Below are 288358 nucleotides of genomic sequence, written 5' to 3'. Positions count from 1 at the left end.
GCATTTAAGCTCAGGTTTAATGAGTTTCTGCAACATGTGTGTGGGGCGGAGCTACTGCAATAACGACATTAATAAATAAATGTCTGCCTCTCTTTCTTCCGTGGCTTCCACTTTAATTTTGATCTTACCTCTAGTACAACCTTTTGTATGAATATCATCTTTTTTCAAAATGCCACTTTTTCTGCAAGTATTGTCCTTTGGCCGTGCAAAGGGGGAAGAAGATCCACTCTCTTTATAAAGTGAGAGATGATGCCTCTCCTTTGTTAAAGGTCCTTTTGAAGGGTTCACATTTCAGTCAGGGGTCTGATACATACAGGCTTCCCATGGTCCTGTGCTGCAGTGATCGTCCAAAGATAAGTGCTGTCAAGCTGGGAGATGTTTGTTGTTGGCCTCAGTATTACAGTAACTTTGGTACGCCATGTTGGTGCAATGGGACAGTGGACTAGATGAGTGGTTGAGGGGAATGCCAGTGGCTCGTGAGCAACTATTATACTATGAATAACAGACAAAATGAGCAATTGGCCAAATACAGCAGATGATTGAGGGCTCCCTGTCATTATGGTTTTACAGGAGCCCAGCTAAGCCGTCACTAGTGAGGCGGTGTTAGTACATTCAGTGGTACTATACTGAACCTCTGGGAACACGTCAGAGAGGTAGAGGCCCTCAGTGGCTCTGATTGTCTACTTATAGGGACCAATGTTTCTCTGTTATCTTTCAGCAGTGATGAACCACCCCAGCATGAAAAAAATTGCATCGTTACTAGAGAAACGTGGCATTTAAAAAAGGTGAATATGGTAGAATTTAGTCCAAATCTCTTCACATCATTTTCCAAAACACTAATTTTCCTTTTCGTCTAGAATAAAAATGAACGGATAGGTAAGACACTTAACCAAACATTTAAGAACCTCCAGTCCCCACTGCAAGAAAAACAATAGTCGAAACACTGGTATGAACTACCAACTTCCCTTTTGAGGTGCACAAACAGCCAGATGATGAATATGATGAAATAAATGAGGACAGACCTTGAAGACTGGAGAAAGTGCTGTGTTTGGTTTAGAACCACAATTACTATTTGAACCCCTCTCAACGCTGTCAGAAATGGGTGTTAATAACTGCAACAGTACAAGTATTGAATATAAGTTTCTCTATTTACAAAATGGTACATTTATATACATATACACAGTTTGAAAATGAATGCAGTTTGTGCAAGAATGAACTGAAGCCAATACATTCATACTTCCCGATCACTGTGAATCTCCCTTACTGTTTCCTCTTCACACGCTGTTAGACTTAGTCTAGTCGGTCACAACTGATTCATCGTAAACAATTTCAGCCAGGGACTAAGTCCACAAAGCCTTGAGACAGTGTCATCCATCAGTATTCCAGGATTAGGCTTTCACAAATGTTAGAATAAGTTGTTGTCAGCACTATCTCATTTTTTTTATTTTTTATTATCAAATTATTACAGTTACTTCTTTACGCTGTGTGGTTCACCAGTTCTCCATTGAGAAAACTTTTGCAAATTGGAAATTTTCAAAATGCCCATTTTAACTGGACCTGGCTACAAGATGGATGAAGGCAATGGAAAAGGAATGCTTTGATTAGAATAACTAAAAAAGTAAATCATATATCAATATATTCATAAATAATGTATTCATCTTTAATGCATTCATTAAAAAACTAGGGTTTATAAAGTTATTCACAGTATTTTTTCAGTATACTCAGGTGCTTAAGAGACTGTTTCTACAGGAAGAGAAACTGGAATGAACATGAGCTATTTATTTTGAGGAAACAGACCCACTTATGCGTCACCTCACAATGGCTGATTATTGAGTTTTATCATTAAGTGACCCTCAGATTGCCGACCATATTTACTTGAATTGACTTTTTCTCTGAAGGTTGGGTATTTAAGACAGCGAAGGGAAGATGATGCTGCACTTGTTGGCACTTGAGGATCTGAGCATAAGCCACATTCTCTCTCACATTCTTATGTCACCTCATTCTGGTGTACAACAAAGTCATTCTCTTTTAATCCATGGCTAACCAAGACACTTGTTGAAAGATTGCTTGAACAACACTGTGACCTGTTCAAGAGATGACAGACTCTGTGTCTGCATAGAGTAAAGGGACATCTAACAACAGCTCTGCCCTGCCTTTCTTGGTAAATGTCAGGTTTTCACCCCGGCTTCCTCATCTCGCTTTACAGGATGCGTAGAATGGGAATGATTAGAATGACATAGACAGATATGACATGGGCCCACTGGTGTACTTCCTGCTCCACAGTTCTAGACTGGCGCTTCTGTGACCACCTGTGTGGCCACCTGTGTCTGGCTGCTTCTGGGCCTTTTGCTTTTTGTTGATCTCCCATGGGAAATCCTCTATTGGAAGTGGGCTGGCAGGGCTGCCTGATCCCTCTGGCGTGCTCTCGGGGGTTCCCTCTATGATCTCAATTCGGGGGGGGTCCATCAAATCCATAATGCTGAATGGTGCTGGCTCTGGTTGGCACATCACCGACTTGTCCTCTTTATTCTGTCGAATGGACCAACTTGAGCCTGCTTGAATTCCTATGGACACTCTGTCGTCCGTTTGCGTGGTGCTGTCGCTGCAAGGCTCCCGGCAGAAAGTCCACATGTTGTAGCACTGAGTAAAGTTGAAGAAGTTACTGTTGAAAGTCTTCAATTCCCCGCAGACATCTCTACGCAGCTCCGCCAGTTCATAGCGCATCGCTGAGATTTCGTCCTTCCACTGCATGTTGAAGGCAGCAACCATGTTAGCAGACTCTTTAAAGGCCTGAAGGGCCTGAGGGACCGGCGGCTCAGAGGCTATGGGTGAGTCAGAGGGGACCCTGTATGAAGGCGGGGATGCCGGTGGGACGGAGATGGCTGTTACGGTGGAGCTAGTACTGTGGTGGCTGCGAGCAGCAGCAGTCTCTCTCTCCAGCCTCTCCAGCTCCACATAGGCAGAGGAGCTAGCACCGTCATCATCCTCTATCATGTCGTCATTTAGTAAAGAGATCCCATCCACAACATCATATCCCTCTGGAAGACAAATTTGAATATGCAGAAAGAAGGACATTCAAAGTGAAAGGAACAGCTGGAGTGAGATTTGATTTGGATTCTGAACTAGAAAATAAACACATATCTATGGAAAACATACAGTATGCGAGTGGCAAGTTTGGTTTTAAGATTTAAGCGATTAAATCGGGGATGAGCACTCACCACTGACTGGTGTGCTGTTCAAATATGTCTTCACCAGAGTAGTACAAAAAGCGAGAGGTAACTGAGTAGTGTCATAAAATCACACAATTACAAATGCAAAGAAACTCTCTGTCCATTTGTGATCAATATCTAAGTGTATTGTTTGTGGAGTTCATAACATCTTTTGGGAAGTCAGTAAAATATTTGGATGAACTTTCTGTGGTGTTCAAGTGTAGCATTTTATGGAAAATACAAAATGGGTCAGCTCCAAGTAATAGAGCTACTTCCTGCCAGAGCCAGTACAGAATATACAGCACCTTTTTTTTTTTAAATGGGTTCTTGAGTGCCTTAACTTAACTAAGACAATACTTATTGTCATTAAACTCACATACTGTAGGCTTTTCCCAATGTTTTTACACTGCCTTCTCAGTCATCTCAAGGCTTCTTTCCATCTTTTCACTGCACAGCACAGCAAAGAGTGGAATTAAACATCAAATACATCAATCATTATCAAATCACGAATCCATTTTCTGAGAACCCTTTTCTCAAAACATATCTAAAGTGATTATTTTGTGCCATTTTGTGCAAAAGAAAAGATGTAAAGGGAGTAAAAGAATCACAACCCACTGGGTCAAGAAGCAGATATGAACCCTATTGAACATATCAGGTCCAAGGTGGCTGATTAGACCATGTGGAGTAAGTAACCCGGGGAGGGGAGGGGTCTCTCCCCCCTTCGGGGCTGCACCAGGGAGAGGCTGCAATCCCACAGTCAAAGACAGCTGACAGACTCAATGCCAAGGGTTAGACTGCCACATGTGGCCTTTTTTTTTAAAAGAAGTCAAATTTCCATGGAAAGAAAAAAAATAGCGTTCACACATTTACAGCAGACGCATGCTGCTCTCACAAATGATTGGAGACAGTGGCAATGCGATAACATTCAGTGCTATTTTATGGTTGCCATATGAAAACATTCTGAAAAGTTTGGGAAGTACATCTCTCATACATTTACACTTACAATGTGGTCTAAGCACACTTAAAATAGAGACATGGTAAACAACTCACAAAAGCCAGCATCACATTCATCACTGTAATCAATATTCAGAGGTATCAAGGTTTAAAGAAGAAATTTTAAAAGTCTGAGTTTTTGTGAGTTGTTTGGAACCGTGTTTGCTACTTAGGTTAACATAATGAGATATTTCTACCAACTATGTATATAAATATATATATATATATATATAAACTCTATGTATCTATTATTTTTATTGAGAAGGCAGTGCAAAAACACACATATACATAGATATATGTATGCGTGTCAACATTAAAATACCTGCAACAATCATCACTGATGCCTCCAGTTGTTCATTCCACCTGGTTATCCTTCAAGAGATGGATGGTCAAATGGAGAGGGGTTTGCTGCTCGTCTGCCCTATGGAGCAGGATGGGATCCCTTCCCCACTCAAGGGCCCACTAGCCTCACACGGGGTTTGGTTCATAAGCCGCTTACAATTCAATTATAAACTGGAACTGAATACTAGCATAAAAACATGATTCCAGGAATCAATGTTTATCTTAGCCAAGGTAGCCTGGATAAGTTACTTAATTAGTTATTTAATTAACAGTGCAAAGAGTACACCAAAGGAGAAATATAATTTACAGTATGGCTTGACTGGGAGGTGACGGTACTGTATACAATTAATCGCCATCCAGGGAACCCTTCCGCTGGGTTGCTATAACCTTATCTGACATATTATAATTGATGCATCATGCCAATCTTCAAAATACAACTTCAAAACATATTGTACAGTCAACTGCTTGTTTTAGTCCACATAGAGCTGACAGATTTGGAGCAGAGAGTTAAATGAATAGAGTTCAGCAAATAAGACAGTGGGATTGGAGAACACTCCTTTATCCTCAGTACTTGTCACATCGAAGAAATCGTAGATGGAAACCCAATTGAATATGAAAGGATTCCAAAAAGAAAAGTCCAGATTGCAGAAGAAAACAAAATCCACAAAATGAGTAAAAGTGCAATTGTCTCCAATATTCAATTGACAGAAAAGTGTACAAAAACAATAAAAATCCAGGTCATAATATTTAAAAATGCACATAATTAAAGAAAAATGTTTCAATAGGGTTCATAGCTTTACTCTTGCAGGTAAACATCAAATGCACTTAGTGAGGGAGTTACTGCGAAGACTGCTTGCACAAAGAACCTGAAATGCTAATTTGATATTGCTTGCACTGTGTCGCACAAAACCTTGACATTCTTGCATGTTGTATTAAAAAAAAGCAGCATATAGGACATAGAAATATGCGAGTCCATAAACAGCATGTGCTGTTCTCCGAACACTTTGAGTCTGGTTCCACTGTCATATTGAAATTGTGGCTAAAAGATTTAAATATTAGTCTGTTGAATTTGAAACTTTCAGTTGATGACGACACTTCTTAAACTTTAGGAAGTCCTCTAATAAACTTTTCATACAATTCATTAGTTATTTTGTCTGAGACGTTGCGTTTCATACAACACAATACAACAATACTGCAAGTGATTGAAGGTTGGAGTTCTCAAACTCGAATGTACCAGTAGACGGTTCCTTTGTGCAACCAGTACGTGTTCTAGTCTCTAGAGGTTGTTGACTTACCTTAAATCGGTTACAAGATTGTGCTTTTTTTTTTATTTTTTATTTTTACGAGGTCAATGACCAGATCAGGTACAAAGCATATGCTAATGTGTTGGTGCAACAGAGCAGGGGGAGGACAGGCGGAAGGCTTGTGTCCTCGCAACACAGATATGTCAGCGACCTACCGCTCCCCTGCCCCCTGGCCCGTTTCGGTCTTCACCCCTCCCTAAGTAACTCATACGCTTGGCACAACACATATATATAACACCACAGTTTAACATGCTTAGGGATAAGGCCTGTTCCTCTTAGGCATGCCATGGTGTGTCGCTGTGCTGTGTTGTAATATTGTGTACCGTGAGCGTGTTTTTTGGCATCTCAGTGTTTATGCGACCCTCCCACCCTTCATTAGTCTACAGCTTGGCAACACCACAAGTGACCAACCGGAAGCTTGGCTAATGATGCGTGAATCGTGCAAAGTAACACACAAGCAAATCCATCTAAACAATTTGGAGTATGCAGAGGCAAAAACAAACACACGCACACCATAGCTTCCAAAGAAAGAAATAACTGGGATCATTCAGCCCGGCATCGCTGAAGCTCAAGGGTTCCCCACTGTACATATGCAGGTATGTCCAGTCTGTGCGCATGTATAGGATGTATGAGGATATGTAGTCTAAGCCCTCTCTCATTTAGGGGGGGGATTGTTTTACCTGTTGTGGATCTGAGAGTTGAAGTGACAGTGGAGGATGTCATTGAAGGCAAGCAGTCGTCATCTTGGGAATAACCGGCCTGAATTGCACGGAGGTAACTGTGGCTTCGAGTGCGGAACGAACCAGGCAGGTCCAAGGCTTCCATGGCCTGGGATTCTACTTCACTAAAAACGGACTCGCAAACTGACTCAAACTGGCCATTGATCTCAGTCTCACTCACCTGAGAGACAAAAACAGGAATAGCAGTCCTTAATTTTTCCTCGTCCTTTCTCTTTCTCACTTTGATTCTTCCCCTTTGCACAGCAAATATGAAGGAGTGTTAGCGTAAGGAAATGCCACTGTCATTCCGACCTTAAACTGAATAAATGTCAAGATCAAATGAAAAAAGGCAGATGACAACAGGAAACAATCAGAAAAATATTCATATTGTGTTAAAACATTCCATTCACCTCATACCCCAAAACTAAGATGTACGCTGCAGTCTCAATTCTTCTTAGCTCTTACAAACATTCTAAATTCTTCTAGCTTACACAAGATGAATTCACTTATTGTCAAGAACATGCAACTAAATCATGCCACTATAAAAGGAGCTATCTATCCAATTTTGTTCCCTCCTGTCATGTCCTCTTCCGTCCTCTGTCCACATAGTCTTGCTTTTTTTCTTATAATTTCAGCGTTTAACATACAAAATTAAATTACAGAAGAGAGATGTGTTCCACTATTATTTAAGACCTTTTTCATTATATTAATTATTAATTACCCTTCAATTACCTATTAATCAACCCTTCTTTTGGACAAAATCTCTCCTCCTTTTGTTACTCCTTCTCCTAGGGTCTGTTGCTGTGTCACACATCTTCATAGCAACCACGTCTTGTTCCACCATGGAGGTCCAAAACAGACTTGCACAATTGATCCAACTGTAAAGATTCATAGCAGGGTATGCAAAAGGAAGAGAGCTGAAAAGGTTGGTGTGTGTGTGAGGTAAGACATGACGTTACTGTGTCTTTAGCCCTAGTCTCTAATTCTAAACATAAGTAGTAGAAAAATACTCTCGGTTAACCAAAACAAACGGCTGCTTTTGGTGTTGTTTGCTAGCTAGTTAGCTGGCATGCTACAACAGCAGGAGAGGGATACATCGTTTGTAAGTGGTCGTTTCCGGCCAAATCAGGATACAGACTAATGTGAAACTGATATCTTAGTTTCTCAATTATGTACAATTACAAAATTCTAAAAAAACAAAAAAAAAAACCACTTAAAAAACCCAAACTGTAAGCTGATTCAGTTCAGCTAAATCAGTTAAATCATCAATTTCCAGTCCAAAACAGCACAAATTAGTTATGCCTGTTGAGACAGCCATGGCTATGTCTTCTAAACAATCAGCTGTGGACCTCCAATATGGACACCTGTGGATGTTTTATGTCTCCGTGAAGCCCTCCACACAAAAGCTACCGCATGCAAATCAACATAACATAAGCTCTTATTAATGTCTCCAGGTGTTGCCTCTGTGCGGTGTATGTGTTTAAGACTCACCTGGCTGACGCAGCTAGCCTGACTGAGGGTGCTGACGGCGCGCATGTAGCTCTGGTTGCGAGAGCGGAAGGGCGGAGGGTGAAAGGCGGCAGGGTCCAGCGTGACACTAGGGTGGGGTCGCATATCTCTTGTGGTTTGCAAGTGGTAGCCCTGGCTGAACGAGGACAGGGGGGGGTGTAGGGATAGATACGATTGCACAGTTCAAAAGCCACACATGGAACATCACTGGATAATAATGTAGCTAACAGATCTTCTGGTTAGCATCAATGGGAATGGTGTGTCTTCTGTTTGGTGTGGGTCATGTTTGAGTACCTCTATCTAAAATGAACATCAGCCACCTGAGTGACTCATGACCGTTTCTGAACTGCTGATATCCACTTCTAGTTTAGCTTCAAGTGTCCTATGAGAAAACATTCGTCCACCCCAAAACTATAGAGAGCATGTGTTCGGCTTGTCTCTGGTTATCGTGAGAAAAATAATGAGAGCTGCAATCTGCAATTATGAGATATTATTACATTCTCCACCAGGCTAAAAAAACAAGAGGGCGGATTTGTTTGTGGACAAAAGCCAAAGTGATCAGAACCCAGCTGAGATGATGGTAACAAAAATAGCACAGAGCACTGAGTGGCAATAGGGGATGACGGATGCATGACGCCTCCCCAGGTTCACAGAATTTGGCTACATCTGAAAAGCCCCACTGCCTGGGAAAAAAAAACAGTCACAGAGAACAATAAGCCGAGTAAAAACAAGCTTAGTGTGAATGTGAACGTGACAGAATAGCATCCTCTGGGTCACAAATACACTTAATGGAATATGAGTTGGCAACAGATACATTTCACCACAGATAAATGATTAGGAAATGATTAAAGAGTTTCTCGACACCCCCTGAAAATACTTGCTGACCTGCAGTGGTTTAACTTTTTACCTCGCGGCAATGAAGCAGAGATGAACTCCACAACCCAGTCAGAGGTGAACCAGAGCTGAGACTGTCGGCCGGAGAGGGCAGCAAGGATCCTCTGGCTGTTTTATTATTATTATTATTATCATTATTTAACAACCATTATCGTAATTATAATAATAATTACTATTATTGACACTGTTTTTAAGGCCTCTGAATAATGAATCTATACTATTTCACACTCTTCTTGACCTATATATATATATATATGTATATATATATAATTATTTTTCCATGGTAATTATTAACACAATAGTCAGTAACGTTGATGTATGCCCTTCTGTGTGACAATGACTCCCTCATGCAGTAAGCCCGGCACATTGAAGCCTGCTCTCTAGAGGCTGCCATTCTATAAATGTGACAGTTTTGCTACAGACTTGTCAACAACACTGTGATGGGATGAGGAACATTGCCAGTGTAAGATGTTGGGCAAATATTGAAACTAGCATATGAAAAAGGTCACAAACACAAAAACACAATTGGCGCTACAGCATTCAGCAGAGCACTACTCCTGATCTCGTGAAACAGTTGTCGATCGAATACTTAGCCCACAATGCTCAAGAGCGAGTAAGTGATGTGGTTATAAAACAAGCCAACAAGTCATACAGCCCGGCTCAAAATAGCAGCTTGATACAGTTATCCGGGCATGCATACAATGATGTAAGCAACCAAAACTCTCCTTTTGTTGCCAAGCAACTTCACTTGGAATCACCAAATCATGTAAAACCTCTTCAAATCTCTCAGGGACAGCTCGGCAGTATCAGCAAACAACAGTTTTACTTGGACGGCATGTAGACAAGTAGTGAGTTTGGATCAGATGGTTCAAAGGGCAGAAATTTGAAATTTCACGTAGGTTGAAAAATAAATAGTTATTGAAGATAAGGTCTAGATTTTATACAAGCCTGTTTGAATGCCCTCCCTTGTAACCCGTCCTTAAAACGCTGAACATGTTTTACATTCATACACAAGACGCAGTAGCGTGTAGTTAGGAGTTGAAGTTGAAGTCAGTTGTGCATGAAAAGTTTCTGGTCATTCCCGGAACATTGTTAATTATTCCTTAACATACTATAGCTAAAGAAGTGTGTGGAGTAGTTTGCATTTTAGCTCCACCCCTTTAATTGTCTGAGTGTGTGTTTGTGTGCAACACTGTGAAGCTTAACCCTTTAACCATTTCTACTGACCTCATATTAAAGTCGTCGCACCGTTTAATGTACCGCTATCTTTTATCACTGGAACTGTCTCCTGACTCCTCAGATTCACTCAAGACACACTTCAACAAAATCTACGCCCTTGCATGTCATAATTAATAATTCAAGAAAAAGGAGTTCATTTCGTTGACTCTAAAGACAACCACCAAATTCCTGAGCTATTCCTATAAATGATTATATAGTTTGAACAGGTACATTGCTAAAACGTTGCCTAATTTTCAGCATACCTTCTGAGCATCCATTAATCATTTTAATGCTTTCATGAAAACAATTGGGATAAATTGAAATCAACACATAGCTTTTGGCATGGACATATAAAGCTCGGCAGCCAAGCCTACCTTTGGGAGTCTAAATGGGGTCTCTGCATGGCTGATTTGAGGACGAGAGCGTCGGGCCGAATGGCCTTCTGTGGGGAGGTCTTAGGGCTGGTGTCAGAGTCACCACTCTCATCATCCACCTCTCCCATAGCTTTGACATAACTGCTGCTGCGCATCCGTCGACACGGGATCTCCTCATCGTTCTCGCCCGGGTATCCACCCCACTCATCTTGGGGTACCTGTGGGAGAAAACGCACCTGTATTGAATACCGCATGCACATTCATAATCGTACGGTTATGTTACTTGAGTACTTCAGCCGGTATCTGTGGTGACTTGTTCAGCCATGTAACGGTGGGCCGTCCTGCTCAGAGACAAAATATCAGGCTTGTAGATTGCGCTACATCAGAGATATTATTTGCAAGTACAATGGGGTCCAATTAGCCAAAGAGTGTGAGAACTGTATCAGACAAGTAGTTAGACAAGCTCTGGCTGGACTTTCCCTAAACAGAAAATTAAGCTGATTCACATCTCTGGTCTCTAGCTCCACCTCTATTTCATTCCCCTGTGAGCCTTGGATCTCAAATTAAACTCAATGCTTAACCTTACTCCACCCATGGTAATCCGATCCAATGGGTTTCTCTAAGCTAAGTTCTTAACTGCAACCACAAACAGGCACTTTTTAAAAACATGAACCACTGAAATTGGTGAAATGGCACAAACCAACTCAACAAGTGTTGGAAGTAAAATGTAACAAGCTACTGTATTTATATTGCTTTTTCCAGTAATGCAGTAGTGAAACACACTATAGCAATTTAACTGTATTACTTTAAATAACATTTCATACTTTTTTCTCTTAGTTTTATTCAAACAGAGAAATATTCCTTGTATTTGGCAGGAGTTATGAAACATTTGTTTTTCAGTTGTCATTACTGCCTGTGGCCCCTAGAGGGCACCAAGAAGCTAAAACATTCAGACGCAGTCTCTCTTTGTGTTGTCTGAAATCATTGCCTACTTGCTACTTTGTATTTTCACAAGCTGCCATTTTATTCAAGTGTCCAAAATCTGAAGGCCTTGTCCCATTTGTATTATTTTGACTACTGAGTGGAAATACCGAGGGGGACTGTATCCTGTAAGGGAATTGGTCGTGTACTGTGCGTTTTATCTACACAGAGATAAATCAGCAGCGCTATGGGTTATAAGCAGGACCTTAACAGCAAGGCTTATGAAGTATAAGGATGTTTTCGCCATGTTTGCATGGGTTTCCCTTCGATGCTCAGGTTTCTTTGCGTAGTCCAAACATCTTGGTCAAAGTAGAGGTTTGTTGAAGGTAACTGTATTCACTTTAGTGGGCAAAAAAACCCAACCTCTTTCATCGATCTTAATATTTTGACACATGACAAACACCCACTGCTACAGCCATCATTTACATGAGTCGTAGTATTTTTGTAAGCCGTAGAACTTTAAGTATATTTTAATCAATGTCAAGTTTTCCAGTTTGTCAGCATTTCAACAACTATATAACTTTAATAATATCCACAAACCGTCCCTTTTCATTCATTTTAATAGAGTCCATGTTTGTGGTTTAGAAGAAATTTAACATGAAGTAGATTCATCAGCATGTTTCTAGAAGGAGCTCAGACACTACTTTACATCTGCAGGATCATCAAACCAGTTGAATGGGAAGACTAAAACAACCTTTGAGAATAGCACTCATATTGCAAATCAAAACATGGGCATACTTAATTCAAGGATTTGTAGAAAAAGATTAATAGAATTTGCTTCCCACTTTTGGCGGCGATGCAGTCTGTGTATTTTTATGCTTGCACAGCTAATGCTGCCAATCACAGTGCTGAGGCTACGGCCGCAACGTTTAAATCAGCACACTGTCGTTAATGGCACAGCATCACTGCTTAAATTAGCTTTGAATGGCAGCCAAAGGAGCACTGCATATGTTTTTGACATGCAGTACCTGAATGTGATCAAAAACCACATAAATTATTAACATTCAAATAGGTTTGTAACCACGGCCATGACATATGGTGGCATAAACAGCTTCTTCGTGTTAAATATACTCACAAGTGTGAGTCTTAACATTATAGCATCAGGATTAACACAGTGATTAAGTGATTGTGAGCTAATTACTGTACACTGTGTGGTGTTCTGCTACAGACGTCTACACATAACCAAGTGCTCATGTATTGAAAACCAGTGCGTTTTAATTAGATTTTGATGTCACAGAAATCAAGGTAGAATACAACTAACTCCTAAGAAGCAATTACCCTCAACATTTTGATTGCCATATTGAATATATAACGTTTACATGTTAGCTCACCTGATCTGACTGAGACTGAACTGTGATTTAATATTGACAAATTATTCACGAGATGTAAATCAATGCCCCTCACAAACAGTGAGGTTTTGTGTTCCCGTAGACGGTGATTTACGATGGCAATGTGTCACACACTACAGGCGCAGTATTGATTGAGTCGTGTACTAAGTACAACAGTGTGTGTGTGTGTGTGTGTGTGTGTGTGTGTGTGTGTGTGTGTGTGTGTGTGTGTGTGTGTGTGTGTGTGTGTGGTGCAGCTGTAGCGGTTGTCCCAGTGGACAGGGCAGCCTTAGCTCTTGAAACAACAGCCCCAGGCGAAGGGCTGTCCCCGATGCTCTGCCAGTTCCTCACTTTGCCCAATCACATAGCTTTGCTGTTTCTCTGCCACAGTCGTTGAACTGTTCTCACAGAGAGCAGAGTGGCTGAGGGTTTCTCTATCACATCTGTTGTCACTATCTCTCTCCCCCTCGCTCAGTCTTTCCTTTTTTAAGACTTGACGTTCCGCTTCAGCGGGGCAGACAGGTTAAAGACGAGGCGGCGTTGGGCACTTACCATTAAATTAATGAACATTTCTTTCCTCCATGGGAGGTGGCAAGTGGGAGAATTCAGAGAGGAAAAAGATACGCTAATAATAGCACCCATTGCTTTCCACCATCACTAATCCAGCATATTTCACTCAGATGTTTTTGTAGTCAAAATGAAAAGCGTTGGGAAGCATTTAGACCATATGCTACGAGAACTCTCCTTTGAATCTTCTTGGGCAGCATGGCGAGCTGCCATGTTGCAAGTATACAACAGCAGAGTAGGGAAATGAAAGCATTCGGTTTGCTAATGTTGCGATATTAAGTATCATTTTTGTTTGTCATCCGTTTGGGAAAAAAAGAAAAAATAAGGTTGTGCTTTCCAGCTCCGCCTGACTTGGAAAGGTAACGTGAAAATTAGCTGACCTGCTTCTGTCTTCCTTCAAAGACCTATCAGTAAAACTATCACACACACACTAATTTGCTCTGCATACATTTATCCTCTCCCACATGAGTGGAATGAAATGCAGCAATTGCCTGGAAACTAAATTAATTAGGCTTAAAGACAGCAATAAAGTAAAAGAATCATTTTCCTCCTAATGCACGACCATTGATCGTCTGGGGCTGTGGTTAACAAGGCAGCCATCACTCATGGCTGCATTGCGCTAGCTTATTAGCATTACCTATTTTTTTTTCTCTGCTCATTTGATGCTACACCTGAAGGAGCACGCTCAGCTGTGCCTCCGAAGCAGCCATACAGGCAAGCTGTTTTGACGCCATCATTAGTTACCACGAAACACGGAGAATTTTAAGCATCTTTTCACTGCAGAGGGTTCATTTCGGAAGACCAATGTAGCGAACGTTAATAAACCTGTGAGAACTGGCAGAACAGTTTGTTGTTCATAAGTGAATGAGTCCTGTAATTTCTTCCCAGAGTGTGCGGTTTAGTCGCTGGTTGTTGAAGTGATAAAATATGTAATTTGTGACACTGAAATGCAGTCTGCTTAAGTCTGTAGTAGGTTTTGAAAGCTAGGTCACCTACTTGTTGTAACTGCAAGCAAGATGTTAAGCACCTTTTTGACAGGAGTCCGGATTATAATCCATATCTGTCCTTGTAACTGTGGCATGTATTTCTAATGTAAACGCTCTGTTGGATTATCAGGCATACAGGTCCAGTGTCTAAATGCAGAGTGCTCCAAGAGACATCATTTATTGCAATGGCCACTGTTTATAGGGGGGAGACCAGCTCAGCCTTTAGGGACGTTACAGTTGATACTCTAATAGAGAGGAGACAAAGCTCCTCCCCAGATCATCATTTCAAATTCCCTGCCAATCGTTGAAGAGATTTCATTACTACACTAAAAGGGAAAGCACTGCACTGGCTACATTTCCGGCGAGCAAGGGCAAGAAGATCTGATTGAGTGAAGCTCGATGATTTATGGACTACTGCAAAAGATGTGCACAGTTTGCCTTAACTACACACATTATACTGTTTCTCAGATTCAAAACATGCTTCAAGATCTTTGGACCATGGCCAAACTATTTAATATTTACACTTTGTTTACCAAGCTTTGCCCCATTAAAATTAAGTATTTCTCTTGCACAGGAGACTAAGTAAGCCATAAAAAATGACATTATTAAAGCAAGCAATACAAATTCAAAAATAAATGGATACAAGTTTTTTTTTTAAAGTTGGCTTTTAGGACTTAAAGTGATTTATTGCATGCCTACGCTTTTTAAGTTATTTGTAAAATCACGACAGAACACTGTCACATTGCACAATATCTCTACATTGAGCCTCATTTAGATGATAAAAGTAAAGATTTATAACTGTATTTATCACAGATGTATTTGTCATTTACTGGAAGGCTAATTCCTGTAGACTTCCTGTGTCTGTCTGTTGAAATTCCATGATGATCTTTAAGATTTTCACAATAATATGTATATTTTTTTCACCATATGTAATAGTCATTTTGTTTGACGTAAGCTTCACCCTACACCGCAACTGAGGTTGTTTGGTTAGGAGGCTAGCCTGAAGACTTGACACTTGCTGAAATAAGATTATGTCAACAGCTTGCCCAATGCAGACCTTTCCTCCTCATCACAAGTGAACACAGACCTAAAGGACCCAGACACATCAAACAGATAAAATCAGATGAGCACACAAAGCAATGACCACGACGCCTGAGTACAGATTCCCCCCTCTCCTATTCCACTGAATAAGGCTCTCAGTGTGGACACGCTCGGTGCAGAATGTGCCCATGTGGCAGCTGCAGGGTCTCTGCCCGCTGACACATAAGCTTGTCAAATGCCAGTTAGAGAGCCTCTGTGTTGACAGAGTTTTCCTGTCCCCATGGCACACAAACAACTGCAGTTTGTGTATCTGTGTGTAATGGTGCACGACACACATCAAAGCGCAAGCACTGGGCAAAGATTCAACCTCTTCTCCTTCTCCAAGTATGAACAGAAATGCATCTAGTAGCTTTATGTGAGAGCAGCACCGTTCACCGTCATTAGTAAAAGTAGGGTCGGTAAAATTTGATTCTAGTGCATGCATATAAGTCAGTCTTGCAAATGTGTCTGAGATTGGGTCCAAATGCAAGTGTGGCCAACAAATTTAGCATTTTCCCTGATTGTGTGAGGACAAGCACAATGCTAAACTTGGCACAATGTGGACAATGTGGTAGAAGGCATACATCATCTTGAGGGGGGAGTTGGGGTAAACTTTAATAATGGCCAACCACTTCAGCTCTTTTCATCCCCATTACAAGAAGTAGACCATTTCATAATGGTCCAGGCCAACTTCTACGGATAGAAAAGTGTTCCTGGGGAGGTGCAGAGTTTCAAAGCACAGCTATCCTCTAAATATGTTATTAAGGCCGGATGATGATGCCCCTTTTGTAGTTGAAAACAATGTTTTCATTATTTGTATATCTTAAATCACCTTCATGTGAAGCTAATTGAAACGTGAATTTAAGCTTACGGTATTCTAATGCTGCACTGACTGTGAGTCACTCTGGATGAGAGCCTTTGTTAAGTGCTGACAATTAAACAATTAAAAGAAATTGAATCAAACATAGCCGTTGGCTTTCGACTGTGTCTTTTGAAGCCAGTACCTGTGGCTAAACTAGTCGAGTCCTCTTCATCTGTCAGATGGTATGGTAAAGACGAAGGCCTGAACACTGTGTACTACACAATGTATTTGTAGTTTAGTTTGCAACCTACCATCAGCTCTGGTTTAACAGTATATCTTTTTTTGTTTAGACACCTAACCTGTGTGTTTTCAACATTAAAGTCTCGCTCAGGTAGCCCTGTGTTCTCTTCCACCATGACATTGATTCCATTAATTGATCCCTACATCTTAATAGACAATAGCTCCCTGAGGTGACTACACAAAAGGGAATCCTGGTTAAATGTATTGGCTTCTCACTCTGGACACTGTAATTGCCCTCAGGAGAGGAACAGAAAGAAAGGTGGAACCTGAAAGGCCTCCCTGGCAGGATTTGTAATCAATACATCAACTACTGCATTTTACTCAGAAGGTCCTCTACGGGGATGGGTGGATATTGATCTCAATTATTGTTTGTTATATTTTCCGATAGGTGATGTTCAAGCTTCCGATGCATTTAGATAGATATTCAACAATGACAAGAATCACATTGCATTGGAGGAGGGCTGTATATTTTATCTTTTAAACAAAGAATAGCACCATTGCTTTGTGTCAAGGTTTAAATGTATGTCAGAGGATTACATGGCTTTCTGATTTTTTTTTTTTTTTTTAAATTGTATTCTGCATATCTTTGAATTTGGAAAGCACCTTCTGCTTAAGCTTGAAAAGTTCTATATGAATAAAATGATTATCATTACTACACTAGTATTATTATTATCTCTACGTTCTTATCTGCAACGAAAAATGAATCAGTAAAACAATGGCTCACAAGATTTCTTTGAAACAATCGCTGCAGGCTCTGGATGGGAATGGGCCTTGTGTGTGTGTATATTGTGTGTATATTGTGTGTATATTGTGTGTCACCCGTTGCCCAGACATGCTGCTGCACTCCACTCACGTGGGACCGGATCCTGGTTCAGGCGACGGACTGCTGCACAGGTAAATTGGACTCTGTTGTAAAGGCCTAATTAAAATGGCTTTTTTTTTTTTTTTAAAGTGATGTGTTTAAAAGTAGCTCACAATTCGCACTTTATAATATCTTTTCTAATCTGCTACTGTATGTAATGTACAGAATCACTTAACTGCGAGCTCGTCCCAATCCAGTGGTAGAGAATTAAGGATGACCCGTGGAAATCTTTGGACCGCAGTGCTAAAATTGTATTTTGGTTGTTGATTGGAAACGGCCCCGAGGGAGGACGTCATTTTATGTATTTTGGCCAATCATATATTAGCATGAAAAAATATAATCAATTGAATTGATAGAGGTCCAGCCCTAAGGGAGGACAGCAGGAGACCGTCCTCCTGTGCCCACCACCACCTTTTTTTGTTGCCTGCCCTGCATGTGTAGCTGTGGAAGCATTTTTAATGGATTTCTTCCAAATAAGAATGGAAAATATTTTATACATTTTGTGATGGTTTATTTCAACCAGTCTTTTTATATGTGTGTGTGTGTGTGTATATATTGTATATGTGCATGTGTGTATATATACTGTATATAGTACCTGCAATAAGTACATTCAAATTTCCAAAGCCTAGCCATAAATTGAACCACTTATTGTCCATGAACTTTGTTCGATTTCTGTCCATTTTTTAAACATCAATCAAGTAAAGAACAACTTACCTGCAGGTAGTGACATGTTCGCAATGAAGGCTTGTGGTCCGAGTGCATCATGGGTTTCTCTAGATTAAGCGATGACTTCCTGTAGGCCTCCTTGGCCTGGCTGACTGTCAGTGTCGACCAGGAGCTCCTCTTCATGAATTTGCCCTCGGGCGCCATGGCCATGCTCTCACAGGCTGAGCACTTGACATCATTGTTACTCTTAGAGGTCTTGAGTGACAGGTCTCCAAAGTGATGACTGTGCATGGAATCTGGGTAGCAGTGGCTGACATGTTCCCCATGGTGCCTCGACATGACACTGGGTGTGCGGTAGGTGCTGTCACTATCCAGGTTGTCGTCGGAGCTCCACCAGCCGCCAGAGCGGTGCTTGCGTTCTTTGCTCTTGCTCCTCTTGCTACCATGTTTGGTGGAGTGGTGGCCATGATGGTGATATCCGCCTCCACCTCCCATAATATCACCTTTTGTGCCATTCATCTTGGACGATCCCTCCAGGGAGTGGGACTTGGTGAAGAGCTTCTGGACAGAATGAACAAGGTGTCTGATGCGGCCAGGGCTCTCGCTGCGTTGCTCAGTGGTGGTGGAAGTGCGCTGGTACTGTAACGTGTGGAAGCCATCGCGGTGTAGTGGCATTTGTTTCTCAAACTGGTCCAGTAGGTTAGCAGGAAGGCGGTTGCTCTTGGTGCCGGCGAGATGGGAGGAGGCGGCTGCTGCGGCTGCGGCGGCCGCGACCGCTGGGGAGGTGGCAGAGGCTGTGATGGCAGCGCAGTCGTCCCGTGTGGCTGAGTCATAATACTGAGAGCTGTAGTGCATTCTGGGAAATGTGCTGCTGGAGATGTGGTCAGGCACAGCAGCTGGAGGCATCATGACAGGGGACATCATCATGCAGTCCGAGTGGATGGAGCTGCGTGGCGAGTAGCGGTGGTGGAAGTCCATGGGGCAGCTCTCTGTGGGGCTGAGCAGGTAGGATGAGTGGCGGGACTCGGCGCCATGGTGAGCGTGGAGGTCATGGACGTGGGGGTCATAGTCCAAGCCATAGGGTAAAGGGATCTGGTGCTGGGAACGGCTGCCCGATAAGCCCTTCATGTTCCTGGCTGGAGGGAGGCGTCTGTCTTCATTGAACTTTCGAGACGGGGACCAAGGTGAAAACTTCTGGTCTGTTTCAGAGAAGGGGAAAGAAAGAGAGGGAAATAAGATACAAGCAAGTTGGAGCGAGACTTGCTCTGATTGCGCTACGTCAATTTCTCATCCTCCCACTTTATGCTGTTTCCAACACAGTATAGCAAGGGACTTATAATGCGAGGGAACACTCTTGCAATGGAGAGATCATGTTAAGTGAGAAGCTGTTGCAGAATTAAATTCCACATGTAAGTATAGTTATCATTAATTATAAGTGTTGAAGTTAACAGAGCATGTTAACAAGTTGTTAAAAGAGACAAGCAAGCAAGACAATAATCAATATGCTGCTTTTATTAAAGTATGGAGGCACAAATATATTTCTCAATATTTCTCTTTTAAGTCGGGTAGAAATCTGCTCTCTTCTCCTACGCCCTACAAGGGTTCAAATCTCATCTTATCTGAAAAGAAGTAGTTCCACTTCAGCCCTCAAAATTGCTCGGAGGAATTTACTTCTAATGTATAATTTTTCACAGATTATTGATTACCTCCTTCAAGCTATGATGACTTGAATATTGCAATATCTTTACACAACTGATTCTATTGTTTTCCTTAATGTCTCAAGAAGAATTTAATTTCTATCTGGGCCAATAAAGAGAATACGATACAGGAAAAAAAGAAAGACCAGTATATACCGTAGAAAATAGTATTAGTGAGACACCGATAATGAGCATGAACGATGATATTAATACAAGCATATTGATAGATTGACAAAAAAGTTGATTATTCATAAGGTAAAAATGCATAAAACTCGGTGTAGATTTATAAAGCCATATGTACACCTGGTTCTGTTTTATAAATCACCAGAAGAGCTGTCATTGAGCGCGGATGTGGCAATTTAAAGCAGGCATACCACCTACTCATCACATGCACCTGTAAACCATCACTACCCAATAGCTCAATCATCATTATTCAACGTCAGGGTAGTAAATTATTCATTTGTAGAGCTCATTTTAAAACAGACTCTACAAAATGCGTTACAATTCAGGATAACATTTTAAAATTGTTGACACGGGGAAATATTGGTTTGATTGTAAATAAATAAATATGATATAATTCATCACTCATTCATCACATAATTTAAAATGTTGTTTATAAATGCGGCACAATCGGTGTGAAATTGGCAAACAACCTAAACAATGTTTTACTACAAGGTCTCTCAACTTATAAGTCCACCCCATCATATGGTATCTTATTTTCTCAAGTGAACAACTTTTTTTGACACTTTGCAATTTGAGAATTAAGTAGCTTTTTTTTTTTTTTACATGAAGGGTTAAAAAGTGCAGGGCGCCTGTCATGGGCAGCCCACTGCTCCCTGATACAGGGATGGGTCAAATGCAGAGAAAAATGTCCCCCTCAACGGGATAAATATAGTATAATAAGAAAAAAGAAGAAACTCCTAAATCCTTTTGCGCTTATCTCTGTAAGGCACTTAATGATGAATGCTCACCAACCACCCATACGTTTTTTTCTATATTATCTTAAAAAAACACTGATACAATATGTGCAGAGTAAGCTCATAGTTTATTATTATTTCCAACAGTTATTGTACTCAACGTAAAAAACTTCTATAATTTCGCTGATAAATATAGTGCGCACTATAATCTGTGGTAAATGAACAACCGACCCGTTACAAAGCTTTGAGGACACAGCGGCTGCATGCAACACAGGAGTTTTATGATGAGTATCTGAGAGACACTGTGAGTCAATAGCATTGGTTCTGTGGGTCTGCAGCTGGTGAGACCTCATTGGCAATGTTGTAAAACAGAAACTGCTAATGAAAAAGTAAGCTCTATGGAGTGTTATCTTTGAAGCAAAATGTCACATTGTGACATTAACCACAGAAAACCCTCGCTTGGCTTTGCTGACATTCATTTTCCAGGTTTCCAATATAAAGAAGAAAAGTGTCTGCGAAATTAGATCATACTGAAATTGTATAATAAACTGTAAAATCTGTTTGACTGCTTGAATAATAAAATGCCTATATCCAACAAGTGATTAGTTACTTACTTAAATCCTAACTTGATACCCCAGTTTGTCCTGTAATCCCATTCAAGTTAATTCATTATTCCCACGCCTCTTTATTATAAACGCACCATCGTCTAAGGGTCCTCTAAAGTTTATTATTAGTCTCTATTTCCTTCCTCTATGACTGATGCAACAATCTTGGTCATAATTTCTGTTCATCTGTGGCCTATCTAGATACTTTTCAATAAAAGGAGCAGCGTTATTAAAAGCATCTGTCATCATGCCTTGCTTCCTGCATATCAATTACAGCTTACATCTTGCCAGGATGTAATAAAAGATATCAGGTAAACAGGGAGACATTGTTGAAGCGCCTTAAGTGTTTGCCATTCCCCTGTAATTAATTACTTTGAGTTCTCTGCAGCAGGAAACCCCAGTCTGGAACAGTGCACATCGTCTTACATAACATTTGGGATCTGTGATCTCACACACCATTTCATGAGAGCCAGAAATAAAACGCACAGTTGTCATGGCAACCACTGCTGAAAAACCCAGGAACTGTAATGGGAATTTTCAAGGTTGTTTGGGGTGGATCCTGGTCTTCAAAAAAGAGGGAGAAAAAAAAAAAAAGACACGTACAGTATGTGTTGTGATTCAGACACTACATGTTTTTGTCCTGGGCTGCTGTGTTTGGTGCACCATTACAAATTGTGCTGCATTTTGTAATGGTGCACCAAACAGAGTTCCAATAAACGATGAATTCACGCACCAACTTGGAGACGCATAATCAACCCAGATTTGGCTGCGCATTTGATTATCTCTTTAAACATGTCTTATAATATTGGCTTTCACAATTTAAATGTCTTCCAGACTTACATTACATCCCTTTTGAAATGAATACAAGTTGGGAAACGCTTCACTAACCCTTAAAATCCACCATCAGTGGGATTTGTTGTGCTGCAGGTTTTTACAACATCACTGAGTAGATATTATTATTGTTTCTGTTTGATTTATATTCTTGCCTAGCCGTCTATTTTGGTTTAGCTACATTAGAAGACATTAAAACCCACGATTACTCATTGGAGGGTGTAATCAGCCACATATGTGAATCATTTTCACATTTCATTTCTGCCTCTGTTTCAGCAGAGGTTGTACATTACTGGTTGACATTAAAACATCGTGTGTAGCTATGGGAAGCAGTAGACATAGTGTTGTAGAGCTTCGGTGTAATAATTACTGTACTGTGAATATGCCACCATGCTCCTGTGTTCCTCTCTTTTTCTCATTTCCACCATCATCGCTCTCTGAAGTCCCCTCTCACTTTCTCTCAAATTCACCGCATTTAAGTAGATGACATCTACCGACTGCTGAGGCAACAGAATGTGTCAAATTAAAACTAACAATAGTAATGAATGCACACAGAGATAATATGTGTGTGTGTGTGTGTCTGTGCTGTATGACTGTGGAAACATACAACATATGTTCAAATGCAGTTTCACTTATACAGTAAGGAAGGAACCCATTAAAAATGGCCAACAAAAACATATTATGTTTAGCATTTTGCATTATCTGGTTGGATCAAGCTGTGTAGTTTTCAACAGTCGGCAGCAAAAAAAATGGTACGTTTCCACAAACCACGGATATTTTGAATGATGACATTAAAATGGTTTCATATCAGCCTCTTATGCAGAAACGCACAATGCCACCTAAGTTCACGTTGTGAAAAGATTGGTTAGGTCTTAGTTGAGGTTAGAAAAAAAAGGGCCACGGTTTGTGTCGAAATACAAAAGTAACGCAGCAACTCACCGTAACATAGCTTTAATAAATAACAACCAGCCTGAGCAGACTTTCTTATGTTATGTAACAAGTGTAAAGTTGATGTTAAATATTGATTTCACACGGGACATGAACAGCGGTCTCCTCTGTAAACGTCCTGTGAGTGGACTTTATCGCTTGTTTTACTTTGTACCGCGTAACTTTCAGTAACGGTCACACACTGTACTACGTAGCTTGCTGTGCACGACGCTCCTTGTACTGTGTCCGCTCAGCAGTCTGGCAGCCATGCCTGTTTATCTATCTCCATCTTATCAGTAACTTTTCCACACCATCATCTTTTAGCTTGCACTATATTGTAAAGATGCTGATGTTATAGGGTCAAGCCCCTATTTATACCAGTGGGAAACATTCAGCAATCATATACCACTACATGGCAACGTGAATACTATGAAATAATGAAGTAGAAGCCAGAGAACATCTGTTTGCTCCCACAGAGTAGTGTCTGTATCACTGTCAGCCTGATCTGCATTTTCTCTCTACATTCACCCCAGGATTCTGATTACATAAACTCTCTTGAGGTGGTTTGATTACCCCATAATCAGCTGTTTAGAGACTAATCTTTCAACCCAGATTGGTCTCTTTAGCTATCAACCAATTCATTTCAAGAAGAGTCAATTTGACATGAACCGTTTTCCAGAGAGACAGAAGGAAGAAAATAAACTACCAAGAAGACACTAAAATGTTTTCAGTGATAAATGAATCATTACGCAGATGTAGATTAGGGCTGCAGTGTAATTATCTAAGATTACTTTAGCATTAACCCTCCTTCAGTCCACAGATACATCCTGCCACTCCAGGATTGTTGTCGATACAATTTAGCTTTATTTCTTTATCTTTAGTATCGCATATATTTGCTAATATTAGTTAGGAGTTAAATAAATAAATTTGTAACAATTTCATGAACCCAAATTTAAGACAACTAATCTTGTCTCTGTGTTTTCACATGGTGAATAAAAAGGGCAAGGTGAAACTAAGTAGGGGGACATGAGCACATCCAAAATATTTTTACAGGCGCTTAAGCAAAAACTCAAACTAAAGGCACAACCCGGACAAAGGATTCCTATGCTGTACTAATCGCTCCCAATAAATGTATTGCAACATTTCGTGATCTCCTTCAGGCTTTGTGAAGACTTGGCAAATTGATTGATCCGTTTTACCTGAGAACATTCTGACTGGCAACATTTCTGGATCACTTTATCCTCCGTGACTTATTTCTTCCCTGAGGTGAAAGTTGAGCTGTCAACTCTGTGGTTTTGAACCTCTGCATTGTAGAACAAAACATGTTCACCATTGTCCTTAAATTCATTATTCATATCAACTATGTCGGATTCCGCTCTTCACATTGAACGTTAGTGAAACGAAGTAGCCTGTGGCACCTACCATCAATCCACAGTGAGGATGTGATGCAGTCAAGTGATGGGAGTTCATGTCATGTAACGACTCGGTCCGGTATGATAACACAAGCGCACGCTGACTGTCTGCCTGAGGAGGCTTGTGTCATCCAATATTTGCAGCAGACTGCTCTGCAACTTCTACCAACACATAGTAGCCAGTCAACTATTCTCTGTGTGCGGAGGCGACATCAAGGCAGGGGGCGCCGGCAGGCTCAACAAACAGGTTCAAAAAAAAAAAAGAAATACTAGCTGTGTCACAGGGCTGAGTCTGGATACCCCTGAAGGCATTCGTAGAAGGGAGGATGACTTCCTCAGCTCTATCTTGGACAAAACCGCCCACTCTCCCTAAGATGAGCTGATGCAACTACGGTGCACCTTTAGCCTACAGCTGAACCGCCTGAGGTGAACCATGGAGTGTTTCAAGTGCTGTGTTATTTGAACAGACTTCCGTTTGGCCACACAGCTCTTATTTCTGATTCTACAATAGCACCAGTTTCAGCCACTAAGAGAGTGCTGCAGCCTGTTCACAAGCAAATCTCCATGAATGTACCTGGACTGGACTAGTCTCCACATCTGCCCTTCTTGGCATCATTTCTTTTCTTTCTTTTTTTTTTACATTTCTGCACCAATTCTATCTGTAAAGCTGGCTGCAGGGGTAGCCTTTGAACAACCACCTAACCTCAAACTGCCCTGTGTCCAACAGATTGTTGTACATAGCAGCTTCCAGGTGTGAGTGTATGACTGCAAAGCAGGCCATTTGTGGAAAAGAGCAGTTGCGCTTGGATGAATATTGGTTTAAAAAGAATCCACATCTGTGTGCACATGTGCATCAACTGACAATAATCTTACAGTGTGAGAGGAGAGCTTAAACCAGAGCGAAGGGGGGAAAAAAGAGGACATGTAAGGTGGGAGAGATTGATGGACTTCAGAAGGGAGAGAGAATTAAGCTTTTTTTGAGAAAAGCAAGTAAGCCTGTTTCCATTTTAGGGTGAAGGGAACATTTCAGAAAATGACATTTACAGTTCAGAAGATTACACGGTATGAATATAAATCAAACTGTTTAAGTAGATATACTTTATGGAAAAGTGAAAGATTTTACAAAACATTTTTTATTGGGTGACAATTAATGCTGTAGTTAACATACTAAACAGAATAAGATATCTAAATGCAAACACTCCCTCCTGACTCTTTAATCCGTGAAACACTGACGAGAGCTTTCCTGTGTCACAGCTTATGCAACAGCTATTGTGGTGCATGATCAACATGCTGTTTCCTCCATTCCTTAAATGTGCTTCAGTCAGCACCGGATGCAGCATGTAAAACATTTTTGACCCTGACAAAGATGCCACATATTGAGGGGAGGGGGGGGGGGGGGACGGGACGTTAGGGCTAGAGAGCGGGGAAAGCCTCGCTGCTTGCTCGGCTCTCTGGGAAACCAGGGTGATGCTTGCTGCTAAGTTAAAGCTCTGCCGCTCTGCTACAGTCAGCGCCTGGCCAGCATTTCCCAAGATGGTTGCATAACTTGGAATAAATGTGGCCTTCCTCCTCCACACCAATGCACGGCTAGCTAATGCCACAGGGAAGAACAGAGCAACAGGCAGCCAAACTGTGGAGTAAGAATCACACTTTTAAAAACATCCTTGAGAGACAATTTATTGATCACCGTTGAGCAAAAACATCCATTCTTAATCAGTTGTTACTCGCCTGGATTGTTCCCTAGCCCTGAACTCTGCATCAAAGACTTGATCTCAGATGTTCGGTTCGAAAAAATAATCCACCGTCTACTTGGAAACAAGTCATGTCATGGTCATGTTACATTTATCAAGGTTTACAGTGATACTGGAGAGCCAAAACAAGCAAAGAGTAACACTGTTGTTGGCCATACTCCATTTACGGTCTTATTCAAGTCAAGCTGTGTACTTTCCACAGCCTGTGATTTGGTCCGTCTCCCTGTTGCCATAAATAAGGCTGCACATCAGGTACACAGACTATTCCTGTGTACCTGATGTGTCCTTCCCATTGCTAGAATAACCTACCGAAATAGAGTTCAATAAAGCATTCAGCACGCACTGGATTGTAGACAGGCAGACAATTTTGAAGAGGTTGACAGTCACTCATGGACTGAGTCTATGTGACTGTGGGAGGAAACTGAATGTCTTGAAGATTGAACTGATTAAGCCTCTTAGATGAGTGGGGATATACTGTGTCTTCTAAACTAAAACCGAAAATCAGGTTGCCTTGACTCTGTAGCTATGAGAAAGAACTGAAGATCCAGGAATGACGTGCGTTTACTTGTGCCTGAGTATCTTGGTTAAGATCGTGTTTTTGGAATATCACAGTTATGTAAACACCTTTTCCCTGCTTTTGAGAAACCTGGATATGCTAGCGGTAGTACTCCGATATCCACTGTGGCATTTACTGCGAACACTGTAATTAGACAGATGTGTGAAAGTAAGAAGCTGGCCACACTTTGAACTTCTCTGCCAAGCTTCTTTTTTTTTTTTTATTCTTCGCACAAGTACTCTCATCTGCTGTAAACACTTTCGCTCTCTGATGTTTGACAACAAATTGTAACGGCAAGTAGCAAAATGAATATTTACTGGTATGAAATAACCAAAGCATCTTACTGTTAATAAAGGTATACTATCCCTCTGCAGACACTGCAGAAGAGAGACAGTTTTAAATGATAATGTGTGTTTGCTCATACACACAGGGACAGCAGTGAACATTATATAAGTGGAAACAGTGTTAGACCTTGCAACTGAGACAAAATCATATTCAATTGGATGTAGCTTTGCAGCAGAGGCTGCATTTCACCTTTTTGATATATCCGCCCACTCCCTCCCACTGCTGCTGCTCTCTCCTCGGCAGGCAGACTCTGGATGATGTTGTAGTGATGCCACACACCCAGGACACAGCCTCAGTCTCTTCTATACGCCCTTCAGTGGAAGAAAACGCCAAATAGGGAGCTTATAGTCCATCACTGCTCACTGTGAAGCCGCCTGTAAAGCCTCCCACACAAAAGATAAGGTCCTGTATACTGAGGAGCTGTAACATACAATCCCCACCGGGTTTACGTGTACCTCTCAATACTTTTATAGATCTGTATACTTATTATCTCCACCAGGAGGTTACGTTTTTTTGGCCGTGTGTGTGTGTGTGTGTGTGTGTGTGTGTGTGTGTGTGTCTCTACGGCGTATCTGCTGGACCCATCAGCTTAATATTGGTTGGCTCATTTATGACTATTTTCTCAAGGACTCCTCTTGGTTGCAGTGATTCACACTTTTTGTTGTTTGTTGACAGTTTTATACCGTCAATGGTTGCTGACTCCTCACTACTCTTAACCAGCTGGTAGGGGCCCCAAATGATCAACAACTGCTTTAGTTTGGACTCCTCTTTCCACATACGGATCATGAATGGTTCCTCTCTTGAATTTGCACGCCTATGTAAGACAATTGCCCGTATATACACAGTACGTACAACTATCACTGAGCAAATGACAAACTGAACTGAGCACGTCTCCTCATGTCAGAGTCCTACACTGTGTTTGGCTAACAGAGCTAACAGCTAACGGAAGTGAACACACAGCAGGACTGCCTGTTTCCGTTCAGAGGAAGCGTTTAACAGTCGACATGAAGAGTTACACAATAAACTGCAGGTTAGCTGACAGCTGCGTAGATAGAAATGAGAGCGTATCTATTGCGTGAGACGTGCAAGTGAAAAACGGGTCAGATGTGCTTTCAGTCTAGATGGGGGGGGGGGGGGGGGTTAATTGTGGTTTGTATTTATTCATTCAATCAAACATTACAGCACTGGTTGGAGATCTGCACTCCACTGAGTGCACTTCTCTAGTTGTACATGTAATCCGAAAGGGTCTGAAATGAGTCGTAATGACCAAATGATCTCAGGTCAGCTGCACTGACAATGTCTCCCTTTGAGTCCATCAGGTCCAGTATAAATCTAACGAAGTGCAACACATCAAGGCAATGTGAGATGACCATAAATGGTATAATCCCCTCCACATTCAGTCTGTCTTATCATCAAGCACTAATCCTAACCTTTTCTGTTGTTTCCGGCGTTATATATCAGAAATATATCATTGCTGATGTTACAACTTAAACCCTTGGTGTAGGAGGCTTAGGTTTGGCATCTTGCCTTTCCTCATTCAGGTCTTGCAGCAAATGTTGACACATTTCCATGGAAACTGCTCTGTACGGTATGTGCTCATCGCGGAAGTCTCACTTTGTGCAGCCTTGTGTGAGTTTGGAACACTTAAAGTCTTCTTAGTTGAGTTGGATGTTTAAGCCTCTGCCTACAAAACGTTTTACCTCAACATATTGTTCTGAAATACAAGGCCATGTGGAAAATACTGCTTTATTCTACACATGTTGGGTTATGTGTGTTTATACCATGGCATGCCATTAATAGTAACAGACGATATGACTGCTGTGCTGATGCTGGTGTTTGTTTGCTGTTCAAAGTAGTAAACTGTAGCTGTTTAGCTTAGTTTATAATTCAGATTGCAGTAGCTGTAACTTGCAATGTACTTGCGTCACTTTTAAATCAACAAAAATGCATCTCTGAAGTTTCTCATTAATATAGTAAATGAATCGCATCTATCTATATAGAATGCGTCTCCACATGCGTATTGAGTGACCACTTGTGGATCTCATTTCCTCGCTCTGTATGCAAATAAACACAAACATCATTTCTGTTTACAAAGACCAAATGCGTTGTTTTTTTTACCATTTTGTGTTTTCAATGATTTATTATACTGACTTGTGCTGAGCAAATTGAGCAGTTAGCTAGCTCTGGACTGTGAAACAATATAGAATTCACTGTACGGCTACAAAGGCTACTGGCAGCTTTTAAGGTGAAACGTTTTATTTCATGTTATTCAGTGCATACAAATTTGTTCACACCTGTACTTAGAGCTGTCCACTTGTGCTTAGATCACCTAAGATGCATGTTAATGCCAGATCTAAACAAGGTCTATTTCTGCATTATCAGTCTGTGTGTAAATACCTGAATTCCCCAGCATGCATAAAACTATTTTTGCCCTCGGGACATTTTTAAAAATATACCATCTGTTGTGGCGAGAGACACTGAATAGCTAAGACGTGGTTATCAAGTGCAGGGAAGTCACACGGTGGCAACAACAACGCTGACAGAAAACAGCAACAAAAGGTTGAGCTGGATGTGCGCCAGAGAAGATGCATTAAACACAGACGTTAGGAAACAGCATTGCTTGTTGCATTAGAGGCTATTGGCCATATAGCGTAACACATCTATCCTCTCACATGTAAAAGTCTTGCTAATGGCTGCAAAGATTTAACATTGGTGGTCAGCCATTCTTGTTAGCACCCTTGGTTCTTAATTAATTTAAATAATTGTTCTTTAACTGTAGAAACATACAGTAAAACACCAACAAACTGGTGTAATTTAAGGTGACATTCAGTGTAGATGTAATACAAGGTCTTTCTAAACCTGTAGTTAAGACTATTGACTAATACTATTTGGTCAGGTTAACTGTAATAATGTGTTTATGATAATGCATTATGTCATTGGTCTCTGGTTATTACATTAAAGGTAGTGTAACATATTTTTGTGCACAGACAGGGAGAAAAGTACAAATATCAAAACCAAACCTCATCTCAAATTAATTGCGCTATTTGATGATTTCCTTATTATGAAGAAAGAATAAGCTTCTTCCGAAAAATGTCCTGATATCTGCACCGACTGCAATATTTAAGCACAAGCTGGGCCTCCTTCTTCATCGTGTTTCAACATATGTTGAATTCAGAATGCTTGCTTTGACCAGATCATTTGTCAGACTTCATTCCAGCAATAGAAAACTAACGCTGTTGCAATGTATATTTCATACATACACCTTGACTAAGAAGCCTCAGTTTAAGTGATATACAGTATGTGGGGAGAGCATCAGGTGCAGCTGGCCCCGGCCTGCAGCGTGGCCCGCCCTACAAAAACACATTGTCCCCTGTGTGTCACACGTTAGCTTTAATCGCCGCATGCAAGGACAAAAGTAAAATAATCCCTGTAACCCTTTCACATTTATTCTAGCAGCAACACCAACACTGATACTGATAGACAGTGTTCAGCATGCTTAAGCAAAGCCATCCAGTCTTCCCACACAGAAGGCACAGAGACGCATAGTGACACTGAAACAAGTATTGTTATCAGAATTGTATTAACCCCCCTGACAGATGATCATTCCACAGTTATTACATTATCCGTTGCTAGATAGTCTTTGGCAAAATAGTGCTTTTATAGACCCTCCTTTGCAAAAAACGCTGCTTAGTAGTTGTTTGTATGAAACGACTTCATTATATTTGGACACAGGCATTTGTGGCTGATGCATACATTACTGGGCATAATACACAAGGGGGTATTTAAATGTAAGTTTCATGCAGCATTGCTTGAAGTTCTTCCTCTGAGGTGTTAGTGCTGTGAGAGTAATAAAACAGCTGTTGTGTCTAGACTACAATTTGGTGTTTTATTCTAACAGGAAACGGCCACAACCCTTAAAAAATTGAACGCTGGAGATAAAGTTAGGCTGTTTGGTTTAAAGTGTGAGTGATACAAACCTGCCACAGCAGAACAGCTGGTATGTGTTTTTAATAATTAACTATGTAAAAGCTGCCCACAAATAAACTGTATATCTTCATCTACATGTCAAGAATAAACTACAACCTCTCATGGTGCGCAGGTCTAACAATTTCCCGTCTTTGATCCTCACCTCCTAAATGTATTCAGCCGTGGAGCTCGTTAGGATGTTCATATTGTCATTCTGTGTTGACTGCAGGTGATGTGCCATACAAACTGCACATTTTAATGGCTTATTTGTTACATCCTCTTTCGCGAGGCTTTCCGGGTGGTGGTAGTAAAAGCCGAGCACTTCGAAGGACAAAGACGGATCATGCAAATTGAAAAAAAAAAATGTTTTTCTTCTTTCCTTGCTGCCAACATGTTCTGTCACGGTTCTGGAGAGGATTTCCACCGTGTGGGAATTCAAAGGTGCGCCGCTCTCTTAATTAGGCTGTTTTGTCATGTACCGCTCCATCTGTCTTGAGCCTACTGCAGCAGAGTGAGAGAGAGTGAGGGAGAGAGACAGAGAAAGGATGTAGGGTGGGGTGTTGAGGGGAACAGCTCCTCCTCCCCCAATACCTGTACAGCCTGCACCAGATTGTCAAACAGCCAGTGTGAAAAGTTGAGCTTTAATGATGGCTAACCAAATGGGAAACGCATGAAATATAGAGGACAGGCCCTCGTCCTGATGGCTGCGCTGAAGACAGATTAAAAGATCCTGCACTTTGCTCAAGCAGAAACTGCCATGAGAGGAGTCTTACAATGACCTAGGATAATACTTAAAGAGCAGGATTGTCCCATCCAACAATGCTTGTCGAATAAAAAAAAAAAAACAAGAACAATATCAGTTTAAGTTTACGCTATATTTAGAATTTCACCGCTTATACCTTGCCGACAGCCCTTTCCGATGATGGGGAACAGAAGTCATTATCTTCGATCGCTTCAAAGCCATTAGACTCCTTTGACAAAAACGGTTATTTTACCTTGGGAGGAGTTGCCGGTCTATCGATGCCTTAATCGGTTAGTTTGTAAAGTTCTGCAAGGTAAAATTTCTGTCTTTGTCAATGGAGTCTTGTGAATTCGATGAGAGCAAAGATGGATACGTCGGCTTCAGTGCCTGTACTCCTGTCGGTTTCTCCAAACTGGGGGTGTGCTGACCCCCATCTATACTGTAGTAATACGCTGACTATGTACTTCATGCAAAACCACTTACAAAAAAAATCTGAACTAAGGTAAACAACATTAAAGGGGGCTGCTGAAATCCAAATGGAATTCCTAAAATGAAAGCCTGTTTACAGAATTACAGAATAGTAAGATAGTCATCTAAACTTACTATATCACCATAACTTCCAGCGGCTAAACAAGCAAACATAGAGGGGACCGTTGGTAGGAAAATACTCGGTTGGTAGTGTGTTCATTCACAGGTATTATAAATAAAAATAGGTGTATACTGTGTGCCCTTACAGCAATCAGGCTTAATTGTGTTAGATATTTTGTACTGCCTAATGTTAATTACTCAAAATACAGAATTACAGACAGGTCCCTGGTACCACAGCAGGGTGTTGCAGAGTGGCCGGGTCACACCATTTGTCTAACACTCAAGAGATAATAGGATAAAGGCTTGTTGCCGTGGCAACCACCTATCTCTTGAGTGACACAGGGAAGAAAGGTTGCTTTGTGAAGCCAAACAGAATGGCAAAAGAATTAAAATGTGTTAACATAACAAATTGTAGAATATTCCGTTTCATTTCATTAATAAGGAATGATGCCAACTAATAAACAGAAAAAATCTGTCAAGAAGAAGGCAGGCTGTTTTTCATCTGTAAAAACTGACTATGAGGTTTTGACAGCTTTTGGGGATGATGCATATCATTAGGCAACAGATTTGTTTTTGTATCACTGTAGGAATAACTCTTGTTGTCAGTTGTGTCAGAAGAGTTGCCTTATTTCCAAACCGTTGTTGGCTAAAGTTTTCAATATTTGTAGAGTTGGAGTTAGAGAATAAAGGAGTTGAATGTTAAAAAATGGAGCAAGTCCTGTACTGATGTGTGAAACGTGTTTGTTGCACCGAATTCACTCGGTTGTTGAAGTGGAAATGGATCTGTTCCTTTTATTCTGATTTCTGTGCACACGAGTCAATGCAAGTGTACAGTGTTTGCAACATGGCAGTCAAGCCCTGCCTGCAGCATTGATGTCTGCTCTTATAATGCTTCAAAATCAGCTAATACTAGTGCATTCAATTTAAATAAAGTGTAATACAGCAAACGTATGCATGGGACGACAAAACATGTTTGTTTTTGGGTTTGTTTAAATGTTTAACCAGTTAGAAAATAAATGACAAATGTCATAATTTCTAACTCAAATTCACTTGTTTTATATTTCAATTTGTATTCTTACGCATTAATATTCTTGCAATTGTAATGAGGATTTCACAGAACAGAAATTACATTTTCAAGCACAATCTGAATCTGTATCAGAATTTAAAAGTCTAGACCTTGCCCATGCTCATTTTATGGTGTCTCAGGACTGCTTTGAGCCACAGAACAGAACCACGTCTGTCAGAGAGCTGACTGAGAGGAACCTGCAACCGCCACATCTCAGGATTACTCATGCTATGCTGTGACCTTAAAAGTGACAGGCTTGGATGATGCTGTCCCTCAGACAATCCTGAAAATAGGTACAACTTTCACAAGTTTTTATTTTTTATTTTTACAGTACACTTCCTTATAAACCTTAAGGTTGCGTTACATTATACCGTACGCCCAGCAAGCCAAAAATCTCTGCTAATGTCAGTTTCTGCAATCCTTAGCATCATTGTGCACAGTCTGCCAGGAGAGAATCTCATTTATTGATTGGCAGTGTCTTCCTTAGACAGACTGAGGTATAATATGCATTCTCTGTATGAGACAGAGCTCATGCATTGATTGAATTTACCTGGGATCTAAATGCGAATACAGGCCACAGTCCAGAGCCCACTTCAAAGAGGTAACCGAGTTCCCGTCCATTGATGATGCTGAGTGATTTTTGATGTGGAGTCACTTGTCAATCAAACTGTACTGTAATTTGATTTTTGATCTTTTTTTTTTTCAATTCAGTCATGCCATTCCTTATGTTACTTTAGGTTTCTATTTCACTTTTCAGACTGATTTATTACAAAAGTGACTTTGAATCAGTATTGTGTAATATTCGTCTGTATTTAGGAGTTTTGAATCTCAGTTGAGGGACCAACATAAACATAAAAGTCCAAACCTAACAAAGAAAAGAAACTGCTCAACCTGCAACCCAAAGATATCCACATTCAATATTTCTAGAACATTGTACTGCAGATTAATTACACCCTATTTAATAATGAATGAGGGTTAATGAGGATGTAGAAGAACTTTAATTATGACTACAAGTTGCAAACCCCAGTGCCAATCTCTCTCGTTATCAAGTGAATGTTTTTTTGTTTGGTTTTTTTTATACCTAAAGTCTCAACCTGACTGTGGTATGAGAAGAAATACTGAAATACTGGAAATCCTCTCTGGACTTTTTTTTCTTTGACTACAGCAACAACCTGTATGACTGTCAGCACGGTGTCTTTAGATCTTCAGGGTTGTCCATTCCACTTGAAGGAGCAGACAGCTGTTAACAACTCTGAGAGGTCCCTTGTGAGGCTTACTGCATTAGACAATTACACGGTACATGTTAACAGCTACCACCCTCACATAAAAGACTATGGTAAATGGGCCAGGCTGTAACTATTAAGTGCTTTATCATGCCGGTTTTAATAAAGATGTCTTTCTTGTGCCAGACACGTAAAGTAAGTAATAGATCTGAAATGAGTTTCACTCTGAAATAGTGTACATGTAAGTGATGAATTTTCCCCTCAACGCCTGTTAGAGCATTGGAGCTGAAATGATTAATTGATTAATCAATTAGTCATTTGACAAAAGTAATCTTAAGTTCTGGTTCCAGTATCTCCAGCGTTGGCTGTTTTTCTTTGAGTTGTATGATAATAAATCAACACAAATGTTTGTGGACTGTTGATCAGATAACATTAATAATTTGAAACATGTTAACTACAGGGGTCCTTTTTTTTTAACTTTTTTACATTTCATCGACAAAATGAGATCAATCGATGAATTACGAAAATAATCAACAGATCATTGAATTACAGAAAGAATTGTTAGTTTCAATCTTCACAGACATTCACATAAGGTAATGAAATAAGAAAAAGGTCAATATTACACCATCACGCCACCTATTGGTTAATCAAACCACAAATTTATACTTGTGTGCGCTCAACAATAAAATGCATTGCTGCCTTCATTTTACATGATATACATAAGAATGAAGAATAGGAGAAAGAAATTGCATAATAAGGGACACCAATACTAAGAATATGATTATTATGATTATTAATAAGAAGTTAGTATGTGAATAGCAAATAATCTATGAACTCTTTGGTCACAAATGCCTCAGGTCACAGATTTATATTGGTCCTGTGCAAATAGGTCATTAGCTACACAGTAACATGAGACTTATTTAAAAAAAGATTACCCTGTGTAAGGCTGCCTAGCTACTGCAGGACTCCAGAGTGCTAATATCTGCCAAAATGTTAAGTTATGTTATTTTGCTTGCTTTCCTTGTATGGTGCCTTTTGTATTTTAGGACCCTACAGCCAGGAAGGAAGCCTTGAGCTCCTCTGCTGATTAGGTTCAGTTACCTCTAATTAATCAAAAGAGTGTATAGACCTTCCGCTCAACTATGACACAGGAATACCGCAGATGTGACAAATTCAAAGAAAAGCTCAGTTCGTTTGATCACAGGTTTTTTGTCCTTGTTGACTTTTCAAGGCTTTGACACAAGAGACTAAAAAAAAAAATGTGTTGTTTGTGTGTGGGAGGGGGTGTAGTGACTTTTGCAGGGGCGGGGGTTTGAAACATCTCTTCACGCTGCATTAGAAGTGACAGTGTGATGCTGCAGCAAAGCTCTTACAGTGTGATATCGGGGAATCCCCTGGATAGCGGCTTCACCACTGTGGTGCCGTGGAGTCAACAAGAGCAGATACTGTGTGTGGCATGCACTTGTAAATGTTACACTGTCCCTTCTTGTCTTCTGATATTCGGCACTCTGCTATTCCAATAACAGAAGAGTTGGTACTTAATCACTATGATATTTTAAATTAAAAAACTTTGGTTATTAATTGGTGGCATATGTAAATGTGCAAACACTTGCATAGTTGTCATTAATCTAGTTGTAATTAACTAGTCATTAACCTATTGCTGCTCTGGAACCTATTGCTGCTTGCAACTAAATAATTTCCCCTCGTGGGATCAATAAAGTTACTATCTATCTATCTATCTATCTATCTATCTATCTATCTATCTAATCAGGGCATATGAAGAAAAGCACACATTTCAGTACAAAGGGGCGACTGTGGGTCAGTGTTAGAGCGGGTCTTCAGAGGACCGGTGGTTCAATCCCCGGCTTATCCCGTAGGCTGTATGGGTACGAATGGTTAGATAGTCCTGATCGGCAGGTGGCACCTTGCATGGCAGCCTCTGCCATCAGTGAATGGTTGTGACTGGGTGAAGGACATGTAGCATTGAAGCGCTTTGAGTGGTCGGAAGACTAGAAAACGTCCATTTACCATTTTACCATTTACGAACAGGGCGTGGTAAACTGACATTTTGCATCTCAAACAAGCACCCTGACTATAAATTCAGTCGTCTCCAATGCGGTGTCCTGACAGTTTTGTAACAGAGAGTCCTCTCCTAAAAGCTTCTTCACAGTGTAAAGAAGCTTTTGGGCTCTAACAAACAATCACATTAATGAGAGTAACGTGCTGAAATCTTTGATCGTCAGTCAAAAAAAACGTGGTCCTGGATCGCACTGAGACAAAGTACAGTGTCCAAAATTGAAGGCCAAATCCCACAATGTGACTTGTTACAACCCATGTTTACAAACCTGCTAACACAGGGAGGTTGAGGATCTGTCTCTGGTTGTTTCTGATCTGAAACATCTTCACCGACTTGACGACACATGCGCAGTAATGCATTGGGCAGTAATGCATTTTTTACGATCTTCTTGCGTTGCGAGACGTTTTCTACATTCATGGGACATGATTGTTGTCGCCATAGTTTGTGTCACTGAAGTCGGCTATCCGTCATTGGGATTGCATAATTCAGTTATTATTTTAATTAGCAGAAGGCAAATGGTAAGTTACAGCAGATATCTGCAATAATGTCTGAATCACACCATCACAATGTTAAAATAAGCTAAACAAAACCCCTTAAATGTTTGCAGTTTTGCCTCTTTTCTGTGTACGTATTTGCCCCATAATACTATTCACTACATCGTCTCATATTTTTCTAAATTGATATCATGCAATCTCACGCTGACTTTATTAGACCCATCTCGCACCCCATCATGTGTTACGTGCAGTGAACTTGTAAGATTGATGTCATTGCACTGTGGTAAGGCGCTATAAGAGGAATCAATGTTGTTGTTCAGCAAAGTTAAAGTTGAAAGGCACTGATAAAACACACTCCAAATAAAAGGCACCACATATATGTCCTCAGGGGCAATTGATTCCCCCTTTTTTTTTTTTTTTGATTCACGGTTTTAGAGATTTGCAAATTTGCAGTGATCAAAGAATAGATAAATCAGGTTCCTGAGGACAACCCACAGTTTTCATTTTTACAGATTAAATAGATTCCAAAAATGTATCTGAAGCCCAATGTTGCCTGTCCTCATGAAGGGCATGCCTGCAGCTGTGTAATCATAAATGTTTTAAAAACAGATAACCAAAGACACACTGGAGTCGGCGGTAGATCTAACACTGCCGAGTCTCTGTTCATTCATCAGTTCATCTGTTCTGTTTAGGCCCCACTGTTGATTTACACTGCAGGCTCATAACATGTCTTTTGACATTAAAATCTTGTCAAGTGCAGCTTTATGCTACTTCTCAGGTGCCATGGCATCGTCTTGTTCGATTACATTGTTTGAAATCCCCTGAAGCTACCTCATCCCTACAGTCTCACATGCTGACCTAAGTCAGCTAGACTCTCATGATGCGTTTAATGATTAATCGACACCATAGTGTTCGGTTAGAACTTACTTAATTATAGAAATAAACAAACAACCTGTAACCTCTTGTGCAGTATTGATACTGTATCGGGCTTTGAGAGGGAAAACACAGCTTCCATATCTGGGGCATTATCTGAGTTTGTTTTGGGCTGAAGCGTTGTGTGCACCACACATATTGATTTTACCGCAGGGAAAGTGATTTATCAGAATTACTCAAGGATGCTGGACACCATGTGCATAAATAATAAGGCAGAGCAGCCCTCATTTAATTGGGTAGATCTCCTCTATCTGCCTTTAAGACTGCATACACACTCACTCATTTACTGACAAGTATCATTTCTCTCGTGTCTTCCCCACTTGGCTCTTCACTCTTTCACTCACACACACACACACACACACACACACACACACAGACACACACACAGCCTGCACATACAAGAACACACTTCTGCTCTAGGGATGAGTGGATTTGCTACGATGCGTTTGTGATAGAAAAGGTGTGTACCAGCCCAGGGACTGCAAATGGGAATTAGCTAATAGCTAAATCTGGCATAAATCACCTCATTTCAAATTAATTAAAATATATATTTTTTTTGTGCGGCCCTTGTTTAATAAAGACTGATAATGATTAAAAAATGGACATAATGTAGAGAGGAGTAAGATGGCTGAAAATGACTAATGCTATACAATATGCAAATCATCCTCACGGGAAACTAAACATAGAAAGATAGAGCAGTATGAAAAAAGAAAAGCATTATAGACAGCTGAAAACCCCAGACAATGACGAATAAACCTGCTAGGTTCTTTTCACTTTCTTTCCGTCTTTAAACAAACCCATAAATATTTAAGACACATTTGTTTTCAGTGGCAAACCTGGGTGTCTCGGTTCAAGCCTAAAACAATGTAAACTACTCCTCCATAATTACATCATTAGATAAACATTGCCCCTGGAAATGGAGAGCTTTACAGGTAAAGAAAGACATGTGAGGAGCTACTGGGAAAATTATAAATTATTTCACACATTGCAAAACTGGAACCGCTTTGAGTTTAGTCCAAGTTTTCTTTCATGCCCTTTCAATTAAGCCGCTAAATGAGTGGGATGTTGCACACAATGTTTTAAAACCAATATAATGATTCACAATGGTCTTCATGTTCCCAAGCCAAGACACAAATTCAATTAAACAAGCAGTATTAGGTGACATTATATATTTTCTCTTGACTGTGACTGGATGGGATTCTACCACAAACCTCAGATTAAAGGATTCCCATGTTTTGTCTTTCAATATTCTCCTCCAGAGGAGAGCCGCACAACACAGTCGCACTATTTCCTCCACTATTGTATATTGTTGGGCTTTTCTCTCCAAGAGATTTGGGACAGTTCCATTGTCTTATTAATTTGTTCACATTTGGCTGTCTCACAGTTAGCGCACTATGGAGACAGGCTCCTAATGAAAGTAAAAGCAGGATGTGGAGATAATTACAGTTACAGGCAGATCAGCTGCTGTTCTGAATCCATTACCATGTCATTTGGCTGTGATGGTGACTTCTTGCAAATTTTCCTCATGACAAATAATGAAGTTATCAATATGGCAGCCATATGTTATCCACAGTGAAGAGGCTGTTGGTGTTCTCACTTTCTGTGAAATAAAAGTCCAGCTGAATATAATAAAACTCTGTATCCTAAAGACTTTGGTTAAACCAAGTTGCTGTGATGAGTTCTGAATTATTTATTTCCATAGCATTAAATATTTAAGAGGATTCAATATGCTACTTTGATTAAAAGAATAATCACTTGTGAATTGTTTAACCCACTTTTTAAAATATAAGATAATATTGTTCGTACTAACAATTTATATGTAATGTATATGTGTAATGGATCATCTCTTTATTATGTAGCAATTCATGCAATGTCTTCTAAGATGGACTTCAATGTCACCCCTATCGAAGAACCCAGCAATATATCAGCCGATATAAGCTTTTTGCAGATATATATATATCAATATGAGTATATACTTTAGAGGATTGCACATCAGAAATCTCACAGGTATATTTGAATTAATTCACAAACAATGGTCCTTACTGTTTGTCCACTAGAGAGCACTGACAAGTTTATTTTTTACAAGACACTTAAGGATGTCTTGGTGATACCTGCCTCCTCAGTTTGTTGGCTTATAAAAACGTCACCACTACTCTGAATGAAAACGAGACTGGCGAGCGAAGCCTATATGAGCTGGAACAACAGCAACACAGTCGTCACGTTCACCATGAAAATGTCAATCAGATTCCAACAAAAACCAGGATCAGTCCAAATTGGGGGGGGGCGCTCGTATCCCCTTTCAATATTGAAACTATCAGATTGGGCCACTCGCACTCTGTGTTGTCTGCGACTGCAAGGGTCAGCCTGTTCCCATGCCGCGGCCAAGGACCATACAGCTAGTGACATCAGAAATGTTGAAAATAGCAATCTATGACCACCAGCACGGAATGGATCTATCTTTGCAAACGTCCCTGTGGTTAGTCCGCCCCTGCTGACATCAATATGCATTGTACACACTGACGCTTTCAAAGGGATCATGCCCAGTTGTCAGTGTGAAGGGAAAACAACACAGAAGAGGCACATAACATAACTGCTTGCTTTGAACCCCAACAAAGAGTTTTCTGGGGAGAGACGTCTGGAATGTTTAGCCGCGACACTGACCAAATAACCTGATGAGAATGAATGAATGGATGAATGAACTGTGGTGTGATGAGGTTGATTAAAGTTTGCAAAGCGAAGTGATGTGGTTCCTTGACAAAACAAAAATGAAAAAAATTGTATTTTTCTTTTCTCGTAAAGTTGAAAGAGTTTATTCTCAGAGAATTTCTTCGTTTTTTTCCTTCAAATTTCTGACTTCATAATCCTTTTTAGTTAATCTCCAAAATTCTGTTTTTTCTTCTGAATATTACCGCTTCTCCCGGCTCTGTAAATATATTGATACGTCATTGTACTACATATCTTAGTCAGAATTCTTTCAAAACTAATTTAATGTTCATGTGATGTTTTTTACATAAACTGATAAAATATATATCATAAGATACCATATGATAATATATCTGACAATACATTTTTTTTTAAACTCACAAATATCAGTGTCATTAGCAGCCTCAAAAACATAGTATCAGTCGGATACACGCAAAAATAAACTCTTTGTGAGATTTTTTTTCTTTACATTTACGTCAAATGTCATTTAAAATGTAATTATAGCGTAATTTCAGAGAGATGGTATGTAATTTGTTTTGTCTGTATGTGCTAATTACATAGAGTAAAGCATATTTGTGGTCTTTGCTTTTTGCATACATACAAGCATGAATCGTGTGTTTTAAAAAAACAACAACATTGCCAAGACTTTCAGTTACACAGCATCCATTTAATTCCATTTAACTATACACTCCATTCTCCAACCATCCTCAAGGCATTGCGGCCTATTGATCTCACATGAACAGTGTGTCTATAACTCTAACTGTGTGTCATGTCTCGCTGTACTTATGCTTTTTCTCTGCAGCCAATGAGAGGGAAAGTTTGCAGCCTTCTTGGAAACGTCGGGGCAGGAAAGTTGACTTAAGAATAGGACTGAGATATTCCTCCTGGTGTTTGGTGAGAAACAGTCAGTATTCAAACACCCACAATATGAGTTCAAGGAACTTAGCCTTCACCGTGCCTTTTTTTTTAATACGGGTATAAGGGTATTCTTCACAAAAATGCTAAGCGGTTGCCAGGCAACACCAGATTTATCAGTGGGAGCGGATTTGCAAGGTAGGGCTCACTTACAACTTTGCACTTATCTGAAGAGGAGAAAAAAAGCGCCCATAAATTAAGAGGAGAGTGAAAGAGATAAATACAACTCAAAGCGTATTAGAGCAATACATAAACTGTCAACTTTACAGCTTGCAAATACCAAATATATCCAGCAAGAGGACACACGCGTCCAAATCAGTCATCTTGACAGATTTTCCTGTTCTTCCTGTTAATTAAACCGCATGCTGCTGCTGTGTTCACTGAGCCGTCTGGCACATTAATGAGCCATAAGAACATGCTAAATGCGCCATAAAGGGTGACACAGACTTTTATGATCAAACACACCTCACTGTGCATCACATCCTCATTTATTCTTACAACTGCCTTTAAATTTGGACATCCACATTTCATGCATGCTCTCCATCCTGCTATTAACATTTGTCAGAGGAAATAAGCATTACATATTTTCCCCAAAACATCAAACGGCATCTCCTTTTGGATTTAAAGTTTGGGATTTGCCGGTACTTCAAAGGCCAACCCAGCGGTGTGTGTCTTTTTTTTCCCCCCTCTGTCGCTGTAAGTTACTCTTCCAGACCTTGTCTTCAGGATTTTGAAAGTACGAGGCTGTCACAGCACCAGCCCAGATAAAAACAAGTGTGATGACCTCGGCTGTCAGCTGAGCAGCCATCCTCTCCCCTCCGAGAAGGGAAAAATAGACACAGTGGAAGCTCACAGACAGCAGCCATTGACACTGGGATTACACACTGTGCTATCAAAACACTGTTGATGTACTGCAGCTGTTTGCTAAGGTGATACCAATTGTTCTTCAGGTGTTTCTGCTATATTAGACAGTACAGTGAGTAGAACAAAGATAGAGGAGGGATGACATGTAACTGTTTGTGCGGGCCTCGAGTATCAATACAGCAATGTGTGTGACTGCCTGAAAAAAACCTGAATTGTCTCTGCTTCGACGGCATAACATGTGCATTCGGGCACTGTGTTATTGAGACTTTTACCCCAGGCAGTAAATAAATCGGAACACACACACACGCATAGCCACACACACAGTCACACATAACACATACAGACTGTGCGGACAGCCATAGGCCGGTACGCTCACTCAAAAATGGGAGAGCACAAAACCACACATGTAGTGATCAGAATCAAATATGATCTTTCGTGGTGACATTCAGCCATCTCATGACACCATTTCTACCATTTGAGAGGGAAGCTAAAAAAAAAAAAACCGGAGCCCTTTACTCCTAATTCCCCTGTCTATAGTGGCCTTTTAACTGCTCAACCATGACTAAGTGACCACCATTGCGACACTGCTAAAGGGGCTAATAATTCAAGCAAAAGCGACTGTCAAAGCAGTTTTATTATTCCTGGTGATATATTACCTTTTCAGTGGTTGTTTCTGTCGGATCCCTGCTGTAATTTGCAACCTTACTCGCCTCTATTGTGCAAATGTGTCTTGACTTTATTGTATGTGTCAAGAGTGGGAGTAGGGTTGGAGAGAGAGGCTTTTGCAGATACTAGTCCAGGTGGAGTAATGAGCTGCCAGTGCGGTCACAACTCCCATTGGTTTAATCCAGATAGCTAGGTTAGTTAATGTCCCTCTAGACTGTCCATCTTTGAAAAACGTTCAAGTCTTAATTTGCACCTCCACTGTGTCAAGGCAGAACGCAATCCTCGTGTGACCAATCAGCTAAACCTGTGTGAACATGATGTGACGTGACTCAATCAATAAGTGCAATATTATGTAGCATGATAAGAGGCTGTCGTGGAAGCAGGTAGGCTCATGCTTCATGATTTAAAAATGCAGCAATGAGACATGGAGCCCCTCATACCGCCCATCTGTGTGAGGAAAATTAAAAAGGCATCTGTGAGAGGGTTGACTTATAGTTTGAAAACCAGCACGACCTTCTGACGTGACTGTGTCAAAAATGTCAGACTTTACTGCTGTCACATTGAAAATTGCTACATTTTACTACTCGGAGGACTGAGTCATCAACCATGCATTCTCAAGATCATTGCTAATCTGCTCCATCTCGTGTTCTCTGTGCCGCACACTGCTTAATGAGGCAGAAACCACTTCAAATGCTTTTTTAGCAACGAAAATGCAACATGAATATCTACAGTAGATGCAACACAGGCAAGGCATCACTGACTCATCACACAGTGTTTCACCAGAACTAACGGACAGCTGGCAGCAAGAGTCCATGTCATGCACACAGGCCCAGCCAGCCCGGCCTCCCCCCAAGGTCACAGCCAGTCTCTCGCAAAGCACTGACACCAGAGCAGCAGATGGTGGCGAGATGATGGCCTTTCATTACTCATCCAGCAGAGAACATGGCTGTCCTTTGTCAGAAAAGGCTGGTGAGGATGCTGGTATTTGCTGCTACACTTAAGTTATTTCATAAAAATGTTTTCATGACAAAATATTGTGTGTTTTCCCTAAGTTAGTGTGAGGATGGACTTTTGGTAAAGGTGTCCAAAAATCAAGGCCTTTTCACAAGACAGAGTATGACATATTTAAATCATGTCTGTCGTTGTTAAACTTGGCAAGTTGAACTTGGGGGTCAAAAATAGGGCTGTAACTTTTATTTTCATTAACGATTAATCTACAACTTTTCTAAAACATCAGAAAATATTGGAAATTGTCCATCATAGAGTCGTAAGTAACGTATTTAAATGCCCAAAGTCCAAAACCTAAAGGGAGAAACATCAAATGTGAGTATTTGTTGTTTGATCGATTTCATTAATTTTCATCTAAGAGCTGTACTATACATATATATATATATATATATATATATATATAAAGTGTACAAAAGTACACAGAGGCAATGCTATTGTACCGCTACTTAATAAAAACTAAAACTTTTATTTGACCTTTTGGCAAACCAAATATTAGATGTCCAACTCTGAGACCAAAGTGTATCTCTAAGAAGTAATTATATCTTTTGTTTTAAAAGGCCATGCTGATGAGACATCGGTTCCTGTACTCCCCCGGATAATCCTGGACTCTGACTCTTGACTGGCAGGTCTTGCCTGACTAGCCCCACATTTTTGAAAATTCCCTACCTAAAAAAAAAAAAAATCTCAGTTTGGTGCCACAGTAACACAGCTTGTAGAACAATATTTTATCAGTTGTGAGTGTGATAACATCCGCCATCATCACTGGTTAATGTGAAATGCATGCTGGGATACTTGTCAACCCGTCAGAGTGCAAGGCCCGGTTGGGATCCATCTTATCTTTCAAGACTCCATCTTCATGCTAATAAACAAGGCTATCAGACCATCTTCATGCAGTTTAAAGGCACTAAAAGTGTCTGTGTCGGAGACTTTATTGCTATAGCAACAGGTAGATTGAATGTTTGGCTGTGTTTTGGGCTAAAAACAGAATGGAGATGCACTTAATGCAACACTGTTACTGAAGCAGAGGCTTAGTCACCACCTCCCTCCAAAGCGCACACATACAGTACTGAGACAAACATAGTGAACCGCATCTCAGCAGGATATTGGAGTTCCCTTTCTAGCTGTGGGACGTCTGTGCGAGTGAAGGGCGGAAGGAGAGCGAGAGGAATAGAGAAGAGGAGGTGTGTGAAGGTTTAGTGAGTTTGTTGCTAATGGAGATTTTGTATCCTCAAAGCACTAATGTTATGAACAAAGATGAGGCATAACAAGATTGGGCAACAACACCTAAGGGTGCGTTCTAGAAAATTATATAATGAGAAAATCTTGTTTTTTTTAACAGAGCAGACAGGGAATGTTAATGGGGTTTTTAAATGTTTGAAGCTATTATATGTAATGTGTTTAAGGCAGACGCTTACAGAGAATGTAAAAAAAAAAAAGATTTCTTTCTTTTTCATTTCATCTTTGTGGTCATTCTGGATCCAAAAGTGAACAGCTCCTTGCCTGAAAACAGTTTTTTTTCCTCATTGACTCAAACGGTCCTGGGGGTCTTAGTGACAGAGGCTGGAGTGTTTTCCCTACTGTCTCCCTGTATCTAGGCAACAGCAAACCGCCACGATTATTACATCATCTGGCAGAATGGGCCTCCCATGTATTCATCTCAAAGCAACACTTAGCTGAGCTTAGTGAGCGGTAAGCGAGAGCAAAGGGTGCTTCACATGTAGAGAGGGGAGGATGGAGAACAGGGCAGAGGGTTGTGGCATGGGCACGGTTTATGTGTGTGAGTGTGTGTGTGTGTGTGTGTGTGTGTGTGTGTGTGTGTGTGTGTGTGTGTGTGTGTGTGTGTGTGTGTGTGTGTGTGTGTGTGTGTGTGTGTGTGTGTCAGGGCCATCTGAAGCATTTCACAATGTAGCACGAGGGAGTTTGTATATTATACTTCACATGCTTCTGCAGAGTAGTGACGGACACAGCATTGCTTCGAGTGAGTTTTGAGGGCTGAGGATCTCAGTGCGTGTTACAGTTGAGTTAGTAGCACAATTCTGATAAAGCTCATTCGTTTGAACCAAAGACTTTATTGTTGCCCAAAAAAATTAAGAGCACCTCAATGAGCCACAACGTTGGTGTTATGTTGCCTCATAACCCTGAAGTTTATTTTGACTCAATACCTCTTATGCAATCCTGAAGCCTTAAATACTCACGACAAAGCCAAATGTGCCGCAGCTGAAAATAGTCCCCAAATGAGCTTAAAACTACAGTCGTTGGTAAAGGGAATAACTTATATATGATTGAAATTTTATATTTGTAATCTGTTTTTCAAAATGAATGTCTTCAGTACCAATGAATGGACTTGGCGGCTGAGTGCCTCATGCAGCGCAGGAAGTGAGAAAGTTGTACTGAAAGATGCAAAAACATATAGTTGGTTTTAGTCATGGGATGTACGTTGTCGTGGTTTTAAGGTAATAATAAAACAAGAAACAGGAGGGAACATTTTCTATTTTATCAGCTCCATATTCACATTTGCGTCTGACCTAGAAACAAATCATATAAACTACAGGTCTATTTTACCCCCACATTCATGAACATTATGAAATTTAAACCAAAAATGTAAATGCATCCAATTATAAGAAAAACATCCATTAAAAAGCCACAGAATGTGTTTAGGGGACAGGTTCTGTAGCAACATTGTGTACAAACAAGTGTGATCCCATACTCTCTCCTCCTACTACTTGCAGCGGCTAACCACACTGTATGAATAATACATTTAATGCATCAAACAGGCTAATAACTAATACAGTTTGTCATGGCACCAAACGGCAATTAGCTCTGTTTACTCACTTCTGAATTATTTTCCAGAAACAAGTGTCTTATCACGTGCACAAGATGTCTTTTTCAGCCACCCTTGGCCTCTTGATGTAACCAGATGTCTCCGTTCTGTGGCCCATCAGTGCAGCTCGTACATGTATGTGTGGGTATTGTTTAATGGGGCTCTGCAGTACTGAAACCAATAACCTTGATAATTATCAGGCATAACGAAGTGCTTCTAAACTGCCCTATTGCTGTATTAGTTGGAGAACGAGAAACAAAAACTCAACTCTATATTACAGTTGAAACTAGGGTTGAGTTTCCATATTCAGATTTTCTATGTAGAAGTGCTCTCAGCCACGCAAAAAGGTTGGAGCGCTCTCAAAAAAAAAAGGTGAATATGCTGGGTTCAGCGCTATTTTTTTCTTTCAGGCAGCCGCATATTCTTTCTCCTCATTGGGAACAATTGAAAAAAGGCATTGACGGTCAGAAATATTAAATGCTATATGGACACTCAGGGCTCTATCCATAAAGCATGTGGTCTAAAGTGCATGGCACAAGTGCACTTAGGGCATGTCCTTTTGATAGTTAAACGGTGCATAATCTGGTCGCAAAGTAAGGCACAAGGGGCCAAAGGGGTCGCATTTAGTACCTTAATTAACAATAGGTGTGTTTTGGGCAAAACATGAATTAGTGTCATCTCCCATTCTCAAGCCAGGTGCACCAACATGTGAATTTTGGAAATAATTACATCTATCTTTTTTCAATGAATCTCGACTTTTGGACTTTTCAACTCTCTGGAGTTATTGGAAATATTTGGATCTTACAAATCAGAAACAATCCGTAGCCACCACTGGAATCTAATGATACAAAGAGTATCATACATGAAGCACAGCATTTGTGGACTCATCGTGACACGTATTGTTAGAATAAAATCATGTATGGGGGAAGCCTCTGTGTGTGTGACAGCGGTTTACTTTAGGCTGAATCCAAACATTTTCACCATAAATTGGAGCATAAAAGTTCACCAGAATGCAGTTACTATCTGAAAAATGTGCCCTTGAATAGCAGTAAAGTACTGCATCATCAACCATCCTTTTTTGTTGGTCAATGGCACAATTGCTTTCTGCTGCCTCAAGACAGCAATGCGCCAACAATGCGCCCGATCACTCCTCATTGTGAGACCAACATGCCCATGAGCGCACAGGTGCAGTAGCCTACATTCACTGAGTGTGACAATGACAACTGCTTTGATCTGAAACTAGCAATGACAGTTGCGCTGCGCTGTTTTCCACTTTGCGCTAGTTGTAAGATAGGGCTCTCAGACTTATGCCTGATTTATACTTCTGCGGAAAAGCTTGTGCAGAGCCGCAGAGATTGCTTGCAGAGCCAAAGAGACAAGCGTGGTCCAAATCAAAAATAGATGACATGCTATACGCGCATTCCGCCACAGTGCTATGCCTGGTGCTTTCGAGAGGTGCCCACACCAGAACGCAGACTCGCCCAGCTGCAGAAGTATGAATGAGGAATTATTCGTCAGACTCCAGTCTGCACAGACATCATTGTGCAGCCAGGGGACTGACAGACTGTTACCTGTTTTGTTTTGTGCTCGGTAGGGTGCAAGCTACATCTCAGTATTTCAAACACTGTACACATTCCCAGGTAGGAACCTGTAACTACAATTGAACGCGTTTCATCATTCAGGGCGGTGAGTTTCAAAATTCCCTTTTTGTGGGGTCTTCACTGATCAGTTAAATCAATTACATTTCCTTTTATTTCACTGATCGTTTGTTTGTAATATCAATATTATGTATTATTATTTATTGATTTTGGATATAATTATACCTATTTACATTTAGTTTAAATATTTCAGTGGCTTGACCTCTTTTTTCTTCTTCCACTTTGCTCTTTAATTGTGACCGTATTGATATCCCGCTGAGGTGTTTCCTTCAGCTGTATTTTGCTGCACACGAGTAGCGGTGGCTCCCACACTGGAGTGTGATTTGTCAAAGCAGTCTGACATTCAACAGAAGCTGTTTCTTTTTAAGACACCAAGAGCACACTGCAGTGACGGAATATTTTAATAAAGACGCTGCTGATGGAGATTACACAAGCACTAACTGAGTACTTCACACAGCAATATTTCTTCTTATGCCCATCTGCAGGCACAATAGCAAGCCTTTGTCCTGGTTTCAGAGGGCCTTGGGTGGTAGCTTTGCTGTTGTGAAGGGTTTTGTGCAGGGATAACAGCCTGAATGGATAGCAGGTCCAGAGGCAAATACAATAGAACTAAAATCAAATCAGAACCCTCCTGGGCATCAAGTGATTCATCAAAATCATTTTTTCTTTGCAAGTACAGGATACAAACTATCTGATAAAAGGTTATTCAGTAAAGGCATGCAAGGTAATTCCACAGAGCTGGTTTCCTTTTTTATGCAAACAAAGCTCAACAGCAGCGCATATGACAGATTGTATTGGGATTTTATTAGACAGTAAGAGAATCTATCATTGGTACAGTATGTCTACACATAACGTACAGTAATTGTGTTCCTCGTAGAGCAATTCGTTACTAGAAAGCTCTCAGAGAGAACCTTTTTTCACCATGGCGAAGCAGAACTCCAGATGTCATGCTGATTGGTTGAGAGAGCCGTGATCTTTTGACCGTGCCCAGATGATGTCTACTAATGTTGTGACTTTGTTAAAGGAGGTATTGTTTGAGATTTAAGTGAGTCAGACTCACACCAGTGAGGAATAAAATTGATCATGTTACTGTAGCGCCACCTATGGGCTAAATGCAAACACAATTTGCATCATTATCTGGAGTCTATACACGCATGCTTTGTCTAAATTTGTTTGCAGTTGCAAAGTGCATTAAAAGGTTATGGAAGCATCTCAAAAATACTATTCCACATTTTGGCGACCAGCTAGAAATGCAAATTTTTCTTTTCAGGTTCATCATAGCATGTTATGTGTCATCTTTTATAAATATCAGCTAGAATTTACGAGAGAAGTGATGAAAATATTTATTTCAAACACCGAAATGGCAGATTTTTTTCAAACTTGCTTTCTTCCTCAGATGAAATGTGTTTGAACTTCTTAAATAATAGAGATGTACTTTTTCTTCCTACTTTTCTTCTCCCGATGCCGATTCTGACTAGTCAGTCTGCCAATAGTTCCAATCGGATGTAAGTGCTCTCTCTCCCAAATTAAAAATTGATATATCTCCCTTGAATCATCTTTTATGTACAATAAGGTAATATAAGGCCATGGATTGCCTTGGCACTAATACATCTACTATATTTAAATTGGTCACCTCATGGACGATACCTGATCCATCAGTACCAGCACCATAATTAATCCGCCATACCAGATCAGGGATAATAAAAGGCCACATGGTGGCTTCGTGCATGACATAACTTTCAATCAAACTGAGCGGTTTTAGAGATACCCTTGTGACGAAGAGACAGACAAAACATAGCTAGTATTAGAGGCTAATAAACCGGATGCACTCAAACTGGCTGGCTGTGTGTGACACTTAGTGACTCGACATGTAACACTTGAGAATCCTGAATGGGATCGTGGGATATTGGTATTCAGCACTGAAACACGTTCACTGTGCTGATTCAAGTGAGCAGAAAGAGCTCTGATTTTGGGTTTTAAAGGGCTGACTGAATAACTGCTTGGAGAGGAGGAGTGTGTGCTTTTAGCCGCCTCTCTTTCCTCTCAGCACACAGCGTGACACACAGCACACACATGCCCCGTCTCTAAAGTGGTCAATCTAACCCAGGAAAACCCTGTAGACGGATAAATACTCTCTATGACTTAATCTATACTGTTTCCTCAGGATTTATTTTGTAAGATTTGACAAGGAAAGTGGTGGAGTTGCCCTCTGGTGGTAGCTTTCTTACCTTTTAGAGAAAAAAGCCATTCTCAATATTATGTCTGCAGTTTTCGTGGAGCGATGCCACTTTTATACGAGTGAACTGATAATGGTCAGCTGGTCAGCACACACAATTCCACATTTTTTGTTTACAATCTCTACTGTCTCTGTAGCTTGTATTAGTAAAATCTGGTCAGTGAAATTACGAACGAAAGTTGTTCGACAGTGTGATCCCAGCCACTGAAAGGTGTGTGTCGACACTTTTCACCCCATGCGGACTCCTCTGAGGAAACCATCACAAGCTCCAGAATTTTCCATAATTAGTTTTGAATTAAACTGTCACCACCAGCGGGGTGACGAACTTAGTTGTCACTGTTTTCACCTTCATGTGTCGTGACACTTCAGAGTGGAGGCCACAATCTTTAAGCCTCTTGTGTTTCTGGGGACGAACACATCTATCTAATCCCACGCAATTAAAATGATTAGTGAATGCTGATGCTGCTAAAAAGGCGTCAAACTAAACGGTTGGATTTCATTTTGTGTGCCAGCCCACATTTGGGAAGGCTCTGTAACTATAGATACATATATTATTTACATTGCTGGAAAGTCAATTTTACCGAACCTCATCAGAGCAGCAAAAATGACCCAGGAAAAGCAGTCTCCATATATTCAAATTGTTTTCTCTTAAAAGGATTACCATTTTAATAATCACAATTTGAAAATTAACCAAACTGCTAAATTGTCTCAGTTCACTAAGTGAACTGAAGACCGTCCATGAGGGTCTTGATTGAATGAGAGGATTATCCAACATTATTGATATTCCACTTGAAATTGTGCTGATGAGCCAAGGGTTTGCTGTTCAGGCCAGGCTGAGGGAGCTGTATGCCAGGAGCCTGCTGGAAGTAAAAACATCTTACATCGGCCGTTTCCAAGTGGGCAGAGCAGTCTGATTACGGCCTAGTTAGGGATTTGCCAAAGTGATTTGAAAGTTAAAAGAATGGTTGAAGAGTGGAGTGAAGAGTTTTTAGTTTGAAATCAAATATAAAAGAAGTTGAAACCAGTATTCAAGGCTGTTGTGTTCTGACTGTGAATGCGGGACAGCAGCCTAGAATACAGCTCCACTTTATTACTGAAGTGACGACGTTTTGACAAAAAAAAAAAATACAGATTTAGATTTAGAAAGCAAATGTCAAACCAGTTGTTTCTTCTTAGCAAACACCTGCTTTTCAAGTGTTATGACTGAACACCCGCAAAGTGCTTTTCTGAAGACGACTTCCTGTCCGTCGCTGTGCATGTGTGCTCAACATGTTTACGTCCGTGATATAGAAACGGAGAGCGTCAGGGCTTTCAGCTGAGTAAACCAGCTAAGCGGTGCACGCTGCCATGCCCTGCCGGTGTTTCATCTTGTCCGTGGCGCTCTGGCTTCTTCCCCCCCCCCCCCCCCCCTTGCCTGACTGGACGCTGGTTTAGCACATTAGTATTAGCACTCTGAATTCCCTGTGTGGACGTGTACCACCTGGCAGGCATCGTCGCCCTGCATGAGTCAGAACACTCTGGCCATTAACGCACGGCAGGTACCATGGCACTGGCGAAGGATCAAGCCAATGTGGCAATGTTAACCTTAGTGTGGATACACACACACACACACACACATACAACACACACAACACACACACACAGCTGCTCTCTTGCCTGACTCTTACTGATCCTATAAGCGCTCCCCAGAGTGCAATAGACTGAGATGACTGCTACCACCCAGCTTCTCTACAGGCTAACCCTGCACACAGTATATCCTATTATCAGCTATATGGAGATGTTCACTATGGATGCTGCCAGAGAGAACACACACACTCTCATATCAATTTCACGCTTGATGGCATCCCGATTAAAACTACATAGGTCGATAAAACTGATTCTGATCTCTTTCTTTTTTTTTTCTGGTATTAATTTCAAATGTAAAATCAAAGACCAAATTGGAAAAAACACATTTGCTTTATGTATCCATTATCTGTTTCTGTCTAATATCTGCTTTGGTTGGGGATGTTTTTGAAGCGTAGGCAGGGCTGTAGCCAGGATTTGAAAAAAATTCACCCAGATACCCAGCAACCTATTTATAAGTCAGATTTAATTGTATTTAAATAGAACCAAAAATATGACATTTTAATTAAATCAAAATAAAGGTGCTTTAATCAATATTTTTATAATGAAAATGCCTTAAATAACAATGTCAAAGGGCTCATTCTTAGTGATGAACTTAGAGAAAACCTTCACTTGAATCTGCAGCTCCCCTCGGTTTTTACAGAGCTTCATAGCGTCTCATTGTTTAGTTGTCCGACCCAAAACTTTACTGTTTTGGTTCACTCTTAATGCTGTCACCGCATTGTTTTAACAGCAGACAGCTGTTTTCAGCAAAAAAACGCTCCAAACACGCATCAAACATCAGACAGACACAGTTAAAGACTAGCTGGTGGACATAGTGGAGCATTTAGCAGCTAAAGAGACAGATATCTCCCTCAGGAGCTGGTAGAGACCAAACAACAGAACTAAAAGAGAGTGAATATTGGACTTACATTCATCAGGTGTCCACAAACACGACCCCACATGAATGTTAATGTTGCTCTATTAACTGCTGGATGTGTAAATAAGCAACTGTTTGCTCAGATGCGAAGCTGAAACAATCTGTCTGTGAATCAATTAAGTCAAGCGACAGAAAATTAATCAGCAACAATTTTGATTTGAATTTTTTTTTCAGCAAAAATGCCAAAACTTCACTGGCTTCCACTGTGTGAATATGTCAGGTTTTCTTAGTCCTCTTTGATAGTAAACTGAATATCTTTGGCTCTTAGCAGCTATTTCAATCAATTTAAGGATCATTTGAAAGGTTTTACACAGCACATAATCTTAATTACCGTGGGTTTCTGACAAAAACCAGGCAGCAACGCCCCAAAAAACTACCGGATACGTCCGTTGAATCAAAGGGAGGATGTACCCTTCACACAGATTCAGGCTGCATATTGACAGGGCAGAGCTCCAGGATTAGAAATCATGTTGCAGGGATTGCCCTGGCCTTCATACAGCAGGGACTCTGTTCAGGTCTGCACTGCATCATTCTACCGAGACAGAAAGATCCTTTTCGCAGCTATTTTCGACACTCTCCGTCCCAGTGGCGGCCTCTTTGTCTGGCCAGGAATCACTTGTCACCTTTGTCACATTGTAACCAAGAACCAGAGTTTTGGGCTTTTACAGCCCTCGGGGGATACATATACAGTAACTACATACATTCAATGTCACACATGTGGCTCACATAATGCCGCAGGATTTCTTTCAGTGAGATTACGTCGTTCACGGTTTACAGTCGACCATCGATAGATCATCATGTCTTTTCACCCTCTGTTTCTACGTCTCTCTCTCTCTCTCTCTCTCTCTCTTCTCAACCTCGCACTCTCGTGATCTCACTCTTTCCATCACTCTGACTCACTATCTCACGTACCCAACATGCACACTCTCACATACTCTGTCCATGACCACTCACCATTCAGCCCTGTCGTAACACAGCATGACATACACGAACGTTCACACTTGGACCGCAAAACTCCAAGATTAGCAGCCACTACTAGCATGACACACCGGGAGAGAAAGAGTACAACACACACTTACACATAATATAATCACACTACTGGAGATACTGAGCTGCAGCACACACGTACACATACACATGCATACACACACACACACACACTGCACATAAACTGCGGTAGAGCTTAATACTACCACAATGGCAAAAGCATATTCGTCAATGGTGCCATACATGTTTGTGTGCCTGTTTTCACACCATTGTAGCCCACACACACACACACACACATGCACACCCTGGCCCAGATCCCTCTCATAAAGCAGCACTGTTAGAACTGGTAGAAATGTACAGAAGAAGGGGGGGGGGACGCTACAGCAGAGTATCTCCATGGAAACAGGCTGGAGAGCAGCATATCCCACTACTGTCAGAGGCTGAGGATGAATCCAGTCCTCATTAGGATAAGCCAAACCACACCACACACCAGGCGGTTGATTCCATTATTTATTGCAAGGAAAGTAAAAAACACAAACACACCTTGATGAGGGGTTTCCTCATGCTCAAAGTAGTCAATACAATCCAGTTTGATTATTGGACTTCGACAAGAGATTCCCTTCTGAGGCTTATCTGTGCAGATTATTTCAGTTCGTCTCATCCTTGCTTCAAACGCCTCACAGTTGCCATTTTACCTCGATTTTGTACAGTAACTAATAGCTGACATGGAGTCATTCTCAAGTCCAAAGATGGGTATTCAATTTAAATAACCCCCCCTGAATTTCTAAGAATTTGCTGTTGATGATGCCTCAAAATCCCCCAGAGCTAAAAGTTTGATTGTAGTAGGTCATGTGCTACAAAATGTAGTGTACTGCAGAGTAGCCTTTCATGAAATACATTTTGCAGAGAAAAATTCAGGTTTGACATTCACCAGCGCTCGCTTACAAACGGTATGTGATTTGAGGCATTCATGCGATCACTGCTTGTCTGACATACCAACATCATGTGGTCAACACGCATGTTCACGCAAACCATTTCCGAGTCTTAAATCTTCCAAAATATTCAACCACATCTTTTGCAATTTATGTAATTCACAGTTATCTACTCAGGTCAAATGTGAGGAGAGTACGTGCTTCCACATGTTCTTAGTACAAAACAACAAATTGTGTCAATCGTGCTTTCTGCTGCCAATATCCAGCTCACTCCTCTCAATGCTCTCTATATTCAAACTCATATTCACTCATCCACTCACTCATACACCCACACAGCTTCTCTCGCTACCTAACATGGTGTTGTACCAAGCACCTCTTGGAGGGATTAAACTGGAAACCAGGATGCTGGTTATTTCCATCCAGCTTCTCTTGGGTTTTGCCACGAAACTGAGCATCAGGTGCCAAGGAAACATTAAGATGGGTCACTGCAGCAGCAAAGAAATAATCCAACTGCAGATAAGAATACAGCAGAAGGAACATATTGCTGAGTTAAGATAGGATATAGAATAAAGTCACTCTTCAAGCAGAAATGACACATATTCGTTTGGTTCCAGCTTCTCAAATGTGTGAGAATCTGCTGCTTTTATCTGCTTTATATCTCTGTAAATAGAATATTTCTTGAGGTTTGGACCAAGACATTTTTCACAATATACTGACATTCTGTGGACCAAATGATTAGTCATGGCTCGAGAAAAAATAGGTGGTAAACATAATGAAAAGTGAAAACGAATGAAAAAAGCAATCAGTTGCGGCCCTACTCAACACATACAGCAGTTAACAGTGAGGGAAATAACTGCACCTGTGTGTGTGTGTGTGTGTGTGTGTGTGTGTGTGTGTGTGTGTGTGTGTGTGTGTGATGTGCAAATATTGGCAATACAGAATAGATATGCAAGTGTGCAATGTAATGTACTGCTTTTCAAACACTGGAACCAGTAACTACTAAGACAGTTGGGATGATATTTATCTGAAACAATCTGGTTACAATAGTCTACAGTGTTTGTAGGCATTGACAGGACAGACACCGAGGTGCCAACCTGTGAAGTTGTAACAGCTTCAGATCTAAATATCTAAGCTGCTAAAAGAAACCAAATCCTGAATCATTCAAATGTAAGTTAATTCAAATGTAAGTTAATCAGGAAAGTGTCACCTCCCTGAAGTGGTTGTCATCAACACTTTAGCTTCTTGTGGTTATAGAAAAAAAACTGTTAATTTATTTCCATTGTTTCAATCAAGTCTGAGGGGGAAAGAGTTCTGTTGTGCAGCTCAGTAGACAGACATAATATACTGCCAAGTTTGAAATGTTTTATGTTTGAAGTTTGGAATATTACTATGATCTGTGGTTAATATGCACAGTCATCACCACCATTACTAACGGAAAAATGAAGCTTCTTCAACAACAAATATTAGTTAGAAGGCCTTACAGCAGTGCCAGTTTGACTTCCAGGTGATGTTTTGATCATGTTTAACACCATGAATAAGACAACATAAAAGCTTCATCATTTTTATTCTAAAAATGTGAATTATCACTTTCAATTTCACGGGACTCACTGGTATTTTTATTGTCCTGCTTTGCACCCCGCAATGAATCAGCTTGCCAGTTAATAGCTGGTTAATCATTCCATCCTGACCTCAAAACCCCTGCAGCAAAACAGAGAGAAGAGATGCCATCAACAGCCAGATGTACTGCAGCTTTAATCCTAAAAACAAACACACACTCTCTGTGAGCATAAGGCAGAGGGTATATAAACAAATCATTCATTTTGTAATCTGTGTCAAATGACTATACTCCCATTCCCAAAATAGGACACAAAAAGCAAACTGTGGTGTCAAACCGAGATTGTGAACGTTAAAATAATCTCCGACATGCAGAGGATGTTTCATCGCTCTACTAACCAAACTGAGCCGTCGTCAAAACCACTACCAAGTGTCGGCAATGAAGGAGGTTGTAAAAAGGAGCTCTAACAAGAATCAATCAGTCCGTTCTATCAGTCCAACCACCGTTTGTCCCCGTCAGCTACTTGGTCCAGATCTCAACAACTAGTGGCCAGATTGCCAAGTTTGGTTTGGATATTAATGGTCCTCAGAGGATGACTCACTCAACATTTTACCATGAAATTTGATAAAAAAAACCTTTTGACATTTTGGGAAATTAGCTTAGTTTAGCATTAAGGCTGGAATGGGGGAACACAGCCAGCCTGGCTCTGTCCTAAGGTAACAAAATCTGTCTATCAGCACCTGTGAAGCCCACTGATTCACACTTTATGTCGTTTGTTCTATCACCAGGTAGAACACACTACTGGAAGTTACTGGTCCCAGCCAAGAAATAGTCCGGCACATAACCCCCATAAAACTTCCAAATTGTCGTCGCTACATTTTAGTTCCCGCCTTTATGCTAAGCTAAGCTAACTAGCTGCCAGTTACAGCTACATTATGTATATCTTCTCATTTAACTCTCCGTAAAGAAAGTGAATGAGCGTATTTTTTGGAAATATTGCGCTATTCATTGAACCAACGTAGCAGTAAGCTTCTAGCAAAATGAGTCAGTCAATATGTTGTCCATTTCGACCAACATTTCATTGCCCCAAAACTGTGTAAGACACACTGCAGCCTCTAGGGGCTGCTGGAGTGGCTTTCCACACTTTATTCTTGTTGGGAGCTTCAAGCTTTGTGCTGGAAACTGGCTAAATGAGGCGTTTCAGGATGCCAGTGTATCTGCTGGAAAATCAGAGCAGGAAGAAGCCGCCTGGGAGCTGAGACTCTGCACCTCTGAGATCCTCCTCTGCATCCTAATGTTACACATGAAAAATGACCACCTCAGACACCTTAAACATGAAAGCAGCTTGCTTCAGTCCATACAGCTGTCTAAGTGTGCCTGTATGCATGCATATAGGTGAGCCTTTAGCTCACTGTGTGCACAGTGTATTGGGAGATGCAGCATGTTGCGAGGGTAAATGCTGTATGTACAGCTTGTATGGGGGCCTGCATGTGTCAGGCTATGGGATTAATTAATGTCAGTCCTCTGCTGCATATCACAGTACAGTTATAAAAACTGGCATGCTGTCTGATCTGTATGCAGACATTAATGAGCGTGAATGTACATACAAATTTCAGCAAAAACAGGTTTATGATGTTTTTTAACGATCTTTAAGGTCATACATAACCAGCACTTTTTTTGGGGGGGGGAGGGGGGGCAACAAATCCAGAAGCTAAACGGAGCGCAAGACATTGTCAAAGGTTTCAGCACACAGACATGAGGCCCTGTCAAATAGCAGAATGCATGATTAGAATATCGTTGCAGCACCAGCTCGTCTCCATTTCTTATTATGACATTAGGAAGGGTCTTCGTGTGTGTAAGGTGAAGGCGATAAACCTTCATTAGGTCACTTACAGGTTAAAGCTTTGAGGCTTCACACCCAACGTGTGATTAAGAGATTTAAGGATTTGGGAGAGATCACACTGTTCAGCTGTTGGCTAGCAGGTATCAGGAATCACAGTGATGGAGTAAGTTCTCCTACAACACCCCCTCATTCCTCTGTCCTCATCTACCTGCTACTGTTATCCTTACCTCCCCTTTTGTATCCTCATTTCATCTTGAATTCCCTCTATATATGACTAATAAGCCATGAAGACAAACATAAATTGACAGGAAGAGCATTTCTCCTCACTTTACAACCAAACAGAACAGCTAGAAACGATTATATAATGATGAACTACTGGTACCATTAAAGAAGACTTGCCAGTCATTATGAAGCCAGAGATTGTGCCGACGTTATTGGCTGTAAGAAGATCGATGGAAAGCTGTTTGGCCACATTGTGAAAATCCCCTTGTTGCCCATCGAGAAGGCTTTTTGAGGAGCAATCCCTCCCACCCTGCTGGATTCTGTTACACACACATACATATGAACACACACTTGCACGGATCGCTGTGATTGAAGGGGAGAAGAGGTGCCTTTTCTCCAAAACTAAAGACATGTATTTTGCCATATCTGACAAAGATCTATCTCTGGGAGCGTATTTCTATCCGTGGCATGGAATACCAATTACCTTATCTGCTGTGCCAACTTCTCATCTACCTGTTAAATTCTAACACACGCAAGCCTGTAACAGTGCTGTGGAAAATGTCTCAAGAGAAAAGCAAAAATAAAAAAGAGCAAAGACTAGATGCAGGTTTTTTTTCCATAAGTCTAAGTCTTCTTACCTTGCAGCAAGTCTATGTTCCGGAGACATTGGAGCACATATGCGGTGCGTCTTCACACGATGAGAGGGAAGCGGCGGACAGTCATGCAGAGGTGTTTCACATCTGAGAACGGAGGGGGGAAAGCAGGATTTTTTCCTCTGTTTTTCTGTTCCTTTCTTGTTATTTTTTCCAAAGCCCTCAAAAGAATGGAGCACTGACAGAGGAGGAAGAGGAGGAGGAAGAGGAGGTGGAGGAGGAGGTGGAGGAGGAGGAGGAGAAGGAGGAGGAGAGGGAAGGCTAAGGAGGGAGCAGTCTGCCAGGCTGGGCTTCTGTGGATCACCTGGAGCAGTGTTGGGCTCCGCATTTACTCCTCCACTGCAGCAGTGCGAGGCAGCGGCGCGAGCTGCATGTTGCTCCCAAAGATCACCGCAAAACAAGGACACGGAGTCTCCATCTGCTGGATTCAGGATTCTGCAGCTCTGTTGCTCAACACGCTCCTATCCCCATCAGCATGCACACTCATGCTGTCCCTCTTCCCCTCTGGGTTTAAGCGTCTCTGTCTCTCTACGTGCCTTCGCCTCACACTCCTTTTCCCTCTCGAGGGGGTTTATAGCGAGTCACAAACGTGTTGCCATGTTATTTTGGCTCTCACTTTTTAGCTTGCTCTGTGTCCTCGTACTGACTGGTGCATGTGGTCATGCGTCTGGTGCTCTTGGTGATAAAACGTCAAGCTCAATAAAGCCTCAGCCAACCTCACGCTCTCCCTGCGATGACATCACTCCTCCATCTGAAAGGGAGGGAGTCGTTTCCTGGTCTTGTCCCTGCTGACGTCACCGAGATCAGACACGTTTTTTCAGGCCATGTGCAGGTGTTTAAATGGCATACAATTCATGCAGAAAGTTACACAAAACTGAGCAAACAGGAGGCAAGCCAAAACGGAGTGTTCCACTTCATCCACACCAGATAAAAGCAAATTACAGTACGAGACTTGAACACTTTCCTGTCTTTCAAAGTCCTGAGACAACCTCTTATCCCAACTAGAACTGCAAATTTCACCAACCACCAGAGCAACACTTGCCCTCACATTCCCCTCACGTCCTGCCGCCTTCCCTCTTCTCTGTCCTACAGCACAGTAGAGCTTCTAAGGTTAAGAGACAATCTAAGAGAGGAATAAATACAGATTTGGAAAGGATCACATTGATGTAAGGCCCAATGTAAGACTTATTGGTATTCTGAACGAGTAGATGTGTTACTCAAGAGAAATATTAGCGCTCCTTCACTAGATGAAAAAGACTCATCAGCAATAGCTGATGCAGATGGAAAAGAAAGGGGCTGAAACATAAATCTAACACAGAACAATGTCCTGTTTTCTACACTTCCTCTGTGCAGGTGAATGTTTGGAAAGAGAAAAGGGTTTTCATAGTCACCACCATAGTCTCGCCAACCAGCAGATCTACACCTTAAAGAACTGGTGGTTTTCTATCATTCTGCTACATACATGCAGACTGACAGCAAATCAAAGTGGACTGATCCTGGTCCTCATTTGGAAATGAATTACAGTATATATTCTTAGATGTCCCATTGTTATTTTGTCGACCCCCTCCAGATCTTAATAGGTATGATGCTACATTTTAAAATGAGCTGCTTTCTTTACAAGACCTCTGCTCCGGTGATTCTTTTGCTTTTTGTCCTAACACATTTAACCTTGCACTGCTGCTGACACAACTTATTGAGCAGCAGAAGAGAGAGGCCACTAAGTAAATATGTTTTTGAAATGGTCTTCTGAAAAGGTCAGTTTTTGAAATACACCAGTAGGTATGTCATAGCAGCATTTTGAAATGTTACCAAGTGAACAGTCCCACCTAGTGGTGTAAAACTCACCTGAAGTGCTTTCAGAAATTTAAAGATTTGGACATTTGTGCTATAATCCAGATCTAGATTAAAACCGGTCGAAGCAACAAAAATTCTAAATGCTCATCATGCTCATTTTTAAAGCTTAAACTCATGCACAAAAAGTCATAAACAGCATCACTGCTCCTGCTTGCTTAATATCCCTTAAAATCATCCAGTCCACACACTCATTAACATTCTGCCTCAACCTTGAGAAAATGATGAGCAAGGTATGATCAAGAGCAAGCTCTCCGGATGGCTGATAAAGAAGAAGAAAAAAAAACTCAGAACAATTCTTTAGGTTATGCACATCAAACAAGCAGAGATGTTCCCTCATCCACGTTCACTTCATCCGGAAACTTTGTGCTGACAAAGCTTGTAAAAGCACAGAAGGACCCTACACACGATTAACTCGCAGATAATCTCTGATGTGTGCTGAATCTCCAACGTCAGCCTATTTGTAATGCTTAAAAAGACACTTTCAGAATGCGATTAACACATGTACTGTATGGTCGTTGTTTGAGCAAATGCTGTCAAAGTTGAGATCCTACAGTCTTCATCTCTGGTCTTGTGATTTAGGATGACACTGCTGCACTAAAGACACAAGGTAACGACTAGTGTCGGGGCTAAATGTGCAAAATGTCCCTGAGATATTGATGAGCACAACAAAAAAGGTAAAGCTTCAGTGTAAAAATAGCCGAACGTGACCTAAAAATGTTTGTTCTGTGAATTATATACAACCAAGCGCTATTCTCTCGTCCTGAGAATCTTGAGAATACTGTGTTTTTGTGTAAGTTTGTGGTAGTTATAACCAAGAAAATAAAAAAATGACAAAATTCAACATTACTCTTTCATGATTTCGTCTTAGCCTTTGGCTTCAAAAGCATCACAGTGAAAGTGATAGTATTTGATGTTTGTGCTGATGTGAGCCAGCATTTGATCATCTAGGATGCCCAAAAAATGCCGAGAGAAAGGCAGCGGACCCCTGCAGTGCTTTTTCCTTGGATGGTTCTCAGAGCTCTGACCTCTGCTGAGAAAAGGAGCCGTGCAGAGTTTACCTAATTAACCACTATCTCCTTTATGCTCTATGCCCAAAACAGCTAACACCTCCACCTCACTGTGTACAGTTGATTTGTTGCCTTAAACTGTCTGTATGTACGTATATAGAGAAACATCTCATCTGTCAGATCACATGTAGCTTACACAGCACACAGAAAGGAAAGCAGGAAGCGATCTGTGTCATTGTAAAAGATCAAATATTTTTATATTACCAATGGGTGGAATGACTATGTGTATGTGAACGTTGACGCTCATTTTGAGCATTTTAACATCTTGCTCCGCAACTTTTTTTGTTTTGGTTCCGACTCGCTGCTCTTATCAGCGTAATTTACGGCCTTAATAGTCAGCGGTTTACAGTGAAGAACACTCTGATAGGCCCGCTGCACACTTCCTGCTCAGCACCAAACGGCAGACAAAGTTAGCAGATAAAGAGACAAGTAGTTCTCTCAGTAGCTGGTGGGGAGAAGTACAAGTAAATATTACATTCATCAGGTGGACACAAACACAACTGCAAGGGAACGCGGATGTTTTTCCATGACTGTTGGATGTGTAAATCAGCAACTGTCTACATGTTTGCCTTATCAACTTTATAGCTTCATAATATGTCAATTTTGTGTTTACAGCTTGTTGTGCTGCCCACAAGCCCCCCCCCCCCCCCCCCACAACCCCAAAAAACAAAACTAAATGCAAGTTTAAGTAACAGTTTTGAACACATCTTATGTATAATTTTGCCATTATTCTATATGTTTCTTATTGTTGACAAGTGAAACGAAGAAGGAGCCAAAACCCCAAAATGTGTCGGCCCATTTCTTTATACTTTCTGACTTCTGGGAAGTATCCGAAAGACATAGGAAGTAGAGAAGTCTGGATCTCGCTTTATAACTTATAATAATGAACAATAGAACGTCAAGTTGGTAAAGGACCAGCTTGAGATACAACTACATGTTTGGATAGATTCACCTGCACTGACGTTGTGACGTAGATCTTCAAACAAATCCTCGTTCAGCATTTTCTCTGCCTCAGAAGATTAAGTGGTTTTGGAACCTGAGATATGGTACGTCTACTATTACAGAACCTGTTTATTGTAATGAAGGAACATGTCATTCAGTGCAACAATGTGGCTCATTGATGGGCTTTTAATAGTTTTTGGACAACAATGGAGGTCTATAACACTTAGCAATGAGATATATCAGGCTTTGGCTACAATGGCAAAACTTAGCATGATCAATTTGTTCTTTTGGGGGGGATTATTTAACAATAAGAAAAATATAGATACATCACCACACTAACACTGTTAACCAAACACCAACTACAACAGGCCACGATAATCTCATCCTGAAAACTCATCGCTTGCACGGAGCAAAGAAACCGCCATCATAACACTCATTCCTTCAGATCCCTGCTACTATAAAGCCATTATACAACATGTAGAAATGTAAAAGCAAATGGCATCTCCTCATTATGTTTGACTTAATTGCCCCTCCCACCTCTTACCTGAGTCCTTCTCAAAGAAAAGACAGCAGTGAGTCTGTAGTAGCCATGGTAACACCTGTGACAGATGAAAAGATGGATGACAGATATAGTACAATACAGCTGAGTCACTCCAGACACACATTGACTGAATGGAGGGGAGCGGCACAATGGGAACGTGTGGGCATTTACAGACAGAAGAAACTTGAGGGAGAAGCTGTGGGTCCCCTCCATTCACAATCGCTTCAATGGCACCTCCACCCTCCCTCCACCTCCAAACACATGTAGGCCCTTCTCTAATTCTCACAACACCTCACCCACACGCCATGCATCATTCAGCGGTATTGATTAATCACTTCAGGAACCACCCTGAAAAGTGCAAAGAATCATTCGGTGAGTGACTCATTCATGCGCTGCGTAACTTTCTGACATTTGCACTTTCAATGTGACAAGGTGCTGGCTTCACCTGGCCAAAAGCCCCAAACCTCCATCAGACCTCATGTAGGTGCGCTTCTTGAGAAAAACCCGTCAATAACAACAACAGGCTTCGCTGCAGGCTCGGTTCATGCACAAACACGACAATGCGCGTCTCCTACCTTTTTCAGCGCTGACATCTTCCTCCTCCTCGGAGAAGGTCACTTCTTCTTCGATAGTACACGGGCGGTAAATAAGTGAAAGGCGATCATGTCTCCTGGTATCCGTGAAAATGTTCATGGTCTTGTTCGTTAGAAACATCTGCGACAGAGCGGCCGTAGTTTCCCATGATGACGGCGGCTTGTATGTGTTTTCTTGTCCGACGCAAGTCCTGATGCAGCTGCAGACTTCATTCTCTGGAGATGAATTATAATGCACTGATGTTGTTGTGGTCACTGATAGCACAGCTTCGCTTATGGAGGCAGCCAATATCAGACGCCATTTTCACAAAGTCTGCTCATACAGTTGCGTACTTGTATTTATAATAATAATAAATATTACAATTGTTTTTATTATTTATGATAAGTAATTATTATAATAGACATAATGTAACACGTAACTTCTCAACAACCTAACATACAAAATTAAACAGAAAAAATTAAAAAATGTAAAAAACATTCAATTCAATCGATGCAAGCTTACATTAGACAGGCTAAACGTGACGCACGTAATTCAAAGTGAATAGCGGTTGAATTGCCGGTGAATAAGAGTGCAAATAGTGCATTATCTGATCGTGACGGCTATAAATCAGATGTAGTAAATATTACATTATTGCATGTATTAGTTTACTTCAGACCTACACTTATGAGCTAAACTTGAAAAACACATTTTATTTTATTATTATTCAATATTGAACATAATAACTTTATTTATGTTGTACATCACATTACATTACAGTCATTTAGCAGACGCTTTTATCCAAAGCAATTTAGAAATAAGTTTATTCAACATAGATATTCAAGAGAACTACTAGTCACCAGAAGTCATAAGTACATCTCCTTTTCTAAACAAGCATCTAAGAGCATAACCCAGAGCCAAAGTACAGTGCAGAAACAAACAAAAACAAAAAGTGCAACAAACTAGTATGAATACAATAAGTGCTAAGTGGAAGGCTCAGGGTAGCACTTCCTGAAGAGGTGAGTTTTCAGCCTGATGAAAGATGGGCAGCGACTCTGCTGTCCTGACGTCAGTGGGGAGTTCATTCCACCACTGTGGGGCCAGGACAGAAAACAGCCGTGACCGGGTCGATCGGCCGCAGGGACCTCTTAGCGACAGGGCAACCAATCGCCCCGAGGCAGCAGAGGGAAGTGGTCGGGCGGGGGTGTAGGGCTTGACCGTGGCCTGGAGATAGGAAGGAGCTGTTCCTTTCACTGCCCTGTAGGCTAGCACCAGAGTTTTATACTGGATGAGCTCTTACAGGGAGCCAATGTAGAGAACGGAGGAGGGAAGTTGTGTGGGAGAACTTGGGGTGATTGAACACCAGGCAAGCTGCAGCATTCTGGACAAACTCCAGAGGTCTGATGGCCGACGCCGGGGCTCCGGCTAGTAGAGAGTTGCAGTAGTCCAGGCGGGAGATGACAAGAGCCTGGATGAGAACCTGCGCCGTCTCATCAGTGAGGAAGTGGCGAATCCTCCTGATGTTGTAGAGCAGGAATCTGCAGGAGTGTGTAATGGATGAAATGTTTGCTGAGAACAACAGTTGGTCATCCAGGGTCACACCCAGGTTCCTCGCAGTCCGAGTCGGCGTCACCACGGTATCATAAATGGTGATGGACAGGTCCCGGTGCGGGCAACCCTTCCCCGGGAGTAACAGTAGCTCGGTTTTGTCTAGGTTGAGCTTGAGGTAGTGTGTCGTCATCCACTTTGAGATGTCAGTTTGCGTGTCTCAACTTGGGTGTCACCGGGGGAAATGACAAGACCAGCTGGGTGTCATCAGCATAACAATGGTAAGAGAAGTCAAGCGAACGAATAACAGAACCCAGAGATGTTGTGTAGAGCGAGAAGAGAAGGGGGCCCAGGACTGAACCTTGTGGAACCCCCGTAGTCAGCATGCGTGGTTCCAACACGGCCCCCCTCCATGTCATCCTGGTAGGATTGACCTGTCAGGTAGGATGCAAACAGGGAAAGTACAGAGCCTGAGACGCCCATCCCCTCGAGGGTGGAGAAGAGGATCTGGTGGTTCACAGTGTCAAACACCGCAGACAGGTCCAGGAGAATCAGGGCAGAGGAGAGAGAGTTTGCTCTCGCAGCGTGAAGCGACTCTGTCACCGCAAGGAGGGCTGTCTCTGTTGAGTGACCCACTTTGAACCAGGACTGGTGAGGGTGTTCTGGTGGACATAGAAAGACAGTTGATTAAAGACAGCATGTTCAAGTGTTTTGGATAGAAAGGGTAGAAGAGAAACCGGTCTGAAGTTCTTGACATCAGAGGGGTCAAGCGGTGGTTTCTTCAGAAGTTGTGTTCCTGAGGTGGGTGAGGAAAGGAAGGAGTTCAGTTGCAATAGACTGAAGAAGAGGGGAAGGGATCGGGTCAAGGGAGCACGTGGTGGGGCGGTTAGATGTAACAAGGTTGAGGACCTCGTTACGGGAAAGGGGAGCCAGATAGGGTAAGACGGGGCATGGAGAGGGGAGGGAGAGCTGTGGGGGAAGGGCTGGACAGGGTGGAGAGGGAGAGGGTGGACAAGGACACTGAGAGAGAGAGGGAGATGGTGGACAGGGAGACTTTTCCTTACCTATAGAAAGTGCTTTACAGCAAAACAAGGAATAAAAAGTAAACAAAGGTTCCTCCTCCTACCCACCCTAATCTTGCTTGATAGTTTTGTTTTAAAGTGCCTTAAGCTTGGTTACCATATTTATGGTAATTAAAGTGAGTGGGATTAGTGTGAGATTGATTTATGATGCTAAGAAACTTCAGCGTGGCGTACAGGAGCAAGAGGTCACTGAGAAATCGCGGGGTATAGTGCAGAAAACAGCCAAAAGCAAAAAACTGCCTGCATCTCTTAACCTTTGCTCACACCGCTGAGACAAATGCATTTTACACAGTGCAAATCAATCTGCCCTCATAATGATACCGTGGCAACCAGACAACACATATGAAGTGTTCACTGCTCAGTCAAAAATCTCTGCAAGTAGATTTTTGTTATATTGAAGGAAAAGGATTGATGTCTGGAATGTAGTACAAACAATAAAAGTCTGAGACATTGCAGCATGTGTTGAATGTTTTCGCATAAATAGGAAAACACTGCTATTATACATGGAACAACACAACTCAATTTTTCTTGATCAAGTGTTATTTCTTATCCGCAAAAAAACACCGTGACACTACTCCCCATAGACCCATAGGGAAACCAGTCAAAGAGGAAGGAAAAAGTAAACATTTGTGAAGCCTCACAATGCGTACTTAAACAAAGTAAACTTCATTCAGCCTTCCAACAAGTCACTACACTAAATGGTATGCATTAAACCAACTGTTTGATATAAATTTTGGGCAAAGCAATTGAAATATAACATACAATTCTGATTATGTTAATGACTTAATGTTTCTTGTATTCATCTATTTTTAAATGAAACATTTAAGTATAAATCCAGATGTTATTGCCCCTTTGATTATTCCTGTCAGTACCGAGTTTTGTCACTGGAGGGCGCCAGAGATAATCTTCTTCTCTGTGCTCTGTCCATGGTCCTGAAACTTTCAAACGTATTCACATTAGAATTAAGAACTGCATGATAATAGTCGAGAGACTCGCTCCGTCCTTCTCCGTTGTGCTGAAATGTTTAAACCAGGACTAGCTCTAGCTCTCTCCATGTTGCTGAAACAAACACACATCATAGTCTTTGACAAAGTCGTTTTCACTGAATCATTTTAATTTGATAACTTTTGTTATATTGTTCATGTTATTGGTATTTAAATGATATATATGTTTCTATGTTTTTAAATGTTTGTATTTGTATGATACATATAAATATTACTTCACCTGTTTGTCTGTTTTTTATTCACATCTTGTGAGCTAGATGACAGCTGCTAGGAGGCGTAACACACCTCCAGACCGGGTGAAGCTGCAGCCTATCACCTGCGTGCCACCTCACCTGCATTTAAAGGTAATTAGCCGCCAGCAGGTGTAACTACCTCCCTGCGCTGCTTCCCCTCCGCTTGTTTTCACAGCAGCACAACATTTTGTTAAATATAGACTCGGCTTGATTCACGTTATTTGGTGTTATGAATCGTTGCTAAAACGTCTTCAAACATTGCTTTAAATGATGCCATTAACAACACTCATGTCGTCGATCCAACGTACAGCTGCTGCGCAACCAGTTTGTTTCTGCCTCCTTTTCTTTTTGTCGCATTGGATTTAAAGGCGAAGCGGAGTTAGATATTATCGGGAATTGGACCCAAGTTATAGATGGTGGCTGCCGCTCTGTAGCTGTGTGGTGAACATGGGATATCGGGAAAACATGATTGCAAGTAACTCGAACAGTGTCCTTCGGTAGATTTGGGAAACGGGACGCAGAAAACGCCGACAGAGAGGGTCGAGACACCCCGAGAAGAAACCCGCCGGCCGGACAGCCGGGGAACCGAACTGGACGCCGTCCAGCTGGCAGGCTGAGCAGGTAGGATGAATGGAACTGGAGGGTGACGGTGTGTGCTGTGTCCTTGGTCGGATGCAACGTATGTCACAACATCTGCCAGATACGGATTTCTTTTGTTTGTTTTTTTTGAGGGGGGGAGGCGTGACTCCAAACTTCATTCACCAACCGGACAGTTTAATGTTGCGTGGCTCCTTAGAAGCGGGCGCATGTAGCACAGCGAATTGTTAAGACATTTTACAAATTGATAGAAATGACTCGTTAATACGGCGTACAATTCACTTGGCGACACCTTTTTGATTTGATAACAAACTCCCTGGTTTTAGAGTTATAGCTTAACACCACAATACTCAGTGAAATGATCTGCGGAGGCCAGCAGTCAGCAGTGTGACTCATTTGTGCCTCATAGTAAATCATGTGCACGTCAAATTCCCCTGAGGATAACAACAACTGACTGAGGATAGTTGTGCCGTTTAATGTGGCCTTCTTTTTTTCCACTGCAACCTTAAATCGCTAGATTATCAAATAGAGTTTGATTCATTATTCGTTAAGCATCGACCAGGTGAGCTCCACAACACTGCGGAGGAGCCGTTGTATACGTTGTTAGAAAGGATGTTATTCATTTAACGCAACTGTGGTTCTTTGTTGAGCAACAGGAAGTGAATTGCCTTTGTGTCAAATGTGTGTAAAAGCTGTATAATTTGCAGCTTTTCGTTCTTAGCTATTTGGAGATGGTCAAGAAAAACTGCAGGCAGGTGTCACAGTGACTGATGTATTATCCAAAGACATTGGTGTGTTTTGTGAACCCCAGTGTCATGTTAGGGGAAATGTTTGGGTTCCCACCTCCAAAGATTCTGCTCAAAACATTTCCCTTCAAAAAGTCCTTGTAAGGTTCTTTTCTTCACATGTTGCTCTTATTTCGTTCTGCTAATCAAGAGATCAGCCCGTGATTCATTCTCCTGAAAGATTTATATTTATTCCCTCCTGTCCAGACAGCAGTGGGCCTCACAAAACGGAGGACGCAGTGAAGGACACTGAGGTAGCCTATCCAGATACCCACTTCTGCTGGATCATGGGTAACCAGACTGGCAGAGACAGCCATGGCACTACAGGTACATGAAGACAGAGGCAATCAACACAAACAGTGGCTGATTTTTATCTCTAAATTCAAAAAATATATATTTTCAGAGTATAGGTGATTGAGAATACTGATGTTTTTGAGTGACCCCTGGTCAGTTCTTTGACACGTTTGTTTTCTTTTTTCTGGTCATTATACTGTAAGCCGGACTATTTTTAGACTATTGTCTTCCTGGTTCCAAGACAACAAGTGAAAATAAACTGGTTTGCAATGGGAACAAAAAAAAAATTGTCTTCTGAAGTTTTTATTCTTTTGTGTTGCTAAAGAGTAGCAAGAGCCTTTGCACTGAGTAAGGTATCAGCTGAGACGTTTGTATTTGTTAACCTTCTGCAATACAAAACAATAAATATGCAGAAAACATACTAAGGATAAGTTCAAAACAATATTTAAGTTTATTCCAGGTGTAACTGCACATTTTACTGGCTTTAGCACAAAAACAAGGGTAAGCGCAGTGATGTTTCATTACATCCCCCTAATCCATCATATCCTTATATTTGTTTACCAAAAGCACACGCTTGTAGTGCAATGGCAGCAAAAATCATGTTCTGAATTTCAGTATGCCACTATAATAATACTGATCTCATAATCACTGATATGAGAAAGTAGCTGTATACACTAACTGTATTTAAGGCTAAATCACAACGTGGGGCTGCTGTAGAGGTGTGCATCACATTTCCACTGATAAACACTGGAGATGTACCCGATATGTCTAAATGAAATTCTGATGAGAACTACATGAAACACAGAAACATCTCTTGGCACGCAGGAAGTGATGAATCGGAACTATGCAGTTAAATACAAACTGTATCCTAAAGGATTCAGTGAAAGTTGGATGTGGCAATGTCAGATCTTTAAGCCTCTCCCGTGACAAAGCACCACTGACCAGCTTTTCATTTGGCTAATGTGTGCCATTACCCTGTGCAGTCCTGCACTGTTTACTACCTTAAGACATTCAGTCTGTTTAATTCTCACTTACAGCTGTTTAAAATGCTGCTCCTTGTTTCCCTCTCATGGCTGTCAGTATGCAGGCTCAGGCCAGAGGATGAGAATAGCTCCCCTGCTGTAGCCGAGCAGACTACATCATGCTGCTGCCAAGGAAATGATGAGTCTGCAGAATCCTGCAGCACAACACAAGGGCAAGGAGGGGAAGCATGGGGATCTGAGTCGAAGGAGGTGGAGATCCCTGTAGCCTGCCGTAATCCTTTTATAACCAATGCACACCATAGACGGCATACTATCAGCATCATAGAGAAATCACAAAGCTCTAACGTTATTTTTCAGTGACAGGTGACACTTTAGAGGCTTCATGACAGAAAAAAGCCAAACTGTTTAAAAAAAAAAAAAAAAAAAAAAAAAATCAATAAAAATCACTCTCCTTGAAAACATGTTGTGCATGGTTTATGCAGAATACTGGCAGCACTGATGATGGATGTAATCACCTCGTGGTGGCAGTGAGAGCAGCTGTTAGACTGTAGAGCAGGGTAAAATCTCCTCTCCTCTGGATCTTGCCACATGGGGGAACAGTGTGTGAGTGTTTGCCTGCCAAGATATTGGCAGCGGAGGATTTTTTGCTGCATCAGTCAGCCCAGGACAGTAAATAAGGGAGCAGTGCTTAAATCTTCATTGAGTAAAAGAAGAGGGGGGGGCTTTGCATTCAGCACATTTGTCTTCTATTAGATGATTTTAAAGCTCAGGACGTCATATTATCCTCTTTTATTTATCTCTCCGATGCTCTTTTTTTTGTGCTCTCCATCAGTTTTACATTTCCCCCCTCTTAGGTTCTCCTTTAGATTTCTTCCACACGCCTCCTACCACGCCCTCAGAGGCAGAGCTGACTACCATGGCCTTATCCTCTGCAGCTTCCTCCAGTAAGGCAGAGACGCCTTCACCAACCGGCACCACCACCCCCTCCATCTCCTCTCCACTTGCAGACTGGACACAGAAACTGTCTGCTCCCTCAGAATGGGCTGTGATAAGCGTAGACAGCGTCACCTCGGAGACGAATGTGAGCGATGCAGCAGTGATGCATGGGAAGGCAGCGGACAGTCCGGTCAGCCTGCCGTTCCTGCCTCCACCCAGTGGATCGCCTTCAGAGCAGAGCTGGCAGGAGCGGGATAGTGGACTGGAGCCGCAGGCTGCAGAAGAGAGAGTCGGAGAGGAGATGACCCTGGTTTTACTCAGTCTGATGGAGCACTACAGCGCTTCACTAGGCCTGACCCTCAATGCTGATGTAACCACAGGAGCAGTAGGTAAGTCCTCCACCTTCACTGTTTTTTTTTCTTCTTAAATATACTTTAAAGCTAGGGTTGATAATGTTGAGAAACTAGAAAGAGTAAGCTAGATTTAAAAAAGTATCAAACTGATGAATCCAGCTCAGTGTTGCCTATTGTTTTCTAATGAAACTAGCAGCAGTAGCTACAAAAGTTGCTAAATCTGGCATGAAAGTTGCCAAGTCAGCAACACTGACAGCCCGTCCCTTCAGGTCTCTCTTCAAAGCCACTGCCCCCAAATGATCATAATGAAGGTAAACCACAAACATGACTAGTGTTAGAAGTCACAGCTGTCAAGCTAGCAGCTTGTGGCATACTCTGTTAACGAGCAATGAGTACACAGGTAGAATACGTGTCGGTAGACAGACAGGCAGCCCGTCCAATCATTACATTCGGGCTGATTGAAACAGGCTTCTGACCGTCCTGCGACAGTCAAAGAAACCAGATTATTTTCTTTTTTTTGTCAGAGTATTTGATTCATTGATTGCTGTCGGGATGAAAACAGAATTTTCAACAAATTCAACAAAAAAGATTTATGAAGAACATTACCAACCCAAGCTTTAAAGGTGCTAAATGTGGGAGTGAGAGCATTTGTGTTGCCTCTCGACGGTTCTCAACATGGCGACAACTGAGCTGGCTTGCAGCTTACAGTGTAAACGCTGCTGGCAGAGCTAACAACGTTTAACTGAGGGGAACCAGAGGGCGGGTGTCGCAGTCATTGGTCAGGACGGCAATATCAGCTGTAACAGCTGTATGAGAGCAGTGCACAGCAGCGGCCGTGAGCTAACCAGTTGGGCACGCTCACATGCACTAGCGTGCATTAAAAAGCTTAGATGACAACACACAGAGGGAGAGTGACTTCATTCTCTGCTCAGGTAGACATTACTCCACTGTCTCTTTACTTAGCAAATAGTTGTTTGCTGCGATATTAAAGCTCTAAATGTTTAACGGAGAACCTTTTCAGAAAACTGTCTGGATCAGGGGGAAAAATTGCAAAATATGTCTCTGCCTTCACAAGTATCACAAGTACTTTGTTGTATTAACAATTATGACTCGTTTCTACCTACCTACTTACAGATAACTTGCCTAAAACTGTAGCTGTGCTTTCTTTTGCTTTTTCATGTATTTTTGCATCACTGAATTAAGTAAACGGACAAGGTAGGAGGAGTAGTATTTGCGTGGCCAAATTGGAAATGTCGGAGGTCGAGATATCCTGACTTTTAGTCACTAGTGAGGGTCAAGCGCCAAAAACACAATTTCCCATGATGCAATGCAACAATAGTATCTTTTGCTTTACCGTCTTTTCAACCCTATATGTCTCTCCCTTGGAAATCCAAGATTTTGTTCAAATTGTTTTAGTCCAAACCAATGACGTCATAAGTTTTACTTTATCAGACTTTAGAAAGCTCGTCCAGAGCCACAGAAGAAAGCCTGCCCCTGTTTTAACAGGGTGAGAGTAGAACCATGGAAAGTAAACTAAACTTCTTGTGCAAAATCGATGAAGTGCCCTTTTATAGGCAAAAAAAAAAAAAAAAAAGCATATTCATTTAACTGGCTATTCATAGAACTTTCACTTACTTTTAATTCACTATAGAGTCCAGGCTGTTCTCAGGGCAAAAGGTTTGACTTTTCAAAGACAGGTAATAATACTATTAATGGTCTCTGGTATGAAACAAACTGAACTATCATTAATGTAGTCCTGTCCTTTTCTTGTTTTATTAAACATTTTATGAAAGTGTGTTGCTCTTGAGTAAATAATGAATGAATGACCTGTTGTCAGACTTTTGAATTTACTTTCACTCAAGCGTATGTGCTTTTCTTTGTTCAACTTGTTTTTCAGAGCTGCTCAGGCGCTTGATCACAGAGAGAGATGAGCTGGTTGAGGAGGTGGACACACTTAGGGAGACACTGAGGGTGAGTTGAAGCTGCAAGTCCCATGACAACCGTAGGCCCTAAAAATGTCCCAAAACTCACTAGTTTTATTCTGCTTTATTCTCTAGCGGACACTTAAGAGCCATATCAAGAACAAGCAGCTTTTAAATTCAGATTTCATGGTTTCTTTTCCATTTCTTTTGTCCTACATGACAGACAGAGAGGTTGGAGTGGCATCAGTTCCAGTGTGACCTGCAGGTCGCGGTGTCTGTGGCCGACCGGTTGCGGGTCGAGTCGGAACAAGCTCTGGGTTTGTTCCAGAAGAGCCACAGGGCCGTGGAGGAGCAGCTGGCCCATGCCCTCAGCAGAGAGCAGGATAAGGAGGGAGAGCTGGAGAGTCTGAGGGCCGAGCACAGAGACGTCTGCTGCAAACTTACTGAACTCGCCCTGCAGCGGCAGCAGGAGCGAGCCGAGCTGGACGCTCTGAGGGACGCCTGCAAGGTGAAAGATACAACAGAATGTGATGAACGGGCAGAGCGACGAGACTCTGAGGAGGCGCATGGGGAGGAAATACAGGAAGTTGTGGAGGAAAAACCCAGGCAAGTTGGAACCGACACTGAAGTTAAAAATGTTGAAAAGGAGAATGAAACAAATCAAGAGGTGGATGCTCATGTTGTGGGTCATGACCCCGAGGAGGCAAATGGATCAGTGAGCATGCAGCTGACAGGGAAAGGGGTGGCGACGGGATACCTTCGTAGTTTGGCCATGCTGGAGAAGAAGAAAGATGGGAGAGACCCAAGGAGGATTGTGATGCTATCTGAAAGGTCTTGGTAAGTCTGCATGAACTCTCGCAACACATCCACCCTTGTTAACAGAAGACAGTGTTATAAAACATGCAAAAACTGTCTTTTAGGAGTCTCTCTCGTCTCCCGCTCCCAACTGACGCCTCAAGTGAAAATGGGACCTCAAAAAACACGAGCACAACCCTGCCGCTATGCAAGGTACCACACTCGTTGAATTTATATTAAATGTTCTTTAACCTATCATAATTATATGGATGGATATTTGAGTGATTAGGGAGGTGGGAAACACTTATATTACTGTTGGATCACACTAGGCATATGAAGAATCTGTTTCTAAACTTTCCAGAAAGAAGAGCCACCAAAGCAGAGAAGGATGGACCGCATTTTACAGCGGCAGGACAGCTGGTCCAGCTTTCACACAGGTGAGCTTTAAACCCACCAAACCGCACTTTATGTTCTTTTAGACAGCTTAGTAAGTGTACAGTTGTGTGACTGTGACTGCATTTATGTTTTGCAGGAAAACAGGATGAGGACCAAAGCTCAGATTCCATCAAGTAACTAACTATTAGAGCCCTTTTCTTTGTTGATACTGACATCGCAACAGACACTGAAGTCTCTGTGTAAAGGAAACGGAAAGGCTGATAAATGTTTGCTTGAATGAGTCAAATGAATCTGAATCTGCAGAAAAAGCTTGTTTTCTCCTTGATCTCATTCTGTGTGATTATACTTCTTACTGTAAAGGTAAGTAACAAATGAAGTTATGCTTTGAAAGCTTTTCTTGCCCTCTCAGACCTCAAGATGGTTTCAGTGCTCTGCTGAGGCGTCATGGCGGCTCCAGAAGAAACTCTCTGCTGCGCTGGTGCCAGAGTCGTACCCAAGGTTATAAGGTTAGAAAGGACGATGTAACTGTTTTTGAAATATTTTTAAATTCGTCACAATCGGTGAAATTAAGAGGAATTCAGGGTGGGCAACAAAAATATGATATAACTTGTAAAAATGTGTCTTGATCAAGTATGTTTTCTGGCAGAATATTGAGATCACAAACTTCAGCAGCAGCTGGGATGACGGTTTGGCGTTCTGCGCCATTTATCACACATATTTGCCAACTCACATCCCGTACGACACCCTCAACCCGGCAGACAAGGTAAAACTAATGCTGTTGATTCTCAAAACAAAAGCAAACGCATGCAATGAGCAGATTATGTTTCAGTTATTTCATTTTCAAAGACTTTTGGACTAAAGCACAAGTCTTAAAAGCCTTTACAGAGATAGAAAGGAAGAAACACATATTGGGTATCCAGGAACAAATACTGATAATCTCTCAACTCATAAAACCAGGCAGACAGGTTATTGATCAAGTCAAAATGAAAGTCATTCCAGGTGTGTTGGATCATTAACTCTGACTGTGAAAGAACAAAAAAAACAATCACTTTATCAACGACAACAAAGTTCGAAGGACCAGAACATCATTAATAACGTCTGTAAAAAAATGTACCTGATAATGTAAAAGCTGCTTCTGACTCAAATGTTTTTTACAGAAGGAAAATCTGGACCTTGCTTTTAAGACAGGAGAGATAGTGGGAATCACAACCACACTGGTGAGACACTTTAGTCAATACATCAGACTTTTTTGTAAAATGTCAAATTGTGCAACTTAAACCAGCTGTGTCCACTGGTTGTGTAATCTTATCTTTACGTGTTTACTGTGTGACAGACTTCGGAGGAGATGCTGAAGGCAGATGGACCGGACTGGCAGCAGGTCCTGGGTTACGTCGAAAGCATTTTCCGTCACTTTGAGATGTGACGTCATTTTCTCTTGTGTCGCTCTTCATCCTGGTTCTTTTCCATCATTGTGAGTCAAGGACTGAAAACACTGTTCACCACAAGAGGGAGTTCCGCTCATAATATATTGGAGCAGCCAGGATTTTAAATGTCAGCAATATTAAACTTTATGATATGTATCTATACAACGTCCTTCACACAGAAACTAAACCTTGGAGTATTTCTATTTTTCTACATACCATTTATTAAGATCCAAATAGTTGCTGGGTGATGATGCACAAGACACTAAAGGATTTGTCAGATTATAAACACATGCTCAACAATCACTGTCACGTTTGTTTCCGGGTGCTGGGTGCACTGGTTTTGCACGATTTGCCTTTTAGAAATTAATGAGCACTTTATGATTAATGTAAATTTGCGCTGTATTTTTATGTGGATGATTTCAGAATCTGGAGCACTTTTAAAGTTTTATTTATCTTGACTAATAGTTTTATCATGAACCTCTCCTGCTGTTATACAGTATCATGTCTGCATGCACCCAAACTAAAACCCAGAAAGCAAAGAAAGGGGGCAGACATGAACTCAGATTTTAATTGTTGGACTGGTGATGTTTTAACCTTAAACACTACAGTATCCGTCAGGAAATGTATATGTATATGTAAATGTATGTAAGCGCTTCAGTATTTTTCAAAAACATGGTAATCATATGACTATGTTGTTGCCAAATGCCTTATTGCAGTAATAAAGTTATGTATATGGAAGTTGTTTCCCGCACACATTTTCTCTATAAATACCAGACACAGATTCACAGAAAACCTTTTAATATACAACAGAAGAATGACATTTGATACATTTGACAGCATATAAAAATGGTATAATTAAAATGATTTCAAACAAGATGGCATTAAAAGGAAATGTTTAAGGTTCAATGACATAAGAAAATTGTCATAATGCAACATGTAACAAATAAATACTGGAACATTTTAAAGGCAATAATTTAACAAAATTTTGCAAGGATGTTTTAAATTAAACCTTAATGCAGATAAGGCAAGTTGTATCTTTGTTGGAACGTAGTAGTGTATTGAGTTTGAAACTATATTTTGTCCCATTATTTCTCAGGAAGAGTATATGACAGACAAGATCTTGGAATTACAGAATGTTCATGTTGAACAAAAGAATTAGATGAAAGTAACCTTGCAGTTGACCAATGAATGTAAAGAAGTCCTATGAAGCTGGGATGGCACCTCCTATAGGTGGTGTTGACAGTGGCGGCAGGAGGAGAGACTTCAGCTTAACAGACATGGCTGCAATTTCAGGGTCCTGGGTTTCATACATCTTCACCAATCTGGCAAATTTTAGGACACCTGAAAGTGGAGCAGATCGATGTGATAACATGTGTCATCTACCCTGAGGTACATAAGGTCAAGGAGTACAGTACCGAAATATCTGCATATATATATATTCACATGAGAAAATATTCTGGAGTTCTAGTGAATAACATGATGCATTCTGCTCTGTAGAGTTCCTAGAAGTTCAATCCAGTTGTACAATATTTCCTTTCACAGAATGATGCTTTGGCTCTGAATTTATGAATTATCTTTGTGTTAAGAGTTTACTCTGTTGCTTGGTCCAATGCTCCAATGCATGGAGTACATCTGTATGGTGTGTGTGTGTGTGTGTGTATATCTGAATGAAAGATGCTGCCTTACGCTTACCCTCTCCCTCATTGTTGAAGCCATACGCTTTGATAACCTCTTGTTGAATCTGGGTGGCCACAGGGAGCACAAGCTGCAACATCTTGCCCATGTCGTTGCAGGCACTTTCCCGAGCCTCCTCCATCCTTGCAGTATTTTCTGGTGCCGAGAAGGCCTGGATCACCTCGCTCAGTACCACTGCGGAAGAGACAAACAAAACATCAGTAGTTGCTCTGCTTCTACAGCATGTGTATGTAACTGTGATGCAAGTACTTTTTGTATGAAGTAGATAAAGACAGGATCTTGGAAATACAAGTAAACTTTCAGCTTCTGTTTGAATGTAGAGTAGACAGATCTGAAAGTGTCAGCAATAATGATGTGGGGCACATAAGACAGACCATAAGAGCTAGAAAATGTAAACTTATACGATCATAATCTGTTCTTCTCACCTCTGGTCTGCTCAACGGTGAGGGTAGGCTGCTGTGCTGGAGCTGAGGCCATGTCTGGAGAGAAAAGATGTACGGGGAAGAAAGACGACGGTTTTACTGTTTTAGACTCAATTAAATACTGAAGTAATCCCGGCGCAGCAATACCTCCTCCTGTGTCAGTTAAAGAAAAGAAAATAACCTTAGTCGTAGAACCTAAGTGAGTACTTGACCAATCGATCAACAGAAAATTAATCTGTAACTATGTTGAATTTGATTATTAATTCATTTTTCATGTATAAACCTGCTCTAATACAGTGATGATTTGTTTCTGACATACATCATTGTCAACTGAATATATTTTTGGGTTTTGGACACAAAATATGCCACCTGAATACGCTCTGATAACTATTAATACACATCTTGCACAATGTTCTGATACTTTGATCTATTAATACAAATACAAAATACCTGTTAGCAACCCTACTTAGATGTTTTGTACACGAGATGACAAAAAAATCATCCTGATATATTTGAGCATGTACCAATAACTGTCCAGGTTAGCTAACGTTATATCTGACGGTAGATCTATGAACACTGCTGTGAGACAGTGTTGTCTTAGGTAACGTTACGCGTTTGCTTAATGGTCACAAAATGCGAGAAGTCAACCTACTGTAAGATGAGTATCTCCATACAGTTTAAGTCTCACTAAAGTCAGCAGAGCTAACTAACGTTGACTAGTCTTCCACAATGACAACATAAAGAACAGTTTGGACATTGCTTCTTCGTCCGTTTACTTTCTCCCTATCGATAGCTTTAAATGTAATACAAGACAACGCTAGCTTGGCTAAGGTTACCGACAGCTGAAAAACATATACCTGAACTGATCCACAGATCAATGAAATGTAGAGTTTGGGGATTTCACCACAAATGAAAAAACCTAGCTTGTAGCATACTTGTGAAAAGTAGCAGGAAAACGAAGCCTTTTACGACAATTGACAGCTCTTTGCGACATCACATCCTTCTTTTTGGTAGGCGCGGAAGTAAAATGTAAACAAATGCCTCGATAAGCTAAGTAGCATGATGAAATCTCACCAAAATGTTGTTAAAGTCGAAGAGGAAGTGATTGACAGCGGACGTGATTGTATTTGACATTACAATTTATTGAAGCAACGGTGAAATCCAGAGGTTTTGAAGTGAGTGGTGCCAGCGTCTCTTTTGCCACGTACACTTTGTAACGTCCGTGTCGATGGAGCAGAGACTGTCAGAGTTCAGAGCCAGACGACAGGCTGAAAATACGGTGAAAAAGGATGAGAGTACTGGTCCGCAGTGTATAGCGCAGACAGCAGCGGACACAGCTGCTCAGATTGATGCTAAAACAACAACAACAACAACAACAACAAAAACAACCGACAGTCAACAGATTCAAGAGACAGAAAACATCAGAGCTTCGAGTCAGACCTCTCCAGTAAAGGTGAGACGTCACTTGTTTATGGTGTGACTGACTGAATCAGCTCACAGCTTCATTAACTTTCTGATGAAATGTTTTCTGAATTATTATGTATCACTTATTGCTAGTGTTCACTGCAGCTGGATTTTACCAATTTAAGATGAATCTGTATTTTATTTATGGATCTACAATAGTGAAACAAATATCCTTGCAAAGTTAAACACAGACACACGTAACTAAGGATACAACTAATTAAGCAATAATGTTGCCATTGATTAATCAATCCATTACTATATTTGTTAATTGATGTATAATTTTTCTATAAAATGTAAGAAAATATTGAAAAATGCCCTTATAATTACTCAAACACAATTTTTTTGTCTGACCAAAACCCAAACGTATTAACTTTAAAGTAATATAAACACATAGAAAAGCAGAACATCTTCACATTTGAGAAGCTGTGAATGTGAAATCAAATCAGTAAGTTACTGTTTCAGCCCTACTTGTAACATAATATTTCACAAGAATCTCTTCAAATGCTAATGTCTACAAGTACTCACTAGAACTAAAAAAATACATTATGAAAAATGTAAAATAATATATTATGGTAAATTATAATTAACACTCCATGATACTCCTGGCCTGACCTTCCCTCTTGTCTTGTCTATAATGGTTGTAGTTTGAACGAGTCTGAAGTGTATTATTCTACAGTACACCAGCAAATAACAACTCCTCCCATCTTAACTGAACATGCCTACAGTCTCCTAACATCTCCAGCAGAGAGAGGCCTGTTTTGTGCCCAGACCCACTGTAAGCAGTATACCTGTGATGTTGAAATACATTGAACATATTGAACCTCCTGTTGCGTCTCCTTTACAGGACCGTAGTGACTGGATGCTGGACAGCGCTCTGGGAAGATGGCTGGCTTCAAAACAATTCGTCTTCTCAAACCTCACTTTGCTCAAAGTGCTGCTGTGGCTGGTGCTGCTGGGTCTGTTTGTTGAAATAGAGTTTGGCCTGCCCTTCTTTGTCATCTCCCTCTTCTTCTGGCTCTATGAGGGACTCCGTAGCCCAGCTGCCCGTGAGCCTGGAGAGCTGAGCGCTTATTCTGTCTTCAATCCAGACTGTCAGCCTCTGCTGGGCACTCTCACTGCAGAGCAGCTGGAGGGAGAGATGGGTTACAGACACTTCTGATTTGCACATTTATATTAAATAATCAAATTATTTTGTCCTTACAAAAAAAATATTTTTTTTGCAGGAATATACAGGGACTTACAGTAATGATATTAATTAATATTTCTGTATTACTAATTAAATTAAGATTGGTCTGCTTCCAGGTTTATTCATGTTTCTGTTCCTTAAAGCAGTTTGATAGTGGCTTCACTTCAGGTCGTGAAAGAGGACTATGCCACATCAAATAACTAACACTCGGTGCACAAGTTTTAATTGTTTGAATTTATAGAAATGTGGGAATGGTAGTGAGTGAACTGGGGAGAAACAGTGGCTCATCCTTAGTCATATGTGCTAAAAGACTAAAGGGTAAGCTGCTTTGAAATTTATATGAGAACAAATGTTCCTATCTTCAAATAAATGGCTTTTCAAGTTTAATAAAAGATTCTGATGTATCAAGCTGTGTTGCATGTTGTCTCTAGGCCTTGATATTACAAACGCACCGATTGCAAAACGTAAACAAAACCATGGCTGTTCATCACAAACAGAGTTTTCTTTGGCTGGTGTACACAAAATTAAACTCTGAATAATACTTGTCCAGATAAGATAACGTTCAGAGATTGTTTACCATAACCAGCTACTAATAAAATGGGGGATCCCATCATTATTCAATTTACATGCAGAACAGGTTCTACTAAAAGCAAGTCATATTTTATTTATATGCTGGCAAGTCTACTTGGTTGTATTTACCATTAATAATTATATTAACAACAAAATATATTGTTGTGTGATAACTGCTTTTTCGTTAAGTCAGGGTAGATGGATTTGCCCCAAGTTTACAAGTAGGAACTTGAGTGGTATACTTATTTCCAGCAGGTGTGGCAGGATGTTGGAGGTTTTCGCGCTCCGAGTTTTCGTGAACGCAGCATATGACTATTTGCACACAGAGAACAATTTTTACGGACAAAGCTAGAGCGTTCACTCCTATTTACTTCCGCATTTGCTGAAAAGCCGTTAGACCATTCCAAGGTAGATTTGATCGTTTCTCTGTTTAGCAAGAACCAAAAAGAGAGACACACGTTCAGTTTTGTGTAAGGGTTCTCACTGTGCGTGTCAAGAGCATAATTAGTTGGCATGTCTGTTATTGAATGTCATGACAAGCTTGCTAGCTTGCGATAGCCCACTATTTGTCTCTTGAGTGGTCTGGTAACTATCTTGGCACATTATTTTTGGCTCTTTGGTTCAAAGGCATTGCTCTTCCTGTATCAGTGAAAACTGTTTAGTGGCTTCTTCTCGGTGTTATCATCAGTAAGTATTCACCCAACATCACCCCCACTACCTTTCTACTGCATATGTATTAATATTGTTGAATTAATACCTCCGATTGTACTAGCTATCAACACTAGCATGTTAGCTAAATAGCCGGAAGTGCAGAGGTGTGCTGCTCATTTTAGTTAACGCTAGCTAGCTAGCCTAATTGCTCTGAAATAGATATAAATCAAACACAGACGCTGTATATAAAAGCAGAAAATACCAGCTCATAACAAATTAAATTTTGTTGCGTGATCAGGTGAATCCAGTCGTTTCCACTTGCTATTAATTGTCCACTCTTTGTAAGATATTCACTGAAAAGGAAGATTTTGACGTTTTATGACAAATTGCAAGAGGGGCCAAAGATACATTTTTTTGAGGATGTCCTGATTATTTTGGACATGGTGTATGGTCATTATCTCAATTGTATTATTAATCAAAAAGGCTCTAGATGTACGTTAGTTGTTGGTCATGATTTTGAATGTGTCTGCTCTGTCAATCAGCAATGTCAGGAAGTCCTGCTGTGCTCATGCGGCTGGTGGCCTCTGCCCACACTGTGGCTGAAAAGGCCGGGGCCATTGTGAGGAAGGTCCTTCACAGTGGAGAACTTGGCATTGTGGAAAAGGTGGGATCAATGTATTTTTTGGTACTTATATCGGAGCAAGTTAAAGTTGCAAACAGCGTGTCCCAGATGGACACATTTGCTGTGGAAATCTTGGGCCATTTATATATAATGCAGGGAACAGACTGAGATGAATTGTTTGAACCTTTCTTGATTCCTGTTTCCGTGCACAGACTGGAGCTAATGATCTGCAGACACTGGCAGACAGACTAGCACAGCAGAGCATTTGTGCGTCACTGTCCAGACGTTTCCCTAAAATCACCATCATCGGAGAGGAGGTGAGGAGATGGCACATTTGTTTAGTGTATTGGTTATATGAGGTCCATGGACACCCAACCATGCAAGGGTATTTCAGTCTTAAGCTTTATAGGAGAGTGAAAGACAGACTATTGTGTATGACTTGTTTATTAGGAGCTCCCAGCTGAGGAGATAAAGGAAGATCTCATTGAGAGCGGCTTCTCAGAGGAAATCCTTCAGAAGAAATGTCCAGAAGAATATAGCGATCTCAAAGAGGAGGAGGTAACCGCCAATAAATCTATAATTTTAAGTTATTAGGTCAAGAAATAGAATACAATTGTATTTTCTATGTATCATAATTGTTAAAAACAGGTGCAGTACAGTTGTATTAATACATAAATGAACTTCTTCTGAGTGTTTCTTTCTTAATCTAATCTCAGCTAGTTGTGTGGGTTGATCCTCTCGACGGCACAAAGGAATACACTGAAGGTAGGCTCTTCAAATATACTTCTTGGGCGGAGACATTCTGTGAGTTATCCAGTTCTTGGTCCAGAAACTCACTGAACAAATACATTTAGCACTAAAATGACTCCACCAGCTCGTATTGAAGGCATTTAAGGGCACATGCAGTCGCTACATGTACAACAAAAATGTTCAAAGTAGCAACTGCTTTCTGGCTCTTGGCTCTCAGAGCGTCACTGTCACATTTTACTTTGTTCTTTCACTACTTTGTGTGTCCCTGCTTCTGCTGTCTATCCGTTTCTCTTTCTGTCTCACTCTTTCTCACTTTCTCTCTTTCTCACTTTCTCTCTCTGCTGACCCCAGCGTCAAGGTGTCTCCTTCACCAAACCGAGGCCCAGATACCGAGCAAAGGGTCGGACACCTCTCAGCCTTACAGCACAGCTCTTTGTATGGAAAACTGATAGAAAGATTAACCCTGGCAGTGTTTTAATATTTATTGTTCTGCACAAACAAGGACGCTTCACTACAACTTACCGTCCTTTCCTTTCTGTCCAGCATGCAATTTCCATAAAGACACCTATATGTAACTGACCACATCACAAATGTATGCTTATGATTTAAAGTGCATTCAAATTGGTGGCTTCAAGTGTCTTTTAGCTAACATCCTGCTATTTTCTGATTGAAGGGCTCCTGGATAATGTGACGGTGCTTATTGGTATTGCATATGGAGGTAGAGCAATTGCAGGTGTCATCAACCAGCCTTTCTACAACTACGAGGTACGGACCACACTAAACGATCATGTAGCCGTGTCCTAACAGCTGTAACTCTGGTTAATTCAAAGTTTCCTTGTCAGCTTGGAGCAGGAGCAGTTTTAGGAAGAACCATGTGGGGAATGCCGGGACTGGGTTCCTTTGGATTTCAGCTGCGGGAAGTTCCGGGAGACAGACGCATTGTCACCACCACACGTTCACACAGCAACAAGCTGGTAACGGACTGTGTAGACGCCATGGAGCCTCATGAGGTGGTACGAGTTGGTGGTGCTGGGAACAAGGTGAGGTGGACGTAGAGCAAGCCTAGTCATGTTTCTGACCCTGATCTGGAATTATTTCAAGCCTTTACTATTCCTAACATCTGCCATCAAAGGAATGTCTTTTTAAGAACAGTATGTGTCAGTAAAAGCAGGGTCCTGTGTTTTGTGACATTAAACATTGTCTTTTTGTGACATAAATCGGTTACCAAATGTGACCCACACAAACTAAAATGGCTGGCAGATACTGCCAATCTTCTCCTTTATGGACTCCTCGTGTTTTTTAGTAGCCACAAACATTGTAGAGTGGTTGTGCACATCCATAAATCATTGTAGGCTGTAGCTAGAGGCCTTAGTTTTGTCATTAATCCCAAACAGTTAACCAAAGTTGTCTGGTAGCCTGGCGACTCATGACCAGAATTAAGATGTTTTTATAGCTATTACACTACCAGTGCATGTGTAAAAGAGCCTGTTGATGTGTAAAGAATATTTGTTTATCAAATCATCTCTCTGCAGATAATCCAGCTTGTTGAAGGAAAGGCTTCTGCTTATGTCTTCGCCAGTCCAGGGTGCAAGAAGTGGGACACCTGCGCTCCTGAAGCCATTCTGCATGCTGTTGGAGGTAAAAAACCATCAATTCTGTAGCAGCAGAGGATGTTTGAAAATGCAAACACGTGTGCACAAACTATAAATAAAAGGTTTTTAAGACAAACTAGCAGTATAGTTTGTAGGCATGCACCTTTTAGGTTACAATTCAAGCATTACATTTTACAAAATGCATAGTTTACTAGTCTTTGAATTACTGCTTAAAATGTTTATTTTCCCTTTTCTATTCCTTTTCCTTGTGCAGGTAAACTGACTGACATGCATGGCAATGCATACTGCTATGACGCTAACGTCAAGCACATGAATTCGGCCGGCGTTCTTGCAACACTCCGAAACCACGAGTACTATGTTAGCAGAGTACCACAGTCAGTGCTGCAGGCCCTCAAGTCACAATGATGTCCGTCTTCATCAGAAATCACACTAATGGCAGACAATGTTCACAATGTCCACAATCATTGAGAGATTTAACACTAATAATCTATCCACACATGCAAGAAGCTTCTTCTTTATGTGAAACTGTCATCAAATCAATCATGGACTACTATGTTTTTGTGACATGCAGCAATTAATTAACCAGAAACGGAGAGCAGACTTAATAGGACTTCCATTTATTTCACTCGTTTCAGACAAACTCGTATAAACTCCAGGACAAAGAAGCCGTTGTCAAAATGGAAATGTAGATCACTCCTTTTTCAGTGCAACATTAGTTGCAACCCTCAGCAGGATGATACAAAATTTGTAATTTTCATGATTCATTTAAGCAAGATTGCTCGACAAATATATACAATAGTGCTGATATGTGACAAAGTCAAGTACAGGGAAGTCGAGCTGCATGATTATGGCTAGAACTTACAAATAGGGTTGGACTACATGCAATTCATCAGCAGGTCTGCTTCATGGCAATATTGATGATGAAATACCTTGAATAGCCAAGTATTTATTTTACTGGTTTAGTCAAAACACATTCACATCTTGAATCTTGAAGATAATTAGTCATTCATTTTTACAAATTGTGTATTTTAACAGAAAACGTCCTTGATTTTAACAGATGATGCTGTAAATAAGTGAGTCTTTCTTCACATGTGATCAGTGTGACTTCTATGAATGTTGAACTGATTAACAATATATTTTGTCATCTGAATTTGTAAAATATATTTGTTCCAATTAATTTGCCTTAATAAATAAATTGAAATGCTCCATGGTAATATTTTGAATGTAGTCCTTAAAGGGAAACTTTGTCAATTTTCAACTGGCACTGGATTGTTGCCACAGCAAGCTCTCATTGCAACGATACAACGCCAGTTGAAAATCACCAAAGTTTGAAAAACTTGCTGACCACATTGGTCCCAAAGGTGAAGGACACTCTGATCGAGGACGTGCGGTCAGGGGAGGCAGGCACAAAGTATGTTGTCATTGCACAACACCTGTCGACATAAAATGACATTAGATTCAAGCAGATATGTTGTTCTCTAGTGATTGGTTAGAATGTGATGAGTTGTCAGTTCTATCTTATCTTAGGTAAGTCATAAAGTACTATGAACTCTCATAGATATGATGGTACCTGACAATTTAGGGGATTTTACAGGGAGCCAGTGCAGAGAAGATAATATGGTAGAAATATGACTTATTTTCCTAGTTTATATTTAGTACACATGCTGCAGCATTCTGGATCAACTGGCGAGTCTTAAAAGAGTAGAGGAGCCGGATAATAAGGACTTGAATAATCTAGCCTGCAAGTAGAAAGTGCACGGACAAATTTTTCTACATTGTTTTGAGACGGGGTGTGTCTGATTTTTGCAATGATCAGGGAGAGGGAAAGGCGGTCCTTGAAGTTTGTTTCATATCAATGGTAAACATACCCTGATCAAACAAAACTGGACTGTTGTGCAGGAGACCGCTGTCAGCTTCTGGGTGTGAAGCTGTAAGTAAATGTTGACATTTTGTCACGTCAGTCGCTAGTCATTAGTGTGACGTCACGTCATAGTATAGCACAGGCTATACTATGACTGCTTTCGACAGGCTATACTATAACTGTTTTCGACATAATATATTGAGGCTGTTTTTTGACTTTTTTCGACATGCTATACTATGACCGTTTTTCACTTTTTTCGACAGGCTATACTATGACTGTTTTCGACATAATATACTATGACTGTTTTTGACATAATATACTATGACTGTTTTTTGACTTTTTTCGACATGCTATACTATGACCGTTTTTCACTTTTTTCAACATACTATACTATGACCGTTTTTCACTTTTTTCGACAGGCTATACTATGACTGTTTTCGACATAATATACTATGACTGCTTTCGACATAATATACAATGACTGTTTTTTGACTTTTTTTGACATGCTATACTATGACCGTTTTTCACTTTTTTCGACATGCTATACTATGACCATTTTTCAATTTTTCGACAAGCTATACTCTGACTGTTTTCTACATGATATATAATAAATGCTGTCAATGGCTAAGTGGAGCGCAGGGCTGTCTCTCCATTAGAGGGTTGCTGGTTCAATTCCCAGCTCCTGCTATGCTAGTCTCAACCCCAAAATACTATTACTATGACTTTTTTTCGACATACTATACTATGACCGTTTTTCATTTTTTTCGACATGCTATACTATGACTGTTTTCGACAGGCTATACTATTACTGTTTTCGACATAATATATTATGACTGTTTTTCATTTTTTTCGACAGGCTATACTATGACTGTTTTCGACAGGCTATACTATGACTTTTTTCGACAGGCTATACTATGACTGTTTTCGACATAATATACAATGGCTGTTTTTTGAATTTTTTCGACATGCTATACTATGACCGTTTTTCAATTTTTTCGACAGGCTATACTATGACTGTTTTCTACATGATATATAATATGACTTTTTATAGAGATACTATGACAGTGGTTCTCAATTGCTGTCCGTGGCTAAGTGGAGTGCAGGGCTGCCTTTCAATCAGAGGGTCGTCGGTTCAATCCCTGACTCCTGCTATGCCAGTCTCAACCCCAAAATACCATTACTATGACTTTTTTTCGACATGCTATACTATGACCGTTTTTCAATTTTTTCGACATACTATACTATGACCGTTTTTCAATTTTTTCGACAGGCTATACTATGACTTTTTTCGACAGGCTATACTATGACTGTTTTCGACATAATATACGATTGCTGTTTTTTGAATTTTTTCGACATGCTATACTATGACCGTTTTTCAATTTTTTCGACATACTATACTATGACCGTTTTTCACTTTTTTTGACAGGCTATACTATGACTGCTTTCGACAGGCTATACTATGACTGTTTTTGACATAATATACTATGACTGTTTTTTGACTTTTTTCGACATGCTATACTATGACCGTTTTTCACTTTTTTCGACAGGCTATACTATGACTGTTTTCGACATAATATACTATGACTGTTTTTGACATAATATACTATGACTGTTTTTTGACTTTTTTCGACATGCTATACTATGACTGTTTTTCACTTTTTTCGACATGCTATACTATGACCGTTTTTAAATTTTTCGACAAGCTATACTATGTACTGTTTTCTACATGATATATAATAAATGCTGTCAATGGCTAAGTGGAGCGCAGGGCTGTTTCTCCATTAGAGAGTTACTGGTTCAATTCCCGGCTCCTGCTATGCTAGTCTCAACCCCATAATACCATTACTATGACTTTTTTTAGACATACTATACGATGACCGTTTTTCACTTTTTTCGACAGGCTATACTATGACTGCTTTCGACAGGCTATACTATGACTGTTTTCGACATAATATACTATGACTGTTTTTTGATTTTTTTTGACATGCTATACTATGACCGTTTTTCACTTTTTTCGACATACTATACTATGACCGTTTTTCACTTTTTTCGACAGGCTATACTATGACTGCTTTCGACAGGCTATACTATGACTGTTTTCGACATAATATACTATGACTGTTTTTTGACTTTTTTCGACATGCTATACTATGACCGTTTTTCAATTTTTTCGACATACTATACTATGACCGTTTTTCAATTTTTTCGACAGGCTATACTATGACTTTTTTCGACAGGCTATACTATGACTGTTTTCGACATAATATACGATGGCTGTTTTTTGAATTTTTTCGACATGCTATACTATGACCGTTTTTCAATTTTTTCGACATACTATACTATGACCGTTTTTCACTTTTTTCGACAGGCTATACTATGACTGTTTTCTACATGATATATAATATGACTTTTTATAGAGATACTATGACAGTGGTTCTCAATTGCTGTCCGTGGCTAAGTGGAGTGCAGGGCTGCCTTTCAATCAGAGGGTCGTCAGTTCAATCCCTGACTCCTGCTATGCTAGTCTCAACCCCAAAATACCATTACTATGACTTCTTTTTGACATGCTATACTATGACCTTTTTTCAATTTTTTCGACATACTATACTATGACCGTTTTTCAATTTTTTCGACAGGCTATACTATGACTGCTTTCGACAGGCTATACTATGACTGTTTTTTTACTTTTTTCGACATGCTATACTATGACCGTTTTTCGACATACTATACTATGACCGTTTTTCACTTTTTTCGACAGGCTATACTATGACTGCTTTCGACAGGCTATACTATGACTGTTTTCGACATAATATATTGAGGCTGTTTTTTGACTTTTTTCGACAGGCTATACTATGACTGTTTTCTATATGATATATAATAAATGCTGTCAATGGCTAAGTGGAGCGCAGGGCTGTCTCTCCATTAGAGGGTCGCTGGTTCAATTCACGGCTCCTGCTATGCTAGTCTCAACCCCAAAATACCATTACTATGACTTTTTTTCGACATGCTATACTATGACCATTTTTCAATTTTTCGACAAGCTATACTCTGACTGTTTTCTACATGATATATAATAAATGCTGTCAATGGCTAAGTGGAGCGCAGGGCTGTCTCTCCATTAGAGGGTCGCTGGTTCAATTCCCGGCTCCTGCTATGCTAGTCTCAACCCCAAAATACCATTACTATGACTTTTTTTCGACATGCTATACTATGACCGTTTTTCAATTTTTTCGACATACTATACTATGACCGTTTTTCAATTTTTTCGACAGGCTATACTATGACTTTTTTCGACAGGCTATACTATGACTGTTTTCGACATAATATACGATGGCTGTTTCTTGAATTTTTTCGACATGCTATACTATGACCGTTTTTCAATTTTTTCGACATACGATACTATGACCGTTTTTCACTTTTTTCGACAGGCTATACTATGACTGTTTTCTACATGATATATAATATGACTTTTTATAGAGATACTATGACAGTGGTTCTCAATTGCTGTCCGTGGCTAAGTGGAGTGCAGGGCTGCCTTTCAATCAGAGGGTCGTAGGTTCAATCCCTGACTCCTGCTATGCTAGTCTCAACTCCAAAATACCATTACTATGACTTTTTTTCGACATGCTATACTATGACCGTTTTTCAATTTTTTCGACAGGCTATACTATGACTGCTTTCGACAGGCTATACTATGACTGTTTTTTGACTTTTTTCGACATGCTATACTATGACCGTTTTTCGACATACTATACTATGACCGTTTTTCACTTTTTTCGACAGGCTATACTATGACTGCTTTCGACAGGCTATACTATGACTGTTTTCGACATAATATATTGAGGCTGTTTTTTGACTTTTTTCGACATGCTATACTATGACCGTTTTTCAATTTTTTTGACATGCTATACTCTGACCGTTTTTCAATTTTTTCGACAGGCTATACTATGACTTTTTTCGACAGGCTATACTATGATTGTTTTCGATATAATATACAATGACTGTTTTTTGACTTTTTTTGACATGCTATACTGTGACCGTTTTTCACTTTTTTCGACATGCTATACTATGACCGTTTTTCAATTTTTTTCGACAGGCTATACTATGACTTTTTTCGACAGGCTATACTATGACTGTTTTCGACATAATATACGATGGCTGTTTTTTGAATTTTTTCGACATGCTATACTATGACCTTTTTTCACTTTTTTCGACAGGCTATACTATGACTGTTTTCTACATGATATATAATATGACTTTTTATAGAGATACTATGACAGTGGTTCTCAATTGCTGTCCGTGGCTAAGTGGAGTGCAGGGCTGCCTTTCAATCAGAGGGTTGTCGGTTCAATCCCTGACTCCTGCTATGCTAGTCTCAACCCCAAAATACCATTACTATGACTTCTTTTTGACATGCTATACTATGACCTTTTTTCAATTTTTTCGACATACTATACTATGACCGTTTTTCAATTTTTTTCGACAGGCTATACTATGACTTTTTTCGACAGGCTATACTATGACTGTTTTTTTACTTTTTTCGACATGCTATACTATGACCGTTTTTCGACATACTATACTATGACCGTTTTTCACTTTTTTCGACAGGCTATACTATGACTGCTTTCGACAGGCTATACTATGACTGTTTTCGACATAATATATTGAGGCTGTTTTTTGACTTTTTTCGACAGGCTATACTATGACTGTTTTCTATATGATATATAATAAATGCTGTCAATGGCTAAGTGGAGCGCAGGGCTGTCTCTCCATTAGAGGGTCGCTGGTTCAATTCACGGCTCCTGCTATGCTAGTCTCAACCCCAAAATACCATTACTATGACTTTTTTTCGACATGCTATACTATGACCATTTTTCAATTTTTCGACAAGCTATACTCTGACTGTTTTCTACATGATATATAATAAATGCTGTCAATGGCTAAGTGGAGCGCAGGGCTGTCTCTCCATTAGAGGGTCGCTGGTTCAATTCCCGGCTCCTGCTATGCTAGTCTCAACCCCAAAATACCATTACTATGACTTTTTTTCGACATGCTATACTATGACCGTTTTTCAATTTTTTCGACATACTATACTATGACCGTTTTTCAATTTTTTCGACAGGCTATACTATGACTTTTTTCGACAGGCTATACTATGACTGTTTTCGACATAATATACGATGGCTGTTTCTTGAATTTTTTCGACATGCTATACTATGACCGTTTTTCGACATACTATACTATGACCGTTTTTCACTTTTTTCGACAGGCTATACTATGACTGCTTTCGACAGGCTATACTATGACTGTTTTCGACATAATATATTGAGGCTGTTTTTTGACTTTTTTCGACATGCTATACTATGACCGTTTTTCAATTTTTTTGACATGCTATACTCTGACCGTTTTTCAATTTTTTCGACAGGCTATACTATGACTTTTTTCGACAGGCTATACTATGATTGTTTTCGATATAATATACAATGACTGTTTTTTGACTTTTTTTGACATGCTATACTGTGACCGTTTTTCACTTTTTTCGACATGCTATACTATGACCATTTTTCAATTTTTTCGACATACTATACTATGACCGTTTTTCAATTTTTTTCGACAGGCTATACTATGACTTTTTTCGACAGGCTATACTATGACTGTTTTCGACATAATATACGATGGCTGTTTTTTGAATTTTTTCGACATGCTATACTATGACCTTTTTTCACTTTTTTCGACAGGCTATACTATGACTGTTTTCTACATGATATATAATATGACTTTTTATAGAGATACTATGACAGTGGTTCTCAATTGCTGTCCGTGGCTAAGTGGAGTGCAGGGCTGCCTTTCAATCAGAGCGTCGTCGGTTCAATCCCTGACTCCTGCTATGCTAGTCTCAACCCCAAAATACCATTACTATAACTTTTTTTCGACATGCTATACTATGACCTTTTTTCAATTTTTTCGACAGGCTATACTATGACTGCTTTCGACAGGCTATACTATGACTGTTTTTTGACTTTTTTCGACATGCTATACTATGACCGTTTTTCGACATACTATACTATGACCGTTTTTCACTTTTTTCGACAGGCTATACTATGACTGCTTTCGACAGGCTATACTATGACTGTTTTCGACATAATATATTGAGGCTGTTTTTTGAATTTTTTCGACATGCTATACTATGACCGTTTTTCAATTTTTTTGACATGCTATACTATGACTTTTTTCGACAGGCTATACTGTGACTGTTTTCGACATAATATATTGAGGCTGTTTTTTGACTTTTTTCGACATGCTATACTATGACCGTTTTTCAATTTTTTTGACATACTATACTATGACCGTTTTTTCAATTTTTTTGACAGGCTATACTATGACTTTTTTCGACAGGCTATACTATGACTGTTTTCGACATAATATACGATGGCTGTTTTTTGAATTTTTTCGACATGCTATACTATGACCTTTTTTCACTTTTTTCGACAGGCTATACTATGACTGTTTTCTACATGATATATAATATGACTTTTTATAGAGATACTATGACAGTGGTTCTCAATTGCTGTCCGTGGCTAAGTGGAGTGCAGGGCTGCCTTTCAATCAGAGCGTCGTCGGTTCAATCCCTGACTCCTGCTATGCTAGTCTCAACCCCAAAATACCATTACTATAACTTTTTTTCGACATGCTATACTATGACCTTTTTTCAATTTTTTCGACAGGCTATACTATGACTGCTTTCAACAGGCTATACTATGACTGTTTTTTGACTTTTTTCGACATGCTATACTATGACCGTTTTTCGACATACTATACTATGACCGTTTTTCACTTTTTTCGACAGGCTATACTATGACTGCTTTCGACAGGCTATACTATGACTGTTTTCGACATAATATATTGAGGCTGTTTTTTGAATTTTTTCGACATGCTATACTATGACCGTTTTTCAATTTTTTTGACATGCTATACTATGACTTTTTTCGACAGGCTATACTGTGACTGTTTTCGACATAATATATTGAGGCTGTTTTTTGACTTTTTTCGACATGCTATACTATGACCGTTTTTCAATTTTTTTGACATACTATACTATGACCGTTTTTTCAATTTTTTTGACAGGCTATACTATGACTTTTTTCGACAGGCTATACTATGACTGTTTTCGACATAATATACGATGGCTGTTTTTTGAATTTTTTCGACATGCTATACTATGACCGTTTTTGACAGGCTATACTATGACGTATACTATACATCACGTACCACGCTCTTTTTCCTAAACCTTACCAAGTGGTTTTGTGGCCCAAACCTAACCTCCTGTGAGTTGGTAGTCAGTGTAGTTAACATCAACCACACTCTTTTCCAAAACCTAACTAAGTTAGAGCAACTGACTCCATCAGTGAGATGTGCAAAACTCTAGTCTGAGTCAGTTCATTTCATTCTTCTAAATCTAAGTACTTTATTTTAAGACGCATATTTTTCAAAAGCTTTCTGTTGTGTATTTCATTGTTTAATCCAGCCCTGATTTTAGTTCAAATGAAAGAAAAGAACATTTATTTATTATTAGAGTATGTATTATTTATAATTCATCCAGTTCAATTTGAAATCTGACAATAAATATTGTTGATATATTATTCAATTGAACTGTCTTTATTTGATTTGACAGTCAGCTGTAGACTACTACAGACGTTGATACAACTGATACAAGGCTACTTCAATATATATGGCACTAAATCATAGCGCAAGTTAGACATCATTGTGATGTACCGGAACTTTGCGTAAGAAAATTGTCTCAAACTGTACCTTGTTGAATTTTAGTTGATACCCTGTACTATACGGGTACTGTACTATATGACTTTTACAAAAATACTATTTTGACTTTTTACAGCATACTATACCAGGACTTTTTTATTACCTTATTCGACATGCTATACTTTAACTCTTTTTATGACTTTCACAACATACTATACTACGACTTTTTAATACATTTTTCAACATGCTATACTATGACTTTTTAATACATTTTTTGACATGCTATACTATGACTTTTTATGAATTCTTTTACATACTTTCCTATGACTTTTTTCGAAATACTATTTCATGACTTATTTCAACATACTATCTCTCACTCTCTCATTGCCCTTTATGCCTCCTGGCATGTAGGGCAACAAACTATACTATGACTTTTTTAGGACTTTTACAACAAACTATGCTATGACTTTTTTTGACATACTATACTATGGCTTTTTTTTAATGTTTTTAGACATAACCTACTATGACTTATTTTGACATACTATACTATGACTTTTTAAAGACTTTTTTTGACTTACTATACTATGACTTTTTACAACATACTATACTATGACATTTTTATGATTTTTTAAAAAATACTATTTTATGACTTATTTCGACATACTATACTATGACTTTTTTATGAATTATTTTCGACAAAACCTACTGACTTTTTTCGACATACTAAACTTTTTACGACTTTTTAATAACTTCTTTATTACCTTTTTCGACATACTACTATACTATGACTTTTTATGAATTATTTTACATACTTTCTAATGACTTTATTCAACATACTATACTATGACTTTTTCAACATACTATATCAGGACTTTTTTATTACCTTATTCGACATGCTATACTATGACTTTTTTATGACTTTCACAACATACTATACTACGACTTTTTAATTAATTTTTTGACATACTACACTATGACTTTTTCATTACCTTTTTCGACATGCTATACTATGACTTTTTAATTAAGTTTTTGTCATACTATACTATGACTTTATTATTACCTTTTTCGACATGCTATACTATGACTTTTTTTTTTTTAGCCTTTTTCGACATGCTATACTATGACTTTTTTTTTTTTTTTACCTTTTTCGACATGCTATACTATGACTTTTTATGAATTCTTTTACATACTTTCCTATGACTTTTTTCGAAATACTATTTCATGACTTATTTCAACATACTATCTCTCACTCTCTCATTGCCCTTTATGCCTCCTGGCATGTAGGGCAACAAACTATGCTATGACTTTTTTAATGTTTTTAGACATGACCTACTATGACTTATTTCGACATACTAAACTATGACTTTTTAAAGACTTTTTTCGACTTACTATAATATGACTTTTTACAACATACTATACTATGACATTTTTATGATTTTTAAAAAAATACTATTTTATGACTTATTTCGACATACTATACTATGACTTTTTTATGAATTATTTTCGACAAAACCTACTGACTTTTTTCGACATACTAAACTTTTTACGACTTTTGAATAACTTCTTTATTACCTTTTTCGACATACTACTATACTATGACTTTTTATGAATTATTTTACATACTTTCCAATGACTTTATTCAACATACTATACTATGACTTTTTCGACATACTACACTATACAAGGACTTCATATTTTATTTCAATGCTATACCACAATATGACTATTTACAAAAAAATGTTTTATACTATACTTTTATGACATTTTCATGACATACATTAATACCACTCCAATCCACTAGGGTTTGTGTCCTTTGTCCTGCCTCTTCTTAGTCTTGCAGGATCTGGTTCGTCAGAGGATGAGCCACTTATTGGTCAGGTGTGGTTCCGGCTATGAAAGATCACCGCTTTATCAAGAAGCTTGACTTGGCTAAATTGGCCACAGTTTTCACAGTTTCACAGTTTTATGACTATTTTCAAAAAATAAATCCACATGCTATACTATCACTTATTTATGACTTTTCAAAACTTTTTCGACATACTATGATTTTTCTTGAAATATTGTTCTATGAGTTTTTTACGACAATTTTTCGACAACCTATACTATGACTTTTTTTTGACAAATTCAATTTTGATTATTTTCATCAAACTACTGTATTACTTTTTTCAACAAACTACGATAGGAATTGTTGTTTTACTTAATATACTTAGTATACTATTACATTTTTCAACATACCATACTGACTTTTTTTACTTTTACTTTTTATGAGGTTTTTTCAACATATGCTTTTCCTAACATACTTTACTATACTATAACTTATTTTAAAATACTATACCGTGACATTTTTTCACGTTATACTATGACTTTTTTCAACAATTTTAACAACTTAAAGAGAAACAGAGAGCAGGCTCAACACCTTTTATTTCACTCGTTTCAAACAAACTCGTACAAATCTCAAAACGTCTTAACATACTGTTTCTAACTTGAAGACCAATAAATTTACAAAGCAAAAGGCAAGATTTAAATAAATAAAAAATACGTTGGTTCAGTGTTCATTAAGGAGTTGGAAATATATAACCAATATTAACTAGCCAACAATAATCAAAAAACCATCGTCTTGCCTTGATGAGTTTGACCTCTTTACAATGTCATGCAATGAAATAGGCCTGTTACGACAACTACGGTAACGACTGATACAACATATGGACATAAGCTCAATAATCTTTGTTGTCAACTTTTCGTATGATTAATTGACATGACTTCAATATTCCCCATTATGTTTACATACATGTTTGTTTACAGAAGAATGTGATCAGCCTTTTAGCCGACATGATGCCAGAATAAACAGCAGGGTTTTCCATTACAAGACTTGTACATTGCATTGTACGCGTTCATTGCTCTTAGAAAGGGTGTACTCGCAGTATGCTATTACATTATCATTATATGAATGGCATGAAAGTATCTTGTAATAAAAATACAATAATATTAATATAATAAGCAATCGCATTTCTTGGAAAATACATCGTTCAACACAGGTAGTTATCGTGACAGGCCTAACTGGAAGTGCAACAATGTTCAGTGATTGAGAGGTCAACATCTACTGCTGTTAAGATGAGTGTACTGACACCTACTTTTGAATCCTGTACTTTACCTCAGTTTCTGCTGTGGTTTTCATTCGTCTCGACTTTTCTACACAACTTCTGTAATTGCTTCACTGATGTTTGGTTTCCACATACAATCAGTTTAAATTAGTCATTAAAAACAGATCTAATTCAGAGCATCGACTGAATATTAATGTGCTAGTAGAGGTACACCATAGATGGCTGTGAACTTTTCAAATATTTTTAAATAGGCTTGCAAATAGCAAGATTTTCAAAATAATTTATTTTATAACATCAAAATATCTGGATATTATCGATATCTCTTTGAGAAAAAAAAACATTCTTAAGTTGAAGGGAAAGTCATAGCAATCTCCAACTTGCAATTCTTCAAGAAAAATTTGCATTTTGGAAATTATGTTCAATTGCGTTCTTGCTGAAAGTTAATGTAGATGAGAAGATCAATGCTTCATCTTTGTTCTTCAAGTTTGTTTACTCAGTACCAAAAAGATGGATGAAACAAACATTGTGCTGCTGGTAGGTGGAGGTTGTTTCAGTTAACGGAGCCAGAATAACTGTTTTCTCCTGTTTCCAGTCTTTGTGCTAAGCTAAGTTAGCCAGCAGCTGATGTCAGTTTCATATTTGACAGAAAGGAGAGTGGTGTAAACTTCCTTATCCAACTCTTTATAAGAAAGCATATAAGCATATTTCCCAAAATGTAAATCTATTCCACTAAGCAGTGTAGCACTTCATCCAGCATAGAAGTGGGCAATGGCAGTAGGACGAGAGACAATTAGCCCTGTTGTCAATGAGAATTTATGGTTTTACATTGGCTAGAGCAAAGAACCCATCTCAACCTCACAAGCGTGCATGCATTCACAAAATCACTATGGAAATTGTTAATGTGAAGGAAGAGAAGCATCTTTTCTTAACATCTTGCCCATTCCACAAGAGTTTGGTTTAAATATTGCTGAATGGAGTGAGTAGCAGAGTTAATGCAGACCATGGCATCAAATAAGAAATTGAAAAACACATGTTCATAAAAATACCCACAGAACAAGCAAAAGACACTCCTGGAGTTTTTTTTTTTTCTTCTTTTTTTTTTTTTTTTACACATGAACAAGCTGACTGAGAGAAGGCTGGAGTGTTTGAGGCAGCCTGCAGGGACGTTGGCCAGTGATCGACCGGGGGAGAAGGAGGAGAGTCAGGGCCAGCCGCTCACCTCTTTTTTGGTGCCTGAGCGGTGCGAGGCGGGGTGACAGGGCGTCCTGCATTAACCCCTCCATACTGGTATTTCGCTTTTTTTTCTGACGGCTTCAGGATCTGAAAGAAAGGACGACGGTCCTAATGAATACATTTTAAAGTCCACAAATGAGCGTTTATGTTACGGTATAACAAACGGAGGGTTCTCTACCTGAAAGGAACACATAAGGGACTCGTCCACACTCATCATGCCACCTGCGTTGTCAAACTCCCCGCAGTAGTTGGGGGCAGAGAACAGCGTTACCAGCTGTCGCTTGGCAAAGAACTCATAACCGTCTTCAACAACCTGTAAGGTAGCAGGATTAAAGACGAAAAGTATATATCACTGAAGATATGTTTTAAGCTAAATTGCCAAAAATTCACTGGTCAAACAATTAAACTGATAAATCAAGAAAATAATTTAAAAAAAGAATAATAAGTAGCAGCCCTTAACAGAATATATTATAATAATGGTTTATATTAATTGACCAAAAACTGCACTAAAGGTCTATTCAGTAGTGCTGATGTGTCAACACATAATTCAACCTACATGGAAGTAAAGCTGCATTATAGAAGTTAACCTTACAATTAGGGTTGAACTACATGTAAGAGCTGAGGGTCCAAGGTCCCCCCACCTTATTCGGTGGGGGGACATTACATTGTTCGTTGGTGCATAACACCCACACTGCAACAACACACAACCAGTTGAAAATCGGCAAAATTCTCTTAATCTTAAAATCACAAAGCAGCGCAAGAGTTACTTGATGTGCTCGGCAGATGAGGTCCAGGTCGTGGCGGTTGAGAAACTTGCTGACCACATCGGCTCCGAAGGTGAAGGACACGCCCCGATCGTTCTCCCCCCAGCCCTGGACGTCTTTGTCTGGATCCGACCACAGCAGGTCACACAGCAACCCTGACACAAAGAGCAGCAAAGTCAAGCAGTCAATCACATATTACATTTTCATTTTATTAACTATATCAATACATTATTTTTTTTATGACACGCTAATTAATGTTCATATTATCAAATTATATGAATATATACTTTATGACATTTTTTCATACATTGCAAACTGCTTATAGTGATCAACCTCTTACAGTGCATCCGGAAAGTATTCACAGCGCTTCACTTTTTCCACATTTTGTTACACTTATTCCAAAATAGATTAAATTCATTTTTTTCCCTCAAAATTCTACACACAATACTCCATAATGATAATGTGAAAAAAGTTTGTTTGAAATTTTTGCTAATCTATTAAAAATAAAAAAATTAAGAAAATCACCTGTGGTTAAAATTTGCTTATGACATACTATACTATAATAATTTCATATTATTAAACTGTATTAATATTACTTTTATTTTGTATGACATAAAAAAGGTCCGCTTTATTTTAGCCAAAACTAATAGCATAATTAATTAATCTAAAGCGGCACATCAGCATTACATTTTTAACACAAATTATAAGCAGTTAATGAACACAATCAGCAATCTATAATCGAGCAGTGCAGACATATATAGAAACATCTGCAGCTTGTGAAAGTTGCAATCAGCTCAACAAGATATTGTCCTCTTATAGTTCAGCAACACAAACACAACCGACCTGTGTCTGGGACATCGGTGGGTCTCATAATGCGCCGAATTTGTTCCATGGACTGCAGATCAGGTGAGAGCCCTGAGGACAACAGATAATTGTAATATAAATAACAAACACTACAGAAAATCCTGTGAATCAGTGTCTTTTCATCCTTAAGCAAAATGGAAATATGATGACTTACAGGTATTGTGCTGATGCAACAAAAATGGGCTTTAAAAAAAGAATGATATTCTCAATAGCATCATAATGCAATGAATGATTCATCACAATTAAAACCTGTGGTTACATTACATATATTTTAACTAAGTATGTAATAGAAATATAGAAAAATTATCCCTAAACATACTATAACATACCATTTAATATTGCTATTACGAAAAATAATGCACCCCTCATTGAATACTGAACGCAGATAAATAATTAAATCATTATACAAGCCTCTATTTTAAACAGGTAAGCTTTGATTTCAGGGAGAAGTGTATTATCCACAATATTCAGAGGCTACTACATAATGCAGGCGCTTCACAAACCTCCATGGCAGCAGAAAATCTTCTCATCAATAATCGCAGCAATGGGCAGACAATTAAAACAGTCTGTGAAGGTCTTCCAGAGCTTTATGTTGAACCTGCGCTTGCCTGAGGAAAACAATAAGAAAAGTGGCAGACAAAAAAAATAAGAAGCAATTGTAAAAAAAAAATAAAAAAATAATAATAATAATACTTTTAACCTATAATACTGGGTTACTACATTCAGATTTTATATATACATTTTTTTTTTTGCAGTAGCCCAACTCACCATTAGGACTGTGAACAGTATGCACATGTAGCTTAACAAACAGGTGTGTTTTCCAACTTACACTCATCATAGAAGCCGTAGATGCGATTGATGGAGGCACACTCGTGGTTCCCCCTGAGCAAGAAAAAGTTTTCTGGGTATTTGATCTTGTAGGCGAGCAGCAGGCAGATGGTCTCCAGTGACTGCTTCCCCCTGTCCACGTAGTCCCCCAAGAACAGATAGTTGGCCTCAGGTGGGAAACCTCCATACTCGAATAGCCTCAGCAAGTCTGTGTACTGTCCATGGATATCACCTGGAAGGATATGTACATCAAATGTTTAAATGGTGTCACAATACTGCAAGTAACATTACAATCTCAATCAATTACGTGAAATTAATGAACAGATTAGATAAAGATTTTGAATAACTGTGTGTGTTTTTAACTTATCCTGGTGAAATCGCAGGGCTTAAGAAACAATGTAGAGTTGCCACGGTTGCCTCTAACTATCAACATCATGTGTTTTGTCATCACCCTGCACTGGGATATAGGTACTTTTTTTTTTTTAAAGTGATAGGTGCCATTCTCACCGCAGATTTTGAGTGGAGCCTCCAGTTCTAGCAGGATCGGCTGACTGAGGAAAATCTCTCTGGACTTGATGCAGAGCCCCCTCACCTCAGCCTCTGTCATCTGTACAACCTTCCCTGGACGGCATCCTCGCACTGCAAGACAAAAGAGTTCAACATTGGCTGATTCTCTGACAGGGTTGAGTAAGTATTTGACACTAGACATTAACACATTAAGCAACCTGCCACAGCGATCAGAACTAATATGCATCAAAATCAACATCATGACAATGGGACAGGTAACTACATTTTCAAATTGCAGGCTAAATCAGTATTCTAACCACAAACAATATCAGTGCATTCACGTGTGCCAGTGCACGGCTCTAAAGCTATACAATCTCATAAATAACCCATGAGGACTTTGATAGTGATACCACTGGACTGGAAGTCAACACAAGTTGTTATGAACTGGCAAGTAAAAGATATGAAGCTGGAAGTGAGTGGCAGTGAAGGAAGAAAAGTCTAGAGTGGAGTTTTCATACATTTAGTTTGGTTAAATTATACATTTGCCATGATCAGAATAGTGTTCATCAGCAAATTTATATTTATCCTTTCCAGTCCAAATGCGACTTTGTTTCATTTGCCTTCCATATAGTTAGACATGTTTCGTCGTTTAAATATGTGGTTTAGGAACAAACTTTAGAAACTAAGGAAATTCTCCGGATATAGTTGATGAAACAGTAGCTAGTTATGCAGGTTTAGGTTTCCTTCGAAAGGGGGCGTGTCCTGGGTGGTAGCCGACGTGCTAGCAACCAGCCTAGCCAAGGAGAACAGTTAGTAATGTTACTTAGCAATCACAGAAACCCACGGTTCTTTCTCTTCCCATTACATCCCGTCCTTCACGATAAAACAGTTACCTGCCCGGACTCTGCTGACGTTAGTCGGCTAGTTTAGCCGTTACACCGTTAAGTTATATCATTAGCATAGATAGCTAACTCTCTAGCGGGCTAATTGTTACGCCACTCTCCCTTTTTTTACGCAAAGTGCCACGACTACCGTTGATTAGTAATCCAACATTAGCGAAGATATAGCTACAAAGGACTGTGAATCATGCTAACGTTTACTAAAGTTTACATTTCTCCTGCAGCAGAGAGCTTTTAACGCAACGGTTAGCGTTAGCTTACGGGTTGCTCCTGAACGATAGCAGAGAACGCGAGATGCTAACGTGTTTTTAACATATTGTGAAGTTACTCGTTACAAAAAACAACGTACAAGTCAGTCATTTTCTCGATAAAAAATACGGGAAGAAAGGTTATCACATCGCTGCAGTACCTTCCAGTAGTCGAGATATGAGGCTGTCAACGTTCAATTCGCTTTCCGCCATGTTTCTGATACTCACAGAGGCAGGACCAGGGGCAAAATATCCCTGAATAAGGACTTGTAGGCTCAAAAGGGCTTTAGCCTTACCATGCATGCACACAGACACACAAGTTTCAGCAGTGGTGGTATAACTAAGTAAACTTACTCAAGTACTGCACTTAAGTACAATCTCGAGGTATTTGAGTTTGTTTAATATACAGAAACAAGGGGAAAAAACAAACAAATGATATTACACTAAAATATTCAGTGGCTTTTAAATAGACTCCACTTTGTGTTTCAATATTGAATCGTAGTCAGTTTTCCATTTAATATACTCAAGAATCATGAGAAAGGATATGCACAACAAACAAAAACCTGTAGTAGTAATATATAGAAGACTTATCTTCCCAAAAATGTTTGATGTATTTTTGCTTTTATTCGATAGCAACAATGGAGAGTTGGGAACACTTGTGTGCACATTCCAGGCAAAGATACTCAGATGCAAGACAAACAAATACTTAACTTCAGTGCACAAAGACGGTCTGTACACTTTTAGGCTCCAAATAAATTGTTTAATCTCTTTTATTTGCTCTTATCAAGGGACATTTTTGATTTAAAAGATCTTTCAGGCAAGTGTGAAAGTGAAAAACTGGCATTTTTTGAAAAATAATCAATTCAAATCACTATCAGCCTCCACAAGAAATGTTTGAAAAAGAAAAAATGCCCGAACAAGAGGAATAAACTCTTAATTTAAAGCATAAACCTGTGCAGCCCTCCTTTATTCCTGACGGAGGTGAAAGGGGAGAGAATGCTGACTCAGTGTGTGAGTTTCACTCACATTAGAAGATACCTAAAACAACTCTTTAAATCAAGATGCAAACATGAAAAAAATATGTGAAATGCAAGAAATTAAATTTGTAAAGGTACCAAAACAATTAAAACACGTTTTGATTTTAAAAAAGAAAAAGAAGATCAGATTGATATCCTAAAACAGAGTTCTAAATACCTGTCTAAGTACTGGCTAGATATTTTCAATATATTTTCTTGCATATACAGATCCTGATGTTGAAGTCATTGTAGTGTTATTGCTTGTTGCAGATTTCATAATTAATAATTAATTAAAATTAAATTTATGTAACGTTATTAATAACTGAAAACTTGAAACCCATAAATTAGTATAAAAAGAATGATGGCACTCAGCTTCTGCCATAAGGCACAATTAGTTTAAGTAAGATAATTTAACATTAGATTAAGTTTAGGACGCATAAATTAATAAACAATGAAATAAACAAAGTGAATCGAATGAATAAAGAAGATGATAAAGAATGAAAAACGATGAACCACAAATAAATGAAAAGGATTCCATGTGACCCGGTAGAATCAGTGACTCTCTAAAATCAAATCTGAAGTTAGACAAATTGTCTCATGAATGTGATTTGAAGTTAGCTCATGCATGAGATTTTGAAGGGCTTTCATTTTGAAATGCTACATCAGAATATCCCGGTTCTCTCTGAGTGACACCTTGAGGTGGTCTGCTATTAACCTGAAGTGAAATGATTTTGTAACTATACACTGTTTCCGGTGAAGAATGTAAAGCAATTTCATAGTTCTATTATTAGTTTTTAGCTTTATTAGCTATTTATCTATCTGAGGTTTACTCATTATTTTATCAACTTACTTCAAATCTTAATAATAAATCAATCAAGAGATTACAAAACATCAGTAATGACGATATTGTTTAAAAAGTCAATCAACCATGTTTCCAATGTTGGAGAGATTTTATTCTATCAATAAATAAAAATGAGAAGAGAAATGTACAAAACATCTGGATTAAACAATTACATATGGGATATTTCACAATTTCTGCAGAACGGTGGTTTGGTGGCTAGCACTGTCACCTGCCAAGATGGGTCAGGGTTCAATTCCCGGTCTGGACGACTCTTCTGTGTGGAGATTGCATGTTCTCCCTGTGGCAGTGTGGGTTTTCTCCGATCTAAATAGTCAAGAACTATTCAAGGCAAGTGTAGGAGTCTACCCTCTGCCCTCTGGTGGTAAAAAAAAAGTGCTTGATGCAGCTTTAAGGCTTAAATGCAGCTTGATAACAGCAACTGTATCAAAAAACAGTTCCATTCATTTCTACTGCTTTCTCCACTTTACTTTTACGACGCTGACAGTTGGCGAGAATGAACCAAGCAATACATATGCCAGCCAGTAAACTGACAATTCCCACTATCACTGGCACCCACACGGGCATGGAGGAAGGACACTTCGATACAAGACTCGAGCTGGTGGTAGTAGTGGTGACTGTGGAAGCTGTTGTTGTGGTTACTGGTGGGCTCGGTAGGCTGTTGATCTTAGTGAAGATGAAGGGATTGGCCTATAGGAAACATACCATAGCTCAGTGCAGATATATCAGAAATTAAGAACTTTAAAATATATATATGAAAGAATCTTTGAGAAATTGGGTCCAAATATATTGAACAGTCAACACCACAGAGACCCATATTTCAGTTAAAGGATTCTGGCTTGATGAGTCAAATAATATAAAGTAGTAATAGTAATAGTAGTAATAGTGTTCTATATTAAAAAGCTGAGATATGATGAAATAATTATCCAAATAAATTAATAAATACAGACAAATTATAAAATTGTGGGATAATATAATAAAAGTTGAATTACTTTTATGTCAATTCAGTAGTTTTTATTTCCAAAAAGTCTTTTTCATTCAAGCCATTTTCCCAATTGAATCTTTAATTTCCTAATTTCACATTACTTGGTCAAAACTTTAGGAACTGTTAAAATGAAAAAAATACCTTCTAAAAACTATGTTATTGAAAAAAGATGCAGAATGAAAGTAATCATTATATTTCAGTTTGGTAACAGAAGCATATAGATTTAATCCAATGTAAAACATGGACACAAAAAAACAAAACTAACAAAATACAACAAACTAACAGCATATGATATAAAGTGTTGTCCATAAAACTGAAAGATGTACGGGATACACTAAAAGTTAAAATAACTTATTTCCCTAATTGTTACTTATCATATATGTGAGCTGTGTTTTAAAAATGTATTGGTTTATTCTACAAGTTAACTGTTATAGTTTTGTCTGTATTCTGTCATACTATATTATCATATTTTATTTAGATTATTTTTTCCCAACAGTCTTATTTATTCTATATTCAACAGGTTTTTTTTTCTATAAAACTGAGACTAAACGTTAAAACTCAACTCTGATTAATAAACAAATAGATCTAGTTTGGTGATAGACTAATAACTTGAGTTGTGGGCTCCACACATACCTCAGAGGGACAATGAATCTTGGAGCGGTCATATGTGAAGTTGTTGTAGGTCTGCTTTCTGTCTATGGGCTCCAACTGAAGACAGAAAGAAAAAAATCTGTAAAACCACCAAACAACACTGGTCATTCTGATGCAGTTTGGTACATTACTGCTCCATGCTCACCATGTTATTCCACAAGGCAACAGCCATCTCAGCATGAGCTCGCTCACTTATGTGGAAACAGTCCACAGAGAAGAAACTTGGGTCAACCTCACCGTCCTGGTGAAAGGAGTTGATTATTAACATGGGTATATTTCATCATTTATATCTGGATGCTTGTTTGGATACATTTGTATGTCTCTGTAACTCACTCCAATATGAGGAATGAAGGAATTGTGTAAAAAGGGTTGAAGGACAACAGCAAAATCTTCTTTTCCTTCATAGCGATTTCCAGAAATAAGATGTTGGATCTCAGCCTTGAGGAAAAAAGAGAATTGGAGGAATGACCGAGAGAACCACATTTTGAATGATTTAAATGATTAAAAGAGATCTCTGTTTTTACCTGATACTCGCGATTGATTCGTTTTATCTCTTGAAACTCTGGGGAGTTTTCAGCTGGGTTGATAACGCAGGGACAGCTGGTCCTGTGAAAAAGAGATTCCTGTTCATTATTTTTTTATGAGGAAGGAGCTGATCACAAAACAAAGAATCACAATAAAGAAAAAAGACCAAGATGCCTTGATGTCTAGCTGAAACAGAGAGGCTAAACAAACCTCTGCAAGAGGGAACAGCCTAGCGTGTTCCTCTGAACTGATTTCAATGGATCGATCTGCAAGATTGCCACAAGATTAACCAACAGCCTCGGTACCTAAAGATACAGTGAGAGAGAAAAGACGAAAACATGACACACTTGTACTCATGAGGACAAGAGATGACAATAACTTATAGTGTTTAATATCTCACCTCTTTGTAAAACATGTCCAAACTGAGCATAATATTGTGGCTGTAGTTCTTGGGCGACAGATTATTCTGTAAAGAAATGTGAATTGTTGTTTTTTTTTACTGCAGCTCAGAAACTTACAGGAGAGTGTGGTTATTTATGTACAATTCAAACATTTGAAAGAACACTTACTTGGTCTATGCAGTAATTGCAAAGATCATTTCCTCCAATAAATATTGTCACAAGTTTCCAGTCCTTTTCAAAATTCACGTCCTGCGTATATCATGTGTATAGAATATGAGAAGAGGCAGAAACTATTGAAGCAATCTGATATAATTATTTATCTTTGGGCAAGTCTTACCTTATGTTCTCTCATGGCCTTAATGAGAGCTTGGACTTGTACTGGGATCTCTCTGTAACCCAACGAAAAAGGAAAAGTAAATAGGCGTTGGAGAGGTGACGATGGGTTGTTCAAAAGTGTTTAACCCAGTTGGGGGAAATAAAAGAATATGCACATACGAGGTCTTAGCTCCAGGTACGGCAACGTTAAAGGCCTTCTTTATAGAGCCCTGGCCTGTGGAGAAGCCCTTTAAGGAAGGGTTGAACTTCTTCAAGATGTCTGAGAAGATAAAAAGGAAAAAGGATTGAGTACCAGCTGAGAGGTAGTGCACAGCTGGTTCCTGTCGCGCTGGCAACTGAGTAAAGGTTTTTTCTCCATCTATTCAACTGGTAGCCAGACTACAAGTGAAGCATGTGGTTATAGTGGCACCCATTTAGGTATCTATGCCTAAGAAACAGCAGACATTGGGCCTCATGTAAGAACAGAAGACTATCTTTGTATGACTTGTAGGACAGATCCGGACCGAAAAGAAAATTGTTTCGAAACTGCCGACAGGTTAAAAATGTCTGATACATTTCCAATGCTACAAAGAATGCTCCTCTGCAACATAATGTTGGAGATATTGTTATTCCTGTCACATATAGTGACTCACAGAAACAGAATATTTTCCCCAAACAAAGTGACATAAACTCACTTGGGAGTGTTGTGACCGTCTCCAGAGTTTTATCCCCTCCAATGCTGCAAGAAAACCCAACAAACATCAGCATGGTTTGTAAAATATGATGATTAATGTAAACTTCATTAATGCAACATGCATGTCGAACCTCCATGATACTCCTCTGTAGTCTGTATTGAGGTTAAACAGGTTATTTGCCTTAGCGCCAGTGCCTGCCTGTGAACAGAGAGCCAAAATAATGGGAAAATAAAATAAAAATAATATGCTGCAGATGACAGTGAGACACTGACAAAGATAAGTCTTACATCAAAGGTTAAACACATAAAAGGGATGATCATCACCGGTGCAAGCTATGTGGCTGATAACAAATTGATTAGAGAGATCATTGTTCAATGACACTAAATAGCTGATAACAACAGGTTCACATTTGGTGTTAAACACATTAAGTCTACTGTACTTCTAAATTTGATATTGTGTTACGACACTAACCGTTGCAGAATCTCCCAGTGCTGCCACCACCTTGATGTCTGCTGGTCTCAGCTTGTGAACTAGAGTTAAAGACAAAAAAGAGTTTCAACCTACTGACATCGAGATAAAACCACAAAGATCACGCCTATACAATGTAATATTTAGCATTTAACCATCTCCTAATATGAGCATCTCCTATTTACTGCAGCCCTTTTCCACTCAGATTAAAGCCATTACATGTATAATTTGTTAATTAGTAGACCATTTGTTAAATTATCTTGATGAGACGTTGGCCCAATCCCAATCTCCACACTAACGGACTCACAAACTTTGAGGCGCGCTCCTGCAAAGTCCGTGAGGGTTTAGGGATGTCCCACTGTCAAATCGCCAAGTGTTTGAGGGACAGGGGCAGACATTTTGAGCCCATTATGAACCCTTTCATTAAGGGCAAGGGAATTATCCACAATTCATAGCAATGTGACATTAAACACAGGGTTACCAGTGGAAGCATGGGTATGTAAAAAAGGTAAACAAAGAGGACGGGCACATGTGTGTTCAGCCTGGCAAATTACATTTACTCAGAAACATTACGGATTAAACATGGAACATAAAAACACATGAAATCAGAGGAATGGAAGCAGAGATTATATAACACAGATTTATTCATCAAACATTTCATTTTGTCAATGAAGCTATTTTGACAAAAAATAGCAAATAGATTATTTTAAATGACCTCTCATCTTGTGAGACGTTCAAATCAGGGAGTAAAAAGTATAAAATAAATGCCCACAATTGAGCATTGTATTTTTTTACGTTTTCATGGTAACGTGATATGTTGCAGCAAAGTGCTGTCCCGTTCGTATTTCACACCATTTCAAGCCCTCATAGTCTCTCACACCTCCACCTCAGTCCCTGAGGGTTCCTTAACATCTACATGCTTCCACTAGCTCAGATTATGGAAAACAACAAAGTGTGTTATCATAATTATGCAGACGACACAAATCTACATAACTATATCACATTGCATTGAATAAATCAACAACTGGATGTGCCAGAATTTTCTTCAATTAAACAAAGGTAAAACAGAAGTCATTGTTTTTGGTACCAAGGACGAACGATTGAAAGTCAGTGCTCAGCTTCAACCACTGACGTTAAAAACCACAAACCAAGCCAGAAATACCTGAAGAACATATCAAGGATTAGAGGATTTATGTCTCAACGGGATTTGGAAAAACTTGTCCATGCATTTATCTTCAGTAGACTGGACTACTGTAACGGTGTGTTCACAGGTCTCTGTAAGAAGTCAATCAGAAAGCTGCAGCTGATTCAGGTCTGCTGAGACTCTCAGCTCCTTTAAATCAAGATTGAAGACTTTTCTGTTTGCTGCTGCCTTTAATTGAACCAGATTACGTTTTGTCTCTCCCACTCAGGAGGGCCCATAAGCAGTCCACGCACAAGGTCATGACAACTTGGAATGCACTGAGGTGGGAGGGACCGCAAGGATATTTATCAATTTCCTGCATTTCTGCATTTTACTACTGTATTTTATTTTCTTACACTGCTTTTTAGTGTTTTAATGAATGTTCTTAATTGTTTTTAAATCTCCTTTTCTTTTGCCTTATGTGTTGATGCTTTTAATGGTTTTATGTGAAGCACTTTGAATTACCTTGTTGTTGAAATGTACTATATAAATAAACTTGCCTTGTCTTAGGGCGGACATTGGGATTGGCCCATTGACACAATCCAGGTGACTATTGGTGCAGTTGATATCAGCCCTTTCATTCTTAGTGTCACTAGTGTGCATAGCTGTCTTTGTTTCTGCTTTTCAGATGAAAGAGGACATTGAAGCTCATATCGACTGTCTACTGGTAATGCAGAGTCTGTCTCACCTGAAGTTGGCAAAGTGTCAGACGGAGCAATGTCCACACAGGAGAAATCTCTCCCCCAGTTCTAAAATAGAGAAAAATGCCCAAAGGAAGTCCCCAGAGCCAGAGGCCACGTTTTTATACCGCTTTATTTGTGCAACCAAAAATCACAAACTCAAAGATGTTCATTTTATAATCATATAAAACAGATGATAAACGTAAGACATTTAAGTAGCTGCAACCAGAGAATGTTTTGAATTTTTCCTTGATGAAAGACTTAAAAATTATTTATCGATGATAAAATTAGCTGAGGATTTATGTTCTATTGATTAATCAACTAACTGTTTCAACACTATCTGAGTTTCTGTGAAATGTTAGCTTCACTCAGGCCTTTAGTTAATCAATCATATTCCATTTGTACAAGAAGTCAGATAGAGAGAACATGCTTACTGTGATAGGTCCTGGTGTTGGAGGAGGACCAGCATACGTGTAATTGCTGTTGTTATAGGTCCGGATGTATGGTGAAGTCTGCAGACAAAGGAGAGGACTTACATTACATGATGGCCTCAAATATAGAGAACTGAAGTACATTCAGAAATATGATATACTTTTCATAACAGAAGCATTATGAATTTATAGCATGTTCCTCACTGGGTTTAAAAAAAACACATTCACCAACATATAAAGCACTGGCTCTATATTTAATCACGATTTCCCACCTTGGTTGGACATTTCAGTTCAGTGTCTGCAGAAAAATCCTGTAATGTAGTCTTATTGCCCAGAGGTTCCAGCTGGGAAAACATGAGCAAAAACGCTTTTCCTTAAAACTCTAGTATAAGAAGGGAAGCAGGGATTATTCTGTATATATACTGTATATACTGTATATATTTATATAATATATATAAATACTTACCATGTTGTTCCATAGGGAGCGAGCCATCAGCGTCTGGGCCCTCTGGCTGAGATGGAAGCAGTCAGCGCTGAAGAAGGAGCGATCAGCACGGCCATCCTGTGGAGAAATTACACAATATGTATGAACTTTAAGGATTACTGACTATTATTTCTATATTTAGTAAGGAAAAGGAAAAGAAAAGTAGTTGACTTTATGACTTTGAAGCTTGTGTCCTTAAATTCAGTGCCATTATAGATATAATAGCTGACCCCCAAATAGTTCCTTACTATACTTTTTGTCATTGAAAGCCAGGTTCTCAAATTTAACTTTATTATTATCTAGTTAATTTCCGAGTCATGCTAGCTGTTTCCCAGTCTCCAGTCTTTGTGATAACATATGCTAAAATTCTGCTAAACACTGTATACTATAGAATATATACTGTTATGATTCTGGTGCTAAGCCTGTGGTTATGTATTGGATAAAGTAATGGGACTATACTCCCATCTGTGCAGTCCACATATAAAAGACAGAGCTTTGTTACTGACCGGCAGTTTGGGGACGATGGTGTTTCTGAAGAAAGGCTGGACGACCACAGTGAAGTCTGAGCGAGTGTCGTACCGGTTTGACTCCACAAGATCATGCAGTAAACGCTTAAAGAAAGAAAGAGAAGGTCTCAACGCCTAAAGGTGAACTGGACTGTTTAATATTCTTAGTCTGTTTTTTGGGGAGTCTTTCCTACCTGATAGCCTCTATTGATGTCCTCCACCATTTGCAGAGCTTTAGAGTCGGGCTTTGGCAAGATAACACAAGGACACAGAATACTGGCAAAGGAGGGACAACAAGTCGTTTATACCACTGTTCATGATCATTTATTAGATTATATCGGTGAGAATTTGAAAAGGCAGATAAAAGTGACACTCACTTTACCAGCCAAGTTGGACATTTAAGTGAAGCGTCAATGTGCATTTCTCTCAGAGGGGTTATATGGAGAGGCTCTATTAAATTCACCAGAGCTCGGGGCACCTGACAGAGACAAGCTCAGTTAAAGCTCATAAACAATCAACCGGACCAACAGATGTCTGGAAATGTAGCCGCATGTCTGTTAATCTCTACCTCTTTGTGCAGATAATCCAGGCTGTCTCGAACATTACGAATAAAATTATCTTCAGAGTAAAGTAGCTGTCAATAAAAGGAAAACATTTTCACATCGTGTCTTTTGGCCCCTCCATGAAACAACTGAAGAATTATCTCTCCACACTAGTACTTACAGAGTTGTAGCAGTGGTCACAGACGTCATTTCCACCAATAAAAAGGCTGATCACCTTCCAATCTGATTCAAAATTGATTCTCTGCACAAGAAACAAGAATGTGAGGGGATGTAGGATGTAGGGATTATAGTGGAGTTGGCAAATTTAAAATAGGTAAAGAATAAATATAAACTTGTAAACTTACAGAGTCATTCTTCATCTTTGCCACCAGGGCTTGCACCTGTGGTAGGATGCTCCTTCAAACACAACAAATATCACAATTAAATGGCAAATATTTTCATCAGACAATTAAAATCACATTTATCTTAACAAATATACCGTATATTCATTTAAATTCTACTTTCTTCTAACTTTTTATGAAAATCAATTTGATAAAATAATGTTGTTAACAGCTTTGATCCTCTGATAGGACTCACTTGCTCTTAGCTCCAGCTACAGCCTGGTTGAGGAAAGCCTGAGGAGTGTGCTGCTTGCCCATGCCAACAGAATAGCCCGTCAGGTTGTGGTTGAAATATTTTAAGATGTCTGTTATAACAAAGTAAATAACAATAAAAATCCCACAACAACAAAGCCTAACTTTATGTTATTTGATTGAACCATTAAGAAGACTCACTGGGCAGCGTGGTTACAGTTGTGAGGTTTTCATCTCCACCAATACTGCAAAAAACATATACTATAATGTTGAAATTATGACTTAAAATTACTTTCCAACTAAAGAAATGGATGGTCATCGAACCACATTCATACCAACACTGCAAAACATATAACAAAAGCATTATTTTGCGATGTTTTGTGATAATTGGGGAGTTACCTCCAGGATAAACCTCTGTACTGACTCAGCACATCCAGGATGTTATTGGGGCTGGAGGCGATACCGTTCCCTGCCTGACGGATAGACCAGGACAGTGTTTCAGTAACATGATGAAACAAGACACAAGTTCTCCATATTTTCCAGTAAACCAGTATATCAGGCTCTTCTCTTACTTTAGATTTTAAAGATGTGTTACTATTGTACTAGTTGTACTTTCCATTTCTCTAATCTGATTATCTTGTAAATATCTACCAAGGCCTTGAGATCTTTGGGCTGTTCACACATTTAAGACAACTGTTATGTAATTATGTCAGACTATTTTCATTGTTGATCCATATCATTTATTTTCAATCAATCGAATAGATTCTAATACAGCTAACTAATTGTAGCAATTAGACATTCCAATTTCATCCGGCAGCATTTGATGTGGTTCAGATATAAATGTCAGGTCATTCAATGTTTATCAGAATTCATACAGATCATCTATAATAATACACATCCATCTGTTGTATCTTTGCAATACTATCTGCTGTTCTCATGCACATTTCAGACTCTTTTTATCTGTATATACAACTATTTACACATCTATCTCTAAATTACATGAGTAGCCTTTACTTCTTATTGTGGGTAAAAATATATCCAACGTACAGTTATTGTAGTTAGCTCTAGTTTGAGCTACTAATATGCAGTATTTTACTTGTCATTGTACACTGCATGAATACTATGTTACATCTAAAGATTATGGTCCTACTTCTAGGATCTATTCTCAGTTTTTATTTTACATATTTAATTCTTCTTGATACTTTAGATTATAAGGCTTGTACTTTACTATAACCTTTCTATCCACTAATGACAAAATGACTCACTGTCAGAGAGTCTCCCACAGCAGCCACCACTTTGATATCTCCAGGCCTGAGTTCATGGACTGGGAAAATAAAGGAGACAAGTCAAGACGGTAAAGGTTCTAAACTTAACAAGTTAGACAACACGAGACTTTCAGAGAGACTGTAATGTCGTATAATACTGATATAATATGTGTAATTATAATAATATAGCAATAAAACTAGTTAGAAATGCAGTATAGTAGGACAAACATACAGTAGTATTTGAAAGAAATAGTAGATTATCAGAAGCAATTTCACATAATACAAAAATGACTTAAAACATTCTTTAAACAGAGATCGGCAAAAGACTAGGATGATAAATTAATATGCAGATTATTGACATGAAAAGAAAAAAATATATATAAAGTGTGTTGTCAATTTTGTATGTCAATGTGATGCCTTTGTTTTGTATTTTCATCTGTTCATGTGTCATGTAAATACATATTTTAAGTAAAAAAGAAAGACAGAATCTGATAAATAAATGCCTAACATGTAAGTGTAAACCATCTTACTGCACCTGAGGTGGGTGTGGAGGGTGAGGGACTGAAGTCTTCACAGGGCATCGCTGTGCCTGTAAACTGACCGCACACACGAAGCAGATCCACAGTCAGAACTAACCAGGAAGCGTACAACGCTGCCAACACCTCCATTTGGGCTCAACACCACACTATACTCACTGGGCGGAGGAGAGGAGAGACATCACTGTGGTGATAAGAAGGAGAGTTTCCCTCCGTCCTCAGGAAGGGTCGGTCCTATGGGAGGGAGGCAGATAGCCGGAGAGAGGAGGAGGGATAAAATGAAAAAGAGGAAGGTTATGAAACTGTAGAATATTAGCTTGGAACACGGAAACCTATTTTCAAGTACAGTACATCTAATAGAGCATCTAAACATGCTGATATAACTACATGTGTGTGAGATTGTTTCACAGTTACTAACCTCAGTTGGACAAAGCGATGCAATGATATTTCCATTGTCTTCTGTGTTATGTTGGCCACTTATGGGCTGCCGCTGAAAGACAGAAAACTCATTGTCTTCATGTTTACGACAGCGAGAACAAAGACTCTGAATGTTTGTGTATATGTGTGTGTAGTGGTGGAATGTAACTAAGAACATATACTCAAGTACTGTACTTTCAGTACTTTTCTGTACAAATTCAAGGTACTTAGACTTTACTTGAGTATTCACATTTTATACAACTTCACACTTCTACCCACAAATATTATACTTTTTATACTTTTATACAGCTTTAGTTACTTTTCAAAGTTACAAATTTCCATCCCCTTGCTGCCCAGTGAAAACCATCTCCTAAATTGGTGATTATGAATCAGATTTCTTCTGATAAACTGAATGATTAAGTCTGCCTTTATGGATTGAGAACATTCTCCTACTTCCCTAGCTTAATAATCTATTCAGAAAGTGATGCTATACAAACATATAATGATCTTATAGAATATAATGCATGGTATTAGTACTTTTCCTTGAGGAAAGGGTCGCTGTGCTTGTGAGTCTGTATGAGAAAGAAAGAGAGTGCGGGAGGTTGACTAGATCGCTGTAGGCCTCACCAGGTTTGTCCACATCTGCAGCATCAGTTTATCAGCTTGTTGTGCTGCTTGTGGCTCAGAGAGAGGCTCCCCACTCTGATAAAAAACATTTAAAAAAACATCATTGTACTGTACATTAGATACAGAAAGTACATTTTCAGTCAGATAACCAAGACTCTGTATATGTTACTGTCACAAACTGCATGCAGGATTCTTGGATTATTTTTTCTTTTACAAACATACAGAGCACCAGTACACGTGTATATATAGCGACTGCAAGTTGTTAGCACACTAGAGGTGGTCGCCTCCTTTGTGTTGTGTTTTAACAGGTGAAGTCAGTGGGTTTTGTTTTCATTTTAGTTTCGCTCAGCCAGCATGGTAGTTGTATGGCTGTGATCCTGCGGTGATAGGAAGTTAATTAGGTTATATTTATTACTTCGATACAGATGCAATTTTCTAAATTGTGTCATTTTGTATCTGTTTACTGACGTTTTTGAAACCCACTCATCTGCTTCTAAACAATAAATGGTGTTTAGACAGCCTGATTGCATTAGTGTTGTGTTGCTCCCCTTAACCCTAGTTTTTCTGTATTGTAACATAAATGGATAAATAAAAAAGCACATACAAAAGCGAGTAACCCAGTAAACAATTAAATGGAATTAAAAGAAAAAGGGTTTTACATTTTATATCAAATGTAAATCCAAACAAGAACTTAGTTGGTCCAAAACAACGTCTCTTGAGTTGATCCCATCTTCACAAATGCCCTTTATTTTGCTGAGCATAGACTCAAGATATTATCTGCTCTGCTTTAGTTTTAGCCCTTAAAATAGCAAACTTTTTTTCAAACTATATGTTGACATGTCACAGTAGGAAAGGGGCTTAAGTTATAACAAGATGGTTGAATCTTGTTTGGCTGCCTCAGTTTCAGGGTCCTGGTATCTTTCATGGCTTTCTAAGAGAACTGAATAGCACAAAGCTATGTCAATGTTAATAGTAACACATGTGCTTCTCCTGATTTGAAGAGTCTAAACGTATTAAACGATTAACAAGGGATACAAAATGGGATACAAAATGGTGCAAGTGAACTCACAGAGACGGAAGAAGGGCCTGTGATGAAAGGTGTGTCCTGCACAATGACAGTGAAGTCCTCTCTGTCACCGTACCAACGCCTCTTTATCATGAGCTCATCCAAAGACTCCTGCTCAGTGAAAAGGAGTTGAAAAGAACATTTCACAGCAGCTAAAAAAAAACTGAATGAAGCTATCAGATATTCTGATGTGAATAATCGACAAACCTGCAGAGCATGACTCAGCATGGCCCTCTGAAGTCTGGCTTCTCCTTCATTATTGATCTCCATGCATCCAAACATCCTGTCAGTATAACAGATTTGCTCGTCAAAACCTAATATGTATATTACTATTCAGAGAAGAATTCTAATTTTACAAATTAACTCACTTGTTGTGGAAATTGTCACGCTCTCCATCCCACAATGCAACACTGACGATGGCTCGCTTCAGCTGCGTAAAACATGTCAATTGTGTAAATATCAGCAATGCAGTTCTAGCTACTGAATGAAAAATACTGTACGCAATCTGAAATATACCTGCGAGTGCAGCAGCTGCAGAGCGTCATCCACCTCTTCAACCACGGCTTTGATAACAGGCTGAAACTTCACACAAACACAACAGTTTGTGACTTCAGTAAGCTTTATAACAATCCATCGCGCATCGATTATTTCCCTGCCTTGTTTAAGCTCTCATGGTTTGTTCTATTGTAGCTTTGTGTGATATGTGATAAACATCAAGTTCATTATTTAAGTTATAATTTGGACTCCAGTGTTTGATGCAACAACAGTTTCAAGAAACAGCTCTGAAAATATATCTATTTTTCCGTAACAATAGTTTTGTAACATCAATATTAAAGTATTTTGCTGTTCACCTGCTGCTGCTCACAGGCACAGAGCTGATCCACCTGAGCAAAGAGAAGGACCAGCTTCCAGTCTCTATCCAAATCAATGACCTGTAGCAGCAAAAAAAACAAAAAATCATCAGGAATTATTTTCCTTTTTGATTATCTAATCGTTTTTTTTATCCTTTAAGATGGGAGTGCAGACACTGGAGCACCTCTACCTGACTGTTTTGGAGGGAGAGGGACACTTCCTTTGCCTGCTCCACCAGCGAGCTACAACAAGGAGAAAACAACAAATCATTAGAAGCAGCGAGAGTCATTGGTACCATATTTCTCATGTTCCGGAAGTCGCTGTCTGTACCTGTGTTGAACAAACTGAGGGGCATACAAGTTTGTTTCATCTGAAAGAGTACTGATGAGGGCAGGATTGAACAGTGTCATCAGCTCTGATGGAGAGACAATAACACAAGTTTAACTTCAACACCCAGAGCTTCTTTCCCCACATGGCTTGTAGGTGAAACCACAGCAGAGCTCAATCAATTTCTACATTAGCAAAGTAGTCAAATGACAGAAAAATTGATCTGCAACTATAATGATATTTTATCAGTCGTTTTAAGAAACCACAATATAGGATTCGTCTGCATCCAGCGGTGAAGATGCAGATTGCAACCAACTGAAACCGACGCAAAAACATTAAAATGGCAAGGAGGCTATCTAGTACCAACGTTTGGTTTGTCCTTTCTGGGCTACTGTAGAAACATGCTGTCCGGCTGCATGAAGAGGAGCCGCTCCGTATATAGATAGGGTTCTTAATTTCAGCTGATTATACACTAAAGAAAACCTACTTATTAATATTATATTACATTTCTGCTAATAGATAAATGTTATACACTGTACATTTAAACCATTTATAGTAAAAAGGACCAACATTTACTGGTTCTAACTTTCAACAAATAAATATTTGCTGGTTTTATTGCTAGATACCAAAAACAGAAAATCGTTGTAGATTGGACTGCAAAACAAGTTGTTCAGACATTTCTTTTTACAATGTTTCAGTGATCAAACAATTATTCAATGAATATAGAAGATAATAAGCAGATTAATTGATCATAAAAAAACAGACAGATAAGTTGACGTGAATATGAAGATAATACTTTTCAAGCTTTTAAACAACATTAGTGACATCCAGACATGTTTACACTCTTACATATGCAACAATTGATTACAAGCCACCACATATTTAATCTATAAACTAAACACTAATTTGACAATAGAATAAATATATTAATTCCAATAAAACAATATATTGCTGAAAAAATTACAACATTTCAGAAATGTTTAATCCCACTTCGATTAACAACTGTACATTTCCTGATTTGTGTCAGACAGTATTTTATCTCTATCAAGCACAGAACATTATATTTCATGAATGGCTTTCAAAAAAGATAACAGACCACAGGCCTGGTGGTGTGTGGCAAGCGTGTCGGAGCTCATTGTTTCAAATGATCCCAATCAGTGTAGATATCAAAGATACTGCACAGTGGTGTAATAAAAGCTCATATCAACCTCTTCAGGTGACTTACACCGTGTATTATTTATCAATAATAGGGAAAGCTACATTTTGATTTTATCACCAGCCGAGTTATTAAAGCTTTCCAATCAGGCCTGTTTATTAATGGCAGCGTAAAGAATGAGAGTGAATTAATTAACTTTTTAACAGAATTAAGTAAACTATCCAAGAAACATTTGGCTTGAAGTCCAGTGAACACTACAAACAACAAAATACAACTTTGAATGTTACCTGTGAGACTTGATACCACCGTAGTCAGCTCAGTGCTGCAGGAGAAGAAAAGACCACGGGTTAATTCTGAGTCTGCATTGTTGAATTTTAACTTCATGGTGCAAATATCACTTCATGGGCGAAAGTGACTGGTGACCTGTGCTCACCTATGCATGTGAAGCCCAATGAAGGAAAGCACAGCCACGTCTGAGGGCTTAACGCTGTTGACTTGAGAGGAAGAAAGGCTTTTAAATTGAAGCACAGAGCTGAGGCACATGGGAATTTGCTATGTTGTAAATCAGAAGTGAAATGAGTTTGTAGTGAACAGAAAAAGAGTTGATAAGCTGTTTGGGATTTTTAGTATTCAGATGATTTACTTCAGTAAAAGAAAGAATATAAGTAAAAGTCCTGCAGAGAAAATGTTTCTTGAGTAAAAGTATGTAAGTTTTATCAGCAAAATGTAATTAAGTGTATTTGAGTAATGTAGATAGTATGACAAATACATATGGAGTAGTAAAAAACAAAACAACATTAAAACAATAATAAAAAACAATATTTCCCTCAGAATTGCAGTGGAGTGGAAGTATACAGTTTAATGGAGTATATCAAGAGTGTAGCATTCCTTCTTTTACTGAAGTAAATCAACAGAACACAGATTATCAGTTCTTTTGCTATCCACTACAAACACATTTCTTTTCTGATTTACAACATGAAATGGAAACACTCAATTTAAGTACAAGTAGTTAAAATGTGTACTTAATACAGAATAAATATATTCAAGTTAAATTTGACCACTGATGTATTTGCTGGTATAGAATAGTCGTTGATATACTGTAATACTGAATATTACATTGAAAATACACCCTTAAAATCAATAATGAAGTTGCTGTAACTCAAATGCATAAATCAGAAAATCAACTGAACTTGTAGCCATTAATATTAGAGGGGATCTAATAATCTGATTTACCATTTGAAGGGGGCGGCTGAGAGGGAAACATCTGAGTGCAAGGCAGTCCGGTTACTGAAATGAGAAAGAATACACCATTATAAACATACATATATATTATATACAGATATATCATAGTGGATTCAATATGATTTTTAACAGCGGAACAGCAGGCAGGGTATTAAAATGTGCCTGTTGAGCAAGACACATGTATTGATATTCTGTATAAATATTCTTCTTCTTCCAACTTGAACTTCACATTTTTCGTTTTTCAATTTTCATTTTTTCATTTCAAAATAGGTAGTGAACTAAAGAACCATCAAATCAACCCCTCAAATGATCCTTAACAAGTTTTTACTGCTTGATTTCTAATGTTTAGATCCTCGATTGTAGTTTAAAACAGTGACGATCAGTTTCTCCTTTCAGATTTTAAAAACTGCAGTAGAGTGGCATGAGCACTAAATAAAGTAAACAGTATAGAGACCTTTGCTCCATGTGAGCCCCAGGACTGTGATCAGGACCAGCTGTGGAAGCGTCATCTCTCTTGTTTTCTCAGATTGTGTCCTCGTGGATCTTTTCTGCCGCTTTTCTTTCCTCTCTGCTCTCTCTCTGTTTGGTGGTCAGTCGGTCTTTCTATGCGATTATCAGTTATATCTGGTCAGCATAACTGATAATGACAAATCATAAATGTGCACAGAGGGGAGGGACTGGCCTCCTTGTCCAAAGGACACAGCCATAAGGTTTTACAATGAAACAATGACACTGATAATGAAACCTTTACTGTAATAATGAGTGAGAGTGAACTCCAGGGTGTTAATGGCATTCTATGTTTAGACTATCTGAGGGTTTTTTCTAAATCTATTAATATAATTTACCACATAATAACATTACTGAAACATGACTCTAAGTTCTCATAGCATGTTACCAAATGAAATCCGCAGCTGCACCGTAATATACTACTACTACTACTGGGAAAACGGCCATAATCAAGACAATTAGAGTTGCAAAAAGAGATAACTTTAAGGCTCAAGCATTTATCTGCTAAAACTAATACATTATCGGTTGTGCTGTTAGACAGAGAAGCAAGTAAAGACTTTTTCTATTGGTTTAACAAGTGTAAAATTAAAAAAAACACTGTTCTATAGTTACAATCACATCTGCACATCTGCATCTAGTCTTCAGTGTTAAAACTGTGTAATTGTAACTTTTGTAATGATTCAGGCTCACCATCCCACAGTGGTGAAGACACACAGTTATCTTTGAAACTTAATGCAAATTTCAATCAGATTGCTTCTGTTAATATAGTCTCGACACACATTGCTCACATCCACTCTCACATCTGTACAGTAAATATGTAGCTGGAGCCAGCAGCCACTTAGCTTAGCATAAAGACTAGGGGGTATGTAACTGTAAGACATTGTGCTGGGGATGTAAGTGTCTGAGTCAGTGGGGGTCCCGGGCTTTATTGATGAGCCCAACTGCAGAAGGGAAGAAACTGTTTTTGTGGCGTGAGGTTTTGGTCCTCCTGCCAGAGGGAAGGGACTCGAAGAGTTTGTGTCCAGGGTGAGAGGTGTCGGCTTCAATCGTTCTTGCCCGCCTCAGGGTCCCGGAGGTGAACAAGTCGTGGAGGGACGGCAGATTGCAGCCAATTACTCTCTCAGCAGAGCGAATGATACGCTGCAGTCTGCTCTTGTCCTTGGCAGTGGCTGCAGCGTACCAGACTGTGATGGAGGAGGTGAGGATGGACTCAATGATGGCTGTGTAGAAGTGCACCATCATTGTCTTTGGAAAAGATTATCTTGGTTATTACCAGAAATAGTTGTAGCTATCTCTTTTTTTAGAAGAATTTATGAGTTCAGTGGTGAAAAACAACAAATTTCCCCCCAACCATGCTCCCTGTTGGCTTCATGTCAAAATGAGTTAAATACATTTGGTATAGAGTGGAATGTCTACTCACACTAAGATTATTAAAGAAAACGGGTTGACAGAAACAGTGACAGGACTAGAAAAAGCATTTGAAAATTTGGTTTTAAGTTTATGAGTGCAGTATATTTCAGAATTGGGTGGAAAGACGGTGTCCAATGAGTTGCTTGTGTTACACTAACTCCCTACTGAACCAGATGTGGGTTTTTATATATGATTCAATAAAAAATGTGTGTATATATATATCCACTTATTTATTTGGATACGGTGGAGATGACCTAAATGTTCATACACACTCTGCATGAAAATGTTGTACTTACTTATATATTTATGCAGCAAAAGGAACTTGCTCTTTTTTACACAACAGTGGTTTTCAGTGTCGTAAAGTTTGACTATCTCTTATCTCTTCTCTGATTAGAGGTGGCCAAGAAGTTAAGAAGTTAAGAAGTTAAGAAAACAACTCTTTTTACTACAGCTACTACTGTTTTTGTGTAATAAAGTACAGACATTAACACCGCCTCTAATCTTGCCAGCATTAGTACTTTACTAATTGTTTTGGACAGCTGAACACAGTCACGTACTGTACCAGTTTACAAGCTGAAGTTCAGTTTGTACTGAAACATGTGCAGTTATGATCTCTTCATCAGAATCAGAATCAGCTTTATTGGCCATGTATGCATACGCATACAAGGAATTTGACTCCGGTTTTCACTTTGCTCACAATGTTCATCCACAAGTTTACAATTTAAACAAGAAAAATATAAAAAATAAAACACAAAATAAATAGAACAGATGTAAGTATAAACATTTAATGACAATGTACAAAATAAATATATATCCAGAAGTATATATATATATATGAACATAAACCTATACAACAACAATGACAATGGAATTGAGGTGAAAGTGGAGGTAATAATGGCCTTGATGGTCTTTGTCTCTAACCGAAGACTCGTCTCCAATCATGATTACTGTAATACAGATAAGAGGTTGTACTGCCTTTAAAGTCTTTTATCTTCCGTCAAGGACATCAACTCTGCATGACCAGCTTGCTGAAGCATGGCTTTTATCTCCCCGATCTACACTAATCTTTGAACAGGCTTAGATGGGCTGAACAGTTTGTGCTAGAGTTACAATCCTGCCCCTGTCCTGACTGTACAAAACAATTAAAAACTGATGGGAACTGGGCGTGAATCACTTCCTTCTTTGTCTCAAGAAAAGGTGCAACAGACAGGATTTTCATTCCAGAGCTTAAAAGATCTGATCACAAACAAGGCTGGTATACAGAGAAAAAGATGGTGGACGCTTTATTCTTTCCTCAGTCAAGTCTGTTGGAGTTTCTTTGTATTTGAATGTTTGCCATGTATCACGAGTTACATCACATTGTCTTGATTTAGTTTATCATAGCTGTAAAGTTAATCGGTTACTTGATTGCAGGATTTTTTTTATAGAACATGACGATAAGTATTTGACAGTATATTCACGTGGGTAAGCACACCGGAAGGTGCGGCCTGTGGTAGCTTTGATCAATGCTAAATTGGTCTATAATATTTGATAACTACGTGAACGTTCTCCCGCTTTTCTTCTTGTTTTCCCAACAGGCTTATAACTCTGGAGCCACCATGGCAGCAATGTATTAACTTTTATGACACATTAAATGAACACAGACTAATATTCAACACCTAACAAACCATTGACTGATCTTAAAAGATAAGGCTGACTATGTTCTATATTTTCCTATCAACAAATCCCAACTGTGTTAGCCCGTCTCTCAATACTCTCTGAAGTCCTCTGTTTTAGACACGTTCGGCAGAAAACTGAACTTTAACAGTTTGGGACAACAATGAAGCACTGTGGAATAAGCTATATCAGTCTTTAACTACACAGATAATACTTGTTCCAATTCATTCTTGGTTTTGGTCTATTCATGGAATTTGTTGACAGTTGGAAATATAATATCGCCAGACTTTTAACAAGCTTTAATGTACGTGATTATGACACACTGAAGAGTCAAAACTCTTCCAAGATCCAAAACGTTCTCTTATGTTCTTTGAATTCATAACTCTCTGTCAACAGGTGAATTCAATGCAACTCAATTTACTAATTTATTCAGGAAAATCCACTCAATATCAGTCCTGCTTTCGAGGGAAGTCCTGGGTGCAACTTTTTAAACAAAATTAAATTGTATACATCTGCAAAATACTGCAACATCTAATGCTATGGGTCAATCACGTTCCCTGATGTTTGTACAGGTGTTTTCTGCTGCTCCCTTGTGGTCATTAAATAAAGCTACATTAAGCTACCAGGGAAACACTGAAATACTGGGGAGACTTTGCTTTCAACATAAAAGCATAGACGTTGTAATTGGAAAACAAAATGTATTACACGTATGATTTTGTGGACTCTAGTCTTTAGTATAAATGACATATAAGTTCATAATTACGATTTGTATCATTATTGTTACATTTCTACAATTTAAAATGGCCTTGACTCAATGCATGTTTTTAAAGGGGATTTACTTTGAAAGTCCTGGGCAGAAGCTGTCGTTCTCATTGTCACTAACGTAATGAAGCTAACGACACAATCACTGCTAGCTTCATCAGAGATTGATCCCACTAACAGAGGAGACGGGGACCGGTGGAGACTAAAGACAAACCGGCGGTTAGCGTTGATTTAGAGACACTTCGACGACAATAATCTCTGTTTTTTGGCAACTGCTATTCAGCTAGCTAACGTTTGCGAGGTGAGAATTGTGGCGTCGACTCAGCGTTAACCGGGGCTTGGCCTATTAATGTTATCTGGATACCTTTGCTAGTTTATGATAGGAATTTAATCCACAGTGAAATGCTTTTCTTGTTGACATAGCAGGCCACATGTTGCCTTCAAGTGAATCTCATAACCCACAAATAGTCCTATTTTCATCCCAGCGAGTAACCAGACAATGTATCTTGTAAATAAACCAAACTTCATGGTTAGTTTGTGTCGCAGAGACGATCAAAGTTATCATTTATATCATAAATACATTCCTCAACTGAGGATTTAAACACCTAACATTAGTGAGACGATGAATGCCAATAAAACTACCCTCACTAATAAATATTTTAAAAAATCACTATCAAATACTTTCTCTTCATATGTCACACCTGTTACAACGGATGTCTTAGCAAAAAAAAATCAAAGTATAAATCATCATATTGGTAATGCATAAAACGTAAAAACAAGGGGGAACAAAGTGATAGATCATGGAACAAGGTAACTATGTTTATATGTGTTTGTTTTTACCTTGTGGTGGTGGACAAAATGGGGCGGATCTTCTTGGATCACATTGGTGGGACTCGCCTCTTCTCTTGTGCAAACTGTGACACCATTCTGACCAACCGAGCTGAACTGATCTCCTCGCGCTTCACTGGGGCCACCGGGCGAGCTTTGCTGTTCAACAAGGTACCTGCACATCACCTCCTTCACTTGGATCATGGATAACAGTAGTGCTGCACTTCTTAGTTTAATGGTGAAATGATAACGGATCACCCAGAGTCAGATAGTCATTTCCACTGTAGCTTACCCTGTGTGTTAGGACCCTAACCCATATAATGATCAGTTCCTCATTAAGTTAGGAGAGTAAGATGGTATGACTGTGGACCTCATTGGAGCTGATACAATTAGTCCATTAATCCACCAAATGTGAGGATTTCAAGCTTATCACTGTTTTATCATTCTTAATTGAATATGTTTGGGTGTTGGTCAGGCACTATAGCAGTTAACTGTCACAGGGACTGACATCTGGCTGCTGCTCTCCAGGTTGTGAATCTGCAGCACAGCGAGGTGCAAGACAGAGTCATGCTGACCGGAAGACACATGGTGAGGGACGTCACCTGCAAGAATTGCAACAGCAAGCTGGGCTGGACGTACGAGTTCGCCAACGAGGAAAGCCAACGCTATAAGGAGGGCCGTGTCATTCTGGAGAGGGCGCTGGTGAGGGAGAGCGAAGGCTTCGAGCATGTTCCCTCTGACAACTCCTGAGTTCGCTTTTGTTGCCGTTACAATGCTCAGTCCCCGTGCACGCTACATCTTTTCCCTCCAGCAGCAGGGCATGGATTTGATGGACACTGTGCCATTTGTGAATAGAGCTACATCAAAACAATATCCCAGGCTGGGAAGTTTAAACAAGTTGTGGATATTTTCCCATAACCTTTAAAATCTTAAGAATAGCTTCTCTACCGTTTTAAAATCGCCTGCAGTGTTCCCAACATGCTGTGATGTGTCGGTGTTGTGGAATTTTGGCTGCTGTCAGAGGGAGAAGATTTGCTCCTGCAGCCCTGCAAGAAGATCAGAGAGATTGTGATGTAGAGCATGAAGTATGTTCTTAACAGAACGTTTAGTCACTTAGCAGAATGCTGCATTATATTTCGCTACCGACAAGTGTATAATGTGACACTTTTCTTTATTTTAAATAAATATTAAGTAACTTTTCTTTAATATTCGCTGTATCAGTCTACTCTAAAAACATCCATAATTGTGATCATATTGTTGTTATACATTTATGACCTGTAGAGTTCATGTATCCCCATTTTATCATAATTTATCATAACATAGAATAAAGCCGAACCAGTTTTTTTACAGTGATGGAAAATTGCATTTCAATACGCTCTCGCTGCAAACCTTATTTCAGTGATTTCTTGCATGTAATTCAAGTATCTGGTTGCAATTGGCATATTACTTGAACCAAAACCAAGGTTTTTCATTGTCCAAAATAAATACATTCAAAAATGTATTCATCGAATCTGTGTTTTCTTACATGCCTGTCGATATCTGGATTTTAATATTGTGTCCTGCCTGAACTAAAACAAAAGAGTACTTTGGGGAATTACATGTTTTACGTATCAGTTTATTTGTCATCATTCAGAACAGTAGATACCTGTAAAAACACCAACTAGAATACCTTTTGAGGGTAACATTAACTGTTTGGGTTTCCCTGCAATGTGACCGAAGGAAGAAGTAACGTAAAGAGCATCAACGGTACAGAGTGACTACGGAGGACACTTGACTTGCGGACTTGTCGGGGTTCAGAAAACAAACGCACTCTTCGTAAAGTGGACTCGCGCTGCTTTCTGGGTAAAGTGGGCTACGGCCACTAGGCAGGACAAACCTGAAGCAGACATAAACATTAGTGTAGCCGGTCAAGCAACAATCTTCATTCCAGACCGGCTCTGTTTTTGTCAGTTTTGATGCGATGTAAAGTGAGCAGGCAGATCGACTTCCTTTCCTCTGGGACGGACACGGATCACAGAAAAGATGGCTGTCGGTGAGTTTTTACGATTTAATACAAGCTAGCTATGATAGCCTAATGCTACCCCTTATTGGACCAACGGTAACACAGACACTGGGCTAAATGCTAGTAGTTATATGCCGCTTATAGTTCAAAGTTAACGGAAATGATAACGCTCGTTGCGCCTTGTGTAACTGTATGGGAATGGCCGTTCGCTACATTAAAATAACAATGTAACAACATTTCCACTCCGTCCCTCCACAGCAAATGTGAGCGTGGTCTTCAAGCTGTACTGCCTGACAGTGATGACACTGGTGGCGGCTACATACACAGTGGCACTGCGCTACACGAGGACCATCTCAACAGATCTGTACTTCTCCACGACCGCAGTGTGCATCGCTGAGGTCGTTAAATTAATACTCAGTCTGGGGATGCTGTCAAAGTAAGTGTTAGTAACTGTAACGTGCTCAGTTACACCTTTCACCGCAGGACTAGACTTGAAAAAAATACATGGACTACATGGGGAAAAAAGTGTTTTTACATTTCCGAAGTGGAAAAAGTGACCAACTGGATACAAGAATTATAAATAAGATCTCGAGATGTAGCACAGGAGAGGATGATGTGAAACGTGTGTATTTTCATATTATTATATTCGTGGTCAGGTGACATGTAACAAGTTCCAGGATCAAATAAGAACATATTGATTCCCCTAACTGTCAGACCTTACTGGTTTCAGAACTATGTAACTGTCTATTTAAATGAATCCTCTAAAGTATTTACGATCTTCACGAGTCCGTTTTATGCCTCTCTTCTCCCAGAGAAACAGGAAGCCCCACCAGACTGAAGAATGCTTTAGTGGAACATATATTCTGCAGCCCGAAAGAACTGCTGAAGCTGAGCGTGCCCTCGGTAGTGTATGCGATTCAGAATAACATGGCCTTTGTTGCCTTGAGTAACCTCGATGCAGCAGTTTATCAGGTATGAACTGAATGTTGTTTTATGTTCTAATGAATGCACTCATAATGCACTGTGGACCTGATGTGTCTGTGCTGCACCCACTGAACAATGTAGAAAGACAACTTTTATGACTCATTCTGTCAAATACAGCACTGGTATATCATGCTCACGTTGACGTAGAACAATGTGTAATAAAGGTTTATTGCTACTGTCTCTGAGAACTGGCTGCATTGATGAGGGCAGATACATATTTGACCAAGTGTAGCTTAGTTAGGAGTTAGTCTAATCAAATTCATCGACTAATTTGTTTATTTCTTTTATTAATCACTCGTTTAAGTCTTCCAAATTTAAAAAAATAGGGAAATAATGTCTATTACATCCAGATCCTCTGGTAACATCTTTCAATTTCTCTACTTGTTCAACCAATAGTCTCAAAAAAAATTCAAGACATTCTAATTAAAACAGAAAAAAAAGCAGCAAATCCTGACTTTAAAAAAAAAAAAATGGAACCTATTAAATGTTTGGCGTTTTTGCTTGATGAATGACTCAACCAACTGATCAGTTAGCAGAATTACTGTTGATTAAACTAAACTTCCAATATAGAAATATTGACCCCTCCAATGAGTGAAGTTCATGGTGAAAGGAGAGTAGCAGTGGTTATTCTCAGCAGTTCCCATAATATCCACAGAATGTGTGGAGCTGAAAAGGAATGCTCAGTCCACCTAACTTTAAAAAAAAAAAAAACCAATAGTTCTTAGAGCTGACTTGTGTGTCTTCTGTGCAGGTGACCTATCAGCTGAAGATCCCGTGCACAGCCTTGTGTACAGTGTTCATGCTGAACCGCTCTCTTGGCCGGATGCAGTGGTTCTCCGTCTTCATGCTCTGCGGGGGCGTAACACTCGTCCAATGGAAGCCTGGAGAGGCCACTAAGGTTCAGGTGGGGCTGGCGTATATTAAAACGTCCCGACTTTCCACTTAAATACATGTCCTGTGACTCACACCTTCGTGGATCAAAATGCACATGGTGTTTACCGTCTCTGGTGGCTCATTGCCATGTCTTCTTTTTTTTTCTTCCCAGATTGAGCAAAATCCATTTTTTGGGTTCATCGCCATTGCTATTGCTGTCCTTTGTTCAGGGTTTGCAGGTAATTTTGGCAAAGGATTCAGTGAAACCTTTTTTGTCCGATATTGGTTTAGCTACCATACACGTTATTTGAGATACCTGTCGCAAAATATTTGAGTATTTACTTTGCACTAACAGTTCTGTGTCTACTTTTATGATTTAAGGCGTGTACTTTGAGAAGGTGTTGAAGAGCTCCGACACGTCTCTGTGGGTGAGAAACATCCAGATGTACCTGTCCGGTATTATGGTCACACTGTTCGGTGTTTACATAAACGACGGTGAGAAGATCCTGGAGAAAGGCTTCTTCTTCGGCTACACGCCCTGGGTGTGCTTTGTAGTATGTAAGTACGACTAAACCGGAGGAAGTTTTCTTTTTCTTTTTTTTTTTTTATTTCACTTCTCTTCACAGTATTTTAGCTGACACTGCTCTTTGTGCTTCCAGTCTTGGCCAGTGTGGGTGGTCTGTACACGTCGGTGGTAGTGAAGTACACAGACAACATCATGAAAGGCTTCTCTGCTGCAGCCGCCATCGTTCTCTCAACGGTGGCGTCTGTCGTCATGTTTGGACTAAAGATAAGTAAGTTTCTCAAGACCACATTGTCGGTATGCCGAGTCCTTCTGGCTCATCCGGTAAGGCGTGTTATGGTTTATGATTTCTTAAATTTAAATTGCATCAATGTCTCCATTTTGCTATTCTTTCCCTATTGCGCAGCGATCCCATTTGCCTCTGGAGCACTCCTGGTGTGCGTTTCCATCTACCTGTATGGAATTCCAAAGCAAGACACATTAAAGCTGAGCCCGAAAGATAAAGACGAGGACTCCAAACAGAGACTGATCAATGTGTGAGCTGCCGACCTGCAGCAGTCTCTCCCGCTGGTGGACCTGGTCTGTTATAAAGAGCTCCTGCCCTCGGGAGCCAAATGAACACTCAGCTGAGTCGTCTCTGTGTTCAGGTCACCACACAGATGACAGCTTTTGATCCACTTCAATGTAGATAAAAGCAATCTTTCAGTTGATACGAAGATATAAAAAAAAACCCAAAAAAAACACATTTGATCTTAAACCGGCCTTTATAGCTCGCCGTTTAAAGTCCGTAAACGTTTTGAAGCAATCAGTGGAGTCTTGTAATTAATTTTTCGGCCATACTGGAGCAATAAGCAGTAACAGGACTTTGTTACTTATTTTAATGCCTCCATATAGCCGTTCTAGGGGGCGTATAAATATCACAACTTCTTATCATGTTTTTGGTTTTTTTGGGTAATTAATGTATTTTACACTGTGCAATGTTATTGTCATATGTCCGTATCATATAGTGCTGATTCTGAAGAGCGAAAGACTGCATATGTGATTATAAGTTTATAATATCATCTCTTTATTGTCTTGAATCTTTTGTATCACAACTGTGTCGCATTCCGTTTGAAAGTCACTTTTAAAAGCTAATGGAACTATTTCTGCTCAACGTGAGCATTTAACATGTACGACATACTTCATGATTGTTCCTCAAGCTGGACTCGTCTGACCACCGGTATGCTATATTTATCTATTTACATACCTGGAACTGCCATTGGTACAATAGGAGTCGAGTTACATCCCTCTGCATCTTGTGTTCGACAAATCTCCAGCTGTCAACAGACAATCTGAAAAGTGACTCGCTGACAAGCAACTGGAAAATACCCGAGAAAATAGAAGGAAAAGAAAAAGCTGTGAATTGAGGACGATGGTATTTTATTTTGAAAATGTAAGGCATGTATTTATAGTAAAAATGAACTAAAGCAGTTGGTACCTACAGCAGTTAAAATAACAGTGATGTAATACAGTTGAGTTTCACATCTTATCAACTGGTGTGATGCCCAGGATCCTCATCCCATTGGCCAGGACTGAGCAGGCCCCACTGAACAGTCGTAACCTGGCCTGTTGACATTCAGCAAATGAGATAAGAATGCTTACTTTTTTTTTTTTTTTTTTTTTTTTTTTTAAGTATAGGTTTAATTTTTGCAAATAACAGCATTTTCATTTATCACCGAGTTTAGCTGAACCAGGATGGAACGTACGATCTGTGTTCATGCTTTTTCTCAATGCATTAACAGGCAGAGTTTTTTTTTTCTGTGACATGATGCAGATGATTCATCGTTTTACAGTTATATCAGGATCTGAAAAAGTGCCGTTTTCAAATTGCAAGACGAGCAACGGTATTATTAGCAATGTCTTGTACTCTAAAAACATAACCTGTGACCATCTGTAAATGTAAATGTTTCCTGCAAATGTATTCAGCTGCAGAAAATGAACATAAAGAACTACAACATTTGTTTTGTTGACGATTCAGTTGGAATGTCTCGCTTTAATACGCAGACCATTGATACAATAACAGTCACAATTTGAATCAGAAATATTTGTGTTGTAGTAACGCAAACCTGATCTATGACTGGATATGTTTAATTCCTTGCAGAGGTTGATAGGGGCAACCAATGTGCTTATTTTTTATATTCATTACTTTAATGTTATAATAATATTGCATGATGGTGCATTTAAAAAGAAAGAAAAAAAACACAGATATGTACTTGAGTGATTCTCTTCCTACCTGTGCAACATCCTGAGAGCTTCCTTTCACCGGCAGCTCTCTGTGTGCTGAGGCGATCAGGTGGCTGCAAGAGATTGAAGAGGAATAACATCAATACACCCAGAGTACACAGTTTTATTGCCACGTCTACAAAAAAGCATTGCGGCTACTCAGACGGTGAGGAGCCAGTTAAACGTTGAGCGCTAAAAGCTCCTGCTACACCCTCAAGACTAACATCCTTCTTACCAGAGCTTCAACAAAAAGTTGACGAGGTGTTTGGGCTGCAGATCCTGGGCTGACTGGTACAACACTTCATCATAGCTACAGAGAGTACATTGAGTTCTTTATTAGATATGGAGCAGATATTGATAAAACACTGACATACTGTGACAACGTCTGTCACTGTCGGACGATATGCAGAAGACTTAGGGGATAGAAAGTGGTTTGCTTACCGAAGGAGGTGCTGCAGTATCGTGATGCTGGTCTGCTCAAGTAGGAGGGACGGATCAAATATAACTGCCTCGACGCCTTTATTCCTCCGTATTAAACTGCAGAAAGAACACCATCAAAAATGTGAATGAGCCAATATCCAATATCATGCAAATGTTGATGTACATTTAGAGATAAATATGTTTTAATCCTTGACAGACGAAATCCTAAGAGCAGCTGTAAAAGATGAATGAATGAACTATCGTCTCTTTCTCTTCAACATTAGAGGAGAGTAAGAATGGAAATCAGATGGTGTATTCATTTAAATAAAAAAACGTTTCTCCTGGCGGTGCACGACAGAGCAGTGGTGGTTAATAAGTACTTGCTCTTAACATCTATTTAAGCCCACTTTATGTTTACACAGCACCACATTTGAGACATTTTACGCCACTACATTAAACTGCAAAAGTTATTTATGAAGCAAAAACAGCAAATGTTAGAATCTGCTATTCTCCATTTTAAAGACTATAGATGAACAACAATCATAAAAACACTGATTTGTTGCAACCCTACTGTAATGCAATAACACTACAAAGATCCACTAAACTAAATCGACAGAACGACTACAGCGCAACCAGAATAGCTAAACAGAGTTTCATTATTTTCAGCAGGTGGTGAATCCAGACCTGCGGAGTCGAGCATGTGTGTACTGGAGGAAAACTCCCGTGTCGCCCTGAGCCTGCAGCATCCTGTCCCAGTCAAATTTATAGTCTGACCGCAGCGCACCTCTGAAGTCCTGAAACAAGAGTCAATGGAAAATAGAATCTCTCTACTCACATTGGTGTGCAGATAAATCAGGAAATGAAACGGTTAAATATTTGACTTGATGATAGAGCGTAGAGGTAAGCCTTTAGGACTGCAACGACTCACCTGCACTATTAGCGCACTGATTCCCACTTTCTCTGCCGTGTCCTCTGGGTTATCCATTTCCTTTGTTGCTGTGGAAAAAGCAAATACAGCCTCATTGTTCATTGAAGTCCACATACTTGTAAAGGAGCAGGAAATTATACTATACTTCAAACATTAGACATCGATCAAACTAACTTTAGGATACCGTTGCAAATTAAACATCACAAAGACAGCAAGTTATTGTTCACAAAAATGTAACTGTTGTATCACCACCATCCACGAAGCACGCTGACGGAGAGACACTGTAAAATACACCACATTCTTTTTACTACCACAATGGTGGTACTGCACAAACCAGGTGTATGAGCAATTCATTAAAGTATCAGTTGCATGTGAAATATGCAAATATACCTTTGGCAGAGAGCCATAAGGTGAGGCAGGTCTTACTTTTTGACTGGTTCATGTTGTGGAGCATCCTGGCCCGAGCTTCGTCCAGCACGTCCTCCAGAAACACCACCTCGCCCCTCCGGGTGTTCATGCCCAGCACCAGGCCAAAGGGCACATGCTCACACCTGCAACCAGTGGTGGAATATGCATTTATATGCTTTACTTAACTATAAACAAGCAGTACTATACCTAAAGAAGTACTCTGTTACAGGTAAAGGTCCTGTCTTAAAACTTAAAAAAAAATGCAGAACTATCATCAGCAAAAATTGTTTGTTTTTTTAAATCATATTTTACAACTTTATTATACATTCTGAAAGAAAATGTTCAACTTTAACCATCAGATAATAGAAGTGGAGTAAAAAGTGTAATATTGTAGTGAAATGTAGTGGAGCAGAGGTATAAGGTGGGATAAAAAGTAGACAAAATATGTCTAAAAAGTAGACAAAATATGTCTAAAAAGTAGACAAATTACTCAAGTAAGCAAACACATTTCACATGGGACTAAAGGCATCTTCGAAGACTAATGTTTGTAATAAAAAACAGATGTCTGTGGTGGGTGGGGTGCCGATTACATAACGTAATGATTAATCCAACTTGAACGACATTAACTACTGTCAGTTTCCCCGTTATTCCAGACGAGAACCCTTCCTCGATTTGAATCCCATTTCAAACACAATGTGCCTTTCCAGCCAGTGTGAAAAGTTTTTTAAAACCATTTAACAAAACCATTCTTTGATCTCTAAGATCTAATTAACGACTAGCATTAGCTAACATCAGCTAGCAGCTTCCATAACCCGGTCTGTGCCGTGTGTGTAGTTGTGTTAAGGTGTTTTACTGGCACCTGTCGGCCCAAGAATGTCCCACAGCGAGCAGGATGTGGAACAACTGGTGGAAGTGATGCGCTTGACTTTTATCTGTCTTAAAAAGAAAAACAAACACAGATGCAGCAAACTGAAAAATATGCATCCATAAAAGGGTTCAAGGAAACAACAGTAGTGGTAGTAGTTTTTTTTATACAACCTGACTTAGCACAATGGATATCCTACTTGGTCATCATAACACCTTTTAAATAAATGAGTAGGGCTGCAACTAACAATTATTTTCATCATCTATTAATTTGTAATTTTTAAAAATTAAAAATTGATCAGTTGCTTCATCTATAAAATGACCAGAAAATGGTTTTAAAGTTTAAAAGAAGAAAAAAAAAGTGACATCTTAATACGCGTTGTATTTTCCATCCAACAGTCCAAAACCTAAAAGATCTTCATCATGTACTCGTCACTTATGACTGCATTAAATGTCTTTTAGTACTGTACATCATGTTGTAGATAAATTTGCCTTGTATATGTAAAGTTACCCCCAACTGTTCCATCATGTCTGTAAAAAGGACAGAAATTGTGCAATTTAAATAGTAAAAAAGGTAGAGAGACGGTGCATCAGTTAGTTTCCTTACCACATAAATCATCTCATCAAAATGGTATTTTTCTTTTCGGTCAATCGCTGCAGCAAGATCTCTTAAATGCAGAAAGTGGAAAACAAGCCATTATTGACACTTTCTTATGCATTATTCATTGATCTGTCATTTTAACAAAATTAAACATTTCCCTGCAAATTTGAATTGACCATTTCTACCAGTGCTGACCTGGTGATGTAGAGCGTCGTGCCGTCGCTGCGGAGCACCGTACAGACGCTGCTCATGTCTCCGGTAGAGGAGAGATCCACTACACCGGTTCCTTTCCTGGGAATACAAGTCCTTGTAAGCTCAGGCTTGGCTGTCGTTAAATTTAATTATACAGTACATCAATGATTACTACAATGAACGAGCATTCATTTAATTATTGTTACACATGAAAAAAATTATACAAAAGGAAATCACAGGTATATAAAATTACTGAAATCTGTCTCCACCGTGTCTGATGAGATGCTAATAATATGAATTAAGTAGTATTTGAAGTATATGATAACATAAAGAGGCAGACATTTATATAATGATAATGTTTAAAGAAATATTGTAACAATATATTGACAGATACATTTTTGATAATCACATGTTTCATTCTGTTCATATCATACTGTATATGTGTAGCATATTCATACACCCCTTACTGTTCAATACTATTTATAGTACTGGTTAGATGCTGCATTTCGTTGTCTCAGACTGACAATCTAATGTAAAGATATGCACTGAGCAGTTACAGGGTAAAAATAAACCAGCGCTCTCTGGTGGACAAACTGAGTAGTGAAGTTTGTTCCGGTGTCTGTGGCTGTCGTAGGGGTTGTAATAAGCTTAGGTGAGCCACCCAATCATTCATTTTACTTAAGAGTGTGTCATGCCAGCTACGGATTAAAACTAAATCACACACAGTCACATACTCAGAGGTCTTCAACAGGCCTCGACTCTGAAGCTGCTGCACCACCTCCTGGGCTTGATGGTGGTGGAAGGACTCCCCGGAGTAAATGTCAAAGTGGACCCCTAACCGCTGGAAAGATTTTAAAAAAAAAACGAATGTCAAATTTTACAGTTGATTATATTTATTCCTCTGATACTTTCTTTAGTTGATATTTCAACGTTTTGTTTTTTTGGGCCGTGGTGTCAGTTGGTCATGCATGTTATTCAGTCCAGCTAGTTGTACCTTGTAAACACGTTGATACTCGTCCACTGTGATCTCTCTGAACTGTCTCCATAAGGACACGGCCTCGCTCTCATGCTGTTCCAGCTGTCTAAAGAAGTCTCTGGCGGCCTGCATCATATCCTCATTGTGCTCTGCCTCCTTGTTTACTTGAACATAAACCTGCAAGACAAAAACAACAAACGTCATTTTGACTGTGTGGTTCATGTTTAACACTTTTTATGAAACACACACATGTCTCTTTATCCGAACATGCAGAGTCACCTCAAACAAATGCTGTAAGGGATTCTGTTTCAGCTTCTCCTGACATCCAAATTGACTAAACCCAGCTCCCAGCAGACCTGAAATCAAAAGATGGAAAACAGTTTTGTCAATAAAATTCACTCAAAGAGAAGCATTTATGACACCAGAGGACACCTGTTGAATATTTCGCACATTATTTACTCACCGAACTGCATACCCCAGTCTCCGAGGTAGTTCATTCGAATAACGTTGTTTCCAAGACACTGCTTTAGGTTAGCAATAAAGTTACCTGGAGATGGAGACATAATTATTCTATTTAACTTCACTACTCTCACTACATCTATTTCAGATATATCCGCGATATCTGCAATGAGGTGTTAACCAGTAATCTTCATCACTATTCTGGTTTTAGTTACTGAACAAATCAAATTTAATCCAAATCTCACCAATAATTGTAGATCTTAAGTGTCCGGCATGGAATTTTTTGGCTATATTAGGAGAGCTGCAACATAAAAACACATTAATTCTGACTGACGGCAATCTACAAGTGAAGACATTGCATGTGCTGAAGGAAGACGTACAAACACTAACATACCTGTACTCAACTAATGTTGTTCCTCTCTTGAGAGAATTGAAAAGTTCACTATTTAACGCAAATTTCTCATCCTCGTCCTTTCCAAACGGCTCCAACATTTTCTAAAGCGGAGGTAGTCAAACGGATTATAATCACAGCAGCAGCAGCAGTCGGGACGATTGTTTTCAGCACAGTGGAAAAAGAGAAGTGACAAACCTGGACAAGAAGTTTGCGATTCACTTTAAAGTTGATCACTCCACATCCAGCAGATATGTCCTCCACCACACTGTCCTGCGCCAACTGAAAAATACAGAGTAGATTTTAAGGAAGATTAAAAAAAAGGCCTTTTTTTTTTTTTTTTAGTTCAGGACTAAATCAAGCAGAATAGACTCAGAGCTAATGCAGTAATTTGAGGACAGATGTGCCGTGATGAGCTCTCTTAGCTCCTGTTAAAAGTGTGGCTGCAGCTTTGTGACTGATCGGCAATAACCGCTAAAGTCTATTTTATAAGTTACAAAAGCATGAACAAGTTTCTCTCGTTCTGTTTTTGGTAAGTATCCACATATTGTTCTGATATTTTAAAAAGGTTTGGCGAAACACTGTTGATATGTTGGTGGAAACTGACGTTGTGTATCACAAAAAGAGATTTCTAACATCTTTAGATTTGAGGCACGATGAATAAAAGGTGACTGGCTGTAAGTCAACTCGTAGAGCAGGTTGGTGGTTAAATCCCTGAGCTGCTCCAGTCCACATGTTGATGCGTCACGGACGTAAACATTGAACCCCAAAGTGCAACCAATGCATTGGCATGCAAACATGTTAATCTGTCCCACACATGAATGTTATGAGATGACACTTTATTCGTGGCTTCTTTGCCTTGGCACCAAACAAACCTTTGTCCTGATCCACTTGTATGTCCTCTATACACAGCACAATGAAATGCAGGCTATTCGTGATCTTAAACCAGCGTGGTGTTATCATTAACCCATGCTTCCTCCTAGATGAATCTTACCCGACTGGCCAAGCCTTCAGTCTGCAGCTGAATGTCACCACTGGATGGTAAAATCCCACTGATCCGCAATGTGCTGATTGATAGTTTGAAGTCAGCAGTCTGCCTGAGGAGTACACGTTCAGGGAGCTTTAACAAACACACACATGGAGCAGATAGATGACTTCTTGCACACCAGAAGACTACTGGAGTTAGTTAAACGAACTTAACTGTTTCTTAAAAACTGGAACTGCTGACAGAGCTGGCATGAAGCAATCCTCAGACTGCTGCAGCGTGCGACCCAGCTACACACGAGACATACGAAGAGGTATATTAATAAACAGCATGCGATGAGTTTGTAGAGCATATGCAAACCGGAATGTGCAAGGATCAACAGACAGTCCTGCAATCCTCTTGTTTTGACTTGCTCCAGGGTCAAGGCATGCTGCTAGGTTAGCATTAGCATACAGTGTAATCCTTCAAGACGTTCTGCTTCGTTACCTTTGCTGCTATTGTTCTTCTGAAGAAACAAGCCATGTTTGTTAAACGTGAAAAACAATATATTCATAAACGTGTTGCAAAATGTGCAACAGTCACTGTTGTATGATGCATTCACATTGACATAGCTTCTGTACTTCCGCCTTAGCCACACTACTTCCTCTAAGCTCGTCCAATCACAGGCTTCGTGCGCGAACAGAATGGGTTCGCTCGATTATATTCTCCGTTGCTCCCGACGGTGAATATCGCCTATTCGGGAATTTTATTTCGGTTTCATACCTTAAATGTTGTCCTATAACATTAAAATGCATGACTAAATAAGTTACCGTCAAAGTTAAATTCTGAAAATCGTCCTTCTTATGATTTATTGAAGGTTTAAGGACTCAAACTCAGTTTAATTCATCGACTGCTGGCTGAGGATTGCTGCAATTTGGCATAAATATAAAATTGTATCCTGTTAATTATGAATACAATTTTGAGCAGAGTGCTTTTTATACTTTTCAAAGACTTCTAGGTTCCACCTCCTGTTTAAGATCATTTCTCTTGTAGGTTTAGCTCCTAAATTTTCAAATAAAACCAAATGCTTGAAACTGAAACAACCAATCCTGCCCAGTTATTGGAGTAACACTCTTCTCTCCTATCAGCTTATACTCTAAAAGCCCACCTATTGTCAGCTCAGCTACTTTAAATTATTTGTATTCCTCAAAAATTAAAGATTTCTAATCACTGACACACTTCAGGCTAATTCATAGTTACAGTTCTCTACAGAAGAAATGGTCCCAGTGATAATGGACAGGAGTGTCTGGAACATATCCGATATAACAGGGACAGTTTGTTTAAACAGACTTAGCTTTTTGGACATTTAAGATAAAGACAAACAAAATGAATAACAGTATGGTGGAAGCATGTAGAAAACAGCAAAGCGTATCAGATTTGTGTGATCCCTTCTTACATTCATAAATGGAAAAACTAAGACAAACCCAAATACTTGTGTAAACACTTTATTTACTTTTCTTGAATCAAAGCCCCTTTATACCTACAGCAAATAAAATCAAGAAATTTTGGTACAATAAACAAAAGTCACACAAAAAAAAAAATACAGTGTATACAAATGTAATAACAGTAATTGCCAGTACAGTTTAAAAACAATGCTGAAAAAGCCAAGATATCTGTTCCTGGAGCCCAATTTAAAGGCGGTCTTGGTTTATCCACTCGTCAATGTTCAATCCCTTTTTCAAAATGTACATATAGAGAATCTGCACAACTAACATCCTCTCTGTGAAATAACAAAATTTAACAAAAAAGAATCAAATCAAAAGGCCAAGTGTGTGGTGGCAGTCAGCCTTTTACGAAGGCATCAGAACAAAGCCAAATAAATATTGTTAAGAGGCCACTGGTAGAGAGTCCTTAAACAAGTTGGCAGCAGGAAGCCCTCCTAACTTTGGTAGACACAGCACATGTGGATACCACAAACTGAGTCCACATAGAGGAGATATGGCACAGCTAGGAGAAAAGTCCAACCAGGCCCAGTCCCTGGAGTAGCCTGCAGAAAATTGAATTCCTCAATATCAGACGCTGACACTCAGGAAACATCTGTGGAGGACAAATAAGACAAAAGAATGAGGACGCTTCAATATTAGAGCATTTCATATCGGGAGAGAGCTCAGCACTGTGACTTGCGAGTGTACGAAATTGAAAACGCAGCATTCTTTACAGCACAAAGCGGAAATGGCGGTTTCATTAAGAGGGTCAAGTCGCACCCCCCCCCCCCCCAGCGCTATTACATTCAGCTTGTACCACTACTGTTCATTGTAAAGCTAAGCCACGCCTCTGACAGCCAGATATCGTCCTGCTGTGCAAAATGTAAACACCTGCAGTGACTGACTCATGAGTCTTGGCTAACAGCTGATGTAGACAGAAGAACAGCAGGGCCAAACTTTGCTTTCAGGAAACAATAACAATGTTAAACAAATGTCCAGTTCTTACAAATTTGGAATCTGCTTCCAAATCCGAACCAGCAATTTAAAAAACACCCAACTCTATTCCTAAATGTAGGTCTGGGCGATACGGAGAAAATCAAATGTTAATATATTTTGAAACAAATCGCTCGATATCAATATTGCAACGATTTCGTAGGGTTGACTATTGGTGCTGTCATAAAGTATCTTCACAATGAGATTTTTTGATTCATAATCATCAGTAATGTAGCTATAATGACTATGTGTAAAGGCAAATAATAGAACAGCTGGAAACAGAAAATGACATCACTTTACTGTAACGCAGCCATCAAAACCAGAAAAAGACTTATGCCATATAACGATATCCAAAAGCTAAGACAATATCCAGTTTCATATCAGGATATCGATATAATGTCAATACATTGCTCAGACCTACTTAAATGTTTTCTTAATCAGCAGACACTATGGAAATGTGGTTCACTTCAAATCATTAACAATGTGTCATAAACTGTGGATGACTGAAAAGAAAACTTGGGAGGCAAATTTTGCTCCAAGCATGATTTTAAAATAATAAATATACTCACAGCTGGCAGGCTGCTCTCCGAACCGTCGCATCAGTTGATCATGGGTGAACTTGACAAACGCATCATATTGCTCTGTTGGAAGAATAAACATTCATTGGCACACGGTATGGATTAATCGCTACAAATAGTTTGCTTAAATAAAAATAACCCGTACCTGCAAGCTTTGTAGTCAGTATCTCATCGTACTCCTCACGGATTTTGTCCTCTCGCTCTTTCAGCAGTCTTTCACAAATCATCCCAACCTGTCTGAGGGAAAATAAAGGCTGCTCTTTTCTGGTGGGAGACGAGGCGCCGGAGGACGTCCCTGTTAGGAGAGTTAAGATCACACAATGTATACTAGACACATGACATTTAACGCAGCAACAACACTGCAACTTGCTATAGACAGTCCCCACAGAGTGAGGTTGTTAAAAAAGGGAAAGGATCAGGGGCTTTCCATCTCTAATATTTTCACTCAGAGTTGGCGAAGGATATGGGATTTCCCGCGGCCTGTTGGCAAATCAAAAGTAAAACATCCTAACTTGTTGACGCCAAAGAGGATAGATATGTTAGTCACTAGTAACTGGGTGTGCCAAACAGAATTACCCTCGGAGAGAACATGGCTACGAAGACGGCATGTAACCATGTGCATTGTTCAGCTAATAGCATAAATGTCGTCATCATAACCAGGAACTAAACCAACCAGATCGTGATTATGTTCGAGCTGATCAGTAAAATGATTGGTGTATAATAGATGGATTTGTGAAGATCAATATCCTCATAAAGATGGTAGCTAACCTGGTAGGGCGGGTCCACTGTGAACATTCTGCAGGTCCAGAGGACAGCAGCTGTCCGCCTGCTGGAAAGCACTGTTGTCCAGGTGTCGTCGTTTCTGCAGCCGCTTATACTCCTGTTTGATGTTGTGTAAAATTTCCTCTGAAAACAGGAAGAAAAACATTTGCTCCATTATATAAGAGAGGCATCTTTTGCACAGAGGGGCTTCAATTGTGTGGACACAAAGCCGCAGCGGAATGCACAATTTGGATACCTTCACGTGGCCTTGCCGATTGAGATGCAGCAGGACTTTAGTACATTTTAGGAGACGGTGTAAATCATTCTCCACATCACTGTGCATCATCTGTTAATTGCTCACTATCACCACAAACCTTAAGTTTCCTGCTATTACCAGACATGCTAATGGGGGATGCTAACTTTGTTCAGTTTCCAATGAATCCTGGCTTTACCATACTGAATTTAGATACCATTGAAATACAAACATGTAGGTTTAAATGTTTACCTGTGGTGAGTCTGGACGACACTTCCCCGAACGGAGAGGGCTCCATTCGCAAATATTTCTGTGGCGAAGAGACTGGAGACGCGATTGGGGCGCATCTCCTTCTTTTGGGTGAAGCCTGGCTCATTAGTGGATCGAAGTCCATAGTCCTTTTCAGGGTAGCACCACAAGCCATCACGCTGAAATGTGTCTAAAAAAAGACTAAGACAGAAAGGCTAAAATCCCTTGTTATCTGGGAATGTTGCTAACCTGGGCCCCGATCTGTGCCGCTAGTTCTAGCAAGCGTTAGCTAGGTCAAACGGCAGCAGCGATTCCGGTCAGCAGATAAATTCGCACTATTTTCGTCTTTTGTTTCCTTCTGCTGATAAATCTCATACAGATTACGTTACCAGATATAATTTAAGATGATCTGGGTAGACTGTTCTACAGTAAACCTTCTATACAATCGGATGATTGCAGATTTAGCAGGGCTTGTACCGAGTTGCACCCATAAACGGCTCAGAATAGTTTACCTTGTTCCGTACGAATTCATCGGGTATGCGCATGCGCAAAGAAATGGTTCACACTGGTACTTGTAGTTTTTGTTCCCTATCGGGTTCATCGTTTTATTAACTTAAATACTACATTTCCCGAAGACGTTGAAATTGTCCTTTTTTTCAAATATGCCGTTTGCTCAGAAACCCCCCAAACCACGTCAGACTTTCAGTTTCACTTAAAACGTTTAAATAAAAGCAGTAAAGGCATTTTTAACGTTCAAAAAAACTTAATTTATTCCTTAGTTAGTTTTTTAGACTCTATCACACTATATAAGCATTACAATGTTCACATAATTACTTAATGTGAGGATATAAGGATTAAAATAAACCTACAAAGAAGAAGAATTATGTGTAGATATGTAATGTTATTCCTCAGCCGTATATTTATTACTACAGATCAAATATTTAATGTGAACCCATGGTCTTGAATTAAGAGGATATGAGGGTAATAGTAATATTTCTGCAGTGGGGTATCAGGGTATGAATAAGTATTGATCAAAAGAAATGACTTGTCCCAATAGTATCCATGTGGTAGCCTAATGCTTTTGGACTTTTCAAAGCTTACTCTGGCTGCAAAACTCCCTGTCTGGCTTGTACATTTCAATCTGAAACAACACCCCACCCCTTGCACTCACAGGACCAAAAGTTTGAGACATTTCCCTTCTATCATTACCACTTCCTCAACCACCCTTTTACACAAACATATTGGAACTGTACAAAATGAAGGAGGATGTGTGGTATTTCAACACTTGTTCTGCAGCCAAAAAGGCATAACCTTTGATATCTATTATAATGTAGGACTTCACTAAACTTTACTTTTCGTGTCATTATTTGGCACTGTCGAGCTGTAACGTATACAGTGGACAACGTGAACATTATGACAATATATAATATGAATTCTTAAGTTAAGTAATGGTGTTATACGACATTGAAGACTCCTGCAGCTTGGTCCCATCTAGGACTGCAACACATTATTATTTTCATTATCAATTAATCTGCCACCTGTTCTCTCAGTTATTTGTTTGGTATATAAAACGTTAAGAAAAGATCTTATTGAGACGTTCCCACATGGTAGAGTAAACCCGCCTCATGGCTTTTTGCAGATTGGAGTATTTGGTAACTAAAAGAACAAAATCCTTTTTGACATCTGTGTGAACATATGTTGTAATTTCCCTGGTCCCTCTGAGCCAAGAGATGAAAAGGGCAGAGCCGATGTTGGTGTCAGAGGATGCTGTGGTAGCTATTCTTTTGCAATTTGTCAATACTGGTTACAAGAAGTAACAACAGTTATTTGACTTTCCTGGGGAAAGGCTGCCGCTATTGGCAATGACAAGTCTTCCACAAGGGGGCAGTGAAACATCACGGATGCCTGTAGCTTGCTGTCGGTTCATGGCTTGGCTTCCTCTCAGTCTCTGTTCCTCTTGAATCAGTGATTGTTGGATGAATTAAGTGACATTTGCTGCAACCTCTTATTTCCCACCATCAAATAATCAATCAAATAACTGCAGGCAAAATGACAACCAGCTGCAACTTTATTCAAACGTTTGAAAACAGCAATACTAAATACACTTGACTGATTGTGTTTTTTTTTTTAAGTCATAGTTTCCTCATTATGCCACCACTGCACAGAAGCCACTTGACAGTTGACATTTTGATCTTCAATACTCAATAATACAAGAGGCAGCAAAGCATACTGATAAACAGCGGTCTGGATAACTTTACACCAAGATAAATGTCTACAGAACAATTGTGCTGTGAGATTTCTAGATTAAAAGTTCTACATCATCAATTAGAAAACTCACATCTTATCAGATTCTTTTGTAAGGTCAGTTGTCGAGTCTCCACACAATGCATACCATACACACAGATTTCCATCCAAGTTACCAGCTAATGAAAAGACCCCTGTTTCTTTGTTAAGATAAGTAAAATTAACAGCAGACATATTTTTATTAAGTATTACGCCATAAGTACTCCACTAGGCCTGTGCATGGGTTGCTTTTATTTTCCGAAATGATGCCCCCCCCCCCCCCTGCAACAGTAGCACTAAAACAACTCACTGCAATGATCAAAAGGCTTGGGGTTGGAAATATATCATCAAGTCACAAGGTATCACACACACACACACACAAGGCAATAAAATCGTACATTTGATGAAAGCAGCTCAGAAACTACTTCAGTTTGTTACAGTAGTGACCAGCACACTGAGTCCAAATTCAGTTTTGATGTGTTCAGGCGTCGGTCAAAAGCTTGTTGTGGTTGTTGTCGTGTTGGCTGTAAAGCTGAAGGAGTCAATTTGAACACTTTATTTTGCAAGAAAAGACTGTACAGTTGTTACACATTTGAACAAAGACACGTTACTCTATAGGTCTAACAGCGAGCGGTTAAAGAAATGGACAACAGGGACGATCGTCACTCTGCCACAGAAAATGCCATTTCAGATTTGACACACTTAAAAGCTGTGAATCCATTTACCTCCCTCTCCTTTGGATAAAGATGTTATTTTTATTTTTTCATCTTGTGCATGAATCAGCTGTCATTTCTCAAAATGTCGTCACGCAGTTTGCCACTCACTGAGCGTTGTCAGAAGAAGTACTAAAATTACACGTTTAATGTTAATTTTGGAAATAAACAATCAGAGTCATTTGAACTTTATTTTTTATCATTCCCTCAAAGAAATGTCTCTATGCAACATGTACATGAATCCTGTAGAAAGTCAAGACAAGAAGATTTGTTATATTTATGGTGCAAGATACATTTTAAAGTCGAAACGACACAGTAAAACACCTCAAATTAAAAATGTCAGTAGCCCCTTATCCCATAAATGAAGATATATTGTTTTCAAAACCTGAATTCACAGTACAAAAATATAATATGCCTTAACTAACTGGACATAATGAAGTCTATGGTTAACAGTAGACTTATGATAGTCTTTGATAATCCTTTCAAATTGCGAGTCCTTCCTATAAACTTGCAATACGGTTTGGCACTTTGGCACACCATATACTCACAGACCAACGTAAAGTAATGCAGCCACTAACGCGTCTAGGTGAGGATGTAAGTCGAGGATTTATTTCTCTGGGATTCCGAACCTCTGCTTTATTGTGTTAAATGGCATTGTTTGGGGAGGATGACATTTACAGTTTACCCCGTGACGGCCAATTAGACAGCCTCTGCTGAAGTTTCAGTTGACACAGACATTGTTACTTTGGCTATTTTCACAGTGGTCTTCACGCAGCTCTCTGCAGCCCTGTTGGCAGAAATGTTGGCATTTCTGTTCTGGCAGTCTGACTCAAGGCTATTGTCCAACTGCTGGGCACTGCCCCTGCAGGCATGGCAGGAGCTGAGGAAGGCGTGCCGCATGTCCTTGCTCCTCAAGGCGTAGATGATTGGATTGACAGTGGAGTTGAGCAGACAGAGCATGCTGCAGAATGCAAAGACTGTCTTGATGTCATCGTCCATCCTCCAGAAGAGGTCATAGACCATGATGGCCAGCACTGGGCCCCAGCAGATGACCAGCACCGCCAGGATGAGCACTAGGGTCTTGGCCAGACGGATGTCCATGCGTGTCTGCTCAGGGCGTGTGGTCTGCACTTTAGTCCCGTCTGCTGAGTAAACAACAAGGCTCTTCTGGGAGGTGCGGCTGAGCATGCGCACAGCGTGATGGTGTGCTTTCCACAGGATGTACATGTAGGCGTAGATGATGAAAAGAACCAGCACGCTGGTTACGCCGATCCAGAACAATAGGTAGTTCTCATCTATTAAAGGGAATATGTCTGAGCAAACAGAATTGAGACGTTTACAGTTCCAGCCCAGCAGAGGTAGCACTGCAATGACGATGGAGATGGTCCACATCACACAAAAGGCAATGACAGCCTTGGTCCGTGTCACAATGCGCCTATAGGCGAGAGGCCGGTGGATGGAGATGTAGCGGTCAATAGCAGTGAGGAACAGGCTCCCCACAGATGCAGTGAACGACGCCGTGACTCCACCCAGCTTGAAGAGAAAAACATTGGGGCTGTCCTTCCTGTGGAAAACATGGAAGTCCAGAAAGCTGTAGACAAATATGACACTTCCCAGCAGGTCAGCCACAGCCAGACTGCCTATGAAGTGGTAGGACGGCCGGCAGCGAAGGGTGCGGGACTGGAAGATGACGCAGAGCACCACCAGGTTCTCCAGCACCGTGAAGGTCCCCAGAGTCAGAGACATCACAGCCACAGCCAGCTGCTGGCTGGGGGTCAGGATCATGAAACACTCCATGTCCATAAAGTTCTCCCCACACTGTATATTGTTAGTGTCATCTCTGAACGTGCTCCTGTTGCCAAACAAGTCTGTGGCATTTGTGGGGTAGAAGGGGATGCCCTTGAGGATGAGCTCCTCGTCTGCAGGTACTTTGTTCGGGAAGGAGTTGCTGCGAAAAGCAGATAAGGGCTTCTGCAGAGAGAAACCCGCCTTGAAGTCTACATCGTTGAGGGGGTCTTCATAGTTAGCATCATTGGAGCCCAGATACTGTAAACCAGATGTAATAGTCCGGAAGGTGGTGTCCGCCACACCATCCAGCACAGATTTCATGGCTGTGTCTGAGGGAAATACTGCAGTCTAAGATGCCTGGACAACCTGCAAATTGATGACAAACATTTCAGACATGTTTAAAAAAAAAAACTAAAAAAAGAATCCCATGCATATTATGACAGGAAATTCAATTTGCAGAAGTGCACACCTTTGATACATATATTTAAAAAATGCCATTTAACATGAGATAACCTTCAAATTATGCAAATATTTTGAAATCTTTGATACTTTTGTACAACTGTAGATGTTTGTTGTGAATTATTTTATCGAATTCCTGAATTGGGCAAAAACCACACCTGATCTTTGAGAGCTGATGTACGTATACATACTGTATCCTGCACCCTGCTTATCAATACACATACAATTATTAATCACTGAGTGCTTTTCATTTCAAGACCAGAAAACCTACGAATACAACTGGAAACATGAGGCTGACAAAAAAAAAAAACGTCTAATTTTTTTTCTATGAGGTGCAGAATCAGACAAAGCAATGCAAGTCCTTTGTACCTGACTGGAACACTATTGAAAAACCAGCTAATTACCTCTGCGTAAACCAATGCACAGTTTATGCATGCCCAAATGTTGGCAATGTAAAGAGTAAAGAGGTATTTAACAGCGGGATAATTGCTATTACATAATTAATACAGACAGAATTCGAAAAGTTATCCTTTTTTTAAATATAGTTATCAATGCAGGAGAGTATATTAATTGTTATCGTGTTAGGTGCAAAACGCAAAAATTAGTTCAGGAATAATTAAAAAAACAACTAGAAAACATACGTTTATTGGACGAACAACACAAATCATATAAAGTCTAACTGTATAAAAGAAAACAATATCAAAAGCCGAAACTAAACATTTTAAAGAGGAAAAGTGGTCCCTTACCTTACATAATTTTCCAAGTGCGCAGAATCGCCCTTAACCACCGCGCGTTAATCCAAGTCAGAAGCGCATCATCCAACCAACACAGATCTTACATAAAAGGAGATACAACCAGCGTGCATGTGTTTGAATGTGAAAGCACTAGTATCATCATAATTATTAGTTTCTTTTTCAAATGCTAACAAAAGTTTATCAGATGTCTGTGTGTGTCTCGTCGCTCTTGGAGTGCGCTCCTGTTCCGTGGATACAGGTTGCTGCTGCTGCTGCTGCTGCTGGCTCCATCGTCTCTCCAGTCTTTTTCTCTGTGTCTTCACACTTATGAAGCGTCGCTCCTACAAGCCCTGTCACGTGTTTCCATATAGCTTTATCTGCCCAACCCATGAGGCTGTCAAGTGCGGTGCATATAGGAACAAGGGAAAGGACAGTGGTGGAGGCTTATAAAAAGGATCTGATTTGAATTTCCAAAGCTCCTCCTATCAGACGATGTGCGCCACGGACAAAGAACCGGCATCACCACAGCACAAAGCACCAAAAAAAACGACAAAAAAACTGCCTTTTTATCGTCCTAATTCAAAATTGTGAACAAAATGTTTACATTTTGCAGGAACGAAAAGCTGCATCAAATCTCCACATGAAGGCAACTTTTCATGTAGGCTTTCCATTCCCTTTGTGCGCATGCATCCAAAAGGCAGATGGAGGTTGCAGCCTTCATTAGTCAGTGCATGTCTGTTTATTGTGTGAATAATTGACTAAAATTGAGAATCTCAAAGAACAGAAAGCAGTTTTCATCATTGTGACGTTGGTGGAACTCATGTGAGGATGTCTGTTTCCCCTTCAATAGCTGTTTTTTGTTTTTTTTTACTTTTTTATCTATTAAGTTATTCACTTTCCTGATATTTTCTGAACCAAACCAATTATTTGGAGAACAAGTGAGTCTGTGCTTGTATTTGGATAAAAATGCAATAAGGAAAGTACAATTTAAGGAGCCGATATATGTCATTAACACACTTAGAAATGAAACGCAGAGGAGCTGAGCAGTGAAATGACAACACAAGATGATTCATACACATTTAGTTTTTTTGCAGTTAGTTTTCAGCCCGTTCAATCAGATTACACATCACCAAATTAACGAGTCAGATCCTGCTATGAATCACAATAACAAAGATATGGCCTTTGCTTGGCCTTTATCAAAACAGATTCAATTCACTGATTACGAATGGTCAAATTGACATGTTTTCATTAGGAAATATCCATGTAAACATTTTAGCAACGTTTTTTTTTAATTTCCTCACACAGTGGCAGAATAAAGGGTGCAGGCCAAGGAAGCAGGAGTCGAGTGGCTTCATTGCCGTAGGTAAAATCAGAAGAGATGCATTAATTTGACATTTCACGACCACGGACTGCCTCGGCCGAACAGAACATGAAAACCTTGTGCCCCGTCGGGACTGAAATGACGCTATGGCTCTATCATCACCACCCTCATCGTCACCATCATCATCACAGGTGTAATTATTAACATCTCTCAGCTGTGGCTGCTATGTCTGTCTGAAATGAACAAAATGTTCTACTTCACAAAATGAGCAGACATTTGCAGTCAGGAAATTAGATAAATGTCTAAAAAAAAAAAAAATCATCTTGAGGAGTTTCAGGCTCATAGTTCTTTGAATTAATTTCCCATTTTTGGCAACATTGTCTGCTGGCAGATTGTCAGTGTAGGCAGCCGAGTTAGGCTACTTGTAAATCGTCTCCAAGCTGATTCTCATCAATCTTTAGGCAAACTGAGAAAGAACACATTATTTACAGTCATGATCTGCTGGGCTATACAGATAAAAGCTGAGCTCACATTCTGATTCAAATCTGACAGCGGCCCAAAAATAAAAGCCCTCTTCCTCGCTGATAACTGATTTTCTCTATCAGAGTAACTGGCAGATAAATGCCTTGTTGCAAGGAAGCATCAAAGGACTGAGAAGAGAGAAACACCGGTTCACCTCCTCTCTTCATGGCTTCTCGGATTGTACAGAAGCCTGAAGTAATGATGTTCCGGTCTCCAGTTTTCCTTTTTAGCACTGGAGGGAAAACATCTCCCGCAGACGCCCTCTCGCTATTAGAGAGCACCCGTCTGTGATGCTTCAGTGCATTCTAGGAGAAATGTTTTGATCATGTGTTGTAGTTCACCTTTTCATCGTTTGTACCTTTAAGATTTCGTGTCGACTTCTGTTTCCTACATTTCTGTAAATGTCGGCAGGAGGGTGATGAAGTCATTTCATGCAATTAACTTTTGAGGCACGTACGTGTAGTCTAGCCAGTAAGCCAAATAACAGTGTTTCTATGATTGCCGCTACGTTTATTGAGGGTATCTTTTATGAAAAAATCCATATTGCTGCCCCCTCCATGATTGATTTCTCTGTGTATTATGTTGCAGTGTCTTTGTAAAATTGCTGAATTATTGAAAATAACAACTTTTTATAGAAGGACTGAAAGTAGCATGTGTTGTTTATCATTGCAGTTGCTATGTTTTAATCCCTGTTTGCCATTTGGCTTGTTATACCACTATCACACCATACCGTGCTACCATATCAAAATGCTAACATGCTCACAGTGACAATGCAAAATGTTGGTGTTCAGCAGGTATGATGTTCACCATCACAGTTTAGCATGTTAGCATGTTAGCAAGTATTGGACATGTTGAAATGTTGACCTTATAATACCCGCAGGGTGAACGGTCAGGGATCGTGTTACAATTCATCCTGACATGAGTGTCTGACATTTTTTTGTCAATTCATCAAGTAGGTGTTGAGATATTCAGATTCAGATTCAGATTCAACTTTATTGTCATTGCACAGAGTACAAGTACTAGGACAACGCAATGCAGTTTTAGCATCTAACCAGAAGTGCAAAAGAAGCAGTAAAGGTGCAGTAAAGGTCTTTAATTATTCTGCTGAATAAGTAAACATTTTGACCCGTTGGGGCCGTTAAAAGAAAAGTCAGGGATCATCATAGTTATTAAGAATCATCATCTGGGGAACTTGAATGTCTGTATAAAAAATTCATGGCAATCCATCCAGTAGAGCTGTTGAGATCTTTCAGTTCCAAAGTAGTGAACGAACCGACTGACCAACAGACCACCTCGAAACAGGACCCAGAAACGGAGAGTACATCAGCAGCAGCAGCAGTTTTTATTCATTTGAAATGGTGGATTTGACGTAAGCTTGATTTGTATTATTTGACAGCATGCTGAAATGTGCAGGTTATTCTTACATCTCCATGTCATTTCTACAGAATGCTCAATTAAGTATTCACGCTCATTTGATTGACAACCGGCAACAGCTAAATGTGTTTCTGTGAGACTGATATATCTCCGGGGCCTGCAACCCACAATCCTCCCTGTCACCCGTGTGCAAAGTGAGTGATTGCCTTTGTCTGTTTAGACATGCAGCACATATAAATATTCACTCATATGCCATAAAACAACTGCAAGAATGGTTTAGAATCAAGCGCGATGCCGTCTTATTCCAAACATAATATGACATGACAACACCTGATATAGCAAATATAAAATGTTCCAGCAAAAAAACGTCTGAGCATCATTTGAATTTCATCAGCTTATTATTCTGATCCCAGTTACTGAGACTTTGTAATGTCCACCACATGGAGCAGTTAGAATTTAGGCAGCAGGGTTTGCCAAACTGACTGCTGTACTGTGACAGTTTTCTCTGACTTTGTTGGCATGCTAACCTGTGAGTGAGCAATGAGCGATGGCTCAAGCAAAGCTCACGGCCATCTGCGTTTTAGTCGTGGTGCATAACATTTTGTCCTCCAGTTACTCACTTTGAGTCCGTGGATCATTGGACAGAGCTCAGGGAGGGAAATAGAGGAAGGATGTTGTAATTTGACGAACTATGCAGTGCTAAAATGTCAGACTCCCAGTTTAGGTCTGTTTGGTCCACTTTATTTACATTTGAGCACATTACTATGCATAGAGAGAAAAGTACCTCCATAACTAAACAATTTATTTCTGAATATGTCATCAACACCAGCTGTTTGTAAGTTCAAACACAGTCTATTATAAAAATGTTTGCTAAGTGAAGATATATGCATCATTAAATTGACATGGAAAATGTAACAGCTGCGTAGCTAACTGAACTAGCTAACTGGCAAAATTCACATTAGCTTGCTATATGAAGCGATAAATTGACGCGTTAGTTGGAAATATGGTGACCTGTCTGACACTTGATGTTAACTGAAAAGACTTTAATTTACATTTCTAAAAAACTAAAACTAAATATACCTCAAATTACAAAAAGCTAATAATAATGTTAGATGTATTGATCAAATTATGTTGCTCAGTTGTTAGCGTATTTCTATATTTCCTACTCATTCCAAACAGCTTGAATAGGCTTCAACTGATTCAAACCAATTCACTTTGAAACAGACAGATTTCTCCATTATGTGCATAAAGCAAAGTTAATGGATTGGCAGATACATTTAATATATATATGGTTCATATGGCCTCCTACACTGTTCTCTTTTGAAGTTTTGTTAAAGCGTGTTGCTGCAGTTGATCGCTTGTTCTTGGAAAGGACTTAGTGCACATACTTAGTGAATGAAGTGCTTCCTTGCCTCACATGGTTCACATTACAGTGGTGCTGGATGAGAAGCAGATAGTTCACTCTGGACTCCTAATGCACTCTGCACTAGCTTCTCTCCTGCAGGTTGTTCCATATTCAAGGCTTTTTTCAGGAGGGAATTCTGGCTGACAGAATCCGAGCCAGAGTTTTCCAGATACGTCACTGACGCATCAGTAACAACCTCATCAATATGAGAGGCCAACTAAGGTTGAATCATCAAAATCTGTCATGGATTCCTGCATTCATCTAAGTTTTGTTTCCCGGCGGTACTCCCCTGATCTGAATCTTCAAATTGCTGCTCTCCTTGAGGAACATAAGAGTTCAGCTCATGCTTTTACTAAATAGGCTAAACCAGTGATTAAGTGGATCACATGGCCTGTGCATGAGTCAACTCAATCTGAAAATAGGCCACGTGTACTATAAGCAGATACTTTTGTCTTTTTTGCCAGTAAGCAGTTCTAGCAACTTAGAGCTCATTTTTCACATGTGGCTCTTGCTCATAATTCAGTGTGAAATGATGAGAAAACTATAGAGTGCCCCTTAGATAGCTATGAAGTTTGTGTGTTTATGTTGCAGAGCTGCAGCTGCACCATCGGTTCATACCAAATTACAGTTTATACTGAACTACAATCATGCTGAACCGTTGCTCGTTACGCTAAACAACAACTTGATCATCGGCAATCGTGATGAATACACTTGATTGGATTCAAAACAGTAGACAGGGGTCAATTGTTGATCTCATCTGTGTCTCATGAAGCTGGAGAAGAGGCGTCACCGCGTTGTATATTAAATTATTGGTAGATGGATGTTGCCGTTGTATAGTCCTTCCCCCTTGAAAGCCTCTGTGATTTCAGAAGGTCACCCCATATTGAAATGGTGTCAGCCAAATACTGGGTTTGTTTATGCTTTTATTGATTTGATATTCTGTGTTTGGGCACTCTTTTTCATGAACAAGCCAAACAACCTTGTTCTCAATAATATAAAAAAACAACAACAACAAAACAAATACAAAAACAGGTTGACAGAACAGCGTTTAATGACCCAAATAAAGACTGAAAGAGTTTTCTAAAGTGGAAGCTCATAGGAACTATGTATCTCCTCCTACACACATTTCTCTTGGTTTAGGTAGATATCACAAATTGCCATTGACATATTTGAAATAGAAATCTCCCTATCCTGTATATAGTATGTCTACAGTGTAAACTAAACATTTTCATATACTTTTTGTTACTACAACTGTCGTATTTTTAGCCACGCGTGCCGCTCTAAGGATGGCAATGTTGGTGTAACTGTCGGACAGCCGGTCCACTGCTTCAACAATTATTTTATTGATCGCCATAAAATTCGAAATCCCCAGAGGATGTATCCTACTGACTTTAATCACCCCCTGACCTTTCCTCTAGTCTAGTGCCACCAGCAAGCCATATTTGTTCACTTATCTTGAAAAATATCTCTACGTCGTTTATCATCATCAAGTCAACATTTTTATTTGTCCAATACTTTAGTTTCTGAACAATAACGTGCAAAACTAATCCCTGATTAACAAATCTTAACATACTAACACTCTAGACAAAGATGGTGAAAAGGGTCAACATTACAGCTTGAAACATCAGCATGTTAACATGTCATTGTACACATGTTAACATGCTGCTATTCAATATGTTCAATTTGTCAGCATACAATATGTGTCTGTAAATATACGTATGTTGTTTCATTTATCATAAAGTCATAAGTCAAAGTGGATGTTGGAAGAGACACCTTTTGGTTGTAAAATAGGAAACAAAATGCACAGCAAGCAGGAAATAACAGACCAATCAGCGTTTGTTTATCTCCTTGTTTCCACTAAACGTAAATGAAATGCAATAAAGTTGGGACGTCTCTCATGGATCAACGCCGCAGCACTCTGCTGCTGTGTGTGGAGTAATGGTGCCGCCTTTCCAAGCTTCCTCAAACACATTTTATGAATCTTAAGTCAAAACGACTAATTTGGGTGAACATGCTGCACTCTAAGCTGAATATCAGGAGCCATAGTTCATACTTTACCTTATCAGGTGTAGGCTTCCATTGACTGCATGTAAATCCCATAATCCTAATGAAAGAAGCATGTGTGCAACTAATGAAAAGTAAAGGTACAGAAAGATTATTTACAGGATTGTTTTTTATTGGTTGGGTGTCGGGGGTGCAATTATTTCTTGGCTAAAAGCGTGTCTTCCTGTTTCTAGTTTTTATTCTAAGCGAAGCTAATCAGCTGCTGGTTGTAGCATATTTATTGTACAGACATATTTTCATCTTCTCTCAGCAATAATGCGAATAAACATATTTCTAAAAATATATTTTCCTTTAAAAGTAGAACGATACTGCTTTAACACTAATTACGCTCTCAAGACAACTGGGCAAACTGATGAAGATCATTTGATATGATCGAAAGCTCCAGAACAGCTTCTAAATGGACCTTGGGGTGAGATTGTTTTTACCATGGGCTGTTTCCAAGGTCAAGACTAACTTTGAAACTGAACGTTTTAAATGCTGTTTGATCAGAACTGTGCGCTGAATGCTCCCATGTTGACAATTGTTTATTTATGATCACAAATTACTGATAATAGATATTTTGAGATTCAAGTCTGCAGATTGTTTTTTTGTTGTTTAATTTTTCTGATTCCTTATTCTGTTATGCATCTGATTCATTAGTTTCTCGTTGTGTGTTTACATCCCATCTGTTTTTTCTTCATTTATGTGTCGTATGAGACATTATGATAGCCTATAAATGAAAGATCATTAAGTACGGATGAAGAGGTTTAATGACATGTAGGGGGCTTCTCTGCTGTTTGCTGATAGTTTGTCCTCCTGGCTTCTTTGGGCCATAATTCTTAAAGTGCACTAAAGCAGTTTGCATTTCAGCTTGACACAGTTCAAACGAGGATCACCACCTCATCCCAGAACAAAGAGGCCTTTCCCATTCAGGTGAGGGGCCAACGGCCATCTTGCTGTCTTCAGAGAGTTAAGAGACTAACTTGCAGGCTTTGTGTCAGCCTGTAGCAGGCAACAGATATGAGCAGGGCAGCAGGTGGGGATGGCCGCTGGGCGCCTCCTGTGTGGAGGTGCTCTGGATTAGACCGACTGGGAGGAGACCTCAGGCCGACCCAGAACACACTGGGTAGTATGTGCCCCATCTGGACTGGGAATGCCTGAGGCTCCAGCTCTTTGTTGTGTTAAAAAAACAATAATAGTCAAAATATTTCATATTGCAGTTCACCCCATTGATCTTCATTTGAATTTAATTATAAATTCTAGTCATAATCCCCCAAGATAATAAACATATGTGTATAAAATGATGTACAGAACAGCAGGAATATTTGAATTTGATGGACTGGTGCAGCCATGAAGACATGGATTCTCAGGTTTAAAATATGGAAACATCCTACAACTTCAAAAAGGTGGAGCAGCAAGCTCCTGTACAGTTAGACATATTAACGTGTTAGTTCAAATTAGAAAATTAAAATGCAATACAAACAATGCAAGCAAACAATATTTAAGTCAGATATTCAAGGGTTTCAGTGTAAATGTACTTTAAGAGTGTACCAGCCAAACCAAAGTGTAAACTCTGACCTACTGTATGTGTACTTATACCTGCCTGTCTGTGATTTGTGTACACTTCCCATCCCTCCACTACTAAACTGGCACGACTGCCTTAGATATACCGTTGGCATGACAACCAGTGAGGACTGAAATGACTAGTCACATGACACAGCCAAGGTTGAGCACAGACAAAGCAAAGAGAACATAATCATTTTTTCCACAGGGAGAGACTTCACAACAGACAGCGTCGCATCAAGGGGAAGGCCAATAACGAGATGTTCTGTGCCAATTATCCCAGACTAAGACATCCAGGAGGTGCAACACCCTCCTCTGCTGCACAGCAGAGCTGAAGAGGGTATCTATTCCAGCCGAGCACATCGTAAGCCGACAAGTGTTACTGAGCTGCGCACAAATGGTGCATTACAGATCCTTGAGGAAAAAGTGACGAGAATAAGAACAAAAGAACAACAAGTGGAAAACGGTAAACATCTGTTCTCTGAACCGAGGTTAATCTTGGGAGGCATGGTAACCATGTCCCTCAAATCTCCCCTTGAATGAGCTGTTGGTGCTGCTGCATCATGTGGTTGAATAGCAGGCCTCTGGACAGATATGGACATGAAGAGTGAGCACTGAAGGGCTGCAGTCATTCGCACTAGTGTCCCCCTGAGACTTCAGCAGAACCATTACTGAGACAGAATGAGATCTTCACTCGATAAAAAGTGGGACGTTATCTATATCTCTGTGAATGCACCTTCAGTTCATCGGGTAACTATCCAGGCTGATGATAGAAATGAGTGGATTTAGCTTTTGCTCAAAAATGAGAAAGATTTTCCATCCATTCACTACAGAGCAAATTTATTTCAGGAGAAAGTCCTTGAAGTTCTGCTGTAGGAAATGTGCCTGGAGGTCACGCCTGTGTACGAAAACCTATGAAAATTATCAAGGCCTTAGCCAGGATTATGGAAATACTGAGCTTGAAAATTGCCCAGCACAACCTCACTCACGTAAAGAACAAATGTGTGAATACCCACCAATCATAAGAGCAGTAACTAACTCGAGCAATCCTTTGTTTCATAAAATGAAAAAATAAAATTTGAATTGCTTGTTTTATTGGTCAATGGGTGTATGGAAAAAAAAAAGCAGTTATCACATTTGAAGCTGCTATTCCCACATTAATATGCTTCTCCGTTTCTGACAAACGTTATGGAGCAAACTAATTTACTTAGCCTCTTCCCCACTATGACCTCCTCCCTCTGCCTCACTCACACATACACCAGTGTGAACACAGTGATTATCAGACTGTGATTATCTGAACAAAGTCTTTCTTTGCACTTTAGCAACTGCAAAATGGTCAAGAGAGGCTAATTTTCACAGTTCAGTACCCCCAAAAATGCCCACAGCCTGCTGATGTTTAGCAGGTCCTTTGGACAGAGCTCTGTGGGGAGACATTTTGTGTTTCAGTTTCAGTTTGCCAGCTGTTTTAACCCAGCTCCAGAATTAGATTTGGGAAAAGAAAGCGAATGTTTAATATGTCAGCATATGGGATGAGATGCTGCTCTCTGTTGCAGCATCACTTTGAAGTTTGCCTAGTGCAGCTTTTACTCTTAAAGCTTGGACAGGAGAGAAACCAGCAAGAGTAAGCTACATTTTAACAAGTATCCAACCGAAATACCCAGCCCAGTGTTGTCAGCTCTTTTCCAATAAAAGTAGTTAGCAGCACGAGCTGCAATTGTCACTAAATCTAGTGAGAAAGTTGCCAAGTCTGCAACACCGACAGCTCGTCCCTTTAGGCCTCCCTCCAAAGCCATTAACCCAAAATGATCATAATGAACGTAAACAACAAACATGGCTATTGTTAGTACTCACAGCTGTCAAGCTAGCAGCTTGTGAAAGACTCAATGATGCAATGAGTGCACAGGCAGAGTGTGCGTCGTTAGAGAGGTAGGTTGTCCAATCGATGGGCTTAATATAGTCCTGAGATACCAGATGTTTTATCTTTGCCAATTTATTAATGGCTGTTTCTAAAACACGTTACCCACCCTTTAACGCATGATCACTTTCTATCGCCGGCAGCTTATTAAGCAGTTAATTAGCTCAGCTTAACGGGCTTAAAAGGTGAATGCGTAGTCTGATTTACCTTTGTAAAGAGTCAGGCTAGCTGTTTCCCCAATTTAGTCCTCATACTAAGCTAAGCTAACTGGCTTCTATTTACCATAGAAATATCAATGTTGTATCAATTTTGTCATCTAACTCTCTGCAAGAAAGTGTATTTCCCAAATGTCGAACCATTCCTTAAATTTCAATATTTTGACATATTAATGCTCTATAGGCTGGATCTCCATTAATGCTTCTCTGTGATGATTAAAAACTATCAAGCTTTACGCTGCAAATTTAAACTTCAGCGACACAAAGGCTGATTCCTCAGCAGTGATTACTATTCACTTTGCGTCCACACTGTATATGCTTTTTACATGCATAGTGTCTTTTCATTATAAACCTTTTGAAGCAAATTTGACATAGATAAATATGGATTTGGCTATCAGTGCATTTAACAACTTTTAGGACCTAATGATTTAAATAAGGGCTATTCAAGTATTTGTACAAACTTTGATGTGTAAAATTGGTGGACTTCCCCTTTAAAACTGTCTACAGCTGCTCTAGTATCTGAACACACGTGTTAACACATCCAATACTTTCAGATAAATTCTGCTTCACATACAGTTCAGAGAGATATATGAAGAAAAATGTGATGAGAAATGACAGCATATATTTGCAGGTGTGAACAAAATCATCATGCATCATATTGAGGTATATAAGGGCCTTCCATATATATCTAGAAGTGTTTGTGCGTTGTACATGAGCAGACACTTTGGCAAGGATGTTTACATCACAGATTCATACTGTACAAAATGTACAGATCTGTGTCTGTCATCATCATTTTAACTCCCCAATGGGAAATACACTGCACAGTGTGTTCAGTCGGAACTGTCGAATGGGCTGTACGAAGTGTGAGACCGCACAGGGCCTCGCACCTCAAGGGTGTCGCGTCTGGGCTTCAATCCTGCAGCTGTCATAGAACATACAACAACATGTAATCTGTATGTAAGGAGCCACTCCGCCGCAGCTACACGCAACAGCACTTTTCACGATTCAGAAACAACAGCTAAGCGATATTCGTATCTCGACCATCAATGCTGTTGTTTTTGCTATTTATTTTTTTAGAAAAGTCAAGTCTAAAATCATGTTTGTAAAAGAGATTTTGTGGTTTCATCCAGCATTCAATGCTATACCGACAAAAAACGATGCACCTTAATTCATAGGTATCCCACAAAATCATTTTGCATGTAATGCAAGTAATCATGAACGAGGAATTACAAAAACAGCAAAAGCACACAGGAAGTGGGCGGGTCCAACAAACGGCCATCGTTCAGCTAGGAGAGCGCTGTTCGTTCCACATGTGAAAGGAGAAGAATTATTGGTCAAGTAACTTGTTTAATTCAGTAACAGCACTTCCGTTGTTATTTTAACCGAAATGACGACCTTTTTCTAAACCTTTCCAAAGTAATTTCTTTCTGCCTAAGCCGGAAGTTTATTTTGAAAAGACCGTATGCATGTAACCAGTGTGTGGCTGGCTTTTGTAGGAAAACACACAAAAAGTGAGGAGTAACTTTTTGCAAGATATAACCCTAACTCTATAAGGATACGTTGGACAACACACAAACTAATACAAAATGTCCACATATGCACATAAATACAAACTCACCAGATCAGAAACTTGGTTTACAGATTAACTCAAAACACTGAACTGTGACATTGTGTGTGTGTGTGTGTGTGTGTGTGTGTGTGTGTGTGTGTGTGTGTGTGTGTGTGTGTGTGTGTGTGTGTGTGTGTGTGTGTGTGTGTGTATACAAGAGGTGCAGGAGGAAACATTATGCAGCTTCGGAGGGTGGGAGGTGTTGTTTAAGATGGAGTTTATGTTGAGTGAAGCCGCTGTGGGAAGAAGAGTGAGGATGTTGACTGACGGACAAGCTGGAGGAGGTGAGGGACAACTGTCATCTCCCCCTTGTGCTATTTACATCTTTTACAGAATGTGAAAACACACCATGTTGTCAAAACACAGACTCTTTTTCTTATTTATTTTAATTAGAAGAGAAGGACGCTTGACATCATTTAAAGAGCGCTGACAAGGAGTGAACTCAAGGGTGCTCATTTGTCAGGACTCAAGAAAAGGGAAATTATTAAGGCATATATTCTAAATTTTAGCTTTCCAACCACCACAGTTTCTCCTTACCAATTCTTTCTACAAAGGAAGATGCTGCCTTTTGTAGTTAATGATCCCAGGGAGGGTGCTCAAAAAGTCTGGACATAAAAGTAAAAGTAAACTATTACTGCTGGCCTGATTAGAGGTTTAACAGACTATTTATTCTATCTAAACTAATAGCAGAGCACACAGTTTAGTCCACCCTTGTAATAGGGTGGGACAGTATTTCATCTTCAAACTTCATTTGTGTTGATGCTGAGGACTTCAGGTTGATTTTGAAGCAATTATGTTGTTTAAAAAAAAAGTAAAGTCAGGCTACCAAAAGAGAAAAGAAAGAGGGGAGAGAAGGAAAACGATCAGGGGGAATGTTGGATTGTAATTTGGCTGGGTTGCTCATGTTATAGTAGTTTGCTTGCTGAAAAATATAGCAGCGTTTCCTTCAGTTCAACCTTTTCTATTTACTGTATATTGATTGTGTCTTTAGTTTTATTATGCTACTGGTAACAGACCATGTTGCAGCACTTACTTCTGCAAATAAAAATCATTCCAGTGAAGTTTTATTCAGTTTTCTTGCATTATGAAATATGGCAATACAGTAATCCTCTCTCAGTGTGAGTAAAATGGCTTTCCATCTTTATCTTATGGCAAAATGAAGAATGAAAAACTATGACAGAAATAATGTTGAGAATCCGTATGGTGAATGATTCACACAGTAATTGCAGTATGTGGAGAAAAAGCCTTACAGATGCTTATGCTTACTTCTCAATGGATTTATTAAAAGGGGGAGGCTGCGTGTCAACTTTTAACACAATTTTATGATGTTGTCGTTTGAAAAGCTCAAAGCTCAAGTGAGCTTTAAAAAAATGTCTGTAGACGAACAAACCCAAACAAAGCCAGAAGTGGGGAGACGATGTTCTAACAGGTGGCACCGTACTTTATTTACAGATTTGGGGCTTTAAGTTAGACTAGACGGCAGCGCTGAAGTATTTGTTATCTAAAGCACTGTCCAACTTGGGGGATAAAGCACAGCGCTGTGACCACTTTATTATTCTGTATTCTGCGGTTTGTTCTGAGTCTTATCTGTTCAAACCATGCATCTCCACAAGATAAATACAAACAAAATGGTTATAAACTAACTTCAGGAACAAAAAAAAAAACCCTTCATGTTTCATTTCCTGTCTCTACCTGCAGTATTTAGTTATATAACCCCATTTTCTTCTTATTTGTCTTCTTACATCCTTCCCTCCTTAACCAGTTTCGCTTTATTTCTTCTCTCTCTCACTAGTAAACCTCAGGGGGGGGGGAAAGATGCAGCCGTGACATGCCTCATCAACGACATGTTGTGCCTCAACCCGCTGGCTTCCTCGACTTGACTTTCATCTGTTCTCGATACAAACAATCCCCTCATGTGTAACCCGACTCTGTGCAGACCTTCTTTGATCCCTTTGTCCCAATGAACCGGTCAATACATTCAGTAGTGCCTATAGAGAGCCTAGCGGCACTATACTTACAGATTGTTTCTACTTTATTGCTAAATAACATAAACAGCAAAGCTACACACATTCACAGCTGAGCATGTATACCGTAGCCTTTTTACTGCCATACTTTCTATCCGTTTACTCCACGCCGATCAGCTGTCCGGCCACCAGGTATGCTCCCCATGCTCCCGATGGCCATTCTGGGCGTGTCACCACTGCAGTGCTTCCACAACCTTTTTGGCACGTGACCGCTGATCACAGATCTGAGCTTTACTGTAACCTGGTCCCATTAAACTGTCTCATCCAATGATGCTTCACATAGAAACGCTCACGGAATCGCTGCTCTTTATGGGAGCTGGGGATGTGATCCAGTTAGAGGTGAGAGATAACCCAGCGCAGTGTCCCTAGGAATTATGTCATATTGGACAATTCTTCATATCATGATTTAGGTACAATGTCATTGACAACATTCAGTGGCAATGCCAGGAGTAGTGTGCTGGAAGTAAGGGTGTGCTGGGTGTCAAACCTTCCTGCAGGATGCCAAAGTTAACATACCTGCAACCAACATTTGCATTTTTTTAATTTACAGTATGATCTTTCTACACATCTTACCCATACAGTTGCCATGTGCAGATATTGTAGAAAGCTCAAATAAAAAAAATATATAATTTTCGCACTTGGACCTTAAACAATTTTGTCTTGTTTTTCTTTTTTTTGGCGATAGGGTTTATCACGGTGACAGACATTTGTCACGGTTGCCGAACATTAAGAGGAGGGGTCTTATCAAATATGAGCCTGTCAGAGGGCAAACGCTAAGGAGACAGAGAAGACGAGTAGAAGAGAGGAGAGTTGCGTACTGCTGAAGGTGAGGAACTCATCTGTCGAGGCAGTGATGAACACTGAATGGTAACCGTCATCCCTCACGCGTTCTTGTTGTTGACAACCAAAGGCGTTCAGTGTTGACTGTTAGCAGCTGGTACGGCACAAAGGCTAAGTAGTGGTCATTAAATTCCATAGACCTAATCATTTTACCAGTAGTGCCAGTGCTGTGACAAGTTGAAGTATCCAGAGTTTTACAAGAAAAATCATAGAAAAGTCAGAAAACAATATACATATTTTCTTTTTATTCTTATCCTTTTTATCATGCATTGATTGTGCGCAAGTGCACTTTCAGCTTTTGCCTCAGATGGGATCCAATCATTGATCCACCATCAAACAGCACGCAACTGCTGCTATCTGAAAGCGTGACACAGCAGCTTGAGATCTGAGAGTATCGCTTACTGTAACCCGCTGACTGTATAATACATGGTCCTTCATTTTAAGGATTAAGTTGTTGTTTTAGGAAGGTAGTAACACCAAAATGTTCTGATACAAGGAGACATTCATTAATGCCGTCTACTATTAAACCACCACGGATGCCGAACAACACAGAGCCGAGGAAGAGGGCAACTGGGTGCCAACATTATAGAGGAATCCGGCCTCAAATCCTGACAAAATAATGCTGTAAATCTCAGCTTTGAGTTGTCTCTGCTCAGATAGACAAAGAGCCTGTGCAGCAGTCGGACAAAGCCTTTTCTTTGCACTCCTTGCTTAAGCTCTAATTTCAAAGCTTTTCCCCTAGCTCCATTACATCAATTGCAAAACACCCCCTCACATTAAAATACTGACTCAGTTTTCTGCTCTTGGATTTCAAAAATGCATAGTTACAAATAGCAGCAATTTCCAAAATGTTTTTTTTTTTTTTCTACAGCCTCACAACCAAATAAGCGGCAAGTCTAATTTAAAGTGGAAATGTCTTTACGGGGAATATCATTTTGAAAAGCAATTTGTAATATCTTAATACTATGTGTGGGTTTCTTTTTGTGAGTGCGTGTGAATCATGCTTTACAACATCCAACAGCGTGAAAAAGGACACATTATTGGTCTTTTCTCTATCTGGAGGAATCACAGAACAAAGACACTGTTACATGTTTTCATTCACGTGTCAATCGCTCTGTGTTAGGCCTTTAGGAAAGTGCCAGAGTCTGTAACCGGGGGGGGGGGGGGGTTGAAAACCACACCAGCTACTGCAGTGAACACGCTGTTGGCCAAAAAAAAAAAGCTTGGCGTTTCCCTGCACTCTAAGTGTCTTATCCTCAACGATCAAATACCTCGCAAATGACACCAAGTCGTGTCATTAGTGTAGCTGGAAGCTGAGCAGAGGCGGAGCTCAACGAAATCAAACAGATCCCTGCGGTGACAGCTGTAGAGGCTGAGCAGAGCTGCACCAACCTCCAACACTTCTGCTGCTACATTTTAAGGGTTTTCTATGAAAGCAGATGGGAGGGAGTACGACAGTATTGGCCAAATTGGTCCCCCCCCCCCCCCCCCTCGCTTTCACCTATATGGGCCTGTAATTGACTCCAGAAATAAAGTAATGTTATCAAATTAGAGGCAAGCAAGCTAACTGATTAGAGGTTCAACAGAAGCAGTGAAGAGAAGGAACATCACCAGGCAAAGTTTGTTATTGCCTTTCTTGGTTTAATATTTTTCTCATTAACAAAATCCATGAAAAGACCAAAACCAACAATGAATTAATCCCACTAACAAGTATTATGGTCTGTTGTTGTCTCAAAACTATTGTAAATACTTCAGTGAACCACACATTTGGGTGACATGTTGTGTTATTATGATGAACATGGGCACTGTTTGTTTTGAGCCGATCCAGCACACACTTCATTTGTACATCAAATGTGTATCAATGCACAACTAAAATATTCCCCAACAAATACACTACTTATCTCTGTTTGGGTGAGGAACTAAACAGCTGTTTTAGGATATCACTTTGGCTTTGTAACGGCATGGCTCTGGGTGTACCAATGTTTGTCGATTGGTCGCTCCACCACTTCAGGCTGTTCTCATACACCGTTTGTAGCTACACCTACAACCACATCGATTAATGCGTGTGTAATCCATGCAATCGTGAGCATGAACGTGGTGACACAGCATAATAAGTCCATGTAGGGAGGAGGTTGGGATGGACAGGTGGGTCTAAAAACAGCGGACTTTCACCCAGGAGACCACTATTCGTGTCCTGTGTGTAACCAGAAGTGAGTCGTGACTTGTTTTTTGTGTAACTTCCTTACTTAAGTAACGCCACTGCTGTAGTTATTTAAAACCAAACCATAATCGCACACTTAACCGAACCGAGTAGTTGTGTTGCCTTAACACTGCAGGGGCTTGCACAGGTGCACTGATCGCTTGCATTGCTGGACGTTCGTGGGGAAAATACACGAGAAATACAAAATTACTTTTATTGTATGATATCATAGGAACAAGTAGCCAGTCAACAAGCTTAATCATTGTCATAGGATAGACAGTGGGTTCCCATATTGCATTTCAGCCAATACATTCTGCTCCTTTTGCTCTGGTCACAGGCTGTTTACCTGCATTCAACCAAAGCCTGCTCAAACGTGATTAGTTCATTCTACGCAGACTACAAACAGAAACAACAGCGCTTCCAATACTAAAATCTTGTCTCGTTGCATTTGAACGCAGAATCTGTTTATAGAGATTATGATACAACACTCAGCTCGACAAATCCGTTTGACTCACACTCATATTATTAAATTCCTAAGCCAGGGTCATTGCTTTCGCACTTTCACATCTTAATAATTCCACCACATTGCATCCAAAGTAATTACTAGCAAAACATTAAGATAAACAAATCAGGTTTTTCCACTCAGTATAGCTCATAGCTTTCATTCAACAATAACTAACTGTGAAATCATTTCAGGAAAGATTTCATATTTGGTCTTTGCACTTAGGAAGTGATGATTTACTCATATGTATAACGAAGAAATAATCCCTTTGAGAATTGTTGAAAGTATTCCTGAGAATAAAATACTGTATGTCAAAAAATATATATATATTTTGAATGTTATGTTACGGAGAAGTTATTTGCACTATTACAAACAAGTTTGATATGGACGATACTGATGATTTGTCAATCTCATAAACTTTGTATGACAGTAAATGGAAAAATTACGAGTTGTGATGGACTCATTTCTCTGTCTGCACATATTGATATGAAACAATCAATCCATTCAATCTCACCACAAATGGCAGTTTTATGGAAATATTGTTCATTTAGGTGATTCTGTGATGAGGCACAGGTAATCTATGTCTATTCCTTTGTGTATCTGAAGCACTGATAACAAAGCACGGCAGGAAAGAATTAATACAATTAGTCACGCAGAGCTCGACGAATATGAGTTTTATTACGTCTGTTCTATTCCGCCTTTTTATTGTGCAGCCGTGTAATGACTCAGGCGGATCTGCATCAGCCAGTTGGTGGACGGACTGGGGTTTCAAATGGGGCTGTGTTCATGAAAGGGAATATAAAAGGGAGCTTCAGAGACAGAGATCGAAGGGGTGAAATGAGTGTTGAGAGCAGTGGAGACATATCAATAATATAAAGATATTTCATCTGTGTATTGTCTCCGGTTGGCAGTGAGAGCTTTACAGGGAGCGCTGCAGTCCAAAATGACTTGACATATTCTTCAAAGACAGCGAAGTCTTTTGTCCTGTGTCAACTCCTGTTTCCTGTACAGCTCCTCATCGGATGCACATCAACCCTTCCCACCCCTCACCTCTGCTGTTTCCTCCAAACATAATGACGCGTGGCAAGATGAGACTGCACCTTCTGGCACTTTTACAATTAAACTTTGTCAAGGAAAAAGTCATGTATGTATGGGCCCAGTGAGCAAGGATTTTGTTCTCCCCCCCCCACCCCCTTCCATCATTTTCATACACAGGAGCAGCAGCCCACAGTCCTGCAGCTATAACACATGAAAAATGACTTTTGCAGTGACAAAAGCTGCCCCCTCACTGGCTTTCCACCAAATCGAATTTACTCGTCTCCAAACCACTCTGCCGCCTCATTGACTATGATAATCTGCAGGTCTGCGAGACCAAGAGTCAAGAAGAGATTCTGGAGATCATGTTTTAGTAAATTGCACCAACAAGGAAACAAAAAAGCTCAGTTCGTGACAAATATACAAATATTTTCAGGCAACAACAAACATGCAGCGAAAAGTAGAGTTTTATCCAGAGGAAAACATGATCATCTAGGAAACAAGGAAAGTCACACATATTTTATCTGATGACAGCATGCGTATAATAATGGAATGGAATTCATGGAGCCTCTCAAACTCATTTACTGGATATTGAAACCGCCACCGTTTGGCTGAACCCAAAAGTGCAGTTAGCACTGCTGATGACAAAACACACCTTCCAAAACACTAAAAGTGAGCGCACTCATCTGTGTAATGACTGGCCACCCAAAATACTATGCAGTTTGCTGCAGAATAATGTGAGATTAGCTTTGGGCAGACACAGTGGTGCACACACTCACACACTCACACACTCATCCAAGAGACTAAGCCATGCAGAAGTGCCAAAAACTGCAGTTGATCAAATGACCACTTGAAAAGAAAGTCAATAGACCCCAATGTTAAAATGACAACATAATACACAATAACAATAACTTTACAGCAGAAATAAACATGTTTACAGCCTGGTACAAAAATATCTTTTTGGTCTCTATAGCTAATATAGCGTTTTATATAACTCGCGCATTTAAATCATGTTGAGGCTTAAATTAGGAATAATAATAATTAAGGGCGTGGCTGTTGATGGTGGGTGCCATCTCAGGTCGCCGTGTTGTGAAAACCGTCAATAAAACAGAAAAGCAAGTTGGGAAAATGAAAGAAAACGAGTACATATTGACAATAAACTGAAACAAACACAAACCAAATCAACATTGTTTTCTGCAACATCAAGGTTAGCAATGAGACCCAGGAGGAGCATCAACGGCATATTGGTTAGAGCACTCAACTGTCCCCGAACCTGAAATCTGCTATTGATCATGAATATGATCTGAGCTATGGGCTTCAGTGCAGCGACACCAATCAGATCTGTTCTCTGCATAGGTCTGAATTATTTATTTGAACAGTGTTTAACTTTGAACTATTGAATTTTTGAAACTATAAGAGCGTGAGGCTAGCAGAGTACTGCTGCTTTGAGGAAAAAAATGTTGGCGCTTCCGTGATGGAGCGTGCTCTCAGTGCACTAAAGTATGCCCAACTTTCTACTGTCAAGTACTCTCACAGCAGAGGTTGATTCATCTCATGTCCCTGGATCGCAGGTAATGCTCTGTGAAGTGTGCAGCGAACAGGCAAATCACCTTATTTCCATTTCTGGAAAACCATTCAAAGTCCTGCACTGCACTTCCATGAAATGTAAAAAGAAAAGCTCAAAAAAACGCTCGGTCTGAAAAACGTCACATCTGTTAAACTCTACACCTCCAGTTTGTGACAGCTGTTCTAAATTTTGTTGTAAAATCAGTGAAGTTTTGAAGCGTGGAAATCGCCAGTTCTCTCTGTTTGAATCATTTATTCAGCGCCTGCTCTATTAAAGCCCCAGTGACTGGAGGCAGAGTGGCAGGGAAATAAGTGGCAACGATTGCCAACATTTACACTGAAAAGGTCAAGACATTTCTTATTGAATTTCCCCGTTTTATTTTTTAAAGGTGTCTCCTGCGAGTATACCGCACTCATGCTTCAGCACACCAACATTTGCTGTAATCAACATGAAATCACTTTACCAATAAGTTTTCTGCAGTTCCACCAAGTTTGTATACAGTCAATGATTTTCTTTCTCCTGCCTGCTGGCTACCGAGGAGTAAAAACCAAAGGAAATTAAAGAATGCGACATGATTCATGTTTTTTTCTTTACTCCATTAACTTTGGTGCATGCGAGAATGTCAGCACGAGGTGGAGGGATACATTCACCCAGGAGGTGTAATTTTCTTTTTGTTTTGCGAGTGACATTTTCAAAATCTTTTGGAGTCATTAGCAGACTGCAGTTTGACCTAAAAGCTTTAAAGTTGATGCATTAAACACAAAATAGGCATTTGACTGTTCTAATAGCCTGGTCTGCTCTGACCTGAACCGAAGCTTGTTGGAGGTTTTTCCAACAACAAAGCGCAAAAAATGCAATATTGAAAATGCATTAATTGAAAACTAAACTTTATCACAATTTGGGATTTGTTTTTATAGCTCTGACCATTGGTTCTACTTCTGAAGCTCTTGTAATGTTGCAACATTGCTAAACAACAAACACAGGCAGTCAGACAATCATACAGGTTGACAACACTTTATTTGGAGGCAAAACCAAAAGTGAACACATCCGTAATGTTGCTAATAATCTGATTTTTTTCACAGGAACATGGTGAGTTTAACTACGATGCAGTTAAACCAAAATCTGTACCTTCTTATCGAAATAAATCTAAGTCTGGGTTTGACTAGAACCTGTCCGATCGCCTGACCGCCGCTGTGTTTCACAAATGTTTAGCGCCATCACCGAGTTCCCAGATCTCCTCGCCTTACTTTCACCAGTTGTGACGATGTTATCCTGACTGATGGACGTCAAGGGCTGAGCTGCAAAAATAAAACTAAAAGCTTCAATAGTTTTTCCTTTAAAGACAGCAGAATTAACAAATAAAAAACATTTTGATCAACTGTCTTGATTTTACTATTTGTTTGTGCCAAATATATGTAAAAATAAATCATGTTTTTATATAAAAAATACCTTTTTTTTTCTTATTCTGTAAAAGGTTGAAATACTTGTAAAGATTCCGGCGTGTTCCTTGAATGTATCCAGTCAAATATGATTTTGGGGCAACAAGGAAAGCGTACTTGGCCGTCAGCTTATTATTATTATTAGCAATTATTGGATTTGAACATTAGCTACTCATGATGTAGTAGCTAGCGGAGTGATTTCACAGCAGGGGTGCGTTTGCGTTTCAGTCGGCAAAAACTTTACATTTCACTATTCACCCACTTTGAAATGATCCACTTAAATCTTAAGGATCAGTAGAAACCACATCCTGCGACATTAGCGCTAAAGATGCTCTAACTGACATTTCACTGTGACGTCATCAAGTTATTTCAGTGGCTTGAGGAGTCTTCAGAGTCTCCCTCCTCAGGCTCACCTTTGTGTCACGTTCATTTAAAAACCACAAACCACATACGGGCAGAGATCAGACACTAACGTGACGCTGTGCTCCTGTTGCAAATGGCCGCAGCAGAATGTGACAAACGTCACAAACAACCACCTCCTGATTGAGCTTCAGCTTCATTGCCCCCCCCCCCCAAATAGGAGTCATTTGTTGCCACATGGCATCACGCCTCAGAAGCGCTTATGAGGAGGAGAATCTGCTATAATGGATGTGTGGCGTCATGCCTCCCCGACTCCAGCAGATGAAACATTTATGTGATTAAATTTCTAATTTCAGCAGGGTAATCAGGTCAGAGCTGTCTGACTTCATCATCGAGAGCAAAGCTCGTTATTAAAATCAATCAGATGATTCACGCTTCTGAGATTAGTGCAGTGGAAAGTCAGCTATCTTCTAGAACTTTAAAGGTGAAAATGCAACTAAATGGTTCAATAGATAATCTAAATATATTGGGACCGTTAATCAACGAAAACGAGTACTAATATATGAACAATAAAAACCTTTTTTTGTTGGATATGTCGAAGTCTTGAATTTAAATGGACACACTGCACACTTTTTAAATAACTTTGGAAAAAAATATTACCCCCCAAAAAATCAAAATCATGGCTAAAATGATAGAATTTAAGATGTCAAGCATAGACGAGTCGAGAAGAAGTTCAGTCATATCAGTTTTGAAAATGTAAAACCAACTCATTCAGTTCAGTTCACTGAACTTGCAATAACTTCAATAAATGTAAGATGTTAATTTGAAGAGGAATACTATTAAACATAATCAATGCATGCTGGGAGTTCTGCTAATATGATGGTTATGTTCATTTGATTAGACTTCATGTTAGAGAAACTCATGCTGGTGGTTCTGAAAATAAAAACGAAAGTTACGGACGTAACTTGGGTTCTATGAATGCTGGATGACCGCAGTGCTTTAACACCGAGTATCTTCCGTCTCGGGGACACGCAGGTCGAGTCTTTACATCAACATAGTCACGGTCAGGTATAAGTTCAGGTGTCCGGTAAACATATTTACTTATCATTTTTTGTATTTCTGCTTTGAAACCAATCATGCTTAGAGAAATCATTCATTTAGGCTAAGAGGGATCTTACAAATATGTGAAGGAAGATTAGAACAGATTATTTGGTCTATTGTTCTTTTTGCATTGTTTTCAAGATGACATAAAAAGGTAAAGTATAAAAAAAAAAAAACACGGTTTCAGCAGGCAAAAATCAAACAATAAGTCAGCACACAAGCTGGTTTGAGCTCAACAGAAGGCTTTGCAGCTCAGATCACAGAGACAGCGAGAACCACATAACTGCATTATTCAAAATGCAGATGATATTGGGATGATAATGGCCTGCAAGTCGTCTGTGCTGATTTAATATCGCTGCGACGATCAGCAGCTTCCAGCCTCTAAAAACACCTGAGCCAAGAAAGAGGGAGCCTCATAATCTTCACTGCACCACCTGTGCTCATGGGAAGTGTGGATTTACATTCCCTGATCCATACAGACGCTCCCCTTCATGCCTCCTGCCCCCCCCCGCCCCCAGAGAAAGAGAAAACACATTTTCTCCTGGTTCTCCCTTTTTTGTGTGTTTGTGTGCATTTCCTCGTGCTTCCACCCTGGCGATGTTTTCACAAGGAGAAAGATGCAGAAACCCCTGCAGAGAATAAAACGGGTTATGTTAGGATCAGGCAACTACAGTAGCGGCTTGAGAGGATGCAGAATGAATTTAAGTGAATGGAATTTAAGAAGAGGAACAACTGGTATAAATGTGTCCTGCTACAGTGTCTCAGTGGCAGCAACCTCATGACAAAAAAAGGTCACAGAGGCTTTGATGAGAATCAGTCAGCTTTCATGTGCAGCCAGAGGGGAGGAGAGCCCTGGGAGTATACAGCGCATCTATCTCTGCTATAAGGAGAACAGCCGCCTCAGGCACCAACAGACAGGAACTCAAACACGCACACGCACACGCACACACACACACACACACACACACACACACACACACACACACACACACACACACGTACGTTTCACTCCACTGACTTACATTCATTCTGTAACTTCTGATCTAAATTCTCCACGCTGCATGACGAACTGCTGCCTTCACCCTAATCTTAAAATAAGCACACATTCTGAAAATAAGGCCGTTTCACTGCATGGGAGCACAGAAACACTGATTTCAAACAAACTTCCACAACACACTGGTTCTGAAATGCACACTTTTTTTTTTTTTTTTTTAGTCAAGACAGAAATATAAATATCCCTCCATGTTGAATCATTTCTGTAGCATCATCCACTTAAGAAGAGAGATTGTCCCTCATAAAATAAAAAAAAACCAACATACATAAATAATAAATAAAACTTATGGAGACATTATTTCACTCTGCTTACACGGGCTAAACCAAACCAAAGAATGTCAATAGACCAGTCAGCATGTGAGATCTGCCGAGTAAATCATTTCTACAAACACTACAGTGGGTGATAAACAGTGCAGATGGGCGACACTCCTAGCAACAGGAAGAAGAAATTGAATTGTTCCCTGGCAACAAGGTTTTCCTATGATAATAAAATGAAGGAGCGATGATGAGCATGCTTAAAAATCATCTTCATTTACAGAGGTCAGGGGTCGACAAGACGGCCAATCGGAGCTTTGCAAGTGAGATTAAAGGAGCATTAAAAGATGCCATGCGTCTTTGTGTCATCGGGGTTCAACACAAGCGCAGTTCAATCTGCTCCTCACTTGCCAAAAGGCTCGCTTTCCAACCGAAAAGGTTTCGTCGGGCGCAACCAAAAGAGCTCCGGAGCGGACATCATCCCTTCATTTCAAGCGCCGGCTGCAGTAACCTTCCTGTAACGTAGCTCAGGACCGGGTCCCAGGCTTCACTCCATAGCCGTGTTAAAGAGCGGGGCATCACCTTCCTGCCTAGCCAGATATCTCGCTACATCCATGAAAAGCAGCGTCAAGAAAATGGCGACTGGTGAGAATAAAATTTGCGTTGTTTTTTTTTTTAACACAAAGAATAAAGTAAAATTAAATTCTGGTTATCAGAACATCAACATGCCTGTGATGTTTTCAAGGCTCAATCAGTGCTTGAATATTACTTCCACACCAGACCTCACCCCAAAGTTACACTTTTTTTCCCATAACGCTCTCCATCACTATCTTCAAAAACATCAATTGACTCAAAGAACACTAAAATGATTCACCTTATAAATAAACGTTATGTTGGTTAATGTGTATTTGTCACCCATCTGTAGCTCGACTTCACAGCATCTAATGCTTTGTAGTTAGTCTGTTGATGTAATCATCTATCTGCCCCCCCCCCCCCCCGTGAGGCCTTTAAAACAAAACGTCCACACAGATGGGCTTCCATCGGACAAGATCTTATGAAACACAGAGCTGTCTAGATATGAGAACAGTTGGAAACCCCCGACTCAGCGTTATGACTTAGCGTTATGGGCTGAACATTATTCTGCTAATTGAAGTCAAAACACATGCAGCTTTGAGTTTGTCTTAACGAGACTATTATTTGAAGGATTGTCTTCCCGATTTCAATGCATCCAAACAGCAGACAGGGTGTTAATGACGTTTACTCTTCCTTCAGTACAAATGAGGAACTAGCTGACACAACATGGACACGGTCTGCATCGTCAGGCGTTATGTTGTAGCCGTGACATCGTCGCTGTAGATAAATAGCTCGGACTTTAAAAATAAATAAATAAACTAAGCGTCGTGTTTTTCATTTTAATAAGAACACCAGCAATTAAAGCTACAAACAAGTCTACAAGGTAAATTAATGACGTTGAGGCAGTCAATCAAAGGTTTCTGAAGTCCTTGCATGTACAGGCTGAGAAAGCAAATGTGCTGAGGGTAAGAAAGCCTTGAAATGTCTGTTTTCTGTTGGGGGGGGGGGGGGGGGGGGGGGTGTCAACGTGGCTGGTGATGTAGATGCACACTGTGACTGTAGAGCAGTCCTGGGCTACGGGATGGCCCGGTTGGGTCTCTTTGGAGGAGGAGGGGGCATTAGCTCAGCGTCTGGGTCTGGCGGGTGTTTCCGGTTCTGTGCTTGGACTCCTTGAGCACAGCGGTCCACGTACTCCAAGAGGATTTCCTTCGTGACGGGCTCCTGGATGCTTTTACACACAGCTGGGGAGAAAAAAAAAAAACGACAAACACGGGAAATAAAACACACAATTAATTGTTTACTAAACCCCAAAATACAGCTCTGTCAAACTAAGGATGTTTCTACATGTCGGAGCTCTAGAAAAGAGATTCTTGACATTCAATGAGTTTGAAAGGTGGTTTCTTTATGTTGCCTTTTAAAGATGAAATAAATACAACAGAAAACAGTGTTGAGAAGGATTCTTTCACGGCTACATTTCGAGGATGCTTAGTCGTCGGATCGTGCCGAAACACTGTTACAATATCGAGGATCCTTTGAATTCTGTCGATCGCTCAGACGATTTAGAAACAAGGAAAATACGCTATTAAACTTTCAGTGACTCACCTCAGCAGTCCACCAACATGTAATCTAATTGGAGGCTGAATGTTCACCTGTAGTAGATCTGAAAGGCCTTAGTTCCTTTAGTTTGTTTTGACTTTTGTCGCCCAGCATACTTTTACCTAAAAAAAATGTTTCTACTAATGTTGATTGACCGATCTGATTTACCGTAAACTAGTATGTGATATTCTAGAATGTTAAGTTTGACAGGCATCGCCACATTAACTGAGGTAACGGTGGATACTTCCTGACCATGCCATGATTCCAACAAATGATAAGTGATGTACATGAGTGTGTACTTGTTTCAGTGTTCTTATCAGCTTGAGGAGGAATTCAATACTATCTGTCTGGATTTTTTTTTTAAGATAAAAAAATGCTTTTTTTTTTGCCATCCGGGCTCCAAACTGCCTGTCTGAGGATCTAAAGCTCAATAATCCAGAACAATCTCTTCTATCTTCTTCAAATCAATTCATTCTTTAAATGTATTTTCTGTCGCTTGTGTTTTTGCGTTTTTATTTGCTTCAATTTGTGCTTTTATGTGCCACCTTGAACAGCACTGTAAAGTCAGCATTTAGATAAGTGCTACACACAGAAAGGTTTATTACCGGGGTAAACCATGAGTTTTGCATTCTTTCTCAGTGTTCTCTCTCTCTGTTGTTTTTCCTCCATCTGTTTTCAAGAAGCTGTTATAGCTGTGTCATTTTCATATGAAGGAACATTTGGGGGAAAAAAAAAGGTTTGTTCAGAATTCAACTATTCTCTCTCTTTTCTGTTTTTGAACAGTGAAACTAAATGACTTTTACACTCGGAACTACGTTGTATGACTGAAGCTCGTTAGTTTTCATGTTAGCAGCACTTAACATGAAATGTTAAATTAACTACTAAATGAACAATAACATAAATAACAGTGCGTTAAAGGACGGCATCTTTAAAGCACTCACTTATTTGAGCTTATTTCACCAGCGTAGATAAGCGATATCTAATATCGTATAATACCGGTTATACTGTGATACCGGTACAACCTGAGTTCACCGTCTTTGTCTGTCTGCCGTTTGGTGCTGAGCATGTAGTGTGCTGAGCATGTAGTGTGCTGTTTGTTTATCAAAGAAAAACATTAAAGCTGCAGGTTGTAAAACCAAAACAATGAGCTGAAAGATGCTGAAGCGCTCAGTAGAGCTAATGGGAACTGCAGAGTCAGGTGCTAATTATCTCTGGGTTTGTTACTGCAAGTGACCCCGTCTCACAAACATACAAAAATATAGGACAGTGCAACCCCTTATAGATATGAAATCACGTCGATGGGAGCCATTTACTGCAGGCTGACCGCTTGTTATTCCCTCTTGAGATATTCACCGTCGGTGGGAGAAGGACAAAGTCTTACCCATCGCCGTTTCGTAGGAGTTTGGGAAGCTCTTGTCCACCCGTTGCCTCATGAACACCCAGGTGTTATTGGCGAAGGTGCACTCGATGATCTTGTTGTCGTACTGCTTCAGCTCCTTCGTGGCCTGAGACGACAAAGACGAAAGGACAAAGACGGTTTGTGAAGAGACACCAGCGTCTTTGTATTTTCTCCTTGCTGCCACCATTGCCGGTGTAAATGATAATGATGTATTTCAAGAGACACTTTCAGAGACATGCTGCGGCATCGACGAATGCCAACGGCGCACAATGATTGGCACAAGTAACTGCTGTTCTTTTCCGAACGCGACACGAATATCCTGCAAATTATTATTGTCTTCACTTCTGCCGTTACTACTTAGCAGTGGATACTTTCAGTGGCCGTTAAGAGGGAGCGTAAAGCTTCAGGCAGCGCTGGACGACCACATTCAGATGCACACACAATGACTGCGGTGTTAAAAATGAAGTTAGGAAAATATTTTTTTTTTTTTAACTCGTAATGAATTATGTAGATTCAGGCAGCGGTAGCATTTGCCTGCAGCAAAAACATTTTGCTGGTTTCACCTCTCTTAATAGCGAGAGGGACAAAGAATCTGGCATTATTTAAATTGGCAATAAACAAATTGCATCCTGGAGGCTACAAATGGAAGTGAGCAGTCACCAATTTGAAACCCATTACCCTTTAAGGAATCAAAAATGATTTCATGTTGTGACTAAACTGAGCAATATTAGGACTACAGCTAAGTCATTTTAATTAACGATTCGTCTTTTAGTACATCAAATGTAAGACCAACATCTCAAAACCCGAAGATATTCAATTCACAGTGATATAAAACAGTGAAAAGCAGCAATTCTTTTATAGTAAACAAGTTACTGTTGGACATCGGATGTCAAATAACCGAAATGACTGTTTTAGGATTCCTACATGAATACAGACAGTGTGTCTGTGTCGCTACGATTGAAGCCCTCAACAAAGCAGTGCAACAGCTCCTGCTCCTCCTCCTCCTCCTGAGCTGCACAGGATCACCGACTTATTACATCACATTCTGCTCGGAAAACAAAATCAACTCTTCGCACTGAGCACACTGCTGAAGTATATGGAAATGGCACACGACGCTGAAGATCAAGCGTGAGTCAAAGAAGACATTTGAGCATCTGTTGTTTATTTGTCGAGGGACCGAGTCTCACTGAAAGGATTCTCGAGACTTGGAAAATGCAAAAATCCCAAAGAGACGCCCGGGGAGGCGAAACGTGCCGCTGCAATAATCGAATGCAACGGTTGGCTTCGGCAGAAACAATATGGTTTATATATCAGTGCTCATTTGGTCTACTGAAAGAGGCTGACCTCCAGGGTTCAGTGTGACCGTCACACAGCGACCATCACTGCCAGGAAAGCACCAGTGTTTGGCAAGGCGCTAAAACACTAAGTAAGAGCTTGTGCGATCCTGGAGTGTGGGGCATCTGGGCCCACAGTGGGGGGGGGGGCGAAATCACACAGGAAGCGAAGAAAATGTGCGAGTTAGAAAGACAAGAGACGCTAGTTATTGGATTTCAGAAAACAACCTTGAATCAGAACTCATGAGAACGCCTAATTAGTCATTGTCATCATTTCAAAATTCAGATTCATCTCCACAACATCTTCTCTGATCTCAGTTTGAAGACAAACGGCACATTAATAAAGACTAACCGCAAATCAAACACTTCTGTATTTGGAGAAGAACAGACGATCTAAAGGAGCGACAGACTCACAAAGCTTTCCTAAAGCTCGACACAGCGAGCTGCCAGAGAACTGTGAAGGGCAGTACACGCTCTGCTACAGACTGGGAGCTCTTCCTGCTGGTGAAGGGTGACATGTTGGCTGCCATCTTTTTTTCGTCGCCACTTGGTGTTTAAGCCGTCCAAATCTGTCTCATTATGGCAGCACACGTGTGCTGCCAGATATCAGGGAGTTTGACTCTTTAGCAGCCAGCGTTGCACCGCTGCAGAGCATAAGGGACTCCTGCCTTTCTATTCCAACATACTTCTTTGTTCTTATTGACAAACTACAAACACAACTAACAGGAATGAAAAGCAGTACTGCCAGTTGGTACACCTTATAAAGAAACGCCTGTTTAATGTCTGCTACTTGTTAGGAAAGCTTGGGCTTTCTTTGATCATTATACTTTAGAAATACGACATGTTTGTTTCTTGAACCACTGATTCCAGGTGAACTAAAAAAAAGAAATCTTGAGTGTAATCATTTTAAAAGCAATATTCTGCACTTAATCGCTGTTTTCTGAGAGTTAGTGAAGAAGATCATATTGTGTACAGAGCTGGATCCAGGCGGTGATTAGCTTAGCTTAGCTTAGCATAAAGACTAGAAGAAGGGAGAAACAGCTTGCCTGGCATTCTCTAAAATTAAAAAAGGCCAATAAATGTCTCTAATGCTCGCTAATTAGTACTACTAATTGTCTCCAAGCCTGACTGACTATTTGTATATTTTTGTTATTATTATTTCCTTTTATATTTTATGCTAAGCTAAGCTACGCCTCCGGGTCTAAAGATCCATTGTTAGCGTACATGAGGGCGGTATTGAGCTTCTCACCTATGTCTCGTGCATCCTTAAACGCCAAGCTATTTCCTTTAGGCACAAGCTTATGTCCTTAAAACCGTCAAGTCACTTCCAGGAATCGACATATTCATTATAAATGCTGTTCCGCCACATTAACTATCAGTACGAAGTCAGGGACAAGAGTATTCATCTCTGGGAAACACTAAACATTAGTTCTGTATCATGAAGTAAAGCAAAAACTGGCAGAGAAAGCAAACAACTACAACTACAACTGGAAGAATATTACCTTTTACTAGTCAGAGCACAACACGCACAGTTAACCTGCCTTTTCATCACTGGGTTCTGTGGGGACAGCTGTACTGGTACATTGTGCTACAGCTTATTACAGGCATTTTCTAGGATTTGCGACATGGATGGAAAAAGATTTAAAGTTTGTAATTTCCTTGCATAGCTGCTTTGTTTTGCCCCACATTGCTCTCCGACTGACCGTGCCTTTGTTTCATTCGAGACTTAATCAGAACCGGCCCGCAGGTCTGCGACATGGCAGCACTCGGGTCCATTTTAATAACGAGAAACCGAATGAAAGAATATATAAGCGGCAAGAGGATATAAAATGCAAAAGTAGGAACATGAAGGAACACTCTGCTCAGAGGGAACAACCTAGCTGATATATATACGCTATCGAACTAATGTTCAATCTTTAATATACTTGCAAACAGAGTACATTAGACGTCTTCTGTCCATTAATATCAGCACCTGCTAAAATATACATAACTCAAGTGAGTGACTCAGCAAACAGTGCGAGTTGTAAAGCTAGAAAATTCACCTCACATATTCTATTAGCAACAATGTAATGGGTGTGGAGAACATATATAAAAAAACAATAATTGTCCCAAACATGTAGATTGACTGTCGCAATCAGATCTGAGGACAAATGAGTGGAGAGCAGGTGCACACTGTCAGGTTTGGCAGACAAGAAATATGAAGAGATTTGTGTTTTTACCTCCCAAACTTTTAATTAATAAGTTTGTTTTGTTGCTCAGCATGATGGAGAGTTTTCTATGCAAACGGCGTTTAATTACTTTGATGTTATTCATGGTTCTAAATCCCACATTTCATGTAATTTACAGAAAGCTGTGGGCAACAAAAACCTAAAAAAAATATAACAGAAAATGAAAACAATTTAATTTCGGTTCAACGGGAAGTGTTACTGTTGATTAAACATAAACATAAATAAAAGTTCTCACTCTCCCTTGATGCATATAGAATCTTAGAAATTAGGGAAATCATTGATGGGAAAAGTGAAGTGCACACTGCCAAACTCTCCCAGCTTCATTGAAGAGGCCGACCGTCTGACAGAGAGCTGCTCTTATCTCCGTCTCCGGTGTCTAAATCTGTCAGGCACCATTCAACGTATTTATGATTAATGAGCTGCACTCTCAGCAGGCCACATATAGGTCCGCACAGAGAGCCGACACCATGAAGTGGTGAAACTTAACCTGTATGGGGAATCGATAGCCATTACCTCTACCGGGCTTTAGCAAAATCCACCTCTTCTAGAAGTCAGAAATTTAAATAACGACACCGAGGAGAACTGAAGAGAAGGCTTTAGTGGTTTATCTCAATTTGGGTTTCTACTTTTGTAGCTTTCAACCATCAGCTCTAACGACGTGATAACATTGTATTTAACTCAGCAGTCAGTGAGATCTGGAAAGGGGAGGACGTGGCTAATAATGGGTACAATGAGAAAACAAACACGAGTGATCGGACATGGGCCTGAAGCTGTGACGGTGTTGCGACCATTGGACTGTTTTCGGTCTTGATGCTAAGCTAAGCTAATCAGCTGCTGGTTTCAGCAGCATCAATTACTGGACAGACAAGCACGACTATGGAAAGTACAGGAGATCAAATATGTAAGTGATACCCATTTAAGTGACAAAAATAAAACCTTTAATAAACCACAGTCATTGTAAAGACTATACCTAACGTACTGATCTATGAAACGTATACGCGGTGGTGGAATGGGCTTCAGTTGCAACATTACTAACATGTACAACTGTATCTATATATATATATATATATATATTCATTTTAGTTATTCCCATGTATATGTAAATGTATGTACTCTATTATATGTGTATAGTAGGAATCAAAATATAGGTACAAGCAGGAAAACATTGAGCGAATAAAACAGGTTTTCATGACATTTTTCGAACTACAGAAAAAGTTGGTTTGATTTCTTTTGAATGAGCCGGAAAATGGATGTGCCCCAAATAACGTCTAATCGACACATCGACATTACTAACATGCCCACGAGCAAGGGAATGAATTTGAAAACGACTTTGTGGCGGTGCACCGCGGGCTGCAAACAAAACACATCACAAATCGCTGTGTCCTGTTCTGGCAAGTAATTACCATTTCTCAGCATATCCACACAGCCTGTAAAAACACATTTCACAACAAAACTGGCAACATGAAAGCCAACAAAAGATGACCCCCAGGGCTGCAGCTCTGTCTCCCTGAGAGGAGCTTTGGGAAAATAGAGCCTCTACCTTGTTCAGAATCTAGAGCCCAGGGGCTGATACATGGGAATCTGGAACAAAAGGTACCAGAGGGAAAAGCATGACTGTGACTATTACAAGGCCTACACATATACAGAAGAGTCATTTAGTCAAATATATGTTGAGTACAGCCGATTAAAGCCTCTCTACAGCAGAGCCCATCACAGACAGATTCTGTTCTTTATCAATAATCTGCTCCATTTGAATGTTTTACCAATTCATAATTTAGTCTATGACATGTTGAAATTGCTAGAGGTCCCCAGGTAACCAGTCCTGTGTGGAAAGGGCTTAAGAATGGTGATATTTGGGCCGTTTCGACGTTTGTTGAAAACCTTCCACATGTGCACTACATTATCCTGGGTGTATCAAGACAACAAGAGAACCATGGAAGTGTTAGGTTTGCATTGACGTCAAATCAAACCAACAGTAGATCAGAAAACAGGAAATCTTATAAAAGGTTTGTATAAAACAGGCAAATCTAATAATAAAGATTTGTCCCTAAATAAAAGAGTAGCAATGAAATTGGTGCCATTCCTCATGCCACAAAGCAACACATGAAGAAAAAAGCAACCCTAATGCGTTTTATTCTTGGCCGTGCGAACTGAGCAAAATACAGTCAATTCAAAAAACTAAAATGTTGTGCCATTCTAAAGGGAAGCTGGAAGAGAACAGGGGGCTTCGGGTTCTTGGCACAATGATGAATCAAACAAAGCGACACATATATTTTCTCACCTTCATCTTTGCAAATGGCCTGTCATAGCTGCCGACGTACAGCAAGCCGACAGTCTGTGGAAGCAGCCTAAGGAGACAAAAAGATCACGGTTAACACCCTCAACACTACGAGTATCCGCGTGGTTTGACGACGGCGCAGAGAAATCACTACGCCGCTTCCATTTCCCAGCTAGTAACAGAACGGCAGAGACGTGAGATTACACCTCTCTGAGCCCGTCCCTCTGCACAGCTTCACGCTTCCTAAACTTACAGGAGACAATTACGGCGTGATTACGTTGACAATAAATCTGTGGAGCGTTTACATAGATTGAACAGAAGGTCGTCATACAGTGTCGCATCTCTCGGCACGGTTAATTCAGACTATATTGTTAATATGTACAGTAAACCTGTGTGTCTCTCAGTACCCTGATCATGTGTCATTGCAGTATTTATGTCTCATCCCGGAGATCACGCCCAACAGATGTCTGAATCACACACTGCTCCTTACCTCCCTCCATCAAAAACACCCCCCCCAACCCAAATGGGCCCGTTGTTATTTCCAGACACTATGTCTTCTGATACGGACTGCGTGTACGAGAACTGGTTTTATATCATTTAATCACTTTCTTTGAACAGAGAATAAAAGGGGGGCAATTGAGCTAAACGGACAGCGAGACAACAGTGCAGCAACGTGGCCTGATGCACCTTATACAGAGATTTCAATTGGAGCTGTAATCGGAGACCATCTCCCCATCCACCCCAGCCCCCCTCCTGTGTAATGATAGTTAGCACAAGCAGGAAGGAAGCAGCAGTGAACATTAAGAGAGCTAAATTGCCATGCAGTGATGGACACCGTCACATGCCAAGACCTTCGCAAGACAAAGTCCATTCCCGTCATTTGTTCTATTAATACCTACGACTAACGCGTTGTTTGTCAAATACCACTTTCCTAAACTTGCCGTATTGATCACGGCACAGTTTTTGTAAAGCAACACTAAGACATCAATGAGATTCTACCAGGAAACAGATGCGAGTGTATACTCTCTTTAGTTTACCAGCTGTTTACCAGCTGTTTCACGATGCTAAATGTTTGAGGTCCTGCTGTCTTAAATTACACTGGAACTACATTTTCTTTAAGTAAAGGTCGGATGAATTATGTTAAAATGAAAGACCGACAACAACACAGAACACCGATGAAAGTAAGACTCCAGGACCAGGCAGGGGTTTTCATTAGACAATCAAGATGCTGTTAAATGTCACGGTAGTGCAATCAGACTTGTAGTATTGAACAGCTGGAACAATAGGTCAAATGATTGATAAAGCATGTAAACTAAAAAAAAACTTGGAAAATCTAAATTTGCAATGTCAAAAACAAAAGAATATGAGGTACCGTGTGAAAAGGAAACTTTTGAGAGCTTTCTTTTCTGCGCTCTGTTCAGCTCTCTATGTGTAAAGACGAGGTGGGTGGTATTCTATATCTTGGTTGGTGTCAACGAATCCAACGAAAAGACTGAAAGGATCCATGAATTGATCCTACTAACAAGTATTAAACTGTGTAGCCAAACCTGATGAAGCCTATTCCTGTACGACAAAGACCTCCAAGTTTGTCAAATGAATGAGTCACAGCATTCCACTGGGGGGCATGTTCCTTCATTACCATGAGCATGGGCACTGCAATCCAAAAGTGCACACGTTATTTCTCAGTAGTGTACTTGATGTGCATTAATTAATTAGTCCTGAAAATAGTCCCTAACAAATGCACTGATTTCTCCTTTGTGATTTAAGTTTGCTAAAAACCACGAAGCCTGGCTGCTTGAGGACTTTATTTTATCAAAACAAAACAAAGTATACAAAGTACGCTATATATTCGTCTTCAGTATGGCTGAATGTCTGAGACAGGGTCAGGAAGTCGGAGAGCATGGAGGTACGTAAGTGGGTTTCTGGCTCAGGGTTTCATATTTCTGTTGGGGGAATCAATATGTAGAGCTCCTTAAAGTGGATCATTTTAAACTCAAGTTCAAACACCATTTAAAGAAGATCCAGTCTCATAGTCCTGAACGATCTGGAGCTCGTCATTGCATTTTTGCTGTTTTGTATATTTTGTTGTTGAGTTCAGTGTTTCTGTATTAGGACCCATTTAGAAGTGGGAATTTTAAAATAGGCAATAGATGCTGTGGTATGTGTCATTCCTCCATGACATACATCTGAGCCTATACAAACTACATTAAATAAAGAAACATTGAGGGATGGACTAATGCCTTGTTGTTTTTGGTCTTTCAATTGATTTATGGACAATAACAAAAAAAATCAAATATTGCCAACATTATCCTTAAAATATGCCGACTAATGCCTAGTTCACACTCCACGACTTGTTGTAAGTCCCACGCTGCAAATTATTACCAATACTGATTGATGAATATTGGGAACACATGCCCCAAAAAATGGAACAAGTCTGTTCAACCGTGGAATATTATATTCCACAAAATGTGTATGCTGGAGTTCAACCAACACACTCCCTGCAAAATTGGAGGCAACCGGGTCATTGCGGCGCCAACTCCACAAATCTTTGTGTCCATACAGAGAAATCCATTCGCGGTTTAGAGTCCAAAGAAAGGCTCCATGTTTGTTCTGCAGCATACTTTACGTTTGTCCTGAGGACTGAGAAGCTGCAAGCACAAGCTCTTTTGACACATCAGATCCACTTGCTCTGAATTATGCTATACTTGCAGTGAACGTCTCTCTTAAGTCCGTTTCTGCAGCTTCAACAAACGGTCGAGCTGTATGCTTACAAATGATCTCTGCAGAAATAATGCATCTAAAGACCTGACATTCTGACACCGCGCAGAGTCTCTATAACGGTTTGAATTTTTCGAATTCTCACGGTAATACAGTCGAGAATAATAGCACCGATCACATGTTGTTAACTTCACTTTGACGCGTTTACATCATCAGTCAGAGTTGAAAGCACCTGACTGGGTTCCTTTTCACATAACTATGGATCGGGATGCTGTAATGACACTTGAGTCCACAGAGCAGACAGACCGGTAACGTGAAGCCTGGACTCAGGTCTCTAGAGAGCCAATCTAAGCCAATCAAAAAAGGTACTATTCTCCTTCTCTGGGTCCTTCAAAAACACTTATGAATGATGATGTAACCCTCAAGGTGTCAAGGTATCTATACAATGCTATAGACTGTTCAGTTCCACACTTGGGAGGGGCACTGGCATGCTTTCTGGGATTGCTTCATCTTTCCATTTTGTTATTTTCCAACTCTCCACTCTTCCTGCCGCTCAGTAATCACTGTCTTGCCTCTGTGCCTGCTTTCAGAGAAGGTAATAAAACTTGCAAGGCTGTATATGCCTCTGTGGTACACAAAGACGTGCTCAAGGACTGACTTTGTCAGCTGATGAATAAACAGTTGTTACCTCCGATATATATCTGTCCATCTCTCTCCCTCAGACAGTAACGAAGGAGAGATTTGAAAACCTACACCGAGACCGAGTGAGGTCTGCCGATTGCTCCTCTGCCAGCAAAATTCATCTTTCGGGGGAAATATCAGAACGTTCTCCGATGGCAACAATGATCGTCTGTGTTCTCCCACTCACAGGGAGGAGTCAAGAGGCTGACTAGCTGGCTGCCTTCGGAGGAGAATGAGTGGCTGTGCCCTGCTGTGATCCTCACAGTCTGTTGTTGGTGAACGGTGGCAAGCTCACGGCTACAAAGCCGGGACAGTCGCTAAGGTCACCTGGCTCTCAGAGGAAAAGGCAGCGTGACCAGAAAGCTCAGTGGCACTCAGACAATACTCAGACTCATCGGAGGAAAAAGCACACAGAGCAGAGAGATATGCATTGTACTGACAGAAAAAAAATATTAAAAAAAAATAAGAGTCTACCAGACGGGCTTGAAGCTCTGAGAGATCGCACTTAGGCACAATGTGCTGCTTTGAGATAAAAGCATGCAAACGTGCTCAGAATCACAACGCTCATATGCTGATGTTTGGAAAGCACCACGTCCGTCATTGTAAATCAACGTGCTAGCAGTGAACAAATTACAATTTTGACCTGATGTTTAGTGATCACTGAAGTTATTACGATAAATCCTAAGTGGAATATGAATATCTGTACCATATCTTATGGCAATCCATTCACAGTTTAGTATTTGTCAAATATCTCTAATGCCAACCACGTGGTGCCACTAAAAGAAAAGTCAAGGGATGACCAAAGGTATTAGGATTCATCCTCTGTGAAACATGAATGTACAGAATTTTATGAAAATCCCTCAAACAGGTTGTTAAGTGAAAACTTTACTTTGACATGCTGACGTGCTGAGGCTGCTAGAGGAAACGTCAGGGGATCACCAAAGGTATTACGATTCATCCTCTGGGCACCATGAACATTGTACCAAAAGTCATGGCCATCTAATGGCAACTGAAAGACGCACACAGCCTTTCCTAGAGTCACAACACTAGAACTTTAAGACAAATACCAAAGGCTGTAATGAGCTCCAGAAATCGATTGTCGTTTCTAGTTACAGAATTGTTCTTCGGCAGAGCTCTAATGTTTAACAGGATAAGGGCTAGAATGAGCACCAGTGGATCTGAATAATTTATGTTGCAGAGGACGATAAACATAACATGAGAAAAGAAAAGGGGAAGGCAGTGAGGTTTTTTTTCTTTGCACATATAGACAAAATACGAAATATCTGGGGCTGGAGACAAAAGCTCATGTTTGCACACTGTAGCACCGTAACTGTAACAGGAATCGAACCCCAAGGCAGGAAAAAAAAGAAGATTAAAGCATTGCCTTTGACACAGACACACAAAGAAACTGTACGTGTCTGTGTGTGTGTGTGTGTGTGTGTGTGTGTGTGTGTGTGTGTGTGTGAAGGGCTCCAGTGTGTCACAAAATGATAGGTGCTATTAGACTCATCAGGCTGAGTGTTTCCCTGGCAACAGTGACTTACCCTTCTCCTCCGACTTTGGTGATCTTCAGGCGAAAGTCCACGGAGTTGAGATTGGGCGGCTTCCACTTGAGGATGTCATCACACCTCCCGGCCTTGTATCTCTGCAAGTAAAAACCAAATCCCCCCCCCCCCACAAACAAATTAGGATATGGAAGATTTGTGGATGAATACCTATTAAAGCTGCTTTCATGGAACGGGTGTGACCCTGTGGTTTCATGAGTAGAAGTCAACCAATAATGACTTAATTACTTTAAAGAAATTTGAGAGTTGTTAAGCCAAAGTCACAGTTAATGAGCTGAAACAAATGAGGCTCCATTATGATACACTATCTAGAGCAGCAAGACGTGGAACTGAAATGATCTCTGGTTAATATTTAGCCTCTTGGTATCAAAAACAAGTACTCCACATATTAAATGAAAAAGAACAGAAGCAGAAAAGAGCACAAGAATAGATGTGTAAATACATTACAGGCTGACAAACGTTGATTCAACGCGATAGCATTACTCACATCACTACTGCGTTTCAACACACCACACATAACCGAACAACATGCTTTGATTATCTATGCTTGGCTGACATTTGAGGAGGACATGAAACGAGTGCAGTGGAACATGAGGAATGTAAAGGCATGACGGGGTGGAGGCGGGAACAGATGACCAGGCTCTGTCACTGTCAGGTTGCCCGGTAACAGAAGTCTACTCCAGGGAAGTGTGTGGAAAACAGACAGGATTCCTCAGGAGAACCTGTGTCGTCACGGCACAGGACCAAATAAGGGCTTCCGGGCTTCACCCACAAATTATTAGTGATGGAATGTAACCAAGTTTACTCACTTAAATCAAGGTACTTGTGCTTTACTACGGTATTCACATTTTATGCAACTTTATCTTTATAAGAGGCAAATATTGCACGTTATTGTAGCTTCAGTTCCTTTACAGATTCCGGTACAACGCAAACAACGCATCTCCACAGTATGAAGGGCTGCTTTATGGATTGAGAAAACTTGGATCTGCTGGAAAATGAATGAATACTTTTTTCTGAGCTCATGAAATGTTGTCTTGAAGAGATACACGGTTCTCACAGGCCAGCAAAACTGCAAACATATGATCCTACAGAATATGACGCATTGCTGAAGACTAAACAACCCAACAGTATATAAAAAGTGATAAAACGATCATCACAAGCTGAAACAACTACAGCGGTAAAATGCAACGCACATGTTAATGCAGCAGTACTACTAAACCAAAAAATATCATCTGTAATAGTAAACACTGACAGGGAACATCTTACTGCACAATGAATACTTCTCATACTGTACATTTTTGCTGATTATACTTTCATACTTTGACTGAAGTAAGGTTTTGAATGCATGACTCTTACTTGTAGTGGAGTATTTTCACCACTGCCTGTGATCCTATGAAAAGACCTTTAAGAGGAACGTTAAATCATCATGGGAAGAACAAACTATACAAGTACTTAAATAAAAAAAATAAAATTACACGGGTGTAGCCGTTTGCTGATTAGCATTACAATCTTGTAGTTTTCCTAATGGTTTCCAATCATTTCAGGGTCAAGCCCAGAAACCCAAGAAATTGCACTCATGTTGTACAATGATACAGCTAACAAATTACCACTTAATAGGATGTTGTACAAGCGTTTATACCTGCTTCAAATTATCCTCCTCAAATGGAGCAAAACGCCATTAAGAGCCTTCCCTCCCGGCTGCATCACACTGCCTCCCCAAAATGTCTCCAGGAACAATGTCTTTTGAACATCTTTGTAGTCTCAACACAACGATGCATATAAATGAGGATAACGGTGCTTACGTGTGGACAGACTCTCCTTGAAGGAATTCATGGTGTTTCACTCCGTTGAGCACACGAGAAGTGACGGGAGTACGATAGTTGTGTGAACACCAATAAAAGAAAGCCCGAGACAAAAAGTTCTAACTCTGCCTTACTTTCACCACCCCGGCCAATCTGTTGCGTTAAGTGGATGCTACCAACAGTTTGTTGGTTTCTGAAAGTTACAAAATCTGTCGCTTGGAAAAAAGGGTTTTTTTTAGAGGCCGTTAGATGATCCAATAAAAACTTTATTTAAAACATAATGAGGTCTTGTGACTGCATTGCTGGGAATTGTCGATGGGTATGTAGCATATCTGACGTTCAGGTTGGAGATCAGAGTTTAGGTTTCACAGTTTTCCGACAATTTCTGATAATTCACTTAAGACCATTTTTCCTCCTTTTAACAAAAAAAAAAAAACCCTATTAACAACACAATGCATTGACATTATTGTTGACTACAAAAAAAAGGGATGACTGAATGTGATTTCAGTTCAACCTTAACATAATGGGCCTCATTATGAAAATAAAACCAAAGTAAAAGTCGTGAAATTATACTTTAATAACTTGGTTACATCGAGGGCGGGCTGACTTTGTCGACCGAGGTGTAAAGTGAAGGGAACACGAGATGTGGGGTCCTTCTGCTTTGTCCGCGGTGGAGCTCTCTGTGTGGGAGGCGGCCTTCATGTGCCTTTGAAACCAGCACTCTCCAAAAAGGCCATTCACCGCAGTTAAGCTAGAGAGCAGGAAAAGAGTGCGCGTCTCTTTTGAAGAACCTGAACAGAGTACATCTTTTCTACTGGATACGTGGGTGTGGAAAGGAACATTCTTCAATGTAGTTAGTTATGCTCTGCTGCACAGGCATCAAAATAACCTCTCGTGAAAAGACTTACTTCCTCTTATGGGGCTCTGATGCCAAATTAAATCTATACAGGCGAGTGGTGATTAAGTCCTCCGCAGTTGACAATCAAATTACTCCATAAATGAGCTGAATAAAAAGAGGAAGAAGTATGGTACCAACTTCTGAAGAGCTAAAAACCAGCTTCCGTGGTTATCTTGACCGTGGTAAAACAATAACAGCACATGTAGGAAATGAAAATCCACTGCCCTGCTGACCTGTTGAGGCTTGTTAAACTGTGCGTGCTACATTTTCAAACCCAGTGAAATTTGCTTTATCCAAGCCAGCAGAACCAAAGCTACTCCCCAAAGAAAACCCAATCAGGCTGCCGTTTCAATAAATGACCTCATTTTAAATGCATTCTTAAAGGAAAATTGCGGCCGGTGGCACTCATGCTTTCATTACCTATTGTTAGCCTTGTCAATAAGTGACTGCACATACAAAAAGAAGAGCTTTATTATTGAAGTGCAAAACAGACCTTCAAACCCCGGTCTGCATTCAAGAACACATCTCCCCATCTATCAAAATCATTTTTCATGTAATGATGTTCTATTGCATATAAATTGCCTGCTGTTTCAAGCGAGAAGTTCAGAGGCAGCGACCGAGGGAAAACAAAACTGAGGGAGGTGCAAAGTGTGAAAGCAAAAGTGTGGGCAGCTTCTTTAAAAAAAAAAAAAAAAAAAAAAAGGAAAGTAGAGCACAAATGTCACAACAATTTAGTGTAATTACTATATAACAAATTATTTACTTGACCCGTCTTTGGAAAAATGCAAGAAAAACATCTTTGTGGAGAAGTCAACAGCCAACCACACGAGTGAAAAGAAAACTTACAGCCCAAAAATGAACTCAACCGTGATTTCAAATTTTAGACCTTTGTCGTTACTTATACTTGTATTCACAAACGATACTCTACATGTAAAGCATTACAGTATGTAACTATGTAAAGACACCAGCTCCCGTCTTTTCAAAGTTAATTAAAGGTTGATCTATAGGTGCCTTGTGCCATTTTCTAGTTAACAATAGAAAGTTATGTTTACATTCAGTGTCTCTCACCAAACGCAAACTGTGTATTCGTGAGGTCGAACTGGTGCGTTGAATGCATTTCCTTCCTCATAGAAAATCAGCAAAACTGATTTAGAAATATTTGACATCCTACATCGTTCACATCAGCGTCATGGTGGAAACCAGTGAAACCAGTGACCACACCCATAAGTGATGCTGGATGTGGTCAGGGGTGCAACAGACAGAGGGCCTTTAGTTACTCATTTTATTCAAAATTATTACATTTACCCCTCCTAGTTTCTCACCATGCAGATAATTTAGTTTCTTGTGACAATCGCAACTTAAACTCTAATATGTGGTTGAATGGAATTCCGTTGTTGTGCAACTTGACCATTGATCAATTCTATTTCCGCAGGTTGTGTGTTCTTTACCGACGGTCGTTTACTCTCCTCTATTCTGTTCTGCATTTACCAGTTTGAACCTGCACCTCTTATAGTAGCTCATATTTGATGCTCCTTTACTTGCGTTTCCTGGACTCCATCTTCTTATCTCTTGTTGAAAACTTGTGAATACAACAAACTCAGCTTTCAAAAAGACCAGCGTGACGTGACCGCAGGCATCATCAGCTCTACTGCTGTGCAAGCACTGCTCGGCTGACTTTGCAGTTCCACTTCAACGAAACATTTTTTGGTGACAAAGATAAAAATGTAAAGTAGTCCACGAAACTGCCACCTAAGACTTTATAACTTCCACAAGCGACTGCATTTTCAAAAGTAGCCCAAATTGGCAAGAAAACGAAAAAGACGGAAAGTACACACGCTTGTCCAGGCATGAAGTGAACATTGAAGCTCCTCATGAAACCTGGAGCTCACGAGCGAAAAGACAGAACATCAAAACAACAAAATACTTTAATAAGGTACTGGTGCTTGGCGGCTTATCAGACAGCAGCTTTAGAGATGCTTTTGCGATGAAACTTCAATCGACATCAGTTAGACTCTGTAAATTTGTGATCGGTAGGACCAAACCGTAGCCATTCCTTGATGTCAATATAGGAAAATAAATAACCGGGGGGGGGGGGGGGGGGGTTGTGGAGATCAACTACTGAAGTCCAGCAAACCAACAATGTGACAAGCTATTGAACCGCTGTAGCTCAGAGATTTGTTTCCCTTTTAAAGTCTAAAAACAGCCAGGCTGTATTTGATTTAGTACAATCCATATTTCCACAGAAAGAAACAGGACTCTATCTTTTAAACTTTGCCTTAAAGGAAACGCTGAACCAGAATACTAAAATGTGGAACCACTGCTCTTTTACAGTAGTGTATGTACTCCAAGTAGAAAAATACATGGTATAACATCTCATTTTTGCTCCTGATTTTCCACTGGCAAATGATACCGTACTGTAACTGAAGCTTCCATGAATACAATTTGCTCTGGGGTTTCTAAGATGAGATTGCCTTTATGTGGATATAAACATTGTACCTCCCTCTCACTACTGATTAGATTTTTTACAGGAAATGAGTAAAGAAATAAATCAACTATTGCACATTTTAAGAGCGTTTTTTTTTTAAGCTTTTGAATGAATTCCTTGGCAATGATATGAGATAAACAACAAACCCAAGCAATATCTGCAGCACGCTTATTTATAAGTACTGGAGTGTCTGCTTAAAATCCAAAGTGTAGTAGAGTGTAGTGGCGTGATTGCAGTAAGCATCCACAATAAACAAAAGCTTAAGAAATATTTGAAGGGTAATTTGATTGAAGAAAATGCTGCTTGAGGGTATGCTTCAAGAGAAGTCCTTTCATTAGTTGAGTCTCATTTCAATAACAGCTTTTTGCTCTGAGGCAGACTTATTGTTTAAGTGTGCTGCAGATTACAAACAAAAGGCTGGACAAGTCCAATAAATCTGCTCCCCAGAGAAAAGCTCCTTCTGTTACAGCTCAGACACACGGGCCCATTTCTTGAGGCAACATTGACACTGTATGTATGCGCCTTTGTGTTTTTTTTTGGCATTTTGGTGGGAATGTTAAAAAATGGTGCAGTGACGTTAAAGATCTGTCTTGGAATAAACAAGGTTGAGGAAGTCAAAAGCTTTACTGGATCCAAAGTTGACGTGAACCGCAATCTCTGTACTGACTTGGATTTTGTTTTTTAAAGTGAAATGATTTCAGTTTTTTTTTTAATTCTTCTTTGTATTCTTTGTACAGAGATCACCATCTGGAGTGCCCTCCCATAAGCAATTCTGCCATCTGTGCCAATGGGTTTCGTTATGAATTCCAAATCTTTCCGATGTTCCCTGAACAAAAGAAAACATATTCCAAGGACACCGTGTGTTGGGTGAGATAACGCACCCAGTGACCGCGGGCCGCCGCAGTGGCAAACCTTTGTGCTAATATTAATGGACGTTCAAAGCAGCAAAGATCCTGCTGAGATTAACCCTGAGACAACCACAGCCCCATTCACAGAAGAAAAGATTAAGATTGCACTGGTTGGTGTAGAGAACGACACAATCAATGACTTTGGAAAACAATCGCAATGTGAGGCAGCGTTAATAATGGCCCCATGCAAGCGTCAATGGTGGGTAGTGGTGTTGGTGGTTAAAGAATTTAAGATCATCCCTCTGTTGCTGTAAACTGATTTGAATAGGCCTTTAATAAACAATGCTTGTAAACTTGAATCTCATCAAATATTCACTTTTAGGCTGTAATTGAACAAATATTGTGCTGAAGCAAACTGTATAAAGCCGGCATAGTTTCACATCTCACTTTTTGAATTAAGGATTTACTTCAAACCAAACCAGAGTAGCTGCTTGTTGTGAGCAGTGGAAAGACTAACCAAGACGTGTTTGGTGAGTTTAACTTAGTTTCTGTCCAGTTTGAATTTAGACTGTCTAGTAAGTCTAGTTTGGTGTAAAAGAGAAACTTGAGAAGGAATACAGGCGTATTTTTTCTTTTAAAAAGGTGAAAGAATACTTCCTTCATTGATGTTTTGTGAGTTTATTTTGCTTATTTGTCAGATGTAGTGAAATCGCCACTTTCGCGCAATGCATTCTGGTACATGTAGGCACAACCGAAATGGGTCCTCAGTCAGAGAGATCAGCTTTCTTAGTCAATATAGCCAGGATATGTAGTTCTTCCGTGGACCACATTTACCATCAGTAGTCATTCGACATCCACATAAAAGGAGACAAATTCTTTAAAACTATTGAGTCCATGCAATTTTTCAAAACAACTTCTCGACAAAAAGGGTATTAAAGTTAATGCCCAACACAGCCTTCACAGTCGGCTAAACTACTTATGAACCAGATGCTGTTGTTACCCCCCCCCCCCCGTCTCTCTGTTCTTTAATACTTAATGAACTTGGGTAAATTGAAGTAATTAAACATGATTTCTCACTGAAGAGGGAAGCACATGGAACTGCCCCAAAGGAGAATTTGCTTGCACAACCCCAACATGTTCTCTCCCACTGCACAGCATCCTTCACAAATAATAGCTTATTTACATAGGTTGTCAAGGGAATCTCACACAACAGTCACAGTGTCAATCAATAATCCAATGACACTAGCCAAAGGTCAAAAAAGCAAATGGATTTTAAAAAGTGCATTAATTCAGTAAACCACACAATGTCAAACTTTGACAGAGAACAAACACACCGATGATGCACGGCTCCCTCACTTTATGCTGCAGACAAAACAGATAATGATTCATTTCCTTTTCAAATTGTCCCCCCCCCCCCCCCCCAAAAAAAGAATAAGTTTAAATGCCAAATAGCAGCAATGCACCTTACAGCCTTGTCTGCCTCTAGCAATGTCCTTAATTCTTCCCTGTAAATATTTAATAGCCTCCTGGAAAAAGTCTTCCCTAGTATTTCAGTGCAGTTTACTCTGGTGCTGTACAAGTTGTTTTTGGTGTAGGTCATCGCATCACACTCCCTCCTTCAATATGAAGTTAGGTTTCCTATTACTGACTGCGTGGCTGCACCAGCAGATTGCTGCTATCCATGTTCACTGTTTTCCACTACGACAGCATCAGGACGCAATCTGAACTCCGCAATATGGACAGCTCTTTTTTTTTTTTTTCCTTCATATTTGTGTTAAAAATACAAACACATACAGTGTGAACAGGAAATGTCAAGGATGAACTCTTCCAATTACTTGGAGATAGTGACAGCTATGGCATCACCACAGACTATTTTAAAGTAGTCTTACAAAACAAGCAAGTGCAGTCTGTCACCTTGTCATCACCAGGCTCGAGGTTGTTAAGGGTTAATGGCATTTAAAAGAGCCTCTGCTGTATTTAAGTGGATAGCGTCGTAATGACGGAACCCCTCACACTGTATTCATTAGTCGAGTCTGGTTATTGTTGTTTTACGACACATATTCTGATTGTTTGTTTGTGTTGTGTAAAGTGCCAAAACCCTCATAAACAAAATGTTTAATTGCTTAATGTAGATGCTAAAATGAAAATAATAAAGCTGGAGAGTGTTGCACAATAACTTTTGTTGTAATGTCACATCAGATGGCCAACTATTCGCATTATCATTGAGTCACATTAGACTTGCCAGCTTTCCATTTGTTTGAGCGACTGTGCAGACGGGAACCAGCTGCTGACCTTCAAGAGTTTGGAGAGATGTCCTCCTGTCAGATTCACGAAGCTGCTGAGAAGCATCTTAATGAACAGCGATTTGATCACAGATCTGCAAATCAGACCGAGCGCAGGCCGCTTTAATGGGACACATCTGGGTCTTTGGCAGTAATTTCTAAAATGAGATGTGTGTGTCATACTCGGCCTTGCAGGGCCATGAAAGGACTCGCCTCTAATTCAAAAGGCAAGAATTATATTAAGAGGGGTGAAAAAAACAGAAGAAGAAGCACCTGCCAACAGAACGGACCTGTCCACGCAATCAGTTTTGTTATTGGCAGAACATTTGCACATTGTCCCCGGCTGATTCTATTCCTACTTGTTGAACGGCAATCATTTCAAAAGCACCTGCCAAAACAAATCACAAAGCGCGGTGAAAAACTAATTCCTAATCCATGACTCGGAGGGGGATGATGCTGTTGCAGTTTCCTCAGCCGGCGTGATAAATGCCAAACCCATCTCTGCGCCCATAAGGCCACAGTGCTTCTCTTTCCTTTCTGCGGCCCTATTGTTCATAATCCCTCAAATTCACCGAAGCTACAGAAGAAAATAAATCACTGGCTGGCTGCATTAAGCCATGTGCTCTGTATCCAAAAGCATTTTCTGGTTAGGATTGTGTTTGAATGGGAAATTCAATCCAATCCATTAAAAATGACGTCAAAAGCATCTCTTGCATAAGGTGCAGCTAAAAAAAAAGAAGCCAATGATCAAAACCTATTTTAACATTATTGATTTATCTTCGAGCAAAAATACAATACAATATGTTCTCTACAGAAATTAAGACAGAGAATGAAATCCAATTTGCAATCCCCTCTTGTTTAAAGACCAAACATTCTTTCAGAAACTAGAAAAGTCCAGTCTTGACAACAGCATGTATGAAAAAAAAACAGACAGTGGAAAGATTATATTCTGCAAGAAACAAAGCTGAGTGGCAAGAAATGCAAGCACCTGCAAAAATTCATGGCATATTGATCAGGACAGTGATGCATTAATTAACCAGCCCTGGAGAGACGTCTGCTGCTCGGAGATGCACATCATCTCTGCTCATGTTGCGGTGGAGAGACAACGCAGCTGTGTCAACTTGTCTCCTCCAAATCTAATTTCCACATCTCCTGAGAACTGTTGCTACCTGACGGCCACAGTTACACACTAATTACTTCACAAATCACAGAAAAAACGGAACACGTTCAATCCAATAACTATGGAGTCGCTCTAAAATATTAATATTAACAGATGCATTTCTCAAGGCCAGTGATGCTAGGCTTATTTATTTTATTATATCTGTCCCATCCAGAGACATGTCATCTCATCCTGGATAATTGATATTTCACCCCGTTTTATCTCACTATATTGATCCAAGGCATGGCGAACTAGGTTTTTACTGCTATAAATCTACATAATCAATATGAATTGTATGAGTTTTATACAGTTATGCTGAAAGAAAAGCCTTCATATTGTATTCCTCAAAGGGAAATCTTCCTGAATACAAATTCACCTGCTCTTTTCCTCCTATGGAAATTAGCTACGTTAAAAAAAAGTTTTAAGCGATGTTGGGAATCATCATTGCTACTGGGAAAAAAAATAAAAGTTACAAGCCACAGTTACATATGGCAGAACATCTCTACTGCTAGCTGTGGATAAAAATGCATTTGGTGCTTAAAATCGCACTTTCAACCAAGAAAAATGGCAAATACCTGAATAAACATCTCTGATTGGGCTGTGGCCAAAGGAAAAAAATTGCCTTTCAGTGCACCATGGCAGCATAATGTTGTATTGATGTTAAACCCTTGGTTGATTATATACCTTCGACTCATAGACGTTCAACATGTCTGGGGTAAAAAAACTAAAATGACAAACGAGAAGCAGGTGAGCACACACAACATGTCGTTTATTATTAACCATGGATGCGAGCGCTGCCCAGTTCTTTGTCATGCAAATCTGCTGGAGTCAATCAAGCCAAAAACATTTTGCTGCTTTTGTTGCCATTATGAAATTACGAAGGGTAGCCAAATCTGAATGGCTTATTTAATCACACGTTTTATGATGGAGATAGCCCACAAACAACTGACTTATTTCTCAAGTTTGTGGGTTGGCAGGCTCTCCAGATACCTAAAAGTATGCGCACACATACCATGTTCTTCTCCTGCACTAATGTTACGAGCGACACAATATTTCATATATTACACTGTGGAATATTGACCCATGAGTCCATCACAGGAGAAGAGGAGAGGGATGGTATGGCAGCCACAGATACGTGATTTTCTGCTGTTCCAACAACCTCGTAAATTGGTATTCTTACCAAGGCCGTTTCCGTCGTAACACTAACTGCCATGTGTCTGTTTTACGGTGCAGCCTCTTACAGAGGGCACTGTGTTTATGTGAATTCATGTAGGAGTGTGGCTTCCTTTACCATAACAGAGGGCGATACGGATATAGAGAGTGGCAAGCGGCAGGTGGTAGTGACAAGCTGTCCGCTTTTCATGTAGGAGCTCGGTGGAAGAAAACGCTTCGCCTGACGAGCAACCTGTGGCAACGGGGCTTTGAAACATGACAGATTGTCATACATAGAGGGAGGCTTACCCCGCATGGCTGGAAGATAAGTCCGTCGACTTCGTGGCTGACCTGGGACGTGAAGCTGCCTTCCAGGAGCTGAAAAATAGAAGAAAAAAAAAAAAAGGAGGACATAGTTTCAGCCAAGCAAAACAAAGAAAGGTAGCTGAAAGCTTCAGCTGGGAACACATGAAATGACATTGATTCATAAAGTCAACCGCAGCTATAGAGTCTGCCAACAACACATAACCCTTTAGAAGTAGGCAAAGTTTCAACATGACTGGAAAGTGTACACTCGAGAAATCCTGCAGAGTTCTAAGTCTGATGGAGAGATCAATATGTGAAACTTGACAGCCCAGGTTGAGGACCAGAATAGCAAAAAAAAATAAAAATCATTAGGTTCCTGATGACTTGGAAAGAGTGGATTTCATCTCTTCCATTAACACCAAGCAGCACAGCTGTTGTAGAGAAAAGAAAAGCTCAGGCACCGCAGCAGACATGGGAGGCTCAGGAGACGCGGCAGAGCTACTATACAACAAAAGCACATTTTCTACATCATGAAGCACATCAGCAGACATGGCAACTACTGCAAGGCACATTAGAGGCACTCAAATAAGACGGAATATCCATTCTGCATTTAGGAACAGATTAAGAGATCCCCCCCCCCCCCCCCCCCACACTTTAAAAGAGCTTTCCTTTTTGACTCTTCTTTCATACAACTGCTCTCTTCCTCCAGAACTGAAGTACACACATTTACATTCCAGCAACTACACTCAAGGCAAAATACTTTGAGTTTTTGCCTTAAAAACTAATACAGACCGTTTCTTTTCAACTTTGTGATATTTTTATTATTATTATTATTATTATTATTCGGTCGGTTTTACTTTCAACTTAATGTTCTATGTATTCTATTTAATAACGATCAAGTGTGTTTTATGTCACATTATGTCATTCTATTCCTGTTTTTGTTCATTCTATGTCTATTTTTCTTTGTTGCAAAGCACTTTGTGCTGCATTTCATATATGAAAGTTTGTTGTTATTATTATATTACATGGAAAAAAATACAAGCACACTAAAACTTCAAGTAAGATATTTTGTTAAAACAGCAGTTGCTTAATCTCGTCACCTCGGAACCAGATCCATTAGACGTCTGTCTGAAGTCAATTCCTAATTCCTAAAAAGCAATATTAATCCTATATGAACTTTAAAGTATAAACTCACTCTCCACTGAGGCCATTGGACAAACGTAGGAAGAGACCACAGTGCCACAATCTAATTTTTGCCCATTAGATTTGCATAAGACATTTGTTGTGCACACCACACCTTAAGAGAATCAGGCTCATTAAAAGCAGGCCGAATTATCCATTAGCTGTTCCAGTCTGCAGTGGAACCCCTGGATGTACAGAAGATCCACCGTTCTTAGGAAGTGTAACTCACACTGAATCAAGCTAAACACATTGTTTAGACGAGGAGTGAACATGGTGTCACCTGCTGTATCTTTGCCTCACATCTCGAACAGATCTTCAATGAAATATATAAAAATAAGGCTGAATATTAGAAATAGATGAGCTGTTAGTGTTGGGGTTAAATTCCAAACACAGAGTCAAAGCAGACTAGTACAACGTCAAGAATTATGTGCAGTCAAGTATGAATATGAAGACTTCCAGGCTTTTGTGTGCTTAGGCAAGGTGAGCGGAGTGCTCCGTCTTCAGAGGGATTTGACAAACACCAAAGAACCGAAACATAAGACCTTCAAATCAATGTTTTAAACACAAGAGTTGAGATTAAACTGAAACGGCACCATCAAGTCAACCACGTCGCCTTCACAAAAAAAAAAAAAAAAAAAAAAATGCAAAACACTTTCTATGATGTTGTGCTATTCATGATGGATGAGCAATCTGAGCAAAGTTTATTTCCATACTGCGCTGGCATGAAGGGAGACCTGCTGCTGCTTGGAAGTTAGGAAATCAATCTAAAAAAAACGTATCATATGCCTTGGAAAATGTTCGGCTGTAATGTAATACCAAATGCCACGTCTAATATATGATTGCACACAGAACAGAATCTGTAAGCTTTTTTTTTTTTTATTAAAGGGAAGATATTAACAGAGACTGCAGAATCACCGTTGACCATCAATTGTCAGTGTAAGTATTGCACAAATACGGATTCTATCGCAATCCTTTGTGTGAAAACCTGTCGAGCAGTCTTTGATATTGGGCATGAGGATGGTGAATATATTTAGGCAGACAGGAAATGGCCTTGGTCAATAACATGGAAAGCTTATGCATTAGCGCAATGCAGCGGATATCAGGTATCATATCCAAGCCATCAAGACGAGGGAGGTATTGAAAGGTGGAACAACAACAATGTGCTTTGAGTGGCCTTTTATAACATGTTGTAAGTCATCTCCTGTCGGAATGACAGGAGGCGATAAAGGGAAATTTTAATCAACAACGCCTGTATCTCTGTCCAGCTGGGATATTTCAATCAGCAGGCGCGGACGATGAAGGTGCCTGTTGACTAGGAGATACGGAGACCGTCAACATTCATCAGAGCGAGGACGCATTCATAACGCAGGAGTCGACAGATGGCCATCATCTGTCCAGGTGCTGCTCGGAGACCAAGCGAATTATAACCGCCATCACAAATACAAGAGTGCGTCTAATAGAACATGATTACATCGGCAGTTAATTTTGAGACTGGTAAACAGCTTCATACACAGCGGAAGAGAAAACTGTAATCCTACAAATAACTTGTATGAAGCAGATTTAAAAAAAAAAAAAAAAAAAAAAAATGAATAAAACATTTTCAATCATGCATTGTTCTATAATTGCATGTTCACTAGCTTGCAGTCTTCTTCCCTGCCTTTGTTGGCACAGCGTCTTTGCGCGTTACCCCCCCCCCCATTAACTGTGGATGGAAACGCACGCTAAAATGTAATTGTAAATGATTATCTTACTTCTCCAACAGAACTCGGACGTTCTGCTCTGACTTCAGCTCGCTGTAGCAGAAAATAGCCCGTAATGGGTTTGGTTAAAAAAAAACACCTCACAAACCACAGCTCTGCCGCTGCAGAGCACTGCTTTTGATGGGAGAGAAACATTTCTTGTGTCTGCATTTATACCGCGGGGTGATTTCACCTTTCCACAAAATACTTTGACGCAAAACAGAACTACTTCTCAAAAGATGTGTTGCAGGGAAGTAAATGAAGTCACCGGCCCTCAGAGGAGCGAGCGCACATTTATCCACGGCGCAGACACAGAAAAATGTTCGGTCCCTGGTCTATCTGCGAAGACAGCAGAGCAACATCAGTGCTCTCCAGAATGATGAATGAGTCACAGCAGATCACACAAAGCCTGACAATCGTGCTGACATGGAGAAGGCAGATAGCCAGACTAAAAAGAACTGGTGCCTTTATGATGGAACGGCATGTAGGCGGTAAGATCTGGGAGTTCCATTTCAGTTCTCTTGCCATCTTAGCACACCCACCCACAAACCTTCATCAAGCACAGTGAACCCTGGATGGAAAGAAGAGCAGAAGACTTCCACTCACACATCCTCCTACAGTAGGGAAGTTCCTTGGAGCAATAACGCAGAGAGGGGGCAGCGACCCTGCTTTCATGGTAAACCCCTCTAGGAAGGAAACACAAAGTTGTGCGTGGTACAGTAGTGTTGTGTGGGAAGAGGCGAACAGCAAAGCCCCATTAAGAGATCAAGCTTTCACTGCAGACTCCGGGGCCGAGACGGGACACACAAAAGGGCTCGGGGAGACAAATCACCCACTAACATGCTATGCAATGTCTTCCCCCCGGAGAGAATGAATGTCAGGGGGATGGAAGTCAGACCATTTTCTTCTGCAGTGTTTTATGTTCGGGCTCATTTCACAAAAGGACACAATGATGAATGATATATGGTTTAGAGTTTGCCGGATAGCACCAAAGGTGACATGAAATATGCCATTCATTGCAATGTAGTCTGTCTACACAGCGAAGGCTTATTTCAATTAACCAATCAATTGCAATCAATGCTAGTTGGCTCTTCATTTTACCTCTATGAATAATTGACCAGAAATAGTAACATAAAGATGTGCAAGTTAAGAAGCATTTAATAGAATTGCACACAGAAACCCCAACAATATAAAAATGGCTACTATGAGCATAATTAGATTTAAATGTCTTGCTTTGTCTGACAAACAACATATATTCAATTACTAATGATTCAAAGCACAAAAGCACATTTAGACATCTGGGGAACTGGAACTGGAGAATAATTGGCATTTTTGCTTAAAGAATAACTCCATTTACTGATTATCAGAACTTTTGCATATTCATTTCCTATAATCAATCAATCCACTGATTTTTTTTCAGCTTTCGTCAAATCACAGCCTTTGAACAAGGAAAGGGTCCAGCCGATTTGATGATTTCCTGCACGAGTGGACAGTGAATGCATCCAACAAGAAAAAGAAGCAAATCAATCAAATACATCCAGAGTCTGTGCTGATCATGGTCTGTCCCGATCACTTTGGGAAGCTAGTATTGAGGTAATTCTTTAAAAATGTGTAAATATAGGTATCCAACAAACCTCTGCCTTTAATTAAGACAAGGCATTTTCATCTTGTTTGTTGCCTTTTAAGATCATTTAACTGGATTTCTGTGCGTTGTGTTTGTCACGTTTAGCTGCAGCAAAGCCTCCCAGGTGGGCACATTACCGCTGTGACCTTGACTTTGAATGCCAATATCCTGGTGTGAATAACAGATCGTATGGGCTGGTGTACAATTGTTCCGCTGGAATATAAAATATGCAGAAGTGAGCGGAATGCTGAACAGGTTTTCTACTAATTTCTACTCAAGGTGACAGCAAACCAAGAGGCAGTAAAGAATTAACCCCCCCAAAAAAAAATCCATGACAGTAAACCAACTGGTTTGACTACAATAGGCCAAAACATTGTACCGTAAAAGACAAATGTGATCAATAAAAACTAATATTAACCAGTTATTAAGCTTTTAAGATGATTAACTGAGTACTTTGCATGCATGAGTTAAGGTCTGCCAAGTATGCTACTAAAGGTGCTAAGAGTCCACATGTGTATGTTAAATAGTTCTCCACCTTATGGTTTATTAATATGCATATGAAGGCAGGACAATGCAGCGCGCTCTCATTTAGGACACGATGCCGCGGCTCATTTTCTGCGCAATAAATCGGCAGCTTCTCCTCAGCACACCTGAACGGATACGATATGCACTTTCCATTCCTGAAGCTTTTGTGTTTTTCTGCCGTCTGCTCAACCTCGTAGCTCTGAGGAGGTTTAGGTGCGGGGGCTGAATCAAAGGCGGAAAGGATGGATTGATATTCCACTCAGACCACAGGGCTGTTGCTGGAGGCTCGTTTCAAACCTAATGTGAATGGTGCTCTGAAGCCAGGATGCAGTTCCCTATTAAGCGAAAAAAGCACACTGCAGAGCGGATGGGCAGGGCTGCTAAACTTCTGGTTACAGTCTGAAGAAGTTGAACGTCTTCTGATATCTTATCTTTTGATTGGATGCATGAAATTTCAAGAAAAAAAAAAAAGGTTACATTTTTTACACATTCGTTTGTGAAAACAGGGAAAAGATGAACCGAGGCGTTACAATTTTAAGAATTAAACCAATGAGGGGGTAGTATAAGACTAGAGCAGGTGAGGGTGATGAGAAATATCAGGGCAGAGCATGAAATTGAATTGTGATATGAAAAAGAAACCTGCGGCGAACTGGACAAGTATCCTGATGAGTGACTAGCACCCAACACCCCCTACCGTGAAATTACTAAAAAGTTAGCATCAAGTTAATGTAAGACGCCAAAGACCTGAGGAACCAAGAAGTCGTTGCCCTGAAATTCATAATCTGAGCCGAAGCAGAGCTTCAGGCAAAAACAGGTTTTGTTTTTCAGCTTCCTTTTTAAATCGCCATACATAGCCATCAAAATAAATAGGCTTTGGTTATCAGTGCTAAGAGGGAGATGGGTTTGAACCCCACCACTACATTCCCACCACTACAACATTTCATTAATAAAACATGAGTCTCTTCCCCATACAGAATTCTGCCTGAAATAACATTCGGAAATATTGAAAATAGAGCTGCAAGTCATTATTATGCTCATGAGAGGAATCTACAGACTATTTCTCGATTCATCAGTTAAATCGATCGCTCTGTAGAATGAATATCGCAAGTCTCCAGAGCTCAAGGCGACGCCTTAAAATGTCTCGTTTTGTCCAACTAACGATCCAAAAACCTAAAAATATTCTATTTGCTATGAATAAGAGCCAGAAATGTCTTGCTGAAAACTATTACTTGAATGATTAATCTATAATCAAAACAGCTGGTGATTAATTTTATGACAAAGTAATCATTTCATTGACTAATAATTTGAAGCTTAATGGAAAATAAAATATTTCAGAGGATAACACAGACACAATGGCTGCACTCTGCAGTACATGATTTATATACTTTTGTTTAGGGGTCTTAAATAACGTGTTGTGACAGTGTAGATAGCGGGTTATTATAAGGTGAGCTATACAAACTCTGATGCCCATCAGGACAGCTGAGGGAGCACAAGTCGGAGGGACAGAATAGAGAAATTAATAATATGCGTAATGCCAAACAAATAAGCCGTACGAGGATTAAATTCTCACGTCGCAGCGATGGGACTCTGAAGCTGAAGCGATACCACTGCCAGTGAGACGCCTCACCGGCCCGTCTCCGGGAGAGGAAAAGATAGAGCACAAACACACAGCGGTGCCGAGCACAGCCCACACACTCAGACACATTCATACAGACAGCAGACAGAGAGTCAGTGTGAAGAGGCAACAACCAGGAGGCAGCCCTTCATTGGGCTCCAGCAGCATGCGTGCCGTCTAATTTACAGTAGAAGAAGAGGCTCTGCCCTGAGCTAGAGAGTGCTGCTGTTGGCCGGATGTCAGAAAGCAAAGAACGTTTGACTTTGGGGTTCTTCAAGGCAAGGCCTGCAAAGAATTTGCTTCCCTTGTTAAAGTAGGGAGACAAATCAAGATTTAGAGACTTATTAAGATAAACAGCCATTGGATGTGAAACTGTATTGTATCACAACACCTGTATCACACGAGCTAAGGCCCATCTTACAGAGACCTGGCTCCATCATTTTGTTACTTGTGCACTGAATGGGCTACAACTGCATTTTGTTGTGCATCCCTGTGTTGCATAATGACAATAACTTATCCTTGAATCAGCAAAATAGTTGCCTCCTATTAAGCAGCCTAGCTAGTTTTTACACCTTGTGTGCACCGACCACACAAGGTGTAAAAACAGAAATCGTTGACTCATGACACAGTGGTGACAGAATTCTGTGATTTTTTAATTATAGGCTAAATAAGAAAACATTTCCACCATAAAAATTCACCAGAACGTAAGGTGATAAGATTGTAGGATGCTCCTTTTCATTCATTACTTCACTCTCACTAATAATTACTTTGCTTATACCAGCTACGCTGTTTATACTTAATGTATTGCGTGATAACCGAACAGAAGCCCTGCTACTAAAAAATAAATAAAAATACTACTACTAAAGTACAAATTCCTTTAAGTTGTACTTAAGTACAGTTTTTGCATAAATGTACTTACATACCACCACTGAAAAAAGCATAATAGTATCACTGTATTTTATATATCCTTACATAAAAAAACAAGAAGAAGTTTGACTATAAAATAAGCACAACACAGAAATGATTAAAATGACATTTCTTGAAAAAGAATGCATGTGGATTGGTATTGTTATGGCAGCAGCGCTGTTTGTCTCAAAACAGGAGCGCAAGGATGTCATGTCATCCGCAAACTGGGACAAACAGCAGACTATAGACAGAGTAGAACGAACTCAAATGTCCAAAGAACATCTGACGAAAAAACACCTGTTGACCTGAAACACAGGATGTTTGTTCCCTTCTGGAAGACACAGCGAGAGCCGGCAAGCAGAACAAATACAATGAGCCGCTCCACTCGGTGCCTGCCACACATTCACCCGCTTTCTCTCCAGTGAATCAGACCTTTACTGTATAGATGTGCTGCACATCATCGGACATTGCGTAATGTCTTGGAGGCTTTGAAATAAATGAAAAAAAAAAAGGCAAACGGAGGTACACAAACATTAGTCATCGAGCCCATGTTGTGTTTTCTTCCAAGCATCCCAAGGCCTTATACAACCGTCGACATGATTCCCTCTGTGAGTGGGTGCAGCGGAGAGAGAGAGAGAGAGAGAGAGAGAGAGAGAGAGAGAGCGAGAGAGAGAGAGAAGAAAGAGAAGAGAAGGGGGGGAGAGAGAGAGAGAGAGAGAGAGAGAGAGAGAGAGAGAGAGAGAGAGAGAGAGAGAAGAAAGAGAAGAGAGACAGAGAGAGACGGAAGAGAAGAGAGAAAAGAAGGGGGGAGAGAGAGAGAGAGAGAGAGAGAGAAGAAAGAGAAGAGAGACAGAGAGACAGAAGAGAAGAGAGAGAAGAGAAGCGGAGAGAGAGTGAGTGAGTGAGTGAGTGAGTGAGAGAGTGAGAGAGAGAGAGAGAGAGAAGAAAGAGAAGAGAAACAGAGAGAGACAGAAGAGAAGAGAAGAGAAGCGGAGAGAGTGAGTGAGTGAGTGAGTGAGTGAGTGAGTGAGTGAGTGAGTGAGAGAGAGAGAGAGAGAGAGAGAGAGAGAGAGAGAGAGAGAGAGAGAGAGAGAGAGAGAGAGGATGCAGGTGATGAAGTGCAGCTTGCTTTTGAACCTCACAGTAGAGGACTGGTGTACCACCACGGCAGAGGGATGCATTATTTGCAGTGTATTTCTGCTACATGCGACATTTATATTTCCCTGTCGAAGCAGTCCCACATTCTGCTGTTAATTATAACAAATAAGACGCTGTAGGTTTACAGGTCAATAAGGCAGTTGTTTTTTTTTTCTCATTCTCTAGCAAAAAGGTTTATGACAATATTGTGAAGTGATAGAAACACACATCTTCAGTTTGAGCTGATACAGATGGCGGATTCGCCACAAACTAGATCAGGTATCGAGCTCAGATTCAGCACAATACCAGAGCTTGATTGTGTTAAAGCACACACACACACATAAAGGAGACTTTGGAGACCCGAGGTCATGCTTTTCAATCTCAGACAACTGCAAGACTCGACAGCTGACAAGAGGTGCGAGGTCGACGAGCAAGAGGGGAAACCTGCAGACTGACAGGCCCTCCGCTAATGAGACACGCTGGTTTCATCTGGCCTGGTCACTACGAACCTGCAAAAAGCAAGACTCTTGAGATCTGGGTGTAGCAACAAGAGAAGGACCATGAGGGGACATGTGCATGGATTCAAGGTCCGTTAATGACGCCTGAGCCCACTGGAGAGGAAGGCGAGTCAGGTGTGGAGTCTTGTTATTAAAGTCACTCGATAGACTGTCTGGGATCAACACTTCTACACAAGCAACAGACTGAGCTGCAGTGCACGCTCAGCATTTACACTCACATTTTGGATACCAACCTTTCAAAGTACATAGTATATTTACAATAATATTGTTTATAGCAAATTATTTCTGGGACAACATATGGTGCAACTAAAGAAGTCATCGTAACAGATCTAAAGTCAGATCAAGACTTTCCGCTGTTAGCTTAAACTCTCATTCTGCCACCCTGTCATATGTCGGCCTTAGGGCCACACGACAGCCACACGTGACACAGAACACACAACTATTATATTACTGATAAGCCTGAGAGTTTGATGTAGATAACGATAAGCTTCAACCAAACCACAAGCTTGGCGCGGAATGATTAGGACTCTATCAGGGAACACACAATCAGAAAATTGAAATCGCAAAAAATGTCCGGATATGATTAGCAAAGAACCTAAAAGGTAGGTCGCAATTCAATTATATTAGATACACTATTCACCTCTAGAGGGGAAACCAGTTTGGTCACCGATGCCCTGTGACAAATAAGAAAAGAGGCTCATGTCAGACAGGTCACGGCCCGCAGCATGCATCAGACATAGTGACGCGACAACACTCGTAACAAACACACAAACTCACGAGGACATGAGTGCTCAGCCACTAAATGGAAAAACAATATCTTAATACAATCAATCAATTATTGAATAAAAGTCAACCACAAGAGACACAAAAAGAGGACTAATAAAAAAAAAAAAGTAAAAGAAAAATACAATACATTTACCACAAAAGAAAGGGCAGTATTAAATGTCATTCAAAAGCTTCCCAACAGAAGACTTGCTGAATTGCTCTGTGGAGCATCTTGGCATCTTTAACCAGTCACTCAAAACACATTCTAGACAATGTGCCTGTCGAGTCCATAGGCAGCAGTCAAGACAGAGGTGTTTGACTACTCTGTCCCACTTTTAGAAGATATTCTTTTGATGAAGCGGCAGCAGCAAAGTAGCTCTCAGTAGAGTTTACCAAACAAAATGGGCACTCAGCAAAAACGCACATCAGCGATTCAGCGTGATTTGATTATTTTGTATTCAGTACATACTCTAAACCTTTATCTCAGCCGCCGTGATTAGGTTCAAGCTCCATGAAAACACTGTAGTCCTACAGAAGTCTCCAGATAACTACTTTTCAGGTCTCTATCCAAATTCAATCTCAGCTCAAAACGGTATTTGAAGATGAGATCTGCTCTCAGGTAAGCTGAAGTCATTCTCTCCTATCTGGACTCCTGGGAGGAGGCGTGTTATGGTCTAGTCTCAACTCCAGACACCGGTTTCATTAGGGGAAGCTTTACTCAGCTTCGGCCTAATTTCTATAGAAATATGATAAATGAGCGAGGGATATTAGATATTCTGTAAAGAGCAAGGATAAATTAATACCATCTAATTTCCTTTTGTAATTTTAAAGTTATCAATTGTGACTTTATTAAATATGAGTTACAGTTAATTACTGTATGCTCTCTGCAAATGTTAGGCTTATTCAAACACTCTGACGAAGGTTTCATTTTCAAAAAGTTAAAAGTAACTAATCCAATTTAAAATGTTACATATACAGTGCTGAAAGTATTCCCCCCCCTTAATGTTTTTCCTATTTTGTTACTTCACAACCTGGAATTCAAGTAGATCGTATTTGAATGTTATGCTGTAGATTTACACAAAAATAGTCAAAATCGGTGAAATGGCAAAAAAAATGAAATGAAATAAAGTCCACCTGTGTGCAATCTAAGTATCCCATGATCTGTCACATAATCAAATGGAGCACAATTAAATCCATTTTTACAAAATGGACAGAATATGACACTAAAACAAACTTGTCAAGAGAGGAGATTAAACAGAGATCAAAAAGCTACTGTGGAAAATTAAAAATGTCTAAATAAAAACGAATCACACAAAGAAAAAAGTGAACAATGACATGCATTTCATTTTAACATGTGCATTTACTGCGTCATAATTAAATGAAAAGCACATGTTTAAAAGGGCAATTATTTAGCTTCCAACCACTAAAACGGCTGGCAGTCAATGAAGAATGTAACTCAGTGGTATTTGATGTAAATGTGGTTTTGCCAATTCTTGTCACAATGAAGAACAATTCATTCAGCTATTGAAGAAAAACAAATGCAAATACAATTGTGTGTTATTTACTAATCTGCATGCATACTTTTTTCCATTTAATTATGACACAAATGAATACATTAAAAAGCAAATATAGAAAAATGTGTCGTGTATTTCACATTATTTATCTGTTTTATTTGCTTTGATTTTGGCATTTAAAATGCATCATGATTTTCAGCAGGTGGTGTACACATTAAGGGTACGCACTGCGAGTGAGGGTCACATCAGATAAAAACCACCAATAAAGACAAAGCATCCATTATTGAAACATAGGTACAAAAGTAAATATGCAAAAAGACATTAACTGTCGAACAGACAGCACCAACTGAGTGCCATCAAATGCAGAATTATTATAAACACAAAATGTATTTTGCCAGCCAACTCCATTCAACCTCAACAAAAGGGAAATTCCAAAATGTGTTATCGGGTTGTCCTAATGTAGAATTTCTGTCGTACAAAAAAGGGGTCTTTGTTAGATAATTGGACAAGTGGAGGAAGCATCAAGAATAAATGGTCCCAATTGGTGGGAAATGGCGGCATGCATGTGTGTGTAAGTGTCTGAGCTGAAAAACAGCAGCCCAGCCAAAGACAAAAGCCATCATACAACTCCGGTCTGTGACTGAAATATTCCTAAAAAAAAAGGACTTTCTGGTTGCTATGCCATGAAGTGGAGGGCTGTGCTACTATGAATTAATACGCCAGATTCCAGTTTCCCCTCTTCTAATGTCCCATACAACAGAGATATGACTGTATGGGGAGCAGATGGCAGCTGTACAACACAATAGAGCAGTCAGAAACCAGACAGAGTTCCGGTGACTTAATTCCAAGAGTATCTTCATCAACATCCCCCTCTGAGGGTGGGAGTCAATCTTTTTATACAAGTACAAGCAGGCAGCCCAGGGTTAGACCAGAGGTAACCCAACTATTCATACTAAGAATTTTACAAAGTGCAAAAACACGAGGATATCGGTGTTGGCAGAGGAAGACATGCGACCGCAACACAAGAAATGTTCCCCTCTTCAAATACTTTGATCATCTGCGAGTGTGCAGTGCCAAGATTCCCAACTGATCTTGGCCCGACCAAAAACATCAAATTAATTGTGCTCCGACCTCCCACAGGCCTGGTATTAGGGCACAAGTGCAGGCCTTTGAGGAAGGCTTAACAGCTATTCAGAGGATAAAAGCTCTGCTGTCCTCAGCCTGTGAACAGCACAGTATGACAACATGAGCCGTGGTCATTTATTTTTTTACTAGATGGAAAATGCAAAAAAAAATAAAAAATACGATCGGAAGCAAAATAGTCCAGAGAAAGTGAATTAACATAAAAAAAGAGCTTTATTCCTATGCAATTTTTTCCACATTAACTTATGAATACGTTATGTTGTATTCACACAGATAGAAACAAAGATATAGGAGGAGGCAATCACTGACAACTGGCTCAAGAAATGTGTTTGACCAATCAAAGACAGCCATTACAGCAAACAGCACCATGACAGTTTATGGGCTATTAGAGGTATTAGCAACAAAGCAGTGACTTTTTGACAGCCAAGGACAAGACATTTGGAAACTGGGTCCTCCAGCTAGTTCCTAAAGGAAGACTCTGTGACTAAATCTCTCAATGGCTCCTCAACTGAGACATTACTGAATCACAAAATTAAGTTGTAGATGAGATAGTGGCATAGTGATATCTTTGTGTGTTTTAACTTGGTCACATCTGTGAAATAAATGGAAAGTGAAAAGGATGTCTTTGTTGACGTTACCTTCCGTGATGCATGAATGTCAAAGAAAGGTTTATTTCGGACACTGAAGGGCTCCTTGGTTTTGTCAATCTGTCCAGTCTTCATCTTTTCCATCCGGGGTGAAATGATCTCCTTTTCTATGCATAACAGCCGAATATTGAAATCACACTGGCCGACAGGCTGTCCCTGAAACACAAAGAACAAACTCAGTCATCACTTAATGCAACCTGGAAACTCATCTAGACACACATGCATGAAAACTATGTGTAGTCTTTGCTATAAAAGATAAAGAAATGTCATCTTTTCAATATAAATACAGTATAGTCTTTATTTAGACTGCGCTGTGCACCGCCTCCGATATTACATTATAGCATACATCTAACATACATACTGAATCACTTTTGGAGAAATGATTTACAGATTAATGAGCAGTCAATTCACTGCCATGGAAACACTGTTTATCTAAAAGAAAACTATTGTGAGTCATAACAAGACAGCTATTTTAAAAAGTGGACAAATAGACCTCTCCACCAACTCTAAGTTATATTTAATGCAGCTTTTTGTTGGAATCCGTTTTATTCCTGACATTTGGGAACAGCGATGAAAATGAAAAGACGAGTTGCTCGACAGAAAATAAAAATTAAAAAACTATTGTGATTTAAAAAAAAAGTAAAAATGCCCAAAGCTCTCTGGTTCTAGCTTCTCAAAATGTGAGTGTTTCTGGTTCCTTTGTCCTTCTTTAGGATACATTTTTGATGAACTAGTGAATATGTCAAATTTGGAAAATTATGGGCATTTACAATTTTGTGCTATTTATGGAGCAAAGGACAAATTAATTAGTCAATAAAGAAAAAATAAAATGTTGCTATACAACCTTGGCACGCACAATAACATCCTCATATAATCAATATATAACCAAGTTTCTTCATACAGCTCGTATCTATAGCTACACCATAGGTGAGCCGTGTGCAGGTGCCTCCAGTAAGCCAACAGGACCGTGACATCAGTTGAGCTCATGAGACGGTCAACACCGAAAGTACTCAGCGCAGCGAAAGCGTTTCTTCCTCCTATCATTGGCCAGCCACACACAGTTGTTCTCAAAAGATAAGAACAGCGACCTGAGCCGCCAGACAGACAGACAGACAATACACACACTACTTGAGTTTCTGCTTCTTGTTATCAATAAACAAACCTGGCTGGAAAATTAGAACAGCCAAGTAACAAATTTAACAAGCATAACTGTACGGTCACCACCACATATCTCTGTTGGTCAATTGACAAAGGGATTAAAACACATTGACTCACTTTTATCAGTACAAAAAAAGAAACGTAGAAGTAGATATAAATATTGCCAGATGGAGACGGACTAAATGTATGACAACAATCTGACATTTCATATTTCTCACAAGTTATCGGAAAGGAAAAGAGGGAGCTCAAACTCAACAACCAAGCTGCCATTTGTTTGGCTGCCAGGAGACAAATTGATGAGAGGCAAACGCTCTCTACGTCACCAGGCCATGATGTACAGAAAAGCCTATTTTAAAATGTGTTCCGCATATCTACAAATGCTTTGTAGCATTTCAAATCATTCTCCTAAACTGGATGTTTTCTTGATGACTTTAAAAAGGAAACTCTTTGCCCCTTTGATTAAAATATATATATATATATATATATATATATATATATATATATATATATATATATATATATATATAAAAAAGGTATTTTACAGTTAAGTATGATATATGATTACAAAAGGAAGCATTATATTTGCTAACTGGAAAGCAGAATGGCTACAGGATGCTTTTCTTTGGAGTTCCTCAGGGATCAATCTTAAGACCCTTAATTTCTAATTCTCATCTATCTAAATGATCTTTATATTTTGTATTTATTCATTTTTGTCAGCTAGCTCCTCCTCATACTATTTATTTAGTTACCCCTACATGTTTTACTTGCTGTATAAATGCTTTTACATGTAATGGTCACTGTAAGATGTGGTTACAATGAGTCGTTATTTTCATACCAGATTTATCTCCCAATTATTCTTTTGATTAGACAGACAAAGCATCACATATGAGAAGCTCAAACCAGCAAATTATTTGGATTTTGTTGAAAGTTTGCGATAGAAATAATTATGAAAATGGACAAACCAATTATGGACTAACTGTTGCAGCTCTATTGTAAACCTTTCTTCAAAGCTGTGCGTTTAACACTAGGAAGGGATACCAGACAAACATTTGGCTTCTTAGATTTTTCTGTCTACATTTGCAATTTTACCCTTTTAAAAATGAAAAAATAGAGAGTGAAACATTTACACCTTTATTGTGCCTACACAAGTGGGTTAAGGATCAATATTTCCTGATCTATATCGAGAGGCACTGAGCAAGAAGGTGTGACTTGGGGGGATTTGTATTCTGCTCGGTTACCGTTTGGTAAATGCCACTTCTTTTCTCAAGAGCCTTCTATGGGAATATTGGACCACAGGGGGAGGGAAACGATTCCTTTTCAACGGGGATGAGGAGGTGGACGACCAATGATTAGTTAAGATTAGATACAATTACTAAACTGTACCGTCTCGTGAGTCACACAGATATTACACAAAGCAGTAAAAAAAAAAAAAAAAGATCAGAGCAGTCTTATGTAAGCAAGTACAATGTCGAGCCTTCTAAATGACAAAACATCTTCAACCAACTGCTTTTCATATATAACCACGGAAAACACGACTGTGCCTGCTGTGTGTAAAAAAAACAAGCCATTACGATTTCAAAGACGGTGTCAAGGGGGAGAATTGTGTTGCTTATGAAAAGATTTTACTCCATTTTTAATTACATGTCTTTAAAATACAGACACAATAAAAAAAATGTAGCAAGAGAATTAAATTAAAATCAAAATTGTGAAATAAGACGATTCACTCAAACATTTTAACACACATTAACTCCAAGTATCCTTCATATAAAGTAAAAAGTCTTATAACAGCATTTTGAAAAATAAGTAACCATTTGGATAATTAAAAAAACAAAACGCCAAATATGTGAGGTCTAGTTTCAGATTCTCAAATCAAACGGTTTGTGGCTTTTGGGTTTTCTCTAATTTATATTACTATATATTGAATGGCCTGAATACAAATAAAACAACTTCAAGACGTCAGCTTGGGCTCTAAAGAAGGGTGAAGAGCCATTTTCACTATTTTCTGGACTGAACAATTTGTTTAAGAGCAAGTAAAATTAAGTATTAAATCCACTTAAGGATTTTATGGTCTAAAACAGTTAAAGGTAGAAAAGATATTGGACTAGCAATTATCAGGTGGCCTGATACGACTCCTTTGGGATGCCCACGTTGCTAAGACATTAGCCATAACGACATGATAATCGAGCAGTATGTCATGACTGTGTCTGTTTCAGAGTCGCCCCGACTCGCTCAATGCAGTCACAGCTCTATAATGACTACAAATAAGGTCAAAGGCAAATTAAAAGTTTGAGAAAGTCTCAATTAGGCATCACTGAGGACTTGTTTTTCTTTTTCAGTGTGAAATGAAAAAAAAAAAAAAATAATCACATTATATTCTACTGGAGCAACAGCTGGTATCATGTCCCACACATTCTGCACCGTCTGTCAGCCGTGTCATCGGGACAGAACAAGATGTAAGTGTGGATGATTCAAGGCATGTGCTGTCCACGCCTGTTCAACAGTAAAAATACAGACGATGAGAATCTTGTTAATCCAACATTTCCGTGAATAAAGACCGATCATATCAGTGGAATCACCTCGCGGTCGTTTTGCTGTGGCACCAGAAGGTAATACGTCTCGATGGCTGCCATTTACTTGTTTGTGCTGCTACACTTTGACTTAATGTCACCACTGTGGGTTTGAGCTACACCAGAGACGGAGCACACTGCACCATTTTTGACGAGCAACAGCGTTGGCTTTGTATGCAGGAACTGATACTAATCTCTAAAGAAATGCCTTGATCTGCTCCGATGCCGATAGTGCAGCTCGCCGGAGGACACCGCCGCCTATATTGCCTCCAATTAATACATATGCATTGTAAAGCTCACATTTCCAAGTCAGTCTATTTATACAATCCTCTACAGTTGAAACGTAATTAATTAAATAATTCTCAGAATAAACTTGTCACGTGGGAAAATGTGCTGCTTGTCTTTGTCTTATGTGATAGTAAACTTAATATCTTTATATTCTAACAATGTCGAGAAGGAAAGTTGTCATAAAAAAAATTGTGGAAGACATTTTCCACTCTTTTTTTTTAAAGAAACTAATCTGCAGATTAGTATATTATGAATACAATCATGAGTTTCACCCCTAAGAATGTTTTTCTCAACATACAGTTATGAGTTTACACACGTTATTTTAAAGATTCTTAAAATAGTAAATATTATGGAACATGAATCAACAGATGCATTCACCATAAATGGAAAGAGTCAAAAAATTGGATTCAATGCCCAACCAGGAACGATTCAGTGCATTACTTACATAAACCCCTATAATGGGTAAATTGAACTGTGAGCATAGAGAATCTATATACAGATACTGTAGTTATTCAATGTTATAAACCAGAGAGCAGCAGAATCTGGAATAAAGCCTTCTTCAGCGTGAGGCTCTAGAGGCTGATGGATGCCCTCAAGAATACGGCAAAATAACACGTTAAAAAGAGAAATCTGACAGTGTTGGGAATAGCGTTAAAAGCTGTGCGACTGTCTGGGATGATTTGGAATAAATTACATTATACGACGCTGACAAAATCAGCGCTGGGACCACTCAACAGAAGCTTAATGTGCAGCTTCCCGTGGGATATATATTATTTTTTACAAAAAGGCTTTTAGGCTGTTTTGGCCTGAAACTGTTTATAACCACACACTGCATCTATTTGCGTCATAGCATCCAAGCCAATGCACATGCAGTATCTTTAGGCAGATACAAATATACGTGTATATATATAAATATATATTTCTTCATATTATATTTCTTTGGTATTGCTAGTATGCTGGAAAGGTATACGCCATTCGAACTATGACTTCCTCTCCATGTTTCTTATGAATGTCCATCCTCTATGTTTCATTGTTCTTGGTGTTGAGCAGTCTGAACACAGCAGCCTTTTCCAGATCTAAATCTCAACTAACGTGAGCAGGTTTAAACCAGACCTTGCCCACAGGAGAGCCTCCATCTTTCTCATCGGACTTGACTTGTGTACAAATGTAGACTGGTAATTTATATCGACAGTCCATGTAGTCCCTGGAGCCTTTTTTTTTTCGGCTCCTTTACGAGTCACTTACTTAAATAGGTAGATGGGCTTACCTCTCAGTCTCACAATGAGTTAAAAAAAAGAGTATAGGAAATGTAATTTACACACAGTAATGAGCTGTCAGATCACTGTGTTCAAACATAGTGGCGAGATAATTTGCAGAAAAAGAGAAGCACTTCTTTTCAGAACTGAATTTTAAATACTTGACTATTTTCTATGTCAAACACTGAATATGTTTCAAATAAAAAACAATAAAACGGACCATTCTTTGGGTGAGCTGTGCTAAATAAAAAGGCACGAGCAACCAGTAGGCAGGGGCTGATAAGGAAGCACATTAGTATTGTATAGATAATGCAGGGCACACCACTCACAGTGTTGCATTTTCAGGCAATTAAGGTTATCAAATAGAGAGCATTAATGCCCCCCTCAGCTACATTTTAGTACAATTATCCACATAATAACCACCTTCTTTCCGTAATTAATCTTCACATGTCACACCACATGCTCAACATGAAAGACTCATGTAGATAATCACAGGTAAAGGTAGGATGAAAGACCCAGAGTAAGAAGGATGTGTTGCAATTTACGAGCAAATTAAAACCAACCTTTACGTTTCCTGTAAAGCCACTGTTAGACACTGGTGGTGTTCGCTGGCTAGAGAGCAATAATATGTTGACCGGTCAACTCGTACCTTTTCTTATCTGCAGTGCGTCATAAGAGCGATGCAGCTGTCGGTTTCAAAAGGAATGATGCAGCCCGCGGACTATTCTTAGGGTGGAAAAGCCCCGCAGAGCTACAGACTGTACCTGCAGACAAACTTCTCAAGTGGAAGTAAATGGGGCTGAAATCAGTAAAGCACTCCACACCTCCAAAGATAAAGTTCCTTTTGGGGATTTTCTTTTTCTTTTTTTTTTAATAAGCGTTTCTGCTCGGCTGTTAATGTGATTGACACAATTCTCCTGTCGAACTGCGCAACTACGGTGACATTTATTTTGGCAACGTAAAACACAACGAGGTCAATCAAAGTGTCAAGACATTGACGTCGATGTCGAATGAAAACCTCCACAGTTTTATTTCTAGATAATAGCCTTCTACAGTAATGTCAAAATTAATGACATATATGTAATAGTTGTTGTGCTTTCATCACATCTTGTCAGTTCGCCCACAGTGGGGGAGCTGACAGGGACTGACGAGCTGCAACAACTTTCCAGAAAGAGGGAGAAAAAAAAGAGGTTTTTTTATACTTTGCAGCAGGAGCAGAAATAGATTCCCTCCATGTCTCACGGTAATAGTCAGGTTCAGTCAGGTATATGGTCGCAGAGGTACTCTACACATCACTACTCTCGACATAATAACACTGATTTATGACCAGGAATATCAACGGCTCCGACATGAACTGCACAGTATATGCTGACGCTCATTCATCCACGGAGCAAAGTAAACTCTGACCCTTCACTCGCGGCTAAATCACCAATCGCGGCGAGAGAACACACACCTCTCATCGCGCTCTAATGGAAAGAATCCCAGGGCTGTGCCGTGTGTGACTTTGCGAACGAGTGAGGTGTCACGTAGGGCCATGGGCCTCGCAGGTGGCGTGTTCTCCCTCCTGCTGCATTTCCATCCTTCGGTCTCAGGATGGAGCCTCGGCGCCAAGGAGCAGCCCACCACAGATAACGGAGAAGGCTAATAGTGGTCGGCTGGGATCAATACAACAGCGCTGTACTGGTGGGGTTGGGGGGTGGGGGGTGTCAGCCATGTGGAGTTGCTAACCTCTGCACCATCTTACAAAGACGTTCCCCTCGCCGCTGGAGCCTTTATTGAGCCGCTTGCTTGTCTGATCCTCCTGATCAATGGAGGAAGAAAAAAAAAAAAAGAGGAGGCAACAGCCAAACATGATGGCAGGAGTAACCCCCCCCCCCCCCCCTCCTCCTCCGCCTCATCCGGAGGTATTCATCAAGTTTTCAGAAGTAAGACAGCTGAGGCTTGCTAAGAGCAAACCGGCGGCTCATTTGTCTCCTTGTCTGCCTGCTTGCCATTAGCATTACGCAGATCGGTTGAAGGCATGAATTCATTTACCGTTTGTAAAAGTGTTAGCAATTAACAGCCTTTTAATGTTGACCTGAGGCGGCTCTCAAGAAAAATGGCCGAGTCAAAATAACGGATACGGTGGAAACATCTTGTAGATATTACATCTGTCCGGTTCCAATTGATCATTTTAAGATTTAAGATGATTATTATTAAAAAAATATATACATATTTTTTATTATTTATCATGCAGATTACCATCAAATTGAAATTTGTATATTTTTTTTTACATAAATATAAAGTATTTAAACCGAGAACTTCACTTTTACTGAATAATATGACTATATAAAAAAGGTAGCTGTGGAACCGTTTTGCTGCTGCAGCACATTGGCTTGTTTTTAAATTGAGAAGAAATGAACATTGTTGTCCCGTCTATCACGACCCAGAGTCAGGGCTACAGCAGCCTGTCACAGGAATAAAGTAAAGAACCGTTTCCCCTCGATGTGCTGTCATGTATGAAACACCCAAAATGAACACTGTAAACCGACTACTTGACTACGATAAGCAAAATATTTGAACAGCATTTGTAAAGGAATGCTTCTGTGCCGGGTTTTTTTTTTTTTTTTTTTTGACATACAAGCGGTTCTTCACCGTAATCAGTACAGGCAGTTTACACAGCAACAGGAAAAACATCCTATTACACATAAAAGCCAATTATGTACAGAAGGCACCAGGAGAATTACTGCTGCCCAGCTATAATGCCTGTAATGGACTGAGGATCAGGTTCACTTGAGCCCAATACAGTGACTCTGACAAAGTTTGGATTAATATTGAACAACATTTTAGTTCTCATCAAAAGTCAATGGAGCTCAGCAAAACCAATTTTAGTGGTGAAAGCACAAAGACCTCGCTTATAGAGAAGTATTGAGTGTGGGTGAGACGTGTTGGGCCCCAGTGTGGTGCCTCGGGTAAAGCTTCAGTAAAGCTCAGTGCGTGACAAGGTGTGGGGGGGGGGGGGGGGGTCAAGCAGAGTCATGTGCTTCCCTGCAACACGGCTCTGCTGCCTGCTATAGAGCCATGAAGGAACCCAACGGGGAATTAGATTATTCAGACTTCAGGATAAGCAAAGCACATCAAAGCCTTCTCCTGACGAACAGCTCGCACCTTGCGCCGGTTATGTATTCCACCAAACTGTTGATAGACCACCACCGCAAAAAAAAACAAAACCTCTGTCTGCTGAACTAGACCCTTGTTAAGAGTAGATTAAAAGGAGAGGGCAGAAGAAGCTGCTGATAGAGCACGCATGCGTCCAATGTTCTGTTTGTCTATTACGTCTGACCTCTTCTAATCTCTCAGGTTTTTCCTCAGGAGCGACGGGTCAAAAGAAAGGCAACGCGCTCTTAAACGGCCGGGAGGTGGGGGGGGGGGGGGGGGGGGGGGGCTACTCACGTTGAATTTGATGATGTCGTATATCAAATAGCGCGGGACGGGCTGACCGTTCACCTTGTCGATGATCATCTCCTGCAGAGATAAAGACAAGAGAAACACATTGTTGTCATTGAGGCAAGTATACACGACTGAGAGGAGAAGATGTAGAAAATGTACAGAAAGATGTGGTTCCTCTGTAGAAGTAGTTATGGAGAATGAAAAACAGTGCTCTCAAGAGGACGCATGTTCAGAGAGGGAGATGCCTGCAGCGATGAGGGGGATAGCAAGGAATTGGGGAGGTGGGTGTGTGCCGTGTGAGGATGTGTATGTTTATGTGTGTATGTGTGTTGTGTGTGTGTGTGTGTGTGTGTGTGTGTGTGTGTGTGTGTGTGGTCTCGTAAAGAAGGACACGAAGCAGAAATAGCATCGCACATCTATTATGCAAGGCTCTCGAGTTGAAAGTCAGGTGCAGCGGTGGTGCAGGACACCCAGCAGACACATGGGAAGTATTCAAAGAACCGTTACGCAACCGGGCGATGCTGTGACAGCACAGATGCAGACGTCACCGCCGCCAAAGCAGCGTAAGTGAAAGTAGGGCGCTTTACCTGGTATAAATATAAAAGCGAAGCACTATACATTCAGAGCACTACAGTTATTCCCCATCCCCTCATGAAACTTTCAGGCTCCGCTGCTGTGTAACTGACATGCAGAGGGTTAGCAGGTTAGAAGTGGCAGAGAGGCTTGATCATTACATAGACACTTCGACAAAGGAACAAACAAGGAAGCGTAAAGGTTGGCAGGTAGATAAGAACCAATCGATCGGACCGGATGTTTTTCAGCTCGCTGGCCAGTCAGTCTCATATTTCTGCTTTTTTTTTTTTTTTTTTTTTTGGGTGGTCGTATAGAAGTTCTTCAGCTTGAGTGAAGAAGACACAAAGCTTGCAATTTGTAGCAACTACAAGTCCAAAATAAGCCGTGGAGGATCAACAGTAAACCATTAGAGAACAAGTTACTTAACCACTCGGTTATTATATTCACTCCCACGCATGCTGCTCATCGGGGACTTATGAACCGTTTACCTTTCTAACACTAAGCTGCTTATAATACACAATTTAAAAACTACTTAAGCCAAGAATTGGTTTTTAATTAAAGCAAGTATTTAAATAAAAATACAATAATTAATTACCGAATCGTTACATTTCTGTTTTTATGCTAATAATCACTATAAACGACATTAACAAAGTAAAAGGATAACATTTAAGAATTGTTGACGGTTTACACTGATTTTGGGACGGTTGGAATAATATTTCTGGACGGTGGTGAAAGATGTCAGGAGCCTTGTTGTCGATTATAAATATATACAAAAAAAAAATATGTAATCTGCAGGTCATCGGCAATTGGAATCGGTGCATCTCTATTGACAGGAATATAAAAAATGAAGTTTGAATTATTCTAATTCATGTTGAAGTCATTTAATGTTGCAGCCCTCTTTTGAAGTATAATTGTTATATAGTCCACTATATCAAGCTGTGTTTATTGAGGTTGGCTACATATGAGCTCCAGGGAGTCTGGTGTAAAAGGTCAAGCCAGAGACGTACACTGACAAAGTGCCATTTTCATTTTATTTCACCTCACTATGTGGCCCTAATTCTCTCTATGAGGGCCTGTGTGGACATAACAGTTACTGTTTCATCTGCTAAAGACATGTTGATTGCAGCGTCTTCTCATCTAAATGAATCAGATGCGTTTCGAAATGTGGATGGAAACCTGCTTTGCAATCTGGAGTCAAGACAATAACTTAAAACATCAACGTAGTCGAAGCTAAGGTGAGAGGAAAGAGGAGCTTGTGCGTACAGTCTGCACAGCCACACATTGTGGGCTTCATGCAGACGTCTGCAGACTCGGGCAGATGGCAAAGATTACATCGAGCAAACTCACGTGGACCATCTCAGTCACACGGACGCCGAAACCACGAATCTGAAGTACGTCGAGCAAACCCGTCCCGACTTCTCTTTGACTTCCGTGCCCTTCGTGAAACAATTCTGAAAAGCTGCCTCCAAGATCAGAAGAAGTGAACTCATCTAATGAGTCTCTACACTCCAGCGGAAATAATTCTTCACTTTATATTTAGCTACAGGTGCTGGGACTTTTTAAACCTCAAGAGTGGTAGTGGCAGCCACAGGTGAAGGTGCTTTGGCATTAGCTTCACTCGACTATTAGCATTTTTGGAATTTAGCTCCCAGACTATTCGTAGTGTGGTACAATGAACAATCATCAATCAAAAGAAAAAATATTCCACGTGTGCATTCCTACTGGCTGACATGACTTCACTTCATCGGACCGGCCAAAAGACCAAACGGTACACTTCCAAAAGCCGGACCGGAGGAGTGTAGAAGAGGAGTGAATGGCAGCCGTACAGCTCGCTGTAGGAGGGGTTGGAGAGAAGCAATGATGTCATAGCAGGAGGCCGCCATCGCCGTGCATCTGGTGCGCTGAACCGTTGCACAGACCGAGAGCAGCAGATGAATACATCAACGTGGCCAAAAAGAAGCCGCCAGGAATTCAATCTACGCTGCGCACTCATCCAATATTGGAACTGGAGTTGATGTAAAGCTCATTAAACGCCGTACGACGAAAACAGCGCGTCAAGACAAAGACCAGTGCCTTTGGGCTAAAGATGAAGCATATCAGACAACACAGCTGGGCTTCTTCAGGGCTCACCACACAGCCTCGCTGAACCGAGAGCCAGAAGCATCAACAGATGAATAAACGAAGCCAAAACAAACCTTGTAGCGATCTAAGCACACGTCCTCACCGCTCCTTCAAAGTAGCACTAACGCGCCGCAATTAGATGTCCTGCTCGATGAGGAAACTGAAATTGCGCCGCATCAATCAGCAGCTGTTAAAGCCGAGAGGAAGCGCATTCCTATTTTGCATAAAATTGCTAAACTCTGACGAAAACAAGGCCAGGAGCAAAAACAAAAAACAATCACAGGCGACGTAGCCGTCATCTCCCCCATACCGGAATATCAAACACTAAACACTGCCAGACATCTATAATCAAATCTCGGCTGAGATTTCCTTTTTCCTGTGTTTCCAGTTAGTGTGATAATGACTCATGCGTGTGCACCCGCTGCTGCCGGGGAGCTATGTGACCTCAACGGCACAAGTATGCCAAAACAAGTCTGAGCCGAGTGTTACAGGTGAGGAGAAGCCGGAGACCCCGGTCGTCACCCAGGGGGAGACGCACCGCTGAGCAGCACAAAACAACAGCGCATGGAAGAGTGACAGAAAACCGTGAAACATTTCACTCGCTGCTTCTTCACGACATGGCTGCTCATTCCCCCCCCCAACATGCTTTTCTTTCACCTGAGGTTTGGGCGACTGATGTCAGTTATCTGTAAGACTGTGCGGCGGGGCGGGAGCGAGACAAGGATGGAGATGGAGGAGACATGCGGTAGTCAGTCAAGGGAGAAACAGCTATGGTGGAGAAGCTAACATGGCACGATATATATATAGCAATCCAATAGAAAGACAAGAAGGGACAATAACTCACCCCATCCAACAGAGTATTTGACAGGTGGACACGTGGGTCCTTCCGGAAAGGAAACTCTAGGTTCGCCAAGTGGAAGACGCTGTTGTCTCTGTCGATCATGAATACTTCATTTTTCCCGTTGATCAACATCATGTACCTGCAGGAGAAGACGGATACATTATACATTATCAATCATTTGTTTCATTAGTGTTTGATTTCATTGATAGAACATGCAGATGTGTTCCATTTCAGTCAGTGTGTTGGATTTGGTTTTCTTTGGGATCACCGTCAACTATTATGACCCTCGCGATGCTTTATTAAGACGTTAAGCATCGCTCTGCTAAAAGTGCATTCCTCCACACAATTTTCCTGCCTGTAATTTTTCTTTACGTCCTTTATTTGGAGGACTTAATACGGTAATCACACTTAAAAAGGCTGAATTGCTGTGAGCGGAGAGAAGCAACACTTAAGCTTTTGGTTCCACTCAGCAACGACAAAAACAACCGAGGCTGCATATATGTCTCAAATAATAACAAAAGACAAAGCTGTTAGAGCTTTTATCATGTCTCAGAAAATAAGTAAGATAACCAAACAGATACCTGCTAATGGCATCTTATTACCGAAGCAAACACTGCTCCTTTCATTCAGCCGCGCTTTGTGGGAACAATCATTGCAAACAGTAAAGCCTTGTTTTTTTCATTTTACTTTTAATTAGGTTTTGACAGCTTGGCAACAAATATACACATAACTACCAACTTTAACCTCTCGCAGCAGCATCAGTACTAAACAATGAGTTGAAAACAAATTATTTTTTTCTATTACAGTCGTCCCTGGTTGCCTTGCATCAACACAAAAGCCTTCGCTTGTATGCAATTTGAAGATAGAGTAATCTTGTAAAGCTTGTGTTTTAGTCGTTGTGAGTGAAGCTTCAAGGCCTCAAAAATGGTATCCGGGACAGCGAGAGAGGACTCTGTAACAATAATTAGACTCCCTTTGACTAAACAAATATATATATATATATATCTTGTTGGTATTATTGGATTAGACTGCATTACACTGAAAGGGTTTCACTGCTATTTCTTTCCATCTTATCCTGTTTTGGCTTCGGTAAAAATAAGTATGGGAGAAACTCCAAGGACTGCTGGAAAATTACTTTTTCACCCACGAGTGCACTCAATTGGAAGATTCAAAAAACCTCAGAGCAGTGACTGCTAGACTGCAAAAAAAAAAAAAAAAAAAATAGCTGTCAAAATGGGCCAGTTACCAGCGTGGGGTTATGATAGGAGCATTTGGCTGGTATTAATTTGTCTCCGCTCTTCCTCTTCATTAAGCTCACAGGTGTGTCCGGTTGCTAAAGCATGAAGCACGGACATTAAGACTCCAACACCGTGACTTTGAGACTTGTATCAGCCTTACACCTCCAGCTTCACTCTTCAAAAACACAACAGTGGGCACGGAATATTCTCCAAATAACACAAGGGCACACTTTTACTCTCAGATATAATTATCTCTGGGAGGCGTAAGTGGTAAAGGTTATCTGTTCACAGCTCTAATTCCATCTGATATAATATATTATGAGGACATACGGATCATTTGAAACTTAATTACAATTTCAAGGAATGCTCCTTCTCGGCAAGCGCTGACCAGTTTAGAAAGACGAGACTAATATGTGGATTGTGAGGTTGTGTCTAAATTGGTCAGTTTGTTGATTAGTTACATCTCAAAAAGTTTCCTTTATATAAATAAGGGTCGAACAGTTTTTCAACAAACAGATTATATACAGGCTTGGTAACAAAGATATAATAGGCACGAAAAGCAAGCAAAGTGTCTGTACCAAATGTTTTTTGTTTGATCAAGAGAGTCTGAGGATCACTGCGTTGGCAGACATGACAGGCAGTTTTTCAAATGAGGGACAGAGGACTGACAAAATCCTTCATCCTCCCGTCTGTTTAGTTCCCAGAAACAAGCTGAAAAGATGGGCCACACCCAAAAACACAGGCACCATTGTTGCCTTTGTGTTATTCTTCAGAATAGTCTTCAACTGTGGCAACGGTGAGCGTTCACTGCTGAAGGATCTTTATCCAACTGCTTTGTCGACACTGTCATTTCCTGGGATTTCTATTTTGTCACATGTCATTTCTGACACTCAAGAAGCACAATCGTTATTTCCATAGATATGTATTTGGTATAATGAGTGTCAGTAGAACAGTAGGCCCATAAACATGGCAGGGTCCTTTTAACAATGTTAAAAGAATCCTTCACACATATGGAATCAAATATTTAAAAAAGGTGCGACAGCCTGTTCCAATTCACGCCTCCAAAGCCGGCGAGCAGTCAAGAGAGGTTCAGCTTTATGTAAATGTCTTCTGACAAGTCGGAGCAAACCACCTGGAGACAAGCCTTCATGAGCGTTTTAATTCCCCTTCATGAAATGGAAGCCCAGCCGTTTCCTGCTTAAGATCCAACCATGTCTGCGCAGTCTCTCCAATTCCATAAGAATGCAGCAACTGCAACTTGAATAAGGTAAGCGGCGCGTGGAAACGCATCGCTTGGTAAATGACGTTCTTCATCTTTTAGATTAAAGGCTTGTGAGAGGGAAAAAAGAAGTAGTTCTATATGGGTAAAGTATGCGCTGCATCGGCAAACATGGCTCATCGCTCAGCACAAAAAAAATTAAATAAAAACGTGATCGGGGATCTCTAAATGTTATATTTACTCCTTTTTGTCCCCAGCTGATGCGATTCGTGACTCAAAACCATGATACGATCTGAACGCCGAGTGTTGTGGTCCAACTAGTCGTTTGTCGCTATATTTATGATCTGACTCCAACGTATAGAAACTTTAAAGATTTCAGAAAATTTCTGAAAATGGCTATTAAAATATCTTTGAAGCCCAATGAGACGTCTTCAAATATCTTCTGAGAAACAGCAGCATTAACCCAAAGATAATTCGTTTACAACAACCCAGAAAAGCAGCACATCTGAACGCTCGGCATTTTTATTGAGAAACAGCTTGAATAATTACCCCGATTACCTTAATTGCACCCAATACATTTTCTAAATGACCGTTTGATTGATTGACTGACTGACTGACTGTTGGAGCAAGAAGTCATTTTGTTTTCTAGCTGATGAGTCGGGTTGGGCTTATCTGGTAATGCATGCTGCTGTGAGCTCAGTCACATTGTAAATGACTTGACTGCATAAAAGTTAAAAAAAAAAAAAATCTATTCGCAATCTGATGGCTTCATTACACACCTCTTATGAACCCAATTACACTTTGTGGGCTGCCTGCTGCTCTTTAACACAAAATACCAAGTGGCAATAAGCAGGAGGAACTAATGAGCAACTGCTTCCTGTTTCCAAAGGTTAAATATTACAATCAATGGGACTGGAAACAGAGGCTAATTATCTTGTAACTTTGACATATACTGGAATATATGCCATAAAAAAAATTAAATAAAAAAAGAGTAGAAAGCTCGGTGCACCAACTCAGATATCAACACAAGCTGAAGGGGGAAAACAAAGTCTGATGACAGGCTTGAGATTAATGACTTTCCCCACTGAACTGACAAAGCTATGCATTTCCCATACCTGCTGTGACTCTCAATCATAATCACAAAGGGATTAGATGTATTAAATACGCCATCGATACCAGCTGGTTCAAAGTGAGAAACTTGACAAGCTGCCAAGAAATATTGTGTGCGTAGAATAATATACCAGCTGACAAAAGTCAGCTCTGAAATCAGAATTGTACTCGGGGTCCTACTTAAAGGTACTTCTGTTTTCCCAAATTCATAGTTTAGAGCTGCAATTTATGTTTCATGATTAGTTTTTAAATGCCCATCAAAATACCTCAGAAAGCCATGCAGATGTTGTTCAAATAGTTTTTGTTTCACAGTGAACCTCAAACTTATTCAATTTACAATATTATATATATATATATATATATATATATATATATATGTATATATAAACATCTAAAAAAGTGAATCAATTATCAGAGATAGTTGCCATTTCTGTATAGTGTCACAATACTTTATTACAAAAAGCAGCCAGGCTGAATAAATTAACTGAGGGCCGTTATAACAAGTTGACCAAAATCCTGGTTGATAATCAATACAAATATTGGAAAAAGTGCAACTTTAATATTAAGCTGCAATTTGGGTTCTCACATGAAAAGTCATTTCAAATGGCTTCTAAATCCGCACAGAATTACACCGCAGAGATAACACGAAAACCTATAAATAACTAATCATAGTGCGTTTTTAGTACAAAAGACAATTGACTGCATTTTGAAGCCAAACACAAGGCGGTGCGTTCTCTTGAGAGGGCAGCTCTTTATCACTACGTCCATTATATTTGAGGCACCATGTGTCGCGAGATTACTATCGAACTTGACAGCCCAATTTTTTTTTTGTGGAAACAGCGGTGAATGTTGTTCTCGTACAAGTGAAGTTGGGAGGGGATGAGAGGAGAAGAAACCCATCAGCTTCAGAAATAGCTCGCCTTTGATTAAACGCTCTGCTTTTTGTACGTTTGGGAATAAATGCGTAGGTAGATGCCGCTCCCTGTGAGGTATGCGGGTGATCCTTTCAATGAGGGCTTTTGTTTTTCGGGGGGGGGGGGTAGTGGAATGAGAGGCTAGACGGGTAACCTAATTATTTCCATTACACTCGAACGCTCCTCACGCAGACTCGCCAATGAAAGTGGTATCATAACCCTCAACACCCTGTTCAGATAAAAGAGATTGGTGGAGAGCTCAGAGGGATGACTTTGACCCCCTCCCCCTCCCCCTCCCACGCCGGTCAAAAAAAAAAAAAACATAAGCCTTGAGATATAAATCAGGGTCGTCCAAAAGTCCTGTGGCAACGGAAAGAATGGTGAGTGGGCCTGATATAGCTGCACTTATATTTCCGGGGTGGGAGTGGACACAATGAACGCATTAAAAAGACATAAAAGCAGTCAAGACAGGGAATAGGAAATGCCTGCATGGCTCATTTTACGCAAATTGCCGCAGTCAAGAAGATCCTATTGTGTGAAAGGGACGATATCTTTTATCCCAGCAAAGGGCCGGCGTCTCAGAAGATCAAACAGCGTGTCGCATCAGAGAGGATCTGTCGACCAGTGAGGACACAACAGGTCTGAGCTCAAGTGGTTCCCCCCGCCGTATAATTGGCCAGTTAGCCGCGGCTAACGCCGTCAAGTACGTTCAGAAGAAAGCAGAAGAGAGCCCATTAGTGCGGTGTCAAACCCAGTGGTCCTTTTCTTCGTCTCTCCCTGAAATACACCGTATTGTCTTCTCAGGACCCATCAGACAATATTCAATCCAATGTGCTCCTTTATTCCCTTACGGCCTGCTCTCTGTCCTTCCCACTGCTGTCTTCTGATGGGTGCTGTGAGCCTCAGATTTCATCCTCATCCAGCCCCCCCACCCCCCCCCCCCCCCCCCACCCCCACCCCCCCGAGCACTTTAGCCCTAATGAGGCACAGGCGTCCATTGTGTCGGCTTTGCCAGTCTAGTCCCGCGGCATGACTGACAGCAGCTGAGCTCCAGGGGAGGCCTGAGATCAGATCCTGCAGCTTTGCACATCATTAGTGGTGCGTCAATGGGCAGGACTGCTCTTTCATACCCAGAGAGGCCAGGTTGATTTCTCATTTAGATGATGGAGTTAAGAGTGGAAACAAAAAGATGACAGATACTATATTCTTGTGTTAGATGTGATGCTGTTCTGGTGGGGTTTTTTTTGAGTAAGTTACATGCAGAAGAAAGTGCAACAAATTGTCTCAAAGTCTGATTAACCTATACGGGAATTTAGTTGTTCATAAAGGAAATTATTTCATAATTGTGTGAATGACTGATCATCAAAAATGTCCCATTCCCACTATCAGGGGTCTCACCCCTGGGCACCTCTGTTGACAGCCCCGATGCTTCCTATAGAAGGGCTCAGCGAAACAGCTGTGGACTTAATCGGAGATAAGAAGCTTAACTAGACGTACATTTACCAAAACAACCATTTGTTCGTCATCAATGAAGCGTTTCCGCGTACCAACCGTTTGAAAATCGAGGAAAGCATGAGTCACACGTCTGCACCGATGTTTTGGCAACTGCATTTATGGTTTACTTCCCTACCGCCACTGAGGAAGAGCTACTTCCCTAGCGGCGCTGTCGCAAATAACATTGTTGGTGCTTCAAAGCTTCAGTGAGAAATACTGGAGGTTGTTCAAAGCTTTTATATTGTACGTTACTTTGCTATATTGTCTAATGAGAGATGAGGACAAGGACTTTCCTTTTTATTGAAATTAAAAACGGCTACAAAATGTGCAACAATTACAACAATTAAATTACAGCGATAAAACAGATTTGCTCATTGGTGGGCCGATGAATAAATAAATACATAAATACACTGTTGCCTATGCCAACATATGAAATAAAAGACCTGGCTTTGTTTAAACCGCCTCTCTTTCCAGCTCCGCTTGGTTTCAGTTGCCAGGGACAGCGCCACACCTACCTACACACACACACACACACACACACACACACACACACACACACACACACACACACACACACACACACACACACACACACACACACACACACACACACACACCTTACACACAACTAACAGTGCTATCAGTTTGAGAATAACTCATAATTAATGTTCATGCATAATGAATGATGTGGGATTACTATTCCTTATTTCATGGGCTATTTTGGATTTTTCATCGGCATTTCTGCTTTCTGCTTGCCGATCTCTGATAATGTTGAATTGTAAACAACCAATCTGTGTTGAAACTGACCGGAGGAGAACTATAACAGTGGCTGATGGACAACGACCGAAGGTTCTGTTCGGTTACATTACGACGCGTTCAGGCTCTGTTCGGTGAAAATGAGTATTGGGCGAATGTAAATTATCACGTTATCATGATGTGTTCATGTCATCTCTTAAAATGTAGTGTTGGTGAGAAACTTGAATAAATCCAGTTGTTTGAAGGAGATGTTTTCACAGCAACATAAATAGATATTAGAGATGAACTATAACCTGTTTACACTAAACTCTGAGTCGCTTATAATACATCATTAAAACTACTGCTAAGTTTTGTTTTAATCAATGAAAATACAATCTTTTATTTCCTTTTTTGAATTTGAAAAATAAACACTAGAAAGTACAATGATAAAATTTTGAATATTTGATGGTTTACTCTGACTCCAGAGCGGTTGAAATGGTTTTTGGTGGCAGAAAAGCCTGGAGCCTTGTAGACCAGCTGCTATAATCAACATCAGGGATCTGCATCTGCCAAAATGGATCATCAATGATCTGAAACTAGTATCAGTGGCAAAAACAAACATGATAAGGGATCTCTAAAAGTTATATTTGCTCCCTTTTTTCTTTTGTGCTGATCCGATTTGTGATCTGATCCGTGAAACGATCCAAACCTCGAGTTTTATGATCCGTCACACCGCTCTGCGTGACAAATAAAAAAAGCACGGATGTAGAAAGGAACAAACAGCCGAGTATGTGCTTAACAAAGCTCAACAAACCCACATTATTACTTTTGCAACTTGTGTCCCAGTGGTTCCTTTGTTTTAAAGCATTACAGAACAGATGAACAGTAAATATGAATGTGCAGGAATGCAGTTTACAAATTCCCTGTATTCAAGACGCTTTGTACTTTTGTAAAATAAATTATTCCATCACTCATTTCCATTTAGAACAGCAATAAGCAGTCCAACGTTTCAGTTTACAATATTCACCTGAGAGAGAAGCAGAGTTTTTGGTGCACAAGCCGTCCACCAAGAAGGCTTATTGACATAATAAACTAAGTAATAATGCTCTGAAAATAACCAATAAACAGAAAAGAGCTTAAACTCTCTCTAAATCAAAAGATCTAATCTGGCAATTCAAAGCAAGCATTGGATTATTGACGCCTTGTTTTTTTTAAAGGAGAGACTGATGTGGTGTTGACAGGAGAGGAGGTCGAGTCGGAAATTAAGAAAGTCCAATTTTAGGCGAATAAAGTCCAAGTTGAGCAGCGGCGTTTGTTTAAATTCCCAAAGACGTAATTGGTCCGTCTCCCTTCCCCTCGTCCTCTCTGGGGCTCAATAGCCCTGACAGAAGGCTCGACAACAACTTGATTAAAATTCAAACTCGGCCTATTTTTCTCCTCTTGGCAAACTCCACTGATGTTGCTGTCCTTTCCAAAGCCCATTAGAAGCCACCTCCTTGGCAGACAGCGGCAGTTTTCTTCCCCTGTATGACTGGTCTGTGCATTAGGGCTTAGAAACGGTCAGATTTATTGTTGTCGGCCAATATTCAGTAGAAATATGTGATCGGGAGTCTCTAGGAGAGCTGCATTATCTGGCTTAGGCAAGAGGGGTTGGTTCAGTACTCTTGACACCATATTGTGCGTTACCCCCGTGGCCATAAGAAGATGCAGTTGTGCATGTAATCATGCACACGGGACTGAGGGGAAGTCTGTAATGGCGTTACACGCTGTTGAAAGTCAACACATTTGCTCACTTTCCTTTTTTTTTTATCCTCACCCAAGCAACAATAGGTAAGATTGGGGGGGATTTAAAATGTGCAACACATAAGTGAGGACCTCTGGCAATATGCAAAGAGAAAAAAATCTTTTCGGAACACCTTGACGACACAAATGTCCTATTAAAAATCCATTTTGTTTCTTAAAAAAATGGTAAAAAAAAAAAGGAGGGACATCTAATAAGAAATTCACTGCAAACTCTATACAACGTATGGCGAGAATGATAAACTACGCCGCAGCACTGCGACCAGTAACTCTCACCTCAAAAACTCATTAATATTATCTGACGCACTTCTCAAGTCCCCCGCATGCTACAGCGCATTTTTCAGAATCCATACTTTTTCCATCATTAGAGAGAGTTTAGGATTAATAGAGCAAAAAATGATTAAAAAATGGAATCAATCATCTTTTACAGCGATTGCTCGTAACCACCGACTCCGCCCACATCCTCCTGACTCGGCTTTCACGCTGCTTGTTTGTTGTCAATCAGGCTGAGTTATTGTGCAGGTTTTATGAAGAAAACAACTGGAAGACCTGTGTAAGTTTAATAAAAAAAAAAATGATAATAATCACATGGATTTTTGACTATTTGTTTTATCAAGCTGTCTCTAATCATCACTGCTTCTGGGCTAATAAAATTTCAAATTTGTAAGAAACCTGTAAGAAAGCGGAGGCGTATTTAGATGAAGTAAACACCATAGTGGCTCCGGTGAGGCACTGATAAGGTAAGAAGCTTTATAAAAAAAAAAAAAGAAAAAAAAAAAAAAGAAGCTGCGATACAGATTTAATTAATATCACACCAGCAGCACCAGAGCAGACTGTCCCTCACAGCTCCAAGCGGACAGCAGCAAGGCTGGAGTTGTGTGAACAACACTGCAGCAATCCTATCTGCAACTTCCTATAGCCTTTGTCAGACATACTGTACAGTCTGTGTAACAAACAAAAAAAAATGTCAAGAACTTGCAAATATTCTATACACGAGTTAGAAAACATATTTATTTATGAGAAGATAGGATGCAGCTCCCAAAAAAAAAACACATTATTGCACTGTGAGAAAAAAAATAAATCATTGATGGGACACCACTTTCTATGTTGTTTTACTTTGGTTAAATTTTACTCTCCAAGTACCCTCGTTTACATGGTGTACCGGTTACTGACTGGCAGGGAGGGCTGCGTGTGTTAGCGCAGCACTAACATGATGTGTGGTCATGACTGGAGCCTTTCAAGGATTCAAGAGAGGGGGTCCAAGCAGGAGGAGATGTGAAAAAGCTGAGTGTACCAAGACCCTCATCTCTAATGCAACACACACACACACACACACACACACACACACACACACACACACACACACACACACACACACACACACACACACACACACACACACACACACACACACACACGACGGGGACCGATTGAATTACACTTAGAATAAATAAATTAGTATTTCTAAATCACTCGAGCACAAAATGTTCTGGTGAGGTCCAGATGGGTAAAACAGAGTCAGAGCTCACATAAGGTCCAAAGAGACAACAAAGCAGTCACCTAAACTCCAAACAGGATTTTAAAAAACAGAGGATAAGGCTGCATTTTTCTATATTAGTCTCCATTAAAAAGACAAAAAAAAAACAATAATGTGTTCTGCTGCCTTCAAACGGAACGTGTGAGCTTGAGGTTATGACATGAAAATGAATGTTCATGAAAATGAATGTTCATGATAAGTCGTGATGAACACCGCTGCTAACCAACGACAACTAGAACCCGGACATTGTACCAAGTGGCGTTCATTTGAGGAGATTATGTAGCTGAACAAAACGCTTAAGTATCATAAACTTGGGTTTGCCACAGAGTTTATATTTTGCGAAAAATCCAATGGAAAAAAAAATTCTCATTGGCTTTTTGACGAGGGTACCAGTGTGATTACACTTCAGGAGCTGGACTACAAAAACACAGCATCCCTGCAGCACCCTATTGTACAAGCTGGTGAGCAAGTAACATAATGCAGGAAATGTAAAAGGCAGAAGAAAAACTCTAAAAATCACAATACATTAACTTACCATGAACCAATAAATGAACTTCCACTGCCTCCGCTATCCCTGAAAACGTCAACTAACGCGTCACAACTGGTGAACTCAGAGCTTTCAGAGAATGTCCACTTCCACTCCGACCCCATGTGAAGGCAGCATTAGTCCGCTTCCTGACTTCCCTCTGTGGCACTCAGCAGGGCCGAGCCTGCGTGTTTCTATCAAAGACGTATTACTTTAAAAAGCAGATAACAAAAACCAGTTGCAACCGCACTTGTTTTCAGTCGTGGATTAATACGTAGTTGGAGTTATTGACTTAAAATAAACTACGGTGCTCACGTTAATCATAATGAGGGAACATGATGTGTTTGTAATAGTTATTTTTAGGTCTGTGGCACAGAGGAATAAGACATGTCAGGTTCTGGCTACACTGGCAGTAACTCAAATAGACAGACATTTTCTTATGAAGCCCAAAATCACAAATTTATCTCAGAGGGATTACCAATATGTCCAACACTCAATACTGGGTAGCAGGACACATCCATCGTCAATTCAGGGCTTTAAATAAATGTGACTTTATTCCATGTGTTGTAGGGTAAGTCTACAGTAATAACTTCAACGTCACATTTTACCGCTTGAATGTTCCAACTCCAAGAGAACATAGTAGATCATCTTCTCAGCATAGTTCATATCCTGCAGTTGAGGAATGAATCATACCTAGCAGTATTCATACCGTGTCTCTCTCTGTTTCCTATGACTAAAGAAGTATGGCGTCACTGCTCAGCGAGACTCTTCAAATAGCTGGAGGGAAATTGGGGGTGAAGGACAAGAGCGCGGTGCAGGAGAGAGAGACAGAGAGACAGGGCTCGGCATCGCGCTCTGTACACAGTGAAGAGCAAAACTTTCTAAAAACACTCAAGCGTTTGCGGATGATGGCAGTCGTACACAAGCAGCATTGGTCAGGGGCCAAATCGGCACTCTGCTGGTCTCACTCTTACAGGAAATTAAAGCACCGATATGTAAAATTCTGAAATTGACTGCAGTCATTAAATATTCACCAGCACACTGCAAAGCGAGAGACACGGTGCTTCACAGCAGACTAGTGGAATACTAAAACAAAAAAAAAAATCCCATTTGCCTGCTCAACACTTCCTTTTGGCAACAGAGACATAAACAGGAGAAAACGACAAATTAAACCCCGAAACGTGAAATGAAAGACACGGGCGCGTTATTGCGCCTCTTATTCCACATTAGACACGGCCATCCATGTTCAGTCTGTGGCTCCATCAGCGAAGCCATTTTACAAATCCACAGTTCACATCTCCAGCGCTTAATGAGCGCTCGGAATGATTAGCTATATGAAGGTACTGTGATTAAAATGTAATGAGAAACAAGACGTCATGTCAGCATTCCTCTCAGTCTTCACTAACAACACAGGAAGGTAAATGAACACCTCTGATGTACAGAACTGCAGGATAACCCCCCCCCATGCTGACTCTCAAAGGAAGCCTAATGAATGGGAAGAGAAGCCAATCAGTCCAGTCAGAGACACAAAGAGCGATGCCTGTATTGACATGTGTAGACGAGGAGACCTTTGTTGTAAAGAAAAACCAGGAACAATAGACCTACCGTGTGCCATCGGCTTTCCAGCTGACTTTGTATGGATTCTGTTCCAGGAAACGAAGGTTCTGTCTGTCCATGGACACGGGCTGAGCACCAGGAAAACCAGACCTGCAACAACAATGAACACGCTCACGTCTTACAACTGTGTTTCTAACGGAATTCAATCGTGCTCTTTGGCTTCCCAATTATAACAAAGAGCTCCAGATGTCTCCTAAATCAGTTAGGAGTGACCAGCAGAGGCAGCAGCTACACTCTCTCCATATTTTAGAAATACATGACGATAAGTTATCACGGTCTGTCCCAGTACCCATACTCCTGTTAACAAGTTTGAGAAATTATGAATTCAATTTCATAAGACCTCTGGAGAATAGTTTAACTTGGTTATTTCCTCATTAAATATTTTTATAACATTTAATGAGTTAAGCAGTAAAATAAATCAAATGACTTAATTTGATATTCAACATAATTGTAGGAAGAAATATCTTACATAAGCTTTGTTCTTTCATCTTTCAATATACCCCAGGTAGAGCAGTTGTTGCCAAGGCAACAACAACTGGGTATCCTTTTATGAAGCAGCCATGGCCCGGGAAAATTTGGTTAAATGGAGACCAGGCGGCATGTGAAGTGACAGGTATGAGACGCTGAATCTCTATCAGCTAATAATCCAAAACAGCAGTAGGTAAAGAAGCAGGTGCTGTGATATATTTCCATTTCATCTTTTTCAAGTGCTGGCAGAGACTCTACAGTTGCTGCTCCGCTCGGATTCAACGAGATGTTCTGTGGCGCGCAGTCGTCAATTTAGATCAGCGTGAGTTGCTAATGTGAAACACCCCTGACTCACTGCTATTTCTTTTTTTAAAAAGCTACATCAGCATTTTCCTCCAGAAAAGACTAAATATATTCCCAACTCTGCAAAGTGTCAAGATCTAAAAAAAATAAAAATAAATAAAAGTATTTTTCGGGCCGTCCCACACTAAGGATTTACATACATGAATCTGATTGGGGAAGTCTTGGGGTATGAGGAGGTTTGCTCATTGAACCCCGTCTGTTTGAACTTTATTTATCAGTCGAGAATTCAGCAAGAACAACAAAATCATTGGCCTTGATGCATGTGACTATTGCTTATCTGTTGTTTAAGGATAACGGACACCACTGTTTGTTGTGTGTAGTGTGCGTAGGTGTACAGTAGGTGAGTCACTCTCCATGGTACTGAAACAGAGCGTATTTCGACAGACAGACGGACAGACAAGGTCTCTTAGCCCTGTTGCTTTATCAAAATAAGCTATATATATTACGATTTATAGGGGGAATCAGGCAATAAAAATCATAAATTTATCACCTCCATAACCGCCCAAATGACCCTTTTGTTTTAGAACCACATTCTGTGAGATTAGCAGTCGAATCAGGCTCCTCAGACAGAATAGTTAAGTATTATGGGTCACCCCTGGGTGATTAACGACGAATGAGTCACCTACAACACAGAACAGTACACCCACGTGTACAGCATGTGTAAACAGAGCCTCAGAACGAGGAGGTTCTTACCTGTCCCACTCGGCCATCCCCTGACACATTCTTTGGATCTCTCCTAGTTTGGGTTGTGTGGTGACCTGTGTGACGCCTTTCACTGTGATGCCTTCCAGGAATACTGCACCCTGGGAGAAAAAGAAGAAGAAAAACAGAAGGTTGAACTTGGATTGAATATAAAGAGACACTCATACCCTCCTACACATTCAAGAAAAACATTAAAAAGTCCCTGTGAAGCTTCACAAACAGCTGCTTTATGAATCCCTGTGTGCAGAGACAACAGGTAGAAATGTTATACATCCAGCTTCCCTTTTGACCTCTCCTCTTTTATTCTCAGTTTATTTATTTCATGAATCCGCCTCATAAACCCTGTTCCTCTGCTTCATCTCCCTGGAAACTAGACTGCCGCTTCTCTCCTCACCCCCTCACTACCTTCACCCCTACACTCCTGTTTATGCAGATATCATCTCCTATCTGCTTTGAGCGAAACACTGACGACATCTGTAGCACTCCTTTCTCCACCAAGAGTGATTCTTGATCGTTAAACCTCACTTCTTAATCTCACCCGTGTCGCTTTTGACATGACCTTCCTGCCCCCCGCCTCCCCCCCTAAATCTGACTAGGTGAGACTTGCTAACTGGTATAATATGATAATAGAGGCCAATTATAACAGAAACAGATGTGGTATGATAATATATGTCACCTCAAGTGCCAATGGTGCACATGTCTTTAGTATGATGGCTGCAGTGAGAAGAGGAAGCCCCATCGTGGTCATATACATCTTATTCTCCACCTTTCTAATTAGAAGGAGGTTGAATTCAAGGCAAACTCGGCAGCAGTAATTCAATTTGGAAAGCCTTGGTGAAGATGGGGCTGGGCAACATGGCTGAAATCATTATCGCAATATTAATATTTATATTTATATATATATATTTTTAGATATTGATACATATCTTTACAAATGTATCCAAAATCACATATAAAGTAATCGAACTGACTGTGTTCTACTGTGACGCTTTACTTGAAACCAAACTGTGGAGCAGCGTTTAGACAAGAGGCGTGAAGCACTGGAACGACTAGTCAATTAAACAATTAGCCAAACCAGAGGGAAACTAATTGGCTAGTGTTTTGATAATAAGTTAATTGTGTCGTATATGAGAGTAAATTGACTCACGCGCACAAGCAGCGTCGGGCCCTCTCCTCTCTTTTATCTCAAAATATTACGAATGTATTCTCCACCTCTCAGAAAACACTGATATATGTGCAAAAAGTTCTCAGAATTTTAAAGTAACTCAATATGCAAGAGTTACCGCTGCTGCTCTCTCCTCTGGCTCCTTCCCTCTCGACCAGTCTACTGTGTAACTCCACTATTAGATTCTGTGCAATAACTGACGAATAAATATGCACCGTTGGTATTTTTGATAGAATTGTAAGTTGAACAAATGCTACAACCCAACAAATGTATGTTCCGATTGAATTTCTACGGTTCAAACAGTGCTGCTGTTGCCTTTGAATTGCCTCTACACTTAATTATATGCAGGAGCTTCACCACTGAGAAGTCTCCCTACAGACCCTCCATCCCCCTGCATGAGGCCCATGTGGTGCAGCGGGGGACCGGCGGTACTTAACGGTCCATTTCCTGGACCCCCCCCCCTCCGGATGTCTTACCAGCTTTAGCCTCTCCTTCTTTCGTTTGCCGGGCACTGACCCGGAGGAGCTGGGGCCCGACTCCTGGCCGACGGAGTTACCGTCGTCGTCCGCTTCCCCGGACTCGTCGTCGTCGAAGCACCACTCGGGGAGCTGGGGGGCAGGGGGCGCGTCCTCCTCGTCTCCGTAGCGTCGAAAGAGCTCTTTGAGGTACTCTCCCTTGTAGATCCCCGGGGCCCGGGCCTGGGAGAAGGCGGCCACAGCTGCCTCGACGCTGATAAGAGGCAGCAAACACAGACGGGATCTCTTCTAGAAAGCTGCATTTCTTTCATTGTACGTGCAGTTTTTATATAGTTCTTTTAATGTTCCGTCTTTACTGAATTTTTCATTTGACCGGATCTTATTATAAGTAGCAAGAGCAAATACTAATCAACAACTATTGTGATAATCTTTCAAAACAATTTCAGGTTCTCAAATGTGATCATTTGCGGCCGTCGCATGACTTACATTAGCGTTAATCTAATTGGGGTTGAAAATGAGCTTTTTCTTTATATATGATTAGCCTCTTGATCTTGTTTGGTCTTTAAAATAGTCAAACTAGTGAGAAATCCCGATCACCCAGGGTAAAGCCATTCAATGTTTTGGGGTTTATTTTGAGAAAAGCAGCAAATCCTCACATTGGTGAATCTGAAAATAGGATCATTGAGCATTTCCGCTTGGAAAAATGACTTTAAAAGTTAATTTATTGATCAATGTAGTTGCTGTTTATCCAAAGCGACTAATTGTTCCAGCTTGAAATGGATTTTTTTTTTTAGGGTTTTAGAAGGTGGGTAAGACGAAAAAGAACCTTTAAGACTTTCCTTTGGGCTCTAGGAAATACTGATGGCCATTTCTCACCATTTTTATAGATGAAAATAATCTTTAGTAGCACCCTTAAGCATAACCTCAGGTGTAGGGCAGTTCTTTTTGTTATTTTCAATGACTAGCCATAGCTTAAAAAAAAGCATTACACCAGTGTTGATCATCTGATAGTAAAATGATGTTGCAACACGTGACGCTGGACGAGGGCTGTAAGCGCTCTCAGAATATTCATTACACAGGATGTAGTGGGCGGTGGGAGGGTTTTATTCAGCCCACATGTCGACAGCTTCCAGGGATTCTGCCTTCTCAGACTGCTGCTCCACCTCTGACTAAAGACACATCCCCCCCCCCCCGATCAGCTGCTGTAAATTATTCAACATCTGCTCACCAACCGGCTTCTTCGTGAGGCCTGCGTTGATTTGAACTGACAGAGCAACTTCTCGTGCCGTCACACATACAGAAACTACCAGGAGAAGACTCTATAGTCTATAGTAACGATGCAAGCTAGTGGAAGGGGGGGGGGGGGGGGGGGGGAGACGGGGGGGGGGGGGACGGGGGGGGGGGGGGGACACAACTGGGAAGAGAATGATTAAAGAGGGGGTCCATCTCTTACCTCCAGTCCATCTTCTCCACCAGGTAAGCACACATCAGAAAGCCCGTCCGGTTGAAGCCATGCGTGCAGTGAACTCCTTCAAGGGGAAATAACAAAGAGGCAGCACAGAGGTTAAAAACTAGGAATCCTGGAGACGCTCTTTATTTTGAACCAAACTGTTCGTAAAGCTGCGAGCACAAACTGAATTTGTGTGAAGAAATTCTGCCTCGAGGTGCAAAAAGCCCCCTGGAGATTTTAGTTCACCACCACCAAGATAATGTTAGGCTAAAAAAACAAAAACAAAGTGACCCTCTGACAAACAAGCAGGTGTTCAAAAGTACACAACATCAAACCATCCGACTCTCATATTTCCCCAGCGAAGGCCTGGCAATGCTAATGAAGACGGAACGAACCGACGTCGGGAGGACGGGGATCACATTTACCAGCCCAACTGTCTAATTTGGACTTTGTCTACCACAGAGACAACAACGCTTAATCACCAGCTGGCTGAACACGGGACATTGCAGAGAGGACATTCACACGTTCTTCTCTGACGTTTGAGCAATTTGATTTACAAGCCAGGCAGCAGTTAGTAGGCGAGAACAGATCTCTACGGGGTTAAAGGATGCCAGAGTGAGGTACAGGAGAGCACCCTGCTGTCAAAACGGTGAAAGTGCAACTTCTAATGTCCACGATAAGAATCTCCCAGGATGCCTTTAGGCACCGTGTCGCAGCAGAATATTGTTCCAAAGCAACTTTTTGACACTAAAGTGGGAGCGAGCTGCTTAAATCTTTTTGTTCCACCAGAACACCCCTAAGCCATCTAGATCTAGACACACCATGTTTATGCATAGAGCGTATTTGAAACAAGCACACATGCATAAAAAAAAAAAAAAAAGTAAAGATTCATAAACCCAGTTCAATTTAGATTACCAACTTACATTATAGCCTGACTCATGTTGATCCTTATATATTAACATGCTTATGAATATGACTTCAGTGAGTGATGTTTACATGCAGCCATTACTGCAGCGTTTCCATTAAGTTGAAAATACAATACAGTTGAAACAACAGTGCAAAAACCCGCCCACATACAGACATCAACACAATTCTGCCTTTTGGACCAAATGTATTTCGTCAATGTTTGGACTTGGTGCCTACTGATGTCCTTTCACCTCAACATCACCTACACAGTGTTCACTGGGAGAGGAGTACGGCTTCTCAGGTGGAACTCCCACTCTTACATATTGACTTGCACGACACCGTCTTTGTCTTTTTTTTTTTTATAAAGGATGTTGGTTGGAGAGCCATGGCCCTTTTTTTGGAGCAAACCTTGGGGCAGCTATTCAACCTCCAGCTGCTACATGGAGCTGCTGTGTGACCATCAGCAGGAGACTGGCTGTACTGGGAGGCTGTGTGGCGTTTAACAGTGTAACTATATGAATATAAAAGAAGCACCTCTTGACCATTTGCAACACAGAGTGACGCTGCTCTCTGCTGGACACATACAGAATGTTGACGCAACTGACGGCACAGTTAAGTCCTGCACTCTATGGACAAACATTACAATAAACATGTAGTATTAATAGTTTTATTAACATTTCTTGGACTGTCTTAAACCATAGAAATAACATGTCTGAATCTTGAAAATTGCTGTAGTTCCCCTTTAAGATAAGTAACTAAATAATACAATAAAATGGATCATGGCCAACATTCATAAAACTATTATTACCTGCCTGTTCAGTGTCCGTTTTCAGTTATTAAGCATTCAGTAACTTAACATATTTGTAAAGGACAGACTGAATAATCTTTTAAAAAGAAATATAGTTACTACACAGCCACCACAGTAAAGCTATTATTGGTCACTCAGAGTATGCAAGCGCAAGAGTGTCGAAGTAATGTTTTTATAAAATGAAGCGGAGGCGCTCGTTCTTAAGATTCAAGGTTTTCGAGACGAGTAAGAACTGCGAGGTGCAAAAAAAAATCTTAATTAAATCTAAATGAGTTATTGTCAAAGCTGTTCCAACAGTCTGAGTAAATTATTCACAATGCAAATTAATTTCCAATGCCAACTTCTGCTTTCATAGATCTTCATGTTCTTCTGTGAGCAGACATGATACAAATTAAGCTTCCTGACTTTCAGTCACATTGATATAATCTTTATAAGTTAAAAACACAGAGAAACGTCTTCCATGTTCCGAATGTTTCACTTTTTTAAATGGAACTACTTAGAACACCAACGCAATCCTTAAATCTACCTGTAAATTAACAACGCTGGTTTTCACTATTTCAGTCTGTGAGGAAATCAAATGTATTATCTTCTACTAAACTAAATATTACTTAATATTTATTATAAAATCAACTTTTAATTCAAAGATTAAAAGAATGTTTTTACATTTGCTTTCATTTCTGACATCGTGCTCACGTCCCTTATATGACGAAAAAAATGTAACAACCTGGTCCAGTGTAAACGATCAAAGCAGGTGGAACTGAGCATTTCATCATTGCAAAATATTCTAAAACCGACAGTTACATAAACAAAAAGGTAAAACAAAAAGCAATCAAACCATCAAAGAGGTGCAAACATAGTGCCAAGAACACAATACACTGATGAATATCTCTAGAAATTGCAGATTATTTAAGCCTTCGAGATGAAAGTAATTTCACAGTCAGATAAACATCTCTTACAAAGAAGCACAAAGTCAGTTATGGATTGGCTCTGGTTTTCTTACCTATTAATTCCTCAGGATTCTTCTCGATGAAGTTTTCACAGAGCCTGATGAACATCCCAGTCGTGTCTATTGAAGGGCATTCTCCGTGGCTAAAACAATCACAATGACACTGGTTTTACTCAACAATTAGTTTAACAAATGGCACTTTGGGTCTGGAAAAACGATTACTATTATTATTATTATTATTATGACAGTGAATTTACTCGTACCCTTTACACTGAAGCTTCACGTATTTTATGCCGGCTTTTTCAATGTCGTTGCGGTCATAAAAACGCGTCGTGTTCGTCAAATCCACCAGCAAACCCATTTTCACCTGAAGAAAGACCACAAAATCAAAGACATTGTGAGATGTGGGGGTTTTTTCCACTTCAAAATGTCACTCTGAACTTCAGTCGTCGCAGAGTCACTTACTTTCAGACTTTTTAAATAGTTGAACAGCATGCTCGGGTGAAACCTGTTCTCCTCTTGAACGTGGTCATCATATCTGGGACCCAACATCGTTTTCATCGGCAGGAATTTACCTATGAGGGCAAAATACAAGCAATGAACCGGTGGTCCTCAGTATTACACTATAACAGCTATAATATGATAGTCAACGCATTGATTAGTTGGCTCAGCCAAAGCCTAATTTTTCTTTACAGGTTGACATTATCCTGAATCAAATTGCTGAATTCTGCAAAGCCCAGTCAAATAAACTATGAAATATTGTCAACAATTACCAAGATTACCACAATCTAAAACAAAAAGCAGGCTAAGAGCTGTGGTCGTGTTACCTCAACCCTGAAATAGCACACAAGTGATATTTGTTGTCATAGCTAAGGTGGTTAATATCCAACAAAACGCAAGAGCTGTGCCTTGTAATGTCACTACTGTCCAGACTATATATATATATATATATATATATATATATATATATATAGCATAGGCATGTTGTTACACATGTTGTTACACATGGCTTTAATGGATATCGACCACTATGCAGCATCATGCACAACCATGCTACAGCCACTGTTTGTTTTGACACGTGATGCTTCGACAGCGAAGCTAGCCAACTCGGTAGCACTTTTCTGATGCACTATTTCTAGCGGTAAATACACGGACGAAGCACAAACACACAAACTAATGTTTTTTTTCCAGAATTAAATCTGTAATGAACTAATACAAATAATTTTTTCCCACGCATGTTTGCAAGGAGTTGGGCATTGACCCCCCCCCCCGTTAGCCACTGGTCCCAAGTTAGCTAAACAAAGCGCCAAAACAAACTCCATTTAAAAATGTAGCTAATTAAGTCTGTCTCGCTACAACAGGATACTGTACTTATACTTTAAATAATGCCTCAGCTTCTGTAGTGCATTGATGTCATCCAGTGAGGTCGGCATCCCAGTTCATACTAACTATCGCTTAATTTAAAAAAAAAAAGGAGGATTCATTTGGACTGCATTGCTCGCACAACGTCACTATGTTGTGATGCTAGCCTCGCCATGTATGAATGACTGAAACTAGACAGAAATAACTGGTTTAGTGCTGCTTGTTATATCACAACGTTTGGACATTTAAAAAGCTGATCGTAACGGCATAGCGATGTTCAACCAGCATGTTCTGTGCGACGAAGTTGCAGTAAATTGCGTAGCTTGTAGCAATAGCACTGCGTAGATTAAAGTGCTTAATCTAACGTTGTGTTGTCTCTTCTCACCTGCCACAGGTTGTCCTCTTCTGGGACAATTCCGCCATCGAGGAGGGGGTCCGGTGTGTGACATGTTCACAAGAGGCTTTAGTGCAGTAAGTCGTGGATAATAACTAAAACCTCAATGCTCCCTCTCTCAAAAGGCGGTGATTCCCGGGTTGTCGTTCACCCAAGCACCGCGGACTAAGGGCCCTTCAGCTACTAATTCAGGAGAATCATCCAACAAGTTCACGCCTGCAGTCAACTCTATGACGGGCCGGCAGGTAATTACACGAAACATAGGTTACTGCACCTCGCGGATGATTAGCATCCCCAAAATGATGTCATCTTTTTAGTCTGTTTTCCTGAAATCCAGATAGTTAGCAATTAGCTAGCATAACGTCACTCCAGTCACCAAACGAGCCTTCTACTACTGGTTAATGGCTGTAGTTCAGACGACATCCCGCGCCATACTGCCACCTGCTGGCCTATACGAGAAATTACACCACAGTACACAAATCATAAAGCATCTTTTAGGATTGTTTATTGACCCTCCGTAGTCTCTTTTCTACAAAAAAAATAAATACATAAGAAGAAGATTGATGTATGTTTTTATTTTTCCACTCGTCCCCAATCTAAATAGATAGAAAAAAAGACGTGCAAGGTTTATTTATACATGATTTATACATCTATAAATCAACCTATTGACACAAATATCCCCAACATTCATAAAACTATTATTACCTGCCTGTTCGGTGTCAGTTTTCAGTTATTAAGCATTCAGTAACTTAACATATTTGTAAAGGACAGACTGAATAATCTTTTAAAAACAAATATAGTTACTACACAGCCACCACCGTAAAACTAATATTGGACACTGTGAACTCAGGCGCAGAGTATGCAAGCACAAGAGTGCCAAAGTAATGTTTTTATAAAATAAAGCGGAGGTGCTCGTTCTTAAGAAGCAGTTTACTGCAAGTTACTGTTTTAACAAGTGAGGTCCGCCTACCGCTGAAGGCACGTGACACCGCCTTCAGATCAGGTGATGCGCAAGCCTACAGCCCATCCAGAGCCAACCTGAAGAGGCCATCAAGACTGTGCCGCCTGCAGACCACCAGCCCCTCACACTCCCCCACCGACCTGTGTGCTGCGCTGAGCAGGATTAATGCACGTAAGGCTGCTGGCCCCGATGGCATCCCCGGACGCGTGCTCAGGGCCTGTGCTGGGCAGCTGACTGAGGTCCTGACTGACATCTTCAACCTGTCACTGGCCCAAGCAGCTGTACCCACTTGCTTCAAAACCACCTCAATCGTGCCAGTGCCAAAACACTCCACTGCAGCGAGCCTAAACGACTTCCGTCCTGTTGCACTCACCCCCATCGTCATCATGAAGCGCTTCGAGAGACCGGTGTACAGAGGTACACCATCTCCACAGCACTTCACTCTGCGCTCTCCCACCTGGACAACAACAACACCTATGTGAGAATGCTGTTCATCGATTTCAGTTCAGCATTGAACACCATCACCCCCTCCAAACTGATCTCCAAACTAGGTGACCTCGACTTCAACACCTCCCTCTGCAGCTGGATACTGGATTTCCCAGTATGTTAGGTTAGGCAATCACACCTCCTCTACCCGCTCCCTGAACACTGGCGTTCCACAGGGCTGTGTGCCGAGTCCTCTCCTCTATGTTCCCTGTTCACCTATGACTGCACGGCTGTACATGGTTCCAACACCATTATCAAGTTTGCAGACGACACAACAGCGGTGGGCCTCATCAACAACAGTATTGTCAGGGACTCCTCACACCCCAGCCATAGACGGTTTGCCCTCCTCCCCTCTGGGAGGCGCTATAGGAGTCTCCGTTCCAGGACCGGCAAGCTCAGGAAGAGCTTCTTCCCCTCAGCTGTTCTTTTTGCATCTCTGATCAGATGCTAAACTGCTTTTCATTGTACTAGTACCTGTACTCTGTACAATGACAATAAAGTTGAATCTGAATCTAAACAAGAGCAGGTATCACTGATAACAAACAAGAAACATGAAAATGAATAATTATTATTATAGGCAATATTATGACTTTTACAAAATGATATTCTCACTATTTACATAAATCCTCAGCATGCTATCACTGGACAAACCTGTGCTTTGTAACATAATATTATACAGTCTGTACATGTATTTGTTTCATCATTTCCACCACATAATGTGTGCCCCAATTGCTTTATAAAATGAATGTTATCTACATTAAGAGTTCGGAATGGTCCACATTATGTCGTAGATGAAGACAAACATTTATCCTTTTTTATCAACTTTGCATTAAATCAGATCAAAACATGTTGCTAAAGGGATATACAGTTGTCTATATAATTATCTCAGCAAAAGACATCAAGTTGTCTTAATAAAGCAGCTACACACATTGTTTGGTTATAAATATTATATATTGGTATCAATAAAGGATAGACAGTAGCACAATTCTATTTACACAAAACATAGCGTTTATGACCTGGGTTATGAAGTCTGGCATAAGAGTGCAGTCATGTCTTTACTTTTGGAATGTTGATATTGTTTTGTTTTCGTTTCCCTCACCTGCCCTGGCCTTGTTGTAACATGTCCAAAGTGATGTAAACCGTCACAGGCGCTATCTTTTCTGTCTGTTTCACTGGAACATGCCTACATTGTTTATTGGACCTCGAGGCAGAGTTTTCTGCAGAAGTCTGACTTCGATACGGACTGTTCTCTGAAAGAAGCAGGGCTGTGGAGTCATCAGGAGAAGAGAGATGCTGTGTCTCTACAGGTTCGACTGGGTCTACCGGCGCCGGGCCCGTGTCTGGGTCGACGTATTCCCCCGTCTGGTCACAGGCTGGGTTACCGTCACAGCCTGTAGCGAGCGGAGAGGGGGGCGTTTGCCGAGTTTCTTCTGTGTAAACCCTGTCACAGACGCTTTCTGAAGGATTGCTGAATGGCTGGAAGGGGAACGTTCCCTGTGGACACATCCACACAAAAACACACAGAGAGTGGATTATTCAGGAGATAATAGCCTGGTTACAGAATCATGACTTCTCTATCTAAAACCATCTGAGCAGGTGTTCACTCTAATCAAAGACTTCACCATGAAACGCTGTTTGACCAGAGAAAAGTGACTTCAAAGTGAAATTAGCTAGATTCATTTTTCGGTGGTATAGATCCATCAGTACTGATGGGACATTATGGCTGCAGCCCCCCATGTGAACACTATACTTACACTATATTTTCAGTGTTTTTTTCTAAATGTTTTATTTGTATTAATATTTATTAAAAGAAAACATATTGCATATACCATACAACACAAAATCAACATTTAAATGTGTGCAAAAATATTGCAGATTACAAATAAGTTCTTGTCCTTTTTTCTGTGAATTTGTGGATTTAACAAGCAACCTAAGGGGAGTTTACATTCTACAATAACACTTGGTGGATATTTGTATTATGTATATATATATATATATATATATATATATATATATATATATATATATATATATATATTATAAATACGTCTAAATGCTTTGGATCTTCATGTTGAGAAGCACAATTTGAAGTAGAGCTGCAACTAATAATAATTTCTCAAATAAACAATTCATATTTTTTTCTGTAAAATGTCCCAAAATAGTGGAATACTGTATGTCCAATCATCAAATAACTTTTTGAACTAATTGATAAAGAATCTTAATTAACTTTTTTGGTGTCTGATCAAAATCTCCACTGTGATTCATCTAAACCTTTCCATGACCACAACCTGTTCATATTTTCCTCCCGGACCACAAATGACCTAGAACTGAATCGTCTCACTCCCTCAGCCACTTTAAAATGGATGTGGTTCCCTCCTCTCTGAATTCACCTCTTGATGACTTGGTGCTGGCCACACCGCCAATGAACTGAAGGCGGGGTTAGGCACTGGCTTCTCCTTGAATTTCTTCCACCTAAAAAAAGCAGATTAAAAGCCGCATTAGGACACAATTTTTCAAGATTTTCTGGTCAAAATGTGATGCTTACTCATACATTTATTACATTTTCTTATGAAATCAATCCATGTCACATCATTAGTAACGATAAAATATTGAAACTCACTGAACAGCACAGCATACTCCAAGGGATAACACAAGAGTTATAACGATGCTTCCACAGACCCCGACTGCTGTGATGAGCTGCGGATCTACGGAAGAAAGAATAAATTATGTTGCATATTAGTAAAAAAGACTCACTTCTCTAGAACTCTATGTAACGCATGCGGCGCATTACTGCATCAGACGTGATGATTTATGACGTTTTGAGCCACTAGGAGCTAATACTCATATTTGACATTTGTAATATCGTACTGGTTCACAAACCCCAAACAAATATAGAGATATAAAACGTCTATTTCACACAGGCTTCATCTCTGTCTTCTATTTGATGCAGACTCTCATTCCGCTCACATTCCACAGCACCTGAACTCAGCTTGCAGCTGCTGGTGTCCAGGAACCTCCAGTTTGTTTGGGTTTCTTGTTACCTTATAGACACAAAACCAGTGGCGGTTACTTTATGGGCGCCACTGGAGGCTGAAGAGAACCTGTGGGCCACAGATCATTTTCTCTCCCACAAGGCCCTCCATGTCTATGTGGCGTTCAAAGGCGCACACAATTTGTCACCGACTTCCCATTGGAGCAGGTTGTTGTGGCAGCTGTTTTGAGCCAGATCCGGGATGGATTAAAGCAAGACTATGTAACTTTTCCAGGACAGCAGCTACTGTAGCCACAAGTGACGGTACAGGACAGTGGTAACAGATGACATAGTAGGAAGGCAGCTGCTGTGAGAATCTCAGCAGGCTGTACCTTCCAACTGACATGCCAAAGCCTGCATGCAACACAAGTGATTCATCTGTTGGGCAAAATACCAAGGTAACCAAGGTGAACACCAAATACCCCCAGGCTCTTAAACACTTTCCCAGAATTGCCAATCGCTTCATAATACGCAGAAGTGATGCTGTCGCGGCTGAATTTCTCAATTTCCGAGGGCCCATTCCTTTAAACATGACAGTTCTATCAGGTGATGAAGCCTTCACGTTCACGTTAAGGATCGTGACATTTTCACTGTTATGTTGTGTTGGTGCCAGTGTTGGCCTGCGCTACTCTAAACCTATAACCCAACAGAGGGAGACGACTGTGTGTGTAATAAAATGGATGCACATCGTACCCCTAGTTCTACGGGTGCAGGCCTCTCAACATTCTAGCTAGTCACACCGTGCAAAGTCTTGGGCCCATGAATATTAAGGGTAAAGGTCCACACACTGCCCCAAGTGCAATTCCTTAGTACATCCAGCAGCTGTGCACATAGAACGAGGGATCAAAGGTGTGTAAAATGTGTGTCTTACGTAGTACTCACCAAACCTTTTGGTTTTAAAGAACGCCTCACGGCTTGTGGTAGTTCCAGTGACAGCTGTGGCAGTGACAAGGAAGCTGTACTCGGTGTCTCGATTCAGATTTGTTAAAGAGATGAACTGCTTTGTGCCATCTACGGTAACATCTAGAAGAGAACCGAAATGTCATAGGAGGAACAGCAAGAGGAAATCTTCAGCTCATTTGGTAAACTTCAAACAAGTCTGAGGTGGACTTACTGAGCTGTGGTTCTTTCTGTGTTCCATAGAAGACGGTGTAGTTGACAACAACACCACTGCACGCCTCCTGGGATTTCACATTCCAGCTCACAAGGGCACTTTTGGCGTTCACGACCTGAACCTGGATCGTGACATTTCCCGGATCTGTGGGGAGCGCGTTTTTAAAAATCAGTCGTGAAAATAAAAGAAACTTTTTTCAGAATCATTAAAAAAAAAAATTCGGAATGACGCACCTCCTACTCTGGAGCAGATCTGAAGGGCTTGTGTGCCGTGACCTGTCTTGTCATCAAAGAGGGGAGTTACTGTGATATTGTATGGCTGCTGCTTATCCAGGTCTGGAAGGAAGGGGAGAAGTGGCAGGTGATCGTTAAAACACATTAAAGTGTCGGTCGGTCAGGTGGTCCACCACTTTGGACCAGACTGAAATAAGACATGTATTGTCATGACATTTTGTAATGACATTCATGGTCCTCAGAGGATGTCAACTGGCTTCAGGGATCCCCGAGATTCTCCCGTCGTGCCACCGCAAGGTTGACATTTGTGGGGGTTTTATGTGAAATGTCTCAGTTGCTAGGCAATACACATGTAATGTCATACAATCCTGAATTGTAATAACTTTGGTGATACCCAGACTTTTAATTTAGCGTCATCATCAGGTCAAAGTGTTAATTTGTCCCAATGTTTTGTATGACATTCCCATCAGCAGCAAATGTATTTTGTGTTAACCTGCTAACTAACTGCTAACACGCTAAACTAAAATGGTAAGCTTGGTAAACATTATCCCTGCTAAACATCAACATGGTACATATATGGGGAGAACAATCCTCATTTTAGTTGGCTGTTCACGTGAAAAGTGATAAGTCGTGTCAAGGATGGACAAAATAGAGCCCATCTCTGTGAGAGGTGAGTCACAGTTAATGGAAACTCCACATTTAAAATGTAAAATGCATTACAGACCAGCTTTCAAAAGTCTGTTTCTACCAGGGAATCCATTATTTGCCACACCCAGATGATGAAAGACAAGACACAAATTGGTCTGATGGTAAAAAAAGGTCCATTAATCAGCATGGGTTTGATGATGACTCACACCATGGATTACTGTAATGGTACTAATACTGATATTACAACCATACAGTGTCTGTTCTCTAACCTACCAGACAGTGTTGTATTAGTGTAGTTGCTCTCCTTCCAATAGTATTGATTTCCATCATGTGTCCAGTCAATCATGTAACCAGTGACAGGCTCAACTGAAGCTTTCCAGCTGACCAGAATGATGCCTTCAAGTGTTGAGGTTTGGAGGTCTGTAACTCGAGGGAGGCCTGCCAAGTGAGATCAAGTGAAATTAAGCATATTGCTTCATTCAAAATCACAAACCATGCATCAGGGCAAAGCCCATTAAAATGAAGCAATTTGATCCATAAGCTGTGGTTAGAAAAGCAAAATCAATAGCGTTAAAACTCACTCTCTCTAGCAGTTGGAACATAAACAGAATCCTCCACAAGCAGGGTTTCATTATGGAGGACTGTGAGTTGTATTCTGTGTGCATCTTGGTTCACATAAACATCACAAGTTGAGCTGTCACATAAAGCATCCGTATAATCTACTCCCACCATGTGTTCCTTGTAGGGAGTCACTTTGATTTTGTAGGTAAATGTGTCTTGGCATGTTGAAGGAATCTCCTGCGTAGACAGTTTGAAGCACTTTAGATCAATAAGTAATGCAAGGAGCATGTCTCTTAGCAAATGTAGGTTGTGAAGCTGAATTATGAGTTTGGAAATGAGGGAAGTGCATTTTTAAAGGCTTCCTTACTGTCCACATGGCTTGAACTTTTCTAACTCCATTCCCCTCTGGTTCAGCCACCTTTCTCCACAGGCGCAGCTTGAAATCTCTCTCTGTAAAAGGGTTCAAATGCGTTCAAAACAATCACACATACAGAAATATGCTGATACAGCAATACGAGAACGAAGTGAATTAGACCGTTCTGGTCTAAGCTAAAGAAAACAGGAACACTGTTTAGACTTGAGCTCACGGTAACCGCTGGAACCAATAGTGGGGTGTGTTCGGTTTTCCACGAATCAACCAGGAATTATAGAGCTACACTATGCAAAGCAAATCTGTACAGCTATTAATCCTCAACTCTGTGTCACCAGGCTGTTATCAGATCTCTGGAGTAATTTCAACACATGGTGTTAAAATATGAGTCACACATTTACAGGAGTTGTGTCTTATAATATTCCCAATCAAGTCCCAACCTGCAACCAAAATGTGTCAGATCTGTTTTTATACTCACTGAATTTCATTCTTTCACCATTTCTACACAAGTTTGCAAATACATATGTTTGGCTTTCTTATTTGAAACCAAACCCATGTAAATGTGTAAACCTTGTGAGCTGCAAAAATGGCGTTTTCTACCAAGTCCATCATTTAGCTTAGTATCGTTGTTGGTTAAGTTAAATATGAATGAAAATTGAAGTAAAATATTTCCACAAGACAACACAGAAGTGACTATTAACATGAGTAGTCATACTGATATGTTTTGTTTTCTAGTTGGTGGGCATACTTCAAAAAATGGATCTCATTTGAGATATTCCTGACATGGTCCGTATCTTGTTTCGTTTCTTTGCGCGTGTCAATAAAACAATGAGAATCACAGAAAGCAGCTTGTTGTGTGACTGTAGCTATTAGCTCCCTGGCACCTTAGTGGCAGCTAGATGTCCTTTATGACAGACATCTCCAAACTACTAAAGTCATCAATCCTAAATGGACAGATATTCTACAGGCCTTTCACAATGACTAAAAACAAAATCCAAAAGCTCAAAAACAATGAAAGATATATTTAACGTTATTTGTGCAAAGGTGATTTAAGCAGACTGCTTGTATCAGTAAAGAAGCTGTTTTCGACTTTGCTCTTACTGTTTAGTTTGGTCAGAACTGTCTCGTTCTCGCTCCAGTCGCTCCAGGGGGCGTTGTACAACGCACAGCGGACTGAAAATGTGTAGTTACTGCAGGAATCCCACTTTTCAATGGTATCCGTCCCGAGATTTCCCTCTGAAAGGTTTTTGTGCCTCAACTGGGACAAAGAGAAGGATTTTTTGTCAATTTTTTGTCAATTCTTGAGAAGTCCCAGAAGGTCCAATGCCGAGTACATTATTATACTACCAAGACAGATCTTAAACGAAAACGGACGTTTCTCTTACCACTGAAGGAGCTCCTTCATCAGCAGCCTGGAAAAGAAACGGCATCAATTAGTCATGAAAGGGAATCCCCCCCCAAAAAAACAATCCCCAATCAAAATCAGCTTTTTGAAACCTTTACCCTTCTTCGTATGTATCTTATGTACCTCATATAAAATGTGGATTCTTGTGTTTAATTGTTTACCGACCCACAATACAATATTTATGTTTTCAAATCTTCTTCCCTCATTATGTGACACATGGTGATTGGCTCTTGATGACGCAATGCTGATCTGGTCTACAGTTCACTACATTTACTTTCCACCATTTTATTGGAGTATTCTGATTGTGTAAATTGAACCACTAATTAACCAAACTGAACTACTGCACTTCTGAATCCATTTCAATTCAGTTGGCGTTCTGATTCATTTCTATAACATCATTGGTCCAGCTGTTGTTTATCGTGTTCTGATCTGTGATCACCGTCATTGAATGTTGTGTTTTACTTCTGGGAAATACTTCAAATGCTGCATTTAGGTGGTCAAAGAGGGACATACCTTGCTGTATCTGACTTCACAGCGACACTTTTCTGATGACGTTGATCGGTACACCACAACAAACACGTGATCAGAGAAGGGAGTTACACGTAACTGCGGACGGATCATTTTCACTGAGGGGAAAATGGATTACGACAGCTCATTAAAATGCAAAAAAATGTGCCATGTTAAAACACAAAACATGTCATTTAGAAATATATTTTATAAGCTACTCACAGATGTGAGGTGGCTCAAATTCTCGAGGGTCGGAGTCAGCTTTCCAAGTATCAGCTTCAGCTCTCACAGTAATAGTCATATCATCAAGGAAACTTATTTTATCAGCTGTGGTGCGACAGTTTGTTCTCTGCGATTTGCAGATCTTAGCCTGGCCCGTCTTTGGCGATTCACTGAAAGAAACACGTTTGATATTAAGTACACAAAGAATTGGTCCTGCAATAGTTCTTACACAAAATGAGGAAAACACGACACTCACTACAATACTGTGTAGTTTATTTTCTGTGGAGGATCAACCTGATGCTGCCAGTTGCATGTGAACCAGTCTGGTGAAGATTCCTCTGACTGATCTTCATGATCCAGGATACATGATATATTGCTGGGTTTTACTGTGGGGGGGAAAAAAAAAAAAGCAAATCAGCAACATTATTGCATTGTATTTAATGTTATTGCAAGCATCTACAGCCATATCAAGTGTATATAAGAACCGAAAATACAATCCTTACAGTAGGTTTGGATTGTGGTGCCTCCGAGGACTAGCTGAGTATTTGCGCTCCAGCACTCCAGTGTTGCTCTTTGATGGGTGAAGTTCCTCAGTGTCAGGACTGCGTGTGAGGAGCTGACAGTGCTTGACTGGCTTTCATCTATGCGTCTGCCGTTCAGTGTCCAGAAGACTTTGCCAGAGACACATGAAGTCTGGCACACTATCTCAGTATCGGATCCCACTTCAATGTATGGATCTTCAGGGACAACTTTGCAGTTGTTCTCATGCTGGCCTTCAGGAAAGGGTAATGTCAATGTTCATATTTTAAAATGGAAATGTATTCTAGTTTGACACTTAAGGGAACACACTTGGTTGTTGTCTTGCTGAGAGTAAGATGAGAAGATTGATATCACTTTGAAGTCTGTTGGCAGGTTAGCTTAGCTTAGCATAAAGACTGGAATCAGGTGGAATCTGAATCTGAGATCTGAGTGTTTTTTTCTTTGGATGAGAAAGAAGTTGGTAGTGTTGTTGTATTGCTTTGCAGTACTCAGGAGAGTAATTTGACTCTCAGATATACTCTTTTGACTTTGTTTCAGAAATGTGTTTTAACTTAAATCATCAAGAGGACTATTTCCAGTGGTGGAAGAAATACCCAGATATTTTTATTTAAGTAAGAAATGGCAGTACAATCGTGTAGTAGTACTACTTCAAAGTAAAAGTCTTGAAATTAAGTTATATTTGAAGAATCAAAATATATTTAAATTACAAAAAGTACTCATTATGCAGGATGAACCATTTCAGAATGATGTATATTATCTAATTATATTATGATGTATTAAAGTGTAATAAAAATGTCCCTGTTTAATAATTAATTTTACGGCGGGTAAAAGTGCAGCTAATTTTAGCATTTGTAAAAAATGTAAAAATGTATTTCTTAATTATATTTTGTTTTAATAATCTGAATCTGCAAAGTAACTACAGCTGTCAAATAAATGTAGTGAGAATAAAAACTAAACCATTTCCCTCAGACATCTAGCGAAGTAAAAGTATAAAGAGGCATGAAATGGAAATGCTCAAGTAAAGTACAAGTACCTCAAAATTGTACGAAGTAGAGTACTTCAGTGTATCCTACTTAGTTACCCAACTTTTAGACTATATTACTTTATGTTCGTATCTTCATTTTCAGACATTTAAAACATGTAATATAGTCTATTAGGGCCATACCTGTGTTAACATCACAGTAAGAATACTATAATATTTAAATGTCATACAAATATTTCTCAATTCCAAGTTAGATTTGTGATTATTCTAAATAATATAGTCTTAAAAAAGAATCATAAATAGTATATAAAAGGTAAAATAGTATATAAAACAATATAGATTGGAATTCAGCTGATGACGTAAATTAACAGTTTTTAGTCTCAGACTTCAGGGCCCTTCTCTAACTGCAAATAATAATCATAATAATAATATTTATGATGTAAAATGCTGATCGGATAAAAGGAATTACATTATATGAGTTTAGCTAAATATGTTCTAGCTTGTTCACTTGTGCTGATAAACCCATGTTAACCTCAGTGAACATTATGTTATGAAACCAAAACAAGCATTTCCCAGAAATCAGTCTCTGGCAAGTCAAATATGAAATATAAGAGGTTGACTTACCTTGACACATGGAGGGAGTAGCAGCCAGGATGAATAGGGCAATAAATAAAGACATTTATTGTGTCTTTTATTTCTTTTATCCCATTACCAGAAAGAAGGAAAAAAAACACAAAAACACTCTTTGAGCAGTGAGATATCCAGTTGCGCAAGATGAAATAATTAAAATCGCCTTTATTATGTCTGATAACGCCGACTGTACCACCAGCAACGCATTCCCCCCCTCAATAACTCTGTATTTTAGTCATCAAGTAACAGGAACTGAAGCAAACCCTGAAATAAACGGGAGTTATTACCCAACTGGAAACACGGCGAGCTAAGAGGAAGTGAACTAACTGGTGGAGAGCCTCTCAGACTTCTCTCAGATGTCTTTCTGTTTTCTTCCAGGAGACACGTGAGCGTATACTCAAGTTATAACTTGACATGACGAGAAATCCACCCGAAGTACACTATGACTCAGTTATGAATTAGACGCGACCGATAAGCAATAACCCCTTAATGGCCCAGTGCATACTTGGCCGCACCATATCCTGCACTAATGGATTCACAGAAGAGAGAGTGTAGATGAAGAGTAGGATACAAAAAAAAAAAAAAAAACGAAAGCAATTCAAGACAGTCAATGAAAGGCAAACACCTCATTTATTGATGTTAAATGATATTTGATAGGCTGCATCAAATAAGTTATATGCAGCAGAAATCCGCCAACCAGCAACTCTACAAGGAAAGGAGTTCGGTCCCACGTTGTATCTCACTATTGTGCTGTCACAATACAAAGTGAATCAAATTAACTTAAAACCAGGATAGATGCAATGCATACAAAGCCAATAAAAAGAGGAAGAGAATGTCCGCTAACTTATGTCACACTCTCACATGCCAAGAGTCCCTCAACCATGGAGTCACCAGTTAAGAGAGGAAGTCGACAGGGCAGTTCACCTGAGTAACAACACAAGGGCCCGTATTTGTAGCCCCTTGTTAGTAATTAGGACCCCCATCAGCTGGTGCCTCAGTCCAAGTGTTCAGTGTCATTTGACCAGTGCTCCACCTAGTGTTCAATGTACACAATGCAGACTGTGACGTACTGGATGTACTAATGGGTAAACTAGACTAAAGACATGCTGGAGAGATAGATAATCATTTAAGTCGTCTTGATATTAGCAGAACGTTTTTGAAACAAGTGTAACGCTATATTTTGTACAACGTGCAATAGAGTTCGGTAACCAAAATACCCCGGAAGTAGAATCCGGTGTTTCGGTGTATCAACGGACCTTGTTAACTGGAGACTTTAAGAGAACACGTAGCTGGCCTCGTGATTGCCGCATTGTTTAGTTTTTCATTACAGAGTGTCAGAACTTTCTCAATCGCGTTTTGAAACGGCACTTGTTGTTTATGTGCGTTGAAACAGGAAGGGAGAACGTTGCTCTTCCTTTGAAATAGTAAAGTTAGTAAATACACGTAATAATCTGTTTTGGGTAAACCCATGTTATGTAGAAGCACTTGGTAGCACCTTTAAAAAGTTATTATATACATATATATTACCTTTTTTAAAGGTATTATATATATTACGGCATTCACGAGGACAGCTACGCCGTCTCTTCCTATTTCCAGCTGTCGTAACTACAACCACAGACGCATTCGATTGAAAGTCACCAGTTAACAGGGTCGCTTGATAAACCGAAACACCTGGCTTCGGTAGCTATCATTGCTAGCTCCTTTAGCATGCTAGCATTAGCTACACTGCTGCATTGCTACCGTTGAAATGTTAGTCGAGCCGTTTGCTTTCAGCCCACTTGTTTAACATATGTTGGTTATGTAAACGATTTGTTTACTTTAAAATATTTACAATATATTGTGAAACACTGCTCGTTAAGTTGGCATATTTGCGTGTGGAGCATTTCCGGGTTAATTTTATAACGTTTGAACACATGATACACCGTGCCACCGAGAGATTGTGTCACACTCCCTGTTGACCTGTCCCCCGGCCCGAGCGTTCATGTCCACTGCGGTGATAGTAGCCGCTGTTGTCGGCGGTGGCATACTGCTCTTCCTGCGCCGTTTGTTCCCACGACAGAAAGCTGCACAGCTCCTCCGTTATCCAGCCGACACCATGCGAGGAAAGACGGTCATCGTGACCGGGGCTAACTGCGGGATAGGGAAGGCCCTGGCCGGGGAGCTGCTGAAGCTCCATGCCCGGGTCATCATGGCCTGTCGGGACCAGCGGAGCGCCGAGGAGGCGGCTGAGGACATCAAGAAACAAGCAGGACCAGAGCAGGAGGAGGTGGTCATCAAACACCTGGACCTCGCTTCTCTTACATCAGTCCGGAAATTTTGTGAGGAAATCGAAGAGGTAAAATGAGATGATAGGCTACGTTAGATGGAGAAGTTAGCTTTTCCCCCAGCTGAATGGACAGTTTGTTTAGCTGCGAGATACCAATGAGTTTAGCTTTTTAAATGACGGACTGTCTAGTTCATTCCAGCCATTGTCATGTCCAACACAGAGGAGATCTGTACATGTACGTTAGCTGAAAGGGGACTGTCCATGGTGCTGAACTTCAGTATTGGTTTATTGGTTTGGTTTATTTGGTGGGAACAGTGCACATTAATACAACATTCCTGCAAATGTGCCAGAGTTAACAAAGAGGCTATTTTTCACCTGTAATCCCAGAGCACTTCCTAAAAACAGAATATAACATTAAATTGACAAAGTTATGCAATATTTACCATTTACAAAGTGTGCAGGGACAATAAAAGAAGAGAGAATAATAATATAAGTAGAAACATCATTCAGGACACTCTTATACTACATTGTGAAGTACTAACAAGACCTGCAACACAGAGGCTCACAAAACAACACATACAAAGCCAATAAATGAGGGATAATTATGTTGAATAGAAACAATTCATAAATATCATAGATAATAGATATCAGTGTGATCTCCTAGTAAATAATGAGAGTCTGACAGCAGTCACTTAAGCTGAGCCCAACATCCTTTTGATGCTTCATTCAGTACAAGTCAGATTACAAACATGAACTCAACTCGGCCTGCAACTAACGATTAATCAGTTTTGTGAATAAAACACAAATTGCAAAGGTTTGTCTGTTATGAAGCCTGTATATGTTCAGTGCTTGTGAGATACATGTAGAATATATGGTCTGCTACGGGTGGCTAATTACAGTGATCACTACTTATATTTATATACAATATATTACGTTTAGTAGATTTAGATTTAACTAAGAAATACCTAAATTTCCTTTCGTTTATATGCAACTGTGTTTTGGTCTTTGATGTCATCCAGTTTGAATTCAGGAGTTCTTAAATGATTTCAATTTTCTCTGACCCTTTTTAGGAGGAATCCAGGATTGACGTGCTCATCAACAATGCAGGAGTCTACCAGTGTCCCTACACAAAGACAGAGGATGGTTTTGAAATGCAGCTGGGTGTGAATCACCTGGGTCACTTCCTCCTCACTCGCCTCCTGCTGGACCTCCTGAAGACCTCGGTTCCCAGCCGCATCGTTGTGGTTTCCTCGAAGCTTTACAAGCACGGCCACGTCAACTTCGACGACCTGAACAGCGAAAGCAAATACGACAAGGCCTTCTGCTACAGTCAGAGCAAGTTGGCCAACTTGCTGTTCACGCTGGAACTGGCTCGCCAGCTGGAGGGAACGGGGGTCACGGTCAACGCTCTCACCCCAGGCATCGTGAGGACCAGACTGGGCAGGCATGTTGAAATCCCTCTCCTGGCGAAGCCGCTGTTCTACCTCGCCTCGCAGGTCTTTTTTAAGAGTCCGTTGGAGGGGGCCCAGACTCCTCTCTATCTGGCCTGCTCCCCTGAGGTGGAGGGAGTGTCGGGGAAGTGTTTCGCTAACTGTGAGGAGGAGGAGCTGATGGCCAAAGCTACAGATGAGCAGGCAGCCAAGAAACTGTGGGACCTAAGCAGCAGGATGGTTGGACTCCCTAACTGAGCAGAGTACTGTAATGTGGATGGGATGTACTCTTGGTACACAGACGCTGCGCTGCAGGAGATGGCTTTTGAAAAGACTTATTGCCACCATGGGGATTAAATCATTAATCGAATGACATATTGTGCCTATGAAGTGTGTAAATGTGTGAGCAAAAGTGTGCATTGCAGTGGATTGAGCATAAAATGTATAAAGCGTTGAATAAAAAAAATGTAAAAATGCTGAGATTATTTCTGCTTTTTATTGATCAGCTCCACAGTAACTAACCCTGTAAAAAGTCTTCATCATGAACATGAATATATGTACAAAGCCAATAAAAACACTGTGTTACCTGTTTATGGGGAAAAAAAGGGTTTCTTGTTTAATTACTTGACATTCAAGAAATCAGTTTACTGCAGAAAGATGCTACCCAGCTAGTTAAGACTACAAGAGCATCCACATGAAGTTGTGACTTTTTGGCTTCCTGGAAAGACACAAACGCTGAAAACAGTATTTTACCGTCAAAACTGCTTTCACACAGTGAAGGACATTCAAACATTTCAGTACAAACAGATGTGGAGATAAGAACTAAAACTAAATCACTAGCTGTGTCCAGCGATCTTGATCAGTCTTGGTTTATGAATACAAAACCTTGATCTTTCTTTATGGCAGCAACAACCAAGATTCACACACACACACACACATCAAGATCAAACTCATCTCCTCATGGCCTCCATTAAAGCCAAGCCGAGTTGTCACCTGCTCCGTTGTGAGGTCATGTTATTGGTTGTGCTGTGCAAATCCTCAGAAAAGCAGAGCCATTCCTAGTGCAGTTATTGTACTGGAATGCTAAGTTTGTGCATGTTTTAGCATGCTAATGCAGTGTAAAAAGAAAGCAGAGGTGGGGGTTAATCTAGTTTCCCTGTGTCGGTGTGTTTGAAGTGTAAATGCGTTCTGCTGTGTCTGAAGGAGACTTAACAATAACGTTGACAACGTAAATCAGTGAGACGCTGCTGCACCATGACTCCCTCCTGTGGAGGGATTCAATCTCACATGTAAATCCTCTTTCACCTCGGCAGGACAGAGATATAGCAATAAATACAGTGTGATATTCAGATGAGTATGAGTATGAATACAAGACGGTTCCTGAAATCACCGTCACACACAGTATGTGCTGAGAATGCTGGATTTAGAGGTTGGACTAAATTTACGCCTACAATTAACTATTATTTTCCTCATATCTGCCAATAATAACAATCTGCCAAATTATTGTTGTCATTTGGTCTGTAGATGTCATAAAATACGGAAAATCCACAATCACAATTACCTAAAGCCTAATGGGAAGTCTTAAAATGTCCTGTTTTGTCTGACCAATATATCAAAACCCAAATATATACCGTTTACTATTACAGAGGAGGCAGAAGAGCAGCTAATTATTACATTAGAGAAGCTGGAACTTAAGAATTGTTGGCATTTTTGCTTGAAAAACAGTTGCTTCAATTTTCTGTTCATTGATTAATCGTCCATCCGAGGCGAGGTGATGCATTGCTTCGCTTAACCAACAGTCCACACTAAAAGATATATGACTAATTGTTTTGGCCCTACACCTCATTGCAATACATCGACCTAAACAGAGTTTAAAGGAATACGACACCCACAAAATAACCATTTGTATATCAATTATATATCAATGAGTTTTTTTGTTTTTTTAAATGGATGTAATGATATAGATTTGCTGTTGTTAAAAGCGGCCCCCATTTACTTCCATTCATCAAGACTTTTCTGTTTTTTCATTCTCCGTTACCCGTGGAGACATGCGAGTTATGCAGTTATTTTGTAGGTCAAGTATTCCTTTAATCAGCAAACCAATTATAGCATAAATTTCATCAATACTGTATGAAACTTCGCAAACGTGGAATTTACTGAAGATATCTTTTTTTGATATGTTATGTAAGGTATTCTTGTTATTTTGTCCACACTGTGAATATTCTGTGCCATCATGACACTTGTACCATGCAGCAGCAGAGGAATTGCTTCTGTATGTTGAGTGTTAACTGTTATTTAATGCGTTTGATATGACAATAACTGAGAGCATAACAAACATTTCCTTGTAGTAATGTCTTGATGACTCCTTGGAACACACAAATAAACCTCTTTCTGTTTTTAGTTTGCTGATCTTGACAACAATCCGCCTCTACAAACCTAATTTTAAATTCACAACAGTGATAGAGCAGGGCTTCGTAGTGACTCAGCAGGCACGCACCACATGGCTGCAGCAACGTGAGTTTGAATAATAAAGGGTCTCCCTCTTAGTTCAATCACTCAAACTTGGATCAGCAGACATGCAATTATCTTAAAACAACAACCGATCATATCATCTACATTAAATGATGTTTCAAATCCCCCCGCAGCAACATTTCAACATTAAAGGAAGGCGTGGGAGCGCATATGTATAACTTGTGCTTTATTAGGCGAACAAAACAACCAAAATATATAAACATGCATCGTCGTCAAAGAAACAGGGTTACAGTGGCTTGATAGGGGGGTGTGGGCATCCAAATCTGAGGTAGAGTGGGGGCAGGAAAACCTCTCCGTGGGATAAAGAGGAGCAAAAATAAAATAATACTGACTGCGAAGACAGATTTCAAAATGTTCCATCAATAACAATATAACACACCCACCGATACCGTCAAATCCAATCAACAGAAGAAAAAACTAAACGTATGTTTCTCATTTAAGTGAATCATTGATTTTGTTGTCCTCATATGTTCAACATTAACATTTAAAGCCTCAAAGGGCCAGCGCTGTTTCAGTCCATTAAAAATAAGGACTGAATCTATGTGCAGTTTATACGCGCATCAATTCTCAATTAAATCACCTCTCTGAGTTTTCGAATTTAGAATTGGCAGTTTTTAATCTATATACAAGTTCCAGGTTTATCAAGAGGATTTGCATTTTGTTTAACTGATTTGGATGTATATCTTGCTAACAGCTACATACAAAATATATCACTCAATTTTTAGTTATAAGTATATATTTATACATTTGTAATTTAAATACATACACATTCTTACAAATTTTACGTGCTGCTTTGAGCTCCTCACCATCCAACTCTTTTAACGTGAATTACAGTACTTGCTCAGGACAATTGTAATGTAAACTGTTGCCATCCATTGCCATACGATCAAAGCTTTTAAATACTCAGCAATAGTTACATGTTCATGATACTGAATTATTCGGCCACTGGCTGCTATTCAAACCATTCTCTCTCTAAATGATCGTGGTAACAGAAGGTGTAGCCGGACATACCAGGGCCTTGCGTCTTCAGTTCAGAAGTGTCCCATAAAGCTGGGCCTTGGTCAGACTGTCCTTCCTGGAAAGTCCCAAGGAGCCAAATTTTTGGTTGTACGGAGGAAGTGGGGGTGGGGGCGGCGGTGGCGACTGGCTCGCCTGTGCGGGCAGACTGTGCATTTCCACTTGGTAGTGCTGCAGTTCTGCCGCCATCTCCAGGGACCTCTGGTTCAGAGACTCGGTAGAGCTGTTGGGGCTGGGGTCTACGTAATCTGTGCTCTGGCCGCCAGCTGCCACGTTACCCTCCCTGTCTTTGGAGCTCCCTGAGTGGTAGAGGCTGTGCTCCGACCCCTGGCTGTCCTCGGCTCGGTACAGGTGGGCTTGGCTATGAGCCTGCCGCAGCCCTGGGCTGCAGTCGGGGCTTGGGCTGGCGGCCACCCACACCGGGTCCATGACACCCCCTGCGTGATGGTAACAGTCAGCCCCCTCCTGGAAGCTGCTGTAGAGCGGGCCGAGTCGGATCTTGGAAGGCCGGACGGAGAAGTGCTGCTCCGAGAAGCTGTAAGGGGAGGCCCGGCCTGGGCTGCGGTAGGCGTGGGCACTCAAGTCCTCCACGCTCAATTGTCTCCATCGACCAATCAGCTCCTCCTCCTCCGGGGCAAATGTGCTGCCTCGACGACTGTCTCCATAGGCAACGCTTGGGGATGAAGAGGGAGGGAGCGGCTCGTAAGGCTCGCTGAAACAGGAGGACATGGTGCGGCTGTAGACAGGCGAGCTGCCGTTCTGGTGGTGGCTCAGCTCCGTCTGCTGGAAGGGATGTGCGTTGGCAAAGCCTCTTGGACTGTCCCTCTCCCAGGATGAGTCACTCTTTCTCTCATAGTCCCCTGCATCTCTCCACTCCATGTAGAGGGAATGGTGGTGCGGGGAGGAAGCTGCACTGCTGGGCGGACCGTTGCCTTTGTCTTCGGACCCCCCTCCACTGAAGCTGGAGTAGGAGCTGGAGCCTGCACCCAGTGTGGCAGGGAACTTAGCAAAGTGCTCCTGGGAGAAGCCAGCCCTCAAGCCCACAGAGCCCTCCTCTGGGTTGCTGTCGGTAGAGATTTGGGGCCCGTATAGAAGCTTCCTCTGACCGTGGAGATCCATGCTGGGCCTCCGCTCACGGTGCCGGTCATCAGGGCAGTACAGCGCCGTGTCGCTGCTGTACAGGTCAGATTTGTAGGCTGCGCGGAGCCCCAGCCGCTCTCCTGGTCCCAAGCTCTCCAAGATGAAAGTATGGTCCTGGGTTTGGGGGCTGGGGGAGCGGGAGGCCTGGCTGCTGCTGCAGGCCTCGTCTGGCTTCTCCAGCACTTTGCCAATGAGAGAGGCCGGGACAGAGTCGGAGTAAGTGTGGCAGAGAGGAGACTCCTCCATGTGCATGGTCAGTCGCTCCTGAAAATCAGCCGGCAGCTACAAGTGTCACAGAAAAGAGAAGGGAAGGAAAATACATGTGACATACAGTAAGTGTTGCTGTACCAACAGATGGAGCTGTACTGTAGCAATACTTCCTCTACTGATGATTGTTTGGTTTGCATACTACAACATTTCTAGGCTTTGAAATTATATTCAGCGTAAATGGTTTCTTGGACACTTTGAAGACTTGAAAAGACTCCTTGGACATTGATTGTAATCAGAAGGCCTACCAGGCTGTTACATATAAAGGTGCGTCAGACTGAGTGACAATTGTGTAAGTGTATTGTATGTCACACTGAACGATATGTTTAATAAAATCTCGCTCCCAATCTGTGTCAGATTGTGCAATGAATGCATGGTGAATGTAAATAGAAAATAGTGAAAATGCAACTCTGCAAGAGTCCCACAAACATCCTTTGCCAACATTACCTGCTGGATCTTATTTTCTTATTTTACTGGGTAAATATCACATTCACATATGCGAGTGGTGCAACAAACGTCCCTCTTTCTATTTAATTCTAGTTGATAGATTCATTTGAAAAGTCTCCAATTTATATCTAAGATGAACAGAAAACTAAAGATTTGTATACTGATATTCATATTTACTTTTGCCTTGCTCATATTTTTTCTTTTACGGTACGTCTATGTCTTGTGCCTGGTTTATTTATTGTTCCCTTTGTTCTGTGTTTGTTTTTTTGCATTGATTAGTAAAGCCTGGAGCAAAAAAGTATGTCACATAGTATAGTGGTAGGAGTGCGCCACCACAACATTCACCTCTGCATTCACCTGACTTGTCAGGAATAATTATGTTTGTGTCTTTTTTGTCCTGTCATTTTCAAGTGACAAGAGGCGTAAGAAAGAGAAGTGAAAATGAAGGTGAACTGAGTCTCCTCCCTTGAAAAAGAAAGAAGTTGTTCTATTCTGAGCATTTGTCAATGAAAAAAAAAAAAAGCCTCCGTATACTATATGTGCCTCTCCATAGCAACAAGCATGAAGTAAACTGCAGCCCATCATCAACAGGAATCTAGTCAGTTGTTCCTAATAAGCAATGAGAGGCGAGCTAATTTTAACTTTGTAGACTAACACGAAAAGGCATTTTTATCAAAACATTTTTACTACAACTTGAACCAAACTAAAAGCCACTAACACTGTCCACACATTTTTTTTCCCCTTGGGCTTGTTTTGAACAGGATCACAATTAGCTTTTATGTGTCATTTCAGAAATCCGAGCCTAATCGTTTCACACCCTCGCTGTGGTTGTTTTGCAGCAAAAACAAACGACTGGAGCACTTCAGTAGGCGCTGAAGAGCCACCGCACTCCTCAAAATGCTGCGGCACAATTCATCAATATGCTTCCGATTAGCTCCCACCCACAGGAGACAGGTGGACACACAGAGCGTGCATGTACTGCCTCTGACCTCCACTCTGTTTGGCAGTAGCCCTGCATAGCAGTGTTTCCCTCTATTGCCAATCCTATACTCTGCACAGCGAGGGTGGGTTTTTGTTTTTGCGTAAGAGGATATTTTATCAGCCGTACGCAACCAAATGCAGTTTGCAGTGATATTTCCATTCAGCCATATGGGCAAAAAAAACGTGTGGAGGCATTCTTTAAGCGCATGGACACTTGCCAACTTTAAAAGCCACCCCTGTCACATAGGCACAAGGCCAGGGCTGATGCAGCGGAAAGTGGCACCAAGCTGGCCCGGCGTTAAAACGCTCATCGATATCCACATGCATCTTTTCACAAGCAGCAGCGGGGCATAGCATGATGAGGCTGCAGTGCAGTTTTAGCTCCCTGTCCCTCACACGTGTGCACAAATTGCCTTGAAGGAGTTTCAGTTGTGCTTCAGACTTAATCATTGTCATAAAATGACATGATTACTAAACCCAGGGCAGTGTAATTACACTCTGACTTAGCTGCACGTTGAGTGACAGGAGGAGAATGACTTGAGAGGCCTCCTGTCGCACTGATCGGTGCAAACACAAGATTTGTGCCACTGTTGCTTTTCATATCAAAGCCTGTAAGTAATATCGGTTCATTTCCAAAAGATTTTAATGAGGATGAAAGGAGAGGTGGAACAGTGAAGAAATACCTTGTTGCAAGTCAAATTCATTCGTTTCAAAAGCATCAAAATATACTTAAGTTACAAAAAGTAAAAGTGCTCATTACTGCAGAATGGACCATTTCAAAGTTATATAACTGTATAATTGTATTTGAATTATTGATGCATTCATGTCTAAGCATCACTTTCATGTTGCAGCTGGTAAAGGTGGAGCTACTTTTAACAAATGTCTGAATAGCTGGGTTGCTTAATCTACAATAATTCATAATTAAAATGAATAATCTGCCAAATATCTGCCATTTCCCTTAGAAATGTATTGGACAAAGTCGCATAAATAGAAGTAAAGTACCTCAAAATTGTATGTAAGTACAGTACTTGAGTAAATGTACTCAAGTTCCATCACTGGTTTATGTTGGCAATTTGTAAAAAAAAAGCTGCAAATTTTAAATTTTTTATCGTTTGATATATAATAAATAGACAAATGTATAAGAGGAAATTATATATTCAATGAAATGCAGTAAAAGTTTTCAAATAACCTAAAAAAGTAAAGTGACTGTTGAATTTGCCTCCGTAATATAAAATATTGAAATGTAAATGTAACGATAATTGTTAATATAATAATATTTCGATCAATTTGCATGTTATGTTTTAATAATTTCAATAGTTTAAGTGAACAGAAATGAACAAAACCATTTTCACTCTTGAATGGTAAATATAATATAATAATATTATATGATTTTTCATTCATCCGTGACCAAAAGAAATCATGGCTTTCACGGCATAATTACTGTTCCTACAGTATCATGTTCAGCTGTGTTAAATTAGCTCCCAACTCTTTCAAACCTCAGTTGAAGGTTATTCAGCCAAAGAACCGCTTCACTTCTCTAATCTCTGGCCTTCCTGCAGTGACTGGCAGCAGTCATCGCTCCACCATGTCTTGTCTCTTATCTCCTCTGCCTCACAAAAGGGCAAGATGACCTTCCGTTATAGTCAAGACAGCACTTTTATTTTTTTTGCCCATCTTTATGGCATGAGCTGAAAATTCATCTTATTGCTGCAGAAGAAACTCACATCTCCTCTTCCGTCACACAGCTCTTTCTCGAATTTGTTTCCTTTTAGCTGGCTACTGTTTGGTTGCTTGTGACTTTTATTGACTGTTCCACTGAACCTTCTAGGGATTCGACGTGACTAAAATCAAGATAACATTGACGAAACGTGTGAAAACATATATTTAGAAGACACGATTTGAGCTTGATTACAAGCCTGGATGACGTGTAACAGTCGGTGTAGATCTCACCTCAGAGAGCTGCGCCCTGTAAAGAGACTTGTTGCAGTGAAGAAGCTGAGCAGCCAGGTTACAGTCCTTCCTGTACATGTCCTATGGAGACACAATTAGAAGACATGAAATAACATTCAAGAATGAATATGAACTAGTTTTGGTGAGTATTTTCATCATAGCAACTGATCACTCTCCCCCCAAAACTTTCTTTGCTTCGAAAACTGAAAGTCGGACTGTTCATAGCTGCAAATATCACATTCTCTATGCTTTTATGCAGAAGTATGAAGGTTTATAGAAGCATCTCTCAATGCTCGTGTGTGATCAGTTTTGGTGTGACAACCTTAGCCAAGCATGACAAATTTTTTTAGCAGTTTTTGTTCAAGGCAGCTAAAGAAGATGGAGCTATCAAAATGCTTTATTTTATTCTCTAAAGATGAGAAAATAACGAGGCTCTTACGTTGTCTTCTTGTAGCTTCTCGATGGTGAGCTTGGCCTCCATCAGGTGGTTGTTGAGGACGATGATCTCTCTGCTAAGCGCTCGCTTCTCGTCGTCGTGGTGCTGAGACTGATGACAAGAGAGCCGTTCATACAAATTACCAGCATGGAAAGAAGACTTATAGATTTTTAAAACACTTTGAAGTTTTCCGTTGAAACAACACTCATCAAAGCATGCGTCCCAGTTTTTACAATCTTTTAATTAATCAAATTCCACTGCAGTAATTCACAGAACTGAGCACATTTGCCATGACTTGTCTATGTTCAGGTTTATAATCAATATTTTGTCACTGAATATATGCTTTGATGATTTTGTTACTTTTTAACACGGTGACAAGCCGAAGAACCCTATATTTACTAAGAGTGGACCCTAAAGAGACGCAAAGCAACTTCACACATTCAGTATAATGAGAGTATATAAGTGGCTTTTTTTGGTTAGTAGGGTAACCAAGAAAGCATGACGTCAGTAAACTGGCTGACGAAGACAGAGTCCACGTTTGTGTGAAGTTTGAATTCATTGCTTGCTAATTTCCCACCAGTATTTGAGGTTAGTATGACATGAGAGCTGCAATAACAAAAAGTGGACTTGTCTGCAAAAGTTTTGTCTCTCTTCTGGCTTTTTCTCCGTTGAACCGTGTCGCTGTGCGAGTACAAGCGCACACGAACTATATCACTGTGTTTATCTGTCTTGTAATTACATCCTCTAGTTGTGCAGGGCCATGGGGTCAGATGGGTTTGTGGCACCTGTGGAGTAAACAAGTTTTACGATTACAGAGAGACTTACTCAGCACCTCTCTCACCCTTGAGAATGGAATACGTGAGATGAATGAATAACAGCTGATGAGGATGCTTCAAGAGAATAAAAAAAAAAAGCTGTTGGCGTTTCTTTAAAAATAAAAAAAAATGACCATTTGTCTCGTCGTAAAAAGCCGGGTGACCCTCGGCTCCTCACTGGCGTGGTATCTAACCGCTGTAGCGTTGTAATCACGCCAAGGGCGCTGATGATTATTATCTTGTGCTGTAACAAACCTCGTCGCTGAGCGTTTTCAACAGTCTATTCAACAGCAAAGACACCTGATTGTCATACAGTGTTCTCAGGAAGGCTCGATAATTGTATCTTTCTAACGGCAAAAGCAGCGTCTGACAAATGAAGTCAGGTGCGACGCACTGAGGAACAATGGGTTTGCTATCACTCTGCCATTGGAAGGAGGACAGCCAATTGTAATAGGCCATAATTAACTCCGGCGGTACCAACAGCAGGGCATATTCATATTCAAATTGGCCCTCCAAATGTTCTACACCATGTCTGAACCCCATGACTTGCAGAGGCACTTCTCTTTCTTCTGCAGGTACTTTTGCATTAGCGTGGGAATTCATGTGACTGGATGCATCACACACACACACACACACACACACACAGAGAGGCTTACACTTACATTTCTTTGGATCTTTTCCTCCAGATCTTGGTTGATCCTCTGCAGCGCTGAGTAGCTGCTTTGTATTCTAAACGACACAATAAACGACATAGCTCACTTGCAGATAATAGTTTGTACATATACTCCAAATCGGCATTCTCAACAGTACACAAGTCAGAGCTAAATTGCATGCCACGGTTTCAGTTTACAGCACTTGAATGTCATTTCATTCACTGACCTCACTCTGCTGATGTGATGATTAAGTGAATGTTTTATTCTGTTATATGTGACCCAGAAGGCGGAGACACACTGTTTAAGGCAAGATAATGATGTGGATTACTCACTCCTTATGCCCAGTGGATCCCAACCTGGGGTGGGAGGCTTTTACGGTGTACCACAAGGTACAATTCTTGGTCCATAATTATTTCGATTTTTTTATAATTGTTTTTTTTTTTGCTGCGCCTATTTCCATGCAGACGACATGGCCTTAAATGCATTTGGCTCTGCTCCAATTCAAGCATTGTCAAGATTACAATCTGCTTTTGACATTTTTCAGAAACGACTCCTGAACATGTGCCAAATGCTGGTAAGACGTTTGATTCATTCACAAAAACCCACATTTCCAAGAAAAAAAAATACTTACTCTTTGTTGTACTTATAAACTAACAGTAATGATACTTGACTAGGGTCAAAGGTATTTTGTTAATACATTATTAACAAGGTTCGCATTTTCTCTTATAATCTACAGGGAAGAGTCCTGGAAATTATTTCAGAATTTTGTACTCAAAAATTAAAATTGGTTTGTATTAAATGTTTCTCTGAAAGAAAAAAACATCCACTCTGTGCTTGATTAATGAGATTCTCACACTATGAGAAAAAGTCAGCTGGTCCTTCATAACAGCAAGAGAAGAAATGCATACTTTCCTTTCTATTTAGGCTTTGAATGCCTCCTTCCAAACATCCACAGCATATTACATCTCTCCTCAATTTGAAAGCTGCCGTTCACTGGACCAGAACATAACACTGGCTAACTATAGACACCCATGAGAAAATACTGAAAGTTCAGTGCATCGCTTCATGGTATATAACTGGAGTTATAGGATAGTTAAGGATTTATAGCTTGAATGTCTCATCTCACTGGATCAATTTTAACCTTCTAACTCTGGACATTTTTGGACAGGATTGTTTTGGATCCTGTTTGTATTCACATGTGTGACTGAGCTATCTTTGTTATCATGTTATTATTGTTTGTTATCTTTCTGTCTATCCATGTTTTCCCTCTGTACTAAGATTTCAGTCTAAATGAGTTTTACTAATTATGAATACGATTTTTTTTCCACACATCTATTCACAACGCAAATCCTAAAACCAGAACCAGGACTGAGAGAGGCAGACTGTCAGGCCCTGCTGCAGTACAATTAGAGGTTTTCTAAAGGGACTCTGGTACTCGATGAAAGTTCCTAATTTCTAAGCACTTGTACATGCGCATGGTGTACGTATTGGGGATCTGAACATTTCTTCCACCACTGTGTTGTCCGGTATGTACGAGCCTACCTGCGCAGTTTGTCAGTAAACTTGTCCAGCTCCTCTTGTGCTCGCCGCAGCTCCGTCTCCAGGTACTGCCGCGTGGAGTCGAACTCGCTCTGCAGCAGCTCCAGCTTGTGTGTCGTGTAGGAAAGCCTCTTCCGTAAGTCCTCCTTCTGCTCCAGCAGTGAGCTGCACACACACACACACACACACACACACACACACACGGCAGATGATTGTGTTCAGAGCATATGTTGCAGGAAACAAGCTTGTAACTTGGGTATATGCTTATCTAAATGGACTTATAAGGGTCTATATATCTTTTTAATGCACCCCTGAGCGGCCATGCAGCGGTGATGAGAGCATCATGAGAGGGTGATAAAAGCAGAAAAGTTGTGTGAGAAAGTGCTTTGTGTGAGGAAAACATGGGACTAAAACACAGATCTCTAATTAAGAATCCAGGCAGGGGTAAGAAAGGACACAGAGCTTCTTTTTTTTTTTATGTCTTTTGGGCATCAGATCTTTTTCTCAGCATTACAGATCATCACAGAAACCCCATCATCACTGAGAAAAAGAAAAAAAAAGAGAGGGTGTAATCTGTGATGAAATATGAGCCAATGAACTCTAATATATCACACAAATAGACTGTGAAGGCTCAGATTTACGGAGCAGCAATAACCCCACCCCCACCCGCCACCCCACATGTAATTCAGCCAGACAGCACAATGATGACTATTTTCAGAGCATGTGCATTACCTGGACTTCATCTCATAAAAGGGCAAGTGTGAGTGCGGAAAGAGGAAATGTCTGTTGCCGTGATGGATATGAGTGTGCACGGCTGGGCTTAATGGACCCTGTATTGACGGACAGATGGAGGAAGGAGGGTAATGACTCTATCTGCAGCCGGATAACAGATAGCAGAGAGTGGATGGAGATGTGGGGCGCTCTTTTCACTTCCTCTCTTTGTCTCTCTTTTAACGAGATCATGGATACACGAGGTGGGAGCTGAGGAAGACTGAAAAAAAATATCAGGGACAGGTTCCTTTCAATGTTTCCAGGTCGCTGAGTGGAGGCACCATTCAGCTTCCAGCTTATTGATATGCATGATGGTAAGACTAAATATCACCAGCCATTTCCTTGTAATTTGGGCTCGTTTAATTCTAGTCACATTTTTTTTTTGTCTTATAAACCACTTTAGCTGGATTATTAATTAATGTTGGACAGTCACATAAATAATACAATTAAGGTATTATTTGATATGAAATGATTCACAGACACACACTACCCAGTGGTATATAATGTCGCATATATACTGTATAGAGGATCGTGCATCGGCTTGCTTTCCTTTAGTTTTCTCTTGCCATTATAGGTGATGTTAAGTTGTGGCATGAAAGCCCGCGTGGGCTGGGATCATTGACGATTGAATAAAAGCAACAACAAAAAAAAAAATCATTCATTTATTCATATAGTAGAGATTCTGCAGAAAGATACATTTCTGCTGCTATAGAGGCAGGCTCATTTAAATTTGAATGTGCAGAGTCAAAGACTTTTTGGCTGCAAGTCATATCTAAAAGACTAAAATTGCATATAATTTGTTTATTCTCCAAAACCTACTCAACTAGGGATTGTGTGATTTGATACACTATTATTATGGTATTGCTTAGTTTAGGTCAACTAATATGTCTTGGCTAAAAGACTAGCGTTGCCAAGTGTGTCTTTGTCAGAGGCGCATTAGTCTTTAAATAAAGTTTGTTGCCTTGAATCCGTGTGTAACAGTGCACTTTGGATCTAAGCTCTGAAGCACTCCTGATGTTCATTGTGAGGTTGAGCGTTATTAAGCGCCTCCTTCATTTCTTGATGTAAGATATTAAAATGTTGGTATGTTGGTGACTGTTGGTAGAAGAAGCATCAATGACAGAGGTTTTGAAGGCACCACCTTCCTCCCTGAGACGCTTTATGAGGAACTAACTTCTTTTTCTTTCGTTCTTACTTTCTGTCCTTTAAAGTCAATATATAGAAATATTTGTACAAATAAAGCTCCACTTACCACTAAAAATAAAATACTAGGCTAAACGATGAATAAAAGACGTGAATTAGAATTGATAATTTCACACGGAATCTGGAACATTGTATATTTTTTCAGGTGGTTGGCGCGATTTACGCTGAAAGCTGCAGCATCTACAACTAGGTCGGTGAGTAAAACGATACCTGCCTACAAAGGGATTCAATGAGTGCCTCAACTGACTGGAAGGCATTTCAGTGCTGCATTACCTTGCAGCCCCCACCTCCTGCTTGTCTTTGATTGGCAGGCATTAGCAGGGGAATACAGGTGTTTGTTGTTTGTTAGAGGATGAGTTTACGTGAAGTAGCTCCAGGGATGAAAAATCCCCCATTAGTGACCTCCTCTGTGAACGGGAGCTGAGTCAGACATAATGAGTGCTTTCATTCCGGTGAGATGAGATGACGAGGCAGGATGACTTCTGGGCTTGGAGAGGCGGGATGAGGCCGCTTTCGCATCACCGGGACGACTAGAGAAGACACCTCGTGGGCGGATGATCGGACAAACAGATAAAAAACGAGGACTGATGGAAAGATGGCGTCTGAGAGTTACTCTCTTACCTCTTTTTCGGATGTTTGCCGCCATTTCGGGGGACTTTTAAGGCAGTTTTGCCAATGTATATCTTTTTCATGGTTTGTCTGTGTTCCTTCCCTCTCATGTGTTTATAGGGGTTGACCACAGGGAGCCGTCATATGTGTTAGTTTCCCAAAGGAGACCCGCTAAGTGTGGCCTGCAGAGTTACTGAGTGCTCTACCTGCGTTGATCCTGCCAAACAAAGTAAACACACAGATTTGCAAATATTAGTAACTACAGATCAACGAGGGATCCTGTTTGAAGGACAAAGTTGATATATATTTTGCAGTGATAGTCGTTTAATGGCAAAATTACCCACAGTTTTGTCCTCGACAGGAATGCTGAAATAGCCTTAAACTGTACTAAATTCAGAGTAACAGCTTTTAAAGATCTTAAAAGGTAAAAATCCACCCAGGGTGTTGTAGCTTTTGGGCTGCTTTTAGTGTTTTTTATGTGTCACAATGTGTGTTGTAAAAAATGAAAGTATCTCAGACATAAGTGGTAAATGTCAAGCTTTGGTCTCAGTCCTTCAGACATAAAGAGCAAGGGCTTCTTTCTGTTTTGTAACAAAGTTCAACAATCAAATGAAGCGAAATCTACCGAGGGAGAGGCAGGATATGTTCCACAGTTTGCACCTTTGTGGAATTCATGTTGGTTAAAATGAAATATTACAACTTATTTGTACTTTTTTTTCCCTTATATCCATGTTTCCCGCTCCATGTAGCCCATTTGAGGGAGATGGTTTGTATTCACCTCTTCTACTCCAGCTCTCTTTACCATGGAGTCATTTTTGTCTTTAAGGGGAGATAGCAGCTCAACAGTATACGCCACAAAAAAGTGGTGAACATCATCTAAAAGCTGGGACACTGAAGATTAATTTGATATGTGTCACGTCTTTCTAGTAAATCTGAAATAAACATTGTGTTTTGTTTAAGCAGTAATTCAAATGTTTAGTGTTTAACGTTTAGAGGGCTTAGAGCATTGTGATGGAAATATAAGATGACCGTTCTTATGTCCCGTAAATTGCTGCAGCAACGTTTTGGTTTGATTCTATTTGTTACACATAGATTTGATACAAGTTAATGGTTCAGAAAAGGAAAATCACTAATCAGTAAGCATCATTGATTACATTTTAACAATGTTCTGGCAACAAACAGAAACAAACCCATACCTGTCATCACATATCGATTTAAATGTTTCTTCTTTACACCAGAGCACAGAGACAAACAGAAAAACAGAAATCTCTCATGTGAACTGACTAAAACTGGTCTAAATTTAGCAAAAAAAAAAATGATTTTGCTTTAAAGTAGTATCCCATTTCTCATTGTACGAAGCTGACAGCTGAAAATGTTTTCAGGGCCCTTAAAAGGGAAGGAAATGTATTTGTAGGTTTTATGCTGCTTTTGTGTTTTGCTGGACACAGCCCTGCTTCATATCACTGGTGCTTGATGAAAGCCCTTTGTGACAAGCAGACTTATCAGTAAAAACAAACATCCCTCGCTTCTCTTTTTGCAGACTTCATCTCTTATACGTCCAAACAAAAGGGACATGAACTGACACATCCACCCTGTCTTGAATGAAAAGAGTTTGACAAGGCCGATGCACCGAAGCTTCTTTTCCAAATATTTCTACCGTCCCCTCAATCCCGTTTGTCTCGATGGCGTCCACAGCACAGGTGCGGCTGTCAGCCTGCAGACAAATAGTGCGGATTATTAGATGAGACGGCGCGTCAAAGCTTGATCAAAGCCGCTCTGATCCGAGCGCTGCGCTGTCCACTCGGAGAGGAAAACGGTGACAGACTGGGCACGTGACTGCGGTGGGCGTACAGCCGAGGAAAGCCTCACTTTTGGGATGTTGCATCCGTGGATACTGTACATACGCATGAGTAAAAACCTGATGACATACAGTAGGGAAACATGTTGATCCACTGACACCCAGTTGTTGGGAGGTGATTTATGCTGCTGGCTGAGGAGGTAGCCAGGGAGACATGTACTCCTCCAGATGGTGACAGCTCAACACCGCCACTGGAGCCTTCACTCCAGCTGCTCCCCTCTGAGTCATAGCACACCGGCTCTGGATATGTGTGTGTGTGTGTGTGTGTGTGTGTGTGTGTGTGTGTGTGTGTGTGTGTGTATCTGTGTGTAAGATATGGTGGGTGTGAGCATGTTTGTGTGCATGCATGAGGCTGTCGGTTTGTGTTCATGTAGGCGCGTACCTGCAGTATGCATGCATCTATACGTCTCCGATTGTGCATCTGTATGTGTTTTCGTGTACGTGTGTGTGTTTGTGTGCTGCGGCATCAGCTGAGCCAAAATCCAATCCCTTATTTCAAGGAATGAAATAAAGCAACAGTCTCTATCGTGAAAGTCAAAAAAAAAAAAGGACAGCTGTTGACGACATATCTCAGGCCATGTCAGGTGTCCGCTGTCAAACCGCCAGCACACAACAACTCTCCCTCCCTCGCTCATTCACTCGCTCTGGCTTTTTCTTCCTTCAGCCCGATCCTCACACTGCAGTAAAACCATAGACGGGGCTCGTTCAGATGGCGCTGCCTGCCACCCACTCGTGCCATGCTGACATTTGAGAGGAACTCAGAGCATTGAAAAGAAGAGGAAGGGGAGGTTGTAGAGGAGGAGGAGGAGGACATTAAAGTTGAGGAATGGGGAAGAGGGAGAAGCAGGAAGCCTTTTGGGGGGGGGGGGGGGGACGCCAGCTAGAGTAGTCGCAATTTAGTCAAAGACAGGAAAGAGAGAGAAGCCATCACTAATTTAGAGAGGAAAAGCAAACAGAGTGGGTATGAAGTCTCCGCTGGAAATCATAATTTGTCTTTTTCCTTCCTCTCCTTTCCTCCTCCAGTTCTGTTTCTTCCTTCCTGCCTCGCTGATCACATCTACCTTGCAGATAGACGGGCTCTCAGGAAAAGCCCTTATAAGAGGCCCAGACCTCGGCATTAGAGTGGGGGGAACCCGTGCGGCTGACTCATCCAGTAGCAGCAGAGGAAGAAGGCAAAGAAGACGCTCTTTCTGCACCGTCTCCCTTCAGATTAACAAGGGAGCTAACCTGCAGCAGTCACTCAGCACAACGACATGTACAGTATGACTCAACCGCCTAATAAAATAGAGGAAATCAACTCTCAACTTAGGGCACTAAGAGTATATGTTCTGTTCTTTGAGAATGTGTGGGTTTATGTCTCTGCTGTTTCTCTGTCCAGCATTGATTAACTCTGGAGCAGACAACTAAGTAGCTACACACCGACTACCAACATCATTAGCAGCAGCAGGGGATAATGACCTGCTGAACGGATTTCATGTGCCGCTGATGGCACCCAGCAAAGGGGAGTGTGTAATCACAACAACCATCCCCAGGGGATTTTAGGATGAGCGGAAGAGGTGATGGCTAGCTGAGCTCCAAACGCAAACACAAAAATATACACAGCTGTGCTGCTCTTCTGAAACCCCAAAAAGTCAACACAGAGAACCCATTGAGTCCAACGTCAACACCAGAGCAAGTAGTAGTTTAGAGTGAAAATGGCTCCGCATTAAAACATCTAAATGGGTTTTGCAACAGGTACCAAAAAGGAATAAGATTGTAAATTAGGCGTTTTCAGAATGGAAGAACTTTTTCATAGTTTTTGCGACACAGTTCTAAGAGCCCCTATTATTAAGGAACGATCGTTGGTCAATGCAGCACCAGCAACCACCATTTTCAAAATCCTGTTAGCCGTGGAAACAACAGACAAAACAAAACACAAACAACAGCTGGTAACGGAAAAAAAAGTGAAGTAGTTAACTCGTTCATGAGAGCACACCCAATGACCAAAGAAGGAGTGAGAGCCGCTGCTCAGCGAGCTAACCCAGTAGCATGAACGCTAACCCACTGAGACAAAGATTAGACTGCTATTTTGATTCTGTTTATATGATTGTGGCGTGTATGTGTGTGCGAACTGGCGCACTTTTGGAGGTATGCAGGTTTGGTCCGAAAACGCAAATGTCAGTTTTAGTACACATGAATGACTTTTAAAGGAATAGTTTGACATTTCTGGGAAATGCACCATTCTCCTGTCTGCACAGTAAATATGAAGCTACGTGCAACAGCCTGCTAGCTTAGCTTAGCATGAAGACTGGAAACAGGGGGAAACAGCTAGCTTGGCTCTGTACAAAGGTAGCAAAATCAGCCTACCAGCCCCTCCAAAGCTCGCTAATCAAGTCTTTGATTTTGAGTAAAAAGTTAAATATTTTAATAAAAGGTGAAATATTGAATTTGTTTCAATATTAAAGATATCCACAGATACATTTCTAAAGAGCAAATATAGAGATACTGAGCACTATAATTATGTTGTGGTGAAATATTTAAATTGTAAATTTCAAAGTTTCAGTTGACATCAAATCTAAACCTTGAGTTCGTATCCAAACACACATAAAATACATAGAAAATAGTGTAAAATGCAGTCACGAAAAAAAAATTGTCTCTCAAAAGTGTTTGTCATAAAAAATTTAAGTCAAAATAAATACAAATTGGAGTAGAGTAGAGGCAAGCAAACCCCCAAGCTATAAGGGCACTAACACACACACAAGCACATGCTGTTCTACAAAAAACAGCGTCTGCCTCTATACAAGAAAATCATGTTACGGTGCCAGTAAATCCTACTGAGAGCTGTCCTAGTGAAGCCACTGAGACCTGGTCTTCTTCCGATCCAGAATCCACACACTCACTTTGAAACTCAAAGTGTGATTATTGTGTGTTCCAACCCAGTGAGTCTGAATTGCTTCAGCATTTCCATTTTTCCATAAAGTAAATAGTAAAGAAATCACAATTCTATCCACTCCGTTTCATTCATTTCTTTGGCTTCCAAATTTTTGGTTGAACAGTCATTTTTATAATAAAAGACGCTGCTGAGATGTTGTGGCATGCACACAAATAAGGCAAGCATTTGCCATCTTTTCAGCCACAGCAAAGAGGAGATGGGACGAAGAAGCACAAGCAGCTTTTCAAAAGGGTTCAGCTCATTAAAAATAGAACAGACACAAACACACATATGTGCACACGCACACACACACTTACAAGACACGCCGCCCACGATCACAACATATTGTTTACGAGTGGCACTCGAATGGACAGGTAGTGATTAGACACAACAAAGGAACCACCTCTGCGAATCCGCTAGCCTGCAGTGTACCGCTCTGTGTTCTGTGTTGCCATGTATGTCAGTCTGTATGTGTGTGTGTGTGTGTGTGTGTGTGTGTGTGGACATCAGCATTTGCCTCTTATACATCACAACTGTATAGCGGGTGGCTCAGATGTACTTACAGGTCCATAAAAGGCGGCCTAAAAAGCTTCAACTCAGGGATGCATGAATGGAGCTTTTACAACAAAAAAAGGAGACTATACTGGGAGAATATAGAAAGCAATAAAGTGCTAACAGCTTTCCAGCATGACAGCAATAATTAAGTGGCATATAAAAAAAGATATGAAATCTGTGACCTCGAGTTTGGGATCATAACAGGCAAAAACAAGCAACAGAAAAGAAAAAGATGTGCGAAAAGCTACTTTTTGATCTATCTCTATCAATCTGTAAATGACAAACTATTCCTTTAATCAAGTGACAGTTCCTTTTGAAACCTACTTTCAATGTATATGTTATTCTTCTATGTTAATGTGATGAAACATTTTTTGTTAATAGTTTTTGTCTGGATTAAACAAACACAATATAATGTGACTGATTTTGCTATCTTGAATTCATAACACAAAATACACAGCATGACTTTTTGACTCTTCTCCACTTGTGCCACTATTACAGTAGTTTATTTTTAGCTGAGTGCATTTAGCATCATTGTCTGCCGCTCAGCGATAGTCTCACTTTAAATTTCATTAAATGAGTGTCACGTTCTCTAAATTCGGGAAGGAGTGGACTTAACACACACCGTAGATTACTATGTAAATGTTCAATTTGAGTCCAAGACTTGGCAAGCCAGGGCAGCTGGTGTATGCAGTGAAGCCATTAACATGGTCGACTGCTTCTCCGTCACGAGGAATAAATCTGACCCGTACGATCTGACCGCTGGTGCTGAAGAGGGCAAAGGGGAGGAAGAATAATAGGGTCAAGATGATAAGATACACTTAATAACCCCAGATGAGCTGTCAGTGCTCCGCCACAGAAGGAGAGAGAGAGACCTAGACACAGTGGGAGTGGGAGAGAGAGGCGGACTGTTCAGGCCACAGAGGAGCGAGGAGTGCATTAGTCTGTTAGACCAGCAATGTCCACTTAAGCAGATGAAAACTAACCTGTCTTCAGACCAGCCTCTCTCCCACACCACTTTCACACATATAAATGTCTGCTATTGCTCCTCTGTATCATCACTTCATCTATAATAAAAGGGAATCAATGGATGCCTAATTCATCATGGGATGATACAGTTGCTAAAGTGGTTGAGGTTTCTGGTATTGATAATAATCAACAATTGGTTTACGTAGTTAAGCATGAGCAGTCACTACTATCTGAACAGGCAGATAGCTTAGCTTAGCTTAGCATAGTGACTGAAAACGGTGGGTAGCAGCGAGCCTGGCTCAGTTTAAAGGTAACAAAATGTGCCTGCCAGCACGTCTAAAGCTCACTAATTAACATGGATCTCGTTTGTTTGATTTGTACAAAAAAAACAAAGTGTAAACATGGCAAGTTATTAATGCGCCGTTTTATTTCTCAGAGTCTGGACAACAGAACTCAAGGAAGTCACCGCAACGTGTTGTTTTTACATTTGTTTTTTTACAGATATAACGCGTACATTAGTGAGGGTTTGAGAGGTGCTGGTAGGCGGATTCCATTATTCTCAGACACAGCAAGCAAATTCTACATGTCCACTCTTTATGCTAAGCTAACCGTCTCCTGGCTGGTATTGATCGTCTAAACTAACTCTCAGTAAGAACAGGCAACATATCAAAAATGACAAACAATTTATGATAATGGAAAAACTTGAATAAGTGCATAACTACGTTAAATGAAAATAATGTGAATCCTGTGCTTTGGCTTCCCTCATCAAATCTCAAATCAGCTGAAATGAATGTGACGTGATCTAAAGCTCCAGAATAGCTACTTAATTGATCTTGACGTGAGGTTGTCAAATTCAGTGAGTGTTCTTCCCCCCCCCCATCCAAATCGTATCTCAATGACTGTGGTGATATTGAATAATTTGAACTTTTATGAATATTTACTGGCAAAGTGTAAAGATCCATTTGATACTACGCTTCGTCGTAGATGTTGCTGATATTCAATAAACACGTTTTGCTCTTCTTCTCCATAGAGTTTAAATGATAGACTGGCTTTATCATTCTAAATGTACATCTACGTTACCTGAATCTTTTCATTCAGGTTCTTAAATCCCTAATACTGTGTCAAACTTTTGTTCTCTTGCCACCGAAGGATGTAATTTCATCATCACTCTTTCCGTAAGCTGCATTCAATTTTGGGCTGTCAGTCAGCGAGAGGAGCTGTCATTTTTATTTTTTTTCCCCCCCAAGTGGTGTCAATCTCATTTCTAAAATAAAACACTTCAGCAGAAGATTGTTTTGTGACATTTGCTTTTAAAAACTCTTGAAAACTTTAAATCTGTTTATCCAACCGAAGACTCCTCTGCTCTGCTCTGGAGCTCCCTGCCGTGCCGTATCTCCATGTAAAATTTACATCTTCCACCACAGGGCCCCCGACGCAGGAGCCCCGGCCAATGGAGGGACAGAAATTAAGGAGAGAGAGAGAGAGAGAGAGAGAGAGAGAGAGAGAGAGAGAGAGAGAGAGAGAGAGAGAGAGGGATAAGAGATTTCAGGACATTTCATCACTTAGAGAGGAAGGCGTCTTGGAGATGAGATGAATGGGTGGAGGTGGAGGTGGAGGTGGAGGTGGGATGTAGATGTAGGGTCAGACTCTCAGGTAGATCAAGCAACCTGTTAAAACTCGTAATCAGAGTCTTCAGAGGACACAGGTGAACTTGTTTCCTAATCAGCAGAGAGCGAGGAGAAAAGACACAGGACTACCTCCTCTTATCGCAGCAGAGCTGCTTTAATTCAATTAAAGCTGTGACACAGTGGTGAGGACAACTGATGCCTGATATTGGAGAAACACCCTGTCAGATTAATTACCCCCTCATCGGCTGGTTAAACGGCTTTTAAACTGTAATCTGCCTGAAATAGTAATAACACCATCGGTAATCGAACACAAAAGGGAAAGCTCGGGATCTATTTCCATCTGTGCCGGATTAATAATGGTTCATTAGTAATAGTATCAATTACAACGCGTCTACTGTAGGACGGTGAGGTGAAAAAGGAGAGAGAAGGAGAGTGAGGGAGACAAAGCAAAAAGAAGCAGATCCTTTTCGGCATGTCGTCATGTTTGCTTTGCTGCCTTAATTCCCGTGTAATGCAACTTTAATCAGAAAATTGGGTGAGCACTTGTAATTTTGTAATGAGCTCATTAAAATCTGTTTATGCAGGCATGTGAGGGCATTAGTTCAGTTATTACCTAGGCCTTGGTTAACATTTGAGACTGTCAGGTTTATTCAAAAACATTAAAAAAAAAACGGATTGATTAGAGCTACAATTGCTCAATTGTTCATAGTGGTAAAGCCGCGCTGCCATGCAGAGTAATTAATCAGTGGCTATAGGTGCATTCCGACAGGTGACTGACTGAAATCATGCAGGAGCAGATGTATAACAGTCAAGGATGGACATTTGTACAACCATTACACATTCAAGACTAATTTTAAACAACACTCCTGATTGATTCCTTAGAGAGAAAAAAAGCTTTTACAGTAACGCCACATACGCTGCAGTGAATTTTTTAAGCCAAGAGATTCCCTGCATACAACCACCAGCCTTGTTCTGCAAAAAACAACACCCCTGTTATCTTTGACAAACTATCAGAAAAGCAGATAATACCAAACAGCACTGCATCAATACACAGAGAGCACGAACTGACACTGTGAGTGCAGCCACATCACATACAGATGAGCACGTATACACACACACACACACACACACACACACATCCAAACACACTCACACAAACACAACCAAGCAAGCATTGTAATCCAAATCAAAGATGTGAACAGTGAAGCAGTACCTTCCGCTCACGCAGAGCTTCATCCTGGAGACCGAGAGATAAAAAATCCTGCCGCCTGAGCCTCGCCGGGGAAACGGAGAAAACCCCCCTCTCTATGCTATCTGGATTGGTTTACCCAGCTCTCCCTTAACGCTCAGAGAAACCCCACCACATGCACACCAGCCCACCACCACTGCCGCCACCACCACGCCAATCCAACAGCAGCAGCAGCAGCAGCAGCAGCAGCAGCTGAGCCAGGGGGGGGTGGGGGGGGGGGGGGGGGGGGGGAGACAGAGGGAGTGAGGGAGAGAGAGAGACTGTGCGAGAGTGGAAAGACAGAGAGGAAGAGTGGGAGGGAAGGAGCTTAAAGGAAGACGACAGGGAGAACGCGGGGGCGTGATGGTGTAGCGCTGAAAGATATGTGCAGAGAGAGAGAGAGAGAGATGGAGAGAGAGAGATGGAGAGAGAGAGAGAGAGAGAGAGAGAGAGATGGAGAGGCAGAAGCTCACCTGATAGTGTCTATGTTGTTCATCTCTTCGTCAGGCACCTAAAGGAAATGACAGCATGTTAGTGGAGAGGACCCATAAAACTGGCCATGGAGCTGCCAAGTAGAGCATCGCGAACAGAAACAAATCATACATATTCAGGAGGCACGCTCTCTGTTTCCCCCTCTGTTTTTGTTTATTTCTTCCCCCTCTCTCTCTCTCTCTCTCTCTCTCTCTCTCTCTCTCTCTCTCTCTGTCTTTCCTGCCCCCTCATTCGCTCCTCTCCCTCCACTCCATCTCTGCTCGTGAGGAAGCCCTCATCAGGCTGTCTACATCTGCGCTTACTTGAGGTGAGAAGAGAACAATCATATCATAGCAAGAGTGTGAGAGAAGAGTGTGAGAAAGAGAAAATGGGGAAGGAAGGAAGAAGAGGAGAGGAGGGGAGGGAGTGCGAAGGGAGAGCGGAAACCTCCATCGCAGCCAGACTGCAGATACATGGCAAGCCCCCCCACGAGGGATGCTGGCAGCAACTCAATATCCTCGTCTAGGTGCTGAATCGGAGAAAGCGAGAGCAGAGACGGAGCGAGAGAGAGAAGAGGAGGAGGTGTGGAGAGAGATGCAGAACGGAGGGAGAGAAGTGGGGAAGGTGAGGGGGAACAGGTGGTCCAATCTGTTGAATCTTGCATCTCAAGTCCCAGGCTGTTAGGGAGAATACGTTTTGTACAAGTCTGCTGCTGGCCCTCTTTTCTGAAGGCGATGAATTATGCATCATTCCCAAGTATTCTCATCTTCATTCAGATTTAGGGCGCAGGCCTGATGGAGTGTGGCGTCCACGCTGCCGTGTTATCACGGTTCATGAGTCGGGGGAAAGGCTGGAAAGTAGGTTTACCTCAGTTAGGGGAGGGAGTCGTGCAAGTCCAGTAGTGTCGTCAATGAAGCAACCGGTGGAAGGACATTGTTTTGATCTCCGTGGTTAGTGGGAAACCGAGTCAGAGTACCAACAGAAACGGGCTTTTAAGCCGGGGTGGGGGGGGGGGGAGCGACGCTTAACAAATCGAGTTTGCATCTTCGGCGAGAGCACAGCTGAAGGTCGCGTGCCTGTGAAGAATGTTTCGTTACTGCGCTCGCACATGTACAAGGACTCGTGTGAGGAGAGGAAACTTTGCAACGACACACACACACACACACACACACACACACACACACACACGTTACACCGAGATGAACACCAACAGGCTCACATGCCTGCCTCTCTCAGCCCCCACGCCACCCACCTTTTTTCAAGCAGTTGCTAAGGTGACGGCAAAGGCTGAATTTTAATCAGACAATAAATTAAGGCAATGTGATCTTCTCCTTTATTATTAAATGGCAGCGGTGCTACTTTCGAAGATCTGTCAAGTATGTTTTGGGGTTCAGAGAGAAATACTTACAGACTGACAAATTAAAACTCTTCGTGAGCAGCGCAATCACTTGCCTAGAGATCGTCCAGGGGTTGCAAAGCATCGTGATGTTTGAGCTTAATAATGAAATTGTATGCTTTTTAGTCACTGAAATAATACATTTTGAAATAAGTGGAGGATGGATGGATCATCATCTACCACTGAAATGAATGCCATGCTGAGACTAGAAATACATTCACTTTTGATGCAGTAATTGCTAATCGAGCCTCCAGGGCTGTCTTCCTGTGACACACACACACACACACACACACACACACACACACACACACACACACACACTGCTGCGGTAAATACCGGGAAACCACCGGTTGCTATTCCTGAAGACAAACAAGTTGTTGAAACAGGTTCTTTGCATCCACAGCCATTTTAGCAAGGTCACGTCTCAAGCTGAGGAAATGATGGATGTCACACGATAAATGCTGGTGAGGGGTCTGAGTCAGTAAATGACTGCATTGTTCACTTTTGATTATGTGGAGGAGCTGCTGATTGGTAGAAAGTTGATGAGCAGGTACAACTTGATTGAGCAACTTGAGACCCCCTGAAAGCCTGAAACCTTAAAAAAAAAAAACAATATTTGTCACTTAAAATGTTAAATGAATAGGCTGCTATGTCCAGCAGTATTCATTATTCAAATTGAATACATTTATTCACAAATATGAATAGTGAGCGCAAGAAAGGATTTCAGACAAAGGTTTGCACAAAAAGAGACATTTTGATCCAGTAGCCTTTGTGAGAACCTGGATCAAAGTAGAACATTGTCCCTCTTGTTCTTG

At 40.3% G+C, this 288358-nt stretch overlaps 17 protein-coding genes across 24 annotated transcripts in view; 6 read left to right on the top strand and 11 right to left on the bottom strand.

The window, feature by feature from the left end:
* Window positions 1-6783, bottom strand: part of LOC137870904 (disks large-associated protein 2) — a 26019-nt gene extending 19236 nt beyond the window's left edge. Inside the window, exon 1 of the mRNA XM_068708365.1 lies at window positions 6749-6783. The gene's annotated coding sequence lies outside the window, so the exon portion shown is untranslated. The remainder of the gene's footprint in view (window positions 1-6748) is intronic.
* dlgap2b (discs, large (Drosophila) homolog-associated protein 2b) overlaps window positions 1-65155 on the bottom strand; it is a 72258-nt gene extending 7103 nt beyond the window's left edge. For both annotated transcript variants that reach the window (XR_011102760.1, XM_068708364.1), the window contains exons 1-6: window positions 64849-65155; window positions 18183-19333; window positions 10563-10780; window positions 8059-8212; window positions 6529-6748; window positions 1-3038 (exon numbers count right to left, since the gene is read on the bottom strand). The exon at window positions 1-3038 is cut by the window's left edge. Coding sequence is in view for 1 of the 2 variants with exons in the window: in XM_068708364.1 (XP_068564465.1) it covers window positions 2227-3038; window positions 6529-6748; window positions 8059-8212; window positions 10563-10780; window positions 18183-19333; window positions 64849-64987 (2694 nt within the window). In the remaining variant the exon portion in view is untranslated. The remainder of the gene's footprint in view (window positions 3039-6528; window positions 6749-8058; window positions 8213-10562; window positions 10781-18182; window positions 19334-64848) is intronic.
* A 3777-nt stretch (window positions 65156-68932) lies between these two features.
* On the top strand, window positions 68933-78002 carry LOC137870899 (cytospin-A-like). 2 transcript variants are annotated; one of them, XM_068708360.1, is made up of 12 exons: window positions 68933-69331; window positions 70300-70419; window positions 72224-72694; window positions 74556-74629; window positions 74804-75417; window positions 75501-75588; window positions 75737-75812; window positions 75908-75944; window positions 76181-76277; window positions 76418-76534; window positions 76929-76988; window positions 77105-78002. In XM_068708360.1, exons 2-12 carry the CDS (start codon window positions 70380-70382, stop codon window positions 77192-77194), a joined length of 1764 nt encoding a protein of 587 aa, XP_068564461.1. In that variant the 5' UTR covers window positions 68933-69331; window positions 70300-70379; the 3' UTR covers window positions 77195-78002. The 2 variants fall into 2 exon arrangements, with proteins under 2 accessions (XP_068564461.1, XP_068564460.1); XM_068708359.1 differs by having other exon boundaries at window positions 76163-76277.
* Window positions 77996-80284, bottom strand: grcc10 (gene rich cluster, C10 gene). Its single transcript, XM_068708362.1, has 4 exons — window positions 80170-80284; window positions 79316-79369; window positions 78888-79064; window positions 77996-78536 (listed from the first exon to the last, which is right to left on the bottom strand). Exons 2-4 carry the CDS (start codon window positions 79365-79367, stop codon window positions 78397-78399), a joined length of 369 nt encoding a protein of 122 aa, XP_068564463.1. The 5' UTR covers window positions 79368-79369; window positions 80170-80284; the 3' UTR covers window positions 77996-78396.
* A 26-nt stretch (window positions 80285-80310) lies between these two features.
* saysd1 (SAYSVFN motif domain containing 1) lies at window positions 80311-82370 on the top strand. Its single transcript, XM_068708361.1, has 2 exons — window positions 80311-80765; window positions 81621-82370. Exons 1-2 carry the CDS (start codon window positions 80541-80543, stop codon window positions 81933-81935), a joined length of 540 nt encoding a protein of 179 aa, XP_068564462.1. The 5' UTR covers window positions 80311-80540; the 3' UTR covers window positions 81936-82370.
* A 613-nt stretch (window positions 82371-82983) lies between these two features.
* On the top strand, window positions 82984-87374 carry bpnt1 (bisphosphate nucleotidase 1). Its single transcript, XM_068708358.1, has 9 exons — window positions 82984-83219; window positions 83726-83847; window positions 84018-84122; window positions 84256-84363; window positions 84522-84570; window positions 85229-85320; window positions 85398-85595; window positions 86088-86193; window positions 86422-87374. The coding sequence occupies exons 2-9, from the start codon at window positions 83728-83730 to the stop codon at window positions 86571-86573; spliced, it is 930 nt and encodes a 309-aa protein (XP_068564459.1). The 5' UTR covers window positions 82984-83219; window positions 83726-83727; the 3' UTR covers window positions 86574-87374.
* Window positions 87375-98191: 10817 nt separating this feature from the next.
* Window positions 98192-104534, bottom strand: LOC137870897 (serine/threonine-protein phosphatase PP1-beta catalytic subunit-like). Its single transcript, XM_068708357.1, has 8 exons — window positions 104393-104534; window positions 103085-103216; window positions 102579-102809; window positions 102253-102357; window positions 101729-101800; window positions 100889-101040; window positions 100300-100434; window positions 98192-100208 (listed from the first exon to the last, which is right to left on the bottom strand). The coding sequence occupies exons 1-8, from the start codon at window positions 104532-104534 to the stop codon at window positions 100104-100106; spliced, it is 1074 nt and encodes a 357-aa protein (XP_068564458.1). The 3' UTR covers window positions 98192-100103.
* Window positions 104535-106184: 1650 nt separating this feature from the next.
* On the bottom strand, window positions 106185-122652 carry LOC137870896 (phospholipase B1, membrane-associated-like). Its single transcript, XM_068708356.1, has 42 exons — window positions 122508-122652; window positions 122045-122098; window positions 121245-121305; window positions 121099-121133; window positions 119659-119743; window positions 119519-119570; window positions 119328-119408; window positions 118993-119058; window positions 118845-118906; window positions 118684-118759; window positions 118480-118587; window positions 117411-117485; window positions 116785-116856; window positions 116526-116600; window positions 116366-116426; window positions 115831-115889; window positions 114965-115038; window positions 114767-114810; window positions 114570-114678; window positions 114338-114389; window positions 114154-114234; window positions 113999-114064; window positions 113808-113908; window positions 113625-113706; window positions 113431-113535; window positions 112907-113002; window positions 112713-112784; window positions 112444-112521; window positions 112018-112078; window positions 110150-110208; window positions 109809-109876; window positions 109679-109722; window positions 109164-109263; window positions 109006-109057; window positions 108837-108917; window positions 108668-108733; window positions 108478-108572; window positions 108267-108348; window positions 108076-108180; window positions 107888-107983; window positions 107725-107799; window positions 106185-106796 (listed from the first exon to the last, which is right to left on the bottom strand). Exons 1-42 carry the CDS (start codon window positions 122560-122562, stop codon window positions 106533-106535), a joined length of 3285 nt encoding a protein of 1094 aa, XP_068564457.1. The 5' UTR covers window positions 122563-122652; the 3' UTR covers window positions 106185-106532.
* A 3856-nt stretch (window positions 122653-126508) lies between these two features.
* LOC137870895 (protein yippee-like 5) lies at window positions 126509-128717 on the top strand. Of its 2 annotated transcripts, XM_068708355.1 has the most exons (3): window positions 126509-126689; window positions 127236-127387; window positions 127745-128717. In XM_068708355.1, the coding sequence occupies exons 2-3, from the start codon at window positions 127247-127249 to the stop codon at window positions 127964-127966; spliced, it is 363 nt and encodes a 120-aa protein (XP_068564456.1). In that variant the 5' UTR covers window positions 126509-126689; window positions 127236-127246; the 3' UTR covers window positions 127967-128717. The 2 variants fall into 2 exon arrangements, with proteins under 2 accessions (XP_068564456.1, XP_068564455.1); XM_068708354.1 differs by having other exon boundaries at window positions 126509-127387.
* Window positions 128718-129070: 353 nt separating this feature from the next.
* Window positions 129071-133610, top strand: slc35a1 (solute carrier family 35 member A1). The gene is made up of 8 exons (XM_068708353.1): window positions 129071-129248; window positions 129477-129654; window positions 130031-130190; window positions 130954-131106; window positions 131248-131314; window positions 131457-131633; window positions 131735-131869; window positions 132005-133610. Exons 1-8 carry the CDS (start codon window positions 129239-129241, stop codon window positions 132136-132138), a joined length of 1014 nt encoding a protein of 337 aa, XP_068564454.1. The 5' UTR covers window positions 129071-129238; the 3' UTR covers window positions 132139-133610.
* rars2 (arginyl-tRNA synthetase 2, mitochondrial) lies at window positions 133001-140703 on the bottom strand. The gene is made up of 20 exons (XM_068708351.1): window positions 140571-140703; window positions 140301-140374; window positions 140094-140196; window positions 139298-139381; window positions 139103-139203; window positions 138954-139009; window positions 138713-138796; window positions 138529-138605; window positions 138268-138426; window positions 138008-138114; window positions 137277-137372; window positions 137088-137148; window positions 136476-136552; window positions 135635-135759; window positions 135209-135276; window positions 134965-135074; window positions 134302-134397; window positions 134096-134170; window positions 133871-133934; window positions 133001-133203 (listed from the first exon to the last, which is right to left on the bottom strand). Exons 1-20 carry the CDS (start codon window positions 140604-140606, stop codon window positions 133117-133119), a joined length of 1740 nt encoding a protein of 579 aa, XP_068564452.1. The 5' UTR covers window positions 140607-140703; the 3' UTR covers window positions 133001-133116.
* Window positions 140704-141552: 849 nt separating this feature from the next.
* akirin2 (akirin 2) lies at window positions 141553-144891 on the bottom strand. The gene is made up of 5 exons (XM_068708350.1): window positions 144386-144891; window positions 143887-144024; window positions 143264-143413; window positions 143110-143181; window positions 141553-142160 (listed from the first exon to the last, which is right to left on the bottom strand). Exons 1-5 carry the CDS (start codon window positions 144555-144557, stop codon window positions 142150-142152), a joined length of 543 nt encoding a protein of 180 aa, XP_068564451.1. The 5' UTR covers window positions 144558-144891; the 3' UTR covers window positions 141553-142149.
* A 1541-nt stretch (window positions 144892-146432) lies between these two features.
* cnr1 (cannabinoid receptor 1) lies at window positions 146433-150999 on the bottom strand. Of its 2 annotated transcripts, none has more exons than XM_068708348.1 (2): window positions 150372-150999; window positions 146433-149532 (listed from the first exon to the last, which is right to left on the bottom strand). In XM_068708348.1, the coding sequence occupies exon 2, from the start codon at window positions 149485-149487 to the stop codon at window positions 148078-148080; it is 1410 nt and encodes a 469-aa protein (XP_068564449.1). In that variant the 5' UTR covers window positions 149488-149532; window positions 150372-150999; the 3' UTR covers window positions 146433-148077. The 2 variants fall into 2 exon arrangements, with proteins under 2 accessions (XP_068564449.1, XP_068564450.1); XM_068708349.1 differs by having other exon boundaries at window positions 150377-150999.
* Window positions 151000-175944: 24945 nt separating this feature from the next.
* On the bottom strand, window positions 175945-247191 carry rngtt (RNA guanylyltransferase and 5'-phosphatase). Its single transcript, XM_068708346.1, has 16 exons — window positions 246776-247191; window positions 245494-245603; window positions 245292-245395; window positions 245083-245171; window positions 242372-242447; window positions 240919-241171; window positions 239269-239378; window positions 237733-237834; window positions 225558-225693; window positions 222023-222094; window positions 213313-213477; window positions 200010-200078; window positions 189054-189154; window positions 184114-184180; window positions 178253-178376; window positions 175945-176516 (listed from the first exon to the last, which is right to left on the bottom strand). Exons 1-16 carry the CDS (start codon window positions 246837-246839, stop codon window positions 176350-176352), a joined length of 1809 nt encoding a protein of 602 aa, XP_068564447.1. The 5' UTR covers window positions 246840-247191; the 3' UTR covers window positions 175945-176349.
* Window positions 247192-248783: 1592 nt separating this feature from the next.
* On the bottom strand, window positions 248784-258755 carry LOC137870888 (interleukin-6 receptor subunit beta-like). Its single transcript, XM_068708345.1, has 16 exons — window positions 258469-258755; window positions 256826-257095; window positions 256579-256708; window positions 256323-256492; window positions 256107-256219; window positions 255574-255600; window positions 255290-255446; window positions 254186-254268; window positions 253839-254055; window positions 253531-253695; window positions 252610-252711; window positions 252377-252520; window positions 252145-252285; window positions 250852-250936; window positions 250622-250703; window positions 248784-249725 (listed from the first exon to the last, which is right to left on the bottom strand). The coding sequence occupies exons 1-16, from the start codon at window positions 258521-258523 to the stop codon at window positions 249327-249329; spliced, it is 2340 nt and encodes a 779-aa protein (XP_068564446.1). The 5' UTR covers window positions 258524-258755; the 3' UTR covers window positions 248784-249326.
* Window positions 258756-260203: 1448 nt separating this feature from the next.
* Window positions 260204-262655, top strand: rdh14b (retinol dehydrogenase 14b). The gene is made up of 2 exons (XM_068708344.1): window positions 260204-260809; window positions 261811-262655. The coding sequence occupies exons 1-2, from the start codon at window positions 260456-260458 to the stop codon at window positions 262426-262428; spliced, it is 972 nt and encodes a 323-aa protein (XP_068564445.1). The 5' UTR covers window positions 260204-260455; the 3' UTR covers window positions 262429-262655.
* A 2196-nt stretch (window positions 262656-264851) lies between these two features.
* Window positions 264852-286482, bottom strand: si:dkey-174m14.3 (uncharacterized protein LOC563117 homolog). 4 transcript variants are annotated; one of them, XM_068708342.1, is made up of 8 exons: window positions 286280-286482; window positions 286150-286187; window positions 276543-276747; window positions 273951-274112; window positions 272418-272484; window positions 270944-271051; window positions 270505-270585; window positions 264852-267141 (listed from the first exon to the last, which is right to left on the bottom strand). In XM_068708342.1, the coding sequence occupies exons 3-8, from the start codon at window positions 276638-276640 to the stop codon at window positions 265729-265731; spliced, it is 1929 nt and encodes a 642-aa protein (XP_068564443.1). In that variant the 5' UTR covers window positions 276641-276747; window positions 286150-286187; window positions 286280-286482; the 3' UTR covers window positions 264852-265728. The 4 variants fall into 4 exon arrangements, with proteins under 4 accessions (XP_068564443.1, XP_068564442.1, XP_068564441.1 ...); XM_068708341.1 differs by having other exon boundaries at window positions 286150-286482; XM_068708340.1 differs by lacking the exons at window positions 286150-286187; window positions 286280-286482 and adding an exon at window positions 285662-285872.
* Between the last annotated feature and the right edge of the window lie 1876 nt (window positions 286483-288358).

This window comes from Cebidichthys violaceus, unplaced genomic scaffold, assembly GCF_023349555.1.
Source record: "Cebidichthys violaceus isolate CVI_PGR_0920_01 unplaced genomic scaffold, fCebVio1.0.p SCAF_14, whole genome shotgun sequence".
Taxonomy (NCBI): domain Eukaryota; kingdom Metazoa; phylum Chordata; class Actinopteri; order Perciformes; family Stichaeidae; genus Cebidichthys; species Cebidichthys violaceus.
This window is presented reverse-complemented; position numbering and strand designations above follow the sequence as displayed.

Bases quoted from the DNA above. Each gene is read 5' to 3' on its own strand.
- LOC137870899 (XM_068708359.1), top strand. From the start codon at position 70,380: ATGGGTAACCAGACTGGCAGAGACAGCCATGGCACTACAG. The intron at 72,695-74,555 runs GTAAGTCCTCCA...CTTGTTTTTCAG, and splicing joins TGTAACCACAGGAGCAGTAG to AGCTGCTCAGGCGCTTGATC. The intron at 76,989-77,104 runs GTGAGACACTTT...ACTGTGTGACAG, and splicing joins TGGGAATCACAACCACACTG to ACTTCGGAGGAGATGCTGAA.
- grcc10 (XM_068708362.1), bottom strand. From the start codon at position 79,367: ATGGCCTCAGCTCCAGCACAGCAGCCTACCCTCACCGTTGAGCAGACC. The intron at 79,065-79,315 runs GTGAGAAGAACA...TCTCTTCCGCAG, and splicing joins CACCGTTGAGCAGACCAGAG to TGGTACTGAGCGAGGTGATC. The intron at 78,537-78,887 runs GTAAGCGTAAGG...CTCCACTTTCAG, and splicing joins CTTCAACAATGAGGGAGAGG to GTGTCCTAAAATTTGCCAGA.
- saysd1 (XM_068708361.1), top strand. From the start codon at position 80,541: ATGGAGCAGAGACTGTCAGAGTTCAGAGCCAGACGACAGGCTGAAAAT. The intron at 80,766-81,620 runs GTGAGACGTCAC...TCTCCTTTACAG, and splicing joins GTCAGACCTCTCCAGTAAAG to GACCGTAGTGACTGGATGCT.
- bpnt1 (XM_068708358.1), top strand. From the start codon at position 83,728: ATGTCAGGAAGTCCTGCTGTGCTCATGCGGCTGGTGGCCTCTGCCCAC. The intron at 83,848-84,017 runs GTGGGATCAATG...TTCCGTGCACAG, and splicing joins AACTTGGCATTGTGGAAAAG to ACTGGAGCTAATGATCTGCA. The intron at 85,321-85,397 runs GTACGGACCACA...TTTCCTTGTCAG, and splicing joins AGCCTTTCTACAACTACGAG to CTTGGAGCAGGAGCAGTTTT.
- LOC137870897 (XM_068708357.1), bottom strand. From the start codon at position 104,534: ATGCATGGTAAGGCTAAAGCCCTTTTGAGCCTACAAGTCCTTATTCAG. The intron at 102,358-102,578 runs GTAAGTTGGAAA...TGTTTTCCTCAG, and splicing joins CTACGGCTTCTATGATGAGT to GCAAGCGCAGGTTCAACATA. The intron at 100,209-100,299 runs GTAGAGAACCCT...CCTTTCTTTCAG, and splicing joins CCCTTATGTGTTCCTTTCAG to ATCCTGAAGCCGTCAGAAAA.
- LOC137870896 (XM_068708356.1), bottom strand. From the start codon at position 122,562: ATGACGCTTCCACAGCTGGTCCTGATCACAGTCCTGGGGCTCACATGG. The intron at 119,409-119,518 runs GTAGAGGTGCTC...TTGCTGCTACAG, and splicing joins TCTCCCTCCAAAACAGTCAG to GTCATTGATTTGGATAGAGA. The intron at 113,707-113,807 runs GTGAGTGTCACT...CTCCTTTGCCAG, and splicing joins TGTCCAACTTGGCTGGTAAA to TATTCTGTGTCCTTGTGTTA.
- LOC137870895 (XM_068708354.1), top strand. From the start codon at position 127,205: ATGTTTATATGTGTTTGTTTTTACCTTGTGGTGGTGGACAAAATGGGG. The intron at 127,388-127,744 runs GTACCTGCACAT...GCTGCTCTCCAG, and splicing joins GAGCTTTGCTGTTCAACAAG to GTTGTGAATCTGCAGCACAG.
- slc35a1 (XM_068708353.1), top strand. The intron at 129,655-130,030 runs GTAAGTGTTAGT...CTCTTCTCCCAG, and splicing joins AGTCTGGGGATGCTGTCAAA to AGAAACAGGAAGCCCCACCA. The intron at 131,107-131,247 runs GTGGGGCTGGCG...TTTTCTTCCCAG, and splicing joins GAGAGGCCACTAAGGTTCAG to ATTGAGCAAAATCCATTTTT.
- rars2 (XM_068708351.1), bottom strand. From the start codon at position 140,606: ATGGCTTGTTTCTTCAGAAGAACAATAGCAGCAAAG. The intron at 137,373-138,007 runs GTATGTGACTGT...TTGTATTCCCAG, and splicing joins GGCCTGTTGAAGACCTCTGA to GAAAGGAACCGGTGTAGTGG. The intron at 135,760-136,475 runs GTGCCAGTAAAA...CACTGGTTGCAG, and splicing joins GGACATTCTTGGGCCGACAG to GTGTGAGCATGTGCCCTTTG.
- akirin2 (XM_068708350.1), bottom strand. From the start codon at position 144,557: ATGGCTTGTGGTGCTACCCTGAAAAGGACTATGGACTTCGATCCACTA. The intron at 144,025-144,385 runs GTAAACATTTAA...TCCTGTTTTCAG, and splicing joins GTCGTCCAGACTCACCACAG to AGGAAATTTTACACAACATC. The intron at 143,414-143,886 runs GTTAGCTACCAT...CTCTCCTAACAG, and splicing joins CAGTGGACCCGCCCTACCAG to GGACGTCCTCCGGCGCCTCG.
- cnr1 (XM_068708348.1), bottom strand. From the start codon at position 149,487: ATGAAATCTGTGCTGGATGGTGTGGCGGACACCACCTTCCGGACTATT.
- rngtt (XM_068708346.1), bottom strand. From the start codon at position 246,839: ATGTCACACACCGGACCCCCTCCTCGATGGCGGAATTGTCCCAGAAGA. The intron at 200,079-213,312 runs GTAACGTCAACA...TCTATTTTTCAG, and splicing joins ACATTCATGCATCACGGAAG to CTCCTGGAAGGCAGCTTCAC. The intron at 189,155-200,009 runs GTAAGCCTCCCT...TTTTACTTGCAG, and splicing joins TTATCTTCCAGCCATGCGGG to AGATACAAGGCCGGGAGGTG.
- LOC137870888 (XM_068708345.1), bottom strand. From the start codon at position 258,523: ATGTCTTTATTTATTGCCCTATTCATCCTGGCTGCTACTCCCTCCATG. The intron at 255,447-255,573 runs GTAAGAGAAACG...TCTTTGTCCCAG, and splicing joins ATGAAGGAGCTCCTTCAGTG to TTGAGGCACAAAAACCTTTC. The intron at 254,056-254,185 runs GTAAGGAAGCCT...CTGTCTACGCAG, and splicing joins AAGTTCAAGCCATGTGGACA to GAGATTCCTTCAACATGCCA.
- rdh14b (XM_068708344.1), top strand. From the start codon at position 260,456: ATGTCCACTGCGGTGATAGTAGCCGCTGTTGTCGGCGGTGGCATACTG. The intron at 260,810-261,810 runs GTAAAATGAGAT...GACCCTTTTTAG, and splicing joins TTTGTGAGGAAATCGAAGAG to GAGGAATCCAGGATTGACGT.
- si:dkey-174m14.3 (XM_068708341.1), bottom strand. From the start codon at position 276,640: ATGAGAGGGAAGGAACACAGACAAACCATGAAAAAGATATACATTGGC. The intron at 271,052-272,417 runs GTAAGTGTAAGC...TCTTGTCATCAG, and splicing joins AGGAAAAGATCCAAAGAAAT to TCTCAGCACCACGACGACGA. The intron at 270,586-270,943 runs GTAAGAGCCTCG...GTGTCTCCATAG, and splicing joins AGAAGCTACAAGAAGACAAC to GACATGTACAGGAAGGACTG.